The following is a 246,156-nucleotide window of genomic DNA, read 5'->3' as shown; positions in this document are numbered from 1 at the left end:
AATTCACAATTATTTTCACTTGCAGAAGTATTCACTGGAGGATAGAAACGAATGTGAAACCCTTAGGCAGGACCTTCCCTAAGTGATTTTGCACGGCAAAGGAAGATAAAAAAAAGCAGTATATAGAACAGTTCAAATCTTGCAGATAAATCACAGGGATCCATGTAGACCTTGGGAACATATTTTTGTGTAGAGTCCCTGTACCTGTGCACAGCACAGGGCCCTATGACCTGATTTGAGGAAGCCTGTATCCAAGGCATGTGATTTGCTCAGCAAATAACAATTGAGCTGCTATTTTTAAGAGAGTTTTCCCTATACTGAGGATGCTACAGGAGAATATTAGCACTGGGCCTATCAGCGTTTCTGCAGGGCTGACGGAGGCTGCACTACTTTCCCACAGAACTGGAGTGATTAGTGGAAGGGATCACTGCTTCTGTTGGGCAAAAGAGTCACCAGATAACTAAGTCCTCTGTTCTACCCCCTCTGAGACCATCTCTTTCCTTCACCATTCCCTCCAAATCATTATTTTTCTCTTCAAGGACTGAATCATGGCGCCCTGCCTGTGTCCTTGTTAAGATCTCAGCTAGAAAAATGCTTTTGCTTAAGAAAATAACATCATGGGAAAGGCCATGGCAACACAAACACTTGTTTTGCCAGAACACATTTATACTGGATGGGTGGGTAGTTCAGATGGCCATGAACACTTAATAAAGCTCATTTTTCTAGTAATTCCCCAAGGCACTTTCTTCAAAAAAACTGTTATAGAGAGACAGGCATTTCAGTGGAAACTGCCAGACTTAAAACAAGCATGATTACCTTCTTTTCATAATTTTTTCCTGTCACCTTAGCAATCTAGGGAAGGCAATGTCTAGTCTAAATAAATTGGATTGTATTATGCCTTTTCAACTCTTCAGTCTTTTCTAAGTTTTTTTTTTTGCATCCAAAATCCTAATAACAGCCTGTAACACATTTACATTCCTGCATTCTTGCCTCTGTTTTGTTGGGTACACAGTATTCCTCCTTCTTTTTTTTTCTCTCTCCCTTTGGTAATATAATCATTCCGCATTTTCCCAGATTTGGACACACAGAAATGTTTTCAGCCTCCAGTTAGTGTTTAAACAACAACAAAAAAAGCACCTCTGGCCTTCAGGCATGAATTTAAAACATTAAACCGAATGCAGAAAGAAGCAATATGAAATCTAGGATGAGGAAGTCAAAGCTGTCTAAGAAATTTCACAGATTCAGAGAATTTAAGGCCAGGATGAACCAATAGATCTCTTAGTTTGACTGTTTGTCAAGACCATTACATTTTATCCATTTATTACTATATTGAGATCCACAACTCTGTTCAACTGAAGTATTGCTTCCAGAAAAGTACACTGCTTTTCAAGTGAGAATATCAAGAGGTAGAAAATCAGCAACTTCCCTGACATTGATTAATCATACACACTTAAAAAGCATGCCTAACTTCTCATTTGAATTTGCTGGCTTCACCTTGCTACCCTTGGTTCTCATTTTTCCCTCTTTCTACAGGGCCCTTAAAGAGCCCTTATGTCCCTGATAACTTCACACAGAGAAATTATTTGTGAACTCATCTACCCACCTTTGGTCCATAGATCTGTTCAAACTGCAGCAATATATGCTCCCCAAACTGCTGTGCTGGATTTCAGTCCACTTGTAGCACTAAGCTTTTCTTAGTAGGCTACAGCATTACCTCTTCCATCAGCCTCCACAGTACATACATTTCCTGGACACAGATTCTCTGTTCTCCCTTCACAGAAATAGACCCAACAACTGATCTGTCTCCAGTTTTCAGAATCCCAAGTGAACCCCAAGGCACTCTCTGCAAAACTATAGTTGGAATTATATTTTATACCTTAGGAAGTACCTAAGGTGGAAGGTATACACACTATAACACACATTGCATGTATTTTTAAAACATTACTGCTCTTCATTTGGATAACCCAAGAAATACAATGTGTATTTTCTTGATGCATCCTAAATCACTTGTTACAAGTAGATACCATATCATCTGGAGTTATCTAGAACCCTTCTCTGAAAGCTCCAGACAGAGTTTCTCCTGTCCAGCTTACTTCCTCAGATCTCACTTCCTGAGCTAACTCAGACCTCCTGTCCCATGTTTTCAGTTCCACCCTATATAAAATCCTTCCATTTTTTTCTCTAGTACTTTTATGTGCTTGAGCCTTTTCCACTTTATAGACCCATTTATAGCACCTGGCTTCTTTGGTTTTTTGTTGAAGTTTCATTCCCCTGTAGAAACATTTGGAGTAAAAGGTTCATCTAAACTCCTTGACTAATTGTTTGGTCAAACTATAAGATTTAAAACAAAGGATTCCCTTTTATTCCTAATCTCAGATAGAAAGGCTTTCTTAGCAAATGTGGATACACATTCATACACAGGCATTAAATACGCACCTAAACATTAAAAAACAGGCAAAAGTTTCCATTACATGGATAACATTCCCTCAGTTATCACAACTACAATTAATTATATTTTTTGATCAAGTTAATCTTTTATCAGCTCCTGAATTATGCAAATAAAAGAAGCAACACTTCTGTAAAATCACTTTAGCTCCTGATCCTGCAAGAATGGGCAAAACCTGTCCATGAATTGTGTGGGAAGCTGACAGACTAGGGGCACACCATCTCAGACAGTATCTCAGGGCAGGTCTGAGAGAGGTGGTTCTGCTTCCCTGTTCTGTCCTTATTGGCTCTTGTTGCACAGCATGGGTCCTTGTCATTTCACCTGCTTGACAGCTCGTGCCATACATGTGGAAACAACTTACTTTTCCTTCAATCTATCACAGTATTTAAGTCTGCTAGAAAGACAGAAGCATCTCCCACAGGGAGGGAAACAAACAGCAAGTTGCTTTGTACTGTTCAAAACAGATAGAAAAAACAGTTCTTTTAAAAGATACTCAGACTGAAATGTCACAGAGTCGGGCTTTGACATACCGTGAGTAAATGAAGCAAGTAATGAAAAGGCTGGCAGAACAAACATGGGCATGCAATGGAGAAATACTGTCTTGGCATTGGGACCTGTGTGAGGGATGTGCAAAGTCATTCTGCAGAGAAGTCCAAATTCCATGTTTAATGACTGCTTGTCTAAATTTAGGACTATATGATACACGATCTACAGCAAGATGCACACTGATATCAGCGGGGTACTGGCATTAAGATCAAGGGGATAAACTATCCTTTCGTACTGTGGTAGCTAACTCAGGCTTACTACCACAATTTTTTCTCAGTTGAGGAAACATTCCCATCTTGACTTTCACTGTTATTTCTGCACTTTGATTTTCTTCTTTAGTTTTCCTTTTGCTGCTACTAATTCCTTTTCAGTCCCCTTTTCTGCCTTTTTCTTCCCTTCCCTCGGAGTTTTCCTCCCTGTAATATTTCCTCTTTCTTCTCATGCTTAATTCTAATTGCCTCCAACCAAAAAGTTTTGCTAAGCATTCCAAGTCATGCCATTAGATTTGAGAGTTAACTGTTCAAAGACAACTAACGTCATTCAGAATATTATTTCAAGTTGCCTATTTGTAGAGTCCTGAAGAAAATGCTGCAAAAGTTTACAATGAGTTCATGTTTAGAATATTGTAATGGATTTTCTTCTCTCCAGGGAAAGTGATGGGTGTAACCACTGTAGCATAAGCTATTCCACAATAGTTGCTCTTAAATAACTAGTTGCAGCTTTTAGAATAGCTCAGAAATAGCTTATGCCATGAGAGCTGTATCAGTCAATTTCCTTGTGTAGACAAAAGCTTCTGTAAACAGGATGGCTTGGCACATGATCTACTTTAATGTAAACTTAAATTCTGGAGAAACTGGATATATCATGGGCTTGTGCAGTACATCAGCTGGGGAAAATGGAAACACTCCACAGACTCAGACAGGTCTTTTCTTGTCTCTGTTTTCTGTGAACCACACCGTTGGCTCTTCTCTGTCCCTAATTGTTGTATTATGATCTTTCTGGCCTCCAGCTCTTTGTTCTAACGATTAAACAAGACTAACATTTTTTTGAGGCCATAGTGATAATATGATAGCCCCTTTGAAGGGATTCAGTAAACAGAATATAGCAGTAATGCATTGTGATATTATCAGAACCTGAATTTCGACTTTTGGCAATATTATCACTGAAGAAACTCCAACTGTTTTTAAAAACTTTAAATATATAGTGGGCAGAAGAACTACCAATAATAAGCAAAATAGGTTTATAAAGCACAAGACTCACTCAGTTTCCTTTCTTGAGCACACTGGGCAATTACTGAAAGGACTACAGCTGTTAAGTGATTCCTTTAAAGGATAGCATTCTTATTACATAGTCGCTCCTGTCTAAGATGGCCATCCAGAAGTAGCTTCCAAAATAACTAATATAATTCTGCCTCACTCCGAGATTCCTGGTAAGCAACTGATTTTTAGTAGTTACTGTTGGCCACATGGGATTCAACTCTTGAGAATGATTGACTCCAGCATTCTTAGGCACCTATGTGGACATCAAAAGAAGCCATTTTTTTGACAGCATTTGCTTCTTCTCATGGACTATAAAGAATCTTTGAACACCAGCTTAGATTTAGACAACTATCTTTCAAACATCTAAAGTTAGGTCAGATAAGTTCCCATGCCCAAAGCCTGTCCTACCTTTGAATTACACATATGCTAGATTGCTAAATGGACATCAGGATTTAAATGAATCACTGCATGCTGCCTAAGAAAACCATACTGTTAGACCAGACTTGGACAGGGAAAAAAAAAAGAAAAAAAGAAGGAGAATGATTATGGGACAACGACTTCTGATGTGGACTTCGGAAGAAGTGGTTTGCCTCAGAAACACCAGTGGCTCTTCTCGATGTGACTCCTTTTGTCCCCTGTCCTACATCTCCCGTGGCAGCAGAGAACTGTTAGGTTGGCTCAGCCATGGTCCCAGCTCTGCTTTGACCCCAGTCTTTTCTCCATAGGGCAGCAAAATTCTGTTTTGCCTGTCTGTTGAGTAGTCATTAGTTGATCTGCACTCACCTTCTTAGGTCACATTAGGAGACCAAAGCCAGCCCAACTATTTAGTCAATAACTGTAAAAATCATGTTTCTTTTTCTCTAGAAGATACTCATAGAGGCAGAAAATGGCAATGTGAATATGTAATAAGGGAAATGACTGTGGATGACAAATGTTGAGCAATTATATCTGAGCTCACCATGAGAAATGATGAGGAAAAAATCAGTGTAAATTGTGTGCATGTCTGTTGTGTGTGTGCATGTATGCATGCATGCTGATTACTGGGAAGGGAGATAACAGCCATTGAAGCTTGTTGCAGTATTTCGAGGAAAAAAGTAAGAAACCTGAAATGTGGCCTTTTCCCAGCTTTCTGATCAACTCCAGAGCACTGCATCAAGTTTGATATGCCAGACTGTCAAAAAGACAGTTCACAGAAGGAAGGCCACACTACTGAAAACAACTGATTAAGTATACACCCTGAAGCAGCCAGGCAACGAAGCAGCACAGGTATCTGAAGGGTTTAAATGCCAAGAAGAACTTAAAATGTATGACTAAAAATGATAATATGAAAGTGGCTGAGGCTAAATATCAGAGAAAACTTTTTGACTAGTCTTGGGTGTCTCTAGTGAAGTAATAGAAATCTCCACGTACAATTTTAACACTGTTAATTCTAGCACCAATAACTGTAGAGTTTGTAAGAAACAAGAACTGTCAGGGATTAACATGAAAGATTATGAGCTGTTTTCCCTCTCTGACCGTTGAGATTGCACCTAGATCTTGCTCTTGCACATAGAAGTCCAAAGCACACAAAACTGTAATTTTTTAATTTAAGCACTAGGTGGCTCTGTGGGCTTTTTTAAGTACAGCATGTCCCAAGCCTGCACGAGTTTCGAAAAGTAGATAGGATTCAGAGAGATGTGCTCCATTGACAATCATTACGGACTATGTAACTTTTTCTAGAAGAGCCTCTATTGTGAATGATCACAAGGAAACATAGATACTATTTAAAAACAAAAAAAAGAAAAAAGGATTGTCTTCAGCCTTTGACCTACTTGGAACTGATAGCCAGCACGAGGGGCAAAAGGCATTGGCTTTCAGTTTCTCCCCTGTGTTTTACCAAATTTTCACAGTTAATTGTGCCCACAGGATGCCTGTGTGGTGACTAAGGATGGGAAAATGAAGGCTATGGATTCTGGCCCCATGCATGAAGAAAGCTGGCATTAAAGTGGTTTTAAGCTGTTGATATGCCCTTCTAATTCTTGAACCACTTTGCACTGGTCTGTGTCCTACTGGCACAAGAAAAATTCTACCCTTTTTGTCTTGAGCCGGTTACAAGTAACTCAAGGCACCGCTGAGGCAGCTATGGATCCCTAAGTCATGTAAGCACCCCTTCCTTCCCACAACGCTGCAAAATGCTGAAAAATTGTCCTGAGGGATTATCCTTGGATTCCATTCTCCCAAAGTGATCATCCCAGAGCTGGTCAAGCTGATTGGCAGTCAGATAGCTTCTTTTCAGAACAAGGGACCCAAACCAGCCTTAATTTGGGGAAAAACTGATTCCACATTATCAATCAGCAAAATTAATGACTAATTTCATTTGGGACTCTGAAAACATTTTATATGTATTTCAGAGGTGTTGCAGATCTACAATCCTTTCTTATCTAGTCTTTAGCCACAATTAGCATACTTCCTCACATCAGAAAAGAAATGGATGCATTTTTTCTTAGCAACCTTGCAACTATCACCCTGGACATGGCCATAATAGTTAGGCCTTTAAAACTTTTTTGTTCTTCCCTTGTGCATGATTTTCACCTGTAGAATTCACCACTGGACTAGTCCTTGCAGAGTATTTTGGCAATCAACAACAGCTGTATTTTGTATGAACAGATTCAGTACATTATGAACTGTTAAAGCATATCTGGAAAAGCAGAGATAGAATGTATGTGAAGTTTACTCTTGCTCTTTTACCAAATAACCAGTTTCAGTACCAGATTACTAAATGAATGTTTGCATACAGCAAATTTACCTTTCCCCATTGTTTTGGGGTAGAATATCTATAACAGTTTAAAATTTATATTTCATTTATATGAAATAACAACACAATCTGAGTTTTGAAGAAAGACTAAATTGAATTGAAAAAAACAAAGTTGAAGAAATATCAATGTGATGGTCTCTTTTTAAATTATCTACAAATTTAAGTTCTAGATTCCTCCGATATTTCTGTTTTGTAAACAAAAGGTTGTCAAAATTCAGAAACTAATTATTAGGGAAGCCAGGCAATGAGTTTAACAGCTCTTTTTTTCTTCCACTTTTGTCCAGATCTGAGAAGACAGGCTGTTCCCCTACTCTCTGCTTATGCCCACTGGATCGTACAGGAGATGACAGGTATAAGCCACTCAAACAGCTGACTAATCTAGCAGGTGACCTTTCATTTCACACTTTCTTTCATCTGCTCCAGTCTCTACTGGCTGCCTGAGTCTCAAAGAGATTTGTCCGCGTTTGAGCTATTCCCTGTGGAAATTACTTCTTTTCAGCTGCATGATCTAGCAAAGAGTTTATTACATACAGAGACCCTCCCCATAGATCCTTTGTCTTTCCATGGTAGCACAATATGCCTGAGCATGGTTATCTATGGCACATTCCTTTGGCTCAATAGTGCATTGCTGTGACCTGTCTAAGCATCAGTTAGAGGATGTCTTTGCAGTATACTGGGGGCAGACATGAGCTTACACTGGCTGTAGTCTTAACCAGCAAAAGCTAAGAGCTGAAAGAGCTGTGCTATACCTGATCATACAATGTTTGGATCAAAGCTGGCTGACATCCCCCTGGCTCACAGTGCACAATGAAGCTCTAGAACAAGCTCACTACCATAGGATGTTGTGGACAGCAAAATAGACATGGTTAAAAATGGAGCTGGACTCATTCTTGGAAGACATTCACTGACTGATGACAATCAGTTAGGATAGTCCAGATTCCAGCTCCAGTTCATAAAGATTATAAAGCAATACAGGTGAGGCACAACAGGAAAGGGATTGCTCTGTCTTTGACACCATCTATCTACTGATGTTTCTGTTCATACTGGATTTTCCTCATAGGGCTGGCTGGGCATTAGCAACAAATGAAGAAGGAAAGAGGTATGAAGTTGTATCATCAAAAACGTGTAAGTAGAGAACCAGAGCAAAACCCTTAGCAGAGCATCCCTGTACACCAATGCTTCAAGGTATCCATGGAACTCAAGGCCTTTCCAGGTAGAAAAAAGGCTAAAGGAAAGGGGGAAAAAAAACAACATAAAATCAATCAACCAAACAAAAAACCCCCAACTTATCAGAGGCACTAAATCCAAAAGGAAAGGTATGTAAGAGTTGCAGGATCAAAAATTAGTATAGAGGGAATTGGGTGAGGCATCAAGCACAGAAGCCCTGACAGCATCTACTACTACGTGAAAGTATCCCAAGTGTACACCACCTGATGATGCTCTGCCTGCACATGAGAGGACGAAGGGACAGAAACAGGCCCCACTGCCTCTGGGATCTTTCCTAATATCTGCTAGAGACAAAAGAGCTACAGGGCTCTTTTGTCTAGCCCTGGTGGCACTTAAGTGACTTGGAAATCTCTCTTTGCACACAGACATTGGAATCAGGTCCTATGATTGTGGCAGCAGCTGAAACATAGTGTTTGAGATACACAGAACTTGGTTTCCCTTTGTCCGTATTGGATTAAGTTCACTCTGTGCAATAGCTATGAACCAGTAAAGTCTTTCTTAGACTCCCAGAGAAGGGCACAAATATGACTCAGGTTATGTGTGCTGTTTTTTTGAATAGAAGGGAATTTCCTCCAGGTTAAGGAAGACATGGGAGTCTCAGGAAATTGCCCGAGTGAAAAGTACCACAGCAGCAAACAGGTCATCAGGTCACTTTGGAACCAGAGCAAGCTGTATCTCTAGTAACACAAACACCGCTTTTCCCTCCTTTTAATTTATACGCACTAATGGCACAAATAAAGAGGTCTCTGGTAGGAACGAACAGTTATGTAAGGCGAAATCCGCATTCCTTGCGTAACTGCTGCTTACGTAATGCCGGCACAGCCACAGGCCGTGAGGAGGGCGGTGAGCTGCCACCGCGGCCCCGCGCGGCCGGTGGTGCCGCAGGCCTCACGCCCGGCCCTGCCCAGGCGGGAGAGAGGAGCGGAGCGCTGGGCGCATCCTGGCGCTTGACCGTGGCAGGCTGACGTTGCCCTCTTGGCGAACCGCAGTTACAAAAAATAAAATATCTTATTTTCCCACTGTCTATAGGGTAGGAAAAAATGATGGAAAATTTCACAAGCTGCAGAGTCCCACACCTAATTTTTTAGATGAGCTTTATGGAAAGAAGATGGGGCTTTCTAAGTCATTTTGCATATAAGCATAGGCCTAGCTATAGCATTTTTTACTCAGGCAGGTTGGATAAAAATAATAAAGCAATTCCCCCCCAGGTGAAAGTTTAAGTTTCTACATGAAAATAATAACATTTTGGGTTGGATTTCTTGCCAACTATGCCTGCTTTGCACTACACAAGCAATATAAAGGTTTATTTGGGCTATAAATGGCTGGTAGGAATCCCCATGTACAAATGAACTCCCGGCTTTGGAGGTTGCAGTTTCACTCACACTTGTAAAAGGAGAGACTTGGAAAATACACTTGTAAAACAAAGAGAAGACGGGGAATATTCTAGCGACAGGGAAGACTGCAGTTCAGCAACACCTAGCCCTGAGTTTATTTAAGGCTATATAACGTTTGTGTAAGGTTATGTCTAAACTGTATCTTGCATTTCCCAGTTTCTGGGCAGTTATGTGCTCCACCTGCATCACACAGATATCTGTTATTTGGGAATGAAACTTCTGACTTGAGGGCCAAATAATCCAGATGCAAACTCTTGTCACAGATCATCATGAAAACCTTAATGGTCATCTAAAAGTAATACAAATGCAGAACTGAGTGTCACTTAACGGAACTATTTGCATTTCCACTGCAAACATAATATGTAAAACAATTCTAAACATACAGTTTAGATTCCAGTACCGATTTTCGCAGAAATCAAATAATTCAGTATTTTAGGGGTTTCCAAAATAGACCACAGTTCCCCTTTGTGAGCTGTAATACACTGTTTCATTATTTATCATGCACTGGCAGTGTCTAATTTATTAGACTGTTGCTTGCTAAATATTTTATTTTATGTGCATTCTGAGCAAATAAAAATCCTCTTAAAACAAAGTTGACTAAAACAGCGTTGTACATCAGAGTGGTGGTTAAAAAGTATTTCATCTGCATATCACATAACAGATGTGAAATGTAACTTTCAGAAAATTCTCCTTTTTATAAATCAGATTAAAGGTCTTCCAGCTCCACTTACAGGTTTGTCTAATACAGTCAGATCTCTCCTCCTTAGAACAGTTCCAGAATTTCAGATAAATTATGTATAATGTCAGAGCAAGGCAGCCTTCCATCAAGGGTAAATACTTGCAAAGTCCAAGCTAAGTAGGTTTGAGATAAACTGGTTTAAACTAGCATTTTTACGTGGCTGTTGTGACAAAGCAAGGCAGTTAGTAGATGCCAGCAACGAATTTGCCAACTGGCTGGAAAGAAAGCTCTCCAAGTATCTGAATGACAGCTTACAATTCCAAATACACCAAAGTGTCCCATCTTGCTTGTAAACCTTTCTTGTGCAACAAAGTATTACAGTATATTCCATTTATAAACTCATGGAAAACTTCTGTTATGTTATTTCAGACGCAGATTATTAGGACTACATGGATACTTTCCCAGTTTATTTTTAAAGCAGTGACCGAACAGTCACATCCTTTTGTAATTTCTATAGTTCCCACTTCCATTTCAGTTTTTAAACAACCAGATTTATATTTGCATACTACATGTATTTTATTTTATAATAATATACTACAGGACAATTATACTTGCAGGTATCCTTTCCGAAAGGAGAACGTCATTTGATTGAAAAAAACAAGAAACAGATTCCAAACCTACTATCTGTTCTAATGTCAGTGCAAGTAATTTTCAAAACATTTTGCATTTTATACAAGCTTAGTTGTATCTTGTATGTACATATTCCAAACACCACAACTATCCAAGATGGAGTTTATAAAAAATTGGCCTAATCAAAGTTTTTCCTCCTTGTTGCCCCTCTTGCATACTTTCTGGAGTGTCCTTGAGCAGTCTCCTAAACATAGAAAATTTGCCACTTATATTTAGAGTAGGAACCAAACTTTTAGATTTACAAATTCTAGTTTAACTCAATACTGAGAAAGACCCAATCATCTCTATCAAGAGTTCTTAACTGAGCCTAATTCAAATACAGGACTGAATACTCATATGCCCAATTATTTCTACAAGCTTTTTGAAAAGCAGTGGATAAGAAAGATGATGCTTTTTGATTTGCTGACTTTATAAAACAGACAGATATGATTTGCTTTGTATCATTTCAATCACTCAGTAGAATCATCTTCTTCCTTTCTGAATGATTACAATTTTCATCTATTGTTTTGTTTAAAAAGTTGAATCATTCTTCCTTTCTAGTAGAGAGTATTTGATAATGCAATTCAATTACGTTTCACATTTGGCACAAACCTCCCTCCAGCTTTTGGAGATCACTTTATTTAACCGTGGATTTTTGCTGTTAGAATATCAGTTACTCTTCGGTAAGTAAATGCATGTGTGCCAAGCATATCATTAACCGAACTGACTGAAGATCAGAAAAGCGAGTACTAGGTCTAATATCGCTTGTGTGCCACTAATGGGTACATTATAGATTGAAATATTTCATTTGATCCATTAGTTGTTTTGTTGTTATCAGTATCACAGTCAGTAATATGAATCTATTTTAAAAAATGAATTCAAAATCCATTAGCTTTTAAGGCACTGTTCAAATGAAAGCAGTACGTTACAACAACTGAAACAATTTCAAGTGAGAATGAGAGACCATTTCCTAATTTTGATGAATATGCATTCCAGCTTTAATCATCTCCCACACAAGATTTGTCTGTTTCTAAAAATAAGTATTAATAATACAGATGTATATTTACGGTTTTCTTTATTTTATTCCATTCCTCAGTAGATGTTGACATGCAAGCAAATCTTTAAAACTTTTATTGCATTTCCTTTTGTTAAAATAGACTGACTGCGAAAGAGCAGTCCAAATACCATGTACACTGGAATAATCATGAGTTTACTACTGTCACCAAAAGAATAATCTCTAAAGTAGGGCTTAAAGCAAGTTGAAGGCATAATAGAAATACAGAATTTAAAAAATTATTAAAGAAATGTAATCAGTTGTAACTTTGTGGTAACAGGAAGGGGATAACTTTTTCTTGTATAGTAAGATTAAAAAGATAAAAAGAAATAAATTTTTACACAGTGCAAAATTTACCTGAGAGAACTACTGCTTGCTACACAAAAGAAGTGAACCAAAACCCAGATGGCTTCAGAAAGTACTGACATTTTTACAATAGGAATCAGAACATTTAAAATAACTCTGGAGACATTTGCACTACTTTCAATACAGTGTCTAAAAGTATAATCTACCCACAAACTGGACTGGCAGAAAGACTCCTTCATGGGCCAGATGGCAAGTGTTTAACAAGGTGCTGACTGACATCACTGGGGTGTTCTAAGTCTGGATGCAAAGTTTAATGCTTTATGTTTTGCAGGCGCTAATGGAAGCATACAACAACGTCTACTGTTGAAAATATGCTATTTCATTGTTGTCAGCTTAGTGTTACTTCCATTTCCCAAAGATACACGTGATTTGTTCATGATGAGAGCAGAGATGGGACATGAAACTGGACCCACTAGTCAAATGTATGTTCTGAACACAGTTTGTAAAATAACTGATCATAGTAATTGCTTCTGCAAAATGTGAGAGGACTTGAAGTATTTTCTTGTTAATTTATTACCATTATCCTATTCTTACAATCCATCCTGACGTTATTACAGATCTTGCAATAGTATTTTATAGAATCATAGAATCATAGAATCATTGAGGTTGGAAAAGACCTCTAAGATCGAGTCCAACCGTCGACCCAACACCACCAACCCACTAAACCATGTCCCTAAGTGCCTCACCTACTCATCTTTTAAATACCTCCAGGGATGGGGACTCAACCACTTCCCTGGGCAGCCTGTTCCAATGTTTAACCACTCTTTCAGTAAAGAAATTTTTCTTAATGCTTCAATTACTATAGATGCATTTACTAAGTTACGATCTCAGTTTGCCTTTAAAGGTTTCCAACTTGTTACAAAAGGAAGGATCATTTAAATAGTCATGATCACCTAGGAAAAGTGTCCTACGTCCTCATGGATTTGTACTTCAGTGCTCATAGACGCTTTTTCTTTGTTAAGGCATTTTTAAGGTCTCCCTTCTGTGTGAATTCTCTGGCCTTCATAAAACGTGAACTCCCACTGCAGCATTTTCTTCACTTGGGGCATGCAGAGCTGCCTGTTTCCATGAAAGAAAACTGTAGAAACTCAGTTATCTTTGAGACCGTTATTTTTTCATTGTGGTTGGTAGAAAGCCAGCGATAGCGCAAGAGGGAACTCTTCCAGGCTTTTGCATCCCATAGTTAGAAGAGAGATTAAATCAAGTGTGGCAGCAAAACCTGTTTGGCAAGCTGAGAAGAGGAATCTGAGAAGCCATGGGATACCTGAGTCCAGCAGGCAGGGCACAATTATGATTAGAGGGCCACCAAGGAGCCCAAACTGCCAGGCAAACCCTATGATGGGAAGCAGGCAAGTTTGGGCAAGTTCAGGCAGGTGGTTGGGAGAAGGACATGGGGAACAGGAGAAAGGAAGCAAGACTAACAGATCAGCAATCAACGGGTGTACCGAATGGCCAGCAGCAACAGGTGTCCTCTACTCATATATCATGTGGGCAGGGCAATCGTGAGTCAGACTTACAGACACTTAGAGTATGTAGTTTCCTGGGTGGCAGATGGCTTGTCTGGGTGTAGCCTGGCAGCTGATGACATTCAGAGTTACTGCGGGAGAAACATGCACACGCAGCATAAGCCTTTTTTCCAAGCTAAGAAACAATGTCTTTTTTTTTTAGTAGTATTATTATTTTAAAATAAATTATTTTATTATTTTGGATGGCTGACTCATTTTCAAATGCTTTGGATTGGTACATGTCTCATACAACAGCTGTGGCTGTAATTCTTAGCTTTTTTACGAGCACGTGAAGGTGATCCTGTTGATACTAGTGTAAGAGTCAAAATATCTGGGGGTCTTTGCAACTCAGACTTTGCAAGCATTCGCAACTATTCTTTGCAACTCAAACTTTGTATGGTCACCTACTTTCTTTTCACTTCCATTTCTTCACCAGCTGTGTGAAGTAAAGGAATTTCTGAAGCCAAAACCCCCTGAGGTTTATGAATGGAGCATTTGTTTGTTTACCAAGTTGGGAGGACATGGGGGGACAGCACACTTGCCACAGAACTACCTGACCCCTCACATGTTTTGGGAGATCTACCTTTACCGTGCTTGTCTTTTTACACAAAGGACCTTGTTCTTCAGTTGCTACATTCCCAGTGCTTCCCTGCGCTGTAAAGATACTTTTATACTTAAATGTCTTCAGATTAGACTCTAAGTATTGTAACCCAAACTTACCATAAATGTCCCTAAACCTTTCAGCTTCAGCGCCTGGAATCTCTAAAAATAAGGTAAAATTATTTTACATATTAAGATCCTCATTCCTGCTGAGTCATGCTTGTTTTGACCTTCAGTTATTTGTCTTGGGCTCTTTACCCAGCAAGTTTAATTTTTTTTTAATTTTTTTTTTTAATATATACGAGCATCTGAACCGTGTCGCTACACTGAAGGACGGACATTGTTGAAAACACTTCTGATAGGGATACATGGTCAGCAAACTTACTTATCGGGTGTCATCTTTGTACCAGCCTCACGACGTTCTGGTCTCGAACCAAAGTTTTCTACATTAAAGCGCTTTTTGAGGAGTTTTGAAATAAGTGCTTGCGAAGGCGGCACTTACGGGGCGCGCCGCGCCGGTCACCCGGCAGCTGAGGCGAGCTCAGGCGAGCTCAGGCGGGCTGAGGTGGGCTGGGGCCGGGCCGGGGCGGCGCGCCCCGGGTAGCTCCCTCCCACGCCGGCGAGGAGACATGTGACAGCGCGACTTCTGTCTTGAAGCCTCCGAAGGGGAAGGGGCAGCCGCGGCACGGAGGAGGAAGGCTTCCCTCGGATCCTCTGGCTCCCACTGAGGCCACGGCCCTGCGGGGGAGGCGCCGTCCCTGCCCCCGCCATTCCCGTCGCCGCAGATGCAGCCGCGGGACGAGCGGCGCCGGACAGTGCCCGAAACGGCTGCCTCCTCCCAAGAGAAACAACCCCCGCCGCCCCACGCGGGAGTCTCCTCAGAGAGGTACGGACAGGGCGCGCGCCCCGCCCCGCCCCGTCAGGGCGACAGTTAACGGCCCCCCGCGCCGCTCGTCCCCCGCGCCAGGGCTTGGCGGAGCGGGGCGGGGCGGGGCAGGGCAGGGCAGGGCAGGGCAGCCCCCCCCTCGCCCCGCCGGACCCGCGGGGCAGGGAGGCGGGGGTCGCCCCTGTAGCTGGCGCTTCGCCCGGCAGGAGACTGCACCCCGTGCCCGACTCCCCCCGCCTCAGCGCCCTCCTTCCGCCTGCCCCCGGCCCCACCTGCTGCGGAGCCGCCCCGGGCCGCGATGCTGCCGCCCAGGAGGCAGCTGGCCGCTCCGGCGGGGCGGGGGGCGCGGCGAGCGGGCTTCTCTGCCCGGGGGCTGCGGCGGCCGTAAGGGGCCGGGGAAGGGGCGGCGCGGCGCGGCACTGCGGTACCGGGGTGGTCAGCCGGCCGGCGGGTGAATGCGGCAGAGGAGAGCGGCGGTATCTGGCGGGAGCAGCTCCTCCCTCCCTCCGCCGTCGCCGCCTCCTCCGCCGGCGGCTTCTGACAAAATCTTTCCAGCCGGCGGGAGCGCCACTGGCGGGGCCCGACCCTGCCCTGCCCCAGTATGGCTTTCCCCGAGGCGCTAGGTAAGTCCCGAGACAGGAGGCAGCGCCGTGCCGGGGTGGCCCGGGGTGGTAGTGGTGACCTTGGCTGCCGCCCCGGCGGGGACAGACCCTGGGCGGCCGTGTCTGGGGCTCCTGCGGCGGGAGCGCCCGCGGGCCGGGCCCCGCGCCTGGCCCTGCCCCACCTGCTCGCGGCGGCAGGATGCGGATCCCCGCGCTGCCAGCTGACCATCCGTTGGGGTTTGGAGGCGGCGGCGGTTGTTGTTATTTTCATGGCGTGTGCTCATTACATATTCAAGCCCATTAAATTCCCGATCAATAATTGCTCTTTAAATAATCATTCCATCATTTTTTATGGAGCATGTTTCAAGAGAAATAGCTTTCTTCTCTTCCACAAAGATGCAGAACTAAAGAGCACCCAAAGCAGCCTTTCTGTGAGAGAGAGAGATTTAGGAAAAGAGCATTTACTGGTTGCTGGATGGCATTCATACCCCCTCCCTGTCCCATTAAGATGTCTAGTTATCGCTCTCCCAGTCGCTCACCTTGGGTAAAGGACAGCACTTCTGTAGAAGGATACTGGATACAAGATCTTCATCCCTTTCCCAGTTTGGGATGGCACAGCTTGCATGAGTATTGCATGAAGTGCCTCATGACTATTTTAGGTTTATTAAACTCATTTCAGTGGCATAAGCTAGCAGTGATGTCGGTGAACCTACCTTTCAAAGTGTTTTGTGCCTTAGTCTCTCATTTGCTTGAGTGGAGAACACGAGATCAGGTTCTGTAAGAAAGAAAAAAACCCCTTTGGTCTCAGTAGAGGATCATACTTGTATCTATACATTCTGACTCTTCACTATCTTATTGTAATGATTTAAAATACAGTATGGTTTCTCATGCAATGTATTTCCTACTGCATTTGTGTTTCTGATCACAATTCTCTAAGAAAAAGTTCATTTACACTAGGAAAATGCTCAGCCAATGATAAACATCCAACCAATTGATTTTTCCTGTCCTAGTCAGCCAGTACTGAAAATATTTTAATTGCTGATTTAGCAGCAGAAGAAACATTATTATTCCACATTTTACTATTATTGCTAGCACTCATACTGTAGTTGAGTAACTATAAAGACTGTTCTTTGCCTGGCTGAAGTGGCCCAAAAGGCCCTTGTTGCTGGTAAGTGTATGTATGGCAGTTACTGTTGCTGACAACTGTGTTCACTGAGGTCAGTGGAAAGATTCCCATGACTTTATCATTGATGTTTGAAATTGAGAAACTGAATATAAGTTTGGATGCTTCTAAGACATCGTAGTGCATTGTCATCGAATCATTCAGGTAAACATGTATGTATTTTTATATTTCTTATGTAGTTATACTTGATTTTATGAAGACTTACTACTAATAAAAACAAATACTCTCCAGGCAGAAAAACTGCATAGAGTCAGATCCACAGTTCTTTAAAACCAGTGACTTTTTCCACTGGGCTGTGAATTGGTTCTTACAAAATAAGAATGCAAAATAATGTAGATGATCACTAAATTGCCATGTTATGGTCCAATATATCTCTCATCACCTTTTCATACTGTATTTGCTTTTAGAATAAAAGCAAAAGTGTTCTCAAAGCAACTGTGAAAACAGGTGGACATTAATTAGAATCTTTTAGGCTGAAAACAACAGGATCACATATCAACAGGATCATATATCAACATGTGAAACTTGCAGCGTGTCTACAGAAATACTGTAATGGGGGCCCTGATGAGTTGTGCCTGGAGTGATTAAAACGTGCCATGCTCCATGCTGACTTTCAGCATACATTGTTGTTTAAATGAATACCATCTTGTAAAATATGTTTGCATTTTTGTAACCAAAAAGGATTCTGAAATGCCAATTTTGGACCAAGACTTCATATTCTGGCAGTGCTTGGATCCATTTGTTGTGACACGTTCATTGCTATTTTTAACTTACGTAATAAGAATTTAATCTTATTTGTTACAGACTTCATCATACTGAAGGCATTCAAAAAGCTTTATAGTGCGTAATAAATAATGCTGGTCAGTAGCTTACAAGCACTGTATTTTTTTTCCACTCCAGAATGCTACCAGATATGTCAAAATTCACATTTTGGATTGTATGAGAATGAAATATAAATAAAGCCATGAAACTACAGAAGAAACACTAAAGATGGTATTTTCAGTAGTGCTGCTATAACAAAATGGAAATACTTCATGATGAAAGGCTACTTAAATAAATTAAAAATATAAAACATATTTTTTAGAAAAATAATACTTAAATGCCAAGTAGAAGTTAAAGTCCATATCCTATCTGCTTCCCACATACAATTCAAAAGCAGGATATGAACTACTGAAAAATGAAAAGAAAAAAAAAAAAAGTCACTGAGTTAACTACACCATATTTGCTCCTGTTGTGCAACCATTTTACTTCACAGCAGCTCCATGACTTCCTTATTTGTGGAAAGGATGGGGTGAGGTAGAAATATGCAACCTTCTTTTCTAACTTGCTTGTGGCTCTAAAATTGGTTTGAAGTCACTGAGTAGGGAAAAAGGCAGGCAACTGAGTGAATGTGATTTCCCAGTTCAGTGCAAGTACATACAGCTAAGTATACATTATATCGCAAATAATAGTCTATCTCATTATGCAAATAAGTGGAATCTACTGGCAAATCTGTACATACATACCTTAGGAATTTTCATGAGTATACCAAGAAGTTCCTGATTCACAAATTGGCATGGCTTCACAAGTAAAGATGCTCAGTGGATACCTGTGGTTCTTGTGTACTGCACACTAGTTTAAATTCTGCGTAGCAGTTCTACTTTATTCTGCTTTTGCTCTAAGCTCTTAATTTTGACAGGCATAGCGCAAAAAAACCCCCAGTCTCTCACATACCTTTATTCTTCTTGTAGTTATAACTTTGTCAACTGTCTTCCTTATTAGCTGAGATGCCCAGACAGTTTCCAAAGCTGAACATCTCTGAGGTTGATGAACATGTGCGACTTCTAGCAGAGAAGGTATTTGCTAAAGTTCTCCGAGAAGAAGACAGCAAAGATGCCTTGTCACTATTCACTGTGCCTGAAGACTGCCCTATTGGGCAGAAAGAGGCCAAGGAAAGGGAACTGCAGAAGGAACTGGCAGAACAACAGTCTGTGGAAACAGTTAAAAGGTTTGTTCAGTTGTTGCTTTCTTAGTGGAAAATAGTTTTTAAATGAGTTTGAGTTAATATTGAAATATCTGGCAAATAACATTCTACCTCTTATTACTTCAGGAGAAGGTCAACAGCAGGTACCAAGGACACCTGTGTGATGTCCTTCTGTGCTATGCAGAAGGTGTGGGGATGGGCCCTGGGGAGCTTGGATTGGTGAGGTTGTCTCAGCTGCGTTTCCAGCAATAGCATAGATATTGCTTATGCAAGTTTAACAAACAGCATAGCTGGGTAGAAGTGAACACAACCCTAAGACTCTTTAATGTAAAAAAAGTCGGAAAAAGAAACACTCCCCCCCCCCCCCCCCCCCCCCTTTATTCTAGTTTCATTCAGAGAAACAGAAAATTTTAACAGAGAAAATGACAGCGGTATGATACTTCTTTTAGTCTCTGTAAAAATAGATGAAAGCAAAGACTTGACATTTAACATCAAGGGAGAAGGTGAAAAGTGGTATTGGCGTAATGAGGTTATTTGTAGGTTTCCTTAACTCACAGAGATAAAATCTAACCACTATCAGCCATAAAAGCACACATTTTGAGTTTTCTCAAAAAAAAAAAAAGTACAGTCCACCTTTGGTTTACCCATGAATCTAATGAAGCCAAACTTGATTTGGTTTATGATTTTCTTCTGTGAGAGAGGTAGCCTTACCCTGATGTCAGGCTGTTCCAGTACCTTAACTTCAGTGGACTGGCTAGACTGTTTCCTAGAGTCAAGTGAACTCAGCAGCAGTCTGACACCAAATGGCTTGGATGTGTACAGACTCTTCAAAAAGCAGGCAAACAAGGAAGCCTTTGAAAGTGATAGCTGAACACATGTACCCGGTTAGCTGCAGACAATCAGTTGGGCAACGTTTGGCATCATATTTCTGGTACAGAAGGGAGAAGAGTCAATTTAGTTAAATTAAGGTATGACACACTGATGATACAGGCTGAGACTTTTGGTTTTGAATTGTGCAAGTGGGTTTTCCAGTTGGCATGTTCATAGACATAAATAAGCACAGAAGGGAAAACTAGATGTTTTCATTCAAACAACTATTTGGTATATCTTTCCTCCTGAACTAGTAAGTTTCACTTTTAATTTGGGAAATTGTCTTATAGAAATGTGTTCTGTCAAACTGTATCTCAAGTTTTGTACAAGTTTAACTGTGGGAAGTGGGATATTATATGTATGTTGTTTACATGTGGGAACAGAACAAGTATTCATCCCTGTCCTACAGGACTGAAGTGTACTTCAAGGACAGTTACACGAGTAAAACTTCTATTGTTTTCAGTTGCAGTTGATCCAACACTGCCTTTCAAGAATTTCATACCGATTTCAAAGGCGGCTACAAGTACTTAAGAGAGGATGGAATTTGGTCATAGGGTATTAATCGTACCAGCACTGCATGTTCTTATTCTTCAGAATGTCACACAAGTAATATGCAACTTCCAGAGAGAGAGTATTCCAGTATTCCTTTTTCTCTTAGTGGTTCTTACTAACATTTTAAGGTTTTGGCATCTAGTTTATAAAACGAGGGAGTATTTCCACAGTGCAAAAGAAAGTGGTATCACAGGTAGTTTATAACATTATCTCTATTTATTATATAAATATTTAAAATACATTTAAACTTAGTAAGGAAAATTAATTACATCTTTAGAGATATTCCAAAACTTCACTTGAGGTATTACGATTACTTCACTGAAAAATACAGCATTCTTTTTTAGCTGGTTTGTCTAAGGTACACATCTATCACAGTTTTGCTGAGAAAGGCCAAAAGTTAGCCATGTAGTGCCCTGAGGGGAGGAATGGACTTGCATGTCAAAGCCGTGCTATGTTATTACTCTGATAACCGACATTAGCCTTTTGCTCAAGTCTCATCAAACACTGCCTAACGAATAACTATGTGCTCATCCTTTTTCTTACAAGTTTAACCGAATGACTATATATGAAATTTTGATGCATAGTCTTGTCTGACAACTAGATGAGTTTTTAAATCCTGCACATTTTGGGAAGAATGAAAAGTGTGTGTAATAGCATGATAACTTATAACGACTTACTGTATGTAACATTCACTTGTTTCTGTCTGATACTTCATGAATTCTGATGCTACCAGTCTCTTAAGGATCAACTCCTACTAAAGTAAGCACAGTGATCATATTTTCCTTCTATACAGTGACTTGCTGAAACTGAATTTGTAAGAAGTGAAACAAAACAAACCTTAGGGCATCTTACAGTAATTGTAAATAAACTATGGCATATTGGATTCATGTGGAGGGTAAGTGCAGTTGTGTATAGCATATAGCATGTGAAATGTCAACAGAAAAAAAGCTAAAAGCACAAATATTTTGTGACCAACATTTTTCCTGTGGTATGAGAGATTTCATTTGTAAAATTTCTTAGGCGATGATTTCTTTGCTGTAATCAGTTTTCCAGTGTATTTAATGTTTTATACCATGGCTTATTTTATGCTTTATACCATGAATTCCTAGGAAGAAAAGTTTCAAGATGATTCGATCCCAGTCTTTGTCATTACAAATTCCGTCTCAAGAATGGAAAGCACCATCGGCCAATCCTGTTCTGTCTCCTGTAACGCCAGTTCTTCCAAGTGCTTTTCTGCCAGTCCAAGTGCCATATGATGTACCAGAGTTTCAGAGAGTTTCAATTAGTGGGGACTACTGTGCAGGGGTAAGAAACCATTTTTTTTTTCCCCCTCTTTCTGTATCTAGGGGTGAGAAAAATCCCAAACCACAAGCAGCTAATTAGTATATAAAGTGTGGAATGCCAGTATATTACAGCTCTCTGCAACAAACTGTAAATTGCTTTTTGAAAACACTGATTTGTAAAACAGTTAAAAGTCAAGGTCAGGTCATTTTATACTTCCTATCATAAAAAATAAATCGAATAGATAAAAACATAATTGGGCATTAAATAAATGGGTAATAGATGGTAGGAGAAAAAAATTTGTGTGTGTGTGTTTTGCACATTGTATTTGGACTGTTTCTGTCACTGGTTTCCTGAGACGTTGGGTAAGATCCTTACGGTCAAGCCACATACACTTACATTTCTAGAAATTCAGTCTCCTTGTTACCAGTGTGGATTCAGTTTGTTGCTAAAACTGCTGTTTTATTTTTGTCAGTATTTATTCAGGTTTTCCTTTCAGGTTACAGTTGATGATTATGAACAAGCTGCCAAGAGCCTGGTGAAAGCTCTTCTCATTCGAGAAAAGTATTCACGTCTTGCCTACCATCGCTTCCCAAGAACAACATCTCAGTATTTGTGTAGCATGCAAGATGAAAAATGGAAGGTTGAAGATGAAGTGTATCCAGGTGAATATCCTTCTTCTTTTTAAAATATAGAATTAAATCCATGCACTGCTGTAGTAAAAGTAAGTTGGATTTTTGTGATGATGTCTTCTGAGTGTCTTTGCCTCTGTAATTTATTCTGTTAGTAAGTGGTGGAGAATCACTGACAGACCTAAGTTTTGTAAATCCTGTGTCTAATCTGAAACTTTGAAGCTGTCAAAAGCTAAAAAAAACATACTAGATGCCCATTGATTTTTTTTTTTTTTTTTTGCAGCAAATGGGATGGTAAGTAGTACACTTGTATTCCTCCAGGAAAAAGATGTATGGATATGGTTTAAAGTGAAAAGTCATTCCTTCTGATCTTGGCATGCTGAAATAAAAGGGATTATGAGCTCATCTACATTGTAAATTGAAGCACGATACAGACATACGAGTTAGCAAGCCCTGAGTCAGTAATTTCACAGGCATGGTACACTTACCAGGTCAAGGCTGGAAACTGTATAGTCATATTTGTTGGGCATTCTGCCTGGATTAATAAACTCAGATCTCTCAACAAGGCTTATTAGGTTCAACATATTCTCCACTATATATGTCACAAATGATATTTGTCACTTAGGTGTATTGTGTCTTGAAAGCTTTGCTTGTGCATTAAACTGTTTGCACTGCTAGTTTTTGGATTAGCCTGTGAGGAGCAACCTTTGGTCTGTACAGATGTGCCACTGTAGATGTGGCCATATTGTTGGCAATGTATTCTCGGCCATAAAGTGACATTTTAAATCAATTACCCTCTAGCTCAGTGGTTGAAAGATCGTGAATTAATGTGTTTTCAAGTGTTTGTAATACAGAAAAAGTGTAAAGAGGACAGTATACTGAATATTCAAGACAGGAAAGATATTTTGGAACAGCTGCCAGGGAGATAGTTCCAAGCTATTATTAGGTTAATAACTTTTTTACAGTTATGATTTTAAACTTGCAACATAAATAATAAAATCTCATTACACAATGTCTTAGCACAAGTTTGAGCTGGATAGTTATGAATATTAGAGATAAGAATGGTATCACTTTATAACATACATTCAGGTGCTCTAGATGAATGAAAGGACTGGTTAATTACTTTTCTGTCTTGGCGTAACTGAACAGGTAAAAGAAGAAATCTCAGTGATAAGACTGAGACCAAGAATGTAGTGCAGTTGACATAAATGTAGTTGAGACACTTATTTTGTGCTAGTTGCATTAGTAAGATATTGTAAAAGAAGCGATGAACATTAACTAGCATGAGTGATAATGTTTGAGTGTTCACATAAGCTGAATCTCCCAGAAGTATGTGTGTTTACCTGATTCTCAGAAAAAAAAATATTGTAAGTTTGTAGAGGGATTACAAAACTGTACTGAACAAATAGCAACTGTGCTTCTGGTATTCAAAAGCAATTAAACACAAAAATAAGGTGTTTTATTGGGGGGAAAAAAAACCAAACTCAAACAAACAAACACAAATGAAAAAACCCCAATCAAAACACAACAAAACCAATCAACCAAACAAACCTCCAAAAAACCTACAAACCAACCACTGCCTTGGTCAGAGTGAGAAACACTGAATCTTAAATTATTTCCTGCTCTACCATGAATGAAGTATATTCACTAGTGGCTGAGAGAAAGAGGAAACAATCCTAGTACGTACTAGTCTAGCTCATTGGATTGTGGGAAGAGCAGAGGTGAAAAAGTAAGGCACAGCCTGTTCTTGTCTGATTGACATTTCAATATGAGAACAGCTGCATTACTGTGTGCTTAAATACAAACTTCCAAAATTACTAGTGAGTCGGAAGGTGAAAAGAAAATAATGAAGGTGGGTATGAAGTCAACAATTATTTTGTTGTTCAAAAATCTCAACTGTACTTTCAACGATCCTAATTTAAATACTTCTGGAAACTTATTTTGAAACTTGTGCCATGATACATTAATAAAGAATAGTATTAAATCTATTTATACATTGGTTCAGAGAACTCTAATAATGTATAATATTTGAATTAAGGTAGGCACTTAGCTTAGAGAGGGACTGCAATTAAAGTCTGTCAGAATAAAGCTGTGTTGTAACAACAGATCTTTTATAGTAACTGAGAATGTGATTTTAATGAAAGTATTAAGATCTTTTAGAAATGAAACATTATAGAAGCAGAAAGTCCTTTTTATAATTATTTTGCCTTTTGTGTAAGTTATTTCTTCTACATGTAATGTAAATTTATTTCCAGATTTCCATTCACCCCCAGAAGATAATGAAGATCCTTACAATCTTGATGATGCTCCAGACAATTTGGATTATGTTGTCAAGATAAAAGGTGGCATTCCCTTTGTTTATGATAACAAAGAAATGATGGAACTCAATGAGCCTCGGAGTCTGCCATATCCTGACCTGGAGACCTATACCCTTGACCTGAGCCACGTACTTGCTCTAATTGCAGATGGTCCAACGTATGTTTCTCTCTTTCTTCTCTGCCCCTTCAGGCTGCTGGTTACCTCTAGTTTAATACTTCTCACTTTTGTGATATTTAATTCCTCAACATACTCATTCTACAGGAATGTTTTGTTTTGCCCTTCTCAAGCATTAATGCATCACAGAAAGGCTTAAAAGGAAAAAAAAAACCCACAAATGGCTATATTTAATTTCTTTAGTTTCTTTGCATCAACCATGGAAAAATGAGAAGCAGTTAACAGAAAAGCAAGAAATTGGCCAAGTGTTCCCATTCAAGTCAAATCTGACCCAAACTTCTTGAGGCATGGGAACTGAAACTTGAACCTCACCTTTTTTATTTTGTTTTGGCCTATGCTGAATTTGAGGTTTTTGAACAGTTGTTTGGAATTCCTTCATGTCTGTTCTACTTTTGCTGCATGAAGAGAAAACCTGCATATGTAGAGCATACAGAACAGCTCAGCAACATAAATATTCAGTCTCATTTGTTCCAGATGTGAATTAACTGCTCATGTGCTGCAAAACTGATCCACGCATGCACAAGCAAAATAGGTCTGAAATTTCCTAGAACCATCAAACTCCTGGGAAATCTCTAAAACCCAGAAATACAACAACTCTAGTACAGTCACTGACACACTCATGACAAGCAATGTCCTTACCGAGTGCATAACAAAAACATGTGCATCCAGTTCTTAAGTTTACTTCCCAGCTGAGGACTGGAAACTTCAAGGTTTCTCATGGCCTCAACACCTGGAAAGCAAAAGAATCCACCCTAGGATGGAACAAAGCAGGAACCCGGACTGTTCTTCCGAATGATTTGCCCTGCCTGCCAGCACTGCATTCCTAGTCCTTCTGCCTTTGAGAGATCATCACTTAAAATGTGACAAGTTAGTCACACCTGATGCATTCTTTCCCCTTTGAGTCTGTGTCTGACATGTGCAGCATAATCTGTTTGTCTTGTGCATTGATAGTGGCAAAGCAGATGGGCTGAACAGAACTGTCCCATTCCCCAAGCACTTTTTCAAGAGCAAAAGCCTATGCTTCCACCAGCATTATCAGCACTCCTGCTCCAAATCAAAGCTAGCTTGAGTATGCTTGTTTACAGTATGCAATGGGTAAATGCATTTCCAGTTTCAGTGTGTTATATTCCAAGAGACAGATACTGAGAAGATTAAAGGACAAGGAGGAAAAACTTGAAACAAAAGTCATACTGAGGACCCTTCTTTTTGCAGCTTTTGTTAACAGTCTTTAGCAGGAAGCCGTAAGTAACAAGGGCCTTGGTAGGACATGTTAGAACACTCAGCACCTTTGTGAATGTAGGAACAGTCATCTGCTCCTTTCACTTCTTCATATTAACCTTTTGCAGGCTGATTCACACTCCCTAATAAATACACACAAACCAAAAGGAAAAAGTCTTTTCAGTAATCCTGTTGCATAAGCTCTTTATACAGTATTGTTTCCCTGTTTGCAGCAAGTACTTTCCTGTCATTTATGTCTATCGCACATAGGGTGCTTGGAGATCAAGAACCCATTGTTCTTTAATCTTCGCTGTTCTTAAACCGGTGAAATCTCAGCCCTACTCCTCAGTCTTCCGGTGTCTTGAATAATAGTATAAGCCAACAAAGACTTCCTGCAGCGGGCAAACGGGTCTTGATCAGCATCAGATACAGTGAGGCAGTGTTTGAATCGGACTTTCAAGTCCATAATGGGATTTGTGTCCCATTGAGGAGAGATTGTGAACAATAAAGCAGAAAAAAGAAGGCTATTACATTAATAGCGCTACAAAAATATTGTAGATTCAGTAAGAATTGACAGATGGTGAAGAGAAAAACCATGTCACTGGTTAAAAATAGAATGAGAAACATAACAGAAGATGAAAGTGAAGACAGGAGTAGGCAAGCAGGAACAAAAAAAGCATGATTTTTCTAAGAACACAAATTATTGTGGAAAAAAAGTATTTCTACACAATATATGTGTTTTTAAGGCATGAAAAAAGAAAGTATATTGGATCCTACCTTGCCTTTTTATATTCACATTGAAAAAGCAAATAAACTTTGGGGATTTTTTTTTTTTTTTAATTATTTCTATAGCGAGTAAGTCTGGATTACAGGTTGTTTCTGTTATATATGAGGTGATCTGCTCTATTGGAGGTATAGTTTCAGAGTAGTAGCAATTGACATTACATTTTATTATAGGTTTTATGCTTTCTCTGGTCATTATTAAAAGAACTGCAGTTTATGCACAGATACAGTGATAACTACTTCGACAACTTAAAGGACATAACACGGTTATATAGAGTTCTGTTGGAGGTTTCACTAATCACTTTGGTCTGAAATCATATTGGATATTGCCTTATGTATTTGTTAACCAGTAGGATAAGAAGAATGGATTTGTCTTGGTCTACATAAGAAAAAATACTTGTTTTTACTGTGAAAACTTTCAGGTTCTTTCTGAACTTGAAATACAAATAGTTTTAAGTTACAGTTAATTTTTGTGTTTTCTTTTACAGAAAAACATATTGTCATCGGCGGCTTAACTTTTTAGAATCTAAATTTAGTTTACATGAGATGTTGAATGAAATGTCGGAATTTAAAGAACTAAAGAGTAATCCCCATCGAGACTTTTATAATGTGAGAAAGGTAAGCGTGAAAAGGATTAAAGGCATGACATTGTTTTTAGTAGGAGTTCCAGCAATTTTGCTTTTCTTGTGTGAGGTGTAGATAATATGCATGAAGTGGTGTGTGCATACCACTCAATTGAATTACGTTATTTTAAGAATATTAAAATTTTTCTACATGGGAAGATTCCAGGAAAATTAACTTGAATATAAGTGGGTTAAATGGATTATGCTGAACTCATCTGTTTACTTATTCAGAATCAAAGGGGCTTAATTGTATGTAGATTGCTTTAAAGGAGTGAAACAGTTAATCAAATGAAGCTCACTGGGATTATGAATAAAAATATCCACATGGAGGTTTAATTCTTTTTAATTAATTCACTTAAAGACAGTCAAATGCATTTTCCTGCTTTCATGTAGGTAAGTCATACTAGACTGTAGTAGGAACAGCTGTATAGATTTTGGATAAAAATGTCACTTCATATTGAAAATAGGTGTTTAAATACATGTCAAAAGAAAAAAGACCTCCCACAGAAACTGAACTGAGGGTTCATGCTGCCATCATGTGAAATATTAAGTAAAAAGATTGTTATTTGAGTTATATTCTTAGCTGCCTCTGAGATACACTGGGATGTAATTAGGAGACAGGTAGGGGAATCAAGGAGCTTATGTCATTTCCTGACATAGTCACACCCAAGGGAGCTGCATTCTCTTCAAAGCATGAAAGCAACAGTGTTACGCTGCTTCGTTTGCCCTTTCCTGAAGTTAAGAGGAAGTTACTGGAGAGAGAATGCTTCAGTTTGATAGGTGAGATTTCTTCACAAAGCAGTAATTGTTGCTGGTGTTTTTAACCACTTCACGTCCATTTTGCATTGTTTCTGTATGCAACTGGAAGAGGTAGTCCTTATTTTGTAACTTCAGGGTTTAGATCAGTACTTTAATCCCTCTTGTTATGTTTTGGTTAGCGCTAGTACATCAAAAAGTCCTTTTGGCTTTTCCCTATAGTGCCCAGTGTGCTGGCTACTGAATGTTTGCTACTGTTGTAATAAACTGTCAAATACAAAATCTGCTAAACAGAAGTGTTTGATGACTGTACCCCTGTCTATCACAAGGCTAGAAGCAGATGGGTTGTTAGGTAAATTCTAATGAATTTCACACTTTTATCTGTTAAGTGTATGGATGGGAGGATCTATTAGCTAATTCACTCAAGCAGGACTCAAGTGGCAGAGACTCGACTCCTAACTTGACAGTTTTCTTGCATAGCCCTAGACAAGAGCACACCCTCAGTAAGTTTGCAGACGACACCAAGTTGGGCAGGAGTGTTGATATGCTTGACGGTAGGAAGGGTCTAGAGAGGGATCTGGACAGGCTGGATCGATGGGCCTAGGCCAGTTGCATGAGGTTCAACAAGGCCAAGTGTCAACCCCATGCAACGCTACAGGCTTGGGGGAAGTGGCTGGAAAGCTGCCTGGCAGAAAAGGACCTGGGCTGATATGAGCTGGCATTGTGCCCAGGGGGCCAAGAAGGCCAATAGCATCTTGGCTTGTATCAGAAATAGTGTGGCCAGCAGGATTAGGAAAGTGATGGTCCCCTTGTACTCAGCACTGCTGAGGCCGCACCTCAAATACTGTGTTCAGTTTTGGGCCCCTCACTACAGGAAAGACATTGAGGTGCTGGAGCGTGTCTAAAGAAGGGCAACAAAGCTGGTGAAGGGTCTGGAGAACAAGACTTATGAGGAACAGCTGAGGGAACTGGGGTTGTTTGGCCTGGAGAAGAAGAGGCTCAGGGGAGACCTTATTGTTCTCTACAACTACCTGAAAGGAGATTGTAGCAAGGTGGGTGTTGGTCTGTTCTCCCAAGTAACAAGTGATAGGACAAGAGGAAATGGCTTCAAGTTGTGCCAGGGGAGGTTTGGATTGGATATTGGGAAAATTTTTTTCACCGAAAGAGTTGTCAAGCATTGGAACAGGCTGCCCAGGGAAGTGATTGAGTCTCCATCCCTGGAGGTATTTTAAAAGACGTGTAGATGTGGTGCTTAGGGACATGGTTTAGTGGTGGATTTGGCAGTGCTAGGTTAACGGTTGGACTTGATGATCTTAAAGGACTTTTCCAACCTAAATGATTCTATGATTCTAAGATATTTACTCCATGCCACATTCAGGTAAAACAGTTCACTAGCTGACAGAGACATTAGTAATAAAACACATGGTGACTGAGAGGTGTGAAGGACAGAGGTGTGGATTGGGTAACTGCCTAGACAATCAATTTGATTACTGAGAAGCTGTAATTAACAGGATTGTACTTGTTAAGTTCAGCTTTTGATTTAAAAGCAAATGTTCAGTGTCTCTGGGCATATCTTAGTTATTTTCTAATTATCTACTATTAAATAAGCTAATCTACAAATGGATTCATGTTGTACAAAAGCACAAAATGTGTATCACTTTTCCTCTGGCAATACCCAAATTCAAGAGAGCAGGAACAAGCTTGCTCTTTTTTGGCAGAGATCATTCCTACTGCTAGTTATTGCTTTAAAAATTCTTGCTGCACAGAGTTAATCTTGCTTAAAGTAGTATTTTTATGAAGCAAGCTTACAAGTACTATTTTTATGAAGCACTCTCTATGGAAAGTAAACTGCATTGTAGATAGAGTTCCTGTAAGCTCCCAAATAATCTTTTCTTTATGTTTTGCTAACTCAAGTAATGTTTGGATCTGTAACTTCCCTGAAGTGCTTCCTCCCTAATAACAGTATCGGCAGTGAAACTTATAATATGAAACAGACACTTCTAGGGTCTATATTTTCAGGATGTCTCGCTGTTAGTCAATCCTCAACAGTGCATACTGCTCATAAGGAAAGCAAGAAAAAAGTTTCACCTCCCAAAAGAGCTGTTAGTGAAGTTGTCTATTACATCCCTCAGACTCTAGTGTGGAGATCCTGGTACAATGTTTGCTTATATAAAAGAGCCAAAGTAACTGATGGAAAATGCCAAAATGAAAACAGTTATGAATGTAGTGGCAAGGTCAATCAGTGAACATGTATTACTGCGTTTAGAAAGGTACAGTAGAAAGCTGGCCAGCATTATTTGCTGGCATGACAATTGAAGGTTACTGGGGTTTTTTTCCCCTTCTTCCTGCCCCCTTCCCCCTTTTTTTCCTGGTTTAATAGGACTTCTCCTCCAGTGAGCTTGTCTATTTAATAAATCCCAAGATAAGGCTGCTATTATATAAGGGAAATATATGTGTATATCTTACATATTGGACTTAACCAGAATGCAACCAAAGATATGTTTTGCACTGATCAAGCTGGAACTGGAAAATTGCCCTTTAATAACCAGACAAATATTTCTCTAGACAGACAAGAATCCACAGGTGGTAAGACAGTGGCTGGCTCCACTTGGATCCCCACAGGAGGTGGACAACTGTCTATGTAGGAGAATTCTAACTTTAGAGAAGACTCTTGAGTCTGCCATCAGCAAGGCTCTCCCATGTTCTCCAGCTCATGCATAGCAAAGTGCAGTCCACACATATTCTCCACATAACTCCTGGGTTGCCTGCATTAAGGATGAAATTAAGTAATAAGAGTTTGGCTCTACAGCACACAAACTCAGAACTGAATTTTAGCCTTTGTGTACTAGGGTGTCTTGCCTTCCAAAGCAAATATTTGAGGTTTTTTGAGCGGGTCTTCCAATAGACCGCTGTGCCCAACAGCCTCAGATAATTCAGAGCTGATAGTTCAGGTTTTTAGCTGAAATACACCTTCAAAGTAAAGGACCTACACCTGAATATTATTTTACTTCTATTAAAATGTTGCTAATTGCAGGAGGCATTTACTGTGCTTTCTTGGTCTTGGAGCTGTTCTTGTTATTAGGAGCTTTGGTTTGTCTCTATTGTTCTTTCTAGGGGGGAGGTTGTTGCCTTTTTTTTTTTTTTTAAAGGTGAACCCAAGATATTTGCTTACCTAACATGTATTTGCTACCTTTATGACGTATATCTATGTACTGCATTGGCAGGTGTCCTTCACTGCAAATAGCTTTGATACAGTTTTCTAAAGATGAAAAAATGACAGCCTAAGCCTCCTTCCGTATTCTTTCTCTCTTTAGCCATTATTTCAGTGTGTCAGCAAACCAAACCTGAGGATAATGGCCTCAAGTTGCGCCAGGGGAGGTTTAGATTGGATGTGAGGAAAAATTTCTTTACTGAAAGAGTGGTTAAACATTGTAACAGGCTGCCCAGGGAAGTGGTTGAGTCCCCATCCCTGGAAGTATTTAAAAGACGTGTAGATGAGGTGCTTAGGGACATGGTTTAGTGGGCATGGTGGTGTTGGGTCGATGGTTGGACTCAATGATCTTAGAGGTCTCTTCCAACCTTAATGATTCTATGATTCTATGATATGTCATAGCAGTGACTTTTACACATCATATTCTTCTGCCTATAGACTCACTAGCTCAGGTGCCTAGCCTCGTGTGGCAGCAGAGCTTTGCCTCAGGCCAGGGTAACTTGCATGGAAGAATGCAGTTTCTAGAGTGGCTTACACAGCCCTGCTGAATTCTGTGTTGCAATAGCTGGTTGCTGCCGTGACATACCATTTGGTCTAGATCATTGCAACGGATTTTTTTTCTTTTTTAAGTATTGGTTAGATGAAAAGGAAGTAAATTCTAGCTTTTGTTTGTGACCACAGGGTTGAAATACCTGTTACTTGTTACTTCTAAGAACGGAAGTTAGAGTGGGTTTATATACTTCTAAATTCTATAGATCTCACAAAATACTGAATGAAATTAACAGATGTCTGCTTCTTAAACATATGATTAAAAGCCTCGTGAGTGAACAGTGAATCTATACCTTAACTTCCCTGAACTTTGATTCATTCTGAGGTTGCTTTTTTTTTTTCTCCCTGCCCCCCACCAGTAGCTACTTACTGACTTTGGTGATGAAATTCAGTTTCATCATATAAACCAAAAGTGATAGTGAATGGGAAGACTTACGGGCTAGCATCAGATTCAAAGGACTGTAATGCCTCTGTGCACCTCTGTTAGCATTACATGCCTTAACACTGTTACCTGGCAGTAAAACTGTATTTTGTGCTTTCAAAGCACTGCGTACTACTTCTCCCCACCTATCTTGCAGAGATGCTGAGGTAAATTCTTGTGTCTACCCTCAGTCTTGCAAGTGAGCACAAAATGATCAGGCGGAAAGCCATCAATCATTATAATGCAGAAATTCTGTAGAGACCATAAGGAAAGCTTTTCCTCTATCCTTTCTTATAGTAATTAAAAGAACAAAAAAAAAAATTTGTTTCTCTTCACAGCAGAGTATTTCTGTGAATATAAACATTATACGGCTTGATTCTGTGCATTTTGCAATGAGTACAGCCAAACAAGAAGCTGGAGACACAGGGATTCATATCTCCTGTCTCTCCTGGTTTCTGGGTTGCTCTGAATGGCCTAAGTATGAATTAGACAAGCTCCTGAGGGGCTCTGCCCAGCTCTAGGGAGTATTTCGGCTGCCAGGAGCATTGCTGCACTACCCTAGGGCAGAGTATTTTGTGTCTTCTGCCTCTCGTGCCTGTTATAGAGCTGCAAGGAAAGAATCAAGCTCGTTGTATAAAGCTGTTGCATCCTATCTGAAAAGCAAATGCAGTATGAATACGTTGGTGAGCAGGGAATCTAGCAGTGGGATGTGGAATGATTTCCCTTCAATCCAGCATTGAAGTAAAGGCTGCAGAGTATTCAGTGTCAAGTTCACGAAGCCCATAGCTATTGGGATAGAAGTATTTACCAGTTAAAGTGCATGTGTTTAGAAAATCAGGTAGTTTACAGCTGTGGATACTACTAATCTATGCATTGGAAAAGTTCAATATCATTAAAAGGGCTGCCCTTGGCATTTGTTTTTGCTGTATTTATCACTTACTGCTCTGAATCTAGAGCATAGGCCTAATTCAGTGCAACACTATTTCTGATATGCACAGATAAGCATCCATAAAATAGACCTGAGATGGATGTTTTCTGGAGATTTGAGAGACAGTGGAAGGAAAGAGAAGCAATGCAAGAAGATGAGGGAGTCAGGGTGGTTTAGGGAAGTTGGTGCTGGTGAGATGTGATTTGGAGGGCAATAGGAACTCCTTCAAGCTGTAAGTTGTACACAGATGTAACCATCTTGACTGAGAAGTCCAAGCATTTCATCCACAAAACCTGCAGTTGGAATGGCATGGGTGGTCAGGTCAATAAGGAAAAAAAAGGGCTAGCCTGAACTGAGAAGGTGCAGAGGAAGACAGGCTGGCTTCATTACATGGAGAATTGCTGAGTGAAGGGAATTCTACCATCCTTTAATTGCAAGAAAACTGATGTCCACCATTGCTTGAATGAGATGATGGAATTAAAAGAATTAAGGAAACCTTTGCGTTAACAATTGTTTTCATTTGTTAAAAAGGTGAGTTCATTGAAGGCATGTTATGTGTTCCAAGATAGGCTTCTGTCAGTCATTGTGTTTCTTCTTTTCATTGAAGATTAATGTGACCTTGAGTAAAAGGTTTCCTCCTGGGGGGAGGGGAGAATAAGAACTGCAGCAGGAAATTTGGCTAAGGGCATGCAGCCGAGGTTTTTTTCCACTAAGGGGATATTGGGCTGGAGTGGCATTGTAACAAATTTGGAAATGCAAGCAGAATGTTTGCAAATATAAGCAAATAGACCTTGTGGTAGGGGCTTGTTACTTATGGCCCAGAAAAGCCTCAGCTTACTTCATGTATTATATGAAGAACAAAATAATAACAGCTTAAAATGGGACTGTTTTTGTCTTTTTTGGGGGGAGGGAGGAGGCAAAGGGGGCATTTGTCACCCTTATATGAACTCAGTCTGTTCAAATTCTTCTAGTATATGCCTTTCATAATAAATAACAATGAAATTATTAACAATTTCTTAGCATGATAACATTTTAAATGAAAGTAATAATAATAATAATAATAATAATAAAAATAATTTAAAAAAATCCCTAACCAAATCAGACCATATAAGCTATGTCTAAGGATTCTGTGTTTAGAATCTTCATTTAGATAGGCTTGTACCCTGAATTGTGAAAATGCACAAAAACATACACACTAATTAATTATGTGCTAGGGTAGGTCAAAGCTTAAGTCATTAAAACCTTCCAAAAAGTTGCATTGCTTCTAAAAAACAGTGAATAAAAAGCTGTGTGATTATCTGTAAGACTTCTGTTGTTACTGAAGTTGCTGCTTACCTAAAGGTCAAAATATTCCAGGTGGTTAACAAAGGTAGCCAAAGTACTGCATATTCAGTGGAAAAAGCGTGAAAGAGACTCCAGGAAAGTTTTTATACTCTTGAGAAATAAATATATTTAGGGAGAGGGAGGAGGAAAAAAAAAAAGGAAAATCTTGGTTCTCAGAGAATAAGCCTGATGTGGTTAGCTCAGCTATAGAGCTATGTGTGATATGCTTGTGGGGACTGGAGAAGATTTCACAGGAGCTTACTGAATTGCAGAGGCACACTTGAGAGAATTATTTCTCAAAGGGAAGCAGGACTTTAAAAGAAATGCAGTTACTACTGTGTCATGTGATCCTTGCAAACAAGCAAACAAAAGAAACAAAATGTCTCCTTCCTTTCTGTCCTTGCCCTCCTAACAGTAGTGAATTCATGTTGATTTAAATAAAGAGGAAGTGTTTTGGTTTGTTTTGTTTGTTTTCAAGACTCATTAATTCCAATAGCTGAGCCACCACTGGAACTAGTGCATTCTGAAATTCAATAAATTACACTTATTCAGGTTTCCTACACCTAGTATTCTATGCTTATGACTTGCTTTTCCTGAATGTTTAGAGCTTATAGGGCATCTATTAACTTATTTCACTCTCCCATGTAAATTGACCAAGCCTAGTAGTTTGTAGTAAACAGTATTTGTTTCTAAAACAGAAGACTTTTAATTAACCTGAGTAAGCATATATATAATGCATTTGGGTTCAAATGTCTATACAAGTACTCTGAGGAGTGTAATAATATGTTAAGTAGAGCTGTTTTTACTATTTTAGACACAGCGTTGTTTACTGTGCATTAGTAATGTACTTCGAGACAGTAATATGTTTCTTGCTTTTTCATTTAGCTTTAAAGTGTCTAGCATATTTGAACTAGGCAGTGATTAACAATTAAATGTTCATGTTCAGGATTCAGTTTATATCCTGGTCTTTAGTTATGCTATTAACATTCACATGGAGATAGATTTACCCTTAGAAGGCTGCAACAACTTCTGTATGTATAAACTGCAAATTAAATGACTACGTGTGCCAAGTAAAACAGTGGCATTTCTGTGGACTGTATGTCATAGCATAAGCTGAGGTTTACATTGCAGGAGTATGGCTGTTACTTACTCAGGTGCTCCGTGATCTGTTTCCTACTTATCCTTAAAAGCAGATCAGGATATCAACTACTTCTGTTGGTGGAATCTGAAAGCTGCAGACATAGTCACTACGCAAAGGGGAACGCACTGGTCTCACGTTGTACGTGTCCATGTTTGCAGTTTCCTGGACAGAAGAGTCCTGGATGAGAGTCCTTGCAGAGGTGTAGGTTCAGTGACTCCTTACAGCTGGTTTGTCTGAGAATTCCTTCTAGTGTGACTTCCTGCACACAGGCTACTCAGCTCTTGTTGGGACTGTGTCCCTGGGAATGCTAGTTACTTGCATTTTAAAAAGCACAGCGCAGTGGGTTCAAACTGTTCCAATGTAGTATCTTTAGGAACTTGTATCTAATGTCAGCATCCAACCTTTGGATCTTGTTACGTCATTGCTTGTGAGATTGAAAAGCCCCCTCTCTGCCTCATGGTCTCTTTTGGATGTACAAATACTGGCATACAGTTGATCAAATTAACTCTCAAATTGCACCTTGAAAGCCAAATAAGTTCCATTTTTACAATCAGGTGGCAGTGTGGGTTTTCCAGCTCCCATTTCCTTTTGTGACATTTCTTGGGAATGTTGTCAGTATTTGGGGTTTTTAAACCTTTAAATGTAAACAACAAAACTGGGTGCATTCTGACGGTTGCATTACGAGTGTTGTGCAGAAGCAAGATTATTTTTTATTTCTGCTTTGAAGCTCCTTTCTTACTCTGTATGAGGAGTTAGGGCAGCCCTTTCCACTAGTTTCACGTAAGACTTCATGGTAAAGTGTTACTTACAATGATTCCAAACAATCTCCTGCCAATATATAGGACAGTACTGTGTGGTGCTTTTTAGGCGTATTATCTGAACCATCCTGTCCCTGTTAATATATCATCTTGAAACTTGTATTACAAACTATCTTGCTTCCTACTCCTTCTGCAGAACCATTCTGCCAGTTGGTCTTGTAGGACTTGTCTCCAGTACCAGGCAGTTGGTGCACGAGGCAGATACTAGAAATAGTGACAGCTGGCGATTGCTTCTGATCACATCCCTGTGCTCACGGCCATCTATGTCCAGGTAGGGCCTGGGCTGGAGGAAAATGGGAAGCTTAGCAGACAGGCTGCAGCACTGCGGCTTCTGGGTGAGCTGACACTGCTTCTGCTAGGATTTGGCAGTCTGGACTTGAAGGCAATTTCAGAGTCTGTCAAGCTGTCCCCAGGGCCGTTGTGCTCATTATGTGTCAACTGTGAAATCTAATCAGAACAGTGGTTTGTTTTGTTTTGGTTTTAAATTGATAGGAATTTGTTGGTAGAGTAATTTCATTGTCTTGCTGAGGACATGCATTAGGCTGTTTTATTGTTCAATCAGAATTTCTCAAGGAAATTCAAAGCAAATGGACCCTAGAGCAGCACCTCTGCTGCTCCACATACTGGATATTGCTGTGCTGTTAGATTCCTTAAGGCCATTGTCCTAGCTTAGGCCTATTCTTCCCTTCCAGGTACTTGGTCCTTAGGAGCTGCAATTAGTATCACCTGCCTTTTCAAACAAGAAGCAGCTGGGGAGTATACCTGGTTTTCTTCTATTCTTTATTGGTGTGGTTAAGATAATAAACCCTTGACTGCAAGGAACTGCAATGGATTCATTTTACATACCTGCTGGAGGCAGCTAAGGAATTACACATACTGAAGGGAAAATTTAAATCAACAAACAAACCCCCAAATCTCATCAGTTGTTTCTTTGGTTTGTGTTCTAATATAGGCTGCTCAAATAACAGTGCAAGCTTCTGAGCAAAAGAAAAGCATACCTGTGGAAGCCATTTGGTTCTTGTCAATTTTTTTTTAAAATGGGACTTCAACACAAAACTGGAGGAGTACTCTCAGCCCTTCTGTGAAGCTTGCACTTCCCTTAGTGTGTGAAGAGATCTGAAGAAACTGAAAAATCTGTCAGCATTATGAGTTGCTGTATTATAATTAAACTTTGAAAAAATAGTGACAAAAATCTCTCACGTGTACATGTTGCAGTTCTGGTGACCTAAGATGTTTCATGTGGTTGAAATACAAAAATGAATTATGCTTTTGGCAATGGCTGAGAATTTCAGGTCCTTTTAGTCAGAGAGGATGGTTATAACTGCAGTCTATAACTAGAAAGACATCATCGATTAATGGATGAAATAAAAGGATACTAAAGGATCAGACTGTCCTTTAAGGAAGTATCAAATTTAATCTGAACCCAGGTCTGTGATTGGCACTTATAATGCATCTTAACTTGTTGAAAATTTTCTTATTTAAATAGGAAACTATTAATTGAGGGCTATTTTATTTATAGTTCTGCTTATTGAATAATTCCTCCAAACCCAAAATCTCAGGGTTCTGAAACATTTTGACTTGCTTAGGCACTAATCCATTTGTTACTTAAGGAATATTTTAGAAGGCTTTAGTCATTGTTGTTACTGACATAGATACTTTGCTAATTTAAGTTTATGTATATGGATGATGAGCATGAATAACCTTTTGATTTCAGGTTGATACTCATATCCATGCTGCTGCTTGCATGAACCAGAAACACTTATTGAGGTTTATTAAGCACACGTATCAAACGGAGCCTGACAGGATTGTTGCAGAGAAAAAAGGCAAGAAGATGACTTTAAAGCAAGTTTTCGAAAGCCTTCACATGGACCCTTACGACCTCACTGTAGACTCTTTAGATGTCCATGCAGTAAGTCTATTAAAATAACAAAATAGATGAGAAAAAGCTAAGTTTTCTAAGTGTGAAATTCTGGTTTCTACAGTTTTTGCATGATAACTTATTAAATCAGAATTTGAACTCATGCACTACTTTGCATGTTTGAAGTAAGTTAGCGTTGGCTTTTTCTTTTCTGTGCCTTTTATTGCTAGGCAATTTAATTTATAAACTATTGTGTGTACTTAAAACTATGGTTATTTGGGTTTTTTCCTCCTCCAGGGTCGTCAAACATTTCATCGCTTTGACAAATTCAATTCCAAGTACAATCCAGTTGGTGCCAGTGAGCTGAGGGACTTGTATTTGAAAACTGAGAACTACATTGGTGGTGAATATTTTGCTCGTATGGTCAAGGTAAATAAGTTTCAAGCTCTTCCAGCTGTAGAGAAATGAAGGTTTGTAAAAGATTTGTGATGTGATAATTGTATCTAGACTTAACACTATGGTTAAGTGATTCCAAGTATTGGGCTTGCTCTAGCAATTCATCAGAGAAGGACCTCTGCTAAGTCAGCCACTGCTGCTTTCTAAATAATTTTATGAGTTCGAATCTCATATGTATAACCTGTGTATGAGTTTAAAGCAGAGTTGTGTGCAGTTTCAAACTAATGGAGAGCAGCCAAGGATCAATTCACTGGCTTAATATTTTGTTAGGATGTAGTTGGCTAGTGGTAGCTGCTAGGGAAGGAGGAGCTAGGGAAGAACCTCTGCATAAATCTATATCTGCACATGCATGCACAGGCTTCAAATTAATTTCTTACAACAAAAGAATTAGTAGTTTTCATGAACTAGATGTCAGCTCTTTTTACATATATAGAAGTGCTTGTCTAAAATTAATAGCCTTAAAATTGCTTACTACCACGGATTCTGGGTCAGATTCTCCATTGGTCTGCATATTTTATGTAGTCGTTTACTACAGTTTAAATAGTATAATTCTGATTTACCGATTTTAAACCTATGTCTTACAAAGGTGTTAGTAATAACTGCACAAGAATATTGTCCTCTAAATCTAAGTGTTACAGTTAGTTATACTCAAATGCTATCTGAGATAGCTTGCTAGTAGAATATTTAGATGCCTAAAATAAAATAATGAATTAATAGACAAGAGATTCCCTTTAACTTTAAAGGGTGACAATACAGTTATGTCTGGTCTGAGGAAAGTATAATGATAAATATACTACTAGCTGTAAATGATCTTCAGTGTCCATACTAAAGCAAATATATTTATTACTTAATAGGAAGTAGCCCGTGAACTAGAAGAAAGTAAGTACCAGTATACAGAACCCCGCTTATCCATTTATGGACGGTCTCCAGATGAATGGCTGAACTTGGCAAAATGGTTCATTAAGCATAAAGTTTATTCCCCTAACATGCGCTGGATAATTCAGGTTCCCAGAATCTAGTAAGTAATCAGGAGCTCTTGGTAATTTTAATAGTTTGAAATCATACCAATGATTTGTTTTAACTTCTGATATTTTTTAGATGTTTTATGAGCTGTCCTGTAGTTCTATGTATAATTAACAGCCTGGGATATTTATTCTTGACCATTGCTGCAGTTTTTGTGACAGTCTGGGGGTGGAAGACAGGAGATGGGGTTTGAATCTACTCTTTATGAAGCTATTCAAAACTACTGTAAATTATTTGTAAGTCTGAAGATATTAAAACCAAAAATTACAACTGGGTGAAATTAAGTTGCATTCGAAGGCAAGTTAAAATACAATTTAGTAATGAAAATAAATCAACTCTTGAATTCCGTAAAGGAATAGAAAATGCTCTGTAAAACTGTTACCATCAAACTTCCTCAACATCAGAGACTAAATGACAGTGAACTCGGAAACGCAACCCAGATTGCTGATTTGCAAGCCTAAATCAGTAGCAGTTTTTCTTAGTTTTTAAGCATCCTTTGGGACTTTATTAAATGGTTCATTGTTTCTAATACTGTATATTGTAATACAGTCTCCCATGATAATTTTGTCAGCCTTAATAGCTGAGCTTCGTGTTTTGAAATTGCATAGTTGGAATATGAGTAGAGAAAGGCTGTCATGGTCGCATATATCCCCCAGAGTGTGTTTCTCATTAGGGAGAAAGTTTCTCTCCTTTAATTTCTTAAGTAGCAATTTCTTACGTACATAGTGGAGTCAACACTTTGATTAAGTCATGCACTTAATGACACACTGAAGTACTGTCCCTCTTTTCTGAGAGGCTCACTAAAGCAGAACATTCTACTTTCATTTGGACTAGTTATGACTTTGGAAAACAGAATCTTTCACGAGAGGTGATTCCTTATCATCTCTCCTATTAGTACTTGGATTGCTGTAAGGGGAAGGGTCACTGTTCTTGAGACAGCATCTACCCCTGCATACTGTCTCTATTTTTGGAGCACTCAGGAGCTTCAGCAGAGCCTGGATGAAGCAGAGTGCCAGGCAGTGCAGGAAACAGCACAGAGACAATCCCTGCCCTAACATAAACTTTTAATTTCTGAATCCTGGTAGAACTGAAGCTGTAGAATATACACAAATAACAGAAAATATGGAAGTGGAGGAAAAATATTAGCTGATTAAAGAATGGTCACATCTGTATCTATTTTTTCCCCTTCAGTGACATATTTAGGTCAAAAAATATTCTGCCTAGTTTTGGGAAGATGTTGGAGAACATCTTTGTACCTTTGTTTGAAGCAACAATCAATCCCAAAGACCACAAAGAATTGCACCTTTTCCTCAAATATGTAAGTATGTTTGGATTTTCTGTCTCGCATGAAATGGATCCTCTCCTGCTCATAGATTTTGTTTATCCACAGCTGTTTCCAGCCACTAGAAAAGTTTCCTCCTCCATAGGTTACTTGTATTGTTGTTTTAAAGCCCTGACATACAATGTAATAATAGCCTGAGTAAGATCCTGTTGTCAAATAGTTGCCGTTTATTTCCTCTGAAACAGCTCAACAGCTATTTGTTTGTCCTCTCAGTAATCCTCTCTATAAAGAATGACCAAAAAAGGTTTGCATGCTCTTGTGCAGCGGGAACATAGTGATCTAGGATGTGTACTTTGAGCTTGCCTCTGGGACTGGCCTCCAAAAAGGAGGCAACTGAAAGGAAGCATTGTGTAGATCGTGATGGGACTCAGGAGAGAGGTGGGGATGTAGCTGCTGGGACATGATTAAAAGAGACATTTCTGAGTATGCCCCAAATCAGAACTCTGAGGTTTTCTGGGAGCCTCTGGCATTCAGCTGCTTTTCAAATAACAAAGCAGATGAGTTTAAAGGGTTATAATCTGGATCTGAGGGAGTCTTACAGACCTACACCCCCCCACAGGAGTCTGAAGGCTTTTGTGCACCTGGGCCTCCTATTTGTCTCAGAAGAAAAAAAAATGGGTGAAAATTCCTTTGAGAAAACACATTATTCCTGCTGTCTGCATGGTATGTGGTAGGAGGGCAGAGCAGCAGGACTGCTAGCATAAGGAGGGAAACGAAGAAAGAGGACTAGATGCTTTGTACAAGCAAGTCCTGAAGCAAGAGTAAGTAACGTTGAAGTTTGCTTCTTGAAAACACTGATTTCTCTGCATCTCTTCTCCCACCAGGTGACTGGCTTTGACAGTGTTGATGATGAATCCAAACATAGTGGCCATATGTTCTCTGACAAGAGCCTTAACCCTGACCTCTGGAGCAGTGAGAAGAATCCCCCTTATAGCTATTATTTGTATTATATGTATGTGAACATCATGTTGCTAAACAACCTTAGGAGGTAAGTAGTAATTTTTCTCTTTTACAAGCTTCCAGAAAGAAAAATCAATAATCTTGGTCCCAATCTAAGTCAGTGTCTAGATCATATATCTTTTGAAGCAAAGGTTATCTTGAATTATTTTAAAGAGTCCAAGAGGAGTAAATGAGTTATTCTGAAAACGTTAACTGCAAAATGAATTCAAATGAAGTATTTGGAAATTGTAAAGGCATCGGATTAATATCTTGTTTGATATTTGTGTGTATTTTTGTTTTGTGAATCCCTTAAACCCGAATATATCAAACAAAACAGAAGAAGAAACCCCACAAAACTGACTTGTTGGCCTTTGCTTGGATTCACAGTGGATTTGCAAATCTAATGTACCTCTTGGTAGCTTGCTATCTCCTGGCAATTTAAAAGATATAAAGTTATGTTGTGAAATAACTGGTTTAAGGGCTGCTACTATTATCAAAGACAGACAAAGGAGGACATAATTATAAACTGTACATCTAGCTAACTTACTTTAGCATGCTTGTTGACTCATTCAGTTTTACTATTTTTGAGACCGATGTCTAGGCAAGTAATGCAGGGAGTTATGACACTGAATGTGAGATCATGACTGTAAAAGCAGATTTTGGCATCAGGCTCAGTAAAGCCTGAAATTCAACTTGAGGTTTTGCTCCTGACTTTGTGGCTGACTCACTGAGTGATCTGCACAATAGACTCAAATTGAGGCACAGTGAGGTTATCCATTGTTATTACGGTGTCATCACTTACCTTGCAAGGATTTGGTTCATTATTATTTATAAAACGTTTTGGGATTTTCTTATAGGAGGTGCACAGATTTGTCATTTTAACAGGTCTTATCCAAGTTAACATTCAAAATGTTATTTCTTCTCTCCCGCTGCTACCTCAAGCATTTCTTTCTCTACCACCCTATATAATCAAAACTCATAATAAAAACATCCGCCTTAAATTACCTTGTACCTGCAACAAACAAGCCTAGTTGTTAGTTTTAGTTCTATTATGGAAAGGACACAGTACAGCAGATATCTAAGTCATCCCTTTCTCCTGACTTCCTTTACATTCTCTGTAGTCTGTGTTTTTTTCTTTTTCAAAGACAGAGATTCTGTTAGAACTTAACGCATTTCTTTTTTACCTCAAGATCGTTTCAACTACTGTTTGAAAATCTCCCTAGATAATCATCAAATATTCTTTACAGCTAGGTGAGATAATGACACAATTCATCACTGAGTCAGTAAAACTGTTCACCCTGTTAAACATACTGAGTACCTGAGGCACCACAGCCAGTCCATTACAAGACTGTTTTATACTTTTGGTAGTATTAGCAAGTCAGCAAGGATGGATTACATCCTTACATCCATTTTCAGGAGAAACATTACTAAACATCCATCCTAGAACAGCCTTACACTCTAGCAATCCTTGTTGAAATTCTTTGTTTTGAACATCTCCAGATACTTACGGGACATTTGTCTGCACTGAATAACAGGGTCCATTATAACTTAAAACCCAGCATAATTTTTAATATAGATGATAAAAATAAAATAAGTTCTAGAAATTATAGTGTGAAGTCTAGATTATTCCTAGATCATCTCTGTGCTACTGAGTGTGTGTTTTTATGCTGCATTTAATCTGGTGAGATGGCAGGTTGTCATCACACTAGGTAGTGTTAACTAACTCTTGGCAATATGCTTCCACTTCTTCCCTCATTTTGAATCTAGGAATTATGCAGCCACAGGTTGCATCAGTTTACTTACCTTTCCATCTGCTAGTTCCCTCAACTGGAATCAGTTCAAAAACTGTTTACCCAATAGCTAAACAATTGCTAAATGAGATGTAACTGGGGAAGGAAAGAAGAAGGAATACACAAATATGTCAAGTGGTGGAAGGGGCTTGGGTAGAGGGACCTGCCCCTTTTGACAGCAGCCCACAGATAGGCCTGATTAGATGTCACGTCAAACTGTATGAGAATGTGTAACTTTTAGTATTTTTTTTTTTAAATTCCCATATTAATGATAATTATATACAAAATAGATGAAGAACAGTGCATTTTCTGTTAGTGGAACTTGCTTTTAATCTCCTCAGGGAAAGAGGCATGTGTACTTTCCTGTTTCGACCTCACTGTGGAGAAGCTGGGTCTATCACACACCTTGTATCAGCCTTTCTGACAGCAGACAACATTTCCCACGGATTGCTCTTGAAGAAGGTATTGCTTAGTTGCTCACCTAAACTAATGACTATCTGCTTAGACATCAGTCACTGGTTCAAACAGCAGTCACCAAATTGACTTTATCTGGGCAGCCCAAAATTAATTTTCTTAGCAAGGCACAAGTAACTCTTCACTTTGATCAGAAATAAATAAGCTCAACTGAACTTCCTATTTCTTATTTAAGCTACAAAAATACAGCTTTTCCTAAGTGAGTATTTTAAAGCTATGTCTTTATAGGGAAGATCAACTGTTCAGATATGTCAAGGACTTGGTGGCACCTGTTTTCGGTTACTCCAAGTAGAGCTAAAATTATATGGAAAAAACTGCTTAGACTTGTTACTACTCCCTGGTTTAGGTCCAGAAGAATTTAAGGAAAGCTCTAGTTTCTCCTAGAAACCTGTACAGGGACAAAGGTCATTTTCCCTGACTGGCGTCCCTGTACTTCAAGGTTCATTCAGAAGTTCATTAAGGTTTTGGTTATTTATATCTAGAGTAACTGGGATCACTTGATCAAGAAATTTAACATAGCTGTATAACACGGCAATATTTCATATACAACTTGATTGTTATGACAGGACAAACGTTATCATTACTGGTGTATCAGTTAATAAAAACCATCATGCAACTCATCCCCAGGCCACCGTTTTGTAATTAAAATAATTGGTCAGTGGGTGGCAGACTTACACTGACTTTATTGTAATTTTTTGGAAAGAGTTCTCTTGTATGTTGGATTTTCTGGTTAATGCTGGAAAATTCTCTCTGTTTTTCAACATATCCAAGAACAAAGAAAAAAGAAAAATTTTGCCTAAAATCATGTCTGATGTTATGCTCGGAACCAGTAATTCCTAAAATTAGACCCAGACAGAGTAGTACTAAGGCTGTATGTGACCAAAGCATTCTCCTCTTCACTCTCTCCTGCTTAACCTGGTGCAATAACCTGGCACAGCAGATAATAATAATAATAATGGCACTTGTTACGTTCACAGGTTGGTTAAGCCAAAAATAGTAATAAAGATGAGGTGACCACAGATAATTTGTATTATGTCCAACAGCAACACATGACTTCTAATAAATGAAAACTTCTGCTCCTAAAATTTACCTATTGGACTGCAGTTTTGAAAATAACAAATTGCTTAGTAGTTCTTACGCATCTGTTATCTGTGACTTTCAGGTTTTGGGGGAAAGGTATGCAATTAGTATCAAATGCAGTGTCCTTAATAGTCATATATACTTACTAATCTACAGTAATATTAGTCACCATATTTTTAAAAAGATTACATATATGTTGAAGAATGTAAATTATTTTTATGAAGATGAGTAACATTTAAAATTCAGACTTTTAAATATTTTCTAAAGAAGTCAGAGTTTAGTGTCAACCTAAATTTTTTTGGTCTTAGTCCTCCCTCTGTAATGCTGTTTCCATTTTATCCAAGGAAATCCTTCTTTTTTTCATTATCCCATAGTACCATTAATGCTGACTGTGTTTTGTTTTGCAGAGTCCTGTCCTCCAGTATCTTTATTATCTTGCACAAATACCCATTGCTATGTCGCCACTTAGTAACAACAGCCTATTCCTGGAGTACTCAAAGAATCCACTACGGGAATTTCTACATAAGGGACTTCATGTCTCTCTCTCCACAGATGATCCTATGCAGTTTCATTATACAAAGGTAAGAATTGCAAAAAGCACTCGTCTTTGAACTTGGCAACAGTACCACATAGGCCCAGAATGACCTGAAAGTTATTTTATATCATTGCTTAGGATATAAAGTTTCATGTCTTTCACTCACTTCTTTCATTATTCTTCCTCATTCTCAGTCTACTACTCACTGTTAGGTTTCAGAGGGAAATGTCTGATTTCCTAATTATGTTTCTTTTGTACTCTTGCCTCTCCAGTGTTGGCTGTTGAAGTATAGAATGAAGGATGAGGCTGAAGGGAGGTTTGAGCCTTCATAAACAATCCTCTAGAGTGCCAGGAAAGTCCAGTTTCCTTACTAATAAATCTGGGGAAGTACATTACAAAAACACCATGTGGAATCTCTGAAGATGATGTATGAGCTGTTTGCTCAGTGAACTGAAACGGATTCTTGCCCTTGGGTGGCCTGGCAGGGTAGAAATGCCTGGTCACTGGTTTTGATGTCCTAATTTTGTGGTCGGCATGGACTTGAGTCATGCTGTGCCTTAGAGTGGCCTGTACATTGCTCAATTGTCTGTGTTCTGAGGACAAGCTGAGCTCTGGTGTGCTTCACCCAGGCTTGCTTCTGGCCCATGACATGTCTCTGCTAGAAAAGACAGAGAGCTTCTGTGGGGGCTTTCCGCATGGGTGTAATGCAGCACCAGCCGAGTTACACATAGTGTGGAATATCCTCAGCTGTGACAGCCCACTAGAGTCAGACCCAGCCGTCTTGTGTGGAAGGTCAGAAGTGAGAAATTGCCCTACTATCTGTCTGTGTACATATTCATTAAAGATTTAGGACTAGATCCTCCAAGGTGTTTATATACCCTGGGATCTCATTTGAAATTGCCTAATAAATGCCTCTAAGGATCTGGACTGCAGGCTGCAATTTCCTAGACTTAAGATAACTGGATACCCAGTGCCTATTAATTATTTAACAGTCGCCCTTGGGAAATTAGAAATAACAGTTCTGTTCATTACTAATTGTGATGTTAAAGTCTTAAACCTCTAATTTTTCACAGCTGTCTAAAGAGCATGTATAAATTCCTTAATTAGTAATGAGTATGTGTCTCCATTTACATCTTATTTACATATAATTTAATATTAAACATATTTTGGTGATACAGGAAGCTCTCATGGAAGAATACGCTATTGCAGCCCAGGTGTGGAAACTAAGTACCTGTGACTTGTGTGAAATAGCAAGAAACAGCGTACTACAGAGTGGATTGTCAGATAAGGTAATTACGGCTGAAAAAAAATCTCTTTTGTGAATATGAGGGCAAGTAGGAACTGAGAAGTTGATAGTCTGAAAATTGAATAGTAGGTGCTTATGTGATGTATTTGTGCACATCCCTCTCCTCTTTTCCAGAAATATTCACAAACTATCTGCTATGCAGTCTTACATTAAAAAAAGTATTAACATTACATTTTTCCTCATTTAGCTTTGTTCTGGAATCCCCAAAACATGCAGAAAGACCAGGTGCCCTTTTATACTCAGTTCTGCCTCCAGTCCCAAACCTTTAATTACTTGGGTGATATCCCTTTGCCAGTAATTTTATACACCATGTCTTGCACTGAGTAAAAAGAAACTGCCTGTCATAAGCAAGACATGTTTTTGCTTAGAAGGGAGTACTACAGAAAATATTCTGGTTTAGATAGGCAGTCAGATTACAATAAATTCCCTTTTGGCTGTAAAATTCTATACATCCATGGCTTTCTCTAGGACTTATTTTAGAGCATCCTCTCTTCTATGTCACTTTCAAACTTTCCTCTCAAGGAGCTGGTATGTGGAGGGGCTTTTGCAAGTATATTCTGTTGTTTCTTCCAATGTTCTCTTGTGACAACTACTAATTTTCCTCTTGTGCCACGTTTAACTAACAAAAGAAACCTAAGCCTCTTTTTGACCTCTCACATGAAAGATGTAGTAGTGAAGACTGAACGCTAGCACAAAGGGTTTTAGCAAGCCAGACTGAGTGCACCGCTGAGTAATTTTATGTATAAACTTTGGCCCTAAAATCTCCAAAACTGGTTAAGACTCTGAGGTAAAGTTCAGTGGCCAGCTGGTTGAAGCTGCTCTTTTCACTTGCACTGGAGTCATTCAACTAACAAATACTCAGTTATACAATAAATCAAAACAGTTGAACTGACTCCTTCATTTTTACCTTTAATCCCGTTCACAGGAAAAACAGAAATTCTTAGGGGTGAATTACTGTAAAGAAGGGCCTGAGGGAAATGACATTCGAAAGACAAATGTTGCACAGATCCGGATGGCCTTCAGGTACGAGACACTGTGCAATGAACTTAGTTTCCTGTCTGATGCTATGAGAACAGAAGAGATTTCTACTCTGTCAAAGTAGTTACAAACTCAAAGAAACCAGAACATTTCACTCCTGAGCAGGGTAAGATGCTAATTAACATTGAATCATCTGTCTTTGATGCTACCAAGACATAACTGAACAGTACAGAGAAAAATAGAGTATCTATGGAAGGTAAACAGCGTTTGCCGTTATCTTTTACTGCATTCTTCTCATTGCAAAAATATCAGTTTCTACAAACATTAGGCTTTGTAAGATTGCTGTAAATACTAAATGCAAACTCAGTCTCATGTAATATTTGTTTCATACTGTCTTAACCGTGGAATATATCGTAGCTTGGAAAACAACAGAGAATATTCATAGTGCATCTGTGATATGCACCTTAGGATTTTGCAGATGCTGACAGTATACATGCACCTGTTTTTGTCCTGCTAGTCTCAGTAGCGGTCGTGGCATTCAGCACTTTTAAGTTTAACCCTTTATTCATTAGGAGTTTGTATGGGGTGCATAATTTTGAGGCTACCCTTTCATTCTGGAAGGTGTTCTGACACAGGTTTTTATCTTAATGTTTCAGCAGTTATACCAGAAAACAAGAAAAAACAAAGTCCGGTAGTCCTGTTTAATGACTAATTAATTACTTCCTGTTGTCATGTAGGATGTCTGTGAAGAAGAGCAGATTAATGCTTTTTAATCTAGTAAGTAGAACACATGGTGTCAAAATCATCACTATCGTACATTGTAATAATGAATCTAATTATATCATGAAAACTTTGCCTTGAAAGTTGAGAACACTTTTTTATTGCTTTGTAATGGGAATATGTGGGTGTGCCAGTTCAAATTACTTAGAAATTTATGCAGATAATTTTGGTTGCGTGTAAAGAGAAATTTTTTACTTGAACAAAGGAAGTGTTCTTATGAATCAGTGGTAGAAACTCCAGACCTGGGTGCTGGTCCTACTTCTGACATCTTTTTACACATTTGTGTTAGTTTGTATTTTAGTCAGTTAGAGTTGAATAAGAAGTCTATTTATACAGAAGCTAGCCCACTTGAAATATGTCATTTCAAATCATGTTATGTTAAAATTTTATTTATGATGGAGTGGCTAGTAAAATACAGCTAGTGGAATATTTATCACTTTCAATCTTTTTTCTATTTGATCATCCTTCTTAAGACACAGTACTACTCATTCAGAAAGGATTAAAGGTTATAACATGATAGCATATAGCTGCATGTTAGCATATAGCTGCATGTAGTTTCACACTTTTTAGCAGGGCCTGTTGCGACAGGACAAGGGGGAATGGCTTTAAACTAAAGGGGGGTAGATTTAGACTAGATAGAAGGAAGAAATGTTTTACGCTGAGGGTGGTGAAACACTGGCACAGGTTGCCCAGAGAGGTGGTGGATGCCCCATCCCTGGAAACATTCAAGGTCAGGTTGGAGGGGGCTCTGAGCAACCTGCTCTAGCTGAAGAAGTCCCTGCCCACGGCAGGGGGGTTGGACTCGATGACCTTTAGAGGTCCCTTCCAACCCAAACCACTCTATGATTCTATAAAAAAGACTCGAGGCTAGGGGCAGCAGAGGATGTTGATGCCTGTAAGTCCAACATTACGCTACTTAATTTGAAGGCCTATAGTCCCTAAGCTATTGAGCCTACAGAGACCTGGGTATCTAATATAATACATAGGGAAGTTAGGCATCTTAGAACAGTAATTCAGAATTAATGCATAAAAAGCAAATAATGAATACTAGCCAATTGAGCCTCACTAGACCTAGAACCCTGCATGTTTTACTACATCAGATACCTTGTGCCACTTGTATTTCTTAGGCTAGGCCCCTCTCCTGGGGCTTGGGCACCTACATCCTTCCTTTCAAGAGCTGATCAGGTCTCACTTTCCCTTGTAAAGGCAGCCAGAAGTAGCAGTGATGACATCACCAGTACCAAACAAGTCATTAATGGCATAAATGTATATATGCATTGAAGACATACACTGTCTCCTCAGGCTGTGGCAGTTCAAAGCAATACCTACAAGGACACTTTTTTAACATACCTGCTGTCCTGAACGGTGATTGCAGGGAAATGGCACTAAAGTAAGGGAAGGAGGAATTCCCTATCACCTCCTATAGCTGTGCAGCCCTGTAAGAGAGATTAAACCTAAAGACCCTTAGGAAGCAGCCTGGAAGTAAGGCTGCCCCGAGGGAGACCGAGGCACAGGAGTAGAGTTCTGGCCATCCAGTCACCATTACAGTTTGCCAGTGTGATGCATAGGGAGCTGCAGTGATTGCAGACATTCTTCATCCACAATATGGTTGCAGACAGGTGGTGGGAGGCTTGACTTTAGCTCTTCAGCGACCTAGCCTAATGTCTGCAGTGTTCAACTAGTGCCAGATTTTGTATTCCTTGTGCAGCTAAAAATTGTGCGAAACTGTGCTACGCCTACACTGTTCAACTGTACGATAATAAAATTGTCCAAAGCTATTAGTCAACAATGCCTACTGGCCTCACTGTTAGAAACTTCAGCAGCTCATATAATGCATTATCAGGATTGGCAAGTGTAATTTCCTTAGGATGAAGTCTGAAAACAGTGGTTGGAGCATTTTTAGCTGCATAAAATGCAGACATCTTGTTTTCATTAGTACAACTTACTAATAAGTTGTTATCAACATAACATAATTTACCTGAGCAAAGCATCTATGTCCAGGCTAAATAAGCAACATGCTTGGTTTGAAGAACTTAAATTGTAAGTATTTTCACCTGATAAACATTGCTTTACTTGGGTTGTTTCACCTGAAGATTGCTGTTAGTGCTGCTTTTGTTGTCACTTAAATTTCTTATTTAGTTTTCTTAATAATATACCAAATCCGTGTATGTTTAATACCTTTTCAGCTTTCCTTACCTCAAACGCATCAGGTTCTAATATGTCTGTAGCTCTTATTAAAGAAAAAAACCCAAACTGGATTTGAATGTTCAGTTAACGGACAGTAATCAGGATTTTGATAATAATAACAATAACCCACAAGTGGCCATGACCACAAGTTCTCTTTCTGTGCTTCCTTGTGTGCTGCTTTTAAGGATAACTTGAGCTAATAGTGTTACATTTAGGGAAACAAACCGACATCCTTTCAAGCTCCCACTACTACATTTCTTTTGGTCATCTTTTAATTAGGCAAAAGTTACTGATTCTCAAGTTCAGTTCTTAAACTTCAGCTTCTTCTCTTTTTCTAAAGTTGCGCTTTTGTTCTAATGTATGGCTGTTCAAAATAACCTTGCAGTCTTAGGATATGTATGTAACGAAGGGCAGACCCAGTGTTGAAGTGTTACTGACATCTGAATTACTATTGTACACATTTACTCAAATGCAAGACAGGGCAGTTGCTGATTCCCCCCCGACAGTGTTGAGATCAAACCTGGTTACACCACAGCTTGTGTTTTACTCAAACAGAAAGGGACTAGAAGAACATTGCAGGTGGTGATTGGGGCGGGTGTTGCTTCAGAATGGGAGAATATTCTATTTTCTCATCATTTCCTTGGTGTTCAAATAATGTTCAAACATTATTCAAGACTTCCTTAAATCTGTTAGCTCAGAGCATTTTATACTTTCACCTAAAATGGTTATTTGGTGTTTACAACATATCTATTGGAACAATTTCTAGTGACGCTCTTCCATTCTGTTACTTTAGTAAACTTAAGGCATTTGTGCTGCCACTGGATTATACAATTTTCTTTCTCACCCCAGAGCACCTTACCTTCTCATATCATTGTTCTTTCCTTGTGGCTAAACCTTTCTGTTCTATTTGCCTAGTTGTAATCTAAATCTGAAAAAGGTCGGGGGGAGGGATGTCTGTAAAAACTGCTTTTTCTTTCTGTGCCTGGGTTAAATGATGTTTATCTTTTGCCTCTTGTGGAAGCATTAAACATTACACTAATAAATAAATTATAAAAGAATATGGTTAGGGGTTTTGTGTGTGTATACCTCTCAATAAAATTGTAGCCGCTCATTTAAGTAGAACTAAAAACTTATGCAATTAAACTGTTAGCAGTACAGAAGACTAAACCAAAATTAAGGACTACCACAGCATGAAAACTGGAAAAAAGAAACCAGTGGAGATAAAGATGAGGAGTTAAAAGCTTAGCTGACTTAAAGCAATTCAGCGTTAATGGAAACCAACTACTCTGATTTGTGCCAACAGAAGACCTGGCATTAAGTCCTGAAGTGCAATTGTTTTGCAGGGCTGCCCCCACTGTCTCTTGGCGCCCTTGTTCCCTGCTCGTCCAAACTGGGCATCAGGGTGGGGCATGCAGCACCTCTTCTGATCCTGGAGCCACATCTTGGTATTAAACTGAGAGTCAAAACACCTGAATTTGGGAGCAGGAAAGCAGTTCTGACACTCACAGTTGAAACAATTTAAGCAGTACACAGAACAGCTTTATCTGACAAAAAGAATACAACTAAGAAGCCAACAAGTGACAAATTGGAATAAATAGTTGATACCAACATAGACATTCTGCTACAGTCAAGATGACTTTTGAGGAAAAAGGTTTAACACAAATTACTTTCTTCAGTAGGAAATGTAATAAAGATTCTTAGATGAAGATTAAAACGTGTCTCTTTCTGTATACAAACCCTTTATTTCTGTACACAAGCAAGCACTCACGAAGCACAAGAGTACAGATTCACCTGTAACTGAAGAATGTGTATTTCTCCCCCATACCTCTCAAAGCACTAAGTATCAATGCTAAGCAGCATAGACAATAGTATATATAATAGTGAGACACCAACACAGCTAATTCATTAATCATTAACCATGACTCATGGGTACCACCTCACATCAAAAATATTTTTGGAAGGTCTATTAAAGTGGGTTGGAATCACATTAGCATAGAAGCACAGACTGTGGTATCAGAACCCTACCCGGTTCCACATACAATCAAATTCCAGAAGGGCAGGTTTCTGACTAATTTAAGCTTAATTCATCAAACACCTTCTATTTTTAAATAGCGCTTTGAACAATTACCTGTTGGATAGTATTCTTCATTCCACCAGACTTACTTACACTGGGCAAAGTTCCATCCAAGTTCACAAAACTCAAATTTTTTTTAATTTCAGGCCTACAAAACCCACACCCAGTGTTTAATGTTTTAACCTCAATAGTTAGGTTAGTGAGGTAAGCAATACGTAAGCAATCATCTGCTAATTAACATCTTGACAGCTCAGATACAAAAGTAGAATGTGTTGTCAGATCCCTCACAGACATAACATTAATTGGAACATGGCTAGGTCACAGCAAAACACGCTATCTGGTGATTGTACACTGCAGGTACTGGAAAAGAACGCTGTCCCATTCAGGTTAATTTCAGATACACATAGCAACAGGAAAAGAACGTTCAGTCTTTGGAGATGTTGCCATATGATAAATTCTAGGCCTTAGAACCAAACATCTAAAGAAATGACAATTCAAAAAAATTCAGCTTTGAAATTACTAATTTTTAAGACACTTACAAAGAAAGCGGAATTCCATTCACCCACTTAAAACAGGTGAGGCTAAAACCTTATGGTAAGTTATCTTCAAGAGTGGTTTAACAAAGAAAGTAATTCATTACTGGAATAGTAGTCACAATATAATTACTTCCATTACAGAGCATGTGTATTTAGTGGATACAAAATTAAAGACTTACGTATATGCAGTGTCAAGAATTAAGGCCAGACAGGTTAGCATACAGCTCCCACTTACATCAAGCATCTTTAAGGCTCCCTGAGGAGGCTACTGTTCCAGGATTCAGCAGGACGCAAAGCACAAAAGAACCATAGCTAAGATGTTCCTTCTAAAAATAGTGCATTTGGCACATGCAGCTACGCAGGGTGGAATTTAACAGTTCAGTTCAAACCTACAGCACACAGATCTCACTGGTTGCCTTCCGTTTCCAGAACTGGAATGAGTATGGATTAGAAAACCTTTATAATTATATACAGAATTCTCTTTAAAGGAAAGGTAGAAGTTAAATATGCCATTTCCCACTAAAAAACCCATGCACATTACATTAATATGGTGTCTAAACTTGAAACCTAGAAAATATAAACATTTGTTAATTCCTCAAGTACACCTACCTCCTGGTGTGTCCGTCAACTTCTAAGTTTTCCAATTTTAATTTCCTGATCTGTTAATGAATTCCTCTCCCATTTCTCACTTGGCTTTGAAAGATCCAAACAGATAAACCAAGTAACTAGACAGAGGAAACAGTTACATTAATTATATACTTCAATTCTTATTAAAAACCAGGAAAAATCTGAGAAGAAAGAATACTCCAAGCCTTAGCATTCTTAAGCTTTAAAATACTATCAGAAGCATGACGGAATAACTTGGGGAAAAAGTAAATCACACTTCTCTGAAGAAAAAAAAAAAAAATCCTTTCCCCAAAGAAATCTGCTCCTCAACGCTGTCCTTTTAAGAAGTAGAGTTGTTTGTTTAATTTTTCCCATCACTGCAGAATGTTCCAATCTATTTATTCTGACAAACGAAAAATAAAAGAATCAGTGAGTCTTTCTTGCAGAGCTGCATTTCAGCTACCTTGTTAATATCACACTTCAAAGTTTAAGAGACATCTGACTCCTAATGGCATACTTTTAACCACACCACCTGTACAAAGGAATTGTATTTAGATTAAAATTCAGTTTTCAGACTTTTGTGGTATTAAAGCCAAGAGATTCCTTAAGCTTAAAAGAACTTTGACATTTCTTCCAAAGTAACTTTATTGCACAATTCATACACAAAGTTTAATATACTGGAATGTCCTTAGCTATTAATACAATCTATAATGTTTAAATTACAATTTCACATTAAACCTGTAAGAAATCTTCACTTAACACAAGAAAGTTTAGTTTGTTCTAATGCCCCCCACCAACAGCTATTCGTAGTAATTCACATTTTCAAGGTCTAGCTTCTGGAACCCATTGCCATGTCCCTGCCAATGGGATTCCTTTTCCAAAATTGTTTGCTAAACTTCAGCTAAGCACTTCAGACCAGGTAATACCAACCAGGACCAAATTACTAGTTTTTCAGTGTTAATGTACCTATTATCCCATATAACATACAGTACATATATTTTACAAGGCACACATTACAGTACCTACATCAGAGCAGTGTGAATTACAGCAACTTAATTAAAAAAAGCTGTACAGAATACAAAGTTCACTTTTTCACTATTTAAATAATTTTTGCATTAGTTTACATTGTAATTGCAAGTGTCATTAAGCTGCAATTAACAACCTGTTTGCATCATTACAAAATTACATTTTAAGAAATTCATGTAAGTTCTCAGCAGAAAGTCAACTTATAAAATCTCAGTTCAGAAGTATAATTCTTGAAATACTTGAAAAATAAAGTTAGCTTGAAGCTTTAATTTAGATGCTCTTTCTGTTCCAGTGATATAAAAAGTTTAAAAAATTCAAAGGTTCTTTTAATGTTCTGAACATGGACTAATGCAAGCTTAAAAAGCAAAAAGAAGCCAGACTGGTGTGTGATTAGGAATATTTGCAAATATTTCAGTGCAAAATCCCTGACCATTAACAATTTTCAGCCCAAATAATAACTGCCTTTATGCAACCGAACAGTCCATACATTTTCTGAAGAACATCTCATTGATATCAAAGGATTAACAAAGGAAAAAAATTAGTTTTAAGCTATATACATTCAGAAATGGATTTTTCAATAGTTAAATACAGATTTACACACTAAGCCATACTGGCTTTTAGATGATATACACAAGAAGAGTACGTTGCTTATCTGTCTTAATGTCTATGATAAATTTGACAACTATGCCATAAGCCAAGCTCAAATGGGTGCCATATGCTATGCATGTTCCTTAACAAATGGAAGTATAATAGAGAAATTCCCAAGATCTGGTCCCCAACGGAATTAAATTATTCTGTAGCCAATTAAGAAAAATAACCCAAATGTGCATATCTACGTGTGCACACGCCTTTTAGTTCAGAACCTGTCTGTGACAAAAGGCCTTAGCCTTATGGCGTTACTGAATTTTAACAAGTAGGGTAATTAAAAATGCAGTCTTACAGTACTTAAGATTTACGCTGATATTCCCTCAAATGCTACACTTGATATTTCCCACTCAATAGCCTCAAGTTAAAAGAGTAGTATTTGTTAATAGATACTTAAAAAAAAAAATCATTAATTAATTCTCTACAATAGCAGTTGAGTTCCGTAACACTATTTATGCAAAAGAGGCTTAAGATGGGTTCCCTGAATACTAACAATTTTAGACTGTCTAAACTCAGCTCTTTGAAGATTTTACTCTGCTGGACACAGAAATACACTGTTGCGCTCCAGTTGTGATATCCCTTTTCCCAAGTTGTCACATGCACATCTCGCTGCAAGCAACATTATTAAAGTAGAAGTTTCTCTCTGCTACATAAAAGCATATTGCACTTGTAGATAAAAGCACAGCACCCTTACTTAGATTATCACCTCGTAACCCTTAGTATACCTTATAACTCTGATTTCATCACTTCAAAAACTCAAGAGAAGCAGATAAAACCACAGCATCAGACTAAACTACACCTTAACTGCTAATTCGAATAAAGTCATTCTCTTCAGATATGCCTAATGTTTAAAAATAATTTTGGCTGTTCTTGATCAAAAAAACCATAAAGAAACCGATTTACTTTTTTTAGGATTGTGTATGAAACTGTTTAATGTTTCTACACTAATAAGACTATGCTAAGTATCATATTTAAAAAAATATTCGAAGAGAGAAATCTTGTTAGAAGAATAAAGGGAAGTGCACAAGTACATTTACAAAGCTGCCTACACTCTCCAAAACAGGTTTAAAATAATTAACACTAAAACTCGTAACAGATCAGATTGAAATCAGATCTGTGAACACTAAAAGCAGCAATAACTGGCTACTGAAGAACAGTCAGTGGGACATCTTCAGGTTTCAGCATTAAAATTTCAAATTAATAACCACTAGTGCTAACTCATCATCTTTATTCACATTTGCCATGAAACGAAAAGGGACTGCTTTTAAGGATAAGAACTGTGAGGTCAAGCCATCTGACACGGTTCACCTTCCGTAGCAGTACACTGTGATGTTCAAACAGCAGTTAGCAGTTGTAGTTGTGCTGTTATAAATCGCTTCATCTAGTAGTCGAACTGTTAGTTAATATCAAAAGTTGTTTTTAAAATAAACTTTGTTAATGATCAAAGAGTTTACTGAAAGTGCAGATTAATAATTAAGACTGCACACACATACACTGGCTCATATACCCTGTGTTTTAAAAGAGCAGCGTAGATTCACAGCAGCCAAGAAGAGAAGTAAAAGACAGACTGTGGAAGAACGGCAACAAGAGGTAAAAACAGACGTTCGTGAAAACGAAAGCTTCAAGTGCTTCTGCTATTATCAGCTTGTTAGCCAGTGTCAGGGTCTGTGAGGCTGGCCCGCCTCATCTACCATGTTAAGTATATAAGTAGCGATATCATCTTCTGTAGGTGCATCCGAGACCACCCAAGAATCGCTTGCCCCAGTCACTTGCCGACGGCAGACAGGACAGCTTCTGTGACGATCACTCCTGTTAGGAAGCCAGAGAAATGAGTATTTTTCATTGATGGTCTCTTCCTGGCCAAAAAAAGCCAAAAGATCCCCCAAACAACAAAAAAACCCAAACCAAAACCAGAAGCAACCCAGTGAGAACTTCAAGAATGATCAGGTTAACTGGATTAGACCACCTATATATTTTTTTGTTTGTTTATACACATTTTCTTTGTGAGGAAGATGGGCCAACAATTCTGAATGCAGCTCCATTATTTGAGTGATAAATTTGGAGTCATGTTCCTCATAATCAAGTTTGCTCAGGTTAAATAGAATGCATCTAGCTACCTGTCCAGAAAGTTTAAATGGAAATCCATGGTCTAAATTAATTCTTCCTATCTTTAAATATTTAGCTGAGGTACTTCAGAAACCAGTCCCCATAAGCTTTCTATATAAAGAGAAAAAGGAACCCTTTTCCTGGGTCACTCAGCCCACTGAAGTTTAGAATTGGTCGCTCAGGGCCCCATCCCCTTCCACCGACTAACTCAGGGGTCCCAAACAATTATGCTTCTGAGCTGGGAGCCTCTGTTATATGCCTAGGTTAAGAAAAGATGAACCTTGAAAACTGAATACCAAAAAAAGAATGGTATAACTGGAACTTAGTTAAGAGTTCAGCTGATTCATTAGCCAAAGTAGAATATAGTCCACTCTCCACCGCAGTCGCTAAACTAAGCCCTGTATTGCTGATAGATGTTAAAATATTTTCCCAGAAAAGAGAGAGGACTAGTTATACTCTGACATCCAGCGATTTTTACTACATTTTTTCCTTGTGGGAGCATGGTGTTGTTAGAATAACTTCCTTGATAAGCCTTTGAAAAATCCACAAAACAAATTCTTATGCACAAATTATGTGACTTAAATGTAAGATCATTTGCATTACTAGTCAAAAAAAGCCTTTAACTGAGAATATCTGTGTCACCTAATGCGAGACTGCCAGAACACCTGCCTAATCCTTGTAAAGTCTTTTGCATGGTCAAAGAGCTACGCTCTGCCACAAAGCAATTTTTCTCTCTCAGTTTTCAAACAACTGGTGTATCAGACAGATGCAGAAGCTGAAGAGCTGTTCAGTTTGCTATGAAGCTGAACACATATTGTAAGATATATGTTATACATAAATCTGAAGGCGTTGCTATTGAGAAAAAAGCTTTTCCTGGAAAAGTCTGATATATTTAAATTAGTAAATTGTATGCTATTTATTTCAAGTGAAAGCATAATATATGGAAAAAAATCCCTCTGATAGTTATTTCCCAAATAAGTGGTAAGACAGTCCAACTTGCCTTCATATTTGCATAGTCTTACAAACTATTGATTTTTTCCTTAAAAAGAAGCTTTTCATGAGATTGCAAAACATAACAAGCCAGCATCAGCATATACCGTCTTCCCTAGTTTTCAAGCAAGCATACAATAATTTAGTTTTACACGAATAAAAAGAGGTAAGAAATTACAAAACAAATGCTGAAAAGCACCTTCACATATTTTTCCAAAATGAAATTCTTCATAAAATGTATACAAATTCTGAAATCCTTCTTTCCTTCTGCTGCAGTCTAATTTTACTCAAGCTACTTAATGTATGTACATTAGCTTGCAATGTACATACATTATCGTATGTACATTAGCTTGCAAATATCTTCAGACATTGAATTATATGGGACTAAGGAATCTGTCAGACCAAACTGAAACATGTCAGATAACCAGTACATACTATAAAATCATGAATATCCTTTAATATGTATTACCATTTATCAATGCATTTCTGGCAGAAACTGTGAGCACAGGGCAAGATTAAATCAGCACGCCCATCCATGCAGATGCAACATTCCTCTTCATCTGTCAACTGTTTAACCCTGCAGAAGAGAAGACAATATTTTCTCCCAGATAACTAGTAAGTTTTATATTTATGCTCTATTAACTACGCTAGTTACTACATTTTTCATAATAATGAGTGATGGACAGAAAGGAACACCTGTGCTTATCTGCAAGGAACATGTGAATGGACTAGTTACATCATCCCAGCCTATGTCAGCAGACATAGCCTCAAGCTACCAACAAACAGCAGTAAATGAACTAAACTAAGTTAGAATATGCATTTATTTTTTGTGTCATGTGGTGCTTTTGGTGTTGCAAAGAGTTATACAAATCCTTTTTCATATCAACAAGGAAGCATGAGAAATTGTAACTGTTACATATCACATGACTGGGCAAAAGAACAGAAACACTGTTTACATTAAAGGCAGGAGAAGAATCTGCCTTTCTTTCAGAGTGTCAGGCTGAACTATTTCATAATGAACTTTGTCAAATTTCTGTGTACTGGCTTATATCCTAGGTAAAAACATGCATGCTGAGAGGATCACTACTAGAATGCATGTACGCTAATTTCACATGCCATCAAAATGCCAAGAGCTAAACTGATAATTAGAATGAAAAGGCTGGTTTTAGCTTGCAATACACTCCTCGTGATTGTTCCTTCAAATTAGGACTCTCTCCCAAGTTGACTGTTACCATGCCTTTTCCAGTTAAGCTTCTAGGTGTTCTTGTTGGGGGGTGGGGGGTGGAGAAGAAAGTAAAAAAAAAAAAAAAAAAGAGTTCAAAAATTAGATCAATCCCTGGGACAGGCATTTTCATTTTATCTGTCTTCATTTTTTTTTCCCCAAATGATAGATACCTGTATCTAAAGCTAACAGTAGCATCTCAAATATCTGCATTATCAAAACTTCTCAAGCGTGAAAAGGTACAGAGAATCCTCAGCTTTCACTGACCCAACTAGACATGTAAAGTTCTCTAATTTTATAGTTATGGCTCACTTCCAAGACAGCCAGGTAAGTGTTCTGAACTTTTTAGGTTTTCCAAAAATCCTGGTTTGAGAATCCCTTCTGTGACCTGGGGCACAGAGGTAGCATTCTAGAAAGAATGGCGTTTCAGGAGAGACAGACCACCTTTGTGACTATGGACCAGACCACTTTTGCTTAGGTGTCTTGGGAGCTTGTCAAATACAAAGTAATTTTTTAACTGTACAGACTAGCCAGCTAATGGACAGCAATTAACATGCTTTTGTTTTATTCTTCAGTAGGTCCTTGGGGTTTCCTTTTCAATTTGCTTTTTGAGAAATTACTTTAGAATGCTAGGAGATTTTTTTTGTAGAATTACAGATGGTGATTCACATACAGTGAGGACAACCGTTCCCAAAAAACCTATCTTTTGATTAGCTCACTACGTTCTTTGGACTTGCTCCCTTTCACTTCCCTCCACCATGCAACTTTGAGTACTAACCTTTGATAACACCTCAATTTTTGAGATTTGCTGGTGTATATTCAAGCAATCATACTTAAAACAGGTACCCTATTTATAAAGTTTCTGGAACTTAAGATTTAGCTATTGGACTAAGTTTCTGAAGAAATGGTAAAATACAAAAGTGACAAACTAAGAAAATGCTTGTCTCTTCACTATCAGAAAGCATAGAACACTTACGGATATTTTGGAATGCTCCAAATAGGAAGTGGATGTTCTAGAGAAATGGGGTATTATTCCAGTGGAAGAAGTTAAGATAAGAAGAAGAATGAAACCGATAATACTTGCTATTTTTGGACAGTGACGGCTAGCTCTTGCAGAGCTGAAAATGTCTAAAGGTGAGAAGAATTTAGGCAAATGGGAGGATATCACGGAAAAACAAACAGAACATTTCCTCGGTGTAAAATACTTGAAGGTGCTTCAGCCTGTATTTTTCTTAATGACTTGAAAAACTTGGATAAGATACAATTGGAAAATACCAGCTCACTAAATTCCAGCATATTACTAGCATATTAGAAAAGTATACTCTTTTTTCGTTGTTATTTGTCACTAATACCACCTCAAGCAATTAAGTTTACAAACACAAAGGATGCTCATCTCCCCCATCTCAAAGTCGAAAATTGAAAAAGAAACTCACCTAAGAAACCTTATATCAAGTCATTGACTTTAGCAATACATGAAGTTGTTTTGCATAAGCATCTGGGGTTTTTTTGTTTGGTTGGCTTGTTTGAAGTAAAAGGCCATTTCCAGATATATGTGTGTTCTAGTACAACCATCTATCATTGAGAAAGAGCAGGAAAATACGCTTTCCCAAACATGCTCACAATTTGCTACCTAATTCTAGCATTTTAATAACTCAGAACAGCCAATAATTTAAGATTATTTGCTCCCAAACAAGAGAAACAGGAAATTAAATGAAAAGAACACATTCTGTAACCCACTGACTTACAAAAACCAGTGGGCTCTATCTACAGAATGACAACATAGCCGAACCCTTTCTCATTCTAACAGCTAGAGTGTGACATTCCAAAGACAGTTAATGAGCTCAGGGACCTGTTTTGTTAAAATACCTGGCTACCAGCTCTTCACTGATTGATATAGAGAACTATATCATTTACTACTTTTTCTTGTAAAACCTATCTCTACCTCACTTAAAACTGAGTTAGAACTCTGAACTAATTCAGAAAGTTAAAAGTAAAGAATTATTGGTAGCAACATCTCCACATAGGGAAAGGGTGACAAGCTTCTTGCTGTTACATTCAGTTTGAACTGAAGTTATTCCAGGTGTTGACCTCAGTCTTTTGTTTTTCCTCTAGTTAACAAAGCAGGATGTCAACATGTGTGAGACAGTTCACATTTTTCCAGTCTTACAAGTTATATTATTACTATAATTAATGAATTTCTAGTGGCAACAGATGGAAACTTTCACATGCCAAAATGTAAAAGAGGAAGAGAAAGTTTAAGTGGAACAATAACAAAATCTGTTTAAACAAACACTGTCAAACCCCCTAGATTTGTAGCTGCAGCTGATTCCATTTCCTCCTGTTTTCTTATCCGGTAGATTCAACATATACCATGTTTATATTAGGACTGATCATTAAAATGATTGTTCTGAAAGCTAAGGTATGGTAGCACCAACAGAATTCACTCAAGTACACCACAGCTCTCTTGGTACAAGAGAAGGTGTGCTATTCATGTTTGTGATGATACAAAGTCTGCATCTGCCAGGAGCATGCAGTTTTGATCACTAGATGTTTGTAGTGCAGGTTTTACACACAACTTCCAAAATATTTGTTGTAACCGTGGTCAGAAGCTAGAGTATATCAAAGTACCTTCCCATCCACAAGCTGGCCTGACAGGATGACACAGACATCAAACTCTCAGCAGCTTCTTCAGAAGTACCACTCTGTGCAAGAACTCCTGCTGCTTGACTGGTGATGTCTTTATAAAGTTGAATGAACTGATACAAGTTCAAGATTCTGGAAGCTTCCACGATGCCGCTTGTTTTATTTATCTTAAGATATAAGAATTGTTTACAATTACATATCAGATTTTTACTTGACATTGCTCAAAATTCTTTTAATGCACTGCAATTCTCATGGCAGTAGCCACCTTCCCAAGTGTCCATCACTATGTTAGCAAATTGCAGTCTGCTTCAGTAAGAGTTAACACCTGCAAACACAGCTGTTTCATCATGAGGAATACCACAGTTAGGACTACATTTTTAGGACAAGACAGTTACCATCACTACTCAAATGGATTAAGTTGCGAGTAGGGACCTAACGCCTAAAAATCTGGGCTAAACTTAGAACAAAGAACAGAATAATCAGTCATTTCATATTTGAACTTAAAATAGCCTACAGTGATGGCTGCCTTAATGAAAACTAAGAGCAAACAGAAAATTACAAACTGTTAGTTTCAAACAAAGTTTGAGAGTTGGCTTGGTTGAAACTGCATGTTAGGATTGCTCAGTGGATTCACGATTGTTTAAGGATGTTACTTGATAGGATACAGAGGGGAAAAATCTCCTCATTAGAAAGAGCAAACTTAGTAAGTTTTGTCATGGTCTTCAAACTAAATTAAATATTTAACTTCTAGACTGGTTTTCTAAGGAATCAGAATATATATAGTTATACTAGCTCAACTAATAATGCTTGGAATTGCTGACTAACTTCTACTACTATCAAACTATGTAGTTCCCAGTTTGTTGTACTATTTGATTACCATGACTTGACCTAACAAATCATCTGAATTCGTAATTAATGAGCTGTAAGTGTTCCATTGGAAGATATCATTCCTTTAAACTTAGTTATGAAAATGTTTTTGTTAACCTGCTTTTTGCAGAAACTTGATTTATCTCAAATAGTATCCTTGAATACATCATCTGTATCAAAATATGTACTCAAAATGTATGTAGCAGGTGTTGGATTTTACCAGTAAAGGTGACAGTCCTCAAACATCTGTACACACAAACGCCACCAAGTTAAAATTTTCAACAATCTTACTTTAGTACATATTATCCGAACGACCACCTTCCAGAAAGCAGAAGAATCAGAACCAGGCTGCACTTCAAATAACAGATGTTTGTCTTGTCCAGAAGCCAATTTTGCTGTACTGAAATAAAGAAACATCAGTTTTACATCACTGCTAGGCATGCAGAGATCAGCAACCTCAGTCACTGTGATATTATTTATGGTTCACCTATGTGATCTTTATCCTTAAAGAAATTTTATCAATACTGCCCAGAGACATGAAATTAAAGAGTAATGACCTTCTTAGCATGTCATTAAATATAAAATACACAATCCATTTCACTTTAAATTGCACGGTAAATTTCGGAAAATGATGTGCAAGTCTTTTGATCCAGCATCAGCAAGTGTCCTTTACAGACATTTTAATTTATATATACTTTCACTGTTTATTACGGTAATCATACAATCTTGTGGTCTAATCTAAAAAGGTTATTTCCCTACCACATATGTAAAAAAAGCATGCAAGTACCAACACATGCAGGTGAGGTATATTTTTGTTAGTATATATTAATAATGAAGCAGTCAGGTCAAAGCTTCAGGTGACCCTGAGATTTTTGGTGTGGTGTTTTGTTTTTTTTTTTCCTAATGGAACACAGACACAAAGGTCTATTCCATAAGAATCAGAGCAAGCTATGTTACTTTCAGGCTGAAGTAAACACTGTAAAGAAATAAAAAAACCTTGAATAACAATGATATTTTGGAGTTAATTATACTGAGATATGCTTAGATTCTCAGGCAAAGCATAAGGGAATGTTCTTCAAAATCTATTTATGCGTCTACCCAGAAGACAGCTATCTGTTCTTGAAGGTCATTCATAAGAGTATGACACTGTACAAGACAATTTCTAAACTGAATACAAATTCACATTAAACATCAAACACTACCAAAAGCCACACACTACAAAGCCCCTTTTCAGCGTGTATGTTTCCACTTCATATAATTTTATACCATAAATACTGAGTGAAAATGACAACTCTGCTTCTTTGTTCATTTCTTTTTACTGTCCACGTATCAGTCAAACAAAAGGCAGGCTATGAAAAATCTTACTTATGCAGCCTTTTGTTTGGGATTATCTTGGTCACTGGATTCAAATAGTAAGGCACATCTCATCTTTAATGGGGAACAGCATCGCATGTCCACAGAGGTGGGAGAGATGGTCACAAACAGTTCTGTCTCAGGTACTACCCTCCTAGTGTAGCTGTACCTTATAGGGCTCATATTGTTACTTCCTACTGTCCTGGTTTTGGCAGGGATAGAGTTAATTTCCTTTCTAGTAGCTGGTACAGTGCTGTGTTTTGGATTTAGGAGGAGAACAATGTTGATAACACACCGATGTTTTAGTTGTTGCTAAGTAGTGCTTGCACTAGCCAAGGACTTTTCAGCTTCCCATGCTCTACCGACTGAGAAGGCTGGAGGTGCACAAGAAGCTGGGAGGGGGCACAGCCAAACTGGCCAAAGAAACATTCCATACCACGTGACGTCATGCTCAGTACATAAACTGGGGAAAGCTGGCCGGGGGGGCTGCTGCTCGGGGACTGGCTGGGCTTTGGTCAGCAGATGGTGAGCAATTGCACTGTGCATCACTTGCTTTGTGTATTATTATTTTTACATTATTATTATTACATTATTATAATTATTGTTATTATTATTATTTTATTTCAATTATTAAACTGTTTTTATCTCAACCCACGAGTTTTTCTCACTTCTACTCTTCCGATTCTCTCCCCCATCCCACCGGGGAGGGGGTGGGGGGGAGGAGCGAGCGAGCGGCTGTGTGGTGCTCAGTTGCCAACTGAGGTTAAACCACAACACCTACCAAAAGTGACGGGCAGAGAGGAAGCAGCACTGCATCTTTAGGTGGTTGGTGGAGGGGGGAAGAGTAAGGGAGACAGGTAACACTAACAAAAACATACTGCTGAACATCTACCTCTTGTGAAGTTCTAAGAGAGAAGCAATGCTTGCTGGAAGAAGAATATTGGAGAAAAGTGAATTTAAGGAGGAGAAATGGCTTTGTTTTTGAAGTGTAATTACAACCATTATAGAAATTTTAAGAACTGAAGGAAATTTCAAAACCAGATGGCTAGTTCTGGCTTAGCCAGCACAGGAGAATACATTGCATACAAGGTCTCTGTAAAGAATGAAAAAAAGAAGGAAACAAAGTAAGGCTTACACATCATTAAGTTCAGCTACTCTTCCCAGAAACTCTTCATACGTTAGGAAACCACTTTCTTGAACCAAAGAGGCATGCTTTGCTACTTTTTCTGGCAACTTGTTAATTACAGTTTGTGTGTGGTTTGAAATTTGTTGACCCATGGCGAAGTTCTTCACCTCAGTTCCACAGAAAGAAGCTCTCATTCACTTGTAGAGTCTCTGCTAAAAATATTTGACAGAGTTACATTTGTGTGGTTTATGAATGGCTACTCCCTCATTTTCTTTTAGTGTAAGAGTTTAGCTACCCACTAACCAGTCTAATTATTCTACAGTAACACAACTTGAACAGTCAAATCAGAAACAAGCAGAACACTTAGAATAGACTGGACTGTAGCATTAACAATTAATGAAAAATGTATTATATTGCTTATAGCAATACTTGTATTAAATAAGAGATAATTTTTCACGCAGATTTTTCAGCAGCTCCAACACACACATATAAATACATCCAATGGAATGGAAAAGCAAATCTCAAGATGATGATGGTAATTTATGACAATCTTTGTTTTTCCTAAATATTTGTGCATGTGAAAGAATATCTACAAATAAGCATCTGTATGTCTATACACAGACATTACATTAGGAATTAGTTTTCTTACATCAGGCTGACATTGGCAGATCAAAAGAACTCTCACAGCATTTTTAAACTGGTAAGCCAAGGAATCCACATCAGTATAAACCAATTTAGAAATCCCCCTATCTGCACAGAACACTCAACTTCAGGATGTATTACAGAACTGACTTGCTCAAACCTCTCCAAGTTCAACTTACTTCACCTTTCCTTTACACTTGTATCTTCTTCCCCAAAAGTCTGCATAAGGATCTACCCTATGCCTTCCGATTCAGAGTCTTTATCCATTTCCTCCCCTTGATCCCTCTCATTTGACATTCCCCCAAAATTTCTCTTTGCTCTTTGTCTTGAAATAGCAGAGGCATGCAAACTAATTCTACCTGTACAGAGTTCGTCACTTCTAACGCTAACCAGCAGTTTCATGCCCTTTTAAGACTGCTACAGGTTGAGGTCTGCAATGGCAAGCTAATTGCAGAATATTAACCTTAACTTAAATATAGAATAATCTGATACTAGGTGCATTACAAACACCTTATGAGAGACATCACAGAAAAACAGAACTTTATCCTGCACGTGCGTATAGCTGCATTTGGGCATAAGACTGCCCAGGAACATGGTCTACAGCTGTCAAGATCTTGCCATGGTGTAAGAAAAACACAGCACACAAAGTGAGTTCATATCAGAGCATTCTATGAACTATTCTGGTATTCCACACAAGAGAATAAACTTCCAATTTCATGTTTGGATTTTGACCGATTTCTATTCTGACAGATGTGTTCCCACTCAAGTTGCTTTTCTCCTTCCAAATTACCCGCCAATCATCTCCTCTTCCACTATCTAGGCCTTGCATTTGGCAAGCACACACCCAGAAGATACACTTGAGGCACAACCTCTCAACAGGATAACCCTTCACCCTTCAAACACAGCCTATCCCCTATCTTCCAGTTTTTGTGTGCTCCCTCTAGCTGAAATGCAGTCTTCCTGAGGAAGCACAGTGCCGCGTATCAGCCTACTGAACTAACAACGTTAAGATCGTATCACAGAAAAGCTTGGGCAAAAAAATCCCCGCGAAGATGTTTGCACGAGTGTCTCCTTTCGCATATTCTTCAAGATCAGAAACACACAAAACTACACGCAGATAAATCAGGTGTACCACCAGCCTTCTCCCGTTCCGGCCTCTCCGAAACGAGCCGACGAGGAGCAGCGCGCAGCCGCCAGCCCCCAACGGCCAGGGCACAGCAGCTGCTTTCACTTGACCGTTTAACCGTACTCAACGGCCGGGCTCCAGACAGGCCGCGCGCGCACCAGTCCGGCTGCGTCACGCCCGCGCCGCCCGGCGCGGCGGGGCGGGGCAGGGCTGGGCGCCGTCCGCTCCCCCGCCCCTCGCCGTTTCCTCCTGGCCGCCGCGCCCGGGGGTAACCGCCGCTCGACCCTTCCCGCCCCGACGGACGCGGCGGCGAGGCCCCGCTCGGGGCAGCGACCGGGCTTGGCTCGGGGCGCCCGCACCCAACGGCTTCCCGGGCCCGAGCCTCGCGCTCCCCCCAGGGCGCCGTGACTGCGGGCCGCGCGCCAGCCCCCGAGGGGCCTCGGACGGAGGGCCCCGCCAGCAACCTCACCCCAGCGCCCCGGCATCCTGCTCGCCTCCCGACGGGGACCGGAGCGGGGCCGCTCCCCCGCGCGCCCCGGCAGTCGGCGAGCGGCGCAGGCGCAGGGGCGGTGACGGCTCCCGGCGCGGCTCGGTGACGCCAGCGCGCGGCTCGCGCTGTTGCCAGGACGCGGCGGACGCCGGGCCCGCCCCGCAGGGCCCGCGGCGCCACCGCCGGGACCGGGACGGGGGCGGGCCGGCGGGGGAGAGGCGGCGCCGCCGGAGCCGCCGCCAGCCTTCCTCGTCGCCCACGACGCTGCGCGGCCCGGCGCCGCCCCCAGCTGGTAGTGATCCGGGCTGGAAGACCGTTGCACACGGGGGAGTCGACGATCGCCTTACAGTTGAGCGGGGCAGGCCCCGCCTGAATATCCTTTCTGCTCTGCAGTAGCAGTGGTGTATGGTGTTGTCTTCTTTTAAGAAAAATTCCGTAATAGCTTGAATGACCAAAATGGGGTAACTTTTCCTCAGGCGGGCCTTGCTGCACCCTCAGCAGATGCCCACTCAATGCTGCACAGCTCAGGTTTCCCAGCGTCTGAAGGGACGTAAGACTACCTATGCTATTCTCTGTTTTCTATTAGCTCTAACAAATAGCAATTTAAATTATACTTAATGGAGTCTGAGTGCCTGCCGTGGTGAGATCATCACAGGCCAGCGACTGCTACTGCAAAACACCCCCCCACCCTGCCAGAACAGCTAGGGGCGAGGGGGAAGAGAGCACCCCGGTCTGCGTGGAGGATGTGGGAGTCGGATGTGTGTGGTACAGGTCAGTGCTCACTGACCCTTTTACAAAAAAAAAAGAACAACACCCATAAATGATAACAAGCCATTTAGGAACAGAAATCCTAGAACATCCTCTAGGTCATTCACATCCTGATGCTTCAAGGTTTAATTCTAGAGGTTTTGGGGTTTTTTTTTAATTTAAAGAGGAGAAAAGGAGTAGTACTTCCCCTTCCTGCCCGCTTCTGTTCACACATAGACACACGTACTTCCCACGATAAAGGCACCCCTGTATTCCAGACAGGGATTGGGCTGGACTGGGAACCTTGCTGTATTTCCTGCAGGCCAACCACCCCTTTCGCCTAAGGTCAGCAAACATCTGTAGCCTCAGTGTGGGAATCCAAGTAGTGTTACTGTCAAATGACTAATACAAACTGTAGTCTCCTGCTAGGTGGAATGAATTATTTGTCCAAGATACTTGAGCATAATGCAATTTCTGAGACATCAAGGAACTTCACAGCTGTTGAGAATGTCTCATAAAAAAAAGCACAACCCTTGAGAAAAGTCAGAAACATATGAAGAATTTTTCTTAAGTTTCTGCTACTACCAGTTAAGGGTTTGGGTTTTTGACACTTTCTGCCTAGAACTTAAATAAATGTTTCCTGTTTGCTTTGTAGTGGTACATCCCTTGCAATTCTATGAAACAAAGAGCAAGAACCTTTTGTACTTTCTAATTTTAATGTGACTCAGTAGTACTTATTATATACAGACAATATTAAATACAGTACTTGTTGATTAGTACTTATAGCTAGTTTTCATTACATACAGAACAGTGTAACAGGTTCCTTTTAGCCTTTGTAGTGTTGGCATAAATTGTGTAATGGAAAGGAGGGGCAGATCAAATTATGTGCATTGGCCACGTGTCAGTGTGAAGGTCAGGATGAAAGCTATCCTATAAAACAAGACTTTTATAGGTTAAGGCAATATCTTACTATATCAACTAATACAGTTTTTTTAGAAAGTAAACACCTTGGGGGAAAAAAAGCCCTTAGTTAGGTCTAAAACAGAAGCAACCAACTTCCAGCCTGAGTGGAACTAGAGAACAATTTTCTGAATTTCTTTAGGTGTGAATGAGGCAATCTGAGAGAAAAGGAAGTTGATACCTGTGGAATAGAGGTGATATTAGTAGGAGAGTAAGAGAAGTGACAGATCATTATGTCGTGGTGGTGGTAAAAAGAACAGAGAAACAGGTAATTTCTAATCTCTAAAACATGGAAAAGAGAGGCAGAAGGGAAATTGTAGTATGTCACAAAAAAGTCCAAAATTACCTGGTATCCACTAGCGTTGCCTGTGTCCTTAAGCCCATTTGCTATTCTGACAGCATCATGACGAGTGTTGGCTGTGGCCATTCCTGATGGCTTTATTTCTGCTGTCTGCTCTCACTGCTCACACGGCATAGAGTGCTTTCAGTCAGGTGGCAAGGAGAGATACATGGCATTACTGCAGTATTTTGCAAGGAGAGGAATTAATTAATTGAGTGGGAAGGCTGTATAGTGTTTTCCTCTGTTGCACATTTTTCTGCTGAAATTCTGTTGATGGATGTCTGAAATTAGTGGGTTTTAGAGCTATACTGAATCCTAGTCTTTCTGCAGTAATATAGCTTTAATGGCAGTGGCGGACTGCATGTCAACACAGTCCAGGCTCTTGGAGCCATGAAATGTTTCTGAGCTGTCAAAAAAAAAAGAGAGAGAAAACAAACAACAACACAGGGAATCTCTAAGTATCCTATTAGCAATACACTGTAACTCACTATCTAGTGGAATATATAACCACTGGGCAATTTTTAAATTTCTGTGAATCAAAAATATGAAAGTTCATAACCCAGTATCCTACATTGTAGAAAACACAATATAGGTGAGCAGTTCTACTGCTATTCTATTTAAGACTATGTTTTTCAAGCTGCTTTATCTAAAAAGAAACTTCCTTTGCCATAATAACCTCCTTGACATACAAAAATAAGTTATCCAAACCATTTATTCAAGAAAATATTTGATAAATTGCTAGTGTTGTTCTTTTATAACAACTAATTACTTCTGTAACGTTAAGGTTATATGAGCTCTTTTTACTGTGAGACAGTTTTCATGAGAATAAATTGTCCAGACAAACATATCTACCATACTTTATTTTTTTATGAAGTACTGTGAATGTCCCATATGACCTGAGATCTTTATTATGAAAGCCACACTTAAATATACACAAAAGATATAACTTAAATATAACTGTCAGGATACAGTTCAAGGTTTTTTTTTTCCCCGTCAAATATCTGATGCAGAAGAATGATACAGGTTTTAATAAATAAAACAGTAAATTATGATATGATGAAGATATCTAAGAAAGTTATTCATTGCTGTATACATATAAACATCAGCATCCTTGTACCCTTCCTTGGGTATTTGAATGACAGTGGGTTGATCTTTTAGTTTTTTACTCACTTGTAAACAGACTTATTTCTTCTGTTTGTAAACAGACTTTTAAAAACAGTATGCAACTACTTAATGGAAATAAGCTAATCTACATGAGGAAGAGCTACAGTATCATCATTTTAGTTTAGACATTAAGTTAGAAGACATCCTCCAGCCAGATAAAAAACCCCTTGTCATTATATATTGATCTGAATTCCGTGCAAATAGTTAACACACTGCATGTCATTAATAGTGTATTCCTAATTACTTATTTATTCAAGATGAAAAATGAACTGTAATACGGATGTTTTATTTATTTCAGGTAAATAAGATACCATGTTCTTCTGCAAGAGCGTTTATAGCTAAAGATGTAATTATTAAAAAAAACAAGTTTTCATATGTTAAGATAGAGAAAATATTCAGTCATGAGTATTTACAATCACCCATGTTTAAAAGCATTGCTAAGTTCTGTGTGCTTCATTTTATATTTCTATCAAGAAGTGTACATTCTTCCCCTTAAACTTCTGCTTCTAGACATTTTACTGTGGCCTCAGGCTTGGTTTTAGACTCTTCCACCTTTTTTCCATTATTCTTTGTTTCCTTCTCAGGTGTTTTGTCATTTGACTTAGCCTCTTTCAGAGCAGTAGTTTCAACCATTTCTTTTTGCGGATTCTTGTTTGAAAATGGGAAGGTTTTCTTGTACCTTTAAATAGAAAAAAGGATAGTAAAGCAGAAACACTGACATAGTTTGATAGTATCACTCAAGATACAAAGTGAAAAATATCTAGAATTAACTTTCTTTGCCATACTCAAGCAAAAGTCTGACAGAAAATAGTGGCATGCTAGATCATTGTGCTTTTTCAAGCAATGTGCTTTTTAAAGAAATATTTTTTTAAAAAACAGACAATGTATATTCAGGATTCATGGTACACAACGATAAAGCTATCTGGGCTAGGATGTTAGAAATGCACACAACTTTTTGATACGATTTAATGATGCGCTGTGTTGAAGATCTTTACGCATGACAAATGAGCTCAACAATTATGTTATTCTGAACACAATCATAGTCCAATAATAAAAACTTTTACCTTGAGTCTGACATAGAAAGAAACAAGAATAAAACTGTATAAACAGACATATACAAACAGATGCACACTTCAGTGTTGCTATTTTGGCACACTTGGAAATATTTCACACTAGGCAGGACTGACTAATCAAAAATGGGCAATATTTGTCTTTGGTTCCTTTTGTAAAGCAGGGAATGGCAATAACAGCAACAAACTTTAAGTGCATAACAGGGTTTAAGATCTTGTTCTTTGTGCTACACTGTTATGTCATTATCATTACTTCTTTGCTCTTTAGCTATATATTTAAAATATTCACTGGTTGTACTCTAGGAGTTAACTCAGTCCAAGAGAAAAAAAAAACAACTTACTTTTTGATATAGCAGACTGCTAGAACAACTGAAATAATGAAGAAGATGACTGCCAGTATAAGAAGTGCAGTGGGGATACCTAGAGATAAAAGTGAAGTAAGCATAGAGTTTTTATATGTACTTAATTCTGACTTTCTAAAGGCTCATGAGCATAAATTCAGATTCTTCTAAAAACAGCCTAGTGTAAAAGAGGTACATACACATCAACTCAAGAATAGAGGTATTAGGAATCTCAAAAGGTTCATTACTCCTGCTCATTTTTTCAAGAGAGACTAAAACAGGTATTTAGGCAATCCCTGACAGATGTTTGTCTAATCTGCTCATTGGAGGGTTTTTACAACCTAGAGAACAGATTTTTGTGATTAACTGTCCTTACAGTTAGAATGCTTTTCCTCATATTTAGTCTATTTCTCAGTTGCTGTATATTAGGATTACTTATTCACACCTCATATCTTGAGAACACGTCCATATTTGGAGAACAACAATTCTCCTTAAAACTTTCTTGGCTTCTTTTGTTTTTAAGAGCCTGCCGAGTTTTCCATTACTCTGAGCACATGGTGTTTGCTAAGACTTTCTCAGAAATGTATTTACCCCAGATCACATTAACCAGAATGAAATTCCACCATTTTATATTGAAATATTATCAAAAAGTATAAAATAAGATCTTACTTCTACTTAAAAATTATTTAAAAATCCTCTGCCTTATAAGCTTTGCTTTTGCAAAACCATAACACTCCTATTCTGCCTCCAGGTTCAGCTATATCAAAATAGATGCTGGAGTAGCAAACAAAAATAGCACTAAACAGTTTTATTACTAACATCTACGTAACTAGCTCTTCTGATTAAATAGCTACCATATATGGCCTTTACCTCCAAAGACAATGGCATCATTCTTAAAGGCAGCATGGGAAGTGTAGTTAGGAGAGTCAATCGGTGAGTATTCCTCTGGCATTTTTGTAGTAGTGCCCTCTGTTGGTAATATAGTTTCAGTTATACATATTACGCGAAATTTTATATTTTTCAGGGATTGTTCCAACTCTGTCACATTGGGCACTGCTGTGATGTTCTCAGTCAAATCAGAGCCCGAATATGCGGTTAAGTCTGTTGGTGCACTTGATGCAGGTAGTATGGTTGTAGTTGGATCTGGTTTACATGAATTAATCTGAACATCTGTAGCAGGGAAAGAGTTGTGTTGGATGTTATTTTTGTAATTACTGTACACACGTTTATTGAAATTGTTCCTCAGTCATTCCCTTCTGGAAATTATTATTTATTTATTCACAAAAGCCTTACCCAAATCAGGCATGCCTATTTGAAACCTGTGGCTACAACCCAGATTACGCACCTTTTATCATTACTCACATAGTTAAACGCGTTTTTGAGCAAGTGTGGTGCTCATTTTATAGTTGCATACCAATGACAAGATTCCTCCTGAAAAGTACTTAGAATAATAATGCAAATAAAAGACAATAATATGACCTTCTGCAGAGCAGGAGACTTAACTGCAGATCCAAGATTCAAAAATATTTCTATTATGTTATGAATATGTTCAAAACATATGCATGCACTGTTGATACTTGGAACACTACTTTGAGTTCCTGGAAACAAAAGTAGCCTATAAAACTTTCAGGTAAACCAGGCACCAGTGTGAAATAAAGAAGTGACATGATTCTAATGGGGGCTAGAAAGAAACAAACTTCAGGCACGCTCAGAAATTAAGTCATTTAAGTGATGTGAATGTTGTCTATATAAAAACGTGGGTGCAAGTGGACTTTTGTATGTAAATGGAAAAGCTGAGTTCTGAATCAGGCTTGTGAAAATTCTTCTTTTCTAGTGAAGTTCTATATTCTGTAAAGCTATAAAAATTTCACTAACAAGCAGATTACAACATAAATAACAGGGAAATGACATATGTACTGTTCTCCAAATGAATCCCCATGGGAAGTCTGATGACGCAGTTACATTCATGGAATAAAAAGCTAAATGGCAGGGTCTTTTTACTTTTTCCACTACAGTTTTCAAGTGATTTTGGCATTTTTTTGGCACAAAGAAAATTGACAGAATGAGTTTCTGCCAAATATTTTGGGTAAGAAATACCTAGAACAGGCAACAGTTTGGAAAGTAAGATAAAGAAATGCAGAATCATCCCAATGTTAAATATACATTACTTTAAGTTATTTTCTAACCATTCATCAAGCTTAACTTTCTTCACATACTGTAACAGTATAATTTTTTTGTATTAAAGCTAAACAAAGCAAGTAATTTGGAATTACTTGCTACCTCCTTAGCATTACCCAACCTACCCAACATTTCTGATGCAGAATGACACATATTTCATGCACTGAAACACCATGTTGCATAGGAACAGAAGAAATAACACTACCAATAGGAGCAGCTTCTTTTAGAGCATGTTGCCTGAGTACTAATTCACCTATGCATTCATCAATAAAAGCTATGGACTGTAGAGAAAAACTAAGTTAGCCCAATCATATTGTTAACTTTACAGGTTAGGCGATAAGTCAGTTTTTAATGGTGCTTTCTCTCTGCAGTACTTTCTTATCAGCAGTCAGATACTTTGTAAGCCAACTACTTATATCACCTACCCCCCTTCACTAAAATGGCCCAGCGTCATGAACAAAGTCCCACTGGTGAAAGCATGGCCTTCTCCCGAACAGCTTGATCCTCAGTCTCTTCGTAAGCTCCAATGTTCACAGTCACCAGACATGGTCTTAAGTCTTTATATCTTTGCATGGGCGTATCTTGCATACCCATCTTTCTCCTGCTCTTTCCAACCCTTGTTCACACATCTTTCTTGAAAAATTTCAGGATTTTGTACCTAATCTCTTGCTCTTGTTATCTAAAACTTGTTGGTAAGGTCTAGGGACTGATTAGAAATAATTTCTTGATCCTGTATATGGTCTAATTATTGGGATAGTTGTTACATAATAATCATAGATATGGGACACTAGCAGGAACACAATGCCTCTAATTATTTTTAGTTAATACCACAGAAGTCATTAAGAAACAATACTGATCTACTGTGCTGAGAAGATCTAACTTACATCAAGGCCCAAGTTCCACTGTTGTATCTTCAATCTGGGAATAGACAGTCAAAAATGAGGGGAAGGACAGGTCTTTTCACACATAGGATGATGCACATTATGTTTGATTTTACTGGCAATAGATTGGGAATCTAGTTAATTTTATGGTCTCTCAGCTGTTCTAGCTTATATTTTAATTTAGTTTAATGGCTACATTTCCTTTTATCAAAAACCATTCAACTTTTCCTGAAGTACCTCACTCTTGGTCTTTTTGCAAGAAAACACACATCACACACAGACACCCTGGTTAAAGATTCGACTCACTGTCTTTCAAATTAGCGTGCCTAAATAATCAAAACATATTAAGAGCGTTGTGTTGACATTACAGAATGGTAAAAACAACTCTTCTTCAAGAGCTTTCATAGCAGCACCAAATCATTAATTTGGATTGACTGAATTGACCTTTTGTATTTCTTTTTTCCCCTATAGAGCTAAATACAGCTTGACAACATTTAAGATTGGGGGGGGAAGGGGCAACAGATTATAAGAACTCACTCGTTATGATTTTTTCCTGCAGATATTAAAAAAATAATAAAAACCAAAACACAAAAAAATGTAGTTGTCATGCTTACATACCTGAGGAATTGAAGCAGTAAACCTTAAATGTTTTAAAGGGTTCAGCATACCATGGCACTAGTCCAACGTTGCCCTTACCACATTTCTTGTTGGATGTTATCCGAGGAATGACAACCAATCCATCTTTCACCCATCCATAGCTACAATAAAAAGCATCAGTCCTTTTAATATCAGATTTATCACCAGCCTCAGATGTCTGTAAAGGTGTTCACTAAAGGTAATGAGACACTAACTGATGTCATATACCTGCATGTTTCAAAGCCATGTTTCAAAGCCTTTTCAACTTGGTCTTTACTTGCCAATTGTAGATTCAGTTGATTACATGCATTACTTGCTTCCGAGAAATTCACTTTCTCCTCAAGATAAATTCCTACACCTGTGATCCTACAAGGTGAAAGAATGGAACCTGTAATTTAGACATAAATATTCAAGGTTAGTATTTGAATATTAACATTTATTCCTCATTAAGAATTTAAGATCACATTCCACTGAATTAAATCTTGTTAAAAGTTTCTAGCTTGAAGATAGTAGAAAACTAATTTCTAGCAAAAGAGATATACTTTAAAAATAGAACATTTTCTTAACACAATAGTCTAGAATTTCAAGAGGTTTGGCTGTTATTAGACTAAATACATATACAGTCAGCATTTGAGTCATTACCTGGAGTCAGTTTCTTACTAAAGACATTCTTACTTGTCATATTTATTCATGCAAACTAGGAAGAGTAACCAGACAGGGTTTTTTTCTTTTTTTTTTAATTAAAATGATAAAACTAACAGTTGCACTGAGGCACTGATTCTGTCAGTGCACCACTCTTACCAATATGAGTTCTATCAAAGGTATTACACATAATTTTTCATCAAATTAATATACCAATAAGAAAATATGCCTGTACAGGTTGTATCATTCCTTATGCTCCTTATTCCTCCTAAACTTTTTTTTTTTCCCTAGCTTGGCATGATGTTTCCAACCCCCAGCCACTGTCAAGGGTTTGATTTACTGAGTGCTTGGCAGGCAGCAGGAAAGGAGGGGATAGGCTGGGTGAATTTATGACACTTTTCCCCATTCCTCCTCCATAGGCAGTTCATCCAGCTTTTTTAGATAGCCACAGCTGGCACACTATTCATGACACCTGCACCAGGAAATACGTAGCTTAGGTCTGATTACACCTGCTCTACTTTCTTAGCCTGTGTTAAGGACATAGGACAGAATTCAGGATTTCACACAGACAAGGAGAAAGGATATTACTCTTTTGCCTCCATATTTCACTGGAAGCATATCCTGGAAAAAAGATTTTTTCTTTGAGTTATGTACAGTAATTGCCATATTAAATGAAATATTTCAACATTTCATTGCAAACATTTCAGATAACCAACAGCCACAGGTGTTACTTCCTTGCTCAATATGCTTTTCAGACTGTGTGCTCACCAGGTATGTACACTAATGAATACTTCATAAAATCTATGTATCAGAATACAGCCAATCCACAAACTCTCAAGTCAGGATGAAGTGATGCCTGCAGATCCACCACATGACTTCTTAGCAGCAGAGGTTAAACTGAATTTTATGAATTAAAAGACAGAACTAGCAGCCAAGCCACTCCCATGATGAGAATGGGATAAAGATGACTAGGCTTGTGTGGAATGCTAAAAGAAAGGCAGGCTTTTCACTCCTGCTCCCACTGGGTGTGGTGGGGTTGGAAATGGCTTCTAGTAAAAGATGCATCTCTGCTGTCTTTACATTTAGTTTAATTGGACTTAAATGTTTGGTAGAGCAATCATTGAATTAGGTGGATTTATCTTGCAGGATGGAGGCTGTGGCCTCCCATTAACACTTCCTGGTATGGTGTAGACCCAGTCACCTGGCAGGTGAGCCAATGAACACTTGAGCAGGCCCATAGCCAAATCGTGGCTGCATCCAGCCCTGACTTGAACATAAGACAAGCCCAAACATATTGCATGAGGATGCAGAGGAGCCCTGTTGCTCAGTGAAGATGTGTGGGTAGGTATCAAGGACCTCAAGTCTATCCAAGTAGTCCCAATGTGAATATGATTCACACTGTGAAATTTCTTCCTTTCGGCCAGCCCATCTTCATGAATGTCCTCTTGTATGTCTTTACTTTGGCAAAAGTGCTTCTGTATCAGAGAGGTCAAACACTGGAACAGGCTTCCTAGAGAGGTGGTCGATGCCCCAAGCCTGTCAGTGTTTAAGAGGCATTTGGACAATGCCCTTAACAACATGCTTTAACTTGATCAGCTCTGAATTGGTCAGGCGGTTGGACTAGATGATCGTTGTAGGTCCCTTCCAACTGAAATAGTCTAGTCTATTCTATTCTAGGTGTTCCAGTGTTAAGTATTCTTGATTCCCTTTTGCTAACAGGCAACTCTCGTGGTCCTCTTGAGAATCGCTTCTGGTTTCCTGAATAACTCCCTGTCTCAGCTGCTGAGGCACATCCCACAATTCCTCTTTCTTAGTTTTCAAAGACCCCACTCCTCCTTTAGGGTTTATGCCTAAATCCTTTCTCCCCTTACTACTTTTTATGCTCAGACTTCACTCTTAGTCTTATTGCTTACTTAGTCAATTATTTTCCTATCTTTAGATTTGAGCTAATACAACTTTTAAAAAAATGTAATGCTGAGAATGAAAGTTTCTCAATGACCAACTTTACAAATTTCAGTCAGCTGAACAGCTGACTAAATGGAATTTCCTGAAACCTTAGAAAGTTGCCTAGATACTTGTAAACTGTTACAGTCTTTAGTCATTCAATTACAGGACAAATATTTTTACATGAGAATTGCATAACAGATACTTAGCATAATATAAAAATTCAATACCAGAAAATTAAGTCTTAAGTGATAAGAAAAGTGACTGTAGGACATGGACCAAAGTTGTACCTTAGAATTAGCTAGGCCTTTTAAAACAAAATGGTGAAGTAAAAGAAGTGTTTTGGAAAAGTTATCAGCCTCAATCTAAATTCCAGATGGTTTTACAGTGTGAGGAAGAAATCCAGAAAGAGAACACTAGCCTCTTCAAGACTTTTCATCACCTCTTAAGTCACCTCTGAACTCTGTTCTAAAGATGACTGAGTTTGTACAGGAGACAGACTAATCCTTTAGAAGCATATTATCCTTTTTGGTCCACAAGCTGCACATAGCTGTACTTCAAGCTTTGCTCTATTTAATTAACCTACTAATAATGGGACATTCTCCTCAGTATTTGGGTCTTGTGTGAAAAATCTGTTTTACTGAGAAAGGTGGGAAGACCTAGACAGAAGAATCTCACAACAAGACAAAGTTGTCATAGGACGGGAAGAAAATTGTTCAATTTTTGTAAGCTACGGGTATTGGCTTTATTGTGCATTAGTTCTCTTCTTGCTTTTTTGGGGAAGCTGTTTCTATCTCTTTGCCTTGCGCCAAGCATTCACTCTGATTTATTAGAGAGAGTTTCCTTTGGCTGCTGATGTCAGGGAGCAGCAAGAATGAGGTTGTTCCACAAGGAAAGAGGAGCCAGGAACTGAGGGTGACCACAGCACAGGCAGGACAGTGCCCTCACCAACCAGGGCACAGTCCCACAGCACCTGAACAGGACCACAGTGGTGACAGCAGCAGGTTTCACTGGCAGCCCCAGAGAGAGCAAGACAATGAGTCAGATGCAGGGTTCATCCAGAAAGTCTATTTGGGAACAGCAGAAGATGGTGCTACCTATAACACATGCTTGAATTCCATCCTGGAGACAAGGCTACCTACAACCTAAGTCCAGAGTCTGCCTGTGAAGCCCAGTCAGTAAGTCACTACAGGAGGGGACAGGGCATGCTACAACAGAGCTCAAAGACACAGCTGGAGATCATCCCTGAGCTTAATTGGAGCTCTTGGACCGGGGACCAGAGAGTGCATGAGTAGGTACCCCAAGGGAGGCTTGGAGGGGAACTAAGGGGGGTCCTAACAGCTGGAAGGAATAGTCTTAAGACTCAAGCTCTCCATCTCCCCAGTGAAAATTATTCAGTGGTTGGGATTGCTGGAGGACACTACTGTTGTTAGGTACTCCAATCCTGTGGAATTTCAACAGGACTTGAGTTGAGCATCTAATTCACTCAGTCCAGGTTTCCTTCAGAAGCCTTTCAGTAGATAAGAAAATCAATTGTCTGCAACAATGGTGTATGTTCTTTTACATAGGTAGAACAAGCATTTACTCCTTGCAAATTACAGTGAAACATCCAGAAACATCTGATGTACATTGAGTATCTGCAGATATCCTTGTAGCTACTGCAGTTAGAATAGATTGCGTCAAGTTGATCACGGAATTTGAAGGAGAAGACGTTCAAATTTCACTAACATATAGAAAAAAGAGGTATTATATGACCTTGATTGAAAAAATAGGTTCATATAATAATGTTTGAGGGAGAAGGGTTATCTAAGCACTGTGTGATAATGTTGATGTTGGCAACTCCCTTTGTTAATTTTTTTCAAACAGTTTATACAAAATAGGAACTTTTGCACTGTATTAACCAGAGACAGGCATGACTGCCCTGGAGATGAACTGCGAAATCCCTACCACACATTTCCTTCAGTGTTGCAAATCAAGACAGTGTCAGGATATTGCCAAATCAGAGCAAAACACTTTGCATTAAAGAGCATTTTATCACAGACACACAGAACTGGTTTCATGCATGCTTTGCTCTCTGAGGATTGTACAAAACTGTTTGCTGTGGTATTTTAAATAATACAAAATAAAATCACATTTCAATAGATCTGAACTTAATCCTAAATACAATACCAAATCTTTAAAACAAGCAGTTCTGTAATGTTTAGACAATAATGCTACAGCATTTAGACAGTAATTAAATTAGACAAACAATGAAAGTTCCCCTATATGCTAGTTTTCATTGCACAGTATTCTCAAAACCCTGTGGTTTCCTATGCCCAAAACACATTTACACACGCTCCCTTCCCCCCATTTTTGTTTGCAAATCTAGCTACTTTTTTCAAGTACTTTACTGTTCAAGTAGGAGACTTTAAAAAGTGGAACTTTACATACCTGTTATAAAGTAATTTTGAGCCATGAATGTCATAACCCAGATGAAAAACACTGCTGAGGTAACTCCAAAATAAGTTGCCATTGCCACCAACTTGGAAAATTAAGAAATTCAAGGTGATTTGTCTCCTGTGCTAAGAAAAGTTAAGGTATTGGATACTATCAGACCACTTTTGAGATGACTTCTTGAAAGCAACTTCAGCTGTCACTGCACTGCTTCATAGAAAGAACGTTAGAGCAAATGTGTTGACTGTCCCACTCAAAGGTGAGGTCACTGACTGGAAATCCCTAATCACCTTTTACACTTTCTTTCATGTAGGACTTGTTGGAAAATTTAACTACTGCTGACTCAGAAAACACAGCTGAGGAAGGGAGATAAGACTGTTAGACTGCTAAGTCAGTAAACACTTTGAAAGAAGTTTTTCTTTTGCTATTTTTTCCTGTTTTACTGATTAACAGCTCATTACTCATGTTGTCTATTCATCTGGTAAATAAAATGAATTCTCTATTGTATCACAGCACGCCAGGCAGGATTTTTCTTTTGGAATTGGAAGGGCATCCATTCCCCACTATCCTATTTGTCTTGATGTAGTACTTTTACCTTCCTTTGCCTTAGAGTTCCAATGCAAAAATAGGTACCATAACACAGAGATAATATGATACCCAGTTTTGAACAGATTTGGAGATACACTACTGTAAATGGGATTCCTTGTGAGGCTGTAGGGACAGAGGTGGGAGCCAGTCCCTTCACTGCTGTCTTTTGTGAAGTTCCAACAAACAGTGATTCCAATAGACTGATTCAAAACACAGATGATCCTCACGGCTACAACTTAGCAAACCTTCAGGAAGTCTTAGCAAGGAAACGATTTTTGCAGAGATTCCAACAAACATAGAGCAGGAATGGAGTTCAAGAGATCAGCTAGTTCCCTTTACTGTCACTAGGATCAGCTGTACTTATGTTATTCCTGACAGATGTTTGTCTAACCTGTTCTTAAAGACTTCCAGTGACAAATTCGTAACATTTCTTCAAACGCTCTATTCCAGTGCTTCACTGCCCTTTACTGTTAAAAGCTATTCCCCAGTCTAAACTGACTTACCCATACCATGGTGTAAACATACCACTTCTTTTTCTGTTGGAAATGGACATGGAAAATAGTTTATTCCCTTACGTTTTGCATCAATCTTACGTATTTAAAGAGTTATGCCTCTGCTCCCACTTCTCTTTCATCTAAGAAACCCCAGCTTTCTCACTCTTTCTCTCTAGCTGAGGCCTTGCCAATGCCAAGTACTGATTAATAAATTATTTTACCTGCTTATACAGTTCAGAATTGTATGAGCCCTTTTTTGCAACAGGATGATTTTGTTACATCATGTTCAGTTTGTGATTCAGTAAACTTTTAGATGTCCTACATCCCCAGGCTGTTTTCAAGGTCCTGTAAACACAGTGTAACAGTAGCTACCTCTTTAAACTGTGGTTCGCATTGTAGAAAGTTTCCACTTAATAAATTAAGATAGTATTAACTTTTATCTGATCACAGGCCAAATCTCTTACAGCAGCATGTAACATGGTTATGGGTGTACTATAACATAGACAGGCATGTACAGGGCTGAGTGGAGGATGCTGTGGGTTAATGAAATGATGTCTTCGTTAGCAATAAAGAAATGAAAATTGGGTTGTGTTTGGGCTATGGTTTGGAACTGAATGTTGAGATCTTAAGACAAATTTCTTGCTCCAGTTTCTATTTACTCCTTTATTGTGTTGTACTTACCTGCCTCTACAAAGTGATGGTAATCTGAAATACTGTAATCAGACTTACTCTCACTGAAGCAAGTTCTAAGTAGATTCACTGGCATTTACAATGTAGGAGCGGAAACTAATAGTTATTGTGTAGCTCTCATGGACTAGTAGACTGTGGCCGTAAAACACCCTGATCATTAAACAAAATCTTACCATGCTTACCTTGAACTGCTAAGTATTTCCTACCACGAAAACTAATCAAAAGCTGGGTTTCTGACATTTAAAAATTGCATGCTAATTGTCCCTCTAAGTGTTAACACTTTGTGCCTATTATCCTCACTGTGGCAAAGTTCCTTTAGTCAAACTCTGTCCATGCTATTGATGCTTAGTAGGATTTTTAGCTGGAAAAATGAGATAAAACACCTTTGTAACACCAAACAAAGAAAACCCCCCAAAATAAGCTCCTTCATATGGTTTTGTAAGAACAAACTACAGATTAGGAGAGGGAGAAAAGAATTTTAGAATGATGAAGTGAAACTGAAATGTCAGTTTCTTCCTTTTTATATTTCAGCTGTTCCAAAACTGTGTGGAAGATCACTTACCTGGACTGTAACAGTATAAAAGGTCTTTAACCTGTTTGTGGGTCTTTATCTTAACTTGTGTGGTGAAAAAAAAGCAGCCTTATATTGAACGTTTAATTAGCATTTGACCTAAATACTTATAGTAAACTGTAAGGAAAATTCCCAGCATCTCATGCCAGCATGTTTTAAAATGCTGATGAGGATTGCTAAACAGAAAAGTTTTGATATGGGAGAGCAGACTTAACTGTTCTCTACAATCATTTCTAAAGGAACCTTGAAGCCTGAACAACAGGAGAGGAAACAAGTTAAAAAAAAAAAGTTTGTGTGGAAAATACAAATATCAGGGTCTTTTCCTCGTAACAGTCATTCCTTTCAAAATTGTCACTGCCCCAAAGTTTTTCTCCCTGACACAGACCATCAGAGATTCAGAAGTGACATTTCTGTTCTTTGTGGAAATTGAGCATTGTCTCCTTCCCGCTGGTCTGGCAGTTCAGCTCTCCACAAAGCCCAGGCTCCCCAGACCTCCCAAGCCTACAAGAACACAGAGCAAATAAAGAATCCTAACCTTTCACTCAGCCTCCTTTGGTTACAAATCTCCCTTGTGGCTTTCCGTGTTCAACCTCCTCAGTGACAGGCAGCCCCCCTCTGAAGCAGGAGTTAAACTCTCTCCAGGATATTTCAGTTTCCTCTCTCATCTTGTTTCTAGGGTATGACAGGGATGACCCTGCTTACAAACACTTTCTCTATTGAAACAGGAGTTTGCTTGCTTCTTCTACATCATTTTCCTGAACAACTGAAAGACTAAGAACAAGATCTTTGGTTATGTGTAACGTGGCACTACATTACACAGTATAGATGAGGCAGTATGTATTTCATAAGAACATAGCCATTAATATGCAGACAGAGCGCATGTAAAAAACAAACCTTTAAGGTAGCAACATTGAGGACTTTGAGACCATACTTTTATTTCAAAACTCAAGTATGTGATACTATACAGTACAATACCAGCACACTTGTGCAAAATCTTACAATATTACAAATTTAAATATGATACACAAAAATAGTGCCCTTTTAAAATTCCTTTTACTAGAAACATCTGTGCTGTGCAGGAAAAACAATAAACGTGTCTTGTTAAAGCAGAAAAATAAATATTGCACCTCAAGAAAACTATTTCAGTGTTAATAGCATAAATAATAGATCTATTTCTTCTTATCTGATGTGATCTCTGAACACAGAAGAGGTTGGGGTTTTTTTTCCAGATAAAGCAAACTAATATCCAACAGATAAAATTACATTTTGAAAAGGTTTTTAGCTCAATCTAATTTCCTATTAAAAAAAAGGTGTCTTCATTAACTAACTGAAAAATATAAGCAAAAATATTTAATGTGCTGTTAGTCATTGTGGTTCATTATTTTTAGTGGACAGTTTGCTCAAAGTAGTTATAAAAAGAACATTTTTTTTTTAAATAAACTTTATCTTCATCTTTTCATCCCCATTAAAATCTCTTGCCTCTTTCAGTCCATTCCCCACAACAACTAACAACTTTGTGGCTAAATTATGTTTGCCTTAGACATGCAAGTAGTTCAGTTCAAATCAGTACAACTACTTATTGAAATTCGCCCTTGTGCATTAAGTCCACAAAAAGCCAGTGTGCTGAATTTCAAGAGAGGATAGAGACCTTGTTCACCTACTGACCAAAAAAAACTTAGCACATGCTTATGTTAAGCAGTTCAACAGTCCTATTGATATCAATAACTTTCTACATGTACATAAAATAAGGTGTTGGACCCATATCAGTGCAGATATAAATAAGAGCGAATTAATTTGATTATAGGCATTGCTTATTATTTTTCCTCAGGGCAGTCCAACATTTCCACAATCACATAATCAAATATGTGCCATCATTTTTGACATAGAGGATTCTGAATCTTCAGGACTATTTACCTTCAATTTTTATTGCCTTATTAAGTTATCAATGCTATTTGTAAAGAATATTAAGTTAAAGAAGCTGATTTTAATAAAGTATTCAAAGAGCAACTGACAAGTTTCTTCAAATACTGAAAGTACGTGAAATGTCACAGTTCTTCATAGTCAGATATTCTAACTGAACCAAACAGATACCAAGTAATTTGCAAGAAACCCTCTTCTGTCTTATTCTTTACCAATTACAATTTTAGACCAAATGACACTTTCCCATTATCCTTTTGAACTTCCTTAAGCACATTATTCCTCAACAATATATACTTTAAAATAAAAACCAAACCTCCCAACTGCTTATAGACTCCCCCCCCCAAAAAAAAAAGCGGTAGTGGTCTGCTTTTTTTTTTAATTTATTTTTTTATTTTTCTTTTCTTTCTCCATATAAATGTCTCTTAAGAAATGTGTGGCTAAAGATGTAACAAACAATTCACCAGCAGGATGTTAATAGTGCCAGATATGTGAATTAAATTTCTGACTGAGTTAGAAACTTGTTTTCTTTGATAGTTAGCTTGAGGTTCAGTGTTTACACCAAAAGAAAACAACTACTAACTGCATCTGAACTGAAATTACAGTACTTCATAACATACTTGTCCTTCAGTTGGTAAACAGACCTGTTAGTCAGTAAACGCCAGAAGAATGCAAGACACGAGTGCAATCACGTGTCACACTGATTTTGATATTGTGGTTAGATTCAAGCACATAGCTATGGAAAGACAAACAGTTCATCTTCAATCAGAAGTGATGTTCAGCAGGTACATATGGTATACCTTAAGTGACATGCATTTTGGTCTCAGCCTTAGGTGGTGTGGTTTTTTACAGATAATGGCTTCACCATTTTGAAATTGCTTGTCTAAAAATTTCAGGCTTTCACATTCTTGCGTAAGAACTCACAACTCCTAAATAGGAAGAACTGTTAAAAAATCTGGGCAAAGGATTATCATGACCTGATAGTTTAGCTTTGAAAGCATATCGGAACAGTTATATACTTGGCATCAGATTCTGAAAATGAACTACTAAAAACATGCAGTGACCTCTTCAAAGTCCTCACTGCTTTCATGTCCTGATTCAGCGAGGCACTAGTAGGGTTTTGGCTGTATGCAGAACTGTGTTCCTAGTGCAGATCTCAAAGGATATCTATTTCCAGTATTAGCAGTAGGGCAGAGTCCACTTAGTGTGATCACCTGTATACACAGGTTTGAAGACTTTTTTTTTTTTTTTTTTAATGAAGAATTGAAGATTGCTTCCCACATCCAAGACTGCTGTATTTTGGGCTTGGGCAACACATCTAATCTTCCAGACATCAACTACTTTTTTCTGTAACCTGTAGTGACTCTGAATGGCATACACAAATCTGTTGCAAAGCATGTCCCTTTGATGTATCAGAAGTTCCCAGATTTATTTGACGATACCAACTGTGCCACCTAGACCTCATTTTAGGTTTTGTTGTGTATAATATTTAAAAAAAAAGTGGTGGTCCCATTCTTAAAGTATACCGTAAACCACATTTATGCATGTACTTAGTATTCCATTTAAATAATCATACAGATAATTCCTCTTATAAAATTACTTTATCAGCAAGGCATTTGGTCTGATAATATAATTCTAACTTTCCATAGAAGAGCTTCTATTTCTATCCAATAATCATGAATAAGGAAATGAATTAGACTCTTAAAACCCAAAGGACTTAAATGCCATTAGTACTTAACAATCACCAAGAAATTCAGGAAATGCAAAGTAAAGCACTAACTGCAAATGCAGGTTTTACAATTTTCTTCAAAATCATAGCAGAGATGTCAAATGTCCTGTGCAAATCATTCTTTTAAATGTCTTGCTGGTTGCTGGTTACTGCCACAACCTTATCCCGATTCAATATACTTTTATTTGTATCTGTCATTTACAATAAAAGGACAGACAGGATTATTTATCAGATTGCCATTTTGGCAAGGTATGTTCACAACCTGATGGTGTGGAGTAACTCACTTGTCTAACAGATCACATTTAACAACCGTAAGGATGACTAAGCACTACCTTTAACAACTGTGTTCTAATATGTGTACTTGCTCAGGTACCATAAATACATGGTTGTTCCTTTATTATTCAGTGTGTTGCTCGTGTTGAAATCCTGAGTTCCACCAGGAATATTGATGGGCAGCAGAACAGCTGGCCTTCCCTTCAGGTCCCTCTGATTTTTCATCACAGGAGTTGTATGAATGGTAGATTCCCAACACCACAGCAAAAATGATTATCGCAGCCACTACAAGCCATACCACGTTCCAGTGTTTACACAGTTTGGGGTACAGTATATGTAAATAATTAATGATGACTTCAAGTCTGCTGTAAAATTAAAAGAAAACTGTTATACATTAATCATATGCAAATTTATTATCTTAAGCTTTTCAATTTGAGAAGTTTCACAGATGTATGGTGCACCATCTTTCTTCCAAATACAAACACCCTGCCAAAGAAGAATCAGACTGTTAAGTTCTTTTAAGAAGAGCTGTACACTCAGATATGGGTGATATTTGCAAGATAGCTGAAGACCTTAAACTTGACTTCTATGTCTCCCACCTGCCAACTGGCAAATCTCAGAGCTTGGTATGATGTAAAATTCTGCACTGTTCATAGCTTGCTCAACTAAATTAAATATTAGAACACGTTGTAAACATTTCTTCCTAAGAGTTTCACGACTAGTGAGATGGTTGTCCTTCTGAACATGGCTGAAATCTCAAATTAACAGATGTTTATAACCATAATGGTTATGGAATGAAAATGAATTCTTCTGGATCACGTAAGGATTCCTACCTTAGCTTGCGATGGGACCTATTACTTGCTTTGGCCAGCATTTAATTCCTCTCTAATGCAAAAGTCTCTTTGCTTTTAAAATGCAGGAAATTGCAGGTATATTGAATTGCGTGGTAGAACCACCGAGGAGACTCAATAATTAACTCTAAGAAAAGTTGAAAATTTCAGAAAAATTTTCCAGTTAGGCATTAAATGCTTTAGGTAAGACACCAAGCTGAGGATTCAAAAGTCCCCAGTACAGACGAAGAGCACTGGGTACAGATGAATGCAAGAAACGTCAATCTGCTAAAAGGCAGGAACTCCAGCACAGTGCTGTTCTGCTGCATCTACACAGCTTCCAGAGAGGGCAGGCACCTGCCTGTCCAAGTCAGAGCAAGTCCAACATTGCTGAGGAGCTTGTCTTAATCTGCATTCACTTTGTAGATGTACTGAAGGCTCACCTGTGAAGACCCTTTGGGAATGACATATGGCACAAATATGGGCATCAGATTCCTGAATTACAACTTTCATGAGACAATGCATGCCTACTGAGCAATACATTCTGGCACCTGAACAACTTTTGTGGAATATTTTTTACCTCAAATCAAAACCAAACCTCATCAAGATGAAGCATCTTGATGTCAACGTACAATTTTAGTTGAAATATCAAAATAAGAAGGTTTGCATTTTGCAACTATGTTATCTTGGAATATGCCATTCTGTGAAAATACTGTTATTTCAAATATGTTTCCCTAGACTGGAAGAAAACATGTGAAGATAATAGCATAAAACACTTGGTTGGGTACCACAAATAGGAAAAAGTGTCTATTCTTGTACGGACATATTATACCACTCTCTCACCTGCTTTTCAGGTTTTTTATCTCATCTTCATTTTCACTTTCTTCGTGTTCATCATGACTTTCTTTTGGTGTCTCTTCATCTTCTTCCTTCAGTTCTTGAAGTTCTTTGGTTTTCTTCAAGCCTTCCTGATAGCTTTAACATACAAAACATTTTTCTTAGTCTAGCACACTGTATAAGCCTGTTCCTATGTAATGAAAAATTAGCTTTATGTTTTGTTTCATGCAATAAAACACAAGTAGTAGTGCTGCAGCACTCAGAGAAGAGTAAAAACTAGCTAAAGACCATGAGTATGGCACACAGACAGCCACCCTTCCTTAACAGAGGATTATATTAGCTCTGTTACCACATTTATCATCTTGAAAAAGAAAAAGAGGTTATAGTCCTCAGCAGAGCAGAACTTTTGTCTGTTGTAAAGGAGTTGGTAAGTAAATCTCTATTATTTTTCAATCATTTCCAATACCCTTTAGATATTTTATTTTCCTGGAGAATAAGTGCAAATCAATGCTAAAGATAGATGGCTTGTTGGATTCTGCAGGAGAGGATCAAAATTTTTGTCTCACTCTTCACAAAGTACAAAGTTCTTTGCTTGACATTCAGAAGCAGATCCCAAAGCTGTTAATTGCCCCAAAACATGCTGTGTAAAGCACTTTGTGACACAAACAACATGAGTTTACTGCAAAAGTTGATACCTGCTCTTTACTCATTTCCGTGTACACTTTTCAGAATAAACATTTTAGAAAGTTGTTTTGGATTATCCTATCATGAAGCTGAACACTATTGACATAAGAACACTCAGTCAGCTCAGACTCTCTGATATAACTGCTTTCCCACAGTTTGGCTAACATTAATAAAGGATGAAAGTGAACAGTTACGATGCAAATACAATGAGTGAAGCTCACTCACATTGTTTCCCACATTGCTTCAATTATGACCATCTTCTAGGAGCTCATATTGATTATGTCACTCATTTTGCATTTAAAATTACATTATAAAAACATATGTCCTCATCTGGTAGCACATATTTACAGATTTAGTTCACATAAAATATTCCCACCCTTTGTTATATGCTTCCTCTTCTATCTTGGCTTTAGTTTCAGGATTGATTTCTTCCAACCCACTCTGTGTCAGCACAGAAGTAGAGGTTTCACAGTCAGGCTCTCCATTAGTCTTACCACTGCCAAGACAAAAGAAACAGACGAATAGAAAATAACACCACTGAAACGTATTGTATTTGGAGTATACCACTGAACAAGAACAATCACATGGAATTTTGTGACTCCTGATTTTTCTTCTTTAATGTACATCGGAGAAATGAAATGTCTTTCAAAAGAAAAAAATTAAACACTAAGCAAAATTTTAGTTCCAAAATGTTGTAATTTAAGAACAGTAATTAATATGTTTCTAATGTATTAAAAGTTGCATTTTGTTTCTTCTTCTTTAAAAAAAGAAAAGAAAAGAGCATTTGTTTCCTGGCTTATCCATGGCATTTATTTGCTAGTCTTTAAAATATTTCCCTCAACTTTCTAAAAACAATCTTAGAAATTGTGACCTGCTACATCAGAGGAAAATAAAAGAAATAATACCACATATCAATTTAACAAGACATTTTTCTTAGAATGTGCAACATTTCCTGAAAGAGAGAAGTGTTTGGAAAGGTGCCTGACAAATTTTTATTTTGGCTTTCTAGGCTGATTATACATATGAATAAAGTATATACACACACAGGTTTGCAAATGCAACAGTACCTGTATCCGTAATAGTAACTGTTTACAAAGACCTTGTAGAACAGCTTGAGTATGCCTTCTGTTCTCATCCCAGTCTCACATGTTTTCATATTGCCTATCTTTGTATTCTATTACTGCAGAAGCTTTACATTTCAAGAACTTGTATAAAATTAAATTACGTGTCTACATGAATTTCAACTGGAAGAACTTAAAATTTCTTTCCAGAAATGTGTAGATGCACATGCTTTCCAGCAGAGCAATTCTTTGCTTTCCTTGTCCATATAAGTATTATTTTGCTCCAAAAGTAGTACTATTGAAACCCATGGAATGACTCATGGAACTATTATGGAAAATGGATAACAGCAGCATACCTTAATCCAGCCAGGACATCTACACTAATGGTAAGTAATACAGAGTCAAAAGGGCAAATGTTTTAATGAAAAATATTCTTGCAATTTATAGGTACTAGAAAAATATAGATATCGAGGTATTTGCTTGTTACCAGGCTGAAAAAAAACCCCTCCTCTTCCGTATCTCTATTTTTTAATTTTAAAATGCCAACTTCTCTGGCTGTTATAACTAAAATCTCAGGTTGTTAAAACTAAAATCTCACACATAATGCTTTAATTTAGCTGAATGTTCAATTCATTTTATACTAAAAAAAGAATTACTAGTCAATTTAATCATTGTTTTGACTTCTGTAAAATTTTGATGATCTATTATTATGATAAATTATACTTTTGAATTTCATATACTTACGTTTATTCATATAAATCTAAAAACCTACATGACACTGGATATCATAGTATTTCAAAATATGATTCTTACCAGCTGGCCACATGTTGAAAAGGCAAGGGCACAACACAAACTTCTATTACTGGGATAGTCAAGTTAAGGAATATTCATACCCAGGGTTGCTCATGGCCAACTTTAGATACAGCATTCATTTGTTCCAGGAAATATATATTAAAAAAAAAAAAGCCACATGCATTGTATGCAATACTCTTAGTTTTGTTAAGTTCTGAAGGCAGGCCTACTAAAATGTGTAAATGCATAATCTTCTGCTGCAGTTTTACTTGATGAGTTCTAATGATCATAGCAGGCTTGATTTAGTTCTGAGACACTGCTTGTAAACTCTTTGAACATGAAAAGAACAGTATGATGGTGACAGTAAAATACAGTTACCAGATCGTGAATCAACTGTCGTGGTTTAATCTCAGTCGGCAACTGAGCACCATGCAGCCGCTCGCTCACTCCCCCCACCCGGTGGGACGGGGGAGAGAATTGGAAGAGCACAAGTAAGAAAAAACTCGTGGGTTGAGATAAAAACAATTTAATAATTGAAATAAAATGATAATAATAATAATATGATAATAATACACAAAGCAAGTGATGCACAGTACAATTGCTCACCACCTGCCGACCGATGCCCAGCCAGTCCCCGAGCAGCGGCCCCCCCGGCCAGCTTTCCCCAGTTTATGTACTGAGCGTGACGTCACATGGTATGGAATGTTTCTTTGGCCAGTTTGGCTGTGCCCCCTCCCAGCTTCTTGTGCACCTCCAGCCTTCTCAGTCGGTAGAGCATGGAAAACTAAAAAGTCCTTGGCTAGTGTAAGCACTGCTTAGCAACAACTAAAACATCGGTGAGTTATCAACTTTGTTCTCATCCTAAATCCAAAACACTGTACCAGCTACTAGAAAGGAAATTAACTCTATCCCTGCCGAAACCAGGACATCAACCTAAGCCAATATTGTGTCACTGATTTCAATACCTTATGCCTGGTATAACTTCTGTTAGGAAAGATAGAAATTATATCATTTTCATTTCATACTAGGTTTTAATAGGTAATGAGATGACCTAGAGAAAACTCACTTTTCTAAAAGTGCTGGCAGAACAGGAGTAGATGTTAGATTGCTCCTTCCATTACTAGGTGATTCAGACTGTAAGTGAAAAACAGCAATAAATGTTAAATCCATGAATTAATTTCAAATGAGTCTTCAGTAAAAGGATGAAGTCAATGTGCTGCTTAGGTTTTCTTCCCACACCCATGAGCAAGGTATCTTTAATACGGAGCTTCCAAATTGCTCCCACTAACCAGAGTAAACAATGGACTCGCACACTAAGAAGAACTTTCTGCAACATTCCCTTCTACCCTGCTTATTTTTTCCAAAAGTCTTTCTTCTTCAGATATTGATCACTGAACAGTAAAATTACTCTATTGCTTCTCTCCATATTATCCTAGGAACATTAATTTGTTAGCTAAGTTCTCAATGGAAAATTTTAAACAAAAATAAATCATAATAAATCATGGTAAATAAACACACTTGGTTTTTGAAACAATTGACTCCGAGTACATAATAACTAAATCGCACCAGATTGTTTTCTTAAAACTAAAATGGATTTAGCTTCTCAGCAACACCCCTCATTTAAATAGCCCTACATTTTTAACAGAAAACTGCATAGTTTTCAGGTTATGTGCCATCTTAGCTCATCTCTGAACAGCTGGTATGCCTCGCAGTTTTCTCCAAAACATTTATATAGATTTATTAGGTTCAGATTAGATTCTAATTTAATTTATTAGACTTTTATAAACAAAAAGTCAAGGCAAAGGCTGATAGCTCCACTAATCCCAGATCATCACAGAACTTCTAAATTTGGACCATATACATTTCTGTACGTTAATTACATGCTTTTCTGTTTAGTGGACTTCTTGGCAATGAAGAGAAGCAGTCTGATCATCTTTTATGGATTCTAGTTAAAACTTCTTTCCTACAGTGGACAACTATTTTTATTACTTCTTTGCAGTATGTTACTACAGATTAAAAGGCAAATTGCCTCAACTAATGTCTAATGCTTCTGAATCACCAACTAGCCCTGTTCAGCCTTGTGCCCAAAGTGATCATTTATGGAGGTAGATTCTGAAGGCATATGTCCCTTACACAACAGGAATTACCTTTGTCCATCCTCTTCACTAGGATGGAGTCAAAATAAATTAAACCAATGACAGGGCTTACATTTTTTAGTAACTATGGCTTGGCCCTATGCAAAAGTGGTTTAGACAAAAGGTAGTATCTTTAAACTGTGGGGTCTACTTACCAGGGATGGCATTGAAGGTATAGGTGAAGCTGTTGGTGACTGACCAGGAACATTTAAGGAGTTAAATTTAGGAACAACAGCCACACTGACTCTCCTCCGAGGCATATTCTGTGACAAACAACATTTTTTTTTTTCTATCATACAACAAGATAGGCTGAAGAATAATTCTACAAGTTAATGGTAGGTGTGGCAAAGATGTAGGTTAATGTCCCTTGGGAGAAAGGAGAGTTGGGAGCAAAATTAAGATAAATGGCTGTTAGGGCTGTGGTTTTCCCCAAAACTTCCTCTAGTACTGTCTGGTATGGCAAGTGCTTAGTGTGAAATGAGGTGTTGTACAGGGATGCTACTCTTTTCCCTCCACACTGAAAGCCCGATAGTGTAAGTCACACAACAGATATGTTCTGAGCTGTTATTGTCAGTTCTTATTAGAGGTTATTATCTTTGGTTAAACCAGATGTATAATGATAGTGGGAAAAGTACCAGTGCCAGTCACAATGACTGGAAAAAAATGAAGTTACACACGAAACTCTTCTCTTGCTATGTACCCATTATGATATACTGTACCCACTATGACATATTAATTATTTCTAAACGGACAAATTATAACTTACAGAAACAATAACAGCCATTCCCTCTGCAAAAGAACAGAGCCTTCTCCCCGACCCTTGAGTTGTTAGATATCTATCTAGCATCATGTGACACTGCTTACATTTCCCAAAGACCATGGAAATTCTTTATATGATAAACACATGCTAGCTTTACACAATATATTCTAGCTCAAGTATAGATCATGTAAGTTTTTGCTGTCATCAGGTAAGCAGCCAAATACTTCATCCTATGATATACACCTAGGGAAATCTACGCTTCGCACTGAGTAAAAAATCCAAGCACATACAGCTTCTAACAGCTTCATTTTAGTGCATATCCAAACACTTCTAAGATTCTGCTCTAGATAACTTTACAGGAAATGAGTTAAACACAGATTTACTAAATATATAGAAGGAGTCACCTACTCCATGATCCTAATTCTAGACAAAACCAACTATACCTATTCATTAATGACAGAAGTTTATCTAATGTGCTCCTGAAAAACTATACTGGAGAGTCTGCAGCCATGTTAAGCAGTCCATTCTAATGTTTTGGGTTCCCCCCCCCCCTTTATTATTTGGGGGGGGATTAACTTGTCCTTGTTAAATTTCATCTTTTTTGGGGACCTCTGTTTCAACTTATCTGGTTCTCATTTTGAAATCCAGTCTTGCCCTCAGCATGCTCTGTGCTCTAAATCTTTTTATTCAGCACTCAGAGGTGGCAGGAATAAACTAAACCTAAAGAACTACAACCCAAGCAAATAAAAATACGAAAAGAAATAGTAGACTTAATGTAATGCCTCTGATCACCAAATTTGATAATGGTCACATTGGGACTTGGGTCTCTCAAATCACTGGTTGTTTTAGGAATTTTTATAATAAACTTGATCTCCAACACTTGGAAGTTTTGCAGGAATGGAACACTGGCCATGTTAAAGTTATTAATTGGTCAAGCCAAAACAATCTGAGATAATCTCTCACTCCGAATGCTTTGTCAAACCAAACAAGATATTCTGATGCTAACTGAAAAATGAGCCCTGCTTAAAAATAACTGTTTACATCTAAGGTACTCTGAACGTGATATAATTCTTAAGAAATCAAAATGGTATGATCATTGAATCCCTAATCATATAGCAAGTTTTGATCCAATGTTCAGCTTTCTCACTGAGGAACTAGAATAAAGCACTGGACATAAGCCACTCTCTGGAGCACAGGTATGCAGCCTGGAATACAATTATTCTTAAATAAATAGGTCCCTTTATTATTTATAGCTTCACAGCAAGCATTATCATTATTGCACAGAGTCATTCTTAATCATGTATCTAAAATTACAAAGCATTTGCACTAAATTACATGAACAATACTGAGAATTTACCAGCACTATGTTTTGAACACAGCCTATAAAATTGTATGTAGACAAAGAAATTTCACTACATAAAACGTTCACTTCATTTTCTTTATATTGTAGAAATACCTTTCCAACAGTAAGAGACATGGATCTAGATGAACGAGGTACTCCATCTTCTGCATAAAAACAGTAAATAAAGAACAGTCTTAGACTATATGAGTATCTATAAATAATATTAGTAAAGCCCTTGCTCGTATTTCAAACTCAGATATAGTATATTTATATAAGGAACATAGTGACTGCATATTTATCTGTCATACAGTTCTGGTCTCAATTACACCTGCAGAAGAAATCTGAAATAATTGCAAAAAATTGTACCAGTACTATCTCTACTGAGATCAGGCAAAAGCCCACTATTTGCCTCCATGTACAAGTTTTTGCAAAAGAAAATATTCATATTTCAGTTTCCAGCAAACTAGGAAAGAAAAGGTTGCAAAAAGAAAAAAATAATTTTTTAATAATGAAATTTTGCCATCATCTGTCCTCTAAGGGGTAGTTGCGTTAAAACTGTGCAAGCTATGCATATGTGCAAGAGGCCAATGAAAATGTCATTGGATCTCATCAGAATTTGGTAAGTGATAGTGATTTTAAATTGCTGTACTATAGCATTAAGTATGGCTTATATGAAATATTTCAACTTTTATAAATATAACTTTTTGGAATCTACTCCTGTAGACCAGAACTTCATGAACAGGTTTCACAATACTTCACTTTTTATCATTAATAGCACCAGACACTTCTCTGTATAGAGAGGCAAGACAAACCCTTAATTTTTTTTTTTTTTTTTTTTTTTTACCAGATGCACTGTAGCTTCTGCTAGAATTCTGATTGGCAAGTTTCTTGAACTCCATTAGTTCAGCATGATCCTTTTCATACGTTCTTTTCAGATTTTCCACATACTGCATCATTACTTCTGTTGCCTTTGACATACGCTTCTCCTAAGGAAGGAAAGAGGGGAATACTCAGGTAACCTCTACACTTCTCAAACAAATCATATGCTCCCTGTCAGGGCTAAATCTGGAATAGTTGTTCTTAAAGAAATATTGGTACCTCCAAGACTGAAAATTCTGAAGCTAATTAGAACACAAATGCACATGCATTCACATATATCCACAGAATATAATAATTTATTTTGTCATATATTTATACAGTCTGCCTGTGTGCCTATGTTATTAATTATGTGGTATATGTACATTTGTTTTCAAACCCTCGAAGGTCTCAGTCACTGGCATCAGTCTAGTTACTTTAGTGGGCAGAGGCAACAGTGTTGAATCTGGGAGGGTATTGCTGTGTTCTCATTTATACTTGCTCTGTTCTTACATTCTTTATAGTTGTCTGACGAAGCTATTGCCAAAGGCAGGTTACTGAACTAGATGAGCTTTTTGACCCAGAAAAGTTTTCTTATTCATGCTGCACTAATTTTAAATACATTTCTTCTGATGCAGCTATAGTTCTGAACAATATATATGCTCCTATTGTACAGATGTTGAATAGCTTCATGGGTAATATTCTGTTTGGATTCTATTTCCAGACCGAAATAGTGTCTTATCTGACACTACAATAAACATCTTCAATCTGTCATCATAACAAATAAAATTCAAAGGGCTAATATAACTTCCAGCTATGGCGGAAAATGAGAAAGAGTGAACATGTGCAGCCAGGATATGTGTTAAGACACCAGGATGTTCTTACCTGGCGAATAGCTCCAACCATCTCAGCACGACTAGATAGTCTAGCAGCTAAACGCCGCAGAACAGCAATATCCTCCAATAGCTTCTGGTAAGCTTCTCTGTGTTCATAGTGATGCCATAAGTGAGCTGAAGACTGAAGTGAAAATACATAAGCTTTACTGTCACGTCTTTCCACTTTTAGTTCAGATGAAGTAGCCTGAGCCTCAGAGGTGGGGTAGACATGTCTAGGCAGAACTACACATGGACAAGTTAGCCCCAGAGGAGTGCCACCACTACCACCAGAGGTAACCTAGTGAGTGCTGCTGCTCTGTTTCAAAATGGTGCTTCACTGCATACTGCAGGCACACCTTTTGAGGAGTTAAAAAGGGCTAAGCACATTTGCAATACTTTTCCTTCTGAAATTAATGATGAAGCATGCCTAGCTACCTGTGAACTTTACAAATGCCAAGCTTATTTGAACTAGTACTTACAAATGATTGCTGAAACACAAAGAACATTTTAATTCACTGGGCACAAGGTGTTAAGAAGGCCACTTATGTTCTTTCAATTCCATGGTACTTCACTTATTTGGAAAATAAGACATTATAGTCTCAAGAATTCCAAATGTAAAAGAGCAATCAAAACCAATATGGCCTGTAAATCAAATGGCAATTGCAATTTCTTAACCATTTTTTGTCAATCAATACACACATTTATGCACTGGATTAATATTGCCACTTTGATAGCTCCGATTAATACTGAAAAGCACTGAAGCGTATAAATTCCTTGGGATTAGTTACCAAAAGCAAGAGTGAATTTAGATGTTTTATTAGCCAATGCCTTAGTGAACACCTCTTCACTGAATGAGTTTTCTGTTCACAGAAAAGTTTGATATGAGAAAGCCCGATACAATTTAGTTCAGACTTACAGGCAAACTTTGGGATGTTGGATGATTCCTACATTCTTAAAGTGCATTAGCAGGATGCACCAGTTTTGGCATTGAGGTTGTCTTAAGTAATTAATCACTGTGTTGCTGTTCACACAATTCTCTCTATGACCAGTTGCGTTATGCCCTAGTTCTCTGCAACCCCTCATTTGTATTACTGCAAGAGTAAGTCAATGCATTGAAATGATCTGTGTGAAAAGAATAACCTCTCCTTCTCTTCTTCTCCCCCACTTCAAAAGAAGGGAGTGATGTGCAGTAACTTTTTGGTTAGAGTCATTTGAGAAATCACATTTGTAGTGCAAATCTTTGGTATAGAAACAGAGACAAGATACTGATGAATTTGGTGCAACGACAACAGTTGCAACAACAAAAAAATCCTTAAACTTATTTATCACTGAAGCTAGTGTGATAACAAATTGCAGCCAAAATTTGACTGCAAGACCCAGAAGGCAAAAGGGAATCTGTTTCAGAAAAACACGCACAAAATTTCAGATTTTCAAGTTTTTCTTGGCAACTGTAACTTGCTTATTTTCTCAAACAAATCTGAAGTTCATGTAAATCAGCTTTCTCTTGAAGTTGGGTTTTTGAATAAAACATCAATTATCACAAGACTGATAAAAATCTTTCATTGAACCATATAACATGTGCCTGTCCTACAGAAATGAAGATAACCTCCCACTGAGATTGGAACAAGTCTAGGTCTAATATGATATAGATTATACAGAAGCCATCACTTCATTTAATTGCTTGTTAGTTTATTCCATTGTATAGAATAAAAGCTTTCATATGAAAATGGCAGTTTCCACTTCATTATAAATTACAAAAAAAAGCTTGTAAAAGCCAGACTGTAGCGTGTGAACTGCACAAAGGAGGAAAAAGCTAATCACATCTGTCCCATGCTGGCAACATGGTCCTTGGTGCCTAATTAGGGATTCTTAACAGAAATGCATATCAAATCTAACAGACTAATTGTTTGCAGTTTTAAGAGCCCTTATATACTAGTTGTAAAAATGTGTATGTATAAAAAATATTATAATAAACCACAGAGATTTAATAGGTTGTTTCTGCTTACTCTTTAAACAGAGAACAGAGGGAAGAGCAGCAAAACATTCAAAACCTTTTTTTTCCCAGGAACAATTAATCTGGAAATGCAGATTTGAAATTCCAGATGAAGAGATGTATATACCACAATCTTTTTAATTGTATCCTTTCTTACCTGATGACGTTCTTGATAAAGTAAATGGGAGAATCGTATGTTCTCCTATTTCTCAAAACTATGGCAGCACCTCCTTGTAACATGCAAATTGGTTCTACGGGTATTTCATTTAGCAGCATGGTATCTAAACATTCCTTCCTTTTTTGCACAAAGAGGATGCAAAGAGGATAAAAGAACATCAGGGACAGGTGGAATGAAAATGTGTTCAGGCCCATAACCTGATCCTGGGATTGCATGTATTCCTTAAGTAACCCTCGCTGTTTCCTTTTGTATACTGCCTTCTATTATCTGCAGTTAAGAGGTCTTCCAAGTCACATATCTCAGGACTCGGATCATTTCAGTATCTCACCTAACTGGACACCTCAAATTTACTGCTAAAGAAGGTCTTGCCCAGGAGAGCATGTATCAGTGCTCAAACTGCAGTTCTGAATGCTCTTAGCTTTGTTACAGGCTTATTCCAAGAATTGAACAGCAAATTCATAGTATTTATTCCTGAAATCTGTTAGACGTAGGGCAACATCCTATATGCGTTTCCAGCAATGGTGGCCCACTCTGGCAGAAAATGCTCTCTCTCGTGTAGAGTGGTAGACAGCTTACAGTAAGGAGCTTGTGCAGCAGAAAATTAAGTTTTTGGGCTGAATTTACAATAGGCATAAGCAAGCGTACCCACGCATATTTCAAATGTGTGTGCACTTTCATGTATACTACAGTTCACAAAAAGAATTATTGTTGTTTTCTTACCGTAATGGCTGCTTTAAAGTTTTCCAGTTCCTTCTCAGCATTCTCTTCAGTAAGATTTCTCTCTCTCTCTGCTTGGTTAATTCTAGATTCCAAGGTATAACTATCATTTCTAAAGGCCAAGGAAAGTTGTACAAATACATTCTGTTTGGATTAAAAAAGGCATTTTTAAATAAGTGTCACAGTAATGTAATTTCCAGTAAAAACTTATGAATAAGGTATGTTTAACAAACTTCGGTGCTTAAATAAGTATTGAAACAGAAAATTGAAAATATTTTTTAAATTAGATTATTTCAAAAATCACTTCTCTCTACTGCCTCTAAAATATGAATAAATGTGTTGCTTCCTCTTTTCCTGAATGTTTTTCTGGGAGATCAGTAGAGCAGAGACACAATGAAGGAAGTAGCCTACCAGAAGTATCAGAATCACAATGGATCTGTTTTCTAGCTGGACTTCCTCCAAGGGTCCCCAAGGTTTTTAAACAGATAGTCTGTGCAGAGGAAGTCCAGGGATGAGCTCACCATTAGCATTGTTTTACCTAAGGGATAAACACCTACCACTGAAGCCAGCAAAAGATTAAGTGCTAACATTTTTATTCTCTTGCACCCTGCTTTTAAAGATTGTTTCTTTCTTTACCAGATGCATTATTTCTTAGGGTTAATACTTTGCAAAGCACAAGGCACCAACAGTTCCATTCAATTGAGCTATGTAAATAAAGATCTTTTTCTTGACTGGTATATGAAAAAAAGGAAGAAACAAAGACAGCAAGCTAAATTTTTTTAATAGGTTGCTCTTATTGGCTTGAACTGAAAAAGTAAAAATTAACTAACTGCAAGATATCAAAAAACCCTGCCCCAAAGCTCCTATTGGCCAATACAAAAATGCATTTTAACTCATTTAGTTTCTGGTCTCATTTAATCTCAATTTTTTTACTACTTTAAGTATATTATAATAATTTCCAAAATGAATGCGTATTTTATTACGAAGAATGCACAAACAAGTGTTTTGCTTATTCCTACTCTAAGTCTTTTTACAGTTTATATTGCCTGGGACAATTGCCTATATTTCATAAAATTGTTATTTTGATTGAGCTCAATATGTTTTTTTTCTGAGAAATATTATTTGGAAAAAAAAAATCCCATTACCTGGTTCTAATAACCACCCTTAGACTTACAGTAACCACTTAAAATTAAGGCATATGTCTAAAATAATGAGTTTAAGAACATACTTACCTCAACTTCTTTTTCAGTAAGTGGAGGGGAGCTAGAAATAAAAGCAAAAAATTCACATTTTAATTAGTTTTGTCTCTAAAAACAAAGCTATTGTAATATTTAACCAAAAAGAACAACAAAAGACATCCTCCCCTTAAATACTTTATGGTTTCTTTTGGTGAAACCAGTATTTAATTAATTCAATTGTACTTGTTACAGCTAAACCCCATGGGGTTTTTTGGGGGGTTTTTTGGTTTTGTTTTTTTAAAGAAACAGCACAGTGTCACCTGAATATTGGCAAAAACATACTAAAGTTTCTGGCAACTGCAAATACTGCTATCTGCACTGCATTGTGATAAATTGCAAGTAGAAGAGCAAGACAGAAGTTACCCTTTTGGAGTTGTGGGTGACTTTATACGTTATACTTTGGATTATCTTTACCCATTTTCCTTCTGTTAACAGTTGAAACCTCATGACGATCACAGATAATCACAGACGGGCAGAATTCAAAACCCAGCTCACTGTATACTGAACTATCCTGTTTTGGCTGCTAACTTTATTAGAAGTTAGCTAACAATGATTCTGACACTGACAAAATATATGTTTGAGTTTTATTTAATTTCTGGGAAATGATATATTAGCAGAGTGACAGGAATAATATTACCATATCTAAATGATATGATAATGATCCAAAGATATAATCACTAAATACAGAAAGAGGACAAGAAGTCTCTTTTAATCTTGTTTCATTCAGACTGAAGGTGAGTCTGTTTCCAGAGATACCATGAAATGTAATATCTCAGCCATCTCCCTGTGTAACAGAAACTTTAAAGCATTATGAAACAGTCCCAAAGCAAATCTATGAATTAGCAAATCACAAGAATGATTACTGACTATACAAAAACTAGAAAAAGTTACCAAAATGCAGTTTCATAGAATACTATTAAAAAAATGAGACAGACAACACTATATTCCAAGATCTCACTTAAAGGCAGTCATCGCATGTGTTTGAATTTACAGGTTCTTATTCCCTATAATTGTTCTAAAACATCAGACGGCTATTCAGTTTTATGCAAGTGAATAGAGACGAGAAACATCTGAAAGAAATGACAGGAGCTGTATATACAAATTCTAGTGGATGCCAGTGATAGGAGTTGTGGTTGACATACCTATTGCGCATTGTGCAGACATGATACTATCAGAAAATTCAAATATTATTGTAATATTCATTGCATCATTAATCCCACATATAGAAATCAATGCATCTGGCATCAATAAGCAGCAGATTTTTCTTGCTGGGTAGAATAGTATTGATACTTAGAGTAGTGGCTAGAAGAAGGGAGACCAGTATGTCCCCTGTGTTGGAAAACCATTTTGTGCCTAAAGTATTAGTATTCACATTACTTGTTGTTATTCTAGGAGGAAGCCTACTAGAAGGAGTAGTCCTTCTAGAAGGAAGTTCAAGCATCTGTATGTGTTATATAACAACATAGCACAGAATGATAAAATCCGTGTCTTTCCTTTGGCTGGGAACATTCTGAGAAATTTATAGTAAGAATGAAAAGTTATGTGTGTATTTATTCAATAGATTAAGCCAACTGATTAAAGAACATTACCTGAAAAACAGAAGATCTGTATATTATCTGATCCTCAAAGCCAGTTCAGCATTTACCTATTTTGTACTTAGCTATGAAATTACTTTTCTTTTCAGTATTTGATTACAATCAAGCAATGGTCTCTTAGAACTTCTTCACCTCATGCATTCATTTATATAAAATGTCGTGTATAACAGTTCCGTCACAACAAATGTTAAATATTTATTTCATCTGCACAGAGAACACTTATTTACTGCTTCAAATGATTGAAGGCCTCTGGTATTTATAGTGTAAAAACACACGGGTGAATTTAGGAATAGTTTTGGCCAAATATGTTTGGAATTGTTTTAATATCTAATAAGCATTTTTTTGTTATGGTTTTATTTTTCTCAAAGAAAAGGTTTATGCAGAAATATGGAAGAAGCTTCGCTTTATTCTAATGCAATACAAAATAAAATATGCTCAGTCTCTAAAGTTATCAGTGCTGCAAGGTATGTAAGGCATGTGGTGACAAATGCTTCATTTGAGCTTTCTTCCCTGTATTTCTTGGGCCAGAGCAAAATATTTTCTGAAGTTATGGACTTTTGTATCATTTTAAACATAAACTTCCCCCAAAAAGGAAAATTCCACTTAAATTTTGTCAAGAAAATATTAAATTTGGATAGTAGTAAACTCAAATCAGAATGAAAATTGGTATTCCTAAAGGTCTGGACAACCACTTGGCAGGTATAGTCTGTTATGACTCCACCTCAGAAGAGTATGGACAAAAGGATTCCCTTGCTATAGTTACATTGCATTATGCAACAATAGCTCTAGTTTCAAATGATCCCTTGTATGGTGCTACCCTACACATCTATAACATGCAGACATACTGTTTCAGATTGCATAAGAGGGAAAGGACAAAATCCCGAGCCATGGCAGGTGTTAAACAATCTGTTGATAAGTGCCTACTTGCACAGCCCAAGATCGGGGAATTCGTGAGTGAGTCCTTCAACTATGTTTGCAAAATAAACTCCATTTCCCTGAAAAATTGTCACCTGCAGAAAAACTGCAGAATTCTTACATGCCCAAATTTTACTATTGGAAAGCATTATCTGGCCTGATTATTTTTCTGGGGGAAAGAAATACTAACACTTTCAACAAGAATTTATATCTGCAGCAACAATCCTGAAAACCAGGAGTGGACAGACCAGTAGAAAAATCTGTATAAAAATGTACTTGTAGCATGCAAGTTAGGTTTCAGACTTTTTATGTAGAGCTTACAAACCAATTTTAAAAGTTGGCCGGTTACTGGAAGTTGGTGGACTCCCCAGAATTTTTCAGAAAAACCCGTGTTGCACATTTTAAGATGCAGCAATTTGTCTACTTATATGGATCCCCTATGAATGGAACTCCATAAAGGGAGTTCACTGGAAACCATTAGTGTGCCTTCCCCTGGATGATGTCTTTCTACTTCTATTGAACTTTTACCTTCCTGGAAGCGATTTGTGCACTCGTAGTTTTCGCAGCAATACATCAGGAATGCTGGGCATGACATCAGAGCTATTCTTTGTCTCTTCATCTTCAGTGGGGGAGGGGAGAGGTGAAGGGCCTAAAGATATTTTGCGGATAAAAAAACCTCTTATGTTATTTGAAAAGTCATGCATTAACTATTAATAGTCAGCATCTCAGAGCCAAATAGGACCTTTTAGCCTAACTGTGCCCTTTTTAAAGTCAATGAGGATTTCATCCAAACTCTACTGGGAGCAAAAGTGAACAACAAGCAAAGGTCCATCCCTTCGTGCAGAATGTTACTTCCTTTATTGCATATGGTGATACATCACTCATCTCTCCTTTACTGCTAAAGTAAAGATCCTGTGTCTTCCTTTCGAGTAGTGGCAACAAAAGTAATCAGTACAATTGTCATCCTTTATGTAGAAAGACTGAATGGGCTCTGACAGTCTGTAATGCACTGAAAAATAATTATTGTATTAGTATTTTTCCTAGAATTCAAACTGAACCCAAATTCATTACTAGAACATCTAACCTGACATTTTGCATTTGTGCTTTACCAGTACAGTTACATCATTTCTGGAATATTTTAGCTTAGAATTTGTAATAGAGTACTGTTATTTTCTAAGGCTTTAAATGCCACCTGCCAAGATGAAGTCTGGTATAATGTACTATACTACAGATTTTGTGCACCATTTGTGGTGATGAATCTACAACATGTGCTTGTTTGTTCACTGCATGTTCATTGAAACAGGACATAAAGGTTATAATTGCATTCTCTACTTCTGTCACTTTCATAAGGACCAAGATATGGCTTAAACTTTTTTTTTTAAATTCATGTTACTTAACTTTTTAATTTTCATTTTATTTAATTGCATATATAATAATTCCCTTATCTCCTTCTATCTTGCCAGAATTTAATGAAGGACTCTCCTATAGGAAAGTCACGTTCCCCAGTGTGAATCTCAGAGTTGGGAAGGTATCTTTGTACAGTTCTCTTATTCATTTGGCATAAGAGAAAGATTCTTAGACTTGCAAAACAAATAATGTGAAAAAGCTCAAATTTTGTAAGTGTGGAGAGCATTAACATGAAAGACAGAAGAGAATGGGAGATTCTTTCTACCTACATTTTAGTTCTGTGTATTTCCTTTATATTTAAAAATTCCAGTATTTACTTAAGAGCAGTCATATCTGTCCCCATAAAAAGCCAGCCTTACATCACAATGTCTCCAGATCTCATATATCCCACTTATCTAAACTTCTGTATATGCAAAGTTGTGTTTACTAAGATGATCACAATAACTTGGCATTGATAGCAAAACATGATGGAGCCAGTATATTTGATTCATAACAGTAATAATGAAGTAGCTGGCTATCTCCTATTGTTTAAGCAAAATTACTACTCTAGTTAAAAAGCACAAGGTGGCTTTTATGGCAATGTAAGGAAGTAAGTCTCCCTAACAAATGAACTAAGGATTTGACCCCTCACTTGTTTTCCCCACTGAGGACAAGGAGTTGACCCTTAATGTTCTGGCTATCATTTAGATAAGTTAGTAGACTTTAAAAAGCTTGTCATGCTCATGAGATCTTGGTTGAAAAACTGGATAAAATAATGCTTAGCTTTTCATAATGTTTTCCTCAAAAGTTTCAAATCTGCCAAAATTATGTAACAGGCTGGTAAAATGGCAACTATTTTACACTTTCAAACAGAGCCTGCTAAATAATTTCTGGGAAATGATATATTAGCAGAGTGACAGGAATAATATTACCATATCTAAATGATATGATAATGATCCAAAGATATAATCACTAAATACAGAAAGAGGACAAGAAGCCTCTTTTAATCTTGTTTCATTCAGACTGAAAGTGAGTCTGTTTCCAGAGATACCATGAAACGTAATATCTCAGCCATCTCCCTGTGTAACAGAAACTTTAAAGTATTATGAAACAGTCCCAAAGCAAATCTATGAATTAGCAAAATGAACAGTATTAGGAAAAATGGAAATTGTCTTTGGATCAAATCTTGGATAATCAGTTTCAGCTCCTTTCATATTAACCATCTCTATTTCAGTTAATGTGGCCTTAAAAACACTCTGAACAAGTTCTGACTTAACCAAAAGTGTATATTTGTTTGGAAGTAGTTTAAATATTTTCAATTGATTGCTCAGCACTACTGCTATTTAGTTCTTCCAGTTGTTGAATTGTCCTCAGGATTATATCTTTGCTCTTTATTTCTATTCTGAATCTTTTTAGATGCAGCCTACAGGCATCGTCTCATTTGCTTGTGTTAGATTGGAAAAAACATTTGGTGCCAGATTTCTGTTTCCTCATTTATGTAGAGTTTTAAGCCTTTTCCTTATTAAAAAATCATACAAATTGAGCTAAAAAACCCCCCACTTATTGTAAGGCGTATTTTTCCAATCCTTCAATCACTTTATGTCTCTTCTCTGGCCTTACTCTTACTTATCCACATTGACATAGAGCTGTGGACCAGAAGTGAACATGCCATTCCAGTATTTGCCACACATACACTAAAATAAAAAAGTAGGAATAAAGCATTCCATCTCTTATTTATACTTCAAGGACCATATTCACCCTTATGGCCACAAAATCTCGCAGAGGTCACATCCATTCAATCCATCACTGCTGAAAGTTTTTTTCAGAAAGTCACTGAAACTTGATACAGTCCTCCATCTATTCAGTACAAGCTAGACTCTGTTCCAGGTATAAATCTTTTAATTTGGTTGTAATAATACCTACAGTATCTTCTTGGCTCAGATCATCAAGAAATTCAGGTACTTTGATTATTGGTCTCTCTTACTCATTAATTACTACCCTCCTCCATGACTACTTCATTACAACTACTATTGCAATTGAAGAAAGACTTTTTTTTTCCTCCGTATTAGTCAGTTATAAAAATCAGTTCATAACAAACAAACACTCCTTCCAGCTTTTATGATACTGCACCTTTTTCCTGTTCAGCTGCTTCACTAAGTTCAGGAAGTTTAAGTCCAACTAAATTTTGATTTCTCATCAAAATATGCTCCTGTTAAGAAAAACAGTAATATTTCTAAGTAACTTAACTAGAAATCTCAATTTAAACATCCCTGCCATGTGAACACTAAATATAACATTCACTTTAGTTAATAAACATAATGGAGATATATATATTAAGTTAGAGTCAGATGCTACATGGCATGGATACATGTAAATTCACACACACACTCTTAAATGTTACATATTTCAAATTTCATACATGCATTATGTAGAAAAATTCCTGGTCAGGCAAACAGAGATTTACAACATGTGCCCCTTACTCAAGTAGAAGAATTGAGTTTTGGTAAATGAGATTTTTAGTAAATGAGAGCAAAAAAAGCAATTTTGGATATAGCCATAGTAATAAGTAAGTATCCCAGAAAGGAGAGAAAATTCAGCATATCAGATATATAAGACTTTACCACTTTGACTTATTCAGTAGGATTTATTCACACTGAAGCTTAGTATGCTACAGCTGCAAGTTAATACTTCACTGTTACTGTACTCTGCCCCTATTCCTTACAGGTAGGGAAGAATGTACTCTCAAGGATTAAACCTTGTTATCTTATTTCTCCTCCTATCATCTCATTTTCTACTTTCATATTCTCAAATATGTTTAAAATTCACAAACACCTGCTTTTCTTTATAAGTAGGCAATTCCTACTGGAGACAGAATTCAAATCTCACCTAACTGGAATTATATATTATGTTGTATTCATTTTCCGACTCTAACTACTATTTGTGCTTAACAACTTCTAGGACTTTCAAAATTATATGGCTCAAGTGTCTCTATAATCAAAACTTCCAGTACATATATGCTAAGAATACGTGTGTTATATAAACAGGAAAAGATTAATAACTGAGCTGCCATTCTCAAGCAATACAATGGGAATGAAATAACTGAAGTCCAGAATCTGAGGTCCTTGCCTGTCAGCCCTCTGTTCATCTTAAAATATTAACTACTGGAGGTCAAAGAAAATAGTCTTATTAGGCTGTTAAGGAAAATAACTAGTACATTTTTTTTCTTTTTCTTTCAAAGGTCATTTTTGCTATACACACATGCTAATTGCTTTATGATGGTGGTTTCTCATTTCATGGCATTTCTACTTTTTCAATACACTGGTTAATTCCTAGGGTTTAATTAATTTTTACCAATCATTTAGATAATTATTTAACAACGGATTACTTTATAGATTTCATAGTTCAAGTCTATCCTTCAAGAAGCTGACATATTTGCATCATGTTAGAATTAGGAACTCTAAGTCTGGCCATCCTCTACCTGCCCTTCCTCTCAGAGACACCCAGTTTTAAAACTCTGGACAGTTTGAGACATTGTCTGAGAATGTTTTGGTATGATTTTTTGCTTATTAAACAATTTCCTGTCCCCTGAGATCTTGCAAATGTAATGTTATTGCAAAGGCTAGTATTCTTGAATGACAGGACTACTGCCCTTAGAAGGGAGAATACCAACCAATACAGGGCTCAAAAACACTCAGCTGAACAAAGTAAAAGTGATTTTTAAATCCAAAGAAAGTTTACAAATATTATATGACATGCAGAGGCTTGTAAGCCGTCAAACAAGAGTATAGTAACTGTCTCCAAACTTCAGTTAAAGATTTCTGTTTATACGCAGGTCTCAGCCTACTCATACAGAAATCAGTCAATTAGTCAATGTATTGGAAGAGCCCGTGGATTTGAGTACAATGCTGAAGGAACAGAAAAAGCAAAGCACAGGGAAGCAAAGGAAGTAAAAGAGCATAAGTGACCCTTTTAAAGATAATGTTGTTACATCCTGAGGAAGGAAAGATTCTTCAGATCTAAAATTCTCTTTAGAAATCAAAATAGATCATTTTAGTCCCAAGTACCTTTTACAAATGACATGATTGTTAATCAACTGCTTCCTGTTTATAGGTCATGTAAACGATGCAAATATGAGATATATTGTGTTTTAGACTACCTTTCTGTCACAATGAAAGCAATTAGTACTTTTTTGACACAAGTATTACGATTTTTTTCTGGTGGCCAAAACCTGCATGTGCAAGACCATATGCACATGCATATGTGCATACTGAAGAGACCACAGTGCAATTGATGCATATTTGAAGAGAACTAAAATAGAATAATTCCATGGAATTTAGTTACAGGTTACCGTTTACTAAAGTTGCAAAGGAAAAATGATACAATTCTGTATTGATTTTGCTGAAACTGTTTCCCATTATATTGCTGTATGTTTCCTGCAATGATAAAAATAATGCTAAGCAAGTTGAAAGTTTAGTAAGGTATGAAAATAACTTTAAAACAGGATACAGCTGATGACTAGGACTCACCTCTCTGAGCTTTGTCAATTTCTGCATTCGAACCGGTTGAACTTGGATTTGAAGGTCTTTGAATGCTTTTAATTGATTGCTGGATTTATTACCAACAACAAAGCTTTTATCTTCCTCAGACGGTAATTTTAAAGGTGTTTCATCTTTCTGTCCAGGCTCCAAGCTATCCCATGATACAGCCCGTAGTAGAGGAGGACGCAGTCCACACAGTTTAAATTCTGGTTTACATGAAACTTTATGGTCCCTCATTTCTGGAACAGGAATTTTTAGCTTTGAGTCTATATTTCCTATTCCTGGTCCTGGTAGATGGGTTCTTAAAGGAACATCATTTTCTTTTGCTTTCTTGAGGAATGATTTTCCAAGTTCATTTTCACAAACATTCATGCAAGTGTTAAGAGACATTCTGCCACCATCACCACCTGAAGGGGAGTATTTAGGTAAAGTATCCATATGTTTACGTGGATCAAAGTTTTCTTTTTGTTCTGAGAGCTTCTCTTTGGAGTTTTCAAAACCAGCAGAACGAGGAACAAACCTTCCCTGAGAAATCTTTCTTTGATCATTCTGCCTTCGATCAATTAATCCTCTTGCAGCATTCTGAAAGTAGAGTGACACACATAAAACAGAGAAACAAGTGCAGATTTCTCTCTTCCCTTGCCCAAGGACAGATTTTCACTGTAAAAAGCCATTTCCTTTTCAGTGACATTGGCTTTTAAACATGTGCTGTTGACGAGAGAAATAATTTTTAAAAGGCACTTGAAAGAACACTGAATTGGGAATCTCTTCTCTGAACTTTTGAGATAACCTCCTCCCATTCCAAAGTCCATTACAGCAATCCTCATATAGCCAAGTTTCTCATCATCTTAATGTAAGGTTTGCCTGAGTGCATGCATTTAACCCTGTATCTTATAGCACTGTTACTTTCCTTTGATTGTTTTCCGTTAGTCCCTCACTTCCCAAGGGAAAAAAACATGGGCTTGTACACTAAGTTAAAGCACATATTGTAATTTCTCTCTTTTTACTTTGTGTGCAGTACCATAGATTATAATTTGGCTGCAATCTCTACAGGAGAACTGGCAAAAGAATGTTTGCCTATACCTTGGCTACTTTGATACAGAATCTGTATTTTGTCTAAGGGCACCTGTGTCAGCAATTTAAGGCAACCAACATACAATCTAACTGTGGGCTCTGCCTTAGATACGTTGCTACTCCTTTCCTTTATATTTGCTGCTCCAAAATTCTGCTGCCATACTGTTTTTTCTAAGTATTGCCTAATCCACTCACAGCAAAATCTCTTTAAAGGGCCATCTGACAATACCTGAAAAAAATTAGGAAGCATTCATATAAACTGCTCCACCAATAGTTGTGTGGAGCAGTAACATCCCATCAGTGGTGAGGAACACGAGATACAGTAACCTCTTCCACTGAACCAAAGGTGTCTGTAAGAGGACGTCTGTCTAAAACACCAGCATACACCAAAGTGGCTACAGTAGATATTTTTACTTTACTTATAAAGGTATTTAGTATATTGATTTTAATTGAGCTAGAGCAGGGTGCATGATAGGATGTAAAGGCTAGCTGTAAGCCCATTGTCCTCCACTACATTTGCAGGTGCTTCACAATTTCTTACAGTGGTATCATTTTTCTTTTCAGTCAGTGAACAGTCTTTTAGCCTTTTCTAGTCACATAAATAACAGGCATATGTGTGCTAAGACAAACAGGCAGATTTTGTTCAACACTTAATGTGAAACACTTACCTCTGCAGTTTGCCTGTCATCCTCTTTCACAGTTCTGTTATTCTAGCAAAAAAGGAAGAAAAAAGTTGCCTTACAAGGTTATCTTTCACATCTATGCTGCAAATGTTAGATATAGATATTAATGGATGAACTTTGAATCTCTTAATTTTTAGACTGCTTGTCACATTTATTTATGAAGTAATTTTAGGGATTAGTTTTTTCCATAGATTAGGATTATATTGGATCTTTTTCCATTTTCTACACTTAACATCTCTATGATCCTTCAGCACTTGTCACCTCATGGATTTTTGTCTTCAGAGTAAACATTTATTAGTCACTCACTCTGCAGAAAAAACATATCAATAACCCAATCTTGGTATATAAAATGGTATTCAAAACATCCCATTTTCCTCAGGGACTAACAGGACAGCATAGTGTAATATAGTACTGTAATAACCAGGTTACTGTGCAGACTATTCAGCTCTTTCTTACCTGCCCTGGAGATCCTGACTCGACACTAGCGGTTGTGCATGCATCAGACCCTAGAAAGACACACACATAATTAAGGCATATTCTGATGTCTTGCTCAAAATTTTTACTACTACAGCATTAGCAAACACATACATGCACAGTTCCATGTAATATATTAAGGACAAAATTTAAATGTGGAAAATACTATTTAAAAGGGAAAAAAAAATCTAAAATATAGTAAGTGAAAGATCATTAAGATCCCTTCCAACCCAAACTATTCTATGATTCTATGATTAAAGCTTCTGAAAACCCCATTATTGAAAAGAGTAAAAAAATAGAACATGTAACCTAGCAGCACCACAGGAATAAAAATATAGTACAAAAAAAAAAAGTAAAAATATATATTATGGGCATTCATGAGCTTTGTCATATTCAGGAGGATATGCTTGAATCTACAGATTTTGACTTCTCCTCAAGAAATATTAAAAAATACATTTTTGTGAGCTTTTACAAGTTAAAGTTTGAACCTGCATAGATCATTTTACCTGATGGAACTGGAAGAGTGAGAGAGTTGCTCCGAGATGCTACTGGTGAAACTTTAGGACTAACTGTAGGGGAAACTGCTTCATTAAAACAAAGACAAAAACAAAAAAAAGGTCATTTTACTTTCTAGGCTTGTAGCTTCTGAATTTTTAAAATTCAGATAAGATTAAAACATGAATATCATAGTCATCAATCATGAGTTTGTCCAGAACCTGACAAGTCATTTTAGGAACCTAGAGTAGGTTTTATCTCATATGCCTGCCATAAACAAATACAATGCTGTTGATACACAGAATCCTTATTCTCCTTAGTTTTCTGATACTGTAAGCACTGCAGAGAAGTAGACACAAGAGAAGGATTCACAAGGAATTTAGAAATTAAAAAAAGGAAAATTTAATTTTAAAAGGTATAGTTGTTTTTTTTCCTCCAGAAAGCGTGAAGCCAATTTTAAGATAGAACTTTGTTTTGAATTGGCATTTCAAAGCTAAATGAAAGTCCTACTTCATGATAAAATGGCATTTTGTCCTAGTTTTCAAACACTTCATATGAGGGAAAAAAGATAATTTCAACTGACATTCTAGAACAAAACATTTTATTCTGCTGTTTTTAAAGGAGGATCTGGTCCATTCAGCTTAGTTTATGACTATGTTCAGAATAAAAGTCTGTGTAATTATGTCTGGGGGGAATGTTTTTTCAGCAGTATGAATCTTGCCATTAAAATTTCATTTTATGTACAATAGGAACTTTAGGAAGAAAATCTTCACAAACAGAAATTTGTGACCATTTTTTAGATTCCAATAGAAATACTTCATGCTTTCCTGTTAAGGTGTTTGCAGTGTGTCATTCAGGCACTTGAAATCTTTACACCATCTTCCACTGTTACATCTGAATATAGAGATTGGTCATTTCTGTTTTATACGGAATTGTGAGAAGGGGCAGAGGGATTCTGACCTTCAAATTAACAAAGTGTATGTATACAGTAGCAATGTATGCATTACAGTAGATGCTTGTTTGAGCCTTTGCAGATCTTTGAAGTAGAATATAAAATCCTGTTTTCATAATCTGCACCTACCTGTGGGTGACTCCGGAAGGCTGCTTCTTGACTTTCTGCCTCTGCGCATCAGAAACCTCTCGCTCACTTTCTTTGCTTCTTCTAGTAATTCAAGGTTCTTCTTTTTGTCTTCCTCTGATATTTTGACATATGGTAGCTGATCATTTACCAGATCAATCACATGACCACTGTTGTCTGGGTAGAAAACGTCAGAATTAGAGCTGTACCTCATATTTCCAGATATGCTGTGGCATTTCAGAGTAGCAAGTACAAAACGTACCTATAAATTCAGCTTTGAGCTTGCATTTAACAAACATTAATGTCTGCTCATTTCTAATGTTGTTATATTCTCAAGTTTAGAGCAAGTCCTCAAAAACACAGATAACCCACTAAGATTAAGTCACTATGATCAAAGATGCTCTGATATGTGAAACTAGCTTTTCCGGCTGTGTCCCCAGTACAGTTTTTCTAATTTATCAGTAAAAGCAGCATTAGATCCATCTCAACTAGCAGTCACGGCATTTCTGTCGTAGACTCAGTTTTTCCATGGATTTTGTATGTCCAGTTTTTCAAGGCTAAGGTCCCACAAACTCACCCAGCAAAGATTTATGCACACTAGTTTTAAGATACAGGTGATTCCATCAAATAATCTACAAAACAAAGTGCAGCGTTTGGAAGTATAAAGATTTTATTCTATGCAGATAGAAGAGCTTTTCCCACAAATACAGAAGCAACAGTAAAGCTGCATCTGGCAAAGCTGCAAGCAGAAGAAGTTGAATAGCTAAAGCCTGAGAATTATAAAGCTATTTCAAAAAGCAAATCAATCTCTACCATGTGGTGGACCTGCACGAATTTTCCAAAGGAATTGCAAATCCCATTAGAATATCCAATGGTTAAAGAAGGCATTGTTAGAGATTGCTTTTCCTCATGCCCACTTATGTTTATAGGTTAGATATGTGACCCAGGAGAATGCATGGACCACAAACTGAAAGCCGCTGCCTTACACTTAGACCTTTAGATTAATGCATTGTTTTCTAAACAATTTTTAATTAGTTGTAGAAAGAACCCATTAATCCCTGGCTTCCAAATTGGTCAAACACACTAAACTTTGAGCACTAATTTTTACAATTCCCCAGGCTATGATTAAACAAAGAATGTAGCCTGTTGTCGGAAAGGCTCTCTGTGTGAGTTGGTATGAATGGCTTCTACAAGCATCTAGGCTTGTATGGAGAAAGAGTTACCTGAAAACAACAGGCCAAAAAAAGGAAACATATATGCTGACAAGGTAGTGTATGCAAGTTTTTCATGGGTTGATAAACTCTACAGACTAGTAAGCTTGTTGGATCTGCAAGAACTGATAAACAGACCACCAACAGTCTGCTCAGTCTGTACAAGGCCACAGGCACACACTAGCATCAACAACAGACTGCAAGTCACACATTTATTCTCAGGTAACTCTGAGAAAATTTGTAACTGTGTGAGTGAACTAACGATATGAGTGAATAAGTGACTGTGTCATGTAAAGAGTTATCTGGTATTAGTAACAACTTGATCACATTAACAACAGCTTAGTGAATAAAATGTGTTCTAAGAAGTATCAGTTGTGACTGTCTCTCTCCCCAGCTTGATGATGAATTTATAACGCTGTTTTGCAATAAGAACAACTTACTAAAGAACAGCTTGGGTAAGGGGGAGGGAAGTCATCAGGTAATAAGAGAAACATATTTTTAAATTTGACAAGAGCCATTACAGAACAATCAGTCTTCAGAAAAGCTAAGGACATAAGTAAGCAGCAAAAACTCAAGGGTTTTTGGTTTGTGGGTGTGGGGTTGTTTGTTTGGTTTGGTGTTTTTTGGTTTTTTTGGGGGAAGGGTTGTTTTGTTTTTAATTTCCATAAATTTAGTTCCATTTCAAGGCTGTCAAAATGCATGCCCACAGATTGGATATTCTTAAAGCAATCTATTTTTAATGAAATATCTTTTGTTTTACACTATGATTTGTGTGTTGAAAGTTTGAGAGAAGGACCTCCCATGGCACTTTCCTTGGGCCAGCAGAAGAGGAAAGCTGTAAGGCATGGTAATTTCTATCTTCCTTGAGCAGATGAGTTTTCCTCACTATACTCAACATCTTTGCCTCTTTATATTTGCCTTGCCTTCTGCCTCTTCATCACTTCCATTTCCCTTCCCCTTTGCTGCCATTTCCTCTTTTCCCATGAATTCCCTTTAGTTTCTCCTGCTGCATCCCATCTCAGCACCTGCTTACAAATGTTCAGAGAATCACTTGTTCATTATTTCAGGTCTACAAGTTCATGATTTTGTACATGTCCATAAAATTATGTTTCTTTCAGGCAAGTCAGACCTCCAACAGGAGACATTTTGTAACAGAGTTTAATTAGAAAATGCCTAACTTAGAAAAGCAATATCTTAGAATCATAGAGTAATTCAGGTTGGAAAGGACTATTGGAGGTCACCTAGTCCAACCTGTTCAAAGCAGAATGAGTCGTGAAATCAGACTAGGTTTCTGGTCTTTCAAGACAATCTGGTCTTGAAAAACCTCTAAGGATGGAGATGCAAAACCTCTCTGGGCAGACTGTTCTAATGCTTGATTCTATAGTGAGCGAAAAATTCTTCTTTCTACCCACTTAGAGCTTCGCTTGTTTCAAATTACGTTCATTGCCTCTTGTCCTCCTGCCATGGGCCTGAATCCGTTTTCTTGATAATCTTCTCATCAGTATTGAAAGGCTGTATTAGGTTTCCCCTAAAGCCATCTCTTCTCCAGGCTAAATTAGGCCAGCTCCTTCAGCCTTCCCTCACAGGTCAAGTGTTTCCAGCCCCTGGACCATCTTTGTGGCCCTCCGTTGGACTCACTCCCATTTATCAACACCCTTCTTTTATTGGAGGTCCCAAAACTGGATGCAGTTTTCTAGATACAGTCTAGAGTGCTAAATAAAAGGGAATGAACACTTGCCTTGATCTACTGGCTAAGCTTCTATTAGTACAGTCCACAATACTGTTAGTCCTCTTTGCTGCAAGGGCACACTGCTGGTTCATGTTCAACCTGCTGTCTACCAAGGCCTCCAGGCCTTTTTCAGCAGAGCGGCTTGCCAGCTAGCCAAGCCCCAGCCTGTATCTACTGCAAGGGGTTATTTCTTCCCAGACATAGGACTCTGAATTTGTCTTTGCTGAATTTCATATGGTTCCTACTGGCTCATTCCTCCAGCATGTCTAGGTCTCTCTGAATTGCAGCACTGCCCTCAAGCATGTATTAATTAATCTCCCCCAATTTGATTTCTTCTGCTAATTTGATGAGAGTGCACTCTATCCTCCTCCAGTCATTGATAAAGATGGAAAGCACAACTCATTTTCTTGAGTGGGTTCTAAGAACACAGCCAAAGGCCAGCCGCAGCAGCTGGAACAGAAAGCAGGCTTGAAGCAAAGCTCTGTCTTCAGCAGAATGACATCTGGAAAGGTTTGTTTCTTTCAGAGAACCCTCTCCTTTTGCTAACATCTAGGGAGCATATGACCAACCATCCAGTCACAACCCTCAGAGCCAAACTATCCAAACAATATTTTACCTGTCCAGTTGTCCACCCATCCGGATCGTAAAGCCCTAATTTGGATACCAGATTTGGGGAGCAGGCAGGGCCGGGAGGGGAGCAGCTCTTGCTGCTGCATCTCTGAATATGGAGGGATAATCATTCTTTTGTATAAGTCTGATTTCTGTAAGTATAGTTCCATTAATTTATTTAGTTTCCACAAGTTTAATTACCTTTAAAATCAACTGCTGGCAAGCAGGATAGATTTTAAGTGTTCCAGTTTCCCTTAAGTGGATCTGAGCTGATTTACATGGATCTTATCTCCATCTTAGTTTTATAGGACATATAAAGGAAGTTTCCCTTTGAATGCAAGCAGCCAAAAACCACATTTTACTCATGAATTTAAAGGACCAATCACAAAACTGGAGCAAATGCAAGAGAAGTCACAACTCTTTGAAGCCTCCTAACAATCTTTCAGTGGGCTTTCTCTCAACTACGTTTTTATAGGCATACTGATGCAACTGAGTACCCAGTTACGAAAGCTTCAGAATCACAAACTAGTAAGGATTAATTCTGACTGTTATTGATACGAATAGTTAGCACCTTCTCTCTGCATGGCTGAGAAGCTAACTCTAGTACAACAGTGGAAATACTACTTAGATAAAATATTTTATTTTCTTATTAAGAAAAAGGCAATGCCAAGGATGTTCTGCTAAATTTAAAAATCTCCAATTGTCTATTTGTGTAAAACTAGTCCAGGATCCCAGGTTTCTAAAATTATTATTGTATTTGTCATGTCACAAATATCAAATTAATTCCAGCAAACTAACCCTCATAAATCCACAAAAAGGGAAATGAAATGTGTAATAATACATTAAATTCTGCTGGAAAGGGTTCTGGCCTCTCTGTTTTGACCACCGGAAAGAAAAAAAATAAGGTATATACACTGTTAATAGCAGAGATAGTTTGGGTTACTTTCAGAGGTACCTATTTTTTTTTTCTTCATGCAATACCTCCTATATAAGAGAAAGTAGAAACATACCTATAATTTATATAAAAAGGGAAAGAACCCTAGGGATGCATGATCAGTAGACCAATGCTTATAAGAAATATTTGCTGAGACTGCCAGGAATCCCTTTGCTATTGGAAAATTCAGAAACGCTCCATGAACCCCCATGCCTATGTTCAATATATTGATCAAGAACAACTCCACACTTCTGAGTTTCTTAATAAAAACACGTGAAGAGGACTTATTAATCAGAGCCCTTAATAGAATCTCAATTACTAAAGGCAATCTGAGCTGATAAAACAGAATTTTTATTCTGAATATTTTGAGTATCGGAGAAGTAGCAGGGCTCTGACGTTTGCTGGTGCTTTAGTAATGAAAAAAAAAAAGATACAGATGCATCTGTTTCAAGATGCCTAAGAACTAGGTTCCTTAGTGATAGTAGAAAGGCTGCTTCCCTTTAAAAGCCTCTAGGAGTATTGGAATAGTCACCTGATAAGCTTGGTTTTAAGTCTGTCACAAACACAGTATTTTTTTTGAGTTATGCAATGATCACACAAGTCCATGATTTTACAGAAAACTCTTTTCATGCACAGCATAAAGCAGTGATAATTGGCTCAAATTAAGTTAATGGCTAGGATAAAGTAACATTGTTGTAAAGATAAAAATAATTTTTAAAATGTATTCTAAATTTCTGACACACACACACACACCCCCGCCCCCGCCCCCATTTTGGTAGAAGGTCTTATGTGCTTATTCCTTCATCCTTTACATGTGATAGTATAACCATTCTATCAACTCTGTTCAACTTTTACTTTACAGGAAATACATAAATGGAGACAACAATCCAAATGCAAACATATTAAGACTAAGAACTGATGGGAGCTTTGCCACTGACTTAACAGGATGAGCATTTACCTCAGTTTGTAGTACTCACAAATCTGCATCCACACCATTAGTCCCCTTGAATAACAATTTACTCCACAGGTAGCTATCAGAAAACTAATAGAACTAATTATGTATTAAGAGACTTCAGAAAGTGAAAAAAAGAAGAAAATCTTCCCCTGGCTAGCTGTTTTCCTTTAAAGTTTAATCTGATATGATAGCCAAACTAAATAACTTGAGACTTAAGTGTCTGTTAAGCTCCTTACTAAAAAAATTCCAGTTGTTCAAAAGTAACAAAACCAGTATTACTGAACAGTATTTTGCGTACAACAAGAATTTCAAGCCTGTATATCTCCAGCCTTCTAAAAATGTTAAGCTAACACACTAATCTAACAACTTTATGAAACTAACAATATGAATATTTCCCTGGATCTGTCTGCATACAATCCACTTATGATCACAAACTCATGATCACAATTCAACATGCTAGCAGTATTCCCTGTGCATGCATTACAGACAGTATGCACAGGAAAAAAGCTGTAGTCAATACAGTCAGACTCCATATTTAGGTCTTTATTGCATGTCACATTTTCTGAGAAAACATCCTAGCTTAAATGAATAATCACTTCTTACCAACAGAAGTCAATGAACTTGTTGGATTCCTAGTGGCACGGTTACAATGTCTCCTATGAGGACTACGAGACCTAGAGAGAAAAATTAACAAACAAAAATTATGGGAGTATGCCACCAAAAAAAAAAAAAGTTCTACTTCTCTATAAAAATTTAACATTAAAAAGAAAGCTCTTTTCTTTGATTAAAAAAATGAAAACGAAAAGGTTTTATTGCAATTCCTCTCATCTCCAAACAACTGGAAAATGGAGGAAAATTGCAGAAACAAGGAAAATTACAGAAATTGCTCTCACAAAGGAGTTCTGACATTTGCTGATAACCTCATACACTTGATTGATAACTTTTGATTTCTCAGAAAAACTACATTTCTTTAGTTCATTATCATGACTTAAAACTCATGTAAATATGGTACATTGAAAAAAAAAAAAAAAATTAGTCTTTGTAAATTGTTAGTGCTTCCTAAACTAAGTTTTATGACTGAAATAATTTCTTAGGCTCCCACATTGACACTCCCATATAGCAATACAGGAACTTTCTAGACTGAAAAGCAGGTGAAAGTCTCAAATGACTGCAGAAAATTAAATGCTGATCCAGCAAATAATGCTGCTTTTAAAGGGCTGCATTGTAATTCTGACTCTTAAATAATCTTGAAGTTTGGAGAAGTACACTTTAAAAATACAAGCAAATTATAGTACAGATTTATAATCAATACTTTCTGATTAGTTTATTCCCATATTTTAAGTCTAATGGCAGGTCAATAAATCAAAAACCCCAGGTCAAGAAGTATGCTTTATCAGAAGACTGAAAATAACCTTAATTCAACTCAAAATTGAATTGAAGTTTTCAACTTCAAACAGGATTATTATTTACATTCAACAGCTTACTTTCATGTATGCTTAATCTTAAGGTGGTATTCTTGCCCTGTTTACCTGAATGGGCCCAAACATTCGCTTCAAAACTCACTGTACTATAGTATTCAAGCTAGACATTTAAGTTGTCCAACTGTCTAGCTTAGAAACTTCATCTACTTGAATTTTCAACTGATACCTATTTTCTTTCACAAGATCAGGAACGTGGTCCTATCCCAGTTTCCAGGTGCTACAGAAGTTTCTTTTGCAGCTCCACCAAAACAGTAAGGAGGACTGAACAGATACAAAGGAGGAAGGGAAAGAAGAGAGCTGGAAAAGAAGCCTACACTTGTTGCACCTGTGTTTTAGATAGAAAAAAAAGTCCAGTAACTCAATTTCCAGTGCTTTCAACTCAGGACTTCAAAAGAACTGAGCATATCTTAACTGGCTTTAGAAGAAAATTTTAAAGATGCTGACTAATAATATCATGATATTCTAATATCTCAGAATATTAACTTATGAAACAAAGTTAGCCAGCAATGCCAGACTACCAACAACTTTTGTAAGAAAAGAAACAATATACAATAACAGTAGCTTCACCAGCATCACCTTAAGTTATATAACACAGTATGTGTTTTAAGTCAATACCAAGATAATATGCACAAGACTGGAAGGTAGATTTATTCTGAAAGACATATGTAATATGCTAAACCTGTCAAAAGAAGGTAAGAAGCATTTTCAGAAGTTCATAAAACTATAAAAAAAAATAGAATACTTGCAAAAGCTATTAGTAAAAATTGCTAAGTATTTTTATGATCATAAGCCTTCCTTGGAAACTTTCTGCCCTCACAGATAAGACTTATTATACAAACTGTCATACATTGCAAACCTTCCTTCTTCATTAAAACACACTTTAGTAATTTAAGGATCATGCAAACAGATTGTTTTTAAGAACAACACTGTTGCTGCATTTTCTTTTCAATAGACAAAACAATTACAACAGATTGCAAGTATTATTGCTACAATGTCTATTTTTCAGCACGATACTAAGAATATTGTAATAAGATGGTAATATAGCTAGTTCTTTATTTCAAGAAGGGAACAGACAACACAGGCTTTGTACATAAGATACACACATTTGCAAGAGTCAACACTGATGGCTGAGCATATACCCTGAGGAACTTACAACTTTAGTATTTAAAAAACAGTAATTTTTTAAAGTCTTAAAAGGATTAATTTCCTAACTCTACATCAGTCTACAAAGTTCTTATTGGTTCAGTGGAAATATTTATATGATTAAAGGCAAAACTACTGGTGTACATATATAATTAGTCAACCAGAATTAGGGATTTAGCTACTGAATTGAAAAACTTCCATGGGGGGGAATATTTCAGGAAACACGAAATGCTCAGTTGTACTTTTTTTGGTCTCAGTTGCTCATTGACTGGGTCTAAGTAAAGGTTAAAATTTGGACAGAAGGATAGTATTGCGCATTGCCATCCACAGAACATGAGGAATCCAACTGTCAGTCACCCTTGTAGTAGGTGTAGGATTGTAGTGCACACACACACCACTATATGTCTACAACAGGATTTGACCAAGCAGTTTTTTCCTCACCAGGCCATATTTTATTTGCTAGCAAAAGGATGGACTTCAAAAGTTACAGCTTTTAGTCCAAATTTTGCAAAACTTTAATTTACATATTGGTTTTAGTTTCAAATTATGCTATTCTGAAAGATAAGAAAGTTCATGTAAATTTAAAGTATACTGAGTCAGGTTGGTAGGCTTAGTATTATATGAAACTCTACCCTTTTAGTATCAATTATATTCCTGTGTCATTCCCCCCCTTCCCTGCATCCTAAAAATCATCATCAAAATGCGAAGACAATATGATCAAATTACAAATAGAGATACAGCAATAATATGTTAATACAATACACATTTCAAAACAATATTTTAGAAACACAGCTCCAGGAATTACTGTACAATTTATGCATAGATTGGTAATGTATTATATAGTACCTGTTAACCAGATTTTTATCAATTTCTACATCTGGCGGAACAGCATTCTCTGGAAGAACAATAGAAGGTGTACTGCATGTTGTCCCTTCAACAGTAGTGTCCTGAATGGTTTGTGACAAATACAAAAATGTAGTTAAACAGAAATTCAAAACACTGAATATTGACACTCTATGTGGAAAACAATGTGTATTGCTCAATTTAGCTAAAAGAGAAAATGACTGAACTAAGTGAGAATTAGCTCTTATTTGATAAAACAAATGTGAATTAGAGGCCTGTACTTAAATTGCTAAAAAGAGATGATGGAGACACAGAATATTTGTTTTCTTTACAAATTTTAATGCATGCAAGCTAAATTCAAGAAGCATGGAACTAATGAGAAAGCTTTGAAATGGCAGACAAACTGATTTTTCACACAGCGAACCATTCCTCTACTGAAGTACATGGACAACACTTTGTGAACTTATGAGCTGAATGCAAGAGTGAAAAGCAGTTATGTAAAACAGGGCTAAATTAGGCACACAAAACCTCCAAATGGTACTAGTGTGCAATGAAAGCTTGAATAAATGCAGTATTAAGTGTACACATGCTATCCAAAAAAACAGAAAACAATTATAAGGTTATCTTGTTAGTGTTCTACTTGGTTTTCCCTCCCATTAATTGGAAAAATATTTTTTAAAAAATATAACTGCAATATTTAATAAAATACAACATAATTTTTAAGTGACAAAACAAACTGGCACTGAGTATCAATGTATGCTTGCCTTCTTAAAAAAGATGAGAACTTGTCCCTAGAACTTAATCCCACACCTTCTACCACAATGATGCCAATCAGCTGAAGAGAAGGAATCTGTTTCTTGTGAGATATCCCAAACGGAGATGCATCAAGTTGGAATAAAGAACTGTGGATTTCTCATATGTAGTCAAAAAAATGATTACTTCTCGCCCACGTACTACATTCAGATTCACCAAAAAAAAAAAAAAAAAAAAAAAAAATCAACCCCTGTACTGTTGAAAGGCTACATAAGCAATCTGGTGTTTACAGTCAGTCAAGAAGTTGAAAAAAGTGATTCACATAAAATCATGCAGAGGGGGGAAAGTGTAGGCTCCTGTTAGAAGTTGCAATTTTTATTTTAGAGTACAAACATGAGATAAGTAGAACATACCATGGCAGTGTGAGTTTTTATAGCTGGAGGGAAAGCTTCCCAAAAGTGGCAGGGGACTGCCATCAATCAACTTGTAAAATTTAAAGAATAATTTGTAAATTTGTAAATCCTAATTGCTTCTGTAGGCATGGGTATGTACAAGTATTTTATTTTATTTAGTTATTTGGAGTTTAAGTTTTTCTTGAAACTACATCCCAAAGTTTCATAAGAAATTTTTACTTCAGTTGAGGAGGAGAGGAGGAGAGATTTTTCAGTTGGAAGGGACCTACAATGATCATCTAGCCCAACTGCCTGACCACTTCAGGGCTGACCAAAAGTTAAAGCATGTTATTAAGGGCATTGTCCAAATGCCTCTTAAACACTGACAGGCTTGGGGCATCAACCACCTCTCTAGAAAGTGATGCTTCTGAATTTTCTAAAAGAGCATGTTTGCTATCCATGGTAAAGCCAATTACATTTAACTGTTATAAACATAATTTTGCTTTTACTGAAATAGCATTTGCTGTCAATTTTGCTTACTCCTTTTAAGAATGTTTACCTACTAGAGGTTGACACAAGTGTAATGAATTCAGAATAACATTTATTTTAGTAATATTCATTAAATAGGCAGGTAATAAAAAGCTGTTATAAAAGCACTAATTTAGGCATTTACAGAATGCAGCACGTAATAGCTCACAGTTTAACAAGTCAACATTTTAGAACAGAGAAAATTAAATCATTTCAATTATTTGTAACAAAGGCCATCAATGAATAATTGTTTCAGTCATCTACGGTCATGTGGAGAAATCAGCATAATCATAAGGTTTGTTACAATAAAGAAGTAGCCAAGAGTATAAATTGAAATGGAATTACATACATCCAGAAAGCTAACAGTTACATGACTGCTAATATCCATCAGATACAACAGAACTCCTTTCAACATCTCTCCCAGTGCTGCGTTTTATTCTTGTTGAAATAATGTATTTTCTGATCAGTTCAAAGAACTCTAGAAGCATTTTGAAAATGGTATAATATTAAAGTATATAGCATAATCCTTCTTCCTCTGAAAGGCAATAAAATATGCTTTGGTTTGGACATCTGATTTAGGATTCTTGATTCTGTTGTAAATAGCAGGGTTTTTTACTAAAATAAATACATTCCATGCAGTTCCACACTTCTATACTCATAATTCTCATATGACGTTCCTCGGCAAGTTCACATTGTCAGTAACAGGAGAGCAGGATGGGAAACATGCCAAGAAAATAATATGAAGATTTAAGTTTAAGAAAAATATCCTTGTAATATTGGAAATGTTAGAATGTAAAAGCATGATATATTATGATTCAAGTGTACAACTGACATTGTATGATAATAGTTTGAAAGCAATTTTTAGTAATATTCTTGAAAATGTTACTAAGTAACAATGTATTTTGTCTAACAGTCAATGACAAAAATTCAGGTCGCTACCCTGCTTGTAGGGCAAAGCAGCTGAGTACACATGCACATTGTTTATACTAATCTCATGACTGCCAAAGAGCAAAAGCTTTTGAATGACGTAACATCAGCCTTAAAGTCACTCAAGTCCATTTTAGGACTCTAAAAACAGCTCATTAAAAAGAAAAAAAAAAGAAAAGAAAAAGAAAAAGGCTATAGCCAAGGCTAGTTCAGGTCAGGTAAAATACATTAATCTTGGTCAGCAGCTACAGCAGTTCAACTTCTACACAGGTGGAAACTCATGCCTCTTGTTGTCTAAACCTATTGTACATCTGTATAGGAGAGGGGCAGGAAGAGCTAGAGCATGAAGCTCTTTGCAGGGCCAGCTGGCTTCAATCAAAAGAAATCTTTATACTCTGAAGAGTACTCAGGCTGCTACATGCAGATCTTGGAAGAGAAGTTTTAACAGGAAGCTTAAGCTGTCTCACAGTTGTACATCTGCACAAAGATGATACAGAAGTTTTCCATCACTCTCCCACTGCCTGCCTGTAACTGCACTCTCCGTGTTAGCTTCCAGACAAGTCTGCTCTTTAGCTATTCCCAACAGCTGCCTCATCTCCTAGTACCAGTGACTGCCTGCTACCAAGTCTTTGCTTCCGTTTTGTCCCAAGCCCTCCTCCCATAAAAACATAGGGTAAAACTGACTCCACCTCTATGGCTCAGGTGGGAACTGAGCCACATCCATCTACAAGGATGATCATGTGCCATCTAGTCTTGCAGGGAGGCTTGTGCAGGGCAGAGAGGATGGCACATGCAGTTTCGTCCATAAAAGAAGATCCAAGAGGCTGAGGGATACTCAGGGTGGATAGGATCTGCAGACATTCTGGCTGTTAAGCTCTACCATGCCCTCACAAAGCATACAAAAAATGCGTTTTTAGAAGTTTTATAATCCAGCCAAATTCAGATGGATTTGATCAGTAATGGGGGGGGGAGGGAGGGGGATGTCTGTGCTAAAAGAGCTACCCTGCCAAGACAGTCAGATGATAAAGCTTTACTGTCTACCACCTGAATTCTTTAAAGCATTGGGGGGGGGGGGAGGGGGAATACTCTGCCACCTGGCCATATTCTCAGAAACTAATTAAAGGTCTGGACTGAATTTCAGAACAAATTTGGCCTGAAACAGACACTTATGTGAAAGGCCTCAGAAAAGTTATGCATCTCAGAGTGCAGTCTTTTGAGTGAGATGGGGTTTTAAATAAGTTTAATTTTAGATGTTTAAGTGAAATGTTGAGCTTAGAGTTTAGCAATTAAGGTAATGAAATTCAATTGTTACTGCATCTAGTTGAAACAGACAGGAGAACAAAGTAAACATGGGAGATCTTCAGAACAAAACAGATAACATACAGTGATTTGATAAAAGTACAACACAAATTTAAACTGGAATAATAAAGAAATGCAGAAGCTTGAATGATGGAATAATCAGTATACAAGAAAGATTATGAACATCTGAGACACACTTTTCCTCAGCAGTCAGAAGAGCCAGTAAAATAGTGTTCAGGATACAAAGAGAGGAGAAAGCTGGAAATAGAAATAGGGATTTTTTATTTAAAAAGAGGGAAAGATGGCAGCTCACAACCAACCTTGAAAGTGTAGGGAGATTTATAGGCCACTATAAATCTTAACATAACTGGTAAGGATCTATTTTCTTTGCTGCAGGTACACATTACACATATAGAAATTACATTTTTAATACTAAAAACCTGAAATCAGTTTTGAAGGGTATCAGTAAAAGCATATTATAATATTATATTATTCTATGTGAAATAAATCTAATTAAATTAAAATATGGAAATTATTAAAAATAACATCTGACGATGAAGTTCTATGATTTATGGTAGGATAAATTACTCTGTATAAAACTTCTAAAATGTTCAATACTTACTGTTACAAGACAGCACACAAACTAAGAGTCCAACTACATACTCTTAATTCAAATAACATTTCAAACAAGGGGCTAAAGTTCTTTGAATTACGCTAACTGCCCTCACACCTGTGTTAATGGGAATGTCACATCTACTTCCCTCAGGAACACAGAGCTAATGAATACTTTGATGAATGTTATTTAGAGTTAGTCAGAATGGTGAACATAGACTGCTGTAAGAAATACTGAAATGGAAAATCATATTTGTTTTCTCAAAATGAATTTGAGAAATATAACCCAGGTCTTCCCATCATGTTAAAGTTCTTGAAGTAAGCAAGAAACTACATAGAATCATAGAATAGTTTGGTTTGGAAGGGACCTCTAACGGTCATCTAGTCCAACCCCACTGCTGTGGGCAGGGACATCTTCAACTAGAGCAGGTTGCTCAGAGCCCCCCGTCCAGCCCGACCTTGAATGTTTCCAGGGATGGGGCATCCACCACCTCTCTGGGCAACCTCTTCCAGTGTTTCACCACCCTCAGAGTCAAAAATTTCTTCCTTCTATCTAGTCTAAATCTACCCCCCTTTAGTTGAAAGCCATTCCCCCTTGTCCTGTCGCAACAGGCCCTGCTAAAAAGTCTGCTGCCACCTTTTTTTATAAGCCCCCTTTAAGTACTGACAGGCTGCAATAAGGTCTCCCCGAAGCCTTCTCTTCTCTAGGCTGAACAACCCCAACTCTCTCAGCCTTTCTTCATAGGAGAGGTGTTCCATCCCCCTGATCATTTTCAGGGCCCTCACATGGGATGTAAGGTTCATTTTCTTTTTCTCAGGAGTGTTTTGTGAATGAGTGTGCATTTGTGCATGCAGGAAAAAGGTGGGGAAGCATCTCCTGAAACAGAATGAGGAAATTGTTAGACACCAGACAGCACTTTAGATAAGATGAGATTCCAGACTTGGAAAGTTTTGTTCAGTGGCAGAAAACAAGTCCACTAGTTGTTAGTTCCTTCTGATGCCCTCCCCTTGCTTGCAAGCCCTTATCTCACAACGATAAGCTATTTTACTTATTACATATCCATGCTGTAGAACTTGGACTGCAGCAAGACCCAAGAGTGATAACAGGCATGAACAAGATCAAATTCTCACAACATTGACTAGTTGCAATCCTTAACTTAAGTAGGCTCATGAGCAGCGTGTTGGTTAAAGTCCTTCCACTGTTACTTTGTGCTTAAAAATAACAATTTATCTAAAACAAAGCGTTTTGCACAGTTAACTGATTCATGAACTATTACATTATCATAGTTCATTTAAGACTTACCTCTAAAAGGCCTGTATAATGTATTAGAAATTATTTTTAATTTTTTTTTTTTATTAGGTGGTTGGAATTCTTCATTTTCCCATTTGAAAAGCACGCTCAGGATTAGATTCATTGATGTCTGCTAGCTTTTCATATTTTTTTCTCTTTGGGTATGTTTTACCCAGCAAGTCTTTTGTACTAAGATACTCTTCACATGGGTGAGTTAAAAAAAAAAAAATCTTCTTGATCTAATATATGTTCTCAGCTAATAGTCTGATGAACTTGCATCCATCTGGGGTGTTTATCTTAAGCCAGGAAACTAACACTCAGCACAATGTGCAATTTAGGTGGAATGCATGACAAATCAGTGTAGGGCTCACTGCTGACAATGTTTTCCAACAATGTTAAAGTAGCGGATGTTTTCACCTAAAGTGTAGAATACAGTGTCCTCAAATCCAGCGACAGTGATACATTTTTAACTGAGGATGTGCCAGATTATAAATTCTCTCCTTCTTTACACCAGTTTGCATAAAACAGGATGATCTGGATAACCTGTGATTTTGTAATCACAGTACGGTTCTTTACTTCAGCTAAGTTAACAATTCAAAAAACCCTCCACTTTATTAGAACATAAAATTACTTTTTATCAGGGGTATAGGTTATTCAAAAGGGACAAGTATCATCTCTCACTGATTTTTTACATTTATCTGCAAATAAAACACGTAAAAACATGTAGATGCCACAAATTCGAGTAGCAAAATGATGAATATATCTGGGGAGCACCCATCTGCTCTCTGTATAGTTCCAGTATATGTTCAGCTACTGCTGTGGCAAATAAAGCACTGAGAAATACTACAAACCAAAAAGCAGATTTCCATCTTTCACACACACACGAATTGCATAGCATCTTCCATATCTGTAAAGGCAACACTAGATGTTTCAAGACTACTATGAAGTACAAGCCTAAGTTCTTTTCTCAAAGGTTAAAGTTTCCTGCAACAACACCACAAAGGACATTTTTGAACAGCTTTGATATAAATGGTTCAGAACAGACAGACATATAAGCCTCCAGATCAAATTGATAAACAAGTGCTTGAGCAACTTCAGTTCTCATTCCTTAGTCTATAAAATATTTGAAGAATTCTGAGAATATCAACTGCAAGATTGTTCATAGCTTCATCAATTAATCAAAACACACTAATACATAGCAATGATTAGATTTTATTTTATAAACTCCTAAACATACACAAACAGGTTTTAGCCTCAGGTTTCCAACAAGTGTCAGAAAACACCTTTGTAAGAGTACTTACTTTGGCTGGAGGAGAACTGTTGTGTTGTGCCTCTTTTGATTGTCCCTTGTCTTCAGGTAAGGTTGGCATGGTGGACAGTGTGAAGCACGTGGAACTGCAATGTGGACTAACAGGACCATGCACTGCTGAGAATATCTGTTTCAAGTTAGCCCGAGGGCATAAGCACTGAGAGGCCTTGTGATCCGCAGGCTGTGTTAGATACCAAAAAACCAAATCAAATCCATTTAAAACTCTATGCTTTAACACTGAGATCACTTTACAATAACAAACAGTATTAAGGTTTAAAATTAAAAGTGCTATCTTGTGTTTTATTAACTAAAGCTTTCAAGGTCAAGTATAACTTAGTAAATGCATTCAAAATGGACAACCTTCCGTTCTTGTTGCTATTTCCATCTCTTCCCTCCCTTTTACAGATTTTTTTTTTTTTGTTACTATGACTGTTTTGGCTGTGACCAAACTACCCTCTCTAAAAATCCTCTAAGAAGGAAACAGCATCCTGGATATCCATAATACACCTTTTAGTAACTAACAAAGTCCTAATGCTACAGAGCATGATCTCAGATCTCAAAGAAAGGAGTAAAACTGGAAACCCAGATGGTGGCACTCTTCCTTTGAGCAAGAGCAAGGCCTAGGTGAATTGTGCAAAGACTTGGTGTACATCTGCACAAGACAACACTGTGCAAGATACTTCCGAAGCAAAATAGCAGTAATGCCCAAATGGAAGAAAAAAAAAAATCACTGCCTATTAGCTGAGAAAATTCTTGTTATTAGCATCAACGGGAGCTACTGCCTTCACAAGGATATTATCAGCATTAAAGCCTGTACAGTAGTCTGAAGGTTAGAAATGTTAAGTACTAATCCTTATAGCTACAGTGTATGTATTACAAGACTTACTATGACACCTACCGGATAGTTAAGGAACAGTCCTCATAAATAAATCATTCAACTCCTTGGTGGTGCCTACAGATGACAGACAATGCAGTTATCAGAGACAATCTGGTACACGGTTTCTGACTGGACTCCTAAGAGCTAACTATATTCCCTTTACAGTTAATTCACAGCTGGGTATAGAATGGAGCTATACACTCAAACAGTAATATAACAACTTCAATAGTGTGCCAAGGAGATAAACACACCCTACAAGCATAGGTTCAACCTCCAATACATGTTATCTTCTCCCAAACCTGAATTACTAATCTCATCTCAATTCTTTTACTCTTCTGGAAATCAAGATAGGTGGAACAAAAAGGTTGAGATGGGGAGATGACTTGAAGTGCAAGGCACTTAGCAGCATTGTAAGATTGACATTCTACAGTTTTCCCTTCCATTTCAGGGAAGGGCAAAGAAATGTATTCAGGAACACGTTGGTTTATTGAGGCTGACAATTAAAATTATCAAAATACTTGTGTTGATTTTAAAAAAAAAAAAGAGAGAGAGAGAGAAAAAGAGAGACAAAACCATTCACAGGAAATACTGAAGCAGCCTCACTAGTGACAAGTTCCTCACCTCAGCTTTCACAGAAAAAATTCTGTGCTGTAAAACCTCCAGAATGTGCGAAAATTTTGGACTACAGAAGCAGCTAAGACCCATGCTTTTATTAGATTTACTACACATTATATTGGAAACTTAATTTTCTCTTTTACTAGAGGAGGAATACAAGGCCACCTCACATGAAATTTAATGCAGAATTAGTAGATTGTAAAAATGATCTCTACACAAGTATTAGTGTGTTCAGAAAAAAATAATTATTTCATTGAAGTTCTTTGATACAGACAGTGGAAAAGATGCAGCATATATGACATCATTATGAAGACCAAGATAAAGACTTTTTTTGAACAGTGAGCACAATTTTTTTCAAAGCAGTATATGCTGTAGGAACAGCATGTTTCAAGCTTTTGTAGACATTTGGAACCTATTACGGGTGAATTTCTAGCTCTACTGCAATAAGTGGAAATTCATGTTTGTATCATGATTTTACCCACCTCTGACTTCAAATAAGAGTAGAGAAAGCTTTCTATGAATAAAAAGAAGATTTAAAAATGTTTATTAAGGCAAAATATCTTTAAAGTCCCTAATATGATGGAAAACATTAATGATTACATATATTTTAATAAGTCCACAGAGATTAGGCAGATAGCAGTAGCATTAAACATCTGTCGGTTTCAACAATTATTTTTGTATCAACCAACAGTCACCAACTATTAACAACACACTGAAGACGAGATAGAAGCGATGTAACTAAAAAAAGTGATGTGGACTTCCTTTTCATCTCTGTAACAAAATCCTGGCATCCTACACAATTTCTGAGTTTGCAAGAACTCAAATTCAAACAAAAACAAAAAAAGAGAAGATATAAATTTGGCTGTTTATCTAATCCCTCTTAGTGTTTGCCTTATGAATTTATAATGGTTCTGATAGGCTCAACTCAACAGAATGCTGGGCCTGAAAAATCAGGAATGTTTCAAGACATGGCCAAAGTGTATTTGCAGTCCTACATGGAGTTGTATAACCTATTGCATCAAAGTGGTTTATTCTCCATCTTAGCTGAGTTCCTAGTACATACTAAACTTAAAATAGTAATGCAAGTCATATTGAAACAAGAAAGAGCTATTAAGCACATCAAGTTTCAGTTCATTTTTCAGATTTAAAAAGCAAAAAAACTTTAAAAGAAAAAAAAAATCAGTAAGCTTGTCTAAGAATAGAAAGGGACAAATCCCGAGCTGTGTTGTCTTAGAGATGCAGCACAGAAAGTACAGCCAAGGGAGAACGGAGGGTAGAAAGATGAACTTACACCACCTTAACAACCCCCAGATTTGGAGTGGACTGAGTTCAGTCCGTCTCTGACACAATTAGAACCTTACTCTGACTTCCTTACGGAGCTATCTTGCAAATAGGAAAAAGCTACAAGTCTTTGTGGTGCTGACCAGTAGGAAAATTTCTTCTGACTTTCCATTTTTTCCTAGTATCTCTCCAGAAAACCCCAGTGCTGAGGATGCTATTGGAGCAGTGAAAGCTTGCATGTAATTATACATATTCTGAGGCTTCTTAAAATAAATGCAGTCTTTGCACACCTTGACTGCACTGCTGCAGTCCTCTAAGGTGCCAAAGTAAGGGCCACTACTTATTGGTGTTTCAACAAAATATATAAGAACATAGTTCAATTCATAAGCTATATGATTTAGAACTCCTGAATGATTATTTTTTCAACCTAAGAAGCTTATTTTTTAACCTGTGCAGTGTTCTTAAAATCAGTAGTCCAGATCCTTTAAAGACTTTATGATGCGTAACCAGCACAAACATCACACCTTGTAAATGCGAATGGATATAACCAATGGAGCCACCTTCTTGCTCCATGTTGTGCGAGGAGTTCTGCCATTTTCTGTATCAATTACTGCCTTCTGATACTAGTAGGAAAGGTGAAGGTTTAGAAATGATGGAACCTTAAGATACTAGTGAATAAATGTTCTTCTTCAATCACTGCTAAAGTTACTTTTTACCTATTTGATCAGGCAATGAAAATAGCCCCAGTAAATATCAGTGAGAATCAAAACATATAGAAAAAGGGGGCTTCATGAGAACACTCTAGCCAGAATTAGAGGAGTTTATCTGCATCTCACAAATGTAGGAAGAAAAGAAAGAAATGTCCTTGGAAAATGTATTTCCCTGGAAGGTACATTTTTTTCTTCTTCAGTAGAGCATTAGGGAGGAGTACAGCCTTGGAACCTACTGAAATTTGCACCTCTATCTACAAAAACAGCTTACAGCCTTACTGAATCCTGAGCCAAAGTGCAGAGAGCATGACTATCCTGGTTCTAGGCTTGGCTCATCTGCCAGCTGAACAGCCTTTGGAATCATGCTGCCATTGGCTTTGCCAGCTTTATCTCCTTTCCACAAGCACAAACATGTTTCAGTCAAAGAAGGAAATGATATGTTAACAATACATGCAATACAGTGAGATACCAACTGAAACAACTGTAATTATTGTCCCTGAAGATACTGAAAGGATAGATAAAAAAATATATCTGCACTTTAGAAACAGTGAAGGTGCATAAGCACATGTTAGCACCCTAGTCACTAAGACAAGAAATGACAGAATCTTGAAATTTTGTTAGGCATTGATCAAACTCTGTCTGGCCTACTTCTATCCTATCAAAGGATGTCATGAGATTATTATAGTGTTTTATTAGAGTAAATGATCCCCCAAAAATTCCAGTTTTTTAGAAATTGCAAGAGCTTCAAAATTACCTTTTAAAATTAAATACTTGTAGAGATTAACTCACATGTCACAAGAAGAGTGGATGTGGACGAAGATCTACAGTCATAGTCTGCACGAGCCTTTTGCACCTACAAAATGAGTTTGGAAAAAAACCCAAACAACAAATTACCTATCCTATTTACCAGATTCTGCTTATTCCCACACTAAGATGAGACAATGTAAAGAAAAAAACTAAGAAAAAGAAAGAAGAGAGGATGGAGTGCTTTTTAATGTTTTGGTCTGTTATTGTAAACTTACTGCTTAAAATAGTTAGGAAAAAAATGATCCCCTGAGCTCAAATTTGTAGTCAGATATAGATCAGTGAATGCAGAGAACTTTCTTTTACCACTGTGTAGGCTTAGAGTACAATCTCCAGGAAATGGTGATCTGGGAGCTCTATTCCATAAAAGGGAAAAGTATTTAGAGGCCCTTGGCTTTCAGTGTGTTCTCTCTGCAACTCATTTTACCATAGTAGAGAAAGCTAAGTATAATCAGTTATCTTACCCTCTCTGAGTCACGGCTGAGTACCGTGTTAGCGAAGGCTTAGATAAAGGTGCTTTACTCCATCTCCACTGATAGCTTGGCAGTTGACCTCAAATGCTCTGTCACATCACAATAAGGATATATAAAAAAAGCAGAAATAAACAGTTAAGAAAGCATTTTATTAATATTTCTTGACCTCATACTGCCTGCAGTCAAGTCAAGCAACTCTCATTTGTCAACAATGGGAGTTGCATACTAGTGAACACAGCTGAACTGCACAATTCTGAGCTGCTTTTTGTAACTCTTCTTTGTTGTCCTGCAAAGTGGTTGTAAAACATTACCATATTAGAAAGGTATCTTTTCGCGCTCTTTTTGTATAGCTGTAAAAGCATATGGAATTCACGTAGCATTTTGATTTAGGTTTTGCAGCTTTGAAGTACTTAAAAAACCACTAAACTTATTTCATTCAAACCAAGTGTGAGCAAAACAGGGTGTTTTTCTTATGTTTGTACCACAGAATAAGTTTTCAAACACAAAGCATGTTTATAGTATTTAAGATACACAAAGTTGGTATACATTAGTTATCTCAAGAAGTTTTAAAAAAACAACAACACAACAAAACAAACAAAACCTATAAAACCAGATCCAGAATATCTTAATAGAAAGCTTTAATATTTTGCACTAGGACTTCAAAATTTTTGTTTATAGAAACATTCACTGGAAAAGAAAAAAAACAAAACCACAATTAAAGCTGACTCATTTACATTCTTACCCTATGTGACAAGAGATACTACATGGAAATTGGAAGACACTTTCTTTATTGTCCGCAACACAGAAAAAAAATTGACTGTTTCCTACTGCATCTAATTCTTATGGCAAGAGAGTAGTTTCTCATATTAAATACTTAAGTTTGCAAGATATTAAGATACTGCTTCAGTCAGTTTACCAAAACACACAGTCATAGCCCCAAGACTAATACAAGGCATCTCTGTGATAACAGTAATGATCTGAGTTCTACCCACATTAATATCCATACAACTGTACAAGGTAAAATCTAGAAGACAAAGTGGTGTTTCTGTTTATAAGATTCAGAACCATACCACTGGGGTGTGCAAAGTGTATGCAACTACTACGTGAATTCAAAGCATCCATTTTCACTCCGAGAAGTATTGAGATTAATTCCTGAGCGACTTAATACTTCTTGACAATCAGAACACTTCCAGGTTGCAACCTCAGAGACAAGGGATAAGCGTGAATAATTCTGTCACAAAAATATTTTAAAGGAAGAAACTAACAAAAGCGTAAGAACACAGCAAATGTCCCCCAGCTTCTAAAAAACTTCTGTCTCTCAAACTTAGTGGGTACAGTCTTCCTCAGGACTACAAGCTACCCATGTAGGACTTGCTTTACAGAGCAGCACAACAGGAAAGAATCTCCTTTTCTGCTTCCTGTTTTCCTCATAGCTCAGGAACACATAAAACTTGATGGTTTTCAATTATCTGCTTGAATGAGAGAAAGGAAAAGTTAGGTCAGGCAGAAAGTAAAATGTTCTTTTGATGCATGTCCAGCCTGATCTGATTGGGAGCACTCAGGAGAATATCTCTAGTAATGGCTAGTTATGACACTCTGCTGAGACTGAAAAACAAAAAGTTTGGGGGTGAGAGGTGATGCTGGTCCATAACCAACAAGAACAACTCCTACAACAAGGCATTTGGTTTGGTTATGTATCTAAAATTTTATATCAGAGTTTAAAGAAATCTGATAACTACCTCCCACAGAGTTTAATGGATAATGTTTTCTGGGAGTTACGTACTTAACTCCAGCAGAATCCATTCTGGTCCCAGCTTTAGGCTTTTCCCTCATACATTAAGAGAAAAATCAATTAGACCCAATTTCACTCACAGACAATTATTTTAACATAGTTAAATGGAAATTTAAGACTTACTGGAAGATTGCAACTGTATCTGAAAATAGCATTTTTTTGCTCTGAAATACTATCAGCCAGCTTCATTTGTTTTAGCAGTAGTTAAAATTTTTGTTTTGTTAGCAGCCAGCATTTAGGTTTACTTCTCTTGTAGCAAAGCAATCGGAGGAGTGGCTTACAATCTTTTTTTTTTTGCACGAATTCTAGGCTGAATTTCATGCTGCAGACAATCAGCAAACAACTGAAGAATGTACATATTTTAGGAATACTGAGGAGCAGTATTTCACTAACTTTTTAGACTACTAGACCCAGATTAAAAAAAAAATTGTTTTTTTTTTTTTTAAGGTAAGTGTATTTTAGGCAGCCTGAAAGTTTCCCGATTCCACTTTTTTTAGGGACAGTTAGGAGTTAATATTGCATGAATCAAACTTTTATTAATTACTCTGTTTTGGATGCAAAGTCTTTGTTTCCAGGTTTTTTTTTTTGTTTAGTACTAAAATGAATTTAAGGAAATGAGGTTATAAGTAGCATTACCTCCCCATGAAAACAAATGTTTTTAAGAATTGTATACAAGTTCACAAAAGTATGTTCTGATTCATTTGTAGTTCTTACTCATTCTGGGGTTTTCTTTGAACTAATCGGCTTAAGACAAAACTCCAATAACATAATTTTATCTGGTTAAGTATGTGCCTAAGATACTGGACCCAGCTCTTGTATGGAAAGGACAGCAAAAGTGAGTTATGGGAAAGGACAGATCTGCGAGGTTCTTAGAGCAGAGGCTTCTCCCCAGTCATGCCATTGCAAGAACCTGGCACTCCCCACATTCCATGTTGGAGAAACAGGACAGCTGTGGCAGGAGAACCAAAGGAAAGTGGCACTTCCTCAGGGATTCCAGACCTGAAAGCTTTTACCCATCTGTTCCCCTTCATTCAATGGCTTGCGTCCAGCACAAACTACAGTTACATTAATTTAACTGGCAGCTGTTTCCAGGGTCACTTTTTAAGACATTCTCTCCAGAGTAGACAACTAATATGGCCAAGGACTCTGTGGCAAAAGATAAAACAATGCGTGTATCTCTTTCCTTTTTTTTTTTTTTTTGCTATTTACACAGTCTGTTTTGTTCTTTTATTGCTCTCCAAGTACTCGTGCATATTTCTTAGCCAAAAGCAAGGAAGCTTCTTCAGAAAGTAGAAGAAATTGAAGTGCATATGAAGTCACATGTTCAACCTTTCAAAACATAATAGTGAAAGCTACCTATATATTTCACTGAGCCTACTAAAGGTTTATGCTCAAATCCTTGTTTAGAGAAAGCTCTCCAACAATGAACCAGTTATAGATTTAAAATTTTATTTATGGTAGATCCTTTACCTCACAGGAAATTGTCTTCCAAAGCCACATAACAAACCTTTGCTACACATGAAGAACAAAGTGCACAAGCATGCCAGATGCCAGACTAGGTCATGAAATAGTCATAACTGCTTAACAGATCTTAACCATCCAGAAGTTTTTAGATATGCCTCCTGCACTTTAAATTTCAACCAATCACTCCTAAACAAACTTGCTTTTATCATTTCAACAATTCTTTCCCTTGTTTTGTGTGGAAAAAAAAACAAAACCAAAAACGCCCCCCCCAAAAAAAACACAAACAAAAAAACCCTCCACAACGTGAAAAAAAATCCCACTACTCTACAACTCATAGATAGCTGTTTCCATAAGTTCTGTTAACTTGCAAACAAAAATTTTACCTCATCCTACTTCTTACTAACCTCATTTTTTTCCCATCAGTGGGCTTTCAGCTAGAATGACAAGAACAAGACAACAAGCAGCAGAGCTCAGCCAGATGGCCTCTAGGAAACCAGCTGGGCTGAACTTTGGGGTACTTTAAAATATATATATATATTTGGTGAAAAAGATAGTACATGTGATATTCAGGAAAAATTAGGCCCTGATTTAGTCAATATTATGCACAAGTTAAAGAATTCAGCCTGCAGTAGCAAATCTGATGATCAGAAGACTGTCAGATCTCAAGGCAGAGTTGATATGTTTCTTAACTTGCAGATTATTTTTGATAGACTTTAAGGAAATGCAGTTTAAAGGAAGAATGTGAACATGGATTGGGTGGATATTTGGCATGGAGAATAAGAATTTCTAAACATAAGGAACAGCATATAAGAAAGTGTGAAGATAAGAGTGGGAAAACAGTACATTAAGTATCATTCAGGAAGGTAGTTCAAAAGAAATCCAGAGCTAGGAAGTATCTGGAGAAAAACCTATTGTCTTGCAACATAAAGGCAGTGACCTTAAAATAGGAGAAAATCCCAAAAAGTTGAAAATTATATGCGAGTTAAAAATGTTGCTCTCTTCCTCCTCCTAAACAACTTACTATTTGAAAGAAATGTGCAAATTTGTTTAGAAGGCAGCACCAATCTTTGTTCTGTGGTCATGAAAGACCCCTCTGATGCATGACCTGTGCATTGATAAATTGCTCAACAGAAATTGCTAATCATAGTAGTATTAATAATACCAGGAGATAATATTACCACGAAACATGCTTTTGCTTAAATGAGCATTATATACTCAGTAACACAGAATCATTTGGGTTTCTTTTTCTTCTACTCCTTCTCACAGATTTGGAGGAACCTAGATACATTTCTACTGTCTGGACTGCATGTATTATACATCACATTCTAGTTACACGTTTATTTTTGTCTATGATGTGGGCAGAGTTGGGAACTTGAGACGATATTTTCTCAAACTGCCATGACTATGTTCTTAGTTAATGTAAAAAGAGAACAAATTTGCTTGTGGGGAGGGGAGACAGATAAGATCAGGGGAAAAAAAAATCGTGTCCTTTGGTGCCGATTCATTCTTTTTAAAGAAAAACCTTAAGGTTGTTACATGAAGTAATATTGTCAAATACAATTTTTACATCTGAACATTCTAAAAACTATTCTGTTTTCCAGGACAGCTGGATATCAACTTCATATAATTTGGAAAAAACGACTACCAAAGGCCTAACTTGGAAACATAAATAAGTTGAAGGCAATTAGGGCAGAACACTATTGCTTAGTGACCTAGGAGTCTTGTTGCTAGTCAAGCAAAAAATTTTCCAAATGGAGAAATTAAACAAAATTCTTTCTTTCCCAATTACAAAGGGTAATCCCAGAGGGCACACTTTGTTGAACAAACCAACAATAAATAGCTTGCTTTGGGAACCTAAAATGCAATTGTGGTCTTTCAAGCAGGGAGATCATACTCAGCTCTCCATCTTGCATAGATAAATGGCAAAGCAGCAAAATAAGTATTTTATTCTCATTTTATGCTTCCTGGACAAAATCAGATTCTCAGTTGCTTACTTTAGTGACACACGTACATGTTTTTGTTTGCATTGCAAAAATCAACACACCCAAAAGAGCATGAATGTGTCTCACTTTGTTGTTTATGAGAAAAGAATTATGAATCAATTCTGAGTTTTTTTAAATATTACTGTACACCAGGAAAGGAATAACTATGGTATCAACTTATTCAAATAATCAGCCATTGTGTGGACTTTGACTGCTGACTGTTTATTTGACTACAGTTAACATATGTTACCGTATAATGGCCAGACTGGAGGATCAATTCCCAGAATTAAGGAATTCTTCAGGTTGGAAGGTCATTTGGACCAACCTCCTCCTTGAAGCAGGGTCAGCACTGAAGCAACTAGACTAAGTTGCTTTGGACTTTGTCTAGTTGGAACTTGAAAACTTCCAAGGACAGAAATTGCAGAATTTCTGGTAGATCTAATCCAGTGTTTAATTACCCCCACAGTAATTCCTCCCCCCTCCCCGCCCTTACATCCAGTCAGAACATCCCTTGTTGTAGTTCATGATCATTGTCTCTCATTCTCCTACCATGCACCTCTGTAAAGTACCTGAATCCATCTTTTTAGTAACTTCTTAAATATTGAAAGACTGCAACTAGTTTCTTCTCCAGGCTAAGCAATACCAGTTCGCTCCCTCAGCATACCCTCACAGGATGTGTACCTCCTGACTACCATAGTGGCTCTCCCTGGATTTGCTCAAGTTTATCAATATCCTAGGGGCCCAAAACCAGATATTGTAAACCACATCTGATGAAAATGTATTCCTACTCATCCTCCACATCTAATAAATGGATAGACCCTCAAGGAACTTCACTTGTAATGCCAGGTGAAATGTAATGCCAGTAGTATGAACTAACTATGTTATTTGAATCTAATTATTCAGCTGCTTTTTCCACTGCTCTGGTAGTTCACTCATCTAGACTGTAATGTTCCAACTTGGATACAGGGATGCTGTATATTAGATCACAAGAATTGTTGCTTTTGCTAGAAACAGTCCAATTTTATCCCTAGATTACACATTGATTCTGCAAGCCTAGCTGTCTGTGAAGAAGCAAAAACCAACATATATACCTCTTCCCTCCTGCTAGCATATGATATAGAACTGTGAATAAGCAACAACATTTTGTAATGCCATCTTTTAGACTCTTTTGCTGGAAGTAGAAACAACTTGAAAGCCAGCAGCTACACTAATTTCTCTTATCAATATCTAGCTTCAGAAACAGGTCATAATAATAAAAAAAAAAGATTAATCATACAAAGGATGCTCGTTCATTTCAGTATTATCCAAGGGCGGGGGGGGAGAGTTCTCCGTGTCTCATTCAGGTGTAATGTCAATGTAGAATTGGGGCCAAAAGCCCTGTTGTTCTTGCTCAAAAGATCTATTAAAGCAATACAAGGTTTTGCAAACATTGCGGAAGGTCTTTGGCCTGTATTGCTGAATCATCTGCTGTTTCCTGTGGGCTGTGTTATTCCTTGCTACTGAAAGTATGCTTCTGAGACCATATTAAAAGTATGCTGAAGAGTAGCTTTCAGATGTAGTCACACAGTATTATTTTCACACTATGAAATTCTTACAGTAAGCATTCCTTAACTAATTTGTTTTTCATTTAAATGTAATTTTTAAAAGGTGTGATGGGAAGAGGCAGCCTATTTACTGGACAGTTCAACTTACGTACTATATAAAGTCAGACTTTCAGTAGTTTGGAGGAAGCTTTTTTTTTTTGTACTGGGATTTAAAAAGAAATACCCACAATATCTAGAGACAGAAAGACCACCCTGTTACTGCTGAATTTAGCAAAGAAATTCAATGTGCATTTTACTGGCCAAGTTAGCAATGGATTGGATGACTCTCTGATGAGGTACATATATTAGCTGAAACAGCCACAAATTCCTGAGTTGTGTTTCCTCTTCAGCTAATTGTGCTAATTGAGGCAGTTATGAATTTCAAGGCGAAACCAACAAAGAGAATTTGATTTAATAATTTGAGGGCTGCATCGGTATTCTGTCAGACAGGATGATGTAGTAATCAAGACTGAGGTAAAATAAATACTCCAAACTCCACACATCATGTGGAAATAGTGTGTTAGCAGCTCATGACACAGCTGTTCTTATAACTTATACAATAAAATATTCACTTGCATTCTTTAGAAGGGTATTTTATAATGCAGCCATAGCACTGATTTAAACCTCTGTCATAAATAACATTTGGTGAGCTTTGTGAGATGAACCCTTTTGCAAGCAGCCCACATTATGGCTTTCCATACTTTGTTCAGATTTCCCATCTGAATCAGTGCATGTTCCAAACTCCCAATGCAAACAAGTCTTTGAAATAAAAAGATTGAGGGCAGCTGAGTTCTGACTAAAACTTTTAATAGAGCAGTGCATCATATTAGCATTACAACTACCTACCTACCTACACAGGTACTTCAACTGATTAGTTAAAAGTAAGGTTCTGCCTACTGTCCCTAGTTTGAAAATACCAGTATCCCAGGAGGGAGACTTAATCTCAGGTAGCACTTGCAAGCCTCTCTCAAGTAATCCCTGGCTGTATCTCTGACTTGAGGAGTTAAGTGTCATGATTCTCTCCTTCTCTTAGATGCCAAACTCAGCTACTTGGCCTGAACTATACGTGGCCCGATCAAGGAACAGAAAATCTACCAGAAGGAGACTTCCCAGTGGCTGCAGTCTAGCACCCACAGCCAAAATTACAGGAGAAATAATTTGCCCTTGTTTTATCCTTAGTTGACATGCAGATGAGGTAGCTTCAGGAAAAATAAACCCGAGATCCTTATTTTAATGTGGGGAAAAGGGAGAAAGCATACCGCTTATCACTTCAGAAAGAAGATATTTGCTGACTTGCAGAAAGGATGGTCAGAAAATGAAAGCAAACAGTTGTTGTGAGAAAAGAAAAGCAAGTTCCCATTTCCTGTGTTCTCAAAGCTCTGCCCTTAGGCTTCATCGGAATCCAAAATAAGGGACAAGAGTTTATTGCTAGTACAAAAAAAAAATTCCAGAGCTGCCTTTCCACTATATCTATCATACAAAGTCTTTACCTACAGAATCCCAGGGTTCAGAAAACATGGTAATGCAAAAAAGTGACAATTCAACAATTTATTTTGCAGATGTCCTTAAAAGTAAAGAGCTCTCTTAGACCATCCACTCCAATAGCAGCTCAATCATTCTGTACTGCTTGACTTTCAGGATATTAACACAGAGGACCCAAAGAAGAATTTAACCATGTACTGCTGGTTTCCTCATTCTGAGGAAACACAGATGTATACTGAACACAGACTACATTGAAGTCAGCATTTTCAAATGTGCAACATCAAAGCTAAACTCCTAAAACCAGATTTAAGTGAATGAAGTATATAATTCCTCTTACTTTTAAATCCTTCTCAGCAGGATTTACAGGTATTCATATGGAAGAAAGCGAGGCCCATTTTGGTTACTGGCTAAAGTTCTAGATTCAGGAGCTTTACAATTTGCACTCCAATTTGGAAACTATCCTCATTGGCTTGCATCTGCTAGAAAGCATGGTAAGAAAAACAGTAACTTTTCATATTCTTTAGAAAGCTACCAAATACAAAACTCTAAGTCTTTAAGAACAGATGGTTTGCTAACCTTATTTTTGCGGTTTTCAATGATTGTTCTTCAAAACCCAGAACTCGGAAAGTTAATAATAAAGATCAAAGCTATCAGAACAAGAAAGGAATTTTTATGGATTGACTGGCATGTACTCTACCGAAACGCTACATTTTTCTGGGTAATTAGACAGTTCAGAACAAAGCTTCGAGGCAAACAGCTTTGCTCTTCTGGAATAGCACAAGCCAAATGTAGCAAAATGTTCCTCATGTCCAATTTGTCAAAATCTTCCCCTGATAAAATTATTTAGCCAACGCCATTCCATCACTGATTATATCCAGGAGTCGATCCAAAAACAATGTACCAGCTTTATGCACAATCTCATCTCATCAACATCTAAAAAAACCCCACACATTTATTATGGTTCTATCAGTGTTGTACACGGGGAGCCCCTAGCAAAGAAGTGAGCTTAAACCAGAGAATTACTTCTGCAGGGAAAGAGAACTATAGACTTTGGGGGTTTAAAATTTTGGCTTCAAAACCTAAAATGAAAATGGGGGAGGTGAGGAGGGGGTAAAAGGAGCCGAGTTACTCATGGAAAAGACTTTAAAAGAGAAACAGGACATATAACAGGTCAAGATCTGCAATAGAAATATAAGATCTCCCTCCAGTTGTTCTCTGTGTCTTTACCAGAGTGCACCATCTCTACAGTAAGAGCAAGTGAATAAGGCACATACTTGCCTTTCAGTCATCTCAGTTTGCAACCAGTAGTTTAGCTCAGGCTGCTAATGACTGAGGTTGTATGACATGTCCTGTTCCATTGTAGCTGTTAAAAGTTTGGTAACTTCTGGCAGAGGAGTAACGTGACAATGTGGGGGAAGAGCAGCATTCACATCTTGATACTGAGCTAAATCTACCAGAACTTATCTTTCTTAGCCCTATTTCATAGCATTTTATCAGCTATGTTAGATTTCAATATTGCTATTGTCGTTACTGTCTTAAGAAATTGTGATGTGTATCTAATTATACTCATTTTATAACTTTATACATAATCAGACAAAATGGTATTCTGTATTTGCCTACTTATAAATAATTAGTATACAATAAGTATATAGTCTGTATACATTGAGATTTATTGTCTTGCCATTTTTTATTCTTTCCTTATATTGAATAAACTAAACAAAGTTGTATTGAAGTAATGGAATGTAGCTACTTTATTTTAAATTTAAAACAGTTGTGAAAGTTATGGAATGACAGAGATTCAGTAATTCCAATATATTATGAAATAAAAAATACAAAACAAGGTAAAATATTTAGAAAATGTGTCTTAAAAGAAGATACAGCAAGTCATTGTAATTTTAACAATACCATAGAACTACACAGACAAGACTACAATAGAAGAAATGCTGAAATACCAATGCTTCAAAAGTTTTATTATTAATCAAAGTTTTGGCATTTTGGAATATCTCTGAACAACATTCTGGCAAATGCACAGACAAAAAGCTGCATTTAACTACCTGAGGTAGAGGAGGGCACTTTAAAAGCAAACAGTATAAGCAATGAATGATGTCCATTCTTTCCAAACACATCCTTCAATATTTTGATGTTGACCTTGAAGTGCTTTGCTATTATGCCAAAACAAAACAAATCTCTCATTTGAGGACTGATTGCTTTATAATTTTTTTATCACTTAAGGCTTTCATCCTAGTTCCTAACTTTAAGATAACTGCCCCACATAAGAAATTAATGTAATATTTTATTACTAAATAGATGCAGATATGAGAATGACAAATTAACACAGGGCTGTGCAGCATTCCAAACTTTGCTGTTTCATTAAATTTCTTTACAGAAGTCAACAAGCATTTTAATACAGGCAATATGTATTTTCAAAGAGAGGTTTTGACAAAGTTCTCTACCAAACATCTTAAGGAAACTCTGCTCTCACAGGACAAGAGGGAAAGATTTCTTGTAATTTAAGGAAGAAAATAAATGGTAGGAGTTACAGGTCTGCCTTTCTGCTGCAGAGATTACACTCCCACAGGGACTGTGTTCAACATGGTCATGAAGAATCTAGAAAAAAAGGGTGTGTACAGCTGATTAAAGATGAGATGGAATAATCAGATCTAAAGCCAGCCAAGGCAATTTATGGGATACTGAGCACTTGAATGATGAAATGGCAGGTGAAATACACTGCTGAAAAATGCAAATCAATGCACACAGGGAAAAATAACTGTAAAAATATACTTAGCTAAATCAGAGCCCATCATTATGTTTTACCAGTTAGGAAAAAGATCTGAGTCATTTTGGATAGTTCTCTGAAAATAGCATTCAGCAGCAGCCAAAGAGGCAAAAATGTTAAGAATTAGTAGGAAAGAATTGAGAAGAACATAGATTATGAGCATATTATGCCCAAATCTTCAAAACAGTTCTACTCACATCTCAAAAAAAAAAAAGCAACATAAATACAAAGGGTACATAGAAGAAAGAATGGTCAGAAATTGCAAATGGTTTCCATGCAAAAAAGACTAGAGCGCTTCAACTTGAAAAAGGGATGCTTCTGGATAGAAACAGCTTAGAAATTAAAAAAAAAAAAAAAAAAAATCACAAACAGACTGGAGAGGGTGGCCTATTAATTATTTGCTCACAATTCCTCACAGTACACAAGGATGAGGATGCCGAAAGCAGTTATTAGGTAATAACTTAAGTACAAAAGAAGCTCCTTCAGACAGTATATAATTAAATAATTGAATTTGTTATCACAGGAAGTTGTAAAAGAATTGGAGCATATAAGTGAGTTCAAAGAGAGATTAGATGCATTCAGGAGAGGTACGGTGGTAGTTACACAGCTCTGGATCTGGAAAGCCCTAACCTGCAGATGGTTGAAAACAGTGAGGGTTAAAGAATGTTCCTGCTTTTGGTGTAACGCAAACATGATCCTCATGTGGGATTAAGTGAATGGTTTGCATGACCTGGATAGGCAGTTCCAATGTTCACTGGTGGAAGCAGGTTCAATTTCTGAAAGAAACTGATTTTGAGAAAACCAACAAAGGAAAATTGTCTTCATGCCCATTATGAGTAGTTAGCAATGCTGAAGAAGGGATGGATAGAACAACAGAGAGAAGAAAGTAATGGGAGAAAGACTTTTTTTTCCTTACATTTTTCTAGTTGATACGAGACAGTACATGCTAAGACCACAGCCAGGACTAAGATCCTGCTGCCATAGGAATCCAGCACAGTACCATCCTAAGTAGCCTTCTTGAAGAAGTAAACATATCTTAGTCTGAAGAATGTCTGGCATCCTCCTGCTTTGTCACGTTTTAGATTCTTGCATATGAAAAAACTTCAAATGTTTTTAAGAGGCTATTTGGGTGGCAGGCCACTGAAAGTATTTTCAGTTCTTTAAGATTCATTATACAAGAAGTACTGGATTTCACAGGAGAAAAAACAGTGAGCCAGTACTTTTCAAACTTTGCAGTCTTACATATACATACACACATTTGCTCACACACACTGACATTCCCAATTTTATAGCTGTATGAAGAAAATTCTGTTTGACTGCAATACTATTTAATAGAAGACACAGGTGAAAAAATCAATATAGAATCTTCTTCCCCTTCTTCTTTTCCCAGAAGATCAAGAAACAGACTGGCATGAAGATTTACACACCCCTTGATTACAAAGGATTATTGCCATTCTCCATTTTTTTTCCTTCTTATTATCTTAGACTACCAGTTTCTTCTTACCTATCACATATATTCAGTTGCACAGTGCTGCCTACACTTCTGCTCCCAACACCTCACATGTGGCTGAGTCAGAAAAAACATGAAAATAATCTCAAATCAGCAGTACAAACTGGGGGAATGTTTTGAGATGCTCTTTCAACTCCCACTGTTTTTCTCCCACAGAATCCATATGAGTAGAGTGCAAAGGAATAAATCAAACTTTCTGAGATAGAGGCTGGAAGTACCTCTTCTGTTTCTCCAATTAGTATTTCTTTCTCATTCAGCCAGTATAAAAATCAGGTCTCAGTAGGAAAGGAAATGTAAAAAAAAAAATATTGGTCTCAGATATGATGGATGGCCCTCCTCCCTGAGGTATTCAAGTTTTGAAAAAAAAAATTAGAAATACTATATATCAGCCACATGATTTTACAACTCTACAAGTTATTTCACACTATAAGTAATATTTTCCTTGTATACCTAGTAAGCTGAATCTATAAAAGAAATTCCACAATAAGATTGTTTTAACAATGGAGAGATAATATATAACATTATAACTTTTCATGCGCTATTGCTAGATTCTACATCGTAGGCTAACTGTACATAGACAACTAACAGTTCCTGCACAACACCAAAGCAGACAAACTGTATTTAATTCTTGTCTACCAAACTTTGTAAGCAACCTACTTTCTTTTCCAGTAATGAAAAGCACAATCAAAGCTTCCACTCACTACAGAAAGGCTTTGTTTGCCTCTAAACTTCCAAGTTTTCCCTGTGCTGGATTGCTGCAACACTAAGTTAAATATTATGCCTTTAACCTTAAGGGGCCACATTTTGTCCTCCTGTTGTAAGGCCTGCAGGACAGGACTAAGCAAGGAAAGCTTACTAACATCAAATCTTGGGAGTACAGACAAGCAAAGGAATGTGATACCAAGCAGGGAATAACTCTTGTTTTTAAGGAGCTATTATGCTTTATTCATGGTCTCTGAATACCTATTCCATGATTACCTTCACCCAGAAGACAGTTACTCAGAAAGCAGCAAGCGTCTGTCTTGCGGGGTTGAGGAGGGTGAGTATCTCTTAATATAAGCACGATAATTGTACATTAAGGAACTTAAAGTAATTCACAATTTCCAAAATAAAAAAGCCAAAATTCTTACCCACTGACATCACAAGAGCTTTGCTTGACTACTCACGATACGGCCAGTACGACAATTTTGGGGAAAAAAAGTCTTCTCTTGATAACAGACTAGTAAGGAGCTGCAATACTGGCTCCTTTTCAACCTAATAATTTTAAATGAAACATCATGTTTTCTAGAAAGTTATATAGTTTTCCATGCTTTTACTATATACTTGGGTTCTATTGTCTAGTATGGCCCTTGTTATCTTGTAGAACATCTTCTCCAGCTACTTAAAGTGCATACTGGTAGCTACACCTGAAACAGCTCATGAAACTAAGTAAAGCTTTATTTTGAGAAAGTAACCAAACAATTCTTTCCAATCCTGGTGATAAAGGTCTTAAAATTTATTGTGGAAGAGGAGAGGAAAAAGTGGAGTAACAGTTAGTATTCATGCAGAATTGGTTTAGACAGGAATATGCTCTTCCAGTTCACTGCCTCTTCAACTGAGGTGGGTCGAACACAGGTTGAATTATACCTTTATGGCACACAAAGTATAAATTTCTCAGTAGTGAGAATCTGTCCCACTAAACTGTAGCACTCCTAACATAATACTGATAAATGAGCTAAGACTGAGCTTGTTGACCTTTTTTGCACATGCATTCTCAAAATAAAAATTACAAATGAATGTCTGAGGATAGAAAATAGCCTTATGTCACTAATTTATTAAAAATTATTTGCTTCCATTAGAGTTTTGCCATATTTCCTCTTTTTGGCTGTAAAGAGAAATCAAATCGTCTTAAGAATAATTCCATTTAATTAAACTACAAAATAATTTTTCATATATCATTAAAGCAACAGACTTATTATAAGGGAAATACATGTAATTTCAGTCTACCTTGTGTGATTGCTTCCATAGTCAGTTTTACAGATATGCCTTTTCTTATTTAAAAGATTTTATTCCAGTTCTTGTGTTTGGCCCAGGGAGGAAATGTTATGAAATGTTAGTCATCATCTTTATCACACATGTATTCCAAGTTCAAAGCTTCTGTGATACTGTCCTGGTTTCGGCAGGGATAGAGTTAATTTCCTTCCTAGTAGCTGGTACAGTGCTGTGTTTTGGATTTAGGATGAGAACAATGTTGATAACACACCAATGTTTTAGTTGTTGCTAAGTAGTGCTTGCACTAGTCAAGGACTTTTCAGCTTCCCATGCTCTACAGACTGAGAAGGCTGGAGGTGCACAAGAAGCTGGGAGGGGGCACAGCCAAACTGGCCAAAGGGACGTTCCATACCATGTGACGTCATGCTCAGTACCTAAACTGGGGGAAAGCTGGCTGGGGGGGCCGCTGCTCGGGGACTGGCTGGGTGGTGAGCAATTGCACCGTGCATCACTTGCTTTGTATATTATTATTATTGTTATTATTTTATTTCAATTATTAAACTGTTATCTCAACCCATGAGTTTTTCTTCACTTCTACTCTTCCAATTCTCTCTCCCATCCCACCGGGGCGGGGGGGGGGGGTGAGTAAGCAGGTATATGGTGCTTAGTTGCTGACTGAGGTTAAACCACGACAGATACAAACACAATGCTTTAGTATCAAGCATTTAAAATGGTATATTTTCTTCCAATTCAAAATCATCAGGATTGAGAACTTTATCTAAACAAAATATATCCACATTTGCTACAAAGCAGGAGCAAAATACAACTTGTTCGTTCTATCACTATGATGACAATTTCTTCAAGAAAAGAGGAGAGGGGTTTGTAACTTGTTTTTGTTTTGGCACATAAAAAAAAGCATTAGAGAACTTTTCAAAAGACAAACAGTTTTTCCAACATCCAAAAGTTAAATTCTCATCTCAGTATCCCTCTTCCCCTTGAAGCTCTCATGTTTGTAGTTTTGCCTTAGAAATTGCGTTTTGGTATCCATTATGAAACTTTCTCTGTTTTACTTATATCTCTATCAATTCAGTTAAACCAAAGCAAGCACTAGCTTTACATTAGTCCTATTATAGTTATTAGAGTTGATATAAAGAAAGCAAAACTTGATAAGCTGAGGAAGTGATTTTTTTTTTCCTTACAGACAACGCAGATACTTGCTTTTACTTGTTAACTGAAAATGCTGTTTTCATTCAAAGATTCATCAATTTGGATATGGCTGGATACAGTTGCTAAATACCGATCTAAGATTTCTTTCAAATGTTTCTACCAAAGCCAGTAACACCAAATTTGATGTTCTCTGCAGGGGAAGGAGCAAGAGAAGAAAAAGAGCCTAGACCTATTCCATTCTGTACATCATCTTCAATAAAAGAGTTATTATAATACCACATACCTTCAACAGATTGAGAGGCATGAGAATATGTATAAAGGGGACCTCTCATGGAGACTCACTTTAGCCTAAGGCCATTTATCTCCATAAGTTTTCTGTTTGGTTGGTTGGTTTGATTTTTTGTTTGTTTTTAGGTCAACTTAAGTTCTTGCCCTAAAATCAGGAATTTAATTTAAACTCTCTGAATTGCACTCTGGAGGAACCTCTCTCTTCTCAGCTGACTACAGGGGAAGCCCAGGGAGACAAACTTCATTAGGCTAAAATTAACCTTTTTTTATGTAACATCCTTTCCTGAAGTGACTTACTTCAGACTACCTTCCAAATAAATTGCTTGGGGAAGGGGAAGGAATAATGGGCTAAAGAGATAGCTTCTATCCTTCTCTTAATTCTTTATTTTATTGGCTAAGAAATTAAATTCTTAAGAATTAAAATCTTAATTCTCTTTATTAGTCTTCTTTTCTATCCAAATCCCAGGCTGCAATCATTAGGAAACTATCTTCCCAATAGTTTTGCCTCACAAATTGAAAGAAATAAGAAAGCTAGAACTAGAGTTACTAGGTTTTCTATAAACACTTATGTGTATGTTCCACTAATCTTTTTTCATATCCTTTCTTTATAATACGTAATAATTGACTATGAACAAGTAACACTTGCCAAGCTAGCTTAACAAACAAGATATACAATGTCTATATCTATGCAAAAAAAAAATCATTTAAATCTAAAGATCAATTAATACCAATGATACCGTTTGATCTATGTAAATAAGATGATGTCAAATTGTGTTGAACGTGTTTAAGGCATGTAAAGTTTTTTTCCAACACAAACTTTGTTGTTGTTGTTAATGTTTCTTAGTTAAAACAATGTTTATTTTAATTTCCATGGCGCTTAATGGCAATCCACAAATTCATTTTCTAAGTGTTCCCTTCAAGTGTTTTGTTTTCAACCCTCTTGGAGGAAAAAAAAAAGTGTATTTTTACAGAAGGAAGAGGATAAAGTTACTAACTGAACATGCCATTTTTGTGGTTTTGTTAAAGGAAATATTTAAATTTAAAGCCAGAGCCAGCTATGATTTTTTTTCCAAAATTCTCATTAGCCAGTTAACTCAGAAATGATTTTCTGAAGAAACAACAGAATCTAGAAGATAAACAAACAGGGCAACTACAATACTTTCCATAACAATTCGTTTGCCAGCCTGAGTGAATGGTACCACACTTTTCTGTCACCCATGTGAAAGAAAAAACATTTCAATTCTAAATGCACGTTAAGCATGCTTTTGAACTAAGTTGAAGCAAAAAGCAAATTTCAATCACATAGCTTGTTTTAATTACAACCAATACCTTAACTGAACATTGTACTGCAGAGCCTCATGAATATTCAATGACAGAGTAACCAATTACACAATATTAGTGCTTTTTGTATTAAAAATTACATTTTCTTCTTCAATTTTTGCAGCAGAGTGGAGTAATGGAATTTTATTTAGTTTACTCATCAGGTTCATACTCTGTCTTCATTTGTATTTCTGCAACTACACCAAGCCAAAAATCAGGCGTTAGTAAGTCACATAACTTTTCTAGTCAATTTACTCTGCAAAGGCATGCAGAAGTTATTTGCTCAACTGACTTTCACAAAGCTACACAGTTGTAACCCTTACTATGATGGGTTAATATTCCTTAGGGAGGTCTGTATATTGAAAACATGCTGAATATGCTTTACATTGGTACATTACTCAATCTTTATAACTGAGCAGAACATTGAAATTTTACCAATTTAAATCATTATTTCATAGTGCAAATGCAGTAGAAAATAACTAGAACCGTGTGTTTAAGAAAGCGAGGGATGCAACAATTCAGTTCTGAACTACTCAAGAGATCTGGTTCTTCACTGTATATTTTCACTGTATAACGGCACATCTTTCGCTATATCCTGCAAATATTTTGGGAAAGCTGAGTTTTTTGGGGGTTGGTTTGTTTGTTTCTCTAAAGACCTATTTAAGAACCTCAGAATGTTCAAAATACTAGCAACATAATTCTTCAGCTTTTTCAAATAAACACTTGCTAATATAGCTAAGATTTACTACTGTGAAGAAGAAATGATCATTCCCCAACGCACTTAAGTGAAACTGGCCACTGTATCTTACTTCTTCACCTGAACTGTTTATCAGATGTTGGTATTGTGTAATACTGCTTCAGGATAGGTCCTAATTCTTAAATTCACTATAGTAAAACTCATCATGTTATCTAATAGTAGCTGTCTGGTCTTCTGCACTTCTGAGCTAGATCTCACTTTTGTCACATACCCAAACCATATTGTACTTTCAGTTAGCACAAATGCACAGTTACGTACTGAGTTTTATGACATAACTTCCACCCCTGAACATCCATCTAGGCAGAGCATTGAACTCAGTGGGAATTATGTTTGATAGTTATGGGCAAAAATGTAGTTTTTGGATATTAGTTAGGCAATCCAACAGTGATTTTTATCTTCTAGTTCATTAACTTCAGTTTCTGATCTGGACTGCAAAGGATTAACGTTTTCACAGACAGTAAGCTACCGCTGTTGGCCTCAATAGAAGAGTGTGCAAACACAGAAATTGGTGTTATATAAACGTTTTCTTAGCATTCCATATCTTCTCACCTGTAACTTTTATACTACTTTTTATGAATAATTTAATTAAAATTTGTTTATGAAGCAGCGCTTTAAAAACTAGCAAATGGTCAACATACATGTTACGTCAACCAAAAAAAAATGACTGAAACATTTTTAAAAAATTGTCAGAAGAACAAGTAGCTGACCTGTGTAACTCTTATATGCACAAGACTCCTGTTAACTTCACTAGATGAGACCCACAAATGAGAAATTAGCCCAACTGTTTCAAATAACAGAAGTAAGATATAATTGCAACTAGAAAGCTGGATATTACCTATGAGAGGAACTTAAGGTCTGGAACCATCATGGTCTGTATAGTGCCCTGTAGCACAGGTGAAGAAAGGATAGTGAAAATTCAGCAGGCTGATGGTTGGAATGCTGCAGGCAGGAACTTCCTGTTTTAAACATAAAAAGAAACAAGTTTAATGTTATCAAGACAGAAAAGGGTTTTTTTTTGTTTGTTTAAGCAAAACAAACAACTCCTCCCAAACAGATGATCAAGCAAAGAAAGAAATCGGGACATTACCACAGGTTAATTTCTTTCAAATAATCACAGAATAACTAATCAGCAACTAACAGAAATAAAGTATGTTAGTCAGTTTGCTTAAGAACAAATAAGATCTTATTCTGCCATTTTTTACTGAAGTTAACTTCAACAAAAACAGCCTCTAGAAATTTCTGAAGTGAGCTGAAGGAAGCCAGAGGGGGAGTTCTTTAACAGGATCACCATCTCTCTTTGTTTTTGTGAGCATCTGTTTAGCATTGCTGGTTTTCACAATGTTATTTAAACCCCATGAAATCAAGGCCGGGGGGGGGGGGGGGGGGCCAGAAATCAAGTACACGTGATCTGATCTATAAAACCAATATTTGCATACTCTGAGTAATCTTCAGAGAAAGAATCCAGTATTTTGCTGTGTATTTTCAAGAAAAAACTGAATCCATGACAGGTGATTAAAAGGGTACCTAAAGGAGCAGGTGCAAGTGAGCAGTGTCCATGATGTGGAACTCCTGGAGTTTCGTCAACCTTAGAGCTTGCATACTGACTTCATATATGCACAAAGGGACATAATTAGTGGAGAAACCACTCCAGATGCAAGGAAGTTTTCAGAGAACAGATTCTTGATCCTCAGCTGCCTTCAAGTGACCAGAAAGCAGATGAGGGCTACTGTCTCTGGATATTACTTTATTCTCCCTGGCTGAGCTTCAAAACATGTTATATAAGGAAAGTCTAATTAGAATGGCTGCCTCTACCCAGCTGGCTGACATTTATTTGCCATGGGAAGAACCTGTCCACTAACAACATTCCCATGAGCCTGACTGACATGCCTGAAGAGCAGACTGAGTAGAGTCTATAGCCTGTTCCCAATGACCGCAGAAACCTCAGGTCTTTTCCCTTTAGGCATTGCAGCCTTGATGGAAAAACCTGCAAAATAGATGAGGGTCTGTTTTACAATCTAACAGTGCTCTGCACTGCTTTGGAAAGATGACAAACATATGGACTGCCACCAATTATTAGAACTTAGTGTGAAATCACAGGAGAGTTATGAGCATGTAGCTTTCATGATCTGTTTCACACACATTTGCAAAAGTTTTCCAAAATAAAGATATCAGTGCACAAACAGTTTTATAACCTATGTCTCTCTACCTTAAGAAACAAGTTGTTTCTAAGTTGCTGAGCAAACAAAACCTGTTCTTCAGGTATTCTATTTTAATGATTTTGCATCTTATCTCCCTCATCATAATAAGCTCACTTGTCTCCTAGTCTGCCAGTCTGGAAGGACAAGAGACAGCATTTGCTGTGCCTGGTTTTGAGCTTCACACATGCCAGGTTGCCAGCTGGCAGATCAAACAGAATGAATGATGATTTCAGCTCACAGTGGAGCCTTTCCCCCTTAGCAGCACTAAGCTGGGTCTCTCCTCTCTTACCACACCACTGATTTTCACTTGTAGGAACGTAATACTTTTGAGATCATCTCTTGCCAAATTCAAGAAGTTGGACAAGTTCAAAGGCTACTGGGAGGGAATGAAGGGAGGGCAGGGAAGAAGGGGGAAGGATAGTTGGCTGACAACCAGAATAACAGCACAATCTTTATTCCAAGGAAAACAAGACCAAAAATAGATTTTAAAAGAATAAATGCATAGCTAACATTTAAAGGCAGCTAGTGGACAATATATAATGAGAAATGTGTCTCTAACCAATAGCCATTTAATTATTTTTTCCTTGAAAAAACCTTAAGCAGCCATGTTGTCTGTTCAACTCTCACTCTTCCCCCCTGCACTGCAATACCTTTTGAAGCTGGTGAACAGTTTCAACCAAAGGTGACCCAGGGAATGGCAGGTATCAGGCAGTTTGCATTTCCATGGCTGATGCAAGTTCAGGGGTACAACATCCGAAACAGACTCTATACAGAATAGCTTTGAAATATAGAATAAACTGATGTTTTAACAATTGTGGTGAAGGTGCTATACTTACAGGATACAGTTCTAAGGAAAATCAGCTTTCTGTATTTCAAGTATTTGACAGTTTCACAAAACATAAAAGCTACAGTTTATAAGTTTCACATATCTCCTCCTCCCATTGTCTTCTCCTCCTCCCCAATTAGGTTAATTCATATAACCACGTATTGTCAACAGTAAAAGTTACAGTATTGTAAATGAAGCATAGATATACTAATTTTACAGGCACACTATGTGTAATCACAGAAGCATCTCCCCAGCTTGACAGAAAAGATAACCACTGGAATCCTAAGAAAAATTTAATAAACAAGTATCAATAAATATTTATGGAACTAACATTTGGACTGCTCTATGAGATCTGTTAAAAAAAAAAAACACAAAACAAAACCACAATCAGTCCTGTTGACATTTTTGTTTAAGAATAAACCCATTTGGAAGGTTATTGTCCATTGCCCCATGCAGAACAGTTGAGAAGGAAAGTAAACAAAGAATCCACATAGAGGTTGAGAAAAACGTATGCTTCCATGCTCATAAAAGTTTGTGCAGCTATAAGGCTACAAAATGTCAAATTTCTTAACAGTTAAAAACGAAATTGAAATATTAAAATTAAATCCCAAAGATGGTCAAAATTTGTTACAGAAAAATACTGTAATGAGGTTGCAAATACAAGCTGTTCTGTAGTAATGAGAGACGTGCTACTATCTATATAACATTGCAACTCTTATTTTGAGAAAAACTATAAGCCATGTACATGGTAGTAGTTTATTTAGACTTTTTACAAAAATAAAGTAGCCCAAATGTACTTAGAAATATTGGAGGATTTACAAACTACAGAGTACCATAGTGCCTCTAAGAATCACTTCATCTATATGTTTACCAGCGTAGTGACCCTTGAACAAGAACATTAATCACTATCTAACAACTGAAACAAATTAAAAATATGTATTTCTACCACTGATACATTCTTGATATCCGACCTCTCAATTGGACTTCAAAGCATATGTTAAGGAAAACACTTGAAATAATTATGTGACTGCTGTGGATTACCATATACAAACTGAACAGCACACTGTTACGCAGTTTGAGCCAATCTCCTCTGAAACCTTAAGAATTCTTCAAGCAATTAGGAATAAAGAGAACAGAACAGTTTCAAACAAGGTTCCAATTTTTCCAAGTCTTGTTTTCCATGTCTAACTTGTTCCTCAGTTGAAGAGAGAACAAGGCATAGAAATGCCTAAAGTAACCATTCAATTCCATAACTGAACTTGTAGTTGCCAAAATAACATGCCTTCCTTTACTTGCTATGTTTTACAAAGGAAGTTGAATTTCCTGCTCTCTTCAAGAAGCAACTGAATGTTCAAGGCTTTGAGCCCCAGAGAGATGCTAAGGATTCCATTAGCAACTATTTCATTTCTTTTCTTTTTGATAGCAGAGTTCCCATAGCTGCCTCAGGAGCAAGGGCATTTCAAACTGACTATTGTAATGTTATGGAGAGGAAATCTACACAGTCTGATGTGCTCTGTATGCTGATTTTCACACTTGATATCATGGGACTGGAGGAATTTAGAGAAAGGTCACCATTTTCAGCAACTTCTCTTGCGGAGAAATGGGAAGTTGCTCAAAGTATTGAACTCTGTCACACAAGTCATGAAGAAGCAACTGAGTTAAGTAGGGATCCAACTGTCCCTTTTGACACAGCCACTTTGGGATTTATACAGTTAGGCCACATTTTGCTCACAAATTTGCTCACAGGGCACCTGGAACTATGTGGCAACTCCACCCTCTAATATACTGAGCATCTTTGTCATATTCTCAGTACCACAATCTCCCTGTCCCAGAAAGGGCTGGTAATGCACCATGGCAATTTGTACATAATTTTTGAGATTTTCATTGCTATAGCAACTCAGTGTAGGCATTTAAACATAGCAACAGGCTTTTTATAGCACTTTCTTGGATGTCAGAATGGCATGTTGCTTTATTTTCTAAGCAGATGCTCAGAAGATAAGTATACAAGATGAATGTACAGTACCCACCTTCAAAATGAAGAAAAAACCTCCCAACTTCACAACCTCTGAATCATATAAGCAGACAGATAAGTGTAAGGCATATTGTGAGTTTAAAGGATTTTGTTCTGAGAAATCATATCACTAACTACTACCTGAGAACAAGATTAGGTGAAAAACTTTGTTGATTTGTGCCCATTTTGTAAAAAGTTGTGCAAGAAATTTACAAGGTCCTACTGTGAAGGGGAAAAAAACCCCCACAACTTTTCATCAACTCTGATCTTTACCTGTTAAACAAAAGAAAAAAGGGAAATTGTCTTCATATTAAGTGGAGCCAGATTCTCAGGAGGGATCAAAATTCACTGAGACGGACCCTTCGTTCATGCACATGGGCAAAGCTACGCACATTCCAAACACAGCACCAGTGATTTACAAGAAGTGAGAGTTTGACCTGCTATGTGGTTTAAAGAAATACAGTTCATCATTTTCATAATAAGAAAGGCTACTTTTCGCTGGTATAGAATTTTTCTCTGGGTCCTTTAAGTTCTGTATCATTTCTACAAGTGATCAGTGAAAAACACCACTTGGTGTTTAATGTAATTTCTGAACACATTCCTAGATAAGGAAATACCAAGCAGCAACAGGACAGATTTCCTGGGGATCTTTAGGTATTATTCACCTTTCTGTTATGGTTATATTGCAGCTTTGTATAGAGTGGGATGGTTGATGTTTGCCATTTTACCAACATTTAAAATCTGTTAAACAGGAAATGTCAAAGACTTTTAAAAAAAATGAATCAAACAGGAAATGTCAAGAGCTTCTTATAAGGGTACAAGGTTGTTAATATTCCAGTAAGTCTATTCCATTAGCACACAATATAAGGGTTTTGGAAGGGACATTTTAATGCTGTGTTTGATGCAGGAGAGATTTCAAACAGGTCCCAAAAGCTCAGCACACAGATAAAAATCGAGTTTTACATGCTGAGGTTTTAGAATATATCCCACAAATTCTTTCTCCCTCTTCGTCACAGATATTTTCACTTAAATCAGTGAACAGAGCAGTTTAAGTCTCCCAATCTGGCTTTAAGTATCTAAGCTACTTGGGAATTCTGATACATCTGCTTGGTTTTCTACAGTCTGCTCCACTGACTACTGCACTTACTAAAAACAGCTTTTAGAGCAATGCTGATAATTATACCTATCAAAGAATAGGAATGATAAGTTTATTAACTGCAACAGCCCTCATGGAAGTCAAGATGATAGGCACAACCATACTTGCATAGAGAACTAAGCACAAGATTTAGATTTGCTTACAAGATTTTTCCAGTCTGAGATGATGTGCAGAACATGAACATGACTTAGCACCTCCTCCTGGGGCAAACTCCACCCTCCATTGCGACTAGACCCCTAATTGTATCGTGCTATTTTCATGAGCCCAGAGGTCAGTCACATTCATTTGCTATTTAAAAAGAAAAATATGGGAAATTCAGTGGCCTAAATTGTGAAGCATATGTGCATTTTTATACATTGTTAAATTATTTCCCTTCCTCTCCACAAGCTCTCCTTCAACTTATGGTGAGACATTTTATTTTTAGTTTTTCTGTTCAGCAGTTAGAGCACAGTTCAGCACAACTTTGGAAGTTTTAACAGGAAATGTTAATTGACATATCATGCTTTATTATATTCTACTACCTGCACACATACACCTCCTTCTAAAAAGGCCTTTCCAGAGATATTTCAGAGAAACTGGGGGAACATTTGAAAATTAAATAGTGGATTTTTCTTTTCCAAAATTTCAGAAACAGATCTCATTCTATGGATCCTACCATTTGTTAGTGCATCCCTCTAAGTCCAAAACAAGATGGTCGAAAATGGACCCACTGCTCCTACTCAAATTCTCCTAGATTTCAGACTCTTATTTCCTGCTAACTAACATAACCTTTACCTTTGTGGTATTCACCAAGAGCCTGATCTGGCACCACTGAAGTGAATGGAAACTTTGCTGATGATTTCAAAAGCAAAGGCTCAGAGCCAAATTTCCCATGTATAACTTCAGCGTTACAAAACACTGCAGAATTATATAAACAGTAATAATTTTACTCTGAAGGCAAGCCCCTAGCCCAAAGCAATTGCTGTACTTGACCCAGCAGCACAGAATTTCTACCATGTATCCATTTCCAGTATGCAAAACCTTACAACTGGTAGGAAAAAAGGAAGTGCAACTCCTACATAAAATGCTTTTCCCCCCACTGTTTGTTATATCAACTTTTCAACTTCTTTGCTTTTTACAGCAATTGCAGGAACTAGCCCAGTGGACCCCATTTCATAGCCATGAGATAGCAGCTCTGTTTGGACAATCAACAAGATAAGTGTATTTGCACATAAATTAGGGGGCAGCACAGTGATTCTAAAGTATAACTTTGTATCATGACAGAACACAACAGAATATGCTTTAGCATTAGTTGGGGGAAGAAACTTTCAGGTTTACATACACACTTTACATACGTTACCTGCCAAGTTTGCATGTTTCCCTCCTTGCCCCTCTCATCCTCCCCCCTCCAAGCAATCTGTGTTAGCATAAAAAAAAAAGTCTTATTCTACAGGCCTTACTTGTCCAAACCCACAGGTGATCATATTTACAACATTACAGGTCCCTGATGACTTGTGATACCTCAAGACTTTGGGTTTTGTACATTTTAAGGGCAGGTAAAAATTTTAGTAGATGGTAAGGTATTCTTGATTTCAGCTACTAGCTGGGGGTGGTGGTGGTCATTGTTGTTGGTTTTGTTGTTGTTTAAATCTTTCAGATACTTAATACATTTGGTAATTCCTATGTAAAATTGAATTTCTCAAATTATTTTCCAGATTGTAAAATTAACGATAGACACACCGAAATAAACAAAGTAAAGTAAAGAAAAAGCCTATTGCATCTACCTACTGAAGAGGATTAAATCCCGGGAGGTTGTTAGAGCCCAAGCTCTCCAACAAAACCTGAGGCTACAAGTCCACTTGCTCTAAGTATCAAATCCCTCTTTCCTTTTCAGAATTCTTAGAACCTACTTTCCAGGGAGGGAAACTGAGTTATTATTTCAAAGTGCTACCATAACAGTCACAGTCTTAGTTCTCCATAACATAACCACTACACGTGTACATAAGCAGTAATTCGTGTCTTGAGTCACTAGTTTATAAGCTTACAAAGATCCGATCCATCACCCACTCAGATTTCCTTTCTGTCAGTGATACTGAGATCCAAAACATCTCTTTGACCCACTTTTCAAAGGAAGTACAAGTGGAGAACACATCACAAGGAAATTCTTCTGCTTAGTTTACAGTAAGGCTTCAAGTTAGGACAGAAAAGAGATCTCTCTCTGCCCACAAATCCCTCAGATCTTTAAATAGCCCACAAACCTTGAAACAGCAAGCATTTTCTTTCCCCTTCCACTCACAAGCCATTTGATGTTTCTTTTTCCTGGACTTACACACTTCTCTAAGAACAGCAACTAGATGAGGCAAGAGAATTCCATGACATGTAAGGAACATACACATATGACCCTTGAAATGAGAAGCTTTCACATCTGCCTCTTCTCAGTACCAACTCCCTATACCTCTGTTGCCATACTCTGTCTTTCCAGCTTTTCAAAAAGTGATTTGACATGATATTATCATTAAAAGCTTCAGAAAGCAGATTGATCCAAAGGAGGATGGAAGAAGCTGGTGCTAAAGATTGGAACTATGAATCTGGCTGCTAGATAATTCTTAACTTCCACTGCTTTGGTCCCAGATAAATAGGACTATAGTTATTAAAACTGACTCAAACATATAAAAAGATAGAAGGTAGGGAGGTGTACAGGTTTCATGTCCACAGTCAATTTAAAGCTTAATCCAGAGAGATGTAAAATGGATGGATTTATGAGAGTTAAATACACTGATAATCCTAGGTACTTTATCATAGTGCTGATGTTAACACACAATTTTCACTATGTACAAATGAGCAACCTGTACTTTTTGTATTAAATTACACTAATTGTCATCATAACATCTTTACTGAAGAGAAATTTAAACATAGGCAATATATAATATATTCTAAGTTACAAAATAAAAAAGGATTGTATGGAATAAGAACAATAGTTGTTGAAATGTTACAAGATATCATATATTAAAAATATATACTTAGTTCAGACATGGAGGAGTTAGACACAGATTAGTTATTCCAGTCCATAAACAAAGGTAAAAATAACTTATTAAAATTTAAACGCCTTCTAAATACCCTCTGAAGTTGCACAGCCTTGCACAAGTTGAAGGGGTATATAAAATGTCACAAGTAAAGTAACATATGCAACACCAGCAAATCAGAACAAGGGCCTCTGGAGGCTAGAAAATACAAAAATATTAAAAAAGCAAGGACTCTCTAGTATTCAGCATTTAATATATTGGACTGTTTCTTAATTTTCACTGTTAGTTCTAATAAACTTAGATTTCTATGGGTTGTATCGTTAGATTATTAAGCTCCAAGTTTGGTATAATTGTTGATTTGGGATATAATTGTTGATTTAAAATATGAAGGTCAGCTAGGAGATCAACCTAAAAGTACTAAACTGTTCACTAATGGTAGTCTAGAGAAAAATAACAGGAAAATTACAAGTTTTGCAACCGAATCTGAAGTGTTCTAACAAGGAAGATTCATTTATCACATTCTCTTGAAGCTAGATGAAGTGAACTTTCGTTAGAGTATACACAACACCTACCATATAAAATATAAATGCAGTAACTGTTAGCACTTGCAGGAACACTGTCTATGCTCAGAACTCTAAATTCACCCAATCTTTGCATAGCATAAACTAAAAACTACTGTCTAATCACTTCAAAGATGGAAATTTGCTGCTGATTGCAGAGAATTTTTCACCAGATGAAACCATGCTATATATGACTTGAAAAATCAACTCACTAACACAAGTTGTTACTAATATGAGTTAGTAACAGAAACCCGAGTCTTCAACTTCAGCTATCATTTCCTTGTACTGACCTCATTCTTTCATGCTGTTTACATACCGCTGTCTGAAAAAAGAGCTTAACATACACATTAGTAAGACAAAAAAAAGTGTTTTAATCTGCCAAGAAAATAAAATACACTTCAGTGCAGAGTACCTACCAAACAGCACAGATAGAACTGAAGACTGAAATATCAGGAAATGTAAATATTGTGATTTTTCATACTAAAGCAATCATGCTTTAACATTTGAAGGTGTGGGGTTTTTTTCTGTACAGCATTCCAATTAGACACAACTTCATGGTATTAATTTACCTCTAATAGGGTTAAAACCAAACACATACTGTATAAAGAAATGGCTCTGGAAATGTCTTTTTAAAAGACAGGTTCCAGACACAAGTAGGTAATCCATCAAAATGAACAACTCCAGCACTGTTAAAAGCAAGCATGTGGGAAGAGAAGTCATACAATTAAAAAAAAAAGAAAAAAGAAATCTGTTAAATATCTGTTTCCCTATAACATGTATTGCTACTAACTAAGACTCTCTAACGGTTAGTACAATACAGATAACAGTATCTGTGAATCAGGTTGCCTTGAATTACTGACTACGTACCTTTATTAATCAGTCTCAGTATAATTAACAGAGCTTTTTCTTTTTCATTCTTGTATATTCCCAAACAGTACGTAAGAACTAGGTTTCGTTAACTACATCCACTTTTTAAGCAGCTAAAATTTGAAGAAGAGGTAGAATTTGAAGGGGGTGGGAGGGAAGAGGTAGAAAGAACCAACTACTCAGTATCACAACAACAAGGTACTGTACCTTTAAGGAGGAAATATGGTTCCGTTCTGTTTCCCAGCTGAAAAAGAGCTTATTCTCGGTTATAGAGATTACTTACCTAAAACTTCAGTTATTCCTCTTTTTCCCTTCAGGCCAGCCTCTCTTTCACTCTTGGGAGCTTTTACCATTTAAGGTCAATGTTACATCTGGCTCTAGTAACTAAAGCTGAAGCAATTTTTAACTCAGAGATCCAACAGGCTGTCTAACATTAGAATGAGAGTTTAAATTTAAAGTAACTCTTCAGAAAGCCTCTTTCTTGCCTCTGAGAGTTACAGAATAAAAGGCTTTCCTATTCTGGCATAAGTACTCCGAGTACAACACGATGCAGACATCCCATTAGCATTCTTCAAGTTCACTGCATAGAAGGCTCTACTTACTCATTTCTGATTAAAATGGGCAAGTAGGAAGAACAGATGAAATAGTTTACATCACATTATGTTAACCCTTAGAATTTTTTACTGAAACAGCTGCTACTATTTGTCATTCCCTCCCCCCACTTTGCTTGGTCAGGAGTCTAAATTAGAGAGCCAATACAAGGCATGTGAACTTTTAAGAGGACATTGGCTTCAGTCCAGTCATGGGCTCTGCTCCCCACTTGCAGAATATGAATAATTCCCATTGAAGTCCACAGCAGTTGCTTGTATCCCATGAGAGAATGTAACTACAAACAGGGCATGAAGAGGGAGAATAAAACCCCACCATTTACCACACTATATCCAGGTACTTGCAGGAGAATCACATGCATGTGATTCAGAACTCAGCTCTGAAACAGACATAGATCTTACTCCAGCCCTTTAGCAAATTCAGATTATTTATTTATAAGTATTACAATCACATCCACAGATCCTAAGAGTTCTGCTCATGCCAGGTGCTGTAAAGTTGTTAAATGTAAGCAAGCCAAACCCTGTCCAAAAAAGCTTTCACAATTCAAGTAGAGACAAAAGAGCTGAGGATAGGAAATGTCAAAAAAATGCACCAGAATGTATGTAAAATTATTAGATAGTGAGTTTGGAGGAGACATATTAGGGCTGCTTTAAGAGAGTGGAGTAAACTATGATACTAAATTAACTTCCTTTTGATAATGGCTAATAAAAGCATCAAGGCAGAAACAGATCAGACAAAGGAAAGTAAGGATTTGATGATTTGACTTGGAAAGCACACTCCATAGGGGAGTGATGCATGGAAACATGAGGATGCTTGTAGGAAAAGTGGGCAAAGTTGAGTTGATTGCAACATAGCACAGGCCCTGTAATATAAGGAAATAAGAGGCTAAGCACCTCATTTATGCCATATCAGCCTTGAGCTTGTATGAGGAAGTCTATTATTCTACACTTAAGAGATCCTTTTTCCCCCAAAATCAATATAGTAAAAAAAAGTTCTGAAGAACTAACATTGGCATTTAAGCTTGATCCCAAGATAATGGGAGTAGGTAGGCATTTCAGAAACCATTTCAGGTTTTGATGCCCTTTGTCCACTTACAGTCCTTTGCACCATTACTGGCTCTCTGACAAGACATTTTAACATACCTCCTTTCATCTTCTTGAATTAATACTTTGTTACCCACAAATTTGAGTTTTGAAGTATTCTCTTGTGGCTCAGCATGGTTACAGTCTTTCATCTAGTTATCTGCCACTACAGAAGTCTTACTAGCATCTGTAACTCATCATTTTTCAGTTTTATTTTCTCAGAATTTCTAAGCCACAAGTGCCAAATATTTTATTTGTCTGCCATCGAAGTTGTGTTTCTCTTAAATCTGCATATGCATCCCTTTCATAGCAAAGACTGCTTTGAACCCAGTTTGAGCAAGAACAAGTTGCTTACTGCCTTTTAGCACTACCATCCTCTGGGAAATAAAACTTTTCGATTAAGTTGCTTGTTCATTGGTCTAGCATTCTATAATCACTGTTGGCCAACTTTAGCCAAAATTTGTTTAAGTAATGGAGGTCTCAAAATATTTTCAAGTTCCTAGAAACTTCATGAAGTCAGTAGCCTGTAAAGGAGATTTAAGCTACTGCCCTTGCTATGGGAGAAACTTCTAGCAACAGAGTTTCAGTTCTCTTTTGTTTCATCCATTCACGTGCACCACACAAACAGGACCCCTGCTGTTTAGGCAGTATTTAGGGGACACAAGGACCCTGCAGGTACTCATAAGAAGTGGAAAACAATGCTTCCATCAGTCTTCAGCTCCTGAAACTGCTTGTATATTTTTATGTCCTATAGCATGCTCAATGCTTTGGCAGGTGCTTTGCCCAGAGATTTGTTTAACATGAATAATCTCTGGCCAAATGCAAGTGAAACTTGCTAGCTAAAACCTAAGTTTTTGAATGAGGGAATCCTAGCATCTAAAAATTAGTTATTTTAACTAGATTGTTAACGTTGTATAAAGAAAGCATAGTAACATGTACCATGCAAGAAACACTTTTCGTAGGGCTTTTTGGTTTTGTTTTTTAAGATCTGGTGATACCGGCTTCTTTTAAAACATTTCTAATACAGACGGCTGGCCATATACAGTAGCAGCAAACTCTCCCCCCCTTTCTCACATAACCCAACTTATTTAAGTTCCTGGTATTATGGTAGTGTATAGCATAAAATTATTCTCTTATAAATATTCTGAAGTACCTCAGAGTAGCTAGATGTAGTCCTCTGGGGGATACATATGGCCTGGCAGTGGTATGTACGTGCCCCTCACCAGTTAACTTCCTGTTTTCTTCATTTTCACAGCTCTGACTTATGAAAGAAGTAGTGCAGTATGTATCAATGCTAAGTTTCATGAGTTAGGCTCCTTAAGTTTAAAGATTTTTACTTATGCCTTTGAAGAGACAAACACAAGCACTGAAATCCTGGTCATACTGAAATAATTGAGTTCTGCCTCTAGGGCTGAAGTATAAGTAAGACTTCATGCAGGATCTTCATTTTTGGGGTACAACAATTTTCAAGTGCTAACTTCGTTTGAGCAACAGCAGACAAGTGATCTTGCTACACTTTTTTTTTTAGTTTTGGCTTTAATTGGGCAGTCTGGAAGATAAGAACTTTAACTCAAAAGGCTTATTTGGGTAGGAATAGTTGTAGGTGCCTTCATTGGAGCTTTTGATGGGCTCAGAATAAAGCCGTACATTCTCTACCACATGTATAGAGTAATGCCTAGAAAAGAATTATATAAAAGAGAATTTCCGTATTATTTTGAAGAATTTATGCTTCAGGACTTTAAAATACATTGTATTAGAAATGTTGCTTATTATCCTTTCTGCCCATACATAATCATCATCCCTGATAAAAAAGAAGCATGTTATAGCTGACAAAGTTTAAGTGGCAAGACATTATTATATTCTCTTATTTTTTATTCAGTGATTAAAGTATAAAGATTATTAATCAGGCAAGCTAAAAGTCTGCAGCAGAAGTGATAATATTTGCCCTTAAAACTGGAGTTCTATAACATAATTTTTCATATTTCACTTTAAAAACATCCCGAAAGTTTTTATCAGTTAAGACTTTTTGTCCTACCACATCTAGAATGCATTCCTGTCACTCAGGTCCACCTCACAAATGCCAATGAGCATTGACAATTTTGTTTATTGAATCAATTGTATTAGCCATCCTCATCATCTTATTTCTCCCCAACTGTATGGAAAAACTACTTAACTGAGTCTCAAGTTTATGCCCAAGACTTCCTGTGTGCCTTCATTTTCTTGCACAGCATTTTTTTGCTCATTTAAATATTTAATCTGGCATCAGATTTGTGTTTTCTGTGGGTTTTCTGGCTTGTATGTTGCTACCACTACAGTGCGCACAAAAGTCATTTTATCATTCATGCTGGCATCCATTATGCAGATCTCATTTATGTATACAACTCTAATACTGTGTGGCAGTCTTATCTGCCAGCTTCATCCAGACAGGAGAAAAAAAACAAGACAAGAACCGGTCTGATAAGTAAATCCATTACAAAAAAAAATATACAAGGCAAAACATGCAATAAACTTTCTACATCTGGGACTCGCTCATTCTGCTGAATACTAAATCCCAATTGGAATCTAGAATACTTGAACTAAAATGTATGTTGGTTCAACAGGATGGTATTAGTCAACATTCACTCTGCCAGTCAGCTGAGCAGCTATAATAGAATATTTATGAAAAATGTAACAAAACTTTATGATACTTTTAATGTTGTTTATGCAGCAACTTTTCTAGATGAGTCTTCAGAAAGACAGGTGTTTTGCTTCCAACTTTCTACAGCAAAAGAGGAGCACTTCATATGAATCAGAAACGTTAAGTTAAAAGAATATGCAACTGCAGAATAAAATAAGAGCCTGCAGAACAAGATAAGGAGACATATGCTAGAGCCCAGTCATTTTAAAGAAAACATTTATATTGACAACAAAGTAAATAAAGTTTGCTTTGAGGTCATACAGATGATCCTGTAAACTAGTCCATGTTATGTGGAAAGATTTGAGACTTAGAGAGAAGTACTCAAAGTGCTCGCAAAAAACCTACTAATTAAGCCATAATGAGTCTTTTTATTTATAAAGCTAACATTTTTCTCAGTCTCAAAATAGCCAGCTAATAATCTCTATATGAGAAACAGACAGAGTCCAAGAAACAGAATGTCAATCTGTTTACTAGCATTCATTGCCAGAGAATCAATAAAATGATCCAAACTGACAAACACAGTTTAAAGGGCCAAGTCTTTCTGGACAAATGTTACACAAAGCATTTACAGAAACCGTTATATTTTCATTTCCCATATTCATGTCCTGTTTTTTTTTTTCCTGCTCCCTTTAAGAAAGTGGTTTTAAAAGTGAAGTTCCAATAAAAGCACCATATTAAGACATTTATAATAGTTTACAAGGAAAGCAAAACAGTATCAGAAATCCAAACCTTTGTGGGCAAGCAAGTTATTCTGTTTCCATGTCCTTAAAATCTAGCCTACCAAGAAGCTAAATATATCGAATACTTTTTAGCACACACAGAGTCTATCCACAGAGAACACCTCCCATTAGAGCTCATTTTCTATTTTAAGGGGGGGGGGGAGGGGGAGGGGGAAGTGGTGTTGAAAAGGGCTCTACAATAGCAGGATTCCAGCAAAAGAGGAGGGATGAAGTTTTACATTTACTTTTCTGGGGATCTTTTTAGAAACCTGAAGAGGTTAATACTCACTATGACTAAGCTCCATCTTACCTTGTCTGTGAGAAGTTAGGCAGAAGTGAAGAATTAGGAGAAAAAGATTCCAAAGGATGACAGGCTTCTCCTTCCATGCGGATGTACGTACATATAATAGCATACTACTATACTCTAAAGTACAAGTAAAGGAGACTAGTACTGCACACTGATCTAGGCCAAAATAGTAAAGTTATACTTCTTCCTGAATTCAGTATTCATATTGATGTTTGGATTTCCTACCCTATTCCAGTCCAAGAAAAGGGAAATTAAAACATTGCAAGAAGATATTTTAATCCATAGAAAGAAAAGCATGACTTTGCTTTTTCTTAGGAAAAGGATGCAAGACAGACATTTACAGACATTTTTTAGGCTTTAAGCTGACGTTTCCTTGCTGAATTAATCCTAAATAATAATTCTTAATCACATGTGAAACTTGATATCAGCATATATCCTACACATTGATCTAGGATACTTGCAGACTCAATTAACAGCCCTAGGTTTTAAGAATTAGTTGCAGGGTGAATAGTACATTTACCACATGGTAAAAATAAACTTACCAGGAAGTAATGTGGGAAGCTTTTATCAGGGACACAGTAACTGATCTCCATTCCTACAGCAGAAAGTGAAAATAAGTACAAACCCTGACCAAAGACTGATTTTGGTTAATACTTGTTTTCAATGCTGAAGTTTTACTCTTTGTCATTTATTCTAAAATTTCCACGCAGCTTGTGAAAAAAAAAATGATAGAAAACTTACTCTACCTCTACCAGTAGAATTCTAGAGAAAAAAAACTTTGTTAACTCACATTTTTCTTGATTGGATAACTGCTGCTGCCAGACTGTTGCAAGGTTCATTGGATGGTTCATGTCTTTGTACTTTTCATTAGAGAAGTTTAATGTAGTGCACTTAAAAAAAACAATCAAAAAAAGAGTATCAATAGAATGTCTATAGATAAAATTGTCTGTCACTTTCCATTGTAACACTGCAATTTTGCAGTTTCAGTTATTTGACATATGACAAAATTGTGATCATTTGGGTTAAAGTGATTGGCTTCAAAACACTGATTTTCAGCCAGCATGGTTCAACTATTTCCCCAAAATAAGGTAAAATTTATTATATATGCTGAATATATATGAGAACATTTTTTGAGAATTTTAAAGAAGCTACTTGATGTTTTGCAGAAAGGGGATTCAATCTGTGGATGCAACCACGACTTTTGCTTGTCCCTTTGGAATTATCCAATTTTTTAATTTCCTTTTTAAGTCTCAAACAACACATTTCTACTAGGCACATGCTAAGAGTTAGGCAGTTTCAGAATACAACATTAATCGATTGTGCATATTCAGCATCACCATATGTATATGTACATTGCTAAAATTTGTCTGCCTCAAAGAAGTATTGCAAGGAAAAAGCTGGGATTAACAGAATCATTTATTCTACTTTTTCCTAGCTTCACACAGAAGTAGCTGTTGGGCATAGGACTGGTGCCTCATTCTTTGCCAACGTTTAAAAGGATGCACTTCCAGTGAGAATTTTTGCCAGATAACCCTTAAAGCACACTGCATTTGTCATGCCTCCAGAACTGCCTAAATCACAGTTTTGTAACTTGTTGCAAAGACATACCACTACCAACATCAGACTCTAAAATACCTTTTCTCTGCCTGCTCCTTTCCACGCACCCCTTTCCATCCTTCCCTCTGATCTAGATTGTATCTTTTTCACCTTAAATCTAAAACTTAATACCCCCTCTCTACATTTCTTGCTATACTTCAGTCTGATCATAATTTTCTGGTGGGTGTTTCCTAATGGGCAACCAGGTGACCTATTTTTCTGTACATTCTCTTCCTAGGATTCTCTTCAAGGTGAATGTCCTAGTTTTAAAAGACACAAGTGTTTTTGTTCAAAAACACCAGCAAAATCGGGGGGGGGTTGTTTTAGTTAGGAGGAAGATTTTCTATTTTTCATAGACATATTCATCATACACAGAATTATAAAAAAATGTTTATCTATTCTTTTAAAAGAAATGTTAAGCCTCTAACAGCAGTCTTGTATGAAGAAAATTAACACCAAAAAATCTGATAAGCAGATACCCTAACCTATATTTAAATATATATATTAAAAAAAACACCACCAAAAAACCCAATGTCACCTTATGATATACTGAACTTTCACAAAACAAGAGACTGACATGCTTTTACTAGGAAATGCATATTCAGAGTTGGATCATCTCATACTGCAATAAGGCAATGAAACAATTCATCAGTGGTGTGTTTTAATCACCAGAGCAAGTGACTCCACTTTTTGAGATACTGTTTGCTTTACTTAAAGCATAAAATCTCCATCCACAACTGCTTCAGACCTTTCTTTTACCTATCATCCTATAACAGGAAGAAAAAAAATCCCAGACAAACCCAAAACAACTCCAATATTATTTAGAGATACCTACGTAAAGAAAGGGAATATACTAATAATAGGGGATATGTCAGAATCCAGTAACTTTGGTGAGATATGATCCTAGAACTTAGAGAGTTTAATTAAATATTAAGTGTATTGATTAGCCTTGAGTCTAGCCATTTTATATTCTGACGCTGCCATTGTAGTAAAGTTTAGTAAGAAAAAACTACTAGTGTGATACGTAACTGTGCCAACAAGTACACCCATGTATATAAATTAAGGATGGGTGTTGTATCTGGGAGTATCATAGTGCCATGCTTTGAAGTGAATGTTGTAGCATAAGGTACCAATATTAATAGGTGCACAGTACTCCTGCAGGTCCCAGGCTGGTAGCAAGCTCACATTACCTCCTTCTCCCTCCAGTAGGGTTGTAACAGAGTGGAAACAGCTTTTCTATTTTTATAATAGAGATCAAGCAGGGCAGGTTGAAAGCCACTCCACTTTTTACCTCCTATCCCACAGATGTTCATCAGAACATCTGGGGTTTTACCAGAAAGATGAGAACAGCTGGCAGCAGCTTGGCATCTGAAGCCCCCTTCTTCCACCCTGAATGGGATTCAAACACAAGCATGTGCTCAAATCCCCTAAACAGGGCACTATAAGGAATATAAACACAGCATGGACAAAAACATGCTCCAATCCTCCACCCAGTGATGGAGATGATGGTGGCACAGGCTTTGACAGATTAATGTTTTCCCTAGAACAAGCTGCATAGCTTTTACCAGGGGAAGGAAGAAAACTATTCAGTATTGCTTCATCATTCTCTTTTGACTGACAGCATTAGATGTATTTGCAGAGGATTGCTTCAGTTAGGAAAAATGACTATCAGCATTCCTTTTCCCTGGAAATGCTCCCACTGTTTCCTGAGTTAATCACACATTGCTTCACAGTGTTTTAGGTGCCGTCTCTGATTTCCAGAAAAGCCATGTACCTGTCCTAAGTGCCTGCATCATTCTCAAAAGCAGTTTGTCAATCAAAGCTTATGACTCCCCTTCCTCCCTGACTGTGAGCTGCAAAGCATTTCTGGTTTCCCTTCCCTCTGAAGTCTGGCTACTGTACAATACAAGTCAATTACATGTTCTTTGTGGGAAGAGCTGGAGAATAAAAGGCAGCTGCAGGCAGACAAATAAACCAAGGAGGGGTATCAGTTGTAAAGTAGCTAATTCCACAGCAAAAGTGCCGGGCTGTATGACATTATGAGAAAGACAAATTCTATAGCTGTAGAATTATAGCATTCCAGGCAGCCTGAGATTTAAATGCAACTCGCCCTTCTCCAAGCTGTTGCTCCAGGCTATGCAAATGTACTTATAACTTCACTTACTTGACATACATTTTTTCCCCCCTCAATTGTAAGTTAAGATGACATTTGTCTTTTGAAACAATACAGAGTTTGAAAAATAGTTATTTCCTCAAGAATACTCTACTTGACAATTTTCATCCCTCTTTGTGCATTGAAACCCGTATTTCTTTTGAACAGTTTTATTAATACTAGAAGGTATTTAACTGTGGGATAAAGGAACTTGCTCAAGACGCCAAGAAAAATATTTTTTCTTGGTTGATTCCTCAATATAAATACAATAAAGTAACCCTTATTCTTGTCCTCATCCTCAGAACCCACATGGTGGTCTTTCATACCAGAATCAGTTATGCCAGATACTAGTTATGCCACAAATGGAAAGTTTCTGCACTGCAGTATTTTTAAAATTGCTTTAACAGTATGATGACACTTTCTTGGTATCACAATCCTTTTTTTTTTAATTATTGTCATTAAAATATTCCAGCAATACAACCTACGTTTATGCAGCTACAGACTGTAATTTGCATATGAATACTTATATGGACAACTATGTCTTTAAAAATGTATGTAAAATACTTTTTACACTCAGTTACAAGCATGAAATACCACAAACCAAAGGCATTTACCTAAAAATATGCTCCTTTATAAAAGTCACTTTAAACAATTAAGTATAAGTAGCCCATGAAGAAAATATAGTATATCCTTTAATATTTTCAGATGGTTGGTGAGGAGAGGTAGTAAATCATAAACTAGAAAAAGGAAAATAAAGAAAGCCCCAAACCCTTTGTTTACCTGATTCACAAACATGAATCCTAATTTCTTACTGAAAAAAGCCAAGGAAAATAACTAATGCACAGAGGTAAAAACCTGCTGATTTTTTTGTTAAAAATAGCCACTAAAAGTTAACATTCCCTTCTTTTGAAATCTTAGTCCTCTTGGAAAACTATGCAGTTGCAGTTTTGACAGGAAGCAATTATCATTTTAGAAGAATACAAGACAATTAAATCAATGGTATTATTAGGCACAAAAGTGTGTGTGTGTGTGTGTGTGTGTGTGTGTCCCCAACAAAACAGGGCTTGGGTGAAGAAAAGCATGCTAAATATGCTTTACCTACCTACCTTTTTGACTATAGGGACAGCTGCTGTTTATAGACCTGAACTACTGATTTCTGCAAGGCAAAGTTTAGTCCAGAGGACAACAACAAAAAGCACGTTGAACAGGCACATTAAAGTACTGGGCTTCAAAGTGTTCTTTGTTCACTCTAGTATTTGATCCCTCTTTGGAGAAATGCATGGTTGGCTAATACTTTCTGATTATATGATCTTTACATTTCCACTAGACTTATTTGTTTCTTTTCATGTTTTAGTCTCAAATGGCTGCTAGTCCTTGTATTCTTGAATCTATGCTAGATTCTTGTATTTTCTTAACTCCTCAAAGTCTGACCACATCAAAATGTGTATTGGTACTTTACACAGCTATCACTTTTCTACTTTGTTTGCAGAAGAAAAATGGAATGCTGTATCTGGCAAATAAGTTTTTCCAAATTGATTCAAATGTATTTCTATTTTGACGAAATTTTATAGCCCAAAATATAAAAAAAAAAATCCTTTAACTCAGATTTCTCTTTTCACATGCAGTTTCTTACAGTGACTGAATTTACATCCAACCGAAATAAAGCTCTGAAAACCTTCAGTAAAAAGCAAACAATTGAGAAAGAACAGCATGAATTGGGTGCTATTCAGTCAATAGGACAGTGAGGTGCAGACAAGCTATTTCAGCTACAGAAGAAAATACGCACAATTATTTGATATCAGGCAATTATACATATAAAAAGTTAAGGTGTAAAATCTCATATGATCAGCTTGCCGTCTTAAAAAATAAGAATTGAAATCTTAAATGAGCATGTACAAATACCATGCAATTTTACAAGCTACAGAAATCAGAAAACATATATAGCTAAGTCAATGCTCTGCATAACTCCATTCTTTTCCTTTGGTAAGGATACATTAGATAGAGCTAGATACAGCTATATAAATAGAGTCTAAAACTACCCTGGACTTCTGTAGAAGCTCCAGTAGAATTTGATCAGCTTGAATTTCATAGGAATTCATTCAAATCTGGAACAAAAAAAAATCTTATATGTTCTGAAATGAAAACCAAAATACCCAGTTACAACTCTATTATATAGGCAACAGAAAGAAATAGGAGGGGCTGGAGTTCAGCCCCTACCTGGGCTCTGCTCTTCTGCAGTTACACATTGTCATCCTAGATTAACCAACAATAACAACCAAAACAAACAAAAAACCCTAAACACACCTAGGGGCTTTTTTTTTTTCTTTAACTTAAGTACAACTACTGAACAACAGGTTCTTATCTGTACAGTCTGGAGAAAATTCCTCTCAAATCCAAATTTGACAGCCAGCTTAAACTTCGTAGAGTGACCATAACTAATAATCTATACAAATTATAATCCATTCTATCACTAGATGACCAAACTATCCCTCCCATACTTCTTAGTTTAAACTATCTATACAAAGCCTGCCTTTACTTCCAGGGAGAAAGAAGCTCACCATCAAATAGAAGAGGCAACAAACAGAAGATGTTTACACAAGTGGTTCGGCGATTAATCTGTTAAACCACCTGACATCAGGAGGGGACAACAAAAAGTGTGCAAAAGTCATACACGCATACTATTAGTGATTTGATTTCTACATATAAAATTCTATTAACATTCCTTTGATTTGCAGCAATAAGCCCTCTCTACCAATAGGAACACAAATTGGAGCGATGTGTAATTGTTCTTGCATCATGGATTGGATAAAAGGTAACAAATTAATGACAAGCAAAAAAGGCTGCTTAGAAAGTCTTTTTAAGCCTTTCTGCTACATTTTTTACCACAGACCATATGTACACATGCAAATTAAGTGGAATTCAACAGAACATATGTAATGATTTGGGGAAATGTTATATGTATCAATGAGGAATAATAGATCGTACAGTATTATCATTATGAAAATTGCTGTATCCATAGAACAAGTTTATTTCTGCGCGTATATATTCGCCAAGCTAGGAACAATGGAAAAGGCTGAAATTTCTCCACTGCTCTGACTAAAAAAAGTAGAATGTTAAGGATATTGGCTAGAGTTAGAAAGAGCTACCACTTTATCCTTCTCAGGGATGGGGTTTGGGAGTCACCCTTCCTTAAACAAGAAAGAAAAAAAAAAGAAAAAAGAAAGAGGAGTCTCTCAGGAAGAAGTCATGCACTAAGTCCACAGAAACAAAGAAGAGACTACCATAATCTTCACAAAGCTGGGAAAAAGACAGACAAAGACAATAAGAAACAGGCAAGACAAGTAGCGAAAACCTAATCAGGATAAAAATGCACTAAGTTGGACAAACTTCATGGTTTAGAAGACAATAATGATGAGAGATCCTGGACATGTTTCATCCCCCAGAATGTTTCGGGCAGATGACAGAAGACAAAGGCAAAGGAAGATTTATTTCTTTTTGTTGAAACTGGGTATTTTTCATGCCATTAAATAAAGCATCATGTTGTTTTAGGACTCCCTCAAAACTATTGTTTCTTGTATTGCTTCTATCATTTTTGGAAGAGTTGAACTATAGACCCTAAGCAACATATCTATGGAGTAATGTGAGGAATCTGTTAGTCAATTACTTGCCCTCAGAGACAAACAAGATAGAAAACCAAACATTCAGGATGTTTCCAAAACAGCTGGGATTTAGACTCCTACTACTGTGAAGCAGCAGCAGAGGAAAAATGCCAGAGCCAAAGGAGGAAAGCGTCAGTGCATACCGAGATCCTTGGAAGCTTACTGCATACAAGCCCTGCCTGTGGGCTCAGTACAGAAGTCTAACAAAAGCCTGAACAAGAAAGGTATGACCACATTTGTGGCACAATTTGAGAGCAGATCATATGTTTAAAGCCTTATAAGCAGTAAGTCATGAGGCACCTCATCCAAGTATCTACTGTTTGCTAAAACATGCAGTGAATTCCAGTTTATTTCTCAGGTTTTCCCAGAATGAAAAAGAGATAAGTTTCAGCATGATTAAAACCAAACTACACTTGCACTATAGAAAAACAAAATGATTCACTTGTCAGAACAGTGCCACGTAAACAGAAGAAAATACTTCATAAAATAGAAGTGCTACTTGAAAAGTTCCAGGATTTCCTCAAATAAAGCTTAAGATTATTTCCCTTGTAAGAGTGACTTAACAGTTACTTTCCATTTTACTATCCACTTTTTAAACACTTAGGTCAGAAGAATTATATTTTGTCCAAAGGCATCTTTATTTTTCTGTATCAGGTCTGGTTACTAGAGACGACCTCATGCCCCTTTTTAGTATGGTAATATTGCCTTGCCTTTTGTGTACACCTTAATTTGCTTGTACATTTTGGTAACACGTTATGACAGGTAAATTTTGTTATGCAATGGGTGACTGGGTCTCCACCCACCTGCAGAGAAATCAATTGTAAGAATTTACTCATAGTTTTCATGTTCTATCCCTCTACTTAGCTAGATCAACCTATAATCCAGTGGATTTCATATGCTGTGTTCTTAAGAGGAAGTAGTCTAACATTTTGTTGTTGACAGTGTTCCTATAAATTAAGAAAGATGTGGTACAACAGGTACATTTTCAAAGTACATTGCTAAACAGCTTCTTAAAAGTGAGTGGCATAAAAACTTCTTCAGCAAAACTTAATCAGAATCTCTCAGGAAACTGGTAGCTGTCACCCATGCTGTCTCTACGGCAGAAGCTGGCTACAAGGATAGTTGCTATTTCTTCACTATCCATACAGTAAAGTGGTTTTATGAAAAACCTCATCCCATCTTGCTGCTACTGGGAATGACAAAACATACTCCAGCACATGGATGTCCCAGTGTTGTTGGAGAGGCCAACATGAGACAGGAAAAAACTACCCATTTACAAATTACAGCGGAGACAGAAATGTGAAATATTGATAAATACATGTAAATATGTACACAAATACACAGGAAAAATTCACCTGCATGTAGAGTACTGTACATGTGGGGGGAAAAAAGATAAGAAAGCACAGGATTGGAAAGACTGAAATATATAAAGGATCAGAGCTGTCAAGCAATAATTTTAGAGAATGCACAGCTTGTGTGTTTGCAGCAGAATGGCAATCCCTCCATACAGCCAATAGTAAAATTTACATACATTTTTGCATTTACATTTGATTTTTGAGCTTGAGATTATTTTAAATAAAGTTGGATAGTTTCTCCCCAAAGTCCAAAAATTATGGTTTTTTTCTTTTTTTTGGTTGGTTGGTTTGGTTTTGGGGTGGGGTTTTGTGTTTTTCTGTTTTTTGGTTTGGTTTGTTTTTTTTGAAGTTGCATGATTTTGAAGCTAATTCCCCTCCTTTTCCCTCTCTTCCTTTAATTGCTTTTTAAATTAATAAATTTAATTTTCTCTGCTATATTTAGTAACCTTCTTATTTGCCTAGTAAAAATTTCACCTCTATCTTCTTCCCCAGGCCTTAGTTCCCACAACACTTTTCACAAAAAAATTTCTGCCAGCAGAGTTGTGGGTCTTTGTGCTGACCCATACACTGGATGGGACAGGACTCCCATAGATCAAAGGTAAATCCTTGTGACATGCTGTAAAACTAAGATAAATTGTGGATGCTTATTACAAATTACTTTTTCCTGATGCTTTCTAATAATTAAACACATTTTCTGATCACTGGCATTAACTTAGAAGGCTTCATTTTGCTGTTGTCTGCCACCCTGTTCTCTTTCAAAGGTGGATTAACCAAGTTCAACACAGCAGTTGGTAGCCTGGGTGAAAAATTTAATTTGCCTTAACGTGTCTTAAAACCTACCACCTTGCTTCTTGACACTATCTCTATTCCAGATTGCAAAATTCCTTTTTGTTCTTCATGCAACTTCAGACTTGGACCAGTACTTTTTGGTGTGCTAAAGATGCAGCAAACTATACAATCCCCTGACATCACTTTGCAATCCCAGGCTTTCAATAGGAAGCTGCAAATCCTTCACCAATATAGAGAAACATCCACAGAAAGCCCCCAAAACAAAACCCCTGTTTTCTAAATACTGCTTTTAAGATACAGAATTTTTGGTGCTGCTAAAATACAAATGTATACATACAAGCATGTGTCAAGCACCTTAGCTATAAAATGAGCTCTTTAATTTCATAATTTTGTTAAAAGAATATTATTTTAAAAAAACGTTTAACATGACCAGAGGAAAAGCCTTATGCTAATAAGATGTTATTTGTTAGCTAAATCACAGGAACTTCAGGACAATTCTTCTGACTGTTAGACGAATTTAACTCTTGCAAGGAACAGGAACAAGGAGTGGGGAAAGAAGGGTTGTTTGTGTATGCATGGGAGAATAAGATGCAGTATTGCAAAGATGTTAAGCAGGCATCGCTCCCAGGAAAGGACCTAAAGCTATTAAAAATCCTGACCACAAATTAACATATTTGAAAAACAGGATTAGGTTTTACTGATGAAACATTTAAAGAAAAAAGAAACCAAAACCCCTTCAGCAACATGAGAATTAATTATTAACCAGAAGAGGAAAAATCTAAAAATCAGTGAAGTCAGATCCAAATACGTAGCCCCTAAACCAAACTGCTGAAAGACAGTTCAACATTTTCTATCCTGAAAATACATTTTATGCTCTTTTTTTAATCATTCAGAGATTAAAGAGAACCACACATGCTTTACATTCAAATAACCTATATATTGCAAATATGCAAATTTAAGAAAGGGAAGGAAGAAATAAATTAAAAACATTCTTTTTAATGCCTACTAGCTTTTGAACACGTGCTGTCCTATCTGCAACAGGATAACTGCATGTTTGTCCTGCAGGAGTAACTTTATTCTTTTCCCCGCGAACTCAATGTCATTAACTGACTTTAAAAGAAAGAAGTCCTCTTCTGAACGTGTACAGTCCTAACACTCTAGGCCAAATATAGCTAAGCCAACTTTAAATGAGATATTGAAGACAGTCCGGGCATTGCGATAACTTAATTAGCTTTGTGCTGCCATTGCCGGGCTAGTACTTAAACTAGCTCCTTTGTGCTGCCTTAGTACTAGTATGTCACACTCCAGCCTACAGTGCACAGGGGCCACAGTTTTATAAATTCTTGCAAGGCAAGTCATCTGAAGCAGCAGCCTGAATTATCCTACTTCAGTTTAGCCCTTGTATAATCCTGTATTAGTCTATAAAACTCTGAGATTGGGTGAAGCTGTATGCTCAGTTAATGATCTGAACATGTTGATTTATACAAGTATAAAACCAGAAATGAAATGAAAACGTCTGTCTCGAATTTAATCTCTTACCTTGCTGAGGTCTCTCGTTTCTTTCATCTACGATGGATTCTTCACATACAGAATAACTCCTCTGTTCACTTTAAGAAGCAGAGATAACGTAACACTTCAAGTATACAGATGACTATTAAACAGTACTTTTGAACTGCATGAGAAACACTCAAATAGGAAAACTTTGCAAAAATGTTGTTATCCTTATACTCTGTACAAGCAAGAATATAGCATCTACATTTGTCTTCTATATAACTCAGGCAACAATATCCTGGCAACCACATTTTAATGGAACAAATCCAGGTAATTAAAATGACTAGATCTAGCATCCATCTCTTTTTATCATCCCATTTGATAGGCCAGATTTATTTATTTGGGAAGTGATGGTCAAAAATCTGCTACATACAGTTAAGTAAGATGTTATCTGACCCTGAGCAAATGGGGCCTTTAATTTTGTTTGTGATTGTCCATTTAACTGTCTCTTTCACAGCACTATCTTTCTGAGAACTTCAAAAATGAACTTTACTGTTTGGTACATGTTATACTTTTTAGACATATGCATAGTTTGGTGGATTTCATTAATACTTTACTAATAATCCTGTCAAGCTTTATATTTTATGTATGAAGGCTAAAAGGATTACATTCACTGCACCAATAAACTACTTGATGCATTAACATTGTGTATCATGTCCACTCACTCCAACATTTTACTAGATGCCTAAAACTGTTAGTCTTGGTTTCCACACCTCTGCAACTGCACAGCTGAATCCCACTTTGGAAGCCAAACTTCTACTAAATCAAACTATGGAACATGAGCTCAATAATAAAGAGCTTTTGGATTCACTTTCTTTCAGTGGTCATGTGAGCAACTGCTATGGCCTCTGTCTTGACATCTGGAGACTTCAGCAGCCACACTGTTTCTCTGAAAAGGAAAGTGAGATGAGAAGCAACTCTGCAGCAAAATACAAATGAATGACTGTTGATCAAGTTCATACCACTCTTGATCAAAACAGACCTCAAACTGACAGTGTTGTACAAAGTAAAAAATTGATCTTGCATTTTTGGTTTTGGACGCATAAATTTAACTATGGGGATGTATTTTATCTAGATATCTACATTCAAACGCATTATCTATAGGATTCAGTTCTCAACATTAGATACCATGCTATGACCTCACTGTCCTGAAAGAAACACTAGAACAGACGCTAATAGACAGGCTTTATGGTGACAGCACCTTCATAAGCAGGCAGGCACAACAGAGCTGATAAAGCATTTATGTAGGTTATGTTTCCTTGCACCGTATCACACATACTCATCCCCCAACCCCCATAATCTAACCTGTTACAACTACCTCACTCTTCCTAAGAAGTAGGAACTTCATTAATGGAGAGGAAATTTCTGTTCTCACTTTTTATATCTAAAGTTGCTGATACTTCCACAATGACCCATTTTAGCAAAGTCAAACACCCTAGTGAATCTCATGTGGAAGTAAGGGGAGGAAAAAAGAAACTAACCCTCTTTCAAGAAGGCTGACTCATCATTCCCTTTTTCAAGCTTACCTTCACAGCCCTAACTATCACATTAAAATAGGTTTAAATGCACAATGTGAAGCAGAATGAATTCCCTTGATTATATTTTGCCTGGTTAAGCGACTAGCCTAAAACAACAGGTCATAAGTATGAATAAATTGGTTTTGAATTATGTACAAACCATAGCCCTGCAAATAGATGCAGATGCACAGTGCCAGTTTTTCTTATGGAATCACAGACAAAACACAGCTTTGGAACAGTCTGTCCACATCTGTCTGCACCATAATTCTTTTTCTTCTCAAAATTTACCTTGCAGTTTACCTTGCCAATAAAGCAAAAATATTTTTCCCCATTTGATTACATCCTCAATCACTAACCAGCTCACATTCTACCACCCAGGTACTGTGCTGAAAAATTAAGATACGAGATTGGGAAAACCTGATAGCATTTTTCAAACTTATAGCAAAAGAGGAAAACACACATACACAACATCCCCTGCCACCCAAGTGGACAAAACACAACATGCCAACAGGAACAAAATACATTGCTGTCAGCTTCTTCACAGAGGATGCCCTTCTAATGTTTGAAAAGGGCAAGAATATTTTCATTAGTAATCATGAAATAGAGCAGCTTTTCCTGTAGATTCAGAACAAATAGCTCACACTTCCCCCATTTCATCTCTGTAACTACAAAGATTCCTTGAAATAGCTGGGGATCTCTCATCTGAAGAGACTACAATGGCCTAGCAAGAAGGAATAGATGGGAGTTAAAGGATTCCTTTTATACTTTCACAAGGCTACTTTTTTTAGCTGTTAAAGTACCTTAAGATTTTATTCTTTTCAATTTTTTTTTTTTAAATTTGATCTATTGGTCTCATTTCTTCACAGAAACTCTGGTGTTTTGAAAGTTACTGTCAGTTGTTCTGCAGTGTACAAGCAATTCTTCACATGGAAAACGAACTGCACTGATCTAACAACAAATGGGCTGCAGCCACACATCACACACATAGATCAAAGAAATGAAAGAAAAAAAAAGTGGCAGCACATTTGCAAAGTCCAGTGGAGAAGATGGGCCTTAAATCTATCTTCTTAGAGACTACTAATATATATAATAGAGCATCCATTAAAATTAATGTTAAAAAATTGAAGTTAATAAACTCATATTAAATATGAGTGTATTAGACAAGGTTACGTGGATTATGCACTAAGTATTGCAATTCTGTAACTACATTTAACTGAATCTACACAGCAGCCCCTGCAGCACACAAAAAGAACGAGCATTACTTAATGAATTTTTCAACTGCTGTTGAACTTTCAACAGGAGGGGAGCATAAACTTCCAGTCTGAGAAACATTACTTTTCTTTAGCATTTCAAAGACCAGGAAAAGGCCAGTGAAAACTGTGTCAGCTGTTAGACTCAGTGATCAAAGTCACAATGATCAACGATCACATTTTAAACTTGCTGAAAGCTAACTTTTATCAAGGTTCTTAACAAGTGATGTAATACAGAGTAAGTATATTGTTATTCAGAAGAGGACAATGGATAAAAGGGAAGCACCACAAAAGTGGTGCCAAGAGACTGCAGGTAGTATCCACGCTGCTAAGAAGGCCAATTTCTGTTATTATTAGAGCTGAGTATGTATTCAATAGATTTGACTTGAATAGTAAATTCAAAATGCAAATACTATTTTCTCTCTACTTCGTGAAAAAAAGAGGCTCTCAGAAGGAGAAACAAACATTTATAAACTACTAGCAGTACTGCCCCAGGGGTAAAACAGAGTCTTTCACTGCCACAACACTCTACTAAACCCTCACTTTGATAACAGCTACACAGCTGCAACCACGAGCAACCAGCTATTGCCTCTGCATACACTTGAAAGAAGAACATTTGCCTGTTGTTCCACATGTTGTTCCGTAGTGAGCACTTCCAAAAGCAAGCCTGAGAGAAGACTGAACATCGAGCTGAGCCTTTAGGAGAGCAGCCACCGCTTCATCACCTCCTTGTAGTACTTAAATTTCTCACAGCAAGTCTGACATTCTTTTGAGACTATAAAAGGCAGCAACAGAGAAATGAATGTGATTTTTAGAACAGAGCAATAAAATGCTTTGAAGTAGCAAGCAACTAAAAAAGGAAATCAAACACCCATTCACCCATTACATCAGATGAATGACAAAGTAATCTGAGAATTGGTTCAAAATTTAGCCTGCCATATTCTTACATGAGAATATTATTCAGATAAATGTTTAATAAAAAGTTTTATTGATTCTTACAACATTTTAAACTTTTCCTAAAGCCTCAGTTCACAGAAGAAATGATTATGCATGAGTCTTATTATAGGTTAATGAATGATTAAATATCAGCTATACCTTACTGAGGTTTAACCTAAGCATTTTTACCTCACATGGTAGAAATTTGTTTCAATATCTGTTTAGCTGCAGGTGAGCACATACTTCATTACTTCTAGCAGCTGACATATGACAGAGCATTGAAAGCTGCCACCACATGCTTTTCAGTCTTCAAACCTTTCTGACCATAGAAGATGACTTTTTGGACTTCATGTGTAGCCTGGTGGGTCGCAAGCCAGAAACAAAGAGCGTAAATTCTACAATACCGAATATCCCATCTCATTGACCTGGCTTTTTGGCTTACATTATCCATACCACATCATATATTCCTTCAATAAATACATTATCTCCAAATAAGCAGTACATAAAAAAACCCCTAAAGGAATGGGCCAGCTACAATGTCACTGAACTAATTAACTCTACTTCAGATGTCTTCAAAGACATACCTTTCTCCTCAACAAGAGCATGTCACTCATATGTTTAGCTCAAAAAAACATGAAACAGAAACTCTGGCCTTCAATTGTTTCTCTAATATTGCTTGCCATCCCAAACAGTATTCCATTTTTTGGTTTACATAGTTCTTCATGATTTCACCTATCTATATTTCTCTTTCCTCAGCTTTCTGACTATTTTGCTCAGAATAAATAACTTCTTTGCACTTTCCAGACAACATGGTTTTCAACTTTTAATTAAATAACTGTTTTCCATTTCAAAATCTAGAGCTCACTGTTAAACTCAGAACCGTGACTTCTCTCAGAAAATGTGAAAAATTGTTTTGACACTTAGCAATCTATCCCCAGGGGGCTAAAACTTTGCTATAGACAAAAGGAGTACTTACTGAAGCAAATCTGAACCAATATGGGTTGCCTGTTTCTTATACAGTACGCTTCCAACAGTCAAACCATTTTACATGCTAATACATTGTTTTTTCCCACAGATACAAAGCCAGTGAGTGGATTGGGTATATTTACTATGAATGACACCATACACATGGAAGCTTCATTGTAAGATAGGGAGAAAGTGAATTCCTGAGCATAAGATGAAAATATTATCTCAGAAGTCTAAAGTGTTTGCTAAATTGCACTGTATTACTTTGCTTCACAAATTAAAACTGCACTGTATTGCTAAAATTGCTTTGGCAAGGCAGAGAGAGATTATAAAACTCATTTACAATTGTTACAAACTGATTTTACCTAAAAGATATTCAGAAAAATAAGAAGAAAGTCACATGAAATTTACTTTGCACCACATTTATGCCTCCACCAGCATAATCAGTTAATGCTAGACCTGTTCTTTCAAAATGAGCACAGTTTTACATTAGTAAGTGCTTTGAAAATTCTACCTGAAATACGCAAGTGCGAATAAACATGCCTTTTGTTTACAGCATGAAACCAAGAGCTGGTGATATTTGACTTTGTATTACAGACTGCCTTTAACTCAAGTGAAACTGAAAGACTTGATGAAGAAAGTTAAATTTAACAACTGCAAGCATAATTTCTGAAAAAATACACCTACTGAGAATAGAATTATGAGACCTGCCTATCAGTTGTTTTGTGTTTTTTCTCTTTTTTTTTTAATCTCTGATATTAAGCGCTATTGCATTCTATTGATTTTACTTTCCAGGTTTATTCATGTTTCGGAGGACAATGATTCAAAAGTAATACAAGCAGTCATTTAAATACTTAGTTTTTGTGCCAGATCCACAAGTAAAGATTTTCTTTTAAAAGTTGTGAAGGTCAGCTGCGTAAAACCTCTTCAGCTGAAAGCTGAGGGGAATTAAAAAAAACCCACAACATCTGGCTGAGATGATTTGGAAGACGAAGATGTGATTAATAGAGCTTCTCTTTTGGCATAATGCAAGAAAAACTAAGCAAAACCAAAACCATAAAGTCACATGCGATTATTCCATTTATTTCCTACAAAACTTAAAAATTCAATTGCTTAGGAAGGTTCCCAAGGCCAGACGGGGCTGGGAAAGATTGAGAGCAGCATGGGTACAGGCCCAGCAAGTGCCATAAGAGACATTAACAGAGATTTTTGAAGACTTATATAAAGTTAAACACTCCTTTCTTTTAAATAGGGATAATACTAACTAATCCAAAACCACTGAGAATAAACGTATGTTTGACAATGGGTGATAGTATGATGCCAGAAGAATGTCTTTTGATTGTAATTGCTTAAAAAATTCAGGGCACTGATATAAACTATACAACACATACACAAACACAAGTTTACAACTGCACTAGTTAACATCTGCTTAAGAGGCTTTAAGCACAAAAGCCTTCTAAATATCACTTCCTAACTGAGGGCCTAATTTTAGTCTTTGAATTCTTTAAAAATAGGTTTTGTTTGAAGGTTTTGAGGGATACAATTATTGCTAATAGCATGCAGTATCTGTGACAACCCTTTTGCATGCTTACAGTTGAAGGAACCATCTCCAATATAGCATTTGTCACCTGAAAAAAGCAGGTTTCATAATAATTTAAGCCTCACATGTCATTATATAGTTAAGAAGCAGAAATATTTTATTCATGCTAAGACAGGAAAAAAGTATTCCCACCCAAAGAATCTTTTCCTCTATTTGCAAAGTTTTATATAAGAGTCTTTATAGAGATTTCAATTTAAGTTAGATGAGTATTCTACCTGAAACATTACAGCACATTAATCATTTCTATAATTTATTCATGAAGTTGTTTGCTTCCTTAAGATATTATGGCTTCAGTGAGATCAATTGAACATCTATTTTCCATTCCACTGGATGTATAATTTTAATTTACTATAGCTAAAGTCCTACAAATTTATACGTTTATCTGGTAATGCTTGTGTGGAAAACTTATTTCTACATTCTACCTGCTGAACACCTGCTCTCCTTCCTCACTGTTTTGCAAAGGCTTTTGACCTTTATCAGGCATTGTGGAAACCTCTAGGTTTTTCACTGTCAGAAAGCCGCAACTGAGCTGCTTGAAGCACTTGCACCCTAGACTACAATTTCCCTTCTACTGCTTTAAATACCTCTCCTAAATGTTTTTACCTGATATGAAATAGAGATGACACTTGATCTTGGATTTTGGTTTTAGTTTGAAAACTAAAGTTCACATGGCCTGGGAAGATGGCAGAAATAAATTATTCTTACTTATCTCAGTCTCAGTAATGGTTGGATTTTCTGCTTTTCTTCTACATTGTTCTGACAAATCCTTTGTTTCATTTGATTTTTTCTAAGAGCAGAGGCTGTATTTTGAGGTCTTTGCTGCTGTATAAATAGAACAATATTATTTATCAATATTTACTTTCATTAAAAATATTTTACTAAAATATCTTCTCTCCTTAAAATATAAAACTGAGCCCTCTGAGCACAGATGCTTGTTTTACATCTAGAATGACACCTTTGCTAGCTTACAGCATTTTTCCAGTGGCTTATTTGTTACATTGTAGTTGATTAGACTTATCCCAACAATATTGAAGTCCTTACTTCTATAAACTCTAGGTATTTGTGCAATCTCCACCGAGTCATGCATAAAGAGCCTGCTGGAGACTGAAGCAAGTAAGTGCCATCTATGTCCCTTTGATAATGCATCTTCATACTTTTAAATATTTAAAATAGCTTTACTTGGCAAAGCTATCTGCTTAGTAAAATTATTTAAGTAAATTTCTCTCAACTTATTCTTACTGACTAAATATATCAAGAGGGAGCATGTTTAGACTGCAAGCTTTTCAGGACAGGGACAGTATTATTTTTACAATGTCAGGAACAACAATGCTAGGATCTTTGTGCCCTACTGTTAATTAAATATGGAACTCTGTTGCAGAAGATAGATGGGTAAGTATGATCAAAAGTTAGCACTCCGCCTGTTTCTCCTTCTCCCTCCATTATTTATTGAAGTTCTTTGGATTTGTTTTAAAAAAAAGCAATAACAAAAAAGTTCTAAATATTTTTTTTCCTGAAAATGACTAAAGAACAAGCTTGCATAGCTTCCCTTTACCTTAAATAGAAGCAAAGCTGATGAGGACAAAAAGCCATTTCCGTTAAAATTCAGACCACATAATTTATCATTTATGTAAGGGCTATTGTTAGGGCAGCTATAATCAAAAGCATCATTATGATTATCTTATATGCCAAACCAGTAAAGACCGGAAAGGGCAAGTATACCTTGATAAAATTTTCCCTTTTGATACTGCCCTTTGAAAGTAAATGACCAGTTTTCACTACTAAACGCTAACTTACACATTCTACAAAATTAAGGTAAAAAGAAACTTATGTGGAGGGAACTTGAAATTTTATAATATGTGCTTACACATTATGGTGGTAACCCTACATTTAAATGAAATCAATGCAAATTCACGCCAGGAATATAGAGACACACATATGAATATACTGACTGGATGTAGGCCTTTTGCAGCTGAAGCAGAAGAGGAGGGAAAAAATAATGGTGCTTAGAACATAGAAATTTCACAATTTACATTTTCATATGTAGGTAAGACTACTCAGTCTTTACAGGGAAAAAGAAAGCAAGCATTATCCCCCATTACAGAGAAAATGCATACATCTGAGGTCCCATCCACTTCAGTGAAGTCAGCAAGAATTTTGCCATTGATTTAGTGAGAGCTGGATAGAGCCTCAAGTGAGTGACTACATGAAAATTATTGTCTGGTTCACAGCTTTATTCACAGTTCACTAAAAAAAAAAAAAAGAAGGCCTTTCAAGATACTTGCTACAAGAAGGAATGCCTGCATTCCCTATTAAGTATTTTGATACTCATTCTCACAAATTTACCAAGGAATGTTGCTATTAAATGTATTATTCTCAACAGCCAGATCCCAAGACCAGCATGGTACTTTTTGTCATTATTATTAGCTATTGTGAGCAGCTTTTATTTATCTTATTCTTCCCCTGCCTTAGTTATGACTCATTTTCTCCTCTTATAAAAAAGTAAGAGTAGTTAAACAGTGGATTAAGTTTCTCCCTTTTCTGCTTGAGATGGTTACTATCTATCAAATCGTTTCCTTTAGAAAAATACAGGCACATATATGTCATGTTAATGAGTGTGTGATAGGACAACTAACACACAAGTGTAAAAGTGTGTTTTTATCAGCTACAAATAAACTGGCTGTAACACCAATTAGCATCGTCATCACTCTGGGTTTTTGTTACACTTGCTGTAACACGATTGTATTGCTATAAAAAATTCATCCCATGATAAATATGAACAGGAGAAATATTAGTCTGCTAAACAACAAGAAAACACAGCTATAATTCCCTCCTGGGAAAACAAGAACAACAAAAAATACCTACGCAACAACAAAAACCAAACAAAAACAACTAAACAAAAAACTGTCTTCGCTATGAATTAGTAGTACCTGATTTCTAAAATCCTACTTAATTATAATTTGTGCCTTCCTCTACTAGTTTGATACACAGACAAATCCATACACTGCTGTTTTACTTTCAGTTACAAGAGCTTAGGTTTGAATGCACTACAGATTTTGCAGTTCAACCTTAGGCTAAAAAAAAAAAAATCAAACGAAAAAAACCACACAAAAAAACCTCCACACAAACAACTTCTCAGAAAAGGACTGTCTCAGGAAGAGTGACTTTACTGTAGTAGGATTCCTTATACATCTGATGCTTTGCAGCACTGTGCTATTACCAGACAGTTGAACTCTTGTGGTTCTATTTCATCTCTGGGTTTCATCATTGAAACCCAAATGCAGTCAACAGAAGTGTGCAGAGGCAAAGCTTTTTTGGCTCATTTACTAGTATCCTGCTAAGTGGTAACACCAGGAAGACTATGTGGGGGCTGGGAGGAGTGGGAAGGCAGCAGTGGCAGGGAAGATAGCTAAGCATTAAATTATTAAAGTGTGTTTAGTTATCCCATCATGATAGGCTCCATTTACAGATGCTTAGTTTACTGAAACTTAGTTAAGTCTAAACCAGTGAATTTCATGTGAAAGCTTTAAAAATTGTCTTGACAAAAAAAACAGGCAAAATTTTGGAATTTAACTTTATTGCAATACTTTTTCAAATTTTTCTGCCTTTTTTTTGTTTTGTAGTGTTTTTTGTTTGGTTGGTTTTTACAAAATATGGAGAACTAAACCACTCATGAATACCCAGCAAAAGGAAGAGGGCAATCAATACAACAGTCAGAGAATCAAACTTGCATCTTAATTATGATTTTATAAGCTACCACTTTTTATTTGAATATTACGGTGGCTAGGTCATATAAGGTAAAGAGAAGGTCACAGAAGATTATAATTTTAATATATAATTATAATATAAACTGATATCTTTCATGTGCCATTTGGTACTTGAAAAGCAACAATCTTCATAACTTCTTTGTCGTAGTTCTACTATTTACTTCTCTACATATTTCACTTAATTATACCATAAGTTGCTATTGTCATAAATAGCTTACCATCTGAGCATCTGCTTCTTCATCCACTGCAACTGCCTGCAGATATTGTCATATCTATGCTGCAAGGTATTTGAGTGTTCAGTCTCATCATCTTAAAATCCTTGTCTGACAAATATCACTCCTAATCAGAATTCTGGACTTTTCCCCCTATAGAGAATACAGTCAGCTTTACTGGCCCTGCTGGTATTTTGGACTTGTAACTGCTTCAGTTATTACTCAATTTCCTATATAGGAGATATTTTATTACACTAACTGACAAGTTAGAAGAACACAGATAAGCCTTCAAGCATACAAGCACTTCTCTTGGTCTCTGAAAACCTTCTCTTTTTACATGTATCAGTCTAATAAGAGATAATTGCTGTAAACTTTTTTGTAATGTTACCGTAAATCGGCAGATGAAAAACTCTTAAGACTCATTTTGGAGTTTTAGAAAGCAGGCATTCTTTATTGCAGTGCTAGGCACACAGGGGATCGCTCCACCTAGTGTGCATGCCAGGCTACTCAACTATGGGAGTTATGTACAATTAGAATATACATATTCATTAGATTTCTGAGAAGTGATTAGCATATTCATGTTATTTCTTGGAACTCATTAACATATGCAAAAGTCTTTAATGCATGCGCTCTTATGTTCATTGGTGGTCTTCCAGGGTCCTCTGGTGGTCATCGATAGTCTTCCTCACTGTGTCCGCTAATTGAACTCAGTCTTTTCACCTAGTTGCAGTAGCTGATTTCAGCATAACTTCCTTATCCATTCCACCCCTGTACGCAGAGCTTCAAGGATTCCTTTTATCTATGGAATGTCCAGTCTGCAGAATATTTAGCTACTTTGCTTCGACAAAGAAAACCATATGTCTCCTTAGTATTTCGGTATCAGTAAAGTTTGAATAACTTTGCCTGGCCTTAAGTTTTCATAGAAGCATAGAAGCCAGAATTTAATCCATAACTGCTCCACCTTTCTACCCTTCCAGAATGCTGAGATCTGCAATAGTTGGTAATCATTTGACAATCAACAGCTCAAAAGCAAACCTGTTCAACATCCCAGCTCCTTTTGTACATTCAATATGACATACGAAGGAAAAAGAAAGTTTAGAAGAGCTGGGCAAATATCAGATAGCAACACCCAAAGCACACTTCCCCTCCTAAATTTGGGAAAGTATTATTGAATTTTCCACGCTGTTAAGAACAATGCATTCACATGGGCTTTTACCATGAAACAAGTATCTGGCCAGTTGTAAGTTTAATAAAATTCCATGCTTGTGCTAAGCACTTGTTGTCTGCTTAACCACAGGACTTCAGGAAACAAGCAGCCACTGCTAACATAACAGTTTAAAAAAAAAGGGGGGGGACAAACTACTTACATAAGACAATAAAATGGCATCCCCCAAACTGGGAGGCATAAATTTTCACTTCAATTGCATTAGTTGGCATAGAATTGAATGCTCATAATATGCAGTCCTTAAAGTTTACCAGGTATGCAATACCCCTAGTATGTATACTATTTGTTGTTCTTTTGCTAGAGCCTTACCCAGAAACTTTAGTCAAGTAAAAAAACCAAACCAAAACATGGGCACAAAGGTTAGCAGGCACATCCCATGGTATTTCATAAACCCTGAGGCAGCACATACATTAGCAGCCATTTACACACTAGTGTCTAACATTCACATGAATAGAAATGGCAGAATCAGAAGAGAGGCTAAGGCTATGCCATGCCATTAATGCTTTCACAGGTGCTTCATAACTGAACTGAAAATTCAGTTTCCAAGGTTCATTCCAGAACAAAAAAGAATGACACCACCACAAAAAACAGCCACCCACAGCCAGACAGCCCCCAAACATACTCCTGTTGATTTTTAAGATGTAACATGGGGCAAGGCACAGTCTGCCAGCATACATACAACATTTGCGTCCAACTATTTTCATGCAAACATGAACACTTACAAGAACAAAATGGGTATGGCAGATCCCTTCTTAGAACAGACCTAAATTTCTAGGCCTAAGATTCTAAAACTCAAGCGCTCAGCTTCCCGAACACATCTGACCACTATAAAACAACAGGGAGCCAATCTCCCAGAACAACAACAAAATCAGCTCCACCACCCTTCATGACCTCCCTGCACAATGCTTTCCTTCTTCAGGAGACTTTTCCTCCCTACCTCCATCACTCTCATAATGAGGTAGGATTTCTCCTCTTTTGCCTGCCCACAAGAAACCAGACTCACCCTCCCATCCCTCTTCAGAAAAGTCTGTCTATGCTACTGCTTCATTGTCCCCTTCTTCCAAGCTTTCTGCATCTGGGAAACAAAGCCATTTTAAGAAGTATATTTCTTAAACCACAGTCAGTCTCATTCCTCAGAGCTGATCTAATATGAGAGAGTAAACATGGTCCAGACAAACAATACAACAGATGCCACTACTCTGTATATTCCACACTGCTGGCTCCAGCTTCTTGCCTGTAGAAGCAGCTGCCTGTCACTTCCTACCCTCCAGCATGGGCACTGGCTTAAAGCCATCTTCATGTAAGAAGTTTTGCATTTAGAAAACAGATTTAGCAAACTGGTTAGCATTTCATAAGCATAACAAGAAGGTGCAACGTTTAAACATTCAGCATAGAATTTCATCCATTTCCAGGTGTGTTTCCCCCCCCCCCTTTATCTGCTCAGTAGTAGGTTTGTATTTTTCAAACAAATACACTTTGCTTGCAGCATTGCATATAACATTGTATGCAGTAACTCTACAAAGTTGACTGTCCTGGTCACAAGAAGTTGTGAATACGCTAATAAAAACCTTATTATTTTTGCAGTCATAGCAAGACAACATTGATACTGCTGCTCATAGGTCACCCAGCTTAGTTTATGTATGCATTTAGTTTTTAGGAGCTGCAGTAAGTTGCCCTACAGTCCACAGCACTCCCATGTAAGCCCTTTTCTCACTCAGACTGCAAAACATCTTGTATTCCTAATCTTGCCTCCAAAATATTGATCCTTTCCATTACACATAAAGTTGTGGTTGTTCTGATGTCACGCAGAGCACATACTGTAGAGAATATACTAAGTGCATTAGCAGAAAATATATACTAAATGAGTTAGCAGGCTTAAGTACTACCTGAGCATGGTCCTATCTTCTTCACAAGTAAGCAGGGTTAGCATTGGCCTTCGAAGGTTTATGGTTCTGAACTGTCGTGGTTTAATCTCAGTCGGCAACTAAGCACCACGCAGCCAAGTCAAGATACAGCACACTTGCTGGAGGGTCCTTGCATTGGTGTTCTTTCAGAGTCTTCAAACGCAGACATGAGAAAATGCTAGAAAAAAACATAACCAATTTGGCTATCATTAGTCCATAAAAGTCAACCTTACTGCCACACAGCAAGGTAAGGAAGCCATTGACCACTGCTCTAGTTATGCATAAACTACCCAGACATTCAACCGCTACAGAATTGCAGGTTTGGTTTTTTTTTCCTTTTTACAGAATCTCAGTAATAAGAAAAAATACAACTTTAAAAATAGATTACTTAAATAATATCAACTCGCCAATTATTCCTCAGTGCTGTACCATCTGCTCAGTACTAAACCTCCATTCCTATTTGCAGCGTTGCAAAAAAAAGTCATTAAATATCTGTGAGCTGAGTTACTGGTTAAGAACTTGACTCAAAGGATATAGTAGACTTTACAAACCTTAACCAAGCTCAGAAGCCCATTAGGACAGGCATTGTACAGAACCAGGTGCAGACACACCTTCTCACTTTTGGAAATATAGCTATTAAAGTAATTTACCATTTCTTCAAAAAAAAAGTTTAATGAATGAAAGGCAAAGGACTTGCTTCCTTCCTTTATACAGTTGCTCTGTCTACTTTTCACTAGTAAAAGAACCCATAGATAATCCACCATGACCAGTGTCAGTCTTTCCAAAATAAATGGAAAATTCCTACCAATTTTGTTTCCAGATCAGAGGTAGAGCACCTGCATAAAGCTTTTCTTATGAGATATACTGATCTAGTCTTTTTGCTTTTAGAAAGTTTATTGTAGATAATTAGCTACATGGATTTGGGAAGATGCACTACATACAGTTGCTTCCAATTCCAGGAATCCAAGAAACATATGTTTATAAGTGCCCCTAACAAGTGTTTATAAGAAATTCCCCTCCCCCACACTTTTTCTTTAAAAAAAGGTTCAGAATAAATTTGGGGAAAGGAAGGATTTTCAATTCACTCTAACTTGTTCCACAATACAAGAAGCATTTAAACATCCTTGACAGTAAATCCCACTGATTTTATTTTAAACAAAATTTTTGGAACAAAATTCAAGTTGCCAAAACAAGAGCAGCACCTTGGATGTCATCCTTTTCGGTATAATAATGAACTTAACTCTTCCTTGAAAACTGCTAAGGAAACATATGGATAGTTTCACAGAGAAGTGTCACAAACCAGAGACCTACAGAGGAAAGTAAAAATAAACAATATCCTCTTCTCTCCTCTCATCTCATTAGAATAGTAACAGAATATAAACTAAGCAAGAGAGCAATTGGTCATCCTCATGGAAAAGTCACCAAATGAGTCGCAACTAAACTTTACAATATTAAGATAACAGGAAAGATCACAAAACTCTCCCTATAATTTGCTCCGAAGCTGAAATAAAGCTTGTTATGTAAAACTAGACAATGATGGGCAATTTTTTTTTTTTTTTTTTAAAGAGTATACACAATAGAATGTCATTATACATGTACAAAACTGCTTAGCAGCCATTTGAGGGCAACATGCTAGGGTTGGGGGTGGGGGGGAGGAAGGGGAACAGCAAAACACAGGATGGTACATGAAGGATCTGTAGTGCTATGTGCTTGAGCCTAATCAGTCAGAATAACTTTGATCTCACAAGGTCATAACTAAAATCATTACTTGTTTTTTGTAGATTTAGTGCCTACATCTGAAAGCACTAAGGATATGCTCCTTTTGCAGTCTACCAGGTATAATTCAGCTGCTTTCCCACATAATTTCAAGTATCTCAACTCTTAAGTTACTGGATGATACAATGCATGACCTTGCATTCCTTTTCACCAAGAACATTCCAAACACTCACTGCAAGAAATACTGTCAGCAGGAGTACTAAATGTGCTGTTGTTTACAATGGTTTTCACCACTGTACTTTGGGAGTTAAGAGTGATAATTTAAACAAAGGCCATTCAGAACTTCCATGTTGTTAAGGTTTGGTCATGGTTGTCTCTGATATCCCTTTTGGGCTACATTTTCTGCAGGAGAGATACAAGTTTATAGTAGGGGCCCTTCCCACGTGAGCACTGCTGGGAGTGCCAAGTTGTGAATTTTGTGTTGCTTAAAGCCTAGCTATTATACAGTCTCAGTCAGTACTCAGAAGAGACAGCATTCGTCCTCAGCAACTGTCCTAAACTGATTTTTTCCTTCTCTGTACCTTGCATGGCCCCAAGTCTTCCACAATCATCATCATTTAAAAGTCACTACAGAAGTACTTTCTCACCTCCATGCCATCATTTTCCATCACATTCAACTATGCCATCACCTGCACAGACGTTTAGGCCTACCTCTGTTCTACAGCTAGTATTACTCATCTGCATGTTTAATATAAAATCTTTACTACTGAAAACTCAAATAGAAAAAAATTATCCACTGATGTTATCTAAAAAAAAATAAAGAAATCTTCAGCATTTTGAAACTTAGAATACTTCAGAATTTTTAAAAATACTGATTTTTTTTAAATAACATACTAATTGGGAGTACATTTTCTGACTTTATATTATTCCTACATGACAAACATTCCCGTCCAAAGACAAAAGCTTCTTATCAGTGATCAAAATATATTGTCTACTCGTTTGGATCTGTCTCCAACTTTTAACAGATATTTTAACAGTGGCACAACAGCAGTCTCATGCTGCTTCAGGAAGCGGAGATCCTGGGAAGCACAGTACTGATATGCAAACTGGGCCCACCCAAGCTGTGCAGGCCTTGAAGCAGTGTAACAACTTCATATAATCCCTGCCAAAGTTCTGTTCACAACCGAAATACATACCATACCCAAGCTCTGCTGGGTACTGATAACAGAAAAATTCTGGCCTAGTCTGCAACCATCTAAGGTCCCTGCAGCACTTTCTAGCCTTCACCAAATTCCACATCACTGGTATTTTCTCTTGTGAGGATATATACACAGCAACACTCAAATGCATGTGGCTTATGTGGCCATTTGCCTGAACTAGTTTAAACTAATTTGTTTGGACAGTTGCCAGTAATCTAAACTGCCAATTTAACTAAACCCCACTGCTTATGTTAAAGGGGTAGCTAGCCACCTGAGAAGAGCTAGAATTTTATCCGAACAGCTTTCAAACCTAGTTGATTTAATTGAGAGGGAAAAGTGCTTTTAAGATACCAACAATCTCTTTGAGTTGTTCCAGTTTGCCATCAATAGGAACAGGCAAACATTTGTGTTACTCATAGGACTAATTTTTTTTTCAGATGCTTGCCTATTATTATTAAAGTTGATGAGAACACGTAAGAGCAATTGTTAAAAAAGTACTGTTTCCTGACCCTGTAAACAAAAGTGGCTAAACATTTTTTTTCTACTATTATTCAGACAAAAATAAATACACTTCAGCACTGGGCATGCTTTGCATCCAGTCTCACAACTGGATATAAGAGTGGTTTGGAGAGAAAACTAATCTGATTGCAGGTTGTTATACAATACCCAACAACATAGACACGTTACCATGACCATACTGATTGTATCCAACTTTGAATTTGGCTCTCTGAGACAGGGATTGACCCAATGATCTTCAGAGACCCCTTTCATCATAAATTATTCTGTGATTCTATGAAGGAAAACTGAAAACATGTCAACACTTTTTTTAATTTCAATTTATTATTATTCTATTTATACCTCAATACTGCCCCCTGCTGATGTTTATACTGATTGATTATTTGCACAGAAAAATTGCAAGGCTATGTCATGTGAATGTTTTAACACTTTTCCTGCAAATGAAGGGAGGAAACAATTGAAGAATGTTCTTATTCTCTAATATTCAAATCAGTACAGCAGGTTGAATCTCTAGGTTTATGGCCGAGAACGTAAGTGATCAATACCTTTACTGGATCAGTTTGGAACATGTATATATTTAAGGTCAAAGTAGGTCTCCTCTCTCATGCCATAGAAGTTTAGGGTACTTCACAGCTGCCTTCACTGCTACAGAACAACCCTGTCCAGAGCATGTAAAAAGCTCCAAAGAGAACTATCAGCCTTCCTTGCTGCAACAATAGCAAGTCCATGCAGGTAACTTGAAGGAGGATATTAAAAAGGTTATGACAGAGAAACCTCCCAAACCCAGAAGATCAGAGTGATCAGACAAATTAGCAGCCATTCATCTCCAGCTGCCTGAGCTATAGTTTTACATACACAAAACTGTGCAAGTGATAGAGAACTTAAACTTGTTATAGCCTTTAGTAAAAAAGAATTTTGGTGTAATTTATTGTCATTAACTCTTGGCAGGTTCTACTTAGGAGGGCAACATCAAAAATGCTTTTAAGACACAGTTAAAATGGACATATGTAAAAAACAATACAACACAATAGAAAGCCAGCTTCTCCAGACACTTAGCAGGACCATGACTGGCAATTTTAGAAGTTTCTCAGTTGTATGAGAATTAAATTTTATTAAATCTGCTATAAAGCTTTGCAAAAGGAAGTTAAAGTTTTCCCTTCAAAATTTTCAGTCTACTTAAATTTAATTTCTAAGCAAAATTACTCTTTTTTCCAATGCTTACACTAATGTCCAATCTTTGAAGTGTTCTGTAGAAGTGTTTTGTCTTATTTTACACATATCATTGCTAAATTTGTGCATGAGTTTGCTTTCTCATTTGTATTCCTACAGTCTCAATGGCCAATAAGAGATCATACTAAACTGACTGTATTCCCTAGTTACTGAGTAATACTAGCCTATTAGAAATCACCATGACTGAGCTTTTCTGAGGGGAAGTAATACAGGTATTTTTACATTAGAGTTAAGATATTAGGAGAAATGTTTGCAGAAGTGACATTACCAATCACATGTATATAAGTTCAAAGGATTCACGGTTTTCACATCTCCTATGATGGTATATAAAAAAGCCTTTCATAAAGCAGCATCTGTTTACAAAGAACCAAACAGACTGCTCCATTTATATGCCCATGGTAAAATCCAAATTACCCGAAAGAAAGGTAAAAAGACATCTTTCTCTATGTACTGCTGAATGGGACATAAGAGCATTAAACATCAGCAAGGAAAATTCAGGCTAAACTTTCTGAAAAACTTCAACAGCAAAGTTAAGCAATGAAACTGATCACTACAAGGGTTGAAGTGTTTCCCTCACTACAGTTTCTGAGAGATTAATATCAATATTGTATTCTTTGTGTACAGCTTCTTCACAAAATGGCACAGCTAAATTAAGAAAGAAGCATGTATTTTTAAGATTAGATCAGAAAACACAACCACCCTTGGCACTGTTAAAAAAAGGACTCAATATTAGAAGTACATCTGACTAAGAAAGTGAGGATCTGAGGCATACATACCTGTTCTTCCAGACTTGAGTCACACAGCTGTCAAATGTACTATGTCTACCAATTTTGCCTACATGAGTTGCCTAGTTGGTTGCTTGAGTTGTATTACATTTGATTAACACAAAGGATTTATGCCTGAACAATATTTAGTTATTAACTAGTTAAAAGTGTTTCTCTTAGAAGTTTTGTGTTTCCAGCACATTATGAATTACCACACAAACACCTTGAAATTGCAAAATAATCTGCTGAGGTGCAAACGGGAGCCCCTCTTTACCCAGTGAGATAATAATCAGAAGGAGTAACTTGTGAAAGGTGCATCTTTTCATTTAAATGATCTGATCTATATGCACGCATAGTCACTTGACTGATATAAATAAACTTTTACTCATACTTGCAGAGGCAACATAGTTCTGGGAGGTTCTTCACTGGCTTCTGAATCAACAGAATTCTTGACTAAGTTCCAGCAGCAGCTCTATTAGTGGTGATGTGCAAGCCAGAAAGAACACAACTTGACTTTACATCCCAGGCTGAGCTTGCAGATAGAAACACAGTTTTATTTATAAACATACTGCATCATGGATGGCAATTCCAGCAGAGGACTACAAGTCACTAACAGTACCACTACTGCCCTTTGGCAAATGAAATCAGCTCTGAACTCGAGGCAGACATCCATATACAGCTTACTGAGAGAGGCCAGTTTAATTCCTCATGCTATTCAGTCTTACTCACTTTAAGGATGATACATACTGTTCTATTAATATGCAAACCCAAGAACTTCCAGGCAGTTTGCAATACAGTATTTCTAGCCTGGTAGCTTGCTACTGCTGTGAACTGTAGCCTAGACTCCATTAACAACATGGGTTGAGAATATTAAGTCCAGTATCTCCCTGTATAACCACCCTGACGTACCAGGGAATACTGATTTTAAGATACCTTGAGAAGGGGGAAAGGAATGGCTGAAAACTTACAACTGTACGTTATTTTTCTTTCTAAATGTGTTACCTGCTTCCAGGAAGTTACAGTTAACAGGTGCTTGTTCAGTTAAATTACTTCTAAATGGATATTCATTGCTGCTCACACACCAGTGTATACTTAGAGCAACGCATGGAAATAGGTTCCAAATTATCTAGTGAACCAGTGCCTAGAATACCTCCTCACATCTTAAAATAACATTTGCTTCTGGCTCATAACAGTTACGGTTCTCTTCCAATCTGAGGCCTTAATTCAAGAAGATAACTAGGCATACGCCTAGTCAAGTTAGGAATCAATGGCTCTACTTGGCAAGGATCAAGTTAATTGTAAACTTAAGTTACATGTTGATAGGAGGTATGAAAACAGTCTTCAAGTATGGCATCCATCCACATTACTTCTCAAGTAACTGAACAAAATGTCCCTGGCCTTCTAAGAAAAATGTGGAAATAAACACATCAAGTGCTAGACAGAAACACAGAACAGACATTTCTTAAATAAATTAGTAGCTAGACACGCACTGTACTATTACAGTTTTAAAGTAACCTGATTTCTGTTTTTCATCCACAATGTAAGATGATAAATATTTTCCATTATTAATAGTAAGATGCACGTTAAGACATTATATAGAATCATTGGCATAAAGGTCAAGTTTTAAAAGATCACTTTTTCCTCTTGGAATGAAATAAATTACAGGAAATATACCTACTTCACAATTAGTAATTAGATCCAGTAGAATAATAGTTTCCATCTTGAGGGGAAAAAAATTAAAATTACTATTTTTTTCTCCCAGGAGCTAAAGTTATTAGCATGCCCAACAGAAATTAATGACTTTTTAAAAAGAAAGAAAGAGATGTTAATGAAACATTAGAGATGGGGGGGAGGAGAAGGGGAGCATGAAGTTATATGAAAATACACTGGTGAGAACATTATTAAGTAAACCTTAATAAAGTCCAGACATCTCTGACAATTAATGCTGTGGTTAGGAGTAAATACTGTTCAACCTGTAGCTATGTATTCTAGCAGTGTTTCTATTAAGCTCAAAGGAAACATCCATGAAATCTAAGTTCATGGATATGTAAATAGACATAAGAGCTAGGTTACTTAGTTTATTATTTTAAATGTATACATAATGTATTATATAGTATATTATAAAATATACTATATATTAAATATAATGTACACGTGTATATGGAAAGGGAAAAATATATCTGTGTGTGTACACATACTTTATTCAAAATACAAATATTACTTTATTTTTACATTCCTCATTAAAAAAATTGATCTTAAAAGGTTGTGGAATAAGCTTTTAAAAGCTTTAAATGTTTACTCAGAAAAATATTAAAAAGACAGGTTTCAAAAATCAACACAGGACCGAAACTTCCAAGCTTGGGTCCCCTGTTTACACCTTGAAGTTTACATATTCAGAACATCTACACAGGCAGGAACTCCAAAGCATTTATGAATTAAAATATAAATCATACCCAGTTTCTGCAACATCCATGACATTCAACCTTCTCCTCATGCAGACTTGGGATTTTGCTCTCCATGTTTTCAAGCACATTAGAAATAGGCCTTAAGTTTTGAGAAGTATTGTGTATGCTGCAAAAGAGATTCATGTCAACTTTTTTTTTTTAACTAGATTGGGGGTATTTACAGTCACAGGCTGTTGAACAGATCTTTCAGATCTCATTTGGCAGGATAGAGCTCTGCCCACAAAAAGTAAGGGCATTGATCTGTTTAAACATTGTCACTAAGTGCTTAAACAAAAGTTTAAAGGAAAGGGTTCTGTAGAAGAAAAAAAAGAAGGGAGACATAGAAGAAAAGTAAATCATCAGAGAAGAGACTATGGATGTTAGAGACATGAAAATTAATTGCTTTTTCTATTTAATTTCTATGTAGAGAAGTCAGTATATAGTTTATATTATAAATCACATTAACGAAAAGGACATTGAAAACAACCAGCCACCCCCAGGAAAAAGAGAAAGATTTGTTGACATATTCCCAAAAGCTTTCTTCATCTTCAGGCTGATTCTCAGGCTTCATCCTTCCTGAGAATTTCAGCACAAGTGTTCATTGTTATTTTTGGAACTGACTTCTACGCTCAAGTACTTGCTTGTATAATGTGTTTTCCTTTCCTTAAACTTTCTGTTAAAAACCTGTTTTTTAGACAGTGTGCACATATTTCAGAACAAAAAGAATTGTTTTAACAGTGATACAAAGCAAGGAGGAGATATTTAAAATAAGATGTAGTCCCTCCACTGCTTTTATAACATTTTCAAAAGTGCAATTATAGTAAAGACGACATTGATTTCTGTAGCTATTCTGTAGTCTTTTCTTACCTTTGATTTTCAGTACATAAATATAACATTCCACTGAATAGGGAGAGCATATTTTAAGCATTTTATGAAAAATAACTGTCATTTTATGTCAAAGTACATGTCAAAAAACATTATATGAAAAATAATTTTATCAAAAAGACTAGAGGATTATGGAGATGCTAGATATCAATGTTCTTGGGTTAGCTACTAATATGTCTGTTAAAACATAAGGTAACTTTGATCTATGTGTTGAGCAATTTCATTTCAAAGAACATGGTATCAAAACTCAGGAGTCCTCCTGGAAGAAAGCTTTGGCAAAGAGTAGTGTAGTGCAGCCTCCATCTCAAACTTTTTTTTTTCTTTTTAAAACTTTTGCTCTGTTCAAGTGCAAGCTTTTGTAAAACTATTTTAAAAAGAGATAGAACACAGACTAGCAAAATTACTGAAGTTAATCATAAGGAAGTTAGGAGAAAACTCATCTCTCTCTTGGTGTAAATCTGAATAAAATCTTAAAGATACTAATTCTTCCTAGCAAACCATCTATACTAGATATCAGTAATACTTCCATTCTTTACATTTCAGCACTGCAATTTTATCGGATATATCAACAGTCTTTTGTATAACCCTTGCTTGTCCTATTAATTGCTGACATGCATTTTAAATCTGTAATGCTATCACATAATCCCTGAAAAAGCCTTCACCAGTAAGAGAAGGAGGGAAAAAAAAAATCTGCCTTTGCTAAGTAGCTCTTTGTATACTAGGCATTGATCATTCAAATAAAATTTATCATTGAATAATTAGGTGTTTATGAATCACAGCTTCCTGGAACAAATGAACGCATTTTTGACATGTTGAAACATACTAAGGCCAAAGGAAAAAAGGTGACTCCAATAGGGAAATGCAAGGCTATAACTAGAAAAAATACTAAATTTAACTCCACAGTATAAGCCCAAACCCTCTGTAAACAGAATGCTGGATAGTGACTCTGAAAATGAACCATTCTTTTTGTTGCCTGAAGGTGGCAATAATGATACCAAACTTACAAAGCATTTCATTGACGGTTTTATATTTAGAACCTTTGTGAGTTTTTAAAGCATTAAAAAAATAACTTTATAGAATTGCATTTGTACTACTAACTTTTTATGGCACTATTCATTTTCCATTAGCCCCACAGAAGACAGTATGAAAACCTCCTGCATCCTACAGCTGCCTCTCTAGGGTTTTCTAAGACAAATTCTATAAAGCAAAGCAAAAACTAAGATTGTACTGTTTCTGTGATTTTTTTTTTTTTTAAACTACACTTTCATACCTACTAATCAAAACTAAATGCAATACACAGAAGGTAGAAGGCTATCAGTGCAAAAACTACTAAAAAAAAAATCATCCTTTGAAAACCAACCATGAACCGTAGCAGAGTCAGAGCAGGTTCTGCATCCACAGCAAAATAACCAGAAATGCTTCCCCGCATCCCACAGGAAGAAGGATACTGACAAGAAGCGCAGCTATAGCCTCAGCTCCACAATATTCCTGAGTACAGAGATGTTACATTTTATGAAACCCAGGCAAACTACAACCAATGGTATAGTAAAGAGAAGCAGACCTGTACAAAAGTGAAATACTTGGCATACTAGTGCTAGGTAAGAGGATCTGCAGGGTGACAGTTTTATGTCTCACAAAATATACTACAGTATTTAGACCAAGTCTAGTGTTACACCATTTTTTGTGAAGTTATTTGCACCTTTCAGGTCTGCAGGGCACAAGTGAAGTTTTTAATGCTAGGTGCCGATGTTAGAATTTAAAATTCAAGTTACTTTGCTGTTAGTGTTTCTGATGCTAGGAATTCAAATAAGCATGTGGTTAATAGAAATGAGAGTGCTAATAAAGGCTAGCAACCAGTTAATTGACAAATAGGGATTAGAAAAAAGTCAGTAGTACAGTTAAGCATGAAGTGTAAGCATCTCAGGGTTTTGTATCTTAAATACAAAAGCATTTTCTCTCCATCTTCAAATAGACAACTTGCTTGCAAAACACAAACTATCACAGACACACCTTAAAGCTTTTGCTTGCAAAGCAATTCTTTAGATTTAGGTGACTGCCTAACTCAGTAGGACATAATTATACTTATCAGATAAATAAGGCAAATACAATCATTTGAAGAAGCGTGAACAACAACAAAAAAGTTATTAATCCTAGCAGCATAAAATAATACAGTTTTTAGTAGCTATACAAAATATTTCTTGGTCTGTAAAAATACTACACCTTCAAGTAAAGCATTAACATAAAGCAGTAAAGACCATCCATTCTTACAGCTCTGTCTTGCTATATTTCACTTCGCTTTATTAAAATAAAAAGAGCTAGTTTTACAGGAAAAGAATACCTGTAACATTGCTCAATGTACATTTAATAAAGCCTGCTCCAGCATTCCTTACCAGCAGGACAGAAATTCCTAACTCCTTAACATAGCAAGTTTGAGATGCAAAACTAATTCAATGGCCTCTGGAACTAGCACAACATTAAACTACTTAATAAAACAACTGATATACTTATTAACTTCATTTTTAGCACTTTCTAAAGCAAATTCAGAAGACAGACAACCAACCACCCCAGCATTTTACTAAACCTGCTTACTATCTCTTCAAGATAGATGTACCATGGCAGGGCCTTAAGTGCATTAATAAGCTTTAATGGCCCTGACCAGCCCCACCTGGTGCATCCTGCCACACCCCTGCCTACAGCCCAGGAGCCCCATTTAAGCTCAGCCCGGGACTCAGTCCTAGCCTGAGTTACACTGTAAAAGTGTTGGTCTCTAGCTCACTTACAGCTAGGTCACTACCTAGCTATAGATACTCACCTGATCTGGACCTTGACCTTGTCTTGTCAGAAAGGACCTGCCTAGAAATCATTAGGCTGTGTTAGACTCTACCTCACTGACTGGCACTTCTAGCTTGACCTCAGACCTGCCTCATCACTGTAGACTTGTCTAATATCTGCCCTGCTCAGGTACTCTAGGGTGGGTCTCCCTGGCAAAGCCTCTGCCCTGCTGGCTGTATGTGCTCAGCTCCTGGGTATCCTCTCTGAGGGAGCAGTGGCCCTCGCTGGTCCCTGCTGCACAATGCTGAGCTCTTCAAACCACCAATGTAGTATCTCTTTTTTTTTTTTTCTTCACAGCTCAGAATGGGAAAGTCAACAAGTGACTATTGGAGTGATGGCTCACACTATTAGAATGGAATTAATTTGCACTCTGAAGATTTCTAAAACCATACCTATCTTTAATCTAAAAAAAACCCCAAAGAAAAAGGTTATTTATTCTAACAATCAAAAGTAAAGAAACTTTGCTACTAAAATACCCTGCTCTGACCACCCAAATATTCTAAATGGAGGCCTATTTATTTAAGCATACACACCTCAAACATAAATGGTAATTTGCTTGCAAAGAGTAGTGGTCAGGTAGGTAGAGGCCTTTTCATTATGTCATTAAAGTAGCTTACTTAAGCTCAATTTTCATTCCTGAAAAAAGCTTATATGTGGTAATTAACTTTTTAAATATTATTTTTCACTGTCTAGATAACATATCACAAGTGGAAGTTCAATTTGCTATAGATTACTTTCTATTTGTATCAGTAGTTTTGATATTAATAACAATCCAAGTTTAAAAGTAGTAATTTAAATTTTTGTAATAAAAAGTTTCAATGAAATAAAAAAAGATAGCAAGAAGAAACAAGTCTCTTTTCTTGAAATGTTCCTAAGCACTCAGAAAGTAAAAAAACAAACAAAAACCCCCGTCTTTTCACTAGAACAATATTTTATACATTAAAGAAGTTCTACATATAGTAGTTCACCATACATACTATATGTATACTATACATATAGTATAGTATATGTATATATATATACATACATATAGTATAGTTCACCAGATAGTGATTTATTGTTATCAGTGTATATGGAAAAAAGGAGTCTTCCTGCTTCAAACAATATAAAAGTCAATAGTTTCCATAGTTACCTTTTCAGTCCAAATTGCTTCAACATTAATTAAAATATCTAAAAAGCAGTTTCTTTGGGGGAAAATCAGCTCATAAATCAGAAAAGTAGGCTTAGGAACTCTATTAATTAGCATCTTGCTAATAATAAACGTTGGTTTTGGCATGTTTTTAATGAAAAAAGCGCATACTCTTTCACTCCTATTAATTTCAATGTTACTCTGCTTTGCTGACACATGCAAAAGTTTCTCTACAAAAGGTATTTATGGCACATACCTACTCAAAGACCTATATGAGTAGGAGAAATGCTAGTTACACTTCATTGGACCAGGTAACTCATTTCAGAATAACTAGTGCATAAATAAAAATCAAAAGTTAAGATTCAAGATGTTAAGTCATTAAAAATACTGCTTGCTTTGGCTTCAGAGAACAGGTGACACTGCAAGTAAGCTAGTTGTTACTACTATAATATATACCTTTATAGTAATTCACAATTTTTTAAATCAAATTTAGTAACTTAATGCTTTATAGTTGTGACTATCAGTTCACCCAAAATTCTGTGGATGGTTAGCTATAGGACAAAATCAAGTTTGCTTTAGGGTTTAATAGGATGTGTAAGTAATAGGCCACAGATTTATTTTTTCTTAATCTTCTTAGTAGAAATGTGCCAGAGGATCTTTTAGTCTTACTACCCTTTTTTTTTTTCCTTGGTACAGCTACCAAAATATCTAAGATTGGTCATATGTTACTGTGCATGCTGTGTTTTATCCAAATACATCATTGCATCTGCCATCATAAGTGAAAAAAAAAACCAACAATTTAGGAACCCAATTTTGTAATTTCTTCTTTACTCATGCACCTCCACGTGGCTGAATGCCTCACGCAAACCAAATTCCAGGATCAGGGCCTAAGTTCAGGATTCAGCATTTTATCAGACTCGGTGTTTGTAGTTAACAACACTTAGTTTGAAAATAGTTGGCCAAGCTGTGGCTAAAAAATTGTAAATATGCATTATTACACCACCTAAGCTAGTCAGATAATATGTATTTGGATTTACACATTGTTTTTCCACAAAGATAGGGAAAATCCACACATTTTAATGTGTTTGGTTGGAAATGTTTAGCGATTTTAAAATGACATGAGGGGAGGCATAGCCTGAGGGAGTCATGGTCTCAAGACCAGAGCGCAACCAGGTGCAAACCTATTCAATTTATCAGTGTGTGCACGTGTAAATACACAGCATTATCTCTTGGTATTCTATATATATTTCCATAGGTAAGTATGTGATAGATATGTATAAATTAGCGGGACTAATACCTGCCTGCAAGTCCCCCGTAAGCCCTCGCTCTGTCCTAAGGAGACTGCTCACGTTTTAAAAGGCCACCACACGGAAGATCGCTGTGAGCAGCCGCACGGGAGGTCACACAGCGCAACGCGTAGTGCTCCAACCTGGGGCGGGGATGGGGCTGGCGGCTCCGGCCGCCCGCCCAGCTTCCCGGCCCCGGTGCCCCGGCCCGCCGGTGCCTCGCCGCTCGCTGAGGGGCGCCCGCGAGGCCGCCGTTGCCGCAGCAACAGGGCCGCGCGCGCCCGGCCTCGAAACCCTCCCTCCTCCTCACGCACGGGCGCGAGGCGGCCCTCGAGGCTCCTGCGTCGCTGCGATTGGCTCGTTGCTCCTCGGGGGCGGAGCCAGCCCGCCTCCTCCGCCCTTTGCCCGAGCACGTCCGGGTCAGTCGGTGTTTGTGAAGGGAAGTGCGCGCGCGGCGGCCGTTGCCTGCTCGCGGCTCGGCGGACAGTCGTGTCGCCATCATGTCGCGGGGGTCTATTGAGATCCCTCTCCGGGACACCGATGAGGCGAGTCGGGGGCTGGGAGGCGGCGGCGCGGCCTGGTTCCGGGGAGGAGGAGGCGGAGGAGGAAGGAAGGAAGGAAGGAGTGCGCTATATGATGCGCTCCGGGGCGCGGGCGTTTGTCGCTTCCTCTCGTAATTTTGTCCCGGGCTCGAGGGGCAGTGTCGCTCCCTTCCTTGAGCGGAATGAGTTATTGGGATTACAGGTGTATCGCTTTGCGGAAAGAAACCCAAACCTACCTTCGCCGGTGCCCGTCGGTGAACGGTGTCTGCCCTCTGCTAGCTGTAACCTCCCTGTCCTTGCCTAGTGGCTTGCTGGTGAAGGAGAGCCGCTGGGAACAGTCAAGCAGTCTGCCCGGGGCCCTTCGGTACCACACGTCTGTGAAGGGGCAGCCTTTTCTCCCACAATATACGCTTCAAACATATGCAGCCCTCAGGAGTGAAGACCCCGTTGGGAACAGTATCTAATGTTTAGTTTGTGCTTGTGTATGGTGGCCTTGTCTAGCTAAATTCTCTCCTTAGTTCGTTAGACACTGATTTTTCTGGCTGTGCTGATTTGTAAGCAGCATACATGTTCCTAAATCAATCAGCATATAGACACAGGTAGGACAGTTGGTCCACTCTGTAAAGTTATTTCAGTGGGGGTTTAGAAATTTATTTAACTTTTCTCTATTTAAGGTAGGCTGTCACAAGCCAAGGTTAAAAAGATTTAAGAGAAGTATTTGGAAATTTACAGGGAATTGTAAAGTTTGAAGTTAAATCATTCCGTAGCGGGTACTAAATTAACACCTTAGCTAAATAAGGTACTGAAACATACCACTTACAGGTTGAAAAAAGCTTTTTGTGAACATGTGTGTCCACACTAACAAATTGCCATACAACTACCATTGTATTTTTAAGTCTCGCAAAGGTACTTTGGTCTCTGTAGGAGAGGGCATTTTTCTCTGTGACAGAAATTTCTGTTTGAGGTGTCAACATGAATAGTTGATCTTGGTGCTGCTGTTGAAGTTATGGCTACGATGACTTGGATCCTGAAGTTCAGAATTAATCACGAAGGATTGCTATAAAACTTTGGTTTTTTACTGCCTTTTTTTATTTCCATATTTATTTGCTTTGTTGGTAATATCTATTTCTTATTAATAATTATTTTAATTTGTAGATGAGTGTTGCCCAAATTTAAAAACATTATTATCTGTCAAACAGGAGGTACTGTGCAAGACAAACTCAAACTAAAAATAACAAATTAATCTTAATTAATTAATTAATTACAAATTAATCTAAAAATAGAAATATTTCCGCTGGTGCTCTCATAAGTTTTGCATAATCAAAACTGTAAGTCCTTATAAACTGGATGGCTCTAATCCAGTCTTGGGGGAAAGAGTCCCTGCATTGGTAGTCAGGGTACAAGCCTGGGTACAACTGCACCCCTTCCTTGCTGTAAAATTAAGTTGTAATGTAGATGACTAATAATAAAGGCAATGTGACTGAGTAGCAAGTGAACTATCAGGCAGTTAAAATGTGTTCCCAAACGCCCCACCTCGGGAATACCTGTTCCTTTTTCCTCATTTTCCATATCAGAAGAGTAGATCAACACGGCAAAATAGTACTTGCAAAATAACGTGCACGTGGTGAAAAATTGTTGACGTCGTTTGCTCATGATGACTATGGTTGTTAATATTCAGAAATTTAGTCTGTTCTTTATAATGTTTGCCACTTCAACGATTTCTTAATTTTCTTGGGCATAAAGATGACTTTACAAAATTTCAGGGCTCTGAGATAAGTCTGAGGTATCGATTCTCTGACATCTGATTACTTGGAAGATTTTGACTGTACCCTAGATCTTTGTATTACCTGTAGGAAAAGTTTTACAAACTCAGCAGTGTACAGTCGAGTTGGTTATTAGCTGAACTGTAAAAATTCTGAGCCTGAAGTCTATGATGAAAGAAGTTGAATTAGCATCTCTGTCTGTTCTCCCTGACTAGTATCCCAAACATTGGGCTGTCTTTTCCCTGATATTTGTGAGAGAGCATCACTTTTGTCTTGTACAGAATAAAATACATCATCACTTCTTTCTTTGTCCATAACCTTGTTTAAACATGAAGAATTATTTATGTTTTGTGCTCTGAAATGTCCAGCTTGCTTTGAGCTCAATGATGGATAACATTGCTAATGTTTTGTGAAAGAAAATCTGTATTGTTTGTTTCTAGGTTATTGAGCTTGACTTCGATCAGTTACCTGAGGGTGATGAAGTTATAAGTATACTGAAACAGGAACACACTCAACTGCACATATGGATTGCCTTAGCGGTTTGTATATATACAAGTTGTATATTTAAATATTCTATTCAGATAATCGTATAATAATTTCCACTTCCTTACTTTTATGAGTAGGGATAACTGAATTCTGAACAGGAACTTAATTGGGTTATTCAGTCACTGATTCTAGGCCAGATATTTCTGATTTGACATACACATATTAAGATTTTAACTTAATCTTTTTTCATGAAATAATGCTGCTTGAGGCCTGCTTACTAAGTTGTTTTTTTTTTTTTCTCAGTCCATAGTTTTTCTGTTTTGTGCCTTTGATTATGCACTTCATAAAAAAGGAGGGGGCAGTATCTATACTATGGAAAGTATGGTGAAATGTGCAAAAAGTCAAAGAAGTTCAGAGGCAAAATGGTTGATTCTTCACTTAAAAATAGCTGTAAGACTTGTGTTTTAATGTAAAAATACTAAGTTGGGTTGATGATAGAAAAATATTTGGTGATATCGGAATGCCTTTGATTATCCCTACATTTATCCCTATGTTATGGAAAAAGAATCTGTGTGACACCTGAAGTATCAGTTTCATATGTTACTTACTCACTGGGGAAGTATTGTCTATTAAAACTGTACGTTTTGTAGCTGGAATACTACAAACAAGGAAAAACAGAAGACTTTGTGAAGCTGTTGGAAGCTGCACGCATAGATGGTAACTTGGACTATAGAGACCATGAAAAAGATCAGATGACGTGTCTGGATACTCTGGCAGCATACTATGTACAGCAGGCTCGAAAGGAGAAGAACAAAGATAACAAGAAGGAGCTCATTACGCAAGCTACCTTGTTGTATACTATGGCTGACAAAATTATCATGTATGATCAGGTAAAAACAAAATCTGTTTAAAAATCCATATTTGTAAATTATTTAATGATTCTTATTTTTTGGCTTACTTTCAACATATGTTTTCTGTGTGAATTCAAAAAGTGATTCTCAAGAAAAGTGTTGATTCACTAAAGGGAAGATAGAAACTGCTCAGGGTTTAAAGACTGTTAGTGTAGTACATGTAAGTATAACAACTAAGTTTCTGAAATGTGTGTGGTGCCACTAGGAATAACTATCTCTAGCTTGGGACACCTGATCATTCTATGTCAGTCAACTTTTGGGGGTTGGGAAGGAAGGATTGGTTGTTACTCTCTTGCTTGATAATACATGAGCTTTAGACGTGGATGTTGAAGACCCTTTTTGACTTTTTTTCGTCCTGATGTAAGAGAAATAAATTAATCATAGAAAGCATTATAGTATAGCCAGTTAGTCTTTCACCTAGTCTAATCTTCACGTTTTACAAAGATAAATGTAGTGGAAATTTTTTTCCTTATCTAGAATCACTTGTTGGGAAGAGCCTGCTTTTGTCTGCTTGAAGGTGATAAGATGGACCAAGCTGATGCACAATTCCATTTTGTGCTCAACCAGTCTCCAAATAATATTCCTGCCCTTCTCGGTATGAGTTTATGGGTATTTGTGTAAAAACCTGGTCTCTCCAGTTGAGTTTTGGAATTAATTATGTGCTTAAGAAGAGGGTGCGTATGTGAGTAGAGAGAAAGAATGGGATAAAGAAGGGTGTGCTTTTGACCAGAAACACATGACAGAGATTACTTTAAACTTGGGAAGTATATGTAGGTGGAAAAGCTAGGAAAAAGTATAATGCTAGCTAGTAGCATCTTCTGAGGCCCGTGGGCATGTATCCAGTCCAACTACTTATATTTCCCTGATGATGCCAGTGAAGCTGTATACTCTGTCGAAGGTGAAGATACCAGTAGTGAGGGGTCAGCGTGCTGTAACACTTGTATTTTAATTTGTTCACTAATTAATCTAGTCTCAGCAAATGTCTTTCCTCTGGACCAGGAAGGAATTAAATTTCTGCAGAAAACCATGAAAATGTAAATTTGATGTGTTCCCATGTTTGATTTCTTTCATACATTTGCTGTCATCAAAGATAATAAAAGTTGTAGTTGTCTGAATTTTCTGTTAGTTTTTAATTGTAGCTTTTGAAAAATCAGCACAGCACAAGTTTACCAAATAATACTTATAAGCTTCTGATGTATAACTGCTTTGTTTATATTTCTGATTTATTTGTAACTGGTATGTTATAACAGGTAAAGCGTGCATTTCTTTCAACAAGAAAGATTATAGAGGAGCCCTTGCCTACTACAAGAAAGCATTGCGTACCAATCCAGGTTGCCCAGGTAAGACAGAAAGTATTTGCTAGTGGAATTATTTGCTGTGCTTGCAGACTAACTCAAGTTTTCCTAATTCAAATACCTAAGGGCTTCTTTGTGATCTATATCTGTCAAAAAACCCCCTCCATCCCTCATTATAGAGTTTAGGTGTTTGTTGACTTGAAGTGTTCCTTAATTGTTAGAGAAGGAAATCATGTTTAGGAAAATACTTTTCATTTTTTCTAATTATTACCTTTTAAAAAGCTATTAGAAAATGAGAAGTTTCATGTAAGAGAAGCTAAAATTGTATGGGGAGGGGGGGAAACTGTTAGACTGTTGCAGAGCCTATCTGTGAGCTTTTGGAATAAGGGTTAAGAAAATGATGTATTAGCATTAATAATGAAACAAGACACAAAATGTAAAATTCTACCTATAATCCGTGATGTGAGTTTTCCTGGTGTTATATGATTTTCTTAATGCGAAAATCTGGGAAAGCTATCAGTAACAGCTGTAAAAGCGATGCATGTGATTTAGAAATACTAGTTCAGGGTATTTGCATTAGGATCATAAATACTCTAAAGTCTCTTGAGAGATGTGGTATACTTTGCTATAACCTATCTGAAAAAGAATTTATTACAAAAAGTTGATGTGTATTCTGTAGTCTGGTTTAGCATAAGAATCATTGCTGCAAAAGTGGGTTTAGAAATGCAAGCCTTACTTTTAAACAAACATCTTTCATTCACTCCCCTTTTTCACACAGACAGATTTGAAATTGCTGTATATAAATGGCTCTGTATGCCTAGTTCAGGCAGTCTGAAAGGGCAATATGATGTGAATTCTCTGTATTGGCTCATTTGTACATGATCATGGAAGTTAGGGGATGATAAACAGCATTTTGTCAGCAGTGAATCAGTTGATCATTTGAGGAGAAATGCCTAGCTAACTTGTTCATTCATCTGTTTTCTGAAGGCCTACTAGTCTCAGGTGAACGTACGCTGCTTAAGAAATTTCCAGCCCTTCCATCTGGCAATTTTAATGCCTTGCTCTATTTTTTTAATACATTTCCATAAAAGTAATTTTTTATTTGTCTAGTATCAGAGTGTTTTGGAGATACAGACCAATGTTCTGGGGTGTATGAAGAAATAAAGTCTTACTAATCTGTTAAAGTTAGTTTTGCTGCCAAGTGTGGGAGGCTGCCTTTAAAAACAGCAAATCATTAGATGGCTTAGAGGTTTTAAAGAAATACTAAAAATACTGCTTTCACGTTAATTGATGTCCAGAATGTTAAAAAAAAAAAAAAAGTCAAAGTTGAAATTTTGGGATTCTGAATGGTGTCATCTTGTTCTCTAGCTGAGGTTCGATTAGGTATGGGCCACTGCTTTGTGAAACTGAACAAGTTGGAAAAAGCTCGGTTAGCGTTCAGCAGGGCTCTGGAGCTAAATTCAAAATGCGTAGGGGCTTTGGTTGGACTGGCTGTTCTGGAACTCAATAATAAAGAGGTGAGTCTGACTTAACAAGAATGCATATGCAGTTTACTGTTTTTCTTGTCTGAAAAAGCAAACTTTATCTTTTGAAATGTAGTCCAGTTTTTAAAAGGGGTAATAACTTCTGTGGTTAAATCATTTTAAGTTTGTGTCACTATTGAATGATGTTCTAGAGATGTACTTGTGATGCGAGCAGCACGTTCTGAATAACTTTCTTCTGTTGCTAAAAATCAGAGGTACAGAAAAACAGTGCTAGGTTAACTATTTTAAATAAAATAATAAAAATCTGTGGTGAGATGTGTGAATGCATGTCCAATCACTTAAAAAAACCAGAAGTGCTGATTTCAAAATCTTATTTTAATGAGCAATAGTTATAATATGTATAATAGCCAGCCTTATTTAGTTATTTGTGACTCTGTGAAGGTTAACTAAATCAGTGTGTACTCAGGATGCTCCAAAAGTCCTCAAATACATGGAGACCTCACTTGTGATGGCAGCTCTATTCCAGAGCATCAGGAATCTTTTTTGAAAGAGCATCATGCTAACAGGAAGGTCAAGGTAAAAGACACAGTCCCAGGAGATGAGTCCTTGGCTTTGAGGAACATAAGCTTTCAGACAAGTGTTGAAGTTGTATTCAGACTTCCTTGGCATGCATGCCACATGGTAAACCAAAGAGTAGGCAAGAACAAATTTTAACTAGGCTGATGAAACTATGATAAAGTGGTGATACTACCTCTCTAGATGTTTTATCACTAGAAAAATACATATGCTTATATAGCTTAATTGGGATCATGAGATCTGACATGGTTAATCTATACTAAGGAAGTTATCAGTGGAGGATGGGACCTTTAAGTGTTTAAAAAAAAAAAGAAAAAATTCTTACATAATTGTATGTTGCTAAAATTTAGTGTTATGCTATCTGTAGAACATGTAGCTCCCTAGAAAGATCTTCTGTTGGCACAGAATGTCTGAAAATGACTTAGTTTTACTATGTCATGGGGGAAAAAAAAAAACTGTTAAGACTTCCATGAAGAATTCCAAAAAGTGTAGGCACAAGAACTTTCTTTCCTAAAACTACAGAGACAACCAAAAATATTCTAAAATCAAATTTTAATAAATAATTCAATGGGTGAGAAACTAATGAAATTTGGTATCTTTTTTTTTTTTTCCTGAAGGTCTTTTGACTAGAGTCAAGGGATGAGCCCACTCACGCTAAGCTTCAAAAAGCTGTGATTAAAAGCTGACCCGCTCAAATATGTTTTTTGTTCTTTGTAAGAAATGTATCATCTGTGCTTTACTTCAAACTGTTTTCACAACTTGCACTGCAAAGTTAGTAGTATAACATTGAAGAGTTGACATGGGGGAGGGAGAACACTTTCTCTGGGGAAAAGATTCTCTCTGAGCTGCAAACTAGTAGTTGACATCTTTTCTGTGCTTAGATATTTCTGTGCTTAGATATTTTTCCCTCCTTGAAGGTGTTATGGTGTCAAATCAGGGTTGAGATTACACTCTGGTCTCATTGAGGTCCGTCTTATCTCTGGTTTTCTTTAATGAAAGTGCTTAGGAGCTTTGAGACCTCTAACCATTTACTGGATTTGACTGAAATTGGAGAACTTGGACATACACATGATGTGATTTATAAAACCTCTTTGCCTTTGAAAATTAAACCAAGAATGATTCAATATCTCCTAATCAAGGTATATTGTTATACTAGGTTTGGAAAGATAGTGCCTTTTCAAACTGAAATTATGTTTTCTAGCTGCCTATTGGACTTCATCTTATGTCTCAACCTCTTAAAACCTAATCTGTTCAATAAGATAGCTTTCTGCTGATAATAATTGCAAAGTAAAGCACAGATGTTACATGATAATATTTTTGGTCTTTCTGTTCAGAAATAAATACAGATTTAAGTTGATGTGCTTGTGATATAAATCTCATGGGTGTCCCAAATAAATAGATATTATTTATCAGTTATGGATTTGAAATTGTGGGTAAGTTACATTTGTACCCATGGAAAGCTTTCTTTAAACTGTAAAGTTTCTTTAGAAAAGAGTATGTTGATATAATGATATCCCTGTGTAAACACAGCAAACTTCTACTTTTTTTTAAATTAGAACTTAAGTTCTAGTAGCTCTTAATTCAACATCTGAAGTTCTTGTTTAGAATTTGAACATGAGAATATTTTCATTTTGCTTTTGAACAAATTGTGTAAAAGGTTGAAACCTAAACCAAACAGGAACTGGGGACACTGAACAATAGAAGGAAGGCTATCAGGGTGTGAGTGTGAAATGTCAAAGGACACCAAGTCTAAGTATTTTTTTTTTTTTTTCCTTAGCAAGCCCTGCTCTGCTTTCTTCCATCCCTGTGTGATGGCTTCATTTTCCATCTGTATGCTGTAGGGAGAAAAGCTAGTAGCTGAATTTACTTTTTTCTGTGAGCCCAGCAAGGATTTTGTCAGAGTTCCTGCAGCAGCCTAGACTGAAGAATAGTTTTGAAGATGTTAATAAGATAAACAGCTATTGAGATGCTGCTGATACCTGTCAATGTTTCATTTAGGCTGATTCCATCAAGAATGGTGTTCAACTCCTCTCTAGGGCTTACACAATTGATCCCAGTAATCCAATGGTGTTGAATCACTTGGCTAATCACTTCTTCTTCAAGAAGGTAAGAGGTCTGTGGAATTTTACAGTTAAATACTTGATAACCTCTGAACAGCAAGGGTTCCGGTCTTAGATTCAATCTCATTTCATCAGGCTAAGTGGTGCCTAATATGAAACTGTTAATCTAGATGGACAAGTGTAAAGTTTTTGACTTAAATTTTGTATAAACTTTTCTCAAGAAAGCCAAGAAAAGATATGCTTATTTCTTAAGTCAAGGTCACCTTTGTGTCCTGAAGGGTTGGTTTGGGTTTTTTTTTTCCTCTCCCCTTCTTCCAAGCTTTAAAATATGAAATAGAGAAAAGAACAGTAACCACTAAAACTAAATCTGTTATTAATTTAGTCAGTGCTATGACTTAAGCTTTCTTGCATTTGCCAGCTGTCCTTGTTTACATAATAAATCACTTGATCATTAATAAAGTGAAGGCTTCCAAATTTCATTTAACTTCTCTTTTTCAGGACTATGGTAAAGTACAACACTTGGCTCTTCATGCTTTCCATAATACAGAAGTTGAAGCAATGCAGGCAGAGAGTTGTTATCAGCTGGCTAGATCTTTTCATGTACAGGTAGGACAGTTTTTAAAAGCCCCCTTTGAGATTACACTTAATCTGTGTTATAAAAGTTTATACAAAGCTTACCTGTGAAAACACTACCTGCTCTTTATTTACTTCTTTGTAATTAGGAAGATTATGATCAAGCTTTCCAGTATTATTACCAGGCCACTCAGTTTGCCTCATCTTCTTTTGTACTTCCATTTTTTGGATTGGGTCAAATGTACATTTATCGAGGGGACAAAGAGAATGCATCACAATGCTTTGAAAAAGTTTTGAAAGCCTATCCTAACAATTATGAGACTATGAAAATCCTTGGATCTCTTTATGCGGCTTCAGAAGACCAGGAGAAACGGGATATTGCAAAGGTGAGTTTTGCCTCTGCCAGTGTCATACTTTTACATACAAGAGTAGAACTTGAAAATCAGACTTGAAATCAGGCTGTACCTTAAGGTGCATAAAACTCAGGGTTACTTGGCTGTAGGTTTAGAATATTTAATATTGGCTGTCATGAGAGATCCTCCTAACTCTGTAGAGTCACAACTCCTGGACAGAACTGAGAGACTCCTACTGGGCTCTGGCTAAAACAAGTCCAGGAACTTAGAGGAGCCCCAGCCTCAGATTTATGTTTGGTACTATGAAAAGGGCAGAATTCTTCCCATATATGTTAAAATTCTCTGAAGATGGCAAGTTAGCAAATGATTTCCTGAAGACAGCAAGTTAGCTAGTGATTTCCAGAAAACACTTGTCTTAGCCTATGTAGAAGGACAATGTTATGTTTTTGGTTTTGGTTTTTTTTAATGAAAGACTTTTAAAATCTGATGTTGGGTAAAAAAAATGCAAAAAATGTTAGACGTCACTTTTCTAGCTTCTCCTGTTAGTGTAATAGTTTCTGCTTCTCTAAGACTTTAAGCCGGTGTTGCATTCTACAGAAAAATAAGATAATGAAGGAAGGAAACTAATGCAATTTTTTCTTGTGACCAAGTTGTGCAGATGTTTAGGATGTTTTCTTTTGCATTATGGTGTATCTTTCTAGTGTTAAGGTTAATACCTTCACTCTTTCTTTCGTTTTTGTTTTGTTTTTTTTTTAATTTTTAAAACAGCGTGTGTGTCCACAAAGAGGCATAATTATTTTCTGCTGTTTTTCAGGGACATCTGAAGAAAGTCACAGAACAATATCCTGATGATGTAGAGGCATGGATTGAGCTAGCCCAAATTCTAGAACAGACTGATATACAGGTATTATTAATACATACTTGATGAATTATGTGTGTGCTTTTCATAAGAGCGCATAGAGCTCATTCTCTTATTTTTCATCCACTTTTTCTTTGTAAAGGGTGCACTGTCAGCCTATGGTACAGCCACACGCATTCTGCAAGAGAAAGTACAGGCTGATGTGCCACCAGAGATTTTGAATAATGTGGGCGCTCTGCACTTCAGGCTGGGAAACCTAGGAGAAGCAAAAGTATGTAATTACTCAGTTTGAATTGAGTTTCTTGCTCACCCAGTTGTTTTCCTTTAAGAATATTCTGGAGTGCTTTATTCCTTTTTTCTTTTTATACTTTAGAAATATTTTTTGGCATCACTGGATCGTGCAAAAGCAGAAGCTGAACATGATGAGCATTATTACAATGCTATCTCTGTAACAACGTCCTATAACCTTGCCAGACTATATGAGGCGATGTGTGAATTTCATGAAGCGGAAAAGCTGTACAAAAACATTTTAAGAGAACATCCTAATTACGTTGATTGTAAGAAACATTTGGTATTTTAGTTCCACAGTCCTCCTTATAATACCAAAAATCTTCCCATTACAGTGTCTGCCGGTCTCCTTATATCTGTCTTCACGTCTTTTCATAGTAGTTCTGGGGCCTGCTTACATACCTGCTATTTTCCCTTTTTTTTTTTTTAAGGCCTGCATCATCCTTATAGTCCAATCTCCAGCTTTAAGCCTTCTAATTATTGGTAAATCATAGTGTACTCCAAAAACCCAGCAAAATTAGCTTATCTAGACTTGCATGCCTTTGCTCACTTGCTCCCCACTCCCACCAAAGTCTTAGCACCTCAGTGCTCAGGTGCAGTCAAGGCCATCCACTTGATATGCCCAGGCTCTGCAACTCTACCTATGTCGGTGGAAATAGAGACCCTTTGGGAGAATCACTTTATCTTGGATCTTGGCCTTCCTCGAGGGAAGAAGGGCTGTTGAGGGTGTTAACACAGCTTCTGTGGCACATCCTGTTTTTTCTCCTTACTCTGCTCTTCCTCTTGCCCCCAGGTAGCCGACCTGTGATACTTGCTGCGAAGGCGAGGTGGTAGCCCTGTAGCAAGCTGCAGCACACAGCATGCCCCAGCCTAATCTATAGCCTTTTCCCTGCTTGTTGTCCATTGTCACCTGCTAACTGATACTCTTCCCAAAGCTTGCGGAGACGGGAGAGCTGTTTGAAGTGGAGGGAGGAGAATTATGTACCTGATGTATCCTTCTTTCTTTGAGGTTTCTCAATCATTTTTAACGTATGAAACCAATTAAAAACATTTACATTACTTCAACTGTTAGAAATCTGCAATTTCTGTATCACCATTGTGGAACACATGCTGTTTCTCATTGTGAATAGAATATGAAAGGTGTCTTAATGTTTGCTGTCCTTAGCAGATCAAGAAAAAGATTGCTTTTGAAATTCATGCATGGCCGATATTTTCTTTGAGATGACTTTAACCTGTTTCCTGATTTTTATTTTATTTTCTATTTTTATTTTTAGGCTACTTGCGCTTGGGAGCAATGGCTAGGGATAAAGGAAATTTTTATGAGGCTTCTGATTGGTTTAAAGAAGCACTTCAGATAAATCAGGTTTGTAACCCTTTACGTGTTTAAAGTTAAAGCACTTGAAATACTAACAACTTAAAAATTTATTTTCCTTTGTTGCATTTTTATTTTGTTTGTTCACGTAAACTAGAGGAAGAAGAGACAACTACTGTAATCTGCTCTCTGTGTGTTTTGTTTGGGTTTTTTTAATATGGAATTCTATTTAAGAAAAATAGCATTTTATACTTGAAAAAGTAACCTTGCAAGGGAAAACGATGCTTTTGCAACTTACAGTGAATTTTTATTTAGGACCATCCGGATGCTTGGTCTCTGATTGGCAATCTTCATTTGGCTAAACAAGAGTGGGGTCCAGGACAGAAGAAATTTGAAAGAATATTGAAACAGCCCTCCACACAAAATGATACTTATTCCATGTTGGCTCTTGGCAATGTCTGGTTGCAGACTCTACATCAACCCACAAGAGACAGAGAAAAGGTAATGGGCGTCTGTCTGCCCTGTGTGTGGTTTTATTTATTTAATTTTTGTATGCTCTTAGCTACTTAGAGCCTTTTCTTGATGCCTGTTTGGCACCTTATAGTCCATAAAACTTCTGGGTAGATCTTTTAATAGCCCATTATAGAAATGAGTGATCGATTGGGATACTTCTTTCTGCAGGAGAAGCGTCATCAAGACCGTGCATTAGCGATCTACAAGCAAGTACTCAGAAATGATCCAAAGAATTTGTATGCTGCTAATGGCATAGGTGAATATTAGACTAATTTTCCTTCAGAGGTGATGAAATTCTTGCTTCATGCTTTAATATAGAATTGTTTTTGCAGGGCCTGAACTGCTATGTAGTGGAGCACAGGAAAGAATAGCTTTCATATGGCAGCTATGTCACTTAGTTTTTAATGGGGAACTTTATTCAGGCAATATTTTGTTTTCTTTGGTAGGAGTACATAGTACATGAATCTGGAAGCTTACACTGTACATATTACTTTCCCCCTAGGAGCTGTCTTGGCACATAAAGGATACTTCCGTGAAGCTCGTGATGTTTTTGCCCAAGTGAGAGAGGCAACAGCAGATATCAGTGATGTGTGGCTGAATTTGGCACATATCTACGTAGAACAGAAACAGTACATCAGTGCTGTGCAGATGGTAACATCTCTAAGTTGAATTACATAATATGTTGGGTTAGACTTCTGGATGTTTCTCTGCTGTCATAGCAGCTGTGCAAGTTTCTGAATAATGTTTTAACAAGTTATAGGTCTATTTCTGGCATGCTGTTGGCTGTCAAGTCTAGATTTAAAAACAAACTGCCAAATGTGGGTAAGGGGTAACAAAGACTTTGTACTTTGGTACAAAGTGTACCAACTTGTACACTTTTTTTTGGTAGCAGAGTTAAAACATAATTGGGTTGGAATTTTGGTCTCGGAATTAATTTTTAGTCAGGTTTCAGTGTAGTTACTGTATGTGATTTACATTCAGATGTTACTGAAGTAAGTAAATGCAATTTGCTGCTGGGATTTTTTTAATAGCAACACTTCCTATTTTTGTTCTTGCAAATGATTGCATAAATAACAATCAGAGCTGTCTGTAAAGCTGACTGTGCCATGATTTCTTTCACTGCAGTTAACATCACAAGGTAATTCATGTTGGAAGAAATCTGTTCATCCTGCTCAAGCAAGTTAACTTCCAAGTATCAACCTATTCTAACTAAATTGACTCAATTAGGTGATCAAAAGCATACAAGTAAGCTAAAAAAAAGCGTATGTTGGACAGGACAGAAGCTCAGAACTTGTTTCATTAAGATTGAGTCCACATTGAGGCTCAAAAATACTTAATTCAGACTGTCCTGAAGCTTTTTGTGGTGGTTATAAGGAAGAGATACTGGGCCTTTCTTACCTGATCAAGACCTCAGTAGTTACTATCTTCCAGTGAACTACTGTTAAATAGCTTTGGTAACATGACCAGATTCATTCTGTTGTATTTGAATAAGGTCTGTTGTCTTTTTAACACCTTGCCCTGTTTTTATTGACAAAAAGCCTAGTGAAAATCTAATTTTAGTGATTGTTTAAGCAGTGAATTACAGTGGGGAAACTGGGTATCGTTTTCACCTTTTGATTTGTCAGAAAAATATTGTACTCGTTTGCTAATATATTTAAGTAAAGCTGTTAGTAGAAATGCATTTATTTACCGAGGTGTTTTATTGTTCCCTGGGTTCTACTATGCAGTTGGTACAAGCCACAGTCTGCAATATGCGATATTGGACTCAAAGGGAGATGAATTGAATTTAATAGCCTAGCTTACTGCAGCCACAACAATTATTCTAGTGCGTTCTCTACCATAAAGCATACAAATCTGAGGCAGACTTAAGCTAAATACAAAATCTTTGACTTTAAAAGTGAGTGAAAATTGGGTGCTCACAACACAGTGCGATCCAAGAGTAGTGGCTTCAGGCATTACAGTTCAGGGCAGTTTCTGTATTTGAGCTGGAAATAAAAATTACTTTGTATTTCTTGTCATTTTGGAGATTTAGAAAGGGTGAATGATTCATTGAGAAAAGAGTACGTCAAACAAAAGGCACTCGTGACTGAAAAGGATACGTTTCATAACTGTTTGAAGCTTTAATTCTAGACCCACAAAACCTATAGCAACAAGTTGTCTTTTACACATAGAACAACTATATATCCCTTGGCATGCCAAGTTATTCAGCTAGGTGGACAGAGCAAATTTGACATGGAGTTATCTGAAAGGTGTGGATTTTTTTAACTAATTGCATCAGATATATGGAATTACTACATTAAATATATTTCAATTTGTAAAATATCTTGTATGAATAAAGAAAATAAATTCCCCCCCCTCATACTGTGGAGAATAATTGAGTGCTCTTAAAATGAGTCATGTTTGTTGGACTTTGTTACAATAGATGGTACTTGCAAAGTATTCTATTGTATTTTAAGACCTACAGAACCTCCTGGACTGCTGCCAGTTTCCAGAAAAATCGGGTACTTGCTGTGGAATAGCAGAAAGAATTTTCTGGTCAGTGAAAAGGAGGCATCACGTGGCACGACACACTTTTTTGAAAAACAAAAGGCATATTAACAGTAATGCTTTTTAGGAATAGAAACATTTGCTGGAGTTAGCTAACCAAAATAACTAACCATTGTCACCTCTTGATTTGATTTTTTTTCCATTTCAGTATGAAAACTGCCTCAGAAAGTTCTATAAGCATCAAAATACTGAAGTATTGTTATATTTGGCCCGGGCGCTCTTCAAATGTGGCAAATTACAGGAATGCAAACAAACTTTGTTAAAGGTACAAATATAAAGCATCATATATCACAGAAAAAAATTACTGTCAGTTGATGCATGTTTGTCTCTTTAAATTCAGTAGTCTGGAATTGAAATAATGGTGCTTATTCTCTGTATGTTGCTTCAGCATACCTGTGTATCATGTTGTAGCATATCTTAAAAACGTACTTTTTATTTACAGGCCAGGCATGTAGCACCAAGTGATACAGTCCTTATGTTTAACGTGGCTTTAGTGCTACAAAGACTAGCTACCTCTGTCCTGAAAGATGAAAAAAGCAATCTAAAGGAAGTGCTTAACGCTGTGAAAGAACTGGAGCTAGCCCACAGGTAAAGATGATGTTTCTAATCATTATAATCTATTTTGTTGTTCCCTTACAGGAAATTTGCAGTATAGGTCACAAATCTGGTTAGAAGAGCAATCATCTCCTATGAAACACTGTATGTAATGTTAGAGTTTCTAGTAGGAAAACAAAGATTGGGCCCGACAAAACTACTTATTCAGACTTTGCTCCAGAGCCAGTTTTGTTTGGCCAGGTGGCCAATATGTATTTCTCAAAGGGTTTTGTATTACTATGACCAAGATGCACTTCTTCCTGGAAGAGCATAGTTGAAAAAAAAGTTGAAAATTATTCTGAGTTTAATACTTTTTTTTGATGATTTCTTTGGAAACAACCTATAAGGCTCAAAAGCAAATCTGTTTATATTATATAAGCCTAGTTAACGACTGGTAGTCCTTGAAAACTAATTTTGCCCTCCTGTTGGCAAATAAAGCCTAAGCACTCTCATGGCTTAAGAACAGAAGCAGTTTCTTAAGTGCGTTTGAGATCTTTTAGTTCTCTTTTTAAAAAAAAAAAAAAAAATTCTGGGCAGAAAACAATGTGATTAATCTGATACAATCATCACCATCTTTGAACAGAAAGCTTTCAACAATTTATTCTGCTCCTAGGTATTGCTGGTGTAGCTGGTACTTGCTTTATGCATTCCTAGCTCTGCTGTTATGTTGAGGATAGATGTTGCCTTTCAGTAATTTTGTCAACAAGCCTTTAATAAAAGCAAGCATTTCACAATTCTAGTACTTTACATAATGCAAACTAAACATTCGAACACAAATTCTAACTTGAATTCAGTTAGAAGCTTGTTATTTATTGTCTTGAGAAAGTTGCATGAAAACCTTGTTTTGTACCCATTAACTAAAAATTCAGATGTCTATCACATTTTAGAAAATATTTTCCATAATCTAAAACTTAAGCAAAGAATTACTTTCTTCATATGCACGAGAACTTGAGTTCAGTCTAGCACAAAAACCTCATTTAAAATGTCTCTGATGGAATATGGGAAGAAACTGTGGCAACCGTGAAAAGTTAGAAAGTCGTTTTCCTTTAAATGAATCGGAGAAACTGTTTTCAAAACACTGATCATCATAGCTTACCCATCTACTTGAAGGTATGTTGTATTCACAAGGACCTGTCAACTAAGTTCAAGGAGGCTGTTTTGGAAGGATTTTTTAAAAAAAAAATGTTTTCCTTCCTTTTCTTATGCTGGTTTCAAGCACTTAAGCTGTGACAGATAAGGAATAAATCTACTGGGATCAGCAATGTCCTTATTGCTAGGAGCCAGTAAATGAAATCCTAGAACTCTTTAGAATTTTTGGGGGTTTTTGTTCTGCTCTAGAGTGGTTTTAGAATGTTTTAAATTTGGAGAACTCTGAATGTACTTTTATACTGTTGTATCAAAAGGGGCTGCATACAGAAAATTGGTGAGGTTTCCTCATCTGTTAAGTTTTATAGCATTGTAATTCAGGAGTAAATGCTTTGGTTTAGGGCAAAATTACAATAAATATTTAAGTAACGCTGTATTTGCTTAGGTTTGTTTGTTGGTTTTTCCTCCAGGTACTTCAGTTACTTGAGTAAAGTAGGTGATAAGATGAGATTTGACTTGGCACTTGCTGCTACGGAAGCCAGGTAAAAAAAACCAAACAAAAAAAACAACCAACCCAAACCACAAACAAATCCTTCATTCAGATACCAAGTGGAATACTTTTGTCTTGTTTTTTCATACTAAAACTGGATTCCAAAATTTCAACTGACAATTTCTTCGAACAGTAGAAATACAAGTGCAGGGTTACTCACTATTAATGTTTCATTCTTTTCCTGTCTTTGCTTTCTAATGCTTTTGTGTAGTCTAAAACTCTCAACATGTGGTGTCTGCCATTAGCTGGAGCCTGCAAAACTTTAGCTGTTTTAATGGCAAATTTTCCATCAATGAAGGTGCAATGACATTTATTTAAACATCTCTAGCTCTCACTGTTTTGACTTTAAATATAATAATCTAACAGGTTTGCTTTCATGGAGATTTTTTTTTGAGGTAGTTCATGGGTGAATAGCATGGGTCAGTTATTGAAACATGAAAAACTTTTGTTTTGCAGAGTCCAGTCTGCTTTAACTTTTGCTCAGGGTAATGAGTTTGTACACAAGCCTATTCAAATTAGTTTCCTTGTTATCTTGTTTCTTAGGTTTTCACTCAGTATGCCGTGTTTCATTTATTGCACATAAAACAGAAAGTTTTAATCTTAATATTAAAAGAAATGTCATTGTAACATTAGCTAAGAGAGTATTGAAAGCACCTTGCTTTAAAGTTTCATGAGGCCCAAACACTTTATGCAACCTTAACTCTTACACAATAGGGTTAAGAGAGAATTTCTACCTACTGTTCTGATTAGGTTTGCTAGCATGTTGTGATTAAATACAAGTTCTTATTAACCATACTTCTGAAGCTGCCCAAATTAATTGGGATGATTCCTTTTATGTTCATGTGGGGTTTTTTTGTCTATGAATTGGCTAAATTTTAAGTATGATGCAATATGTTCTGAAATTGTATATTGCAATTTAAAGATAAATTAGCTTACTAGAAAGTGCTTTAGTTTACTCAAAAATCTGTACTACTCTTCTATTGTGCTATTTCAAGTAGCTTTTTTTTTCTTTGTTGGTGATATGAATGTAGTCTTGTGATGTATGCCCTTTATAAAAGTGTTTCTTCTTGTAGTATGTGCCTGCCACCTTCCTTTACTTGAAAACATTGCATGTTACAGGCAATGCTCTGACTTACTGAGTCAAGCCCAGTATCATGTGGCTCGGGCACGCAAGCAGGATGAAGAAGAGAGGGAGCTGCGTGCAAAGCAAGAGCAAGAAAAAGAGCTGCTTCGCCAAAAACTACTTAAAGAACAGGTTTTATTCTGTTACATTCTGTATACTATATTTTTTAAAAAGCATACCTTATTTTTAAAAAGTATAGCTATCAACAATATATATGCCCCTGTTGCTCTGTGATGGTACCTGGTGTTACTGATAAAATGTCTAGTAGCTATTTTTCTTAGTTACAGTAAGTGCTAGCAGAAAATGTTACAGCTAACAGGTTATACTAATTCTTTCTTCCCCATAGCCTCAGAAATAGATTTTTGTTTTTATAATGAAATAAAATTGGTGCCCCAGAAGGTCTGCTATCAAATTTCTGTACTGACAGGCTGGATGAGGAAGCACTTGGTGCAACAGTTCTTTTGGACGTTTACTCTAACATAGGCTTGTAGAAAACTTTTTTCTTTTGCCACGTGGACCTTCTGCTACGACATAGACTGTCAAAAGTCAATTTTCCAGTTTCTTGTCAGCAAATAATGTATACACCTGCAATTATAATCACTGCGATGCTGCAAATACAATAGTAATGGTTAGTTTTCTCTCTGTTTCAGGAAGAAAAGCGCCTAAGAGAAAAAGAAGAACAGAAGAAACTTCTGGAACAAAGAGCTCAATATGTGGAGAAAACCAAGAATATTCTGATGTTCACTGGTGAAGTAGAAGGCTCAAAGGAGAAAAAACGTGGTGGTGGTGGAGGCAGGGTAGAACAGAATTTTTTTTTTTTATCTCCTTCATTTTCCCCTTTTGATATATGGTCTCTTGCAGTAGCACAGGTTTTTAATTTCAAGCTCCTAGGCTCCACTGAGTGAAATTGCACATGTTTAATACTCAAATGTAAAAATTGGAAGCTAATACTTAAAAGTTCCAAGCACAGTGGCATCACCAAAATCTGTTGTATTCAATTGTTAAAATAACAAGAAGATTGTTTTATTATGTGCAAATTTGGAATCAGTTTCTTAATGATATCAGTCTAGAGTTTATGGGAAAGTTGGCACAGGAAGGTCTGTATTTTTGTATCTTCGAAAATGTGTTCAGATAAAGTTTCTATTTTGAATTGTTTTCTGGTAGTTTTTTTAACTAGAAGGTCAATAATAAGCTATATTGTGGGGCTTTTATTTATTACAGCGTTCCAAAAAAGGAGCAGGGGAATTTGATGAGTTCGTCAACGATGACAGTGATGAAGATCTGCCCATGTCTAGAAAGAAAAAGAAGAGGAAGGGCAGTGGTAGTGAACAAGATGGGGAAGAGGAGGAGGGTGAGAGAAAGAAGAAGAAGAGGAGGAGGTAACTGATACTTTAATGTTAGACTTCCCTGAGAAATTGTATGGCTTTTAAGTATATTCTCATGCAGTCTTTCATAACGACTTAGAAAAGGAACTGTTGTTAAGAGGTCACATGATTAATTTTTATTTATGCATGCACACGTAAGACTTAAACAGCCATGCTGCAAAATAAGTATGAGTAACACTTGGATCAACTAGACATTTCTTGAGACTGATATTTTTGCATGTGTTGAGGTTTTTTGTGATGTTATGCTTTACATCATATAAAATGTTTCTTTTTAAGACCCCAGAAGGCAGATGAGGGGAGTGATGATGAAGAACATGAAAATGGTCCAAGACCAAAAAAACGACGTCCACCCAAAGCAGAGAAAAAGAAGGCTGTAAGTTAAACCCTGAATAACTGCATCACTTTCTATATATGCATTTGGACTTCAGCATTATCCTAGTCAAGAGAGATATATTAATGTTGAAAATTACAACAAAACTTCTTGTAGCAAACTGCCTTTGAGCTTATTTTTGTGCTCTTCCCCTGTTGCTATAGCTGCTTCAAGGATGAAAAGGAAATTCTAGATGGCTTCAGAAATAAAGTGATAGTAAAGGGAAAATTTTGATGTAATGACTTTAGAACAACTGTTAAAAGCATGTCTGGTTTTCTGAATATGTTTCTACGTTTGGGCATTATGCTTTAACCATCCACAGGAACAAGCAACCCTTTGTTTTTCCCCTATACAGCCCAAACCAGAACGTCTGCCTCCTTCAATGAAAGGAAAGATCAAATCAAAAGCCATCATTTCATCAAGTGATGATTCTTCTGATGAAGATAAACTCAAAATTGCTGATGATGGGTAAGAACCTTAATTAACTTTGTATGTACTAAAGTTTCAACATATGCTTTCAAGAGAAACTGCAGTGTTAATAATAATGAGATAATGCAAGATAATGAGAAGCCTTTCATTGTACTCACAACATCACTTTCCATTGGAAATTAATTCCACTCATTCTTCTTATTCTGATAACGCTAGCATTACTCAAATCCTGGTGTCTCATTTTATTTTTAAGCTAAGGATAGCATCTTTTAATACTGGATTTTTTTTCTTTTCCCTACAGACATGCTAGGAATAGCAACAGTGATTCAGATGATGGGGAACAGCAGCACAGTAAACGCATTGTTTCTGATAGTGATTCTGATAACAGAAACAAATCTGGTAGTGAGGCAGGTAGTCCGAGGAGGTCCAGTGTCCACCCATCTGAGGAAGATTCTGACAGTGACAGGTCGGCTAGAAAAAGGAGGCGGTCAGATTCGGAGCAGTCTGACAATGAGTCTGTACAGTCGGGGAGAAGTCGTTCCGGTGGTTCAGAAAATGAATCTCGCCCAGCTTCTCACAGTGCTGACTCAGACAGAGATTCTGAGAGAGGATCTGACAACGAGGGTTCTGGCAGAGGATCTGGTAATGAATCTGAACCAGAAGGATCCAACGATGAAGGGTCTGAAGGTGGTTCAGATGACAGTGATTAGATCTCAATTACAGACCATCTTTTTAAAATGTTCATGTAAATACATTTCAGTTATAGGGAAAATCCAATTTTTATATCTGAAAACTGTGATTTAAAAAAAACCTTAATGTTTTAGTAAACTGTTGTGAGACCTTCCTGTGATTCTTTCTATTAGCAACTAATGGATGTTTCTCTAAGTTGGCTTATGGTGTATTCTTAAATTGAAACTGCTGTAGGTGAAGAGCAGAATCCCTGTACTATAATCAGCACACCAAGGATGGAATGCATGTAAAAACTATGGAACATAAAATCTCTGTTTAAGTGGTTCCATTGTGGCTAAAACTGTGTGTTCTGTGCTTATACATGCATAGATGGATCTTAAAATCTTACCAAATGGAACAAAGAGCTGTGGATATTTATCTTTTTCCTCATTCTGAATAAAGGTCAGTAGGGAGGTTTTTCTTACTTTCTATTAAAGAATACATTTGCCATGATACAACTCCTTATGTTTCCAAGAGTTTGTTCTTTTGCTTCTGTTTTTGTGTTAAATCAGGTAAAAAGATGCAGATACTAAAGAAATTTTATAAAGTAACAATGCATATGTAGATGAAAAATTTAAATTGGCAGGTAAAAAAAAAAAATTTAGAAAACTCCATATTACTTGAGAAGGGTCAAGCTGCCAGTGTCACAATAAACTGTTCCTGCTTATTTGCTTGGAGTGATTTATTTTGCCCCCTTAAAGGTATAAGCAGAAAACCTGAAAATGTTAAATTTGACAAAGGAATGCGTTTTGAGGAAGTAGTCTTAACTTTATTTTAGCTTAAGTATATGGCTTCTGGAATTAAGTCCTTTCATATCATGTATTCAGGAACAACAATGAAAAATTGCTGTGTTGTAGACTAAAGTGAATCTCATTTCTCCCCGCAGTTCTGAAAAAATCAGTCTTTTGCAGTCCAAAAATTATTTTTTTCTAACTTTTTTCATAGGTCATGAAGTCCTATTTTAAGCATTTTCTAAGGGAAGATTATGTAGATCTGGATAGTGTATTACTACTGTTTTTAATAGACTGTATAGCCTAGACTACGTTGCTTTGTTTTTAGAAGGTCTGGATTGTCACTACTGGTAGTTCACTTCAAGTACTAACTGAAAGTTAAGTTTTCCCATGCTGCTATTTCTGGTTTGCTGTGAGCATTAGCTGTTCTCATTGTGTATGGTTTTTTTTCACGTGTTTATGAGCCGTTGGTAACCATAGCAGACAAAGCAGAATGTAGAACAGTTGAGACGTTTCTTTTTGTGGCTCAGGTTGGTAGCAAGTTTCTATATGTGGTCTTACCTTAAACTTAGATGCTTGCTAACATTCAGAATAGAAGAACAGCCATCATGCTTGTTGGATTAGAGCAAAACTGAATCTTAACTCAGTCTTCTTGTTGATATAGTCACTTAGGTGGAAGATTTGCGACAGTCCAAGACCGGAAGCTAGATAGCTTTGAAAACATGCACTTGAGGAAAATTTGTGGCCCTTGTAGGAAATGATTCTCCTGTCAAGAGAATCATGACCCAGGTGCTCACCTCTTTCAGAATCACAAGGAAGCAGTGGATAGATGAGGTATGTACACTTGATGTCACACTGTTTCACTTATGAAGCTGTGAAGTAAGAAGTATGAGGAAATAAATGCAACTAAGGAAAACTAATACGTGCAACGTGAAACAAATGGAGCACTGGCAGCAATGGCAAGTATGAGAATAACCAGCTTTTAACAATAGGAAGGAAAAAAAAATGTACAGCACTTACTATGGGATCTTGGAAACTTTTTTCTGCCTTAAATACATTCTCCACTATCATAACCTTCTCTATCATGTTATTAATTGTGTCTTTCTTAGGAAAGGTCTGAAGGTCTTGATTTGGTGCTGTATGTAGCAAAATATATTTTCTGTAGGTAAAAGCTCTTTAGATAAAGTGCTGAGTGGGTCTTTAGATCTAACATCTAGTTGGAGATAAATATTTTCAGTAAGTATAAACTAAAAGGGGTTTCTGTACATCTGTTGTCTGAGGAGTAAGTGTATTTTTTGAGCTTTCCATAGTCAGAAAGGAGGCTTGTAAGAACAGGTTATGACTTGAAAGGGCTTGAAATGCATGATATACAACAAGCCAATCAGCAGGGAAAGAAAGGAGACGGGATGCTTTTGCTTCTCTTTTTCCCTGCTTTTACTGAGCAGAAGGGGGAAAAAAAACCAAACAACCAGGAGTCAACTTTTCTTTTTTCTTCCCTTTGATTAGGAGGGTTAGTGGGAGGATTAAGGTTATATAAAAATCACATGTTGTTGCTGTAATTGGAGAGAAAGCTGTGTTTTAGCTTAATTCATATTTTCTAATGCTTGTTTTTTGAAAGTGCAGTGGTGGAATAACGTTGCCGTCATTCTCTTGGCAGCATTGATTGCCTTCTGAAGTAGGTGGTTGGCTTGCAGCTATTAAATTCCTTTATTTATAGCAGTAATCTATTCCAGAATAAAATACAGGGAGTTAGAAGTGTAATACTGCATTGCTATAGAAGTGTTTTATTCCTAGTTTCTGTTATGCATCCACTAATGAGTTGCATGACTGTATGAGAAGTGTTTCCTATTGAGCTCTGTTGCAGCTTAGCATTTTGCTCTCCTCACATGTGAGCACGTCTTCTCTGGAATACAGTAGAAAAGGATCATGTAGAGTTTGCTGTTAGCAAGCAGTTGACCTTAAAAAAAAAAAAATCTCATCCCTGAAATTTATAGACTAGGCCCTTCACAGAACAAACACTTCAAATGTAACTAAAAAAAAAAGAAAAAATAAAGTGGCTGAGTTGTTGTGTGGTTTGGTTTTTTTTTTTGTTTTGTGGGGGTTTTTTGTTGTTTTTTAATCCACCTACTCAAGTTTTTCAGAAACTTTTACAGGTCAGTACTTGGTGGGAAGGAGTAGCTGTCACTGCTGAATAACAAGGCATCTGTGTGTAAATTGATTCATTCTCTTTCTAAATGTCCACTTCTGCTAATTCAACTCTGAAAACAGTAGTCAATATCCACATAGAAGCAAGGTGCAGGAATATATTTGGGAATGTGCTGTCAAGGAATGCTTTGGACAAGGCAAGACCTATGGTAGGAGCACTACAGCTAAAATTATATCAGTTCTTTTTATAAGGAAGGGCCTCTTTCTGGGAATACGTTGCTTTCCATGTTAAATATTGCACTGTTTAGAGTAATGTTTGTTGTAGCAAGGCCTCTTCCTCCTGCACAGACTTAAACTGTCACATCAGCGGTTGATTAATACTGTGGACATCTTATATTAAAACTTGCAGGCTTTCTGAAACAAGTTTCCTCCCTACTTTGTTTCGTGCAGTTTCTTTACTCTTACGATGTAGTGCTCTGATGATCTACTTGGTGAATAGTAGTAGCTAACTTAGAGTAAATGAATCTTGAATTCAGAAGTTACCTGGAAAAATTCCTACAGCTGGAGCTGCAGTTGGCAAGGACAAATTCAGTATTAATATGGGTAACAAAACAAGTTGACAAAATGGATGTGAAAAAGGGTATGTAACCAAACACTTACTCTTCTCAGCTAGGAGTACTTAATGCTTTCCTAATAATAGTCTTTTATTATTTATCTAAACACTGTAGTTGCTCTACAGAAGAGGATTTGAATTGGAGACAGAATCTAAGGGAATACCAAATATGGGAATACTTAAGAGAGAAATTCAAAGTAAGTATACTGAAAATGTGTAGTATTTCTATCCTATCTGTGAATTTCAGTCTATGCATCTGCTCAAACTTTGTGTGGTTTATACTAGAAATACTTGAAAATTTAGGATTTTTTAGTCTTAGCAGTACTTATAGAAGGTGCAGTTGTATAGTCATGTAGCTCGTAACGTGTCTTTTTTTCCTTTGGTCCTTAACCTAGAGAAGTTAAGAATGCTCATCATAGTCATGTTCTTCTTTGAATTGTTTATTTTATTGTCAGGGATAGACCTGTCCCTCTGGGTTGTTCTCTTCCCCTTTTTAATTTTTTCTTTACCCTTAGGCAAAAACTTCTCCTTTCTCTGCAACCTCCAGAGCTTGGGACTGGCTAAGTATTTGGCCTGCAACTATGTCACATTGGCACGCTTGATTGAGTTTACCTTTTTCTTATAGCTTCATTTGAAATGATACATGCTAAAGAGTCCATATTGCTGCTTCTAAATAATTATCACCCTTACCTTATGCACGTGCCTGTATTTGGCTGTTCGGAGATGCCCCCAACATTGTTGTGGTGTTGCTTGAACTCCAGATGTGCTGTGTTTAGCTCATGAGCATGCAACAGTCTTATACCTTCCCACCCATTCCTTGTTGATTAAAATCACAAATACCTTGCTTTAGCAATGCCAAGCAATGCTCTGGCTGTTTAAAGGTTTTTGAACCCTTCAGAGTTCTTAGCAAATGAATCTGCTCTCTTGCGTCTCTTTAAGGCTGTGCAAATACTGTATGCTAATTGCAACAGCCAAAGCGTCTTGGATATTGAGGAATATCATGGATCCACTCTGGTTTTTAAGGCTCAGATCACTGGCCTGCTGTCGAAGGTGTGGTTCACTTGTCACACAATACCTTCAGTGACAGATACAGTCTGGAACATTCTGGCTTAGGCCTGTTTTCTAATGCATAAGTGACTTTCTAATTTAGGTCCCAGAGCTGCTAGTAGAGAACTTAATCTTTGCTAGCTGCTCATCCTGTAACAATAGGACAGAGGAGGCCGTAGTTTAAGAAGAATCTCTTGCAATGCTGTATTCCCTCTGGCTGTTTCCACAAATCTGTTCAGAGAAAACTGTCTTCAGTGTCTTCTCACCTTTGCACCTGAAGGTTCTGGCTATACAGGCACTGCTAATTCAACAGTCTGCTTTAAGCAGGACTCTTTCAAGCAGAGGCAAGATACTAATAAATACAGTCTTGACTTTATGTGCACTGGTGACAATTTACTACCAATTTTGAAGATGCATCAGAGAATATGAAACATCTCTTCATCTATCTCCACTCTTTCAAGACAGATAACTCTGTTTTGTTCCAACTTTTCGATAGAGTTCAAACTGCTTTAATCTGGCTCTGCTGTCTGTATCTGCAATGCTGTACTAAATTATGCCTAGTACCTGTCCCATTCTCAAGGGAGTCTGTCTAAGCAAAAGGTAACATTTTTTTCTTGTGGGAAGCTGTCCTGGACCAGCTGGGGAGGAAGAATTATTGTCAGCAGCTATTTTCTAGCATTAAAAAGGAAAGATAAATTATGTCTCATTTGGGTTTGCAGGACCTAAACATATTCATGCACAAATTCAAGGTGGTGATTTTAGTCAAAATGATATTGACTTTCCAGAGACATATATTTTTAACTTCCAGCATACCTATTTCTAAATTTCAGCAAGGACGTTAAGAATACTTGCACTTAATGGTGGGTACAGACTGCTTCTGGGGCATATTTGTCTGCTTTTGATGATGTTCTAATGGAGGTACTCGACTTATTCACTCTCCTGATGAGCTACAAAAAGTTGGAATTTGTCTCTCAAGATCTGACCAGAAGTGAGCTTTGATATTATCTCTTTCAGATGATTATCACTTAGCTGAGTTTCTATTAAATGCTCCTTGTAGATGAAGGCTGTGCTGGTTAGACAGTAAAAAGCGTTTCCCTAGATGTATACCTGGATGCACTGGGTTTTCAGCCTAGTATTCATACAGACTAGTCCCTCTCATCTTCATGCCTCTGTTTTGTTTTATGGTCACTGCATCAGGGGAATTAATGTGTACTTGCAGGAGTCTTAACCCATAAGTCTTTCTTGGATTGTTCCTCGTTTCTTTCTTCAGTCTGTAGGCTGTTCATGGTTTGTGCAAGGCAAGAGAGCCTTACAAGCAATTTGAGTTATGGATATAAGGTAATTAGTTGGTGCCATATAACAAAATGGTATTACTGGCAGGGACAGGGAAGGAAAGAAACAAAAAGAAACGATGTGTCAGATTAGTGCTTAAAATAGGTATGTTGTTTATGGTCTTGCTACTTAATTACTTGGGTCTCCATATTTCTAACTTGGATCTTTTGACTTTCTTTTGCTCTGCACTCACTTATTAATAATTAATGCCCAAAGAGACACTCACTTTGCCCATGAGTGTTTCAATCTTCATTGTCTTTAAGCAGTGCAGGGGAAAGGATGTTTTTTTCAGTGCATATGCAAGAGCTATTGATCTATTCAACTGTAAAACCAGAGAGTGGAAATTGTAACAGTAAAATCAAGCAAAATATACATGAAAAATAGAAAAAAAAATATATCACAAAAGACACCATCTAGAGACACAAAGTTATTCACACATAAGAACAGCACTCCATGGTTGCAGTTGCAGAGGTACTTTCTTGCATAAGCAGCAGCATTATCAGTGGAGTTATGTGCATTCCTAATGGAAAGTTAAGTTTGAAAGGACCATGCAGAGAAAAACATGCCTTGACCACCTCTCTCAACTGCCATGGTGTGTCTATACCATGGATCTAAGCTGATTTGTCCAGTTCAGTCAAATAGTGCTGTGATCCAAGAACCCCCCAAGGGTCACATCAGCTGGCTGTAATGCAAGCTTGTACATAAGAGAAAGGTTGGTAACAGCTATAGTATTTACACAGAAGTGATTCTCAGTAAAAAAGAATAGCAAATTTTGAATTGCTCACTATCTTCATCTAAATTGCCTACAAACATTAGCAGTTACTTTCAATTGTACTTTTGCAGAATGTTCCACTTCTTTATTCCAGCTGAAGTGATGTGTTTCTTACTGTTTTCATACACTTTTGTCTTTGATGTTATTTTTAAGCAATGTGTAAGAAAGCATAGTGGACAAGGAGGTGGGCAAAGAGGTGGGCTACAAATCAGGAGACCTGAATTTCATGTAGCATATTCTCACTAATACCTAAGTGTGGAGGAACACTCACTCAGTCTTCTTGCCTCTTTCACAATTTGTGTGACTCGAATAGAATTTAAGTTGCTTTGGGCCAGGATGATTTTACTGACTTGTACAGTACCTAAAATACTGCAACCCAAACTTGTTCAGATCTCCAGCTGTATTTTAAAATCGTATTTACTATTACTTTAATTTTTATGGTTGTTGGTTTTAATAATAATGCAGTAACATATTTTGCTGAACTATTGTACTGTTTGTAACCATTTTATTTTCTTATGCTTTCAATAATCTAATTAAATATGTGTAGTCATTACTGTGGCAAAAAAAAAATCACTTTACAAAAATAGAATAATACCAATTGGGTCAATGTTTTTCACTCAAATTCTAGATGACACCCTTCTTTAGCTGTTAATTCAAAACAGGAGAATAGTGTCTCCTATAATTCATGTCAGACCCTTTTTGTCTGATCTGCAAGGTCCTTGGAGCATAAATTGTATCTTACTTGATTTTAAAATGGCAAGCATTAGTTGCTTAATTAATAATAGGATACTATCTCCAACACGTACAACAGCCTCTTTCTCCTCCTTCATAATAGAAAGGCTAGTGAAAATGATCTGGTTTTGTTTTTGAATGGTTTAATTTAAAAACAGAATAATATAAACATAATTTTACTATTAGAAAGGTTGAAGTCTTGGCCAAGAGTATGACTTGGAAACAAATTAGGGCCAGAATTGTCTTACAGAATTAAACCTTTATTGCTAAAAGCTAATCTTCATTGTTTATCGCCACATTGAAGAGCTAGGTTTTGGGCCTGGCATGCCTTGATTCAATTCCTGTCTTAAGGAAACTGCTACAAAGTTGCTTTGCTTTTACAGAGTACTTTCTGTAGGCAATTAATCAATATCTTCTGGAAAGCTTCAGCATAGGCTGTGGTTATAGTTGCACAATCATTAAGGTTGCCAAATAATCACATGCATTTATTTGGTTTGTGGAAACTTCCCATGATGATTTGTTTAAAAAAAAAAAAAAAACAACAACAAAAACCAAACACAAAACCACAACAAAAAACCACAAACCAATCACTGGGGGGTGGGGGTGGAGTGGGTGAGATGTGGAACCAAAAACCCACAAAAAACCCCTCCCAAAACCCGGATGAGTATAAACGAGCAGCTTGTAAATCATTGGAAGACTGACAGCTAACTTGCTCTAACAGAATTACTACGCTGTAGTTTGCTTTTCTAGTGTACAGGGAAAAGAGAAGATCCTTCCCCGGTGCCTGAGGTAACTAAGACTTGTAAGGTTCCAGTTCCTCTGGTATTGGCACATGTAGTGCTCTGAATCACTTCAGAGGTAGCTAGTACAAAGGGTTCCAGTCATACCTGAGTAACCCTCATTCCCTGACAGCAGGGGACATTGCAGGCGTGTTTCAGCTTAGATGTTTCTTGCAGAATTTCTTGAAGAAGCTTCCCAACTAAACAACTGTCCAGGAAATTTCTTTTCAGTATTTGAGTTGTGCTTGAGGCTGGGTTAGAAATGTTCATCTCATCTTTTGGACCTCCAACAGCTGAGGCCGAAGCTATATGCTTCCCAGCAGAAAGCAGATCTGTGCTTCACACTCAGTGGAGGCGTCTCTGGCTCTAGCAGAGGCAGAGAAATCCTGGGCAGAAGCTCACGCCCAGGAGCACCAATGTCAAGAGGAAAAGGAGGCAGCCGTGCTTGAGGCAGTTTAAAAGAAGAAAACTTAGAGCTGAACAGAGACGTGTAGGCTTCACATCAAGAATACTTTACTTTCAAACAACTGGTAGATCCTGACGTAAGTTCTGTTATGTGGATTATCTGGAGAAGCTTCATTAGACAAACCTACAAACTCACAGATGATATCATAATCAGTGAATCAGAACTGCATTAGATGCAGTCTAGTGAATGTATCTCACTAGACTTACGGGCTTATCCTGATATTTAGTATCCTTCCCCCTGCTTTCCAATTTGATTTAGTTTATGTCCAATTGTAATCTTCTTTGCTATGAACTCACTGGTCAACTGTTTTATGATGCTGTTAATTGCTACAAATGCAGATGTCACTTCTAGCAATAGTTAAGAGGATGCATTTTTATGATTTCTTTTTAAGAATTAGTAAATCTGATATGACTAAAATGAGCTAGTGTTATAACTTTTGGGGTATAGGAGGAAAGCTATGGCAAGACTGGTTAGTCCATAGCCAATAGATGTCTTTTTCTGAAAGTAGAAATCCTTCAGATTTGCATCTATCTGATGAGGATGACAATTTTGATCAACATGTGGAATATACTTTCTTGTATATGCCTTAAGTAGCTCATGAGATACATACTTAAACAAAACCCCCCAAAAACCCAAAACAAAAAATCAACACTGTGAGCAGTATTCAACTGCTGTTTTTCTTTTGAGGGGGTGAGGGGAGGAGGGGGTTAGAGGAAGACATGCACTGGTTAAGATTCTTCCCTTTCATGTGAACTGCTGTGCGTGCTGCCTTGAGAGGCAGGGTGCTGTAGCTCCTGGTAGTAAATATGGTAAATCCACGCTTAATCTTGGGAATGATGTTTAGAAACTTGTTACTTGGTGATTTTTTAATTTTTTTTTTTTTTTTTTTTTAACAAAAGCAGTAACAGTAATTTGACAACTAAATTGCTACTATATAAGTTCATATTAACCTATGAAATTTAGAGATGTAAAAGGGAATGCCCTTGTCACTTTAGTTAAAGGAATTACAGCCACGATTAATGGCAAATGGAAAAGAATTGTTCTGAATGCAAGTTGGAGTTGCACAGAATAATCATTAAAAAGTTATCCTAGAGAACAGTCATGTAGAGCATGAAAAGAATAAGCTAAAAAGGGTGGACAATTCTAAATTTAAAGAAAAGTAAGCTTTTTAATTAAAAGATATCGACATATATCTAGTGATTTTTGTCAGATTACAAGACTTCTTTACCTACTGTCTACTTCACAGGAGATACTTCTGATTAAAACAGATGTACCTGAGAAACAGCATCAAGCTTCTGCGTTCAGTATTGCTGGCTCATTTGATCCTGAGTCTTGTTTTACCTGGTGCTTTCTCTAAACCCCACCTGCAAGAACAATAAAAACTACTAACGCTTTTCGGTATTTTGGGGTTTGGTTTGGTTGGTTTTTTTGTTGTGGTATGGTTTGGTTTGGGTTGGGGTTTTTTTGAAGTGTTTAGCCCTTGTGGTTGCAGTGAAAAGTTTGAGCGTCTGAAGCGAAGTCCCTCAGAGATGCAAAACTGGAAAAGCAAATAAAAACAAACCCATCTTTACTATGTGTCAAGATTTCTAATTCAAACCTTCTAGATTAAGGTTTTGATGGACCCATCTCGTGTTTCTGAATGGTTGGGATTGAAAATGAGAGAGGAGGAGGAGAATAGCACACATACACGGTGATGCATGGAGAAATATGCATGGATTTCTTTTCCTTTATGGTGATTCTGAATTTCATAATTGTCTCCCTTGGATGCAGAGAACTGTGTCAAAGATACAGGGCTGCAGCAGCTGAAGAGGCTGTAGAGAAAGCTAGGGGGCTGATACGTGGGGTTAGAAAGGCAGAAACGCTTACTCGAATATGGCAAAGAAAAGGGGAAAGAATGTGGTTTATAGATGCAGAAATACAGTGTTTTGGAGAAACTCCTGAAGCGTCAAGAAGAAAAATCAAGAAGGAGAAACAAAAAGACAAAATATATCTGTATATGATGATTACAGATCCGATAAAATGAGCATTTGAAAGGAGATATTTAAAAATGCTAATTTTAGAGACCTTGAGGGACACTACGGTCAAGATTTTCTGTATGTGTATTGCTATTTTTGTTTTTCTCGTGTAGATGTATGTATTTCCTGCATCACACCTCATTTTTCTCACAGGCCACATATCTAAATTGAAAATGCTAATTAAATGGGTTACTCTAAGTGTTGTATAGAGAAAATTCCCATGTTGATTTCTAAGTTTCTTTCCCAAAGACGAGTCAATCTAAGACTGTGATCAGAAAAAAGAAGAGAAATTTAGGGTTGGATCAATCAGATTCCTAAGTTTTCATCTACCAACAAAAGCAAGACAAGATTCAGTGACTAAAAGTTGAAGATAAATCCATTTAAACAGGAAATAAGGTGTAAATTTTTAATAATGGAAGTAATTGAAAATTGGTGAAGAATGCCAAAGTATGAAAGTCTCAGTGTTCCCAGCTAGGCCCCAGAGTGGGGCTTAGGTTTTCCAGGGCACAAACTTTAAAGCAAATGATAACTTCTGTATATTAGCCAAATGGACTAACTCAAACAATTTGAACTTGGAGCCATTCTGGAAATCTAGACATCTGCATTTCTAGAACACTGCTAGAAACAGGAGTTTTAGCTGGTTCCACCAATACAGTTTGAAACTGGGTTTCGATGTATATTCTTTCCCATTATGTATGTTCTCGCATTTTATTTTGTCCTATCAAAACACAATAAATGTATTTTTAAAAATGGTCTTGATGAACCAACAGGCACCTGTGAATGCTAATGCTTTCCAGGGACAGTTGTGCTATGCCTTCAGCAGGTGTCAGAACATGGATGTGCCTGATCATGACAGAGCACTGGGACAGCACACCATTTGTGTACAGTGCAATTATGTGTTAATACGGAATTACGGCAAATTTTATTTGTGTTATATGGCCAGGTGATGTAGATGAATTTCATTTATCTTCAGACATCTAAAAATTAGCAGTCTAGACGCCTTGCCCAGGCCCATGGAGGCCCTTGGACTGGCATCCCCAGAGGGCAAATCATCCTATCCTGAGATAATTATTATCCACGGTAGGTGGCATGAATCACTTTCTGAGGAACCTGTTTCTGTCTGTCACCTAAGGAGTGTATAGATGTCTAGACACTCAACATTTGGATGGTTAAGTAAGAGGAATCCTACCCAGCAAAACAGTAGCTCAGACATTAACTTTGTTATTCATTTGAATTAGTTTCTAATTCTAGACGTAATTTATTTACCACTCGCCTTCACCCCGAGAACAATCGGGTAGGATCAAGTTTACATGAGCCTTGATCGCACTCTAAAACTTAAAGGGCGATTTCCAAGAACAGGCTTGCATACAGTTGGTATCCATCTACCAGTTCCCCTCCTATTTTGGCTTTTACAAGATTTTTTTTTTTTGTTACATTTAGGGTTTTTTCCAAATTGTATTTTAGGTCTGCTATTTCAGCAAATGTTAACACCAAGCTTTTTTTCATGGTGTCAGCTAGACTTAAGAATTACTTCTTGTGCATCTGTGAAAATTATCTAGCAAATTAGGATCTAAGAAATCAAAATGGAACTCTCAGTTTTGTGGTAAGTACACAAAGACAGTACAGTGTACAACTGTAACTCTCTCTCTTACCCAAACTTAGAGTGTTCCAGTGAGTGGGGGACTCCTCTTCTACAGGTGTACATACTGGTACCACAAGAGGTCTCGGGCTGACATATGTTCTAATGCATGCGCTCGGTTCTACAGAAAAGCCTATGCTTCTAGTAAGTGCCTCCAGGGTGTAGTGTCCGATTTCTCAGCTGCTGGTTATGTATTTTACTACACACATAATAATAATAATCTTGAATGTTTCCTATTTAAAGATTAAATCCAAAGCTCGTATGATGTCAGAAGTAACAGTATTAATTACCTGAATTTACATTGTTTGACTGAGGAGCAGGCTGTTTATAAAAGCAGGGAAAGGAAGAGTTTGAATCAATGAGATTTCCTCTTATAAACCAGATTAGGTGTGCAGAGTCTTCTAGGAGAATGTTTAAAATATTAAATTATTTGCATGTTGGCCCACTTCCTGAACTGAGTTCTTTTTCAGTCCTTTATGGTTACTATGGAATTTGCACTGGCAAGAATTGAGTAAGGATAGCTGATAGAACAGTGTAAACTTTAATAAGGTTTATACTACTGGTGTATTTTATGAGCACTATTCCAGCCCCCGGGCTGCTACAATCGGCATACTCCTGCTGATTTCAGTGGGCCTCTGCAGGTTTAACCCAGTGAAGATACATGCCAAAACGCAGAGGTAGGGGGGGGGGGGGTTTGGCTTTTATTGCATTATGATCCCTACCAGCATCTGAGCTATTTATCTAATTGAATTTATGAATGGCCTTTCATCGTATCTAAATACTTCATAGTCTTGAAAGTCAATCGAGTTGGTACCATCATTACATCAATTCCATAGAGGGAGAACTATGGGAAATTGCAGGTCACCACAGAAATGTTCACTGGAGCAGGAATTGACACTGATGTATTGATCTAGTGAATAATCAGTTATCTATGTCCTCCTGAAAGCAGACACACCTCTGATCAAGCTTTTACAAAGCTGGAAGTGAAAAATAAAAGTGCAGTGCACCTACCCTAGCTCTCATTACTTAGTCATGCTTGGCACTTCCTCCAGAACTCTGGCTGGGGCTCTACTTGAAAACAGCTTGCCTGCTTTGTATGAAATTGAGACAGTCCTATACTTCTCAGACTGGCTCACTGCACTACATGTTTTGAGAATATTTAAGGTTAAAACATCAGCTATAGCCAAGTACAGTTCCTGGTGTTTTGTTGTATCAATACTGGGAAGGGGGATTACTATTAACGCTTCTACTATTAATTAGAATCTGAAATATTAACTCAGCAAGCAATGTAGCTTAAAATAATTGAGTAACTGAATGGCTTTTGTCTAAGAGGAACAAAAGGAATACAGATATATAATATGTATATAATGTACATATATACAAAATACATGTGTGTGTATGCACATAGAAAAAACCAAGGCCTTCAGTACTTCCCCTGCTTTATGCATCTGGCTCAGAAGGAATGCAGAGATAGCAGATGCTTACTGCCTTGTTTATTACTTTGCCATGGAGAGCAACTGTTTTTTAAAGGAGCAGCTGTGAACTGATTCTCTAGACTTGTATTTGTATGATGTCACCTTATCACGGAATCATAATGGCAGTGTAGTATCACAGGAATCTGCAAAGTTCATTTCCTCAGAATCTAAATTCCCAACACAAAAGTGTATTAGGCTTTGGGTTTGTAATTTGACTAATATACAGGAAAAGTGTTAAGAGACCCATTCCAATTAAATATATTTTCAAGTATCTGATCATACCATGAGTCCCTGAGCTGATGCAGATGACAGTACTAGCCCTGGCTAACAGCAGAAACAAAGAGAGCCTCTACTGCAGTGAACTCTTAACTTTGGTGTAATTTAGTATTATTTTGAATATTTAATTCACATCTGCAAGATTCCTCTCTGAGAAAGGCCAGTCACCCAGTATTCTACACTCTAAAGTGGTTAAATCTTCAACTGTCTATGAAGTCTGAAAGCATATACAATCATTCCTTAAAGGGTTAAAACAAAATCACTATAGAAAGGCAAATCAAACTTTCACCTGTATTTCAATTTTAACTCTAATATTCTTGCTAACTTACCCTTCATTTCTCAAATTTCACTTTGTCCTACCAAAAAGAACATCTATTTTGTAACAACGAATTCTATAAACTCTTCATCCTCCACATACTTTATCAAACCAGTTAAAGATCCCTTTTCCCTTCACAAACTTAAGTGTTTTGCATAGCTTTTTAGATAATAAAATTCCAGGAATACTTCACACATCAGATCCTTCAGGCACTTTCGCTGCTAACATAAACAAAAAACTAAATGTAGGATTTGCATTGTTAGAAACTTCGAAATATTTGAAGATAAAAATCCCAGATAGTTGCTTTCCCCACTCCAGGCATGTATTTATGCCAAATGTAACTCTTGTTGTCATGGCTGCTTAGTCAACTCATTAAAAATAACATTTCACTAGTCTCCAACTACCAGCTGTATGGAATCTGTTCGAGGAAATGGACGTGGGCTCTATAAAACGAATCCAGATGAGCCTGTATCACTTTAACACCACCATATTAAGAGCCACCCCATTCAAGGAACTCCTTCTACCTAAAGAATCTTATTCAGCCCCTGAACCTCAGAGGTAAAGGCCTGATTTTGTTCCAGAGAATTCTGGTCATTTAGAAGTGAAGCTTATTCTGCAGTACCTGGATGGGAGCGGATCCAGGGAGATGCTGCGACTGCTCTCTATCTTGATAGCAAAGGCTTCCCATGCAGCTATTTCTGAAGCAATGGCAAGCTTTCTAAGGTCTTGGCTTGGTTGTTCTGGAAGCAGATGCAGAACAACTCTGCAGGTATCTCAAAGCCATACTGATACAGTCTCCTTTAAATTACTATTACTAGTTCTATTAAACCCCAATATCCACAGCTATAGATCTGCTGTACAATTCTTTTCTTCCTTTGCTGTTACAGTGAGCAGCTTAAGTCTCAGCTGCATATGGTTACTTCTATTTTGCTTTTGAAGATAGAACATGAGTAACTGTACCAATTTATAGATGTGCCTATAAGCAGACTGCCCCCCTGAACTGAGACCATAGCTGCCTGTAGAGGCAAGACAGCTGCTGAATACTTCTGGTCTCTGGCCAACATCATTCAAGATAAAAAGCAGCAATGATAGTTACAGGAAGGTATGGCAATTTATGTGAGGTGAGGGAAAAAGTAGCTTTACACAAGTGCATTTGATAATTGAGGATCTTTGTGTGACATCTTTACACATTCTGCCACTAGTCTCACATTCCGATTTCCATTTTCCGTATCCGTTCAAATTATAATTGTATGAAATCACTGGCTTCAAAACTAGTTTGTATTCAGTGCAAACCATTACTTAAGTGACTCTACAAAATTAACATACAGATCTCACATGGTGAGACTATTCCAAAAATACTTGAGCCCAGGCCCCATTTATAACCAGCATACTTACGCCTCGGGAATTCTGTATTATTTCAACATAAGGTGGCATACATCACCACCCTCCTCTTCTTCTACAGCCTGCCCCCTCCTTCCAAGAGGGTGCAAAGCATTTATTGCTGCTTTATTCTCTGCCAAACACAC

The 246,156-nt window shown here is 37.2% G+C and overlaps 5 protein-coding genes and 1 long non-coding RNA gene across 20 annotated transcripts; 2 read left to right on the top strand and 4 right to left on the bottom strand.

Moving 5' to 3' along the window:
• Positions 1-15,348: 15,348 nt before the first annotated feature.
• AMPD3 (adenosine monophosphate deaminase 3) lies at positions 15,349-53,234 on the top strand. 2 transcript variants are annotated; one of them, XM_076344001.1, is made up of 15 exons: positions 15,349-15,425; positions 18,972-19,197; positions 21,705-21,900; positions 22,376-22,541; positions 24,764-24,983; positions 27,491-27,620; positions 38,487-38,681; positions 38,928-39,059; positions 39,941-40,104; positions 41,301-41,427; positions 42,276-42,439; positions 44,522-44,642; positions 46,142-46,315; positions 47,448-47,558; positions 48,501-53,234. In XM_076344001.1, exons 2-15 carry the CDS (start codon positions 18,977-18,979, stop codon positions 48,675-48,677), a joined length of 2,298 nt encoding a protein of 765 aa, XP_076200116.1. In that variant the 5' UTR covers positions 15,349-15,425; positions 18,972-18,976; the 3' UTR covers positions 48,678-53,234. The 2 variants fall into 2 exon arrangements, with proteins under 2 accessions (XP_076200116.1, XP_076200115.1); XM_076344000.1 differs by lacking the exon at positions 15,349-15,425 and adding an exon at positions 15,932-16,048.
• On the bottom strand, positions 16,361-18,975 carry LOC143163170 (uncharacterized). The gene is made up of 3 exons (XR_012995850.1): positions 18,924-18,975; positions 16,567-16,802; positions 16,361-16,456 (listed from the first exon to the last, which is right to left on the bottom strand). It is a non-coding gene; the product is annotated as an uncharacterized LOC143163170 (long non-coding RNA).
• Positions 53,235-55,352: 2,118 nt separating the features above from the next.
• RNF141 (ring finger protein 141) lies at positions 55,353-69,028 on the bottom strand. 2 transcript variants are annotated; one of them, XM_076344002.1, is made up of 6 exons: positions 68,952-69,028; positions 66,724-66,926; positions 64,527-64,635; positions 63,354-63,535; positions 59,973-60,080; positions 55,353-58,216 (listed from the first exon to the last, which is right to left on the bottom strand). In XM_076344002.1, the coding sequence occupies exons 2-6, from the start codon at positions 66,906-66,908 to the stop codon at positions 58,066-58,068; spliced, it is 735 nt and encodes a 244-aa protein (XP_076200117.1). In that variant the 5' UTR covers positions 66,909-66,926; positions 68,952-69,028; the 3' UTR covers positions 55,353-58,065. The 2 variants fall into 2 exon arrangements, with proteins under 2 accessions (XP_076200117.1, XP_076200118.1); XM_076344003.1 differs by having other exon boundaries at positions 66,724-66,923.
• Positions 69,029-71,860: 2,832 nt separating this feature from the next.
• Positions 71,861-82,548, bottom strand: LYVE1 (lymphatic vessel endothelial hyaluronan receptor 1). Its single transcript, XM_076343999.1, has 6 exons — positions 82,306-82,548; positions 77,518-77,677; positions 77,272-77,411; positions 74,465-74,764; positions 73,595-73,673; positions 71,861-72,862 (listed from the first exon to the last, which is right to left on the bottom strand). The coding sequence occupies exons 1-6, from the start codon at positions 82,385-82,387 to the stop codon at positions 72,676-72,678; spliced, it is 948 nt and encodes a 315-aa protein (XP_076200114.1). The 5' UTR covers positions 82,388-82,548; the 3' UTR covers positions 71,861-72,675.
• Positions 82,549-85,566: 3,018 nt separating this feature from the next.
• On the bottom strand, positions 85,567-194,624 carry IRAG1 (inositol 1,4,5-triphosphate receptor associated 1). 13 transcript variants are annotated; one of them, XM_076343985.1, is made up of 28 exons: positions 194,446-194,624; positions 181,078-181,145; positions 170,778-170,877; positions 170,530-170,582; positions 154,809-154,929; positions 135,873-135,970; positions 135,394-135,457; positions 132,020-132,073; positions 131,114-131,302; positions 124,014-124,114; positions 121,147-121,217; positions 115,109-115,282; positions 114,039-114,116; positions 113,515-113,564; positions 113,044-113,085; positions 111,290-111,883; positions 108,894-108,972; positions 105,906-106,026; positions 102,862-102,892; positions 101,633-101,773; positions 98,752-98,883; positions 97,856-97,997; positions 97,126-97,175; positions 95,065-95,172; positions 93,841-93,908; positions 91,298-91,417; positions 90,244-90,375; positions 85,567-88,935 (listed from the first exon to the last, which is right to left on the bottom strand). In XM_076343985.1, exons 9-28 carry the CDS (start codon positions 131,180-131,182, stop codon positions 88,695-88,697), a joined length of 2,544 nt encoding a protein of 847 aa, XP_076200100.1. In that variant the 5' UTR covers positions 131,183-131,302; positions 132,020-132,073; positions 135,394-135,457; positions 135,873-135,970; positions 154,809-154,929; positions 170,530-170,582; positions 170,778-170,877; positions 181,078-181,145; positions 194,446-194,624; the 3' UTR covers positions 85,567-88,694. The 13 variants fall into 13 exon arrangements, with proteins under 13 accessions (XP_076200100.1, XP_076200102.1, XP_076200103.1 ...); XM_076343987.1 differs by lacking the exon at positions 170,530-170,582; XM_076343988.1 differs by lacking the exons at positions 170,530-170,582; positions 170,778-170,877.
• Positions 194,625-208,879: 14,255 nt separating this feature from the next.
• On the top strand, positions 208,880-230,959 carry CTR9 (CTR9 component of Paf1/RNA polymerase II complex). The gene is made up of 25 exons (XM_076343983.1): positions 208,880-209,009; positions 211,210-211,308; positions 211,906-212,145; positions 212,644-212,761; positions 213,417-213,506; positions 214,830-214,978; positions 217,520-217,627; positions 218,080-218,187; positions 218,304-218,540; positions 219,322-219,411; positions 219,509-219,637; positions 219,740-219,923; positions 220,929-221,017; positions 221,282-221,467; positions 221,648-221,735; positions 221,982-222,130; positions 224,175-224,291; positions 224,469-224,614; positions 226,177-226,248; positions 227,376-227,511; positions 228,030-228,176; positions 228,601-228,758; positions 229,041-229,137; positions 229,490-229,602; positions 229,865-230,959. Exons 1-25 carry the CDS (start codon positions 208,965-208,967, stop codon positions 230,271-230,273), a joined length of 3,504 nt encoding a protein of 1,167 aa, XP_076200098.1. The 5' UTR covers positions 208,880-208,964; the 3' UTR covers positions 230,274-230,959.
• The last annotated feature ends 15,197 nt before the right edge of the window (positions 230,960-246,156 follow it).

This window comes from Aptenodytes patagonicus, chromosome 7, assembly GCF_965638725.1.
Source record: "Aptenodytes patagonicus chromosome 7, bAptPat1.pri.cur, whole genome shotgun sequence".
In the NCBI taxonomy this organism is placed as follows: domain Eukaryota; kingdom Metazoa; phylum Chordata; class Aves; order Sphenisciformes; family Spheniscidae; genus Aptenodytes; species Aptenodytes patagonicus.
The sequence above is the reverse complement of the archived record's forward strand: the minus strand, read 5'-3'. Positions and strand labels throughout refer to the sequence as shown.

What these genes read in the sequence shown, in the direction of transcription:
- CTR9 (XM_076343983.1), top strand. Translation starts at nt 208,965, where the DNA reads ATGTCGCGGGGGTCTATTGAGATCCCTCTCCGGGACACCGATGAG. An exon ending in GAAACCTAGGAGAAGCAAAA is followed by an intron (nt 219,638 to 219,739) that starts GTATGTAATTAC and finishes TTTATACTTTAG; the next exon opens with AAATATTTTTTGGCATCACT. An exon ending in ACATCCTAATTACGTTGATT is followed by an intron (nt 219,924 to 220,928) that starts GTAAGAAACATT and finishes TTTTATTTTTAG; the next exon opens with GCTACTTGCGCTTGGGAGCA.
- LYVE1 (XM_076343999.1), bottom strand. Translation starts at nt 82,387, where the DNA reads ATGGCAACTTATTTTGGAGTTACCTCAGCAGTGTTTTTCATCTGGGTT. An exon ending in TCAAAATTACTTTATAACAG is followed by an intron (nt 77,678 to 82,305) that starts GTATGTAAAGTT and finishes TCTAAATTACAG; the next exon opens with GTTCCATTCTTTCACCTTGT. An exon ending in TGATGCCATTGTCTTTGGAG is followed by an intron (nt 73,674 to 74,464) that starts GTAAAGGCCATA and finishes TTTTATCTCTAG; the next exon opens with GTATCCCCACTGCACTTCTT.
- IRAG1 (XM_076343985.1), bottom strand. Translation starts at nt 131,182, where the DNA reads ATGCCAACCTTACCTGAAGACAAGGGACAATCAAAAGAGGCACAACAC. An exon ending in AGCAGCTGAACAGGAAAAAG is followed by an intron (nt 106,027 to 108,893) that starts GTGCAGTATCAT and finishes AAATATCTTTAG; the next exon opens with GCCCTTCACCTCTCCCCTCC. An exon ending in CACAAATCGCTTCCAGGAAG is followed by an intron (nt 102,893 to 105,905) that starts GTAAAAGTTCAA and finishes TTTTATTTCTAG; the next exon opens with CTCCCCTCCACTTACTGAAA.
- RNF141 (XM_076344002.1), bottom strand. Translation starts at nt 66,908, where the DNA reads ATGAGAGCTTCTTTCTGTGGAACTGAGGTGAAGAACTTCGCCATGGGT. An exon ending in GTAGCTGAACTTAATGATGT is followed by an intron (nt 64,636 to 66,723) that starts GTAAGCCTTACT and finishes TCTTTATTTCAG; the next exon opens with TACAGCAAAATTGGCTTCTG. An exon ending in GCCAGCTTGTGGATGGGAAG is followed by an intron (nt 60,081 to 63,353) that starts GTACTTTGATAT and finishes TCTCTTCTGCAG; the next exon opens with GGTTAAACAGTTGACAGATG.
- AMPD3 (XM_076344000.1), top strand. Translation starts at nt 16,027, where the DNA reads ATGGCTTTCCCCGAGGCGCTAG. An exon ending in ATTCAGGTTCCCAGAATCTA is followed by an intron (nt 40,105 to 41,300) that starts GTAAGTAATCAG and finishes TTTCCCCTTCAG; the next exon opens with TGACATATTTAGGTCAAAAA. An exon ending in AGAGTGGATTGTCAGATAAG is followed by an intron (nt 47,559 to 48,500) that starts GTAATTACGGCT and finishes TCCCGTTCACAG; the next exon opens with GAAAAACAGAAATTCTTAGG.